This window comes from Homo sapiens, chromosome 2 (genome assembly GCF_000001405.40).
Source record: "Homo sapiens chromosome 2, GRCh38.p14 Primary Assembly".
Lineage (NCBI taxonomy): Eukaryota > Metazoa > Chordata > Mammalia > Primates > Hominidae > Homo > Homo sapiens.
In genome coordinates, this window is record NC_000002.12 from 180,681,865 (window position 1) to 180,966,126 (window position 284,262).

At 36.1% G+C, this 284,262-nt stretch overlaps 2 long non-coding RNA genes and 2 pseudogenes across 8 annotated transcripts, besides 2 other annotated features; 1 reads left to right on the top strand and 3 right to left on the bottom strand.

Moving 5' to 3' along the window:
• Positions 1 to 10,239: 10,239 nt before the first annotated feature.
• SCHLAP1 (SWI/SNF complex antagonist associated with prostate cancer 1) lies at positions 10,240 to 235,075 on the top strand. 7 transcript variants are annotated; one of them, NR_104322.1, is made up of 7 exons: positions 10,240 to 10,577; positions 42,732 to 42,826; positions 43,327 to 43,427; positions 142,069 to 142,206; positions 145,377 to 145,643; positions 217,786 to 217,854; positions 234,409 to 235,075. It is a non-coding gene; the product is annotated as an SWI/SNF complex antagonist associated with prostate cancer 1 (long non-coding RNA). The 7 variants fall into 7 exon arrangements; NR_104325.1 differs by lacking the exon at positions 142,069 to 142,206; NR_104323.1 differs by lacking the exon at positions 43,327 to 43,427.
• On the bottom strand, positions 38,103 to 41,785 carry LOC105373771 (uncharacterized). The gene is made up of 3 exons (XR_923638.3): positions 41,699 to 41,785; positions 41,040 to 41,209; positions 38,103 to 38,388 (listed from the first exon to the last, which is right to left on the bottom strand). It is a non-coding gene; the product is annotated as an uncharacterized LOC105373771 (long non-coding RNA).
• Positions 61,044 to 61,244: a silencer, noted in NCBI's record as "peak3955 fragment used in MPRA reporter construct". NCBI's record gives its function as "represses an SCP1 promoter by STARR-seq MPRAs in K562 erythroleukemia cells {active_cell/tissue: K562}" and the evidence as "EXISTENCE:reporter gene assay evidence [ECO:0000049][PMID:32103011]".
• Positions 131,734 to 132,933: an enhancer, noted in NCBI's record as "BRD4-independent group 4 enhancer chr2:181678325-181679524 (GRCh37/hg19 assembly coordinates)". NCBI's record gives its function as "activates an origin of replication core promoter dependent on BRD2, P300/CBP, MED14 and CDK7 cofactors, and independent of BRD4, by STARR-seq in HCT116 cells {active_cell/tissue: HCT116}" and the evidence as "EXISTENCE:reporter gene assay evidence [ECO:0000049][PMID:35650434]".
• On the bottom strand, positions 190,841 to 191,701 carry FTH1P20 (ferritin heavy chain 1 pseudogene 20; annotated as a pseudogene).
• RPL27AP3 (ribosomal protein L27a pseudogene 3) lies at positions 256,933 to 257,454 on the bottom strand (annotated as a pseudogene).

The following is a 284,262-nucleotide window of genomic DNA, read 5'->3' on the forward strand; positions in this document are numbered from 1 at the left end:
TAAACATACAGTAAATCATTTTTGACTGTAGTCACCCTGTTGTAGAATCAAATGCTAGATTTTATTCATTCTATCTAACTATTATACCCATTAACCAACTCCATCTTTTCCTACCTCTGCACTGTCCTTCCCAGCTTCTAGTAGCCATCATTTCACTCTGTATCTCCATGAGTTCAGATATTTTAATTTTTAGCTCCCACATATGAGTGAGAACATGTGAGCTTTTCCTTTCTGTGCCTGGCTTATTTCACTTAATACAATGTCCTCCAGTTTCATTTACGTTGTTGCAAGTGACATGATCTCATTCTTTTTATGGCTGAATAATATTCCATTATGTATGTGTAATAAATACACAGGCATACTGTATGTGTAATAAATACACAGGCATACTGTATGTGTAATAAATACACATGCATACTGTATGTGTATTTAGGCTGCTTATAGGCTCTCTGCAAGAAGAAAAATATGGCTCTTTTTGCCTGACCCTGCAGGCAGTCAGACCTTATGGTTGTCTTCCCTTGTTCCCTAAAAATCGCTGTTATTCTGTTCTTTTTCAAGGTGCACTGATTTCATATTGTTCAAACACATATGTTTTATAATCAATTTGTACAGTTAACACAATTATCACAGTGATCCTGAGATGACATACATCCTCAGCTTACGAAGATAACAGGATTAAGAGATTAAAGTAAGACAGGCATAAGAAATTATAAAAGTATTATTTGGGAATTGATAAATGTCCATGAAATTTTCACAATTCATTTTCCTCTGCCACAGCTCCAGCTGGTCCCTCTGTTTGGGGTCCCTGACTTCCTGCCACAACCAGTCATATTTCCTGGATCAATGCTCAGTTTTGTAATAATAAGGGATGCAGAAAGTCAAGAGAAGTCTTATCTCCTATCACTGTCTGATTGCTCTGCCCTTCTTTATGAGTCTAATATTGTAAAATATGTGTGTATGGTTATACAGCCATATTTTGAATTGATAATTCATCCTGCAATAATGAAATAAATAGCTAAAGTTCATTGAATGCCTTGTGTCACATACCCTGCAAGGTACTTTATTATCTCATTGACTCAACAGAGGACTCATGTTAAATGAGCACTGTTCTCATCCCTGCTTCACATATGAGTAAACTAAGGTTTAGAGAGATAAAGCAACTAACTCAAAATCACATAGCTAGCATGTGACAGCTCTTGGATATGAACTCAAGTCTATCTGACCCGACAGGCAATCTCTTTCTCTCTGCACTGTACTACATTTGTACTGAAGTACAATAGTGCCCTTTGTCACTCTGATACCTTTCCTGAAGGGGTTTTATGACATTTTATAATGACTTCCAAATATCATGAAAAGGAAAAGATATTAAGAGAGCATCTGAAATGTATCAATAAATTTTGGATAGTTTTGAAAACATAAACTTATGATTCATTTTCTTTCGGCTGTGTTAATAGAAGTCCCTGGAGGTTAATTGGTTAATTTAAGATATTAAAGAAATGTTCAAAGTATATAATATAGAAATAAATTGTTGGATTAAAATGGCTTTTATTATGTAATTAATTTTTTCAGATCCTTTAAATCTAAAAAACTGGATGTTTCCATACAGAATTTCTATTTTATATGTTATCCTCACAAAACATAACAAAAATGTTCAGAGACTTATTTGAGAAGAATTCATAATGATGCTAAAAATGTTAAGAAATTGTCTGAGTTAAATGTGATAAAATTCAGTAAGAACAAATGCAAGGTAGTGCATGTAGGATGGATTAATCCTTCCCCTAAATATAAAATGACGGTGTATCCTGAATAGTGATACAGGAAAAAAGACTTAAGATCAACAGCAAACCATGCACTGATCATAAGGATCTAATCACGTAGATTCTTACAATGAGAATACATTGAAAAAACTTAGCAGAAATATTTTCCTGCTTTCAGATGTTGAAAACCCCACAGGCAGAAATCTCATAGTGAGTTAATATCATTGACTGTACAGCATAAATATAACCTTATAATATACAAGGCATTTTGCTTCATAATTTATATACATTATCTCATTCGATTATCACACAAAACCTATATTCTCATACTTGAAGATGAGTAAACCAAAGCTCAGAGAAATATGTGTATATTTTTGCTAAAATATGATTATCTAAAAGAACTACATTGAAACCATGATGGTCTAATCTTCTTTAGTAATGCCAAAGTATCCATTTTTAAAGTTAAAATATGACTGTTACACAAATATAGAATGAACACATGCCAAAGATTTATTAACTTATTAATGTCATTAGTTTTTAACTTGTTTACACATTATTAATTTATAACTTATTACCATTATTTATTAATGGTAGAGCAGTTTGAGAAAGTGGATTTTATAAACATTTTTAAAAGGGAAGTTAAAACTTCTAAGGTAGATACAAAACTAAATAATATCCTGTAGGGCAATAAAAAGACAACCTTTGGGGGTTATCTTTTCTATTAGACTATTTACATCTTTACCAGACAAGGTCTACAGATCAACTTGCAACTTCATCAAGTTTGAGCCCTTAAATAATAGTAAATAACAAAGTCAAATAAAAGTATATGCTTCAGGCACTTAGACAATCTGTGGTTGTTCAGGAGAACCACCTGCCATGGTTTTTCAGGAACAGAGGGGTTTCCCAGACATTGGATTCTTAGAGCTAAAACCAGGAAAGACCCTGGAAACCCAGCATATTTGATCTCACTAACAGTGCCCTGGAATGACACTGAAAGAACATGCTGCATCCTCCTGACCTTATTTCCAGAAAATTTTTTTAACAGTGAGATTGCAATAATGGTATTCTATCTTGATAGTGACTTCAAACCTTGGAAAAGCTAAGAATATATAGACATTTTTGGGTTTACCTTAATTTGCATTAAACCCACAAAGAATAAGATTTTTTTCCAGTTATTCATTAAAATGCTGCTGCTCAGGATAGCAAAGTCTCTAAGAAGTGGCACAGTAGGTTTCTACTATAGTACATTTAACACGGCCTCAATTTGGCCACCAGTGAAGAGCAGCACATGAGATCCTTCTTTACCTACTTGATGTCCATCTTCTCACACTTTGTGTTTGTATGTTTGTGTTAAGCTACAATGCAAAGATAACCTGTTTTAAAATCATCACCTCTGATTTAGTTACTATTCTGCATTCAATGGGAGAAATTTATCCAAGCTAAACTAAAGGGGCTTTGATTTTGTTTTTCTTTCTCCTTTTTTCTTTGTAAAAAGGAAAAACCTAAGAGAGATTATCTAATGTCATCAAATTCTGGAATATTGCATATCCACAGCCATCAAACTTAGGTTTGTCCCCTCTTCTGTGCCTTTGCTCTCCACAACTCCATTACTCCATTCAAATATGCTCAATGTTTGGTTTCTCAGAGTGTCATCTTGCAGACTTGAGACTTGATAGGGAGTCCTAGGCAGTAGATGCGGAATGGCAAAGGGAGGTAACTGGGCGGATATATCTGAGAGCAGCTCAACTTTGCAGAACCTAAAGACCTTGGGATGGTGCAGAAAATTCAGATATGAGTTCCTGAGACCCCCCCAGGAAGGTAGAGTTGCACTATAAGGTCTGAGAGCTGGCAGACTGGAAGAGGCCCAGCTATACTTAAACACTTCTCTGCCTTCCACCAAACTTGCATAATTAGCACATCCAGTTAGTTGTCATGCCACTAACAGAAACCACCCCTGTCGGAGGGCAGTCTATGGTAATCTATCTTTTCTTGAGCCTGCCCATTATCATCTCACTGCCATATCCAAAATTGCTCCTCAAACAGTTTTTCCAAGCCCCCTCAGTAATTTTTCTGAGTGTAGTTATGACAATATAAATTTATTCAACTCCTTGCATAATACAATTTGAGTCAAATTGCAGGATGACACCACTTCTTAAGAGAACAGTGCAAGAAAGCAGAAAAATAAGACAAAGTAGAAATAATTCAGAGAAAACAAAAACCTTGCTAATATCCTTCTTTTGAAGACTGGGGCTGAAGCAAGGGTGGACTGAGAGTAGAGATAGGTATTATCTACCTGGGAGTCACTTTTCTAACCACAGAAAAAAAATAATACTAAGGACACTAAGCATTGCTGCTAAACAGTGTTTTTTTATTTTTTTTTATTCTGATCTAGTGCCAGCAGGGGGGAAAAATAGTAATCTCCTCGGAGCCATTGTCATTGCTGAGGACCAAGAACAGCAAAAAAGCTGTCTGCACAGAAATGCTAAACCCCAAAATAAGAAACATAGGACATTTCTGCAACCCAAATTCTCACAAATGCACCAGTCTATCCCTAGATCAAGGAAATAACTGAAAATCTGAAAGGTATCCAGCTGAAATTCAAGGACAGTTCTTCACTGTAGCTGAGCTGCCCTCCAGCTTTGAAAGAACCTTGTGTGAAGACGTGACTCTGACCAGTCTCCCCAAACAGCTGAAGAGCAGAACACAAACCATGAAGTGTCTACACTGAGTCCATTTTCCAAGAGGTATATGAAAAGATTTTAAGGTCAACACAGAAAATAAACCTACCCAGGCTATTTTTAGGCTCATAGCACCTTCCAGGATACATCATGCACTTGATGTTTGGAGTTGCAAACCCTGAATGTCTGAGATAGCATGATGGTATATATCTAAACCCCTCCAAGGATAACAGCTATAAAGCACAGGGGAAACTGCCTGGTATTCTGGAATCCAACTGTGATGGGGGTAGGGCTGGGGAAGGTGAGGCTTGGAAGACCTTCCTACTTCCTTCAGGAGTACCAATAACAGGACCTTATTACTCCCATTTCAATTACCAACCTAGCTACATTAGTCTTGCAGTTTAAAAGACTTCACTTCTAATTCAGGCAGAGGCAAACTTTCAGACCTATTTTCTGGTACCTTTGTGACTTGTTTTTTTTCTCTGTCTTTAAAGGTGTCTTCTGTGGAAATTGAGAACAGGTGTGCCAGGGGCTACTAGACAAATGTCATTATTTGTCTTTAAACTGCTTCATGTCATCATTTGATACTATTTGCCCATTAAATATGGGCAAATAGTATTTGTACTATTACGTAGACCCAGAAAACTATAAATTATATTAATCTTTGTTCCCAAGGCCAGTGTTTTTATTTCTTTTTTGGTAGCCTCTAATTATTTTCTTTTTTGGTAGCCTCTAAATTAGCCTCTAATTAGGGGAGCATCTATAAATAAGTTATTTTAATAAGTTAAAAAATAAATGCCACTTTAAGGAAAAACTTTAATTGGCTAAATTTTGTCCTTAAGCTTTTGCCAGATATTAAAAAGAGAGTGAGACTGAGAGAAAAAAGACAGATCAAATGAGTCAAAAACTACTACTTAAACTAGTCCTAGAAAGTCAAAGCTTAAGTGGGGGACATTAACTTCTAATTTAAGTCTGTTCCTACTCATTTTTCTCTAGCAGGTCCACATCTTCTGTGTCCTTTGCACATGTTAGTACTAATGCCTATCTATGCTTTGCTTCTTTTTATTTTCCCCAGTTGGAATCCCATCCTATTTCCACCATCTAGATCTCTCCCTTTTTTTAGAGCCTGACTCCACCCTTCAATGCTCCAAAGAACATTCTCCACTAAATGTCATCAGGCTATAATGGTACATTTCTTTATATTATTTCACCTATGCCATTTTATATGTCATACATACACGCATACACACACAAAACACACACACACACACACACACACACACACACACACACACGCAATTTCTACCCAACAATATGAAACAATTTCTTTTAAGAAAGGGACCAATTCTTTGATTGATTTTATATTATTAAAAATACCCCTTAAAACAATATACTATTTTTCCACATTGTGGAATAATACATTTAAAATAAAATAGACTTTTCAGATAGCTGGAGTTTTTATTCTGGGAATTCCCAAGAAAGAAAGATAGCTGAAAATACAGAGAGGATAGGCATCGTCAGGGAGGTTTCAGTTAATTGGATAAGGTATGGCTCATTTGACTAATTCCTCTTCTTCCCTGAATTCAAGGTTACTTTTATCTTGACTGCTTGAGCTCATGGTATTACTCTTCAAGCAAACTTTAGGAGACTCACAGGACATGAGACTAGATTTCAACTTACAGATTTTCACTTAAGCATAATTTTCACAGCAAAAGAGAAAAATCAGAAGTAGGATATGGCATGAAGCAAAGATGGCAAGATAGATAATATGTGATCAGCTGTGGCTTTAAAAAAGAGAGAGAGAAAAGAAAACTACTGTGGGGAAGGGCAGACGGAAGAGGGAGAATGGTATGGGAATCAACTAGGGAAAATAGTAGATTTTACATCATTTTAAAAGATATTTTGCTAGACAGGAAAAGAAGTCAAGGTAGGTAACAATTCAACCCAAGAAACATAGATGAATGAAATACAATAAATGTTGGACCTATCTGCTATCTTGTGATTCCTTCTGCCTGGTTTTGTCTTTCACTATTTTCTCTTAACTAATAACTTCCAAAATCTCAGGGACAAACTCTAATCTTCTGTCTCCAAATAACAAATATAAACATTTATTCAAGACTTAAGAATCAGGATATTTGTGTTAGAATCCTAGCTCTGCAGTTGTAAGCTGTGTCTTTAAATAATTCATTCAACTTATTTGACCTTCAGTTTTGTATTTGTAAAATGGGCATAATAATAGTGCCTAAAGTTGTGAGAATGTTACAAAATACCATGAGAAAATGCCTTGAAAATATAAATCTTTATGCAAATATAAAGACTCCTAAGTATATTTTAATATGAATATTTTTATGTCAAATTCAGTGTTTTAAAACACATTTAATAGCTTACCATCCAGAATTGTTTCTTTTTCTTTATATTTTTAATGCTGTTAGCTTTCAATTGTTGTCTTATCCAGCTGGAATGAAAACTTAGGGTTATCTTTGAATCCTTCCCATCTTTAAATATTAACTAACTGCTGCCTGTTATTACTTTGCAACACTGGAGATGTGAATCTCTTTCCATTTTGACTGTTTTTGTGCCTCTTTTTCTCTAGAAGATTGCCTTTGGCACACTACTGTGCAGCTCATTCATCTAAACCTCTGCTCCTACCATCTTACCTCCCTTACAGATTGTTTCAGTAGCTCCTCCATTTAAAGTAAAATTTCCTCAATTAGGCCTTATCATCAGCCACAATCTTACTCTGCCTTAACCTTTCAGAGTGTGTTTCCCCTTATGAATCCTCTGGGCCTCCCAAATGTTTTCTTTCAATCTATCTAGTATATCATGAATAATGGGTAACAGTGTTATAGGGGATGGTTGGGCTTAAGGCCCTAAAACTATTAAAATGAATATAGTCGTATGAGTAGAGAAGACAGCATATAATTTCATAGCATCAGGGCATTCTTAAGACACCTGGGCTATTGTCTGCTTTTTTCATTTTGTCCATGTACATAAATGGTTCATACAATATTAGTTTTGGTTAAAAATAGCTTCTAACTAAAACAATAGACTTATGATGAAAACGAATATGGGAACTTGGATATCTATGGCCAAAATTCATCCAAATCAAGTAATAATAGTTTTTAAGATGATAAAAAAATTATACAAAACTAGTTCCTAAACACACACACATACACTGCCCTTTAATATTATAATTTTGTTTCTCTGAATAGAATTGAAAAGAACACTCAGCCACATTGTTGTAACATGTTGGATCCTATTATTTTTAGGTTGCTAACCAATACCAATTTGCACCAAAAGAAAGAGTTACAATTGATGAAAAAAATTAAACAGATTCAAGTTTGATTTTATCACAGTTTTAATCCCTTTAACACAATATTTCATTTTTTTATGTCAAACACCCATTGAACTCTGTTTTGTGGATGTTTTGTTAAAGCATATTGTCCTGACATTTAATGCAAGCAAGTCATTGTTAAAGACATCTCAGTGTATCCTGCCATTATCTCTTCCTTCTGTTAAATGGTCACTGGATACATCAAGTCTACCTCAGAGATGGCTCCAGAATGATGGTTATCTGTCCAGATATAGGCCAAATGAATGTCTGTAAGGAATCAAGTCATTTTTCAGAAAACAGCACTACCCAACTTCAGCTCATGAAAAGGTCCCAAAGTTTTTCATAGACATGATTACTGCCTGGAAGTTTTTCAAAGCAAGAATAATCAATAGCCCAAAAGAACCCCAAACTGAGCCTCAAATCTCCTCTGTTGGTAATGCTAACGTGTATAATTAGGACATAATGTATTTCTGTTAAACTTTGTGCATGATTTGAAGATGCTAATGATAAGAAGTTCTATTTTGGACAACTGTGTATTACTCCTGGATTAGCTGGAGATAGTAGATGCAGTAGATACCCAGTGATGGAGACTGCACAACATGGTGTCCTCCCTCAGTTGCTTTAGGGTCACACAAGAAGACACAGAGCACATGGACGTTGAACTTCATGATAAAATACAAATTGTGTGATGCAAATAGCTAAGTGGTTGTGCATAACAAATACTGAACAAACGGATAGAAAATGGATTCCAGGGAGTTTGCAGTATCACTCACCATGGTTGGAAGAGGGTATTGGGGCTCAGTCAATCTTAAAGTTACATGAACACTTTTTATTTGATACCAGATGTAACTGAACAATGTTCCTTTTGATGTATGAGGCCAACCAAAATATCACCTCCAGGTTTTCTTTTCCCTTTAATGCAGGAAATTTAATTTGGTAGGAAAATATAGGTCTCTTCTCACCTTCTTCAGTTTCCTCCCTCCCTCCCTTCCTCCCTCCCTTCTTTCCTTCCTTTCTTCCTTCCTTCCAAGTCTTAGTACATATATAGAGAGGCATTCTGGCCATTAGTTTTTCATGAAAGTAGTTTATTCCTGAATCATAGGCTGTTTACAGTCATTGTACAGCTTGCATATATTTATCTTTAATCATCAGTTGCCTGGGAAATGATACAACATAAGATGTTGGTATGAGACAGATATTCTTCTCTCTTCCATTGTTCTCTCTCTCTCTCCCTGTGTGTGTGTGTGTGTGTGTATGTGTGTGTGTGTGTATTTATAAGGAAAGACTGCTGCTGTGTTAAATAATCAGATGTAATGCTTATAAGTATTTTATATAGTATTTCAAAACACAGACCCATAGCCAAGGAAAGTATTCCCTGTTATGATATTGCTGCTTAACAGTAAACCACTAATAGTATCCCTGAATCCCTGGGTGGTATTAGAAACAAGTCAGCACACCTGAGCTAAGGAGAATACATTTAGGTGGAGTTATACTGGATTTCAGCCCCTTGTTTCTCAGAGTCAAGGAGAGGGAGATAAGACAGTAAAATATGGCTTTTCAGTGGGTCATTTTGAGAGGTGACAGCGTGCTGGCAGTCCTCACAGCCCTCGCTCGCTCTCAGCGCCTCCTCTGCCTTGGCTCCCACTTTGGCGGCACTTTAGGAGCCCTTCAGCCCACCGCTGCACTGTAGGAGCCCCTTTCTGAGCTGGCCAAGGCCGGAGCCGGCTCCCTCAGCTTGCAGGGAGGTGTGGAGGGAGAGGCGCGAGTGGGAACCCGGGCTGCGCCTGGCGCTTGCGGGCCAGCTGGAGTTCCAGGTGGGCGTGGGCTTGGCGGGCCCCGCACTCGGAGCAGCCGGCCGGCCCTGCCGGCCCCGGGCAATGAGGGGCTTAGCACCCGGGCCAGCGGCTGCGGAGGGTGTACGGGGTCCCCCAGCAGTGCCAGCCCACCGGCGCTGCGCTCGATTTCTTACCGGGCCTTAGCTGCCTTCCCGCGGTGCAGGGCTCGGGACCTGCATCCCGCCATGCCTAAGCCTCCCACCGCCTCCATGGGCTCCTGTGAGGCCCGAGCCTCCACGATGAGCGCCGCTCCCTGCTCCACGGTGCCCAGTCCCATCGACCACCCAAGGGCTGAGAAGTGCAGGCACAGGGCGCGGGAGTGGCAGGCAGCTCCACCTGCAGCCCCCGTGCAGGATCCACTGGGTGAAGCCAGCTGGACTCCTGAGTCTGGTGGGGACTTGGAGAATCTTTGTGTCTAGCTCAGGGATTGTAAACGCACCAATCAGCGCCCTGTCAAAACAGACCACTCGGCTCTACGAATCAGCAGGATGTGGGTGGGGCCAGGTAAGAGAATAAAAGCAGGCTGCCCGAGCCAGCAGTGGCAACCTGATGGGGTCCCTTTTCAAGCTGTGGAACCTTTGTTCTTTCTCTGTTTGCAATAAATCTTGCCACTGCTCACTCTTTGGGTCCACACTGCTTTTATGAGCTGTAACACTCACCGCGAAGGTCCGCAGCTTCACTCCTGAAGCCAGCGAGACCACGAGCCTACTGGGAGGAACGAACAACTCCCGACGCGCCGCCTTAAGAGCTGTAACACTCACCGCGAAGGTCTGCAGCTTCACTCCTGAGCCAGCGAGACCACGAACCCACCAGAAGGAAAAAACTCCGAACACATCTGAACATCAGAAGCAACAAACTCCGGACACGCCGCCTTTAAGAACTGTAACACTCACTGCGAGGGTCCGCGGCTTCATTCTTGAAGTGAGTGAGACCAAGAACCCACCAGTTCTGGACACAATTTCAAGTCCTCAGGGTGAGTTTTCCCCAGCTGAGTGAGAATATAAATTAGTCACAGGAGTACCCTGAATCACTGTTTGGTTGGACTAGTTTTTCTAGGTGAACACTGTGCTGGCTGTGTGGCACAAACTCCTGATTGGTCAGACTGAAATTTCCTTGCGGAAGAAAGAGGAGTATGTTTTTATTGAATCCTATTATTTCTTAACTCCTAGGACAGACTTCTGCACAGTAAGGGCCTATCAAATATACCTATTAGGATAATTATATTAGCTTTTCAGAAGACAGTTACCAGGACTGTGTGATTTGTGCTTTTCTATATTTTTCCCTTTGTGCTTAGCTTAAATCTATTTGGCAATGTTGGTAGTGACTTTCTTGAATACTGTAAGGTTCTATGAACATTAATCTAGCTAATTTTATTTTATGCCACAGCAAATTCTCAAAGCAGAATATTGGTCTCGGCTGGGCGCAGTGGCTCATGCCTGTAACCCCAGCACTTTGGGAGGCCGAGGCAGGTGGGTCACCTGTGGTCAGGAGTTCAAGCCTGGCCAACATGGTGAAACCCCATCTCTACTAAAAATTGGCTGGGCTTGGTGGTGCCTTTAATCCCAGCTACTTGGAAGGCTGGGTTAGGAGAATTGCTTGAACCCCGGGGGAGAGAGCTTTCAGTGAGTGGAGATCATGCCACTGTACCTCAGCCTGTGCCACAGGAGCGAAACTCCGTCTCAAAATAATAATAATAATGGTCTCATGATACTCATAATAGTGGTAGTTTGTGCTCTAAGACTGTCAATTATTCTGTAATATATTTGTATTAGGTTGAGGAGAAAAGAATTTGGGGAATCAGAAGAAAGAAATAAAAAGAAGAAAGGAGGCGGCTGAAATTTCAATAGGTCACCCAACATCATCCGTTCCTTGCAGCAGAAGCTAGTATTGTCATAGAGGAAGACACAAGAGTAGGGAAAAGCAGGAGTCTGTAAATCAAAAGAGCTCTGTCCTACTCCCAGTGAGCAGTGCAACTGGAAGAAATTCTAGAACTTCTCTATGCTCCATTTTCTATTTTAAAAACATTTTTTAAAAACTTTCTTAATTATAACACAACCATCTTTTTGAGTATAATTTTTTTCTTCACAAAGTACTAAAGCTACTAGTTAAGCTTCCTTTGTGTAAGCCTCAGAACAGGAAAGTTCTGTTGACAGAGCAATCTCTTTATTTTTTTGTTTTATTTGCCTATAGGATGACATCTTAAAAATCTCAAAAGCAGAAAAACATAGCTGAGAAATGAACAGCTTATTTAGTCTAACTCATGGGAAATGCAGCTAGCACATGTTATAAGACTTCTAGAATTTGTTGATTCATGTGAGCATTAATGATCTTTATTTGATTTTAAAAATGAAACTTTCATTTCAAGCTGCCAAGCCGAAACATTTGCATCCTGTACAAATGAGTACTAAAGGCCCTTTCATTGGCAGATTATTGGCTGTGCTATGGAAATGAGAAGATTGACTCTATGAATATTGTATCTTTAGCTGTGATCAACTCATTCTGAAGATGACATGACATGATATGACTGATCATAAAAAATTTATTGGTCTATTTTCCAAAGTTTGTTGAGTTACTTTAAAACATAAAGTTATATTTCCCATTTAAGTTTCTTTCCTTTGAAAACTACAATGAATCTTTTTCTGCAAAGACAGATCTTAAAAAGGTCAGCCATTTTTAGCCATTCATGCAGAAGTACATCTCACATTGACATCAAAATGGAAAATATTTTAATTATTTCTTGTTTCACAAATAAAAATAATAATCATTGGACTGAGAAAGGTATAAACAATTTCTGGTAAACTTTTGCTGAGAAAGCTGTGAGAAATGAAACTATCAGGGTAAAACTTATAATACCTGCTTAGATTTCAGACATAAAGTAAATTTCCCAGTCATCATTTTAAAACAGCTGTGAAGTTCATTATAAATAATGTTATAAATTATATGCGATAATCTTTTTTTTTTTGCAATTGTCAGTGTGTTTATCTCTTGTGATCCTTCTTTTTTTCCAAAATTCTATTAGCCCTAAGGAAATGTTTACATTTTGTCAGAAGCTGTTGAGACTAAAGTTTGTGGCTTTTTAACATATACAATGTTAGCATTATTCTTTGTTCACTGAACATCCATAGCTCTCCCTGTGACAGGCTGTCAAGAAATATGTCTCTGAAAAGACAGGTTAGCTCCTCAAAGACAATCACTGATGCAATTCTAAACGATGTTCTACACCCCACCAGAGTGCCCCTTACTGTTCTCGTGTGCAGTGATGTGATGTCTGAACTATTTGTTTGCTCTGCCATAAGATAGCATTAGCAGATGTAATGTGAACAGATCACTCATTTGCAGAAATATTTATGGTAGTGCTTTCAAAGGATCATTCAATCTGCAAGTTGCAATTGGTGAAGCATGTAGCAAGGACTGTTTCTAAAACCATGTAGGCTAAAATGTCATACTACAAGGCAGTTAAAATGGTTAATATGTGTATGTCCAGAGATTAGAAAACACATGCTGTCATATTTGAGCAGATTCAATACACGTGCATTTTCAGTAAAGCAGAAGTAATCATCTTATGTTGAAAGGGCTAGGTTAAATTGCTTTAAGAAAAAAGCTTCCCTAACACATACTTTATGCTGCCCATCAAGGAAGCTTTCCATATCTAAAATGCATCTTCTTCTACCTGACAGAGCTTTTTTAACATAATATTGTTTTCTGAGCAATACTTAAAATCACACTTCACAGCATGTGATTGCAACACATTTAAAAGTGAAACTGAGCCAGTCCTACTCTTTATAAGGCTGCTGATAAATTTTTCTATCATAATGAGAAACGCCATAGAAGATGAATTAATTCAACAGATACACATAAGTGTGATTCTGGCCACAAACAATTGCTTTCATCCCTGGGATGCAGCATCGCATGCTTTCATTAAACACCTCACTGTGCTCTAATTATTGACAGTCTTTTAGTCCAAAAACAGCCCAGAAGCAGGTCATAAAACATAATGCCCGGCCAATGGATGCTGGCAGATCTTTGTCAAAAGTTTGGCAAAGGTATCTGAGAAATCTCTGAGAGGATAAGAAGAGAAAACTAAATACATGCGGCTAAAAGCTAGGGAATACCACAGGGATCTGACTTTTGGACACTTCTTAATATAATACTTTCATTACTTTGGGCTACTTAGCGCAGTGATAATTTACTAAACAGAAGCAATTTACTAAAGAGACTCCAGAAATGTAAAAGAATTATTGCACCTCTGGAAAAAGTACATAACATTCCCTCTGAAAAGATGAGACCCAGCATTTCCAATAAAGTTGATTTACTACTTAATGCGCCTCTGAAACAGCGTGGTGTTGGTTCAGAGAGCAGTTTGCAGCAATTCGATTTACACTAATCAAATGAAATGGTACATTTTCCTGACACCTAAATGAAGTACACATTTTAAAAAATTACTTAAGAAAATAGATATTTGAAATATTTAGTCATTGTGATGGAAGCTAGCAGACATTTCACACTTTAAATGGATGGCTTCTAGTTGTCTCTAAAGATACATCTTTGTAATCATCCATCTTGTAAGTTTGCTTTTAGAAATAAAATCTCATCCTTCTAATTGTGTTTAACCTTATGTCAAAAATATTTTAAATACAGTCCTGTGTCACTTAACAATGAGGATACACTTCTGAGAAACACATCATTAGGCAATTTTGTCATTGTGCAAACATCACAGAGTGTACTTAATAGATGTCATAGCCTGCTAGATTTACCCAGGCTATGTGGTACAGCCTATTGCTTCTAGGCTACAAGCCTGCATGTCGTGTTACTGTACAGAATACTGTAGGCAATTATAACACAATTGTAAGTATTTGTGTATCTAAACATAGAAAAGTACAATAAAATATAGTAGTACAATCTTATGAGACCACCATGATATATACAGTAATGGTGTTATGTGGTGCCTAACTATATATTTAAGAGACCTCGTGAATAGAATGAGAAAGTATAGCCAAATAGGAGTTCTAAAAAATTATATAAGAAATGATGCCATTAAATATTTTTCTTAAAAGGTGATGGGTGTTTGTGTAAGGGCAGAAATTTTGTAAGGTTTATATTACGCTTACAGGTACTGAACACCTGCTACATGCTGGTTATGGTCCCAGGTGCTTAAATTACAAAATTGTACACAACATACTCCTTTTATTTAACAAATGTAACTTTATTATTGGAAATCATTTGGTGTCACAGAATCGTGTAAGAGAGCATCCAAACCAGATCTGGCATGTTAAGGAGATCTCCAAAATCCTGAACTGAGGTGGAAAAACAAAGATGTAGTTGTTTCCAGGATATGAGTAGTATGTGTCTTTTTGGGCACAAGGGGCAATGAGCCTGGGGGTGAACCCAGGTAGAAAGTGTAGAAAATGTGGCTTGGACAAAAGCACCAGTATGTGAACTTGTCCTCCTGATGGGATAGGGAAAGTACCGGGCAAGGGGGAGAGTCAGATGGAGTCGGGTGGGACTTGGTGAGGTGATGTCACATTACAAAGGACTCATTGACATGCTAGACACCCAAATCTAACTCTGTGTGTCATGAGGAATTGTAAAAGGCTTTTAAGCAAGGTACTGACATGGTCGTAGTCTTTTAGAATGAGAAATGAGGAAGAATTGAAATGAATACAAAATGGACACAGGGAGATAAATTAGAAGACTGATATAGTAAAGGTGAAGACCTCAACTGAGTCAGTCACTGTAGGAGAGAAGATTCTACAGATACTAAAGCAGTAGAATCAGATTCAACTCAAGACAAATTCTATGGAGAAGGTGAATGAGAAGGAATACTCAAATACAAAATCTGGTCTCAGATTTGCTTTTTTTTGTAAAGATAACTAGACGAGATATTATTGACCCTAGCCAAAAATAAGAGAAGAAAGAGGAGGGGTAATTTGGGGGGAAGAAAATAAATATATTGTGTTGAATGCTGGCCTGGAGCTTATTAAATGAGATTTGGGCTGTGATATGGATTTTAAAGTCACTGGAGTGAAAAAGATTATTAAATTTATGTATGTGGAAGATATCTAGGGAAAATATTTGAAGAGAAACAGCTCCAGGAAAGCATATTAGGAAAAAACACATGCATAACTACTATTGAAGGAATGTAAATCTATACAGCCAACTTTAAAAACACATCCAGAAAAGCTGAAGAAGAGAAGAATACTTTACAGAAAAAAGAGAAAGAATTTCAAGAAAGTCAAAGTCATTTAAGATATTTGAGAACTACAGAGAAGTAAATTAACATAAAGATTGAAGAAAGATCACCTAAATAAAGAAGTAGTTGCAAGGAAGAAGCTGAGATGAGAGAGACTGATGGCAGCGTGCTGGGGGAAGAAAGAGAGGAGAAAGTGATGCCATGAAGAGGAAGCAAGCAAGAGGAAAAAGAGGGGGGACAGCTCCTAGAGGAGGTAGGACCCAGGGATGTGGTTATTTGTATAAGAGGGAGGTTTGAACAAGTTGATTATGTTGAGAATGCAAATTGTATTAGTCTGTTCTAATGCTGTTAATAAAGACACACCTGAGACTGGGTAACTTATAAATGAAAGAGATTTAATTGACTCACAGTTCCACATGGCTGGGAGGACTCACAATCATGGCGGAAGAGCAAGGGACTTCCTTACGTGGCAGCAGGCAAGAAGGAAAATGAGACAGAAGCGAAAGTGGAAACCCCTTATAAAACCATCAGATTTTGTGAAACATTCACTACCACAGGAATAGTATGGCAGAAATTTTGTAACATTTAGATTACATGTACAGATACTGAACAGCTGCTATATGCCAGTTGGCTGAGTAGTATTCCATTGTGTATATATGCCACATTTTTAAAATCCATTCATCTCTTGTTAGACACTTAGGTTGTTTCCATATCTTGACTACTGTGAATAATGCTGCAATGAACATGCCGATTTCAGTTTCTTTGGGTATATACCCAGAAGTGGGATTGCTGGATCATGTGATAATTCTATGTTTAGTTTTTTGAGGAACCTTTATACTGTTTGCCATGACTGTACTAATTTACAATACCACAATTTCTGCACATCCTTAACTGACCTTTGTTGTCTTTCAACTTTTTAATAAGACTCAATCTAGTATGAGATGATGCTTCATTGGGGATTTAATTTGCATTTCTCTGATGATTAATGATGTTGAGGATATTTTCATACATCTATTTGTCACAGGATCCTTGGAGTGTCGTTTCACCAGCCAGAAACCTCTGTGGCTGGTGGCACCTTTGCCCAAGTTTTGCTCAGGCCCACTGGGCTTGTTCTGCCCACTCAGCCTGGCAAGCAGCACTCAGTTTGCACTACTGGCTGAGATCCCACACCTGCCAAGGGAGAGCTAGGTGCAGGGTGGTGAGGGGTGTGTGAGTGAGCACAGGGTCCTGCCACTGCACACAGCCAGGCAAGCCAGATGCAGCCGAGCAGGCAGCTCCAGATGTTGGCACAGGTGCCAGCTCTGTGCAAGGCTGCAGCTGGACCAGATGCACCACAAGCGCCTTCTGCTGTGGGCACCTCCATCTGGACAAAGGGGATGCAGTGGTGCCCAGAAGCTTGGAGATGCCAGAAACCGCAGAGCCCCAAATAAGGTGTCACAGCCCTGGCTCAGGGAACCCCTAAGTCTGGGCTTCTGGAAGGGCCGCAGCTCTTCTCTCCTTCTTATCACCCTCAATGTGGTGAGTTGGGGGGAATGTTTCAGCCCTGTTTGTGTTAAAGCTCTTTCACTCCCACCATTCAGTGGGTCCCAAGTTCTTGTCCCATGTCCAGGGAGAATGAGGTATATGGACAACTGGAGGGTGAGCAAGGTGAAGAGGTGCTTTATTGAGCAACAAAACAGCTCTCAGGAGACTCAAAGTCAGTAGCTCCTTTCTTTAGACAGGTCACCCCAATGAGTGCAGGCCTCAGCAGAGAGAAGACCTGGTGTGGGTACCTCCTATCTGCAGGCAGGTCATCATGATGAGTGTGCAGTCCTCAGTGGTGAGGAAGCCCGAAGTGGTTACCTCCTATCTGCTGGCAGGTTGTCCTGTCGTCTCTGTGAGTCTGGCTGAATTTGGGGTTTTTATGGGTTTCAGAAGGGAGGAAGTGCATGCCAGTTGGTCCCTGGGCAGCCATGTGCGGGCCCAGAAAAATCACCATAAGTTCTCACTCCCCCTATGGACTCCACCCAGAACTGACAGCCTGGCCCCCAGGGTGCAGGCCATCCCTGGCTTGAAGGTGGGGCTTCACCAGGGACACACACCTTTCTGCACAGAAGTGTGTCTGCCTCTTGCCATCATCAACCCGCCCCCACAGCACCCATGGCACCCAGGCTGTTTGTGTTGAGGGGCACCTGCAGACCCATGCCAAGCTGCCCTCAGCCTCCCCTTGGCCTCTCTCCCATGCTCACTGGTGCCCAAAGTCTGGAGGGGGACAAGGTGGCAGGGGCTGGCATGTCAGCACTGCTCCAAGTGTGTGCACACCTGGCCCAGCCATGACAATGCCAGGGCTTGGCCTCGACTTTGTCACAAAATTGGAGAAGGTGCAGGGAGCAGAGAGAGGCCCAGCAACAGGAGCAGGCACTTCCGAGCCTGCAGGGTCAGGGGAGCTTCCCAGGCCCCCAAGAATGCAGAGATGCCTGGGTGCATAGTCACAGCTGGGCAGCTGCTCCTATGCTCAGGAGGGCAGGGCTCCTGCCTGTTCCTGGCTCCCTCTGGCTTCCTGGAGCTTGCAGCCCCAGCCACACCTCCCCTGCTGCAGCCAGCATCTTTGCAGTGGCAGCACCACGTGAGTCACTGTTGCCATCATTTTGGCCATTTGTATTTTTGTTTGTTTGTTTTATTTTGTTTTTGTTTTTTTGAGAAATGTCTATTCACATCCTTCAGTATTTTTAAAATCAGGTGATTTGTTTTCTTCTTATTGAGTATGTTGAGTTTCTTGCATATTTTTGGATATTAGCCCTTTATCCAATGTATGATTTGTCAATATTTTTCTCCCAATCTGTGGATTCTCTCTTTATTAATTGTTTCCCTTGCTGTGCAAAAGGTTTCCAGTTTGATGCAATCCCATTTGTCTAATTTTGCTGTCATTGCTTACGTGTTTGGGGTCATATCCAAGAAATACCTACTAAGACAAATGTCATGGAGCTTTTCTTCTGTTTTCTTCTAGTAGTTTTATAGTTACAGCTTTTACAATTAAGTCTTTAATCCATATTGACTTGATTCTAGTGTAATGGGTGACACAGGGGACCATTTTGATTCTTCTTCATGTAGACATCCAGTTTCCCAATACTATTTATTGAAAAGATGGTCCTTTCCCCATTGTATGCTATTGGCACCTTTGTAGAAAATTAATTGACTTTTGCCATGTCACATAACATGTAAAATAAGAAAAGAAAACATAAAATCAATTGACTGTATATGTGTGGGTTTATTTCTGGGCTCTCTAAACTGTTGGCAGATATGTCTGTTTTTATGCCAGTACTGTCTATTATGATACCTGTAGTTTTATAATATATATATTATAATGTATATTAAATATACTTTATATGTACTTATATATTATAATGTATATATAAAGTATATACTTTATATATACTTATATATTATAATGTATATTATTGTATATAAGTATATATCATAATATATACTTACATATGCTCACATATATTATAATGTATATTGTATATATTATATACATATTATATATGTATAATGTATATATACATTATATATGTATAATGTATATATACATTATATATGTATAATGTATATATACATTATATATGTATAATGTATATAATATATACAATATATGTATAATATATAATATATACAATATATGTATAATATACAATATATGTATAATATACAATATATGTATAGTATATAATATATATTATATATGTATAGTATATTATATATTATATATGTATAGTATATAATATGTATAATGTATATATTATAATATATTATATATAATATCTATAACAATATAATATATTGTATATATTATATATAATATATATTTATATAATATATATTATATATAATATATTATGTATTTATTTATATTATATATAATATAAATATATATAATATAAATAATATTTATTATATATTAATATAAATATTTATATTAATATATATTTATTATATATAAATAATATCTATGATATAAATAATATATAATATACATGTATATGTTATAATATATACATATAATATACATGTGTATATATACTATACATGTATATATAACATGTATATATATACATGTATATATATTATGTATACATGTATAGTATATATACATGTATATATATACATATATACTATACATGTATATATACATGTATATATATACATATATACTATACATGTATATATACATGTATATATACACATATATACTATACATGTATATATACATGTATATATATACATGTATGTTATATACATTATTATAATATACATATATAGTATACATTATATACATTATATAATATGCATTATTATAATATAATATACATTATTATAATATACATTATTATAATATAATATACATTATTATAATATACATTATTATAATATACATTATAATAATATACATTATTATAATATACATTATAATATTGAAGTATATATACTATAATATATGTATATATTATAATGTATATAATATACATTATTATATATAAGTATGTATTATATATAAGTATATATTATAATATATGTATATACATATATAAATATATATAACATACATTATAATATATATAAATATATATATATTTTTTGAAATCCCATAGTGTAATGTCACTCCCTTTGTTATTTTTGGTCAAGATTGCTTTGGCTATTCAGGATTTTTGTGGTTTCATAGAAATTTTAGAATTTTTTATTACTGTGAAAAATGACATTGGAACTATGCTAGGGATTGCACTGAATCTGTAAAGAATTTTGGTACGAACATTTTAACATTTTTTTCCACTCCATGAACATAAAATATCTTTCTATTATTTATAGCACCTTTAATTTCTTTAATCAACATTTTATCATTTTCAGTATTTATATTTTTCACTTTCTTGGTTAAATTTACTCCTAAGTATTTTTTACGCTTATTTTTTTCAGATAGTACTTTGTTAATGTACAGAAATGCTACTAATTTTAGTATATTGCTTTTGTATTCTGCAACTTTACTAAATTCATTGTACAATTCTAACACTTTCTTGGCGGGGTCTTTAGAATTTTCTACATACAAGAGCATGTTGTTAGTAAACAGACAATTTCACTTCATTCTTTTCTAGTTGGATGCCTTTTATTTTTTTCCTCTTGTCTAATTGCTGTGGCTAAGTCTTCTAGTATTACACTGTGTCACAAAGAAGTGGAGAAAGTAGGAATTCTTGTCTTGTTCTTGACCTTAAAGGAGAAGCCTTCAAATTTTCAGTATCGAATATGATGTTAGCTATGGGCTTATACATGACCTTTATTGCACAGAGGAACATTCCTTCTATACCTAATTTGTTGAGACTTTTTATCATGGAATGATGTTGAATTTTGGCAAATGCTTCTTCTGCATCTATTGAGAAGATCATATGCCTTTTGTTCTTCATTCTTTTAATATGATGAGTAACATTTATTGATTTGCATATATTCAACCAACTTCACATTCCAGGGATAAAACCCACGTAATTGTGGTGAATGATTCTTTTAATGTACAATTGCATATGGTTTGCTCTTATTTTTATTTATTTATTTATTTATTTTTGAGATGGAGTCTCACTCTGTCACCCAGGCTGGAGTGCAGTGGTGTGATCTCGGCTCACTGCAACCTCTGCCTCCCGGTTTCAAATGATTCTCCTCCCTTCAGCCTTCTGAATAGCTGGGATTGCAGGCGTGCACCACCACGCCAGACTAATATTTGTATTTTTACTAGAGATGGGGTTTCACCAGTTGGTCAGGCTGGTCTCAAACTCCTGACTTTGTGATCCATCCTCCTTGGCCTCCCAAAGTGCTGGTATTACAAACGTGAGCCACAGTGCCTGGCCGGGTTGCTAGTATTTTATTGAGAATTTTTGCATCTATCTTCATCAAGATATTGACCTCTAGTTTTCCTTCTTTTTAGTTTATTTGCTAGCTTTGTTATCAGGATAATGCTTGCCTCATAAAATTGGTTTTGAAATATTCTCTCCTCTTTAGTTTCATGGAAAAGTTTGAGAAAGATTGGTATTGGTTCTTTAAATGCTTGGTACAATTCAGCTGTGAAGACATCTGTTCACTGGCTTTTTTTCAATTATTAATTCAATATCCTTATTAATTATTTGTTCAGATTTCCAATTTCTTTATGATTCAGCCTCAGTAGGTTATATGTTTCAGGGAATGTATTCTTTTCTTGAGATTGTTGAGTTTTTCGGCATATAATCGTTCATATTAGTCTCTTATGAGACTTCCTGGATTATCATTGTAATGTCTCCTCTTTCATTTCTGCTGTCTTTGGGCTTAGTTGGTTCTTATTTTTCTAGTCTCTTGAGATATAATGTTAGGTTGTTTATTTGATATTTTTCATCTTTCTTGATGTAAGCATATATTATTATAAACTTATTTATTAGAACTTCTTTTGCTGCATCTAGTAAGTTTTGGTATGTTGTGTTTCCATTTTTATTTGTCTCAAGATATTTTTAAAATTTCTCCTTTTATTTCTTCTTTATCCCAGTAGTTTTTTGGGAGCATATTATTTAACTTCCACTGTTAATTGTCCATAATTCATTTTATTGATTTCTAATTTTATACCATTGTGATTGGAAAAGAAATTTGATATGATTTTGATCTTCTTAAATTTGTTAGGACTTGTTTTATGGCCTAATATATGATCTATCTTGGAGAATTTTCCATGAGCACTTGAAAGAATGTGTATCCTGTTGCTGTTGGGTGGAATATTTTGTATATGTCTATTAAGTCCATTTGGTCTAAAGTATAGTTCAAGTCCAATGGTTCCTTATTGACTTACAGCCTAGATGATCTGTCCAATGTTGAAAGTGGGATGTTCAAATTTCCTACCACTATGTTGCAGTCTGTGTCTCCTTTAGATCTTTTAATATTTGCTTTATATATTTAGGTGCTCTGATGTTGGGCACATATATACTTAAAATTGTTAAATCCTCTTGATAAATTGACTCATTTATCACTATTTAATGACCTTCTTTGTATCTGTTTACAGTTTTTGACCTGAAGTTTATTTTCTGAAATAAGTGTAGCTACTTTTGCTCTCTTTTTGTCTTCCTTTGCATATTTTTTCCATCCCTTCACTTTCAGACTATGAGAGTCCTTTAAGTTGAAGTTGAGTCACTGATAAGCAACATATACTTGGATCTTGCTTTTTTATTCATTTAGCTAATGTGGCAATTTTAGCTGCAGTTTTGTACCCAGAATTACTTTTGGTTTGCAGCGTTTCAGCATTGAAAAGATGATGTCTCACTGCTTCTACTAGATGGTGACAATTAAAATATATTGCTACCTCCCTCTGCCCATTCTTCTCACTCACCCTCCATTCCTCTTAACCTCCAACCCACAGGGTATTCCTTTAACATGATGAATTACAGAAATAAAAGAGTGAGGAAGGAAAAGACCGAAATAAGATTTTAAAAACAGAGAAAAGTAAGACAAGAAAATAAAAAGTAAAGTAAAAATGGAGACCCAGGGGTGACAACAAAAATTATACAGAAAATAAGAAAATGATGGTATTTGAAAAATAAGCCTTTTGCTTATGTCAGGATACTTATTTTTACACCCACAATGCATATTCAACCTAGATGACAAAGCAACATGTAATCAAGTCACACATGGGAAAGGAAGTTGCAGATATTTTTTCAAAATCATTATAGAAAATGTGACTCACAGAGGCCTTACATTTCTACTCCTGTTCAGGATAATCTTTCAAGTCAGAGAAGATAAAAACAATGTTTAGTGTTTATAAACTATGTGGGTGAAAAGAGCTAGGAGGATAAGGTTCTAATTTCAGAATCCAAATCACAAGCTTTTTGCATTTAATTGTGACAAAAATGGAAGGTTTGTATTAGGTAAGTGTTTGTAAATAAAAATTCAAATGAGCATTAAGGGATTTTGAAACCCTGATGAGGTAGTTACCTGCTGCATTATTTAGAACACTTGACACTCAAACTGCTGCCCTTTTGTGTGCCACACTGCCACTGGCTGATGTAAGGGCCTCAGAATTTCTCACTTAAGAGGTATAGTAAATGAAAATCCTTTACCAAAACAAGTTCCTGAAGTGTGTCATCCCTCTGCTAGACATCTAAGGGATGACTTTTTTCACAAATCATATTAACTCACCAGTACAATAGTAGTAATACTCATTGTAAGTTGCTGAATTTTGCAACTTAACGAATGACAAGAACATGGCATAGGTCAGTGATGCATGTTATGCTTAATTTTGAGTGAGTGACTTGCATGTTATATCTCTGCCTGTCTGAAAAAAAGTTGGTGAAAATAGAGGCACTAAACATCATTAGATTCCATGATTATACTACATTTTTGCATAAAATAAAACTTTCAGATGTTTTATAATTACTACAGTGTATTATCAAAATTTTATTATGCAATTAAAACATTAGCTACAACAAATATAAATATGTTCATGTGTTCTTAATTACAGCACTTTAATAATCACTGTTCACTTGTGTATAAGCTGTTTACATACAACTGGAAGCACTTTATGTGAATTAAATTAATATGAAAGTGGGATTTTAAACTTTTAAATCTATTTTTTTCTATAAATGGAAACTATTAGGTGATTAAAATGTATAACCAAAGGGATAAAACTGACACTGAATAACAGTATAACTGGTGGCTAAGTGCCATGACTCTGGGTTTAGATCCTGACTCTGCTACCCATTATCCATGACACCTGGCACAAGTTGCATCACCTCTCTGTGCCTCAGTATTCATATCAGTAAAATAGAAATGCCAATTATAATTAAAACACGTCCTAGGCTTGTTGTAAGGATTAAATGCATTGATATGTTGTGGCACTTAGAACGGCATCTGACACATAATAAGTACTGCATGAGTGATAGTGATGAATATCATTATTATTGCTTGATTGTCAAAGGAGCTATTAATCTAAATTATCAAGATAGGGGTCTTTAGTAAGCTTTCTCAAAAGATTTCAAAAAATGCCTAGGTAAGAAAAGCAAGCAATCAACAGGAAATTTTTCTGTTCTGTCTTAAAAATGCAAAATAGAAGACTGCCTAATAACTAAGGTGAAAGCAAAGGGTCTCAGACTTTCATGAAGAAAGCATAATGATATAGCAGTAGAAGTAGAAGAAACAGGAGTCTTCTGAAAAAGAAAAACTCTCCATATCTCTCCTCCCTGATGAACTCCCCCACCACTTTCTCACTCCTCCTCAAGAAGGAGACCTAATCAGCTAAGGCTGATGAGTCTAATGAGGCCATCTGGTAACATGCAGAAATGAGGAATGCAGAAATGCATCCACTGTGCATTAGATCTCTCTTGTAACACAAGGAAGGGACATACCAAAAGCCTATTTTTTTAAAAAGCAAAACAAATCACTTGCACTCTCTTCATTTCCTTCCTGCAGCCAGTAAGAGTGTGGTAAAATTCTGCTTTAGGGTTTCAGGCATATGGAAACTTGGGCTATATGCTCTAGCCCAGTTTACCGGAGCTATTTTTGGACTTTGGGACAAAAAGCCCAGCTACCAGTAAAGTGCTTGTCTGTTCCTTGGGCTATCATTCCTTGCTTATATATCTCCCTACCAGTGGCTCTGGTCTAGGGTAGGATTGGGCATTCCTGGGTCCTTCCACCTAATCTTATCTAAAAGCATCCGTATCTCAACACAATCTCTAACATCATGTAATAAATGGGGAAAATAAGAACCATAAAGGGAAAGAAACCTGCCCAAGGTTACATGGTTAGTTAACAGTAGCACTGTGGTTTGAAGCCAAGTTTCCTGACTTCCAGTTTAGTATTCAAAAATGGGGTGTAGTAGCTCAAATAAAGTGGAAAAATGCAGAAAATCCTCAACACTTTGAAAATGTTATTTTTAAAGTAGAAAGCATACAAACTGTTTTTGTATAGAACTGAGTTCTTACCATGCTTTATTCTTTCCTTCCAAGGTCCTTCTCAGAAAAGCCTCATTTTCTTAGCCAAATTCCCACTTAGGCAATTACATCCTGCTCACATAAACTGTCTTTATATCTCAATTGGACTTTGCCCACTTCCGTCTAATTTGTCTTGTTCCCCTAATTGGCTTTGCAGAATTGCTATGTGAGCTTCAAATTGCTGAGCTTCCTCTCTGCACTCCAGCGTATCCTTAGAGGGTCATTGAATAAATTACTTTTTTTTCCAGTGTTCTAAATAGTGCCCTAGTGCCCTGAAAGAGTTAATTCACCTCAGAGAGGTGAGCTGTTATTCACCCAAGAACCAGGATTGTTACTGACCCAAAGGGAGCTGTAATAATCTGGGCATATGGCCAATTAGCCACATGCTGGCTTAGCAGACATTCAGTAGTTGCCCAACCATTGTTCATACCCCATTGGAAGTGACTCAGCCATGGGGAACATGTGACTGTTCAACTGAATCCCAGGTCTCCCCAAAAGGAGAAATTAGAAGTAGATCTGCCTAAGAATGCTATTAATACCTGACTTGTGGAGGTTGGTTTTTCTTCACACTTAGCTGTAGGAACTCCTAAGTATACAAGTTGGTTCTTCAATGACCCTGCCTAAACAAGATATTAGATTCCCAAAGGAGCATCTCAGGGATTTTGACTGAAGATATGTATTCCGTGTTTCAAATCCTCGTAGAAGACATAATTATAGGGTGTTATTCCATCTTCTAGAGCTGTCCAATAGAAATACAATGTAGGCCATATATATAGTTTTAAATTTTCTAGCAGCCACAGTAAGAAAAGTAACAATAAATAGGTAAAATTTATTTCAATCATATATCTGATTTAACCCAATATATCCAAAATGGTATCATTTCAGCATATAATAAATATTAGAATATTATTAGTGAGGTATTTTTCATTATTTGTACTAAGTCTTTTGAAGATGGTGTGTTTTACAGTTTGAGCATGTCTTATTTCAGTTAGAAGCCACATTTCATGTGGTCAATAAACATACGTGGCTAGTGGCTTCCATGTTGGACAGCACAGCTTTAGAGGTCATCTAAATTGGTCTAGCCTCAGAGAAGACTATATCTTCCTCTCCTCCTTACCTGTAATGGGTTTCGTTTGCTTCTTAGTTTTGCTTTTTCTGGGCAAATTCAGATTCCCTGAGCTTGCTCAATTCTTTCTAAGTTTGGTTCTGGATCTTCAGAATGGTCTGTAGATGACCAATTTTTCACAAAGATTTGCATTATGGGACTTTTGTAAGGTGTTTTCGCCCCAGCATCCCAATTCCTGAAATAGAATAGTGGAAAATGATAGAAACAGAGCTGTGGTATTTCCAAAAGTATGGAAAATGTAAGAGACAGAATCTTCTTTCCTTTTATTTCTTGATGGTAGAAAGGAAGAGAGAAATATTGAGAAAAAATAAATAAAGTTCAACAGTTCCATGAAACATTAAGAACCTACTAAGGATCAGGCCCTTAATGTGCAAAGATGAGCAAGCCATCATAACAATTTAGAAGCTTGCAGTAAAGTGGAGAAGACATCCTCAAGAATGATTTCAATACCATATAGAAGTGATCAATGAGAGGAAATCATAGACTGTGTGTGGGCAAACTGCATGATATTTTTCCTAACTTGGGATACAAGGATACCTTCCTGGAGGAAAAGAAAATAATAAAGTAAAAGCTTGGATGCCGTACAAGAGACCTAAAGTTTGTAAATCACACTATGAGCTCACTTACTTCCATAAGTGAGGGGAAACCATTGGGAGTTCCTAAGGGAGTCACCCATTTAGGTTTGTGTTTTAGATGGAACACTCTGACTGCTTTACGGAGGATGAATAACATGGAGTGGGAAGAAGGAAAAGGAAGTGGAGCACTAGAATAAAGGGGACAAAGTAGAGGCTGATACAGAAGTGCAGGTGAGAGACTGAGGACTGCCAAGGGTGAAGGGTTAACCTAAGGCAACGGTAGACATATATAAAGTAAAATTGTTAGTTTCAGTGGTAGACATATATAAAGTAAAATTGTTAGTTTCAGTGATTGGTTAGATCTAGGAGATTAGATTTGAAACAGTTAGATAGGGAATTCAGAGAGAAGTCAATTTAGATGTGAAGACAGTAAATTCTATTTTGACAGCCTGAATGTGTTGTTCCTGTGCAACACCCACAGGGACTTACATGTGTAGATAGTAAATAATATCTCTAATTTACAGATCATTTAGTGAAGTCAAGGAACTTTACATTTGTCATCCCATTTAATGGCCAGAATGACCTTATACAGCAGAAATTATTATGAGCAATTGTATAAATGTAGACATTCAGGCTAAGTGTCACAGTTAGTAAGTTGATTGAGTCACACAGTTAGGAGCCAGGATTCAAACTCCAAGCAATCTGAGCCCATAGGCTTCAATCTTCCTTAAAATGTTGTGCTGTGTCCTCTAGTTATAATACCACAGAGCAAAATTTAGGATTAGGGATGATATCGCCCAAGATGAGGGTAAAAAGAGATCCGTGAGTCGAACACTAAATCTTCTATCGCTCATAAGAAATCTAGAAGTCTGCTGCTTGTTATAAACATGTAAATATATGATGAATAGCTCAATCATTTGCTTACAAATTTACCATGTTTAGTTTACAATTTGAAGAATAGATTCTTCATAAATTATAACTTTATCAATTAAACACATTTCTCTTTAATAATTTTTGGTTACAAAGTAAAACCTAAGGTATGATTGTGATAATTTAATTTTAATTATTATATCATTTTTAACACAAGTTCTGTTAAATATTTACAGTATCTAGAATCTCTATTTTTTGCCAAATTTTGAAAAATTTAGTCAAATTTTGAAAACAAAAAGAACTAATAATATGCAAATTTAAAAGGATAGCAAGACAATTTTCAGTCTTGATAACTTGTCTCCATATAATTAGTTGGTTACAGAGGACTATCACTGTAAGGAAAGAAATCTCATCTACCTCCTGTCATTCTTGACTTTTTAGTAGTAAAAGAAATAAATAATTATTTAAAAATATTTAATGTACCTTTCCCACGGAATTATTGTCTACATCTTTTTATATTCATTTTCTGACTGTCACTAGAATAGCTTTTTGCTTGCTGCTCTAGTTGAACTTGAGTTCTACTCTAAAACTCAATTTACTTTATAGAGGTGCAAGGTCCCTTCTCTCTCTTCATGACTTCCATTTCTATTTTCTGTACCATAGTCTGTTTAGATTCTGTTGGATGGCCGCTATTTTTTGTTTGTTTGTTTGTTTTAACTTTTATTTTAGGTTCAGGGGTATATGTGCAGATTTATTATATAGCTAGACTCATGTTGCAGGGGTTTGTTGTACAGATTATTTCATCACACAGGTACTAAGCCTAGGACCCAATAGTTATTTGTTCTGCTACTGTCCCTGCTCCCACCCTCCACCTTCAAGTAGGCCCCAGTGTCTGTTGTTCCATTCTTTGTGTTCATGAGTTCTCATCATTTAGCTCTCACTTATAAATGATAACACATGATATCTAGTTTTCTGTTCCTACCTTAGTTTGCTAAAGATAATGGCCTCCAGCTCCATTCATGTTCCTGCAAAAGACATGATCTCATTCTTTTTTATGGCGGCTTAGTATTCCATTGTGTAAATGTACTACATTTTCTTTACCCAATCTGTCATTAATGGGCATTTAGGTTGATTCCATGTTTTTTTCTATTGTAAATAGTGCTTCAATGAACATATGCTTGCATGTGTCTTTATGATAGAGTGATTTATATTCCTTCGGGTATATACCCAGTAATGGGATTGCTGGGTTGAATGGTATTTCTGTTTTTAAGTCTTTGAGGAATCACCACACTGCTTTCCACAATGGTTGAAGTAATTTACACTCCAACCAACAGTGTAGAAGCATTCTATTTTTTCCAAATAGATTACTGGCTTCCAAGACCTTGCCAGTATCTGTGTTTTTTTTTTTTTTATTTTATTGAGATGAAGTCTCACTCTGTTGCCCAGGCTGGAGTGCACTGGCGTGATCTAGGCTCACTGCAAGCTCTGCCTCCTGGATTCATGCTATTCTCCTGCCTCAGCCTCCCGAGTAGCTGGGACTACAGGCGGCTGCCACCACGCCTGGCTAATTTTTTGTATTTTTTAGTAGAGACGGGGTTTCACCGTGTTAGCCAGAATGGTCTCGATCTCCTGACTTCGTGATCTGCCTGCCTCGGCCTCCCAAAGTGCTGGGATTACAGGCGTGAGCCACTGCGCCCGGCCTAGTTTTTACTTTTTAATAATAGCCATCCTGAATGGTGTGAGATGGTCACTGTGATTTTGATTTGCATTTCTCTCAATATATCTCAATATCATCAGTGTTATTGAGCTATTTCTCATATACTTGTTGGCCACATGTATTGTTTTTTTTTTATTTTTGAAATGTGTCCGTTCATGTCCTTTGCCCACTTTTTAATGGGGTTGTTTTTTTTCTTGTAAATTTAAGTTTCTGATAGATTGTGGATATTAAACCTTTTCAGATGCATTGTTTGCAAATATTTTCTCCCATTCTGTAGGTTGTCTGTTTACTCTGTTAATGTTTTCTTTTTTCTGTGCAGAAGCTCTTAGGTTTACTTATATCCCATTTGTCAAGTTTTGCTTTTGTTCCAGTTGCTTTTGGCAACTTTGTCAAAAAATCTTTGTGCATCCTATGTCCAAAATGGTATTGCCTAGGTTGTCTTCCAGGGTTTTTATAGTTTTTGGTTTTACATTTAAATCTTTAATCCGTCTTGAGTTGATTTTTGTATATGGTGTAAGAAGGGGATCAGTTTCAATCCTCTGCGTGTGGCTAGCCAGTTATCTCAGCAACATTTTTTTTTTTGTCAGCTTTGTTGAAGATCAGATGGTTGTAGGAGTATGCCCTTATTTCTGGGCTCTCTAATCTACTCCATGATCTATGTGTTTGTTTTTGTACCAGTACCATGCTGTTTTGGTTACTGTAGCTCTGTAGTATATTTTGAAGCCAGGTAAAGTGATGCCTCCACCTTTGTTGTTTTTGCTTAGGATTGCCTTGGCTATTAGGGCTCTTTTTTGTTTCTATGTGCATCTTAAAATAGTTTTTTTCTAGTTCTCTGAAGAACGTTATTGGTAGTTTGATAGGAATAGCATTGAATCTGTAAATTACTTTTGGCAGTATGGTTATTTTAATGATATTGATTCTTCCTATCCATGAGCATGGAATGTTTTTCCATTTGTTTGTGTCATCTCTGATTTCATTAAGCAGTGGTTTGTAGTTCTCATTGTAGAGAACTTTTACATCCCTGGTTAGCTGTATTCCTAGGTATTTTATGTTTTTTTGTGGCAATTGTGAATGGGACTGCATTCCTGATTTGGCTCTCGGCTTGGCTGTTGTTGGTGAATAGGAATGCTAGTAACTTTTGTACATTGATTCTGTATCCTGAAACATTGCTGAAGTTGTTTATCAGTTGAAGGAACTTTTGGGCCAAGACTATGGGGTTGTCTATATATAGAATCATGTTGTCTGCAAATAGTGATAGTTTGACTTTCTCTCTTCCTATGTGGATGCACTTTATTTCTTTTTCTTGCCTGATTGCCCTTTCCAGGACTTCCAATACTATCTTGAATAGGAGTGGTGAGAGAGGGTATCATTGTCATGTGCCAGTTTTCAAGAGGAATGCTTCTAGCTTTTCCCCATTCAGTATAATATTGGCTGTGGCTATGCACACAAGCTAGGAGAACTACAAGAGATGGCTAAAGTCTTGGACACATATACCCTCCCAAGACTGAACCAGGAAGAAATTGATTCCATGAATAGACCAATAATGAGCTCCAAAAGTGAATCAATAATACATAGCCTACTGATATGGTTTGGCTGTGTCCCCACACAAATCTCATTTTGAATTCCCACGTGTTGTGGGATGGGCCCAGTGGGAGGTATTTGAATCATGGGGGCAGGTCTTTCCCATGCGGTACTCGCGATAGTAAGTCTCACGAGATCTGATGGTTATTATAAGGGGGAGTTTTTCTGCACAAGCCCTCTTCTCTTGTCTGCGCCATGTGAGATGAGCCTTTCATCTTCTGCCATCATTATAAGGCTTCCCCAGCCATGTAGAACTGTAAGTCCAATTAAACCTCTTTCCTCAGTCTCGGGTATGTCTTTATCAGCAGTATGAAAACAAACTAATATACCTACTAACCAAAAAAATCCCATGACCAGCTGGATTCACAGCTGAATCCTACCAAACATACAAAGAAGAGCTGGTACCATTTCTACTAATACTATTCCAAAAAAATGAGGAAGAGGGACTCCCCAACTCATTCTATGAGGCCAGCACCATGCTGATACCAAATTTTGGCAGAGACACAACAATAAATGAAAACTTCAGGCCAATATACTTGATGAACATTGATGCAAAAATCCCCAACAAAATACTGGCAAACAATCTAGCAGCCCGTCAAAATTGAATCTACCACCATCAAGTAGGCTTCATCGCCAGGATGCAGGGTTGGTTCAAAATATGCAAATCAGTAAGTGTGATTCATCACACAAATATAACTAAATACAAAAACCACATGATTATCTCAATAGCTTCAGAAAGGCTTTTGACAAAATTCAACATCCCTTTATGTTAAAAGCTCTCAGTAAACTAGGAATTGAAGAAACATACTTCAAAATAATAAGAGCTATTTATGACAAACCCAGGGTCGCTGTTTAGATACAAAGCAAGGCACTACTTAACACCCAACATCACCACCTACCTGTTTAAGCACTGATTATTGCCCCTATGCATTAATGCTACCCTCACCCACCCTAGATGGCCTGGCTGAAGCTCATTTGACAGGACCTTTCTATGTTGTAATTGGATGAGTCTCAGGATCCAGCTCTTACAACCTGAATCAGCCTCTGAGAAACGTTCACCCATATTTTTAGCTTCCCTCTTTGGGCACCAGCGTGCCACAGAATTGCCAACACAGTTCTTAACAGAAGATGTTGATACTTTTGTTATGAACTGCTTTTAGTACTCAGGGAATATAATCACAGAGCAGGGTGTCATTCTATAAAATCTTCCTATTTGCAAGCTTTTTAGGAATTATTTAGAAGAAGTAAATTCCAAAGTGACAAGATAAATAAACCTATTTTGTTTACTATTAAGCAAAATTTTATTTCCTTTTTCTTTTTTTAAAAAAAGAAATGTCCTTTATAATTCACAGCTAGAATCTCTCCAAAAATTCAACTAAGTTATAGTTAAGTTGTTCTGAGATTTAACTACATATAGGGTGATAGGTTGATAAGCTAGGCTTATTAACACAGTTGTCAAGGCACTCTCTGGCTCTTTCTCTTGTCCTCTCAGTTGTATCAATTAGCCCTCTCAATAACTCATACCTAGTCTTAAGTAGATTTAGAGCCTTTCTATTCATGAGGCCATTCAGGTAGCTGCCCAAGTGACATTTTCTGAAAGAGCCCAGAAAACTGATCTAACTGGAATCATCTCCAGCCAGCCCTCCAATGTATCTGTAATCACCATTAAGTAGTATTGGGAACAAAAACCTATGACTTATTTAGCTAATAGGGTTGTAATTCATGTGCATGAATAACCACATTTGTTAACCTCTTATTGTCACCATGACAACAGTAGAGTGTTTCATTTATTTTTAGAGTAAACAAATATTTATTGAGTGATTATTGCCCCATGCTCTAGGCTCTGCACAGGCACTGAGTATACATAAAAGAACATCACAGCATAGATAAAGTCTTTGCCTTCAACGAGTCTAAATTTTAACTTATCCTAATGAGGGGGGTGAAGTATGAGACAATGCATTATTCAGGCTATAACTCAGCTATGCTAAAGGAAAATATGTCCCCCAAATTTATTGGCTTCTGAAAACAATGGTTTATCTCTCACTTTCATTCCATGTCCTTTGCAGGTGAGCTGGGTCTCTTCTATGTATCTCTTCACAGGCTAGGAATCCAGGCTAGTAGGGTAGCCACTATCTCAAATATTGTTGGACACTAGAGCCTAGAACAAAAGTACCCTAAAGAATCTTGCACTAGTAATTCAACACCTTGGCCTAGAAGAGATAATCCTTACTTATACTCCCAACTCAGTGACCAGAATCAGTCATGTGAACTTATTCAACCACAAGGAGACAGATATACCTGGGAGGCAGAGAAGTAGAATGTCTGAACATTTTTAATGACTACCAGAGCCATGCAAGTTCTGAGGGTGAGGAGGAAATAAGTGGAGACCTCTATTGTGTTGCAATCCCCAAACCCTGCAGAATAGCACCCTTGGAGATCTGGGCATCCACGATAAAGCTTGCAAGTGTAAGGTTCCAGAAAAGGGGATAAAGGAACAGAAGCAGGGGGAATTATATTTATTGATTATCTACCTTGTCTCAGTCACTTTAATTTTGTTGTATTGTTCAAATATTTAAATTTAAGGGACTGAGGAGGAAAACAAAATGTTTAAGAGGAAACAAGGGAGCTAGGTGTATTCTCATATGGTTTGGCTGCGTCCCCACCTAAATCTCATCTTTAATTGTAGCTCCCATAATTCCCACGTGTTGTGGGAGGGACCTGGTGGGAGATAATTGAATAATGGGGGTGGTTTCCCCCATACTGTCCTCCTGGTAGTGAATAAGCCTCATGAGACCTGATGGTTTTATAAGGGGAAACCCCTTTCACTTGGCTCTCATTCTCTGTTTGCCTGCTGCTGTATAAGACATGCCTTTTGCCTTCTGCCATGATTGTGAGGCTTCACCAGCCATGTGGAACTGTGAGTTCATGAAACCTCTTTTTCTTTATAAATTACTTAGTCTTGGGTATGTCTTCACCAGCAGCATGAAAACAGACTAATATATTTTCCAAATGTAAACCAGGCTCCCTGAGCAATCTGATTTAGCAATATGGTACCAGAGATAACATGGCACATACAAACTGATAGCTATGTTTTCTAACTAGGTAAATGCATTCTCCAAGATTTACCTTGAGTCTCCTACCAGAGACATAAGGAGAAGATATAAAGTGTGACTCATAGAAATACCTAGGAGAACCAGACGTCGTGGCTTCCTAAAATTCCAGCCACTCAGGAGGCTGAGGTGGGAGTATCACTCAAACCCAGGAGTTCAAGGCTGCAATGAGCTATTATCACGCTACTATTATAACACTATAACCTAAGTGACAGAATGAGACTCTCTTGAAAAAAAATAACTGAGAACAAAGCTCACTTTGCTTTCACGCCCACAGCTTTCATTCAGAAACATGTCAGGATTTTGTGTGTGCTCTGCCTCCAACCTTCCTACAAATGTTAATATTCTTCCCACTTCTCTTATATTCAAAGTGTTGAGAGCCAAGGCATGCAGCTTGGAATGAGGCCAGCAAGACCTCTTGGTTTTCTTTCACTTTTTCTCTTTCTCTCTTCACTCACTTTTCTTCTGCTTGGATTCCTAAATTGCTTCTTCTTTCCATGTCTTTCTGATATCTCCTTGTCACCAACCCATTCTGTTAATTACTCTTCTTCTGGTAATGAAAGAATAAAGCACTTTGTGGGTTTCAATTTAAAGTAATATATTTCTTCATTTGGTTCTTTTTTCTTAAACTTTTTTTCTTTTTACTTGTTTGGCCTCGATGTATTAGAATTAAAGAATGTAGTAAAAATTTAAAAGATATGGATGATGCCATCAAGTAAACACATTTTGGAGCAAAGAATTAGCTAGACTAAAAAGTTCAAAGCATTTGGAAACTATTCCCTAAGTTTAGACATCAATTTCGGCCCAGTTTTTCAGAGTTGAACATCAAAAACCAAATTTATAAGTTGGGCAATTTTTACATATGCCCATGAGTATCATATTTAAAATATATAGGGCTATATCTTAGGATCCCTGAAAAGAAATGAAACTTTTGGAAGAAAAAACAGGATTGGTTAGAATGCTGCAAAATTACATGCATAGGGAAATTTGGGGGACAATATGCAATTATAGTTAATGTTTGATTATCAGATAGAATTTTGGAGGGTGAGTGGAAATAAGGTAAGCTACAGATAACTCAATACCATGCACAGTTCAGATCAAATCACAGTTGACTGTTCATTAGCTTTCAGTAGATTAGCCACTTTGCAGATTAGTCAAATATCTGGGGTGATCTTACCTCCCAGGAAGGCTGAGTCATTAGGTAATTAGAAGATTGGAGTTGAAGGACAGCTCTTCAAGGTGCAGAAGCTGAGAACCCAAACTCTGGGTAAGACTGCTGATGGAGTGAATGATGTATGCCAGATTCCATGTGTCCAGACCTGGAACCGAGTCGTCCAGACCTGGAACCCAGTCCTCCAACCACTGGGTTGCTGATAATCAGGGCAAATAATCACGGCTTGATTGCATGCCCTTGTAGGGGAAGATACCCGATTCCAAATCCCTGCTGTACCTTAACTACCTCCATCTGAAAACAGGTTAATCCACCTTCAGATGATCAGGAATTAATTGCATGCATCCCTGTAAGTGCATTTTAATACATAATCAGAAAACAAAGAAGCAGTTTTTTATATTGAAGCCCTAGAAATTGTTTAGAATATAACAGAAATATGTCTTAGCCTCATTTTTTAATCCAAATGTAAAAATACAAATAGTATTGAAGAGCATCTCTACCCATTGTTCAATATACACCCAAAGTTGGGACCATTTAAGTCTTCTAAAGCTGTTTGATTTTTAAATGAACATGAATTTACTTTTCAATGGATATCTATCATTGTCATTAATTGACTCAAATAATAACATTGAGCACATATTATACATCAAACCAAAAAGCAACCACCATTAAAAATATATAATGAGTTATGGCTTTGTAATAGAAACTTATATTCTTAATACCAAACATTTAGGACTTTGTAGCCAAAGACTGACAAATGCAAAACAAAAGCATGTACTGGGCATGTAGGACTTAGAATAAAAACACTACAAGATCATGAGTCAAAGGTTTATTTCCTAAAACAAAGAATATGTTGTAAAATCAGATTGTACAATAAAGGGCAATTTGACCATTGTATCAAAATTTCAGCTTTATCGAGAGAGAGCATTTCTATTTGTGATAAAACTGAACAAGTTAGAAGAATTGGGCAATGCTTTTCAGTTTTCTTTACAGCCTGCCTGAACCTTCTCTCCTTCTCTTATCTGACTAAAGATATCCCCCTTGGGATGTCTTAATCTAGAACATGAGTTGGCAAACTAGGGCGTAAGGACCATAACCATGCCTCAAACTAAGAATGGCTTTTGCATTTTTGAAAGATTACAACAAAAAAACAGAAGAAAGATTACCAAAAAACACCAGACTATACATGGCCCACAAAGTCTAAAATACTAGCTGCCCACTGTAGGAAAAAAATCCCTGAACCCAGTGTACAATATTCTTAGACTCCTCCCTCTTATTTTCTCATCAAATCCAAATTACTGTCTGCCTCTTAATACCTCTGCCACAAGTCCCTTCTTCTTCATCCTTCTTGCTAACTGTTGGTTATTACTACATTGCCTCCTGCTTAATGTTGTTGTCTGCCTCCAGTCCCAACCGTCTCCATTATAGACAACTACTATTATGTCACTAGAGTAATTTCCTAAAGAGCAAGTTGCCATGTCTTCAGTAAATCTTTTCTTGACATCCCAAGACCACCACCACCTACATTCTTGCTTCTCCCAGTCCCTGCCCTTGTGCTGATGTCTGCTGCAACACTCTTCACATGAAGGATTTATTTGTATGTTAGCTTTCCCACGAACCTGAGAGCTCCCTTGAGTGTAGATACAGCCACAGCACCTGCCACACAGAAAATGTGTGAATGACTTTAATTCTGTGTTCTCTGGATATAGATTTTAACAGGGTAGAAAACACCCCCAGGATTCTGGAAATCTTTGGAATAAGGAGGTAGGTATGTGCTAGCAAAAAGATGTTTAGAAAAGTTCACGAGGAGAATTGAAAACCAACTAGAACTGAAAACCACCTTCTCATCTGCTTTTCATGCTAATGCCTCTCTCCATGAATGCATTTAAATACATAAATTTTCAACTTAAATTGTGTGCAAGACTAAGCTGTGTACTTTATATATTTCACCAGTTATTTTCATTTTATAAAGTTGGCATATGTGTGAATATAGAATTGAAAATTGACAGAATGGGTGCATTTTTCGCGTGTAGAACAAGAATTAAAGAAAAGCAGGAGGACAGAAGGAAGACAGAAAAATTTACCACTAGCTAGCTGCTTCCCCACTTTTAATTTCTTTCCCCAAGCTCCAGAAACAAAGCAATCTCCTTGCCTCTCAGCATCTTTTTTTATTAAGCAGGGTAAATTGTGCTATGGCACAATTTTAAAAATCACTCTGAAGTCTTGAAGTCTTAACACAACTGAAGCTTATTTTTTCTTCTCCAGTGAAATGTGTTCATTTTTTGTCAGCTTTAGGCTGGTTCATTTGGACACTCAGGATCCTAGGGTTATGGTGGCTCCACCAACCAGGCTTGTACTCCCTGAGATATGTGGTCTTCTTTCAAGAGAAGAAAGTACATAAAGGCTTCATACTTTATTACTCTGTACTGTATTCCATTGCTCAGAACTAGTCACATGGCCCTGCTTAACTGCAAGTACAGTCTCTCATGTACTAGAAATGAAAGGAGAACCAGATATTAGTCAACAGATATTATGGATTTCATATCCATTTGTTCAATAAGATAAACTGTTATGTTGGATTCAGTCTCATCTTCCTTACACCTTCAGTTTACGTTGAGATTTTTTTTCTAAGTAGTCCATTAACTAGTCAAGAAAATAGCAGACATTTATTCCTGCGACAGGTGCCTTCTCTGATCATCTGAGCAATAGCCTCTGTTGGTTACCCAATTCTCCTGATTTTGCTGGAATAAAGGGAATTAGAACAATAGCCCAAAAATTAGAAATTAAAGGAGTAGCCTAGAGCTGTGAATATTTTTGTGTATGTGGAAAGGGCTGAGGTGGATAGCGTGGAAATGGGCTATTGGGAACTGGGCAGCCATGAGCTACCTCTTTATCCTTCCTTATTAGTGTGAAGGCAAAATAGGAGACCACCTCCTCACTCCCCAAAGCTTTCATAATATCCCTCTTGGGATCTCCTTTTTCTTTTCTTGACTACGTTGGATGTTCATTTAGCATGCTTCTACCTATGTACAAATGTTAAGAAGGAGAAGGCCATATGGATTCAATTATCACAGGCTCCCCCATCTCATAGAAATAAACTGGAAAGACTTAACTTTAAAAACCTTTTTGTCGTTGGCTCTCTGTGCCTTACCCAGATATCTGGATATCTAAAAGTGAAATGAATATGTGTTGAGTAGGAGGAGATTACCATGGTTTAGATAAGTCTATGTTAAAAGTGTATAGAAACATAATTTGTTAACCAAATGAGCTCTTCATTATAAAGTTAATGCAGTAGTTGCCTGGGGCCAGATTTCTGGCCAATTACATCTCCTGGAAAGAAAAAAAAAATTGAAACTTTATACCAGCTCTACAAAGGGAAAAGTAAAAAAACAAGTGAGCAGAGACTATTAGCAACATGATCTAACTTCTAGAAGGAGATAAAGGCTTCCTGCCCCCTGAGAGGAAGAAAATCTTACATGAGTTAAGAGTACAATGGGCTGGGCATGGTGGCTCATGCCTGTAATCCCAGCACTTTGGGAAGCTGAGGCAGGTGGATCACGGTGTCAGGAGTTCAAGACCAGCCTGGCCAAAATGGTGAAACCCCGTCTCTACTAAAATTACAAAAATTAGCCAGACACAGCGGCAGGCGCCTGTAATCCCAGTTACTCAGGAGACTGAGGCAGGAGAATTGCTTGAATCCGGCAGAGGTTGCAGTGAGCCAACATCATGCCACTGCACTCCAGTGCAGCCTGGGCGATAGAATGAGACTCCGCCACAAAAAAAAAAAAAAGTACAATGAACTCCTAGGACTCCCTAATGCCAGTTGCCAAGCTAGCCTGTAGATGGAGTGAATACATTTCTCCTTGCCTGACATGTTCAAATTATGGATATTTTCTCTTTTTTCTCTCCCATGTGTCTGTAGATGGAACTGGGATAATCTCCTAATTGTGAAAGCCTTTTTCTTCAGATAACACTGTCTTCTGCCACCTCTTGGAAGGTCTACACAGGAGATCCTAGGCTGCTTCATGTGTGTTATGTTTGGCCCTCACTGTGTCAGCTTACATAGAATGTTTTTACATTTTGAATTAGCTGTTACTATTTAAAATTCAAGAGATTTAATATAAAATTCAAGATGCCTGATAACTCTGGTAATCTGGGACTGAATTCCCACATGGTGACTTTTGGCTGAAGCTAAATAACCCCTGCTGCCTTTAAAGGAGGCAAGAGCTCTCCAATACTCTAGTATCTCCACTCCCTGTTGCCTTGTTAACACTGAGACTGGGCATTTAATTTCAGATTTGCCTTGATGTTTTCCTTGGACTTAAGAAGCAAGGGGCATATTTCCAACTCCCAGCCTGTTTTACGTATTCATTTTTCCTGCTGTGCCCCCTTTAAAGATTGGAATTTGTAACCTCTAACTAGCAGAACTGAGTTTTAGCCAAAGCATCAAAGTTAGAAAGGGACTTTCTTGGACTTATTTTTTGTGTCCTAGTAAGCTAAGATTCAGGTACCATCTTAGAGGTGAGAAATCTAGGAGTCTGCTTAGCCTGCTTCAGCCTCGGCAGAAGGAATCTGAAAATGCCCAGTGTGTCAAGTCAGGGATGGGTATGGACTGAAGACCCAGCTAGTGTGCATTTAACAAAGAAATTGAACATGGGTTATCTGATTTTTTAGGCTTTGGTCACATGTAACAAAAAGAAACATATCCAAAATGTTCTAACCAAAAAGAATGCATTGGCTCCATAATCAAAAGCTTCAGGAATCAGTCTGGCTTTAGGTGTAGCTAGGTCAAGGTTTCAGTTGACACCATCAGCCTGAGAGGCTTCTGTCTTTCCATCTTTCGGCTCTGCTTCTTCTGGCTTCACTCTCAGATAGCCACCCTACCTCATGGTCACAGATGGCTTCTATCATGCCCAGAAGCACATCCTCATCCAGTAGGAGAGAGGACTCGCCTTTGTCCTACCATTCTAGCAAAAGCTTATCTACATTACATCATCTTTGCTTGGGACAGAGTGAACCCAGTCTCTGTGGCCAGGGAAATGACAACAAGGGCACCAGTGACAGGTCAGATGCTCTGCCAAAAGCAAAAATGGTTGGAACCAGAAGAATAATTCCCCCAGATGGAAATCAAAGTATAGTTACCAGGAGAGGAGTGAATGGATCATGGATAGCATCAGTAGCTGTTTTCAGCTGCACCTGGACAGCTTCTTAAAAAGGAAACTCTTCAACTCCAGCACTGCCCAGGTATTCTGATTCATTAGATCTGGAGCTGGGCCCAGGAGTCTTCTTATTTAACAAGATCTCCAGGGATTCTGAGGCAAGAAGTCATTAATTCAAACTTTGTGAAACACTTTGAGACTGCAGTGTCTTATTACAACTAACAATACATTTATAATTATATGCCAGGAACTGTATTGTGTTTTATAGGCATTATTACAAATAATCCTTAAACAACTCTGTGAAGTGGATACCATTATTATGTCCATTTTTAGGTGAAAATGTGGAGCTTAAAAAGTTTAATAATTTGCTCAATGACACATAGATAGCAAGTGGCTGAGCCAGAGCTCAAACCCAGTGTTGTTCCTACTCTACTATAATGCCTACATCCCTTTGGATTTCACATAAAAATTAAATGAGGGAGATAAAAGTGTCAAGACTGTGTGTGCCCTCAGTAAATATCAGTTTGTTTATTTTTTAATCTGTGCATTAAATCATAAAAGATCAAGTAACAATTTCTTTTTCTATCATTTTATTGCTGCTGCTGATCCATTGAGAACTTTCGCTATGGGCCCCCTCATTACCTTTGCAACAGATGCTAACCAATGCTGGAAAAACTGTATTCTTCAGAATGTTTGTGATGCCCATGGCAGCTGATATTTTCATTTGAGAGTGGTGCTCAGGTATTGGAAAGAGGGGAATAGAAAATACATTTGTTACATGATTACATGATCACTATGTGGTAGTTATGTTTTAGAAAATATTTTGCCAAGTTTTAACAACAGTGCTACGTTGTGTAGATTAAGAAGTTCTTTTCCCAAGGTCACTCTGCCCAGAAAAGTAGAGGATCAGAATTTGAGCTTCTACCATGCCCCAGTGACTCTACAACTTCTGGATATGTCATTTCCTTGTAAAAGTATAGCCCCCGTCATAGATATAAATTGGTGCTGACTCCGCTTGAGTGAACTTTATTAGTGAAAACCTCAGTATATTTGGCATATTAAATGTTCAAAACTGAAACACAGGAAATCATCAAATGTGAAGAAGGAACACTGGCAATTTTACTGATTAGCCTTACAATACTGGAACAGTGTTGATTATAACAATGATAAACACATCTTCTTTTAAATACAATTCTAGTTGACCTTTTTCTTACTCTAGGCTAGAAATTGGGAGTTCAAACTAATCAAACGCTAATGTAATAAGTTATCTAATAAGTAGGACATCACAGGTTTTGAATGCATATCAGATTTTTCTCTTTTCCCTGAGAAAAAAAGAATCATCTGGAATCCTCTGCTGGGTGAGAGCAGGTTCTTATTAGAGGAATGTAATACATTTATGATGAAGATAGCGGTTTTGCAAAGTTGCCTTTCTCATTTGCTTTACATTCAATTCCTTCAGAAGAATGGGAAAAATTCAATTGAATAGGAAAAAATCACTGAAGTTCCAGAACTTGATCAATTATATAACAATATTAAGAAACTGAATGTATTTTCTTATGTAATCCAGTTTATCTTTCCAGGTCAGTTAACATTGTTCCTTCTGAAGCACAGATGGAAATTTTTTGAGTTTTTCCCAAACTTTCCAGAGTTCAAATACCCTGTGTTTTCTTTTCAGTGCCATCAATATTCTGAAAATGGCAGTGATTTTTATTCAACCTGTATAAGGCACTTTCACCATGTACCTGGAAGCAACATCTACATCTTTTTCAGGTAATAGTTTCCAAATATTAATTCATAAATATTGCTATTGTTAAGAAATACTAAATAGCTAGAAGTAAGTTGCATATTCTCAAAATGCCTAGAAATTCACTCCAAAATTTTGCAAAATTATTAGAGGTTAGTGCAGATAACATTGATGCTATTCTCCTTCCTCACGGCCCAAGCTCAGTTATTAAGAAGTAAATACCCAAAATGAAACAAAACATGTATGTTCCCCAAATTTCTCTAAAAGGCACTCTTTAAACAAAAAAGAAGTTTTTACCTCTGGAATTGGAATTATAAATGGCAATTACAATCCCAGATTAGCCCACAGAAACCTAACCATCAATACCAACTGTGTGAATGCTGGCAGCTGGCAGAAGGGAAGCAGACAGGAAATTCTCCCTTCTGAGGCACAAAGCTAGCTTTATATAAAGTTGTTATTTAGGCAAAGATTTTCTTTCATGTCACTATTCTTTTTTTTCCCCTCATCTCATCAACCACATTCCTAGTTTTCCTCTGTCCACTATGAAGGACTTTGTGACCACATTCTGACTCTGATGAGATCCTGCCCAGAATTGACCTGAACCCCAATAATTCACCTTTCTCTCAGGTAATGTTTTCAAATCCAGGTACTCTTTCAAGGTCCAATTCATACAGCTGTTTTTCTAGAATTCCTTTTTTTACCCAACCCTTAGCTCCAACTCTTGTCTTTCTCTGAATAGCTACAGTGAGTACTATTTGAATAAGCTATTTATTATGTAAACATATCCTAGCATTATTGTTACAGGAAAGGGGTCCCAATTCAGACCCCAAGACAGGGTTCTTGAATCTCAGGCAAGAAAGAATTCAGGGCAAGTCTATAAAGTAAAGTGAAAGCAAGTTTATTAGGAAAGTAAAGGAATTAAAGGATGGCTACTGCGTAGACAGCAGACCTGAGAGGGGCTGGTTGCCCATTTTTATGGTTATTTCTTGATGATATGCTAAATAAGTGGTAGATTATTCATGCCTCACCTTTTTAGACCATATACGGTAAGTTCCTGATGTTGCCATTTCATTTGTAAACTGTCATGGTTCTGGTGGGAGTGTAGCATGGAGGACGACCAAAGGTCACTCTCGCCGCCATCTTGGTTTTGGTGGGTTTTAGTTTGCTCCTTTACTGCCACCTGTATTATCAGCAAGGTCTTTATGACGTGTATCTTGTGCCAACCTCCTAACTCATCCTGTGACTTAGAATGCATTAACCATCTGGGAATGCAGCCCAGTAGGTCTCAGCCTTATTTTATCCAGCCCCTATTCAAGATGGAGTTGCTGTGGTTCAAATGCCTCTGACATTATGACACTGTTTACTGACTTGAATCATTAGTTAAATCATATATTGTATGTAGGTTTTATGTCTTTGTATATTATCTCCGCAACCATTATAAATTGTACCATGAAGGATAAACCTTGCCAAAGAGAGGTCTGGCCTTTGCAGTTGGCCCCTGGGAGGTAACCTCTAAGCCCGTGGAGTATCCTGCCTGATTAGAACATCTTTGTTTACTTGGGGTCTGAAGCCATAGGTACCTCAGACTACAAGGTGTCAGATTGACCTCTGGAAGTGCTGGAAACTAAGATTAGCCATATGAATAGTGGCTGGGTGACTGGATTGCAATCAAAACTCCAGACACCAAAGCTCAAATGAGCTTCCCAGTGGGCAATATTCCATGTGTATTTTCACACAATGTTCCTAGAGAAATAGGTACTGCACACATGCCTTCACTGGGAGAGGATAACTGGAAGCCCTGTGCCTTAAGGTCTCCTGAGCCCTGCCTTGTGTGCCTCTTTCTTCTGCTGATTTTAATCTGTATCTTTTCACTGTAATGAACTGTAACCATGTGTGTAACAGCTTTCCAAGATCTGTGAGTCCCTTTAGAGAATTATCTAACCTGAGGGTAGTCTTGGATCCCTGATCTCACAGTACATGTGAGAAGTAAAGGTGGTCTTGGGGACTCCTGAGCTCTGTGTACTAATAAAGGGAAGGGACTGTACTAAGTCATACTTCTACATATACATAGTCAAAATGCCTAACGCAGAGTTTAGGACACATGGTTGAATAATGATTTAATTCTATTAACAACTTAACTGTTCATTCTTGTCCTCGAACTCCACTTCCATAGCACCTTACTTAAAGATAACTTCTTATATCTGAGGCAGTAAAGAGCGAAAAAGAAAAATAATTTGAGTAAATATGCTGAGTGTTAAGGAATTCTACAGTACCTGGTGATAATAATGACCACTTAGAACATATAAAGCACCAAGTATGGTGTTAGTCCTTTACTCGCAATAACTCTTCATTTTCATTGCAACCATTTGAAGCATCATTGTTAAATTTGCCTCTTTTACAGATGAGAAAACTGATACAAAATTTTTAACAAAGATGCATATTTAATCATTAATATAAACTTTTAAAAGTCCACATACCCTTTATCTGTTTATAGCCACCACTCCATTTCCCCATGCTGCTTCACAGCAAACTTCACTGCAAAATCCCTCCCACAGGTTGACTATATCCTGTCTCCACGTCCTCGTTTCTAACTAATTCCTTCACCTACTCCAATGACTTATCTCTACCTTTCCATCAAAATTGTACTCGTCAAGGTCTACAAGTCTTTTCATGTGGCCAAACCCAGCAAACATGTCTTAGTTTTCATGCTACTCATCCTCACAGTTTATCGTGTACTCCTCCTTTAAATATTTTTTTTTCTTTTGGCTTCTGATTTTTCTGTTACTTACTAAACTTAATTAGTCTTTGATCACACCTGTTCCTCCATCTAAACTCACTGTTAAATGTTGGCCTGACCAGGGCTTCCTCTGGGGCTCTTTGCTCTTCTATGTGTACTGTCTCCTTAGGTAATCTCATTGCCTTGACTTACAAACATCTATACGTTGATGATGCTCAAATTTTCAGTAAAAGTCTAGACATCTTCCCTGTGCTTCAGGCTCAAAAATCTATGTTTCCCCACTTACTCCTCTTATCAACATCATTGTGTAAAGGAGAATATGGAAGTAGGAAAGGCAGAAGCTCACTCTCTTGGTGCCTCTGTGACATGGTGTGGCATCGAGGGAATCTTCACTCTTCTTACTCCAGTCATGACCCAGGATATTTGTGTTCAACTGGAGTGGATAAGAAAATTGTAAGTCAACACAATTGTTTTTTATAAGGAGTTCTTAATGCATAACTCATATATGTACATACATTATATAGTGGCAATTTATGTGATATTTTATAACTTTAAAATATTTAGATCCAATTCAACTTTCTAAAAATTGGTGTGACAATTAAAGTCAACAGTTTTTATCACAATCTTAGCATGAAATCCAATTCTCTTTTAATAGTCTACAATGTTATCAAGCACTGCTTTTTCCCCCCAGCCCCCGCCCACCACTGGCCTTCTTTCTACTTCTTAAATGTTATTTCCTACTCAGAATATTGGTACTTGCTTTTTCCCTCTGGCTGGAATACATTTTTTCCCTCATCTAGCATGGCTGACTCCTTCTCAATCTTGAGGTCTCAACTCAAATATCATCCCCTCATGAAGGCTTTTCCTGACCCCTGTTCCCACTCAGATAGGAGCCCCTAATTAACCTGTATTACATGACTTTGCTTACTCCCTTTACAGAACCTACCACACTAGATAATATTTTTCATTGTCTTCCCATGCCTCAACATGAGCTCAGGGAGAATAGGTTCCTTGTCTGTCTTGCTCACTGCTATACTGCAGCACCTACAATAGTGTCTGGCCCCCAATAATTAATTTGTTCAATGGATTTGTTTTACTAGGCCCCTATGCCAGGATTCAAACTTGGGTTGAACGTGACCACAGAATTTAAGCTCTTAAATACCCTGCTTGGCTAACATTTCATCTAAAGCAAGTGACAGGAGATAGTGAGGAGATGACAACAGTTGGCATCAGTCAGGGAAGATTTCCTGGAGAAGATGTGAAAGATTTGGATACAGGTAGAAACTTAAGGAAGAATATTTTAGGCCAAGTGAACACACAGAACCAGAAACTAGAAATAAGCTGGATTTATGAGGTAGATGACTAGAAAATCTTAATTATAAGGTTAATTGTAATTATAATGGAATTAGTATTGAACAGTCACAACATAGCCTTTTGGTGGAAAAATTTAATTCAATCCTATTTTCTCCCAGTTTCCATGCCAAATTTAAGTTACATTGGGAGCTGATGAGTTCACATGTACATTTATACATATAAATGGCAAAGCTGCAACCTTCAAACTCAGGGTCAGTATCTGTTATAGGAGGTGAGTTAAGGGCTGCTGGTTGCAACCCACTAATGCCTGAAAGTTGTTTAGAACCAAAAACCCAGAAACTGGGGGCATCCTCCTCTCTTATTTATTTTACTTTGAGCTATGCCAGAATATTCAGCATGGCTGATCCTAGTGGAAAGAGCGATGGAACTGGGTGGAGGAAGGAGGTGGCAGAGAAAAGGTTGTACAAACAAAATATTTTCACTTTGCAAATAAAGCGATTTAAGCATTCTCCAAAATGTTACTGCTTCTATATTTTTCATCTTGTTTCCCAGAACATGTCACTTTCATTTTGAAGTCTAGTGTTGTTAAATAGGAAAGCCTAATTGATATATAGAAAGAAGTATTAGTCACCTCACCCAAATGCCTGGGAAAATATCCTTAGCTATACAACTCATGACTCACAGATGAAGCTGAGGGCCAACAATAAACTAAAACTCTTACTCAGAGATAATGAAGCATGAAATGGCACTTTAGAATTAAAACTCCATTGAGAGAAAATGCCTTTCCAAAGTACAAAAAAAAAGGGTTGAAATGTTGAATCAAACTATATAAGGTACATTTTCACAGGTTACTAAACAATATATATTATGCTGTGTAGAGAGGTTATTTTTCTTCCAAATTATGTGAGTCTTTGTTTTCTCAAATGTTACAATATTTTCTAATAGTTTTTTATGAAAACAATTGAATGATAAGTTTGAATTAAAATCATTTTTTTAGAAAAAAAAAATGCATCTGGGCCTGGAATTTTAGTACATCATTTCGTTATTGTTGTCCAATTCAAATATATGTTCCTCTAGCTACCCTCATAAAATATTTTAGACTTCTCTGCTTCTTGGTATGTCATGTGTATGTAGGTCCTTTGAATTTATTTATTTACTCTCCAATCCATAACCTAAAACTTCAATTATTCCACAATTCCGAATATTAAAGAAATATGGGCTGGGCATGGTAGCTCGTGCCTGTAATCCCAGCACTTTGGGAGGCCGAAGCGGGCAGATCACGAGGTCGGGATATTGAGACCATCCTGGCCTACAGGGTGCAACCCTGTCTCTACTAAAAATACAAAAATTAGCTGGACGTGGTGGTGCATGCCTGTAATCCCAGCTACTCGGGAGGCTGAGGCAGGAGAATCGCTTGAACCAGGGAGTCAGAGTTTGCAGTGAGCCGAGATTGCACCACTGCACTCCAGCCTGGCAACAGAGCGAGACTCTGTCTCACAAACAAAACAAAACAAAAAGAAATATGTTCATGATCTATTAAGTAAATAATTTATACATACAAAGCCCAAAGGAACTATTCATGGCTCTCTGCTTTTAAGTGTTATTCAAGAAAGAAAGAAGAAAAATATGTTTATTCAAATATTTTATTTAACTCTTAGATACATCATATTATGTCTATAAACTAATTTCATTCTTATTCCTCTTGATTTTGCTGTTATAATTATATTAAAATGCATGTATTCATTCATGATATTTGCCGATTTTTTTAATTGCATGAGAATAATGCATTTGTGTAGTGGGATGCAAAAAATTAATAGTGATTTTATTTTTCTTCCTAAATAACAGGAAATGTTTCCAATTATTTTTTAAAGCAGGACATTTGGTAAAGATAATGTTGCTATAGCAACTTTAGAACAAGGCTTAATTTGGGCCACAGTGAGTGCACCCACTTGTTTTAAATTCATCATTCAGTCTAATCTAGCATTTACATGTAGAGCTTCATTTACAAACAACTGCAGCAGGAGAGCCTATGTGGAAAGTGCTTTAGGGATACCGTGCCTCAAATTTCCACTTGCATTCGTGGCATTTATTAAGAGCCTATATCACGGTATCAAATGTTCTAATGTTGATTAAGAAAAAGATAAAACCTTAACTTCAATTTTACTCAAGATTAAGAGTTGTGAAAATCAATTTGCTCTTAACATGTCCGCGAAAATATTTTGACACTAAAATACTCCTTACTTTCTAGTTTTAATCCTTACAAAATGTTGGAATGGAAACATTTATTGCATTTGTCTGAGGAAAGATAGTTTAGCTTAGTCTGCTTTAGCTTATTTCCACCGAAAGAATACTATGTACCTGTAAGACTCTTAACCAGTGTTGTGTCACTTAACAATGGGAATACATTTTGAGAAGTGCATTCTTGGGTTATTTCATCATTGTGCAAATATCATAGAGTGTACTTACACAATACATGGGATTTCCCAATTGCTATGGTTTTGTGTCCCCTCTGAAATTCATGTTCAAAGTGGATCCCCATTGTAGTGGTATTAAGAGGCAGGGCCTTCGGGGGATGTGATTATATTATGAGGACTCCAGTCTCATGCATGGAATTAGTGTTCTTATGAAAGGGCTTAGGTTGAATGGGACACCCTGTTGGTCTTCTGTCCCTTCTGCCACCTAAGGACACAGTGTTCCTCAACTCCAGAGAATGCAACAACAAGGTGTCAACTTGAAAGCAGAGAGAAAGCGAGAAAGCAGAGAGAAAAAGAGAAAGCAGAGGGCAGCCCTCAACAGACACCAATCCTACCAGCACCTTGATCTTGGACTTCTCAGCCTTCAGAACCATGAGAAATAAATTTCTGCACTTTATAAATTACCCACTCTCAGGTATTCTGTTATAGCAGCACAAATGGACTAAGACAGAAACAGTACCAGAGAATAGGGGTGTTGCTATAACAAATACCTAAAAATGTGCAAGCAGCTTTGAAACTGGCTAACCGGTAGAGACTGGAAGGGCTTGGTGGTGCATGCTAGAAAAAGTCTAGATTGCCATGAACAGAGCATTAAGGGCAATTCTAGTGAAGGCTCAGGAGAGGAGATCTGTAGAGAACATGTCAGTCTTAGAGAATATCTCAGTGGCTATGAACTGAATGTTGGTAGAAATACGGACAGTAAAGGCCATTCTGAGGCGTTCTTAGACATAAATGAGGAATATCTTACCGGAAACTGGAGGAAAAGCCATCCTCATTACAAACTGATAAAGAACTGTGTTGACATGTCTCTGTGTCTTACTCCTTTTTACAAGAAGAATTTAAGAGAAATGAACTAGGATGTTTAAAGGAAGAAATCTCTAAGAAAAGTGTTTATGGTGATGCGTGGCTTCTCTTAACTACTTATAGTAAAATTTGGGAGGAGAGAAATGAGTTAAAGCCAGAATGTATATCAAAAGAGAAGAATAACATAAAGATTTGGAAAATTCTCAGCCTGGCCAGATTGTACAGAATGCAAAGTTGTGTTCAAGAGAGAACACCAAGGGTGTGCCAGGAAATTTTGTAAAGGAGATTAGTGATACGCATCTAGACAAAGAAAAAATGACCCCAAAGGCATTTCATAGGTCTTTGAAGCTGCCACTTCTATTACAGGCCCAGAGTGCCAGGGCCTTTTAGGGCAGAATGGTTTCCAGGGAGGGATCCAGGCTACCTGTGGAACCTTTGGGCTTGCTGCCCAGGGCCACCTCAAGTTTCCACTCCCTGCATTCCAGTGCAGCACTCCTTGGCCACCCTAGCTATGGTTCAAGCAGGTGCAGATGTGGCTCAGGCTGCCACTTCAGAAGGTACAAGCTACAAACTTCGGCAGTGTCCACATGGTGCAACCTCTGCGGGCATGCAGACTGCATGAGCTGTGGAGTCATGGCTACCACCACCTAGATTTCAAAGGATGCCTCAGAGAGGCTCAGGATCTGGGCAGGGAACTGCTGCAGTGTTGGGGCTGCCGCAGACTTTCCAATGCAGCAACACCTAATGGAGCTGTGGGAGCAAGCTGTTCTTGAGGCCCCCTAACTATAGAGCCACCTGTGTATAGTGCCAGCCCAGGAAAGCTGCAGGCATGGAGCTTCAGTGTGTGAGAGCTGAGAGCTGAAGTTGGGGCTACACCCAGCAAATCAATGTTGGTGGAGCTGCCTGAGATCCTGGGGGCCCATCCCCTGTTTCAGTGTTTCTGGAAGGCAGGACATGGAGTCAAAGAAGATTATTCTCAAGCCTTAGGATTGAATGTTGTTTGCATGGTTGGGTTTTAGATTTACTTGGGACCTGTTACTCATTTCTTCTTTCCTATTACTCCCTTTTGGAATGGAATAATCTATTGTAGGCCTGTCCCACCATTGTATTTTGGAAATACATAACTTGTTTCATCTTACACATTCACAGCTGGAGAGAAATTTGCCTCAGGATAAATTTTACCTTGAGTCCCACCCATATTTGATTTAGATGAGACTCTGGACTTTAGACTTTTGAGTTGGTGCTGGAATGAGTAAAGATCCTGGGGTTTATTGGGATGGAATGAATGTATTTTGCATGTAAGAAGGACATAAATTTGGGGGGCAGGAGGGAAGGAATGCTATGGTTTGAATGTGTCCCCTCTAAAATTCATGTTGAAACTTAATTCTCATCATGATAGTATTAAGTAGTGGATCTTTTGGGGGAAATGATTAAATCACGAAATCTCCACTGTCATGAATGAATCAGTGTCTTTTTAAAGGACCTGAGGGAATCAGCTTAGGCCTTTTTTGCTTTTCCTCTCTCCCACCATGTGAGGGCACAGCATTCATCCCTTTTTGCCCTTCTATCCCTCCTACCATGTGAGGACACCTTAATGGTGACATCAATGAAAAACAAACCCTCACCAGACACCAAACCTGCCAGTGACTTGATCTTGGACTTCTCAGCCTCCAGACCTGTAAGAAATATGCTTCTATTAGTTATAAATTTCCCAGTCTAAGGTATTTTGTTACAGTAGCACAAGCGGACTGAGATGCCAATTATACAAAAGCATGCAAAACGTGCTCTGGTGTTCAGTTTCACTGTCATAAAGGCTGAACTATTTAACTTACCATTGTAGGAGAGATTCAGTCTGCTACTATTGATGTATTGCCTTTGAGGCAGCAAATATCTTCACACACTCTTTTACCTCTGCCTAAAATTTGTTCCCTGCCCCTCTTATTAAGATTTAACACAAATGTTAGGTCTTCTAACAAGTCTTCCCTGAACTGCAGTTCTCTTTCTCAAGAGAACCGGGCCTAGACTGGACTCTGCTATTTCAAATACTTATTTGCATATCTGCCTCACTGCTAAACAGACAGTTCTATAAGGAGTACATTCTTTAACTTGGAGTTTCCTTCTCAAACTAAGCAGTACCTGGTAAGTAGCAGGTGCTACTTGCAAATTTAAAAACAAAACAAAACGTGTTTCAATTAATCAACACTAGCTATTGAAGAGCTATCATGAACCGTAATAAATGTTATGAACTTACCATTTGTATTTGGGCCATAAAGTGTATATATCTATTATCTCTTGAAATGACACCTAAGCATATAAGAGTACAAAGCAATAACTGTCATCTATAAAATGCCTAAAACCAACAAGAAGAATAATAAGCTATATAAGAATCTAAGAGATGGTCTGCTGGGGAGAGCAGAGGCTGTTTCAAGGAAAGGAGAAGATTTTAGCTAAACCATAAGTATAATTAGAAACTGAGGAGGTAGCCAAAGGGTGTGGAAAGATTTTTCAGAGAACAGCAAAAGCAAAGAGCAATGGAAGCAAGATCATTGATCCTGGGATAATCAGTACACAAATGTGGCTGGGTCTAAAGCTCCCTCAAGGAGAGGGGATTCCTTACATTCCAGAAGAGTGGTTAAGACCAAGCACCTTTAAAAAAGGCTGTGGAAATTATGAAAAGGTTTTAAATCATGCACCACAAGGTTCTGGTGTACAGAGCTAGAATTGGTTTAATATTTACTATTAGCTATTACTTTCCCCTCAGAACATTGTAAAAAACAACAATACATAAGAGTTATAACAAAGTAAAATATGAAATGGCAAACTCTTTCTCAAATCCACTATTTTCCCTCATAAGACTATATTTAGTAAACATTTCAGACAATACAGAAATGTAATAAAACAGTATATTTTAGGAAAAGGTAAATTTAGTTGACATCTCATTTGCCCTGAACTACTAGCTCCAGACTTTCAATCTCATTTTTAAAATATTTTCATTGATATGATAAAAATGCTTAAAACACACACATTACTATTTATATAAAAGCGAATTGAGCTATTGACAGAGATTTGAAGATATCTTTGTGGTTCAAGAAAATTACAGAAGGAGGCTCTTAGATTTTGTATTATTAATATATAAGTATGATAGCCAAGAAAATATATTTTCTAGAATAAAAAGAATAGGCTATTGATATACTTGATCTAAAATAGTCATTATGAGTACTTCACAGCAAGTTTTAGGAAACAGGTAAAGTTTAAAAGAAATCATTGAGAGAAAAAAGCGTGGGAGGCTGTAAATTTAATTTAATGAGAGGTCAAGACATGTAACTTCACATAAAAGACTAATTCTGGGGAGAAACATTAAATAAACATTATGTGGGAGTCAACTACTACAGTGAATGAAGACTGGATTTGGAGAACGGTAAGGAACACAGGTGGAGGTTTGATAAATGGAATAAATATAAAACCCTAATGTTTAACCACGAAATCAGTGATCTGAGAGGCTGATACACACTATGACAGACATGAAAAGCATAAATGAAATAGCATAAAAAGCCATATACCAAATTAACAAAATATTATGATTCAGGATCAAAAATAGCTAGTCTATAGCTAGGAATAAGAAAAATAAAAGGAAGGGAACTTGGCTTTAATAACATGATATTAAACCAACTGTTAGGAGTGAAGACAATAGAAAATGGAAAGAATAATTCTATACTCTTGCCTCTCAAGAGCATTGAGGATTAATAAGAAGATAATACATACTTGCTCGATACAAAAGGAAGGTGATGAAGCTTCAATGGAACAATATTTTTATAAATTAAAAAATTTGGTTTTTTTGAACATGAAAAACTCTAAGCTTGGAATTTTCCATACTAGAGCTCTAGCAAAACAGTGTTGCTGCTATTTCAGGGGCTGACATAGTTTGGGTGTTTATCCCCTTCAAATCTTATGTCGAAATTTAATCTCCAGTGTTGGAGGTGGGCCTGGTGGGAGGTATTTGGGTCATGGGGGTGGATCCCTCATGAAAGACTTGGTGCCATCCTTGTGGTAATGAGTGTACTCTCTCTCTAATAGTTCCCTTGAGCACTGATTTTTAAAAAGAGCCTGGCACCCTCTCCTCTCTCTCTTCCTTCGTCTCTTGCCATGGGATGACTGCTCCCCTTCACCTTCCACCATAAGTGGAAGCTTCTTGAAGCCCTCATCAGAAACAGATGCTGGCACCATGCTTCTTGTACACCCTGCAGAACCATAAGCCAAATAAACCTTTTTTCCTTGTAAATTACCCAGCCTCAGGTATTCCTTTATAGCAATGCAAACGTACTTAGATAGGGGCTTACAATTCTGTTTTAAAAAAATAATCACAGATCAGAATGCTCCCTTAACTATAGTAGTTAGTATCCTTGTTTTCGTTTCTTTTTAGCTCTACCGAGAATATATACTGCCTCATTCTTCTGAATATTGATTGTCTTACATCTCTTAGAGTCATTAATTCAAGCCCTAGCCTCATCTATAATAGAGAGGCATATATAGAACATATAATAACAGTATGTGATGCATGAATTTATATACCATTTACCATATTCTAAGCACTACACTAAACATGTTAAATGTTAGCATCTCACATGTGTTCAATACAATACTTTCTGTGACTTTAATGTGCTTGTCGTATTTATCAATTTATTGCCACTCAGCTCCAAATCTATTCTTAATTCCTTGTTCTGCAAAATTAGAGCTGAACCATTTAAATATTTTTGTCTTTCCACAGTGGCACAAGGTTAAGCTTTGCTAGCAGACACTGTTTGTAGGGACACTGAAGGAGGAAGGAGTGTTTCTCTCCTGGGTCTGGTGTTGTCCTCTGGTCGGGCACCTGCCCCGAGGGCATCTTTTCCAGCTCTGCCTCCTAGGACACATAGCAGCTAGCAGCCCTGGTGGCCAAAAATTTTCCCCAACACCCCATCAGATAACTTCATAGCCAGGTGTTACTGACAAATCATCTCCCTATGGATAGCGCCCCTTGACATCTTCTTGAGCCACCTTGCAGCAAGCTAATTCTACTGGGTTTTCCATGGGTGGTCTAGCTCAGCCCTAAGGAGATGGCTGCTCCTCATTAACTGCCACTGCTGCCTCGTTACTGCTTACCAGCTAATCCTCTGTCACCCCCAGTCCCCTATAGAAGATAATTCTTTATATTAAACTTACTTTGTTCAAATAACTGCGGGGTTTCTGTCTCCTGCTTGGAGCCTGACAGGCACAGTACTTTTTTTTTTTTTTTTTTTTTTTTTTTTTTTTTTTTTGAGACGGAGTCTTGCTGTCGCCCAGGAGGGAGTGCAGTGGCGCGATCGCGGCTCACTGCAGGCTCCGCCCCCCGGGGTTCACGCCATTGTACTGCCTCAGCCTAGGCACAGTGCTTTTATAAGGTAGCAATTGGTAAGCCCATTTTACCCATAGAAAACAAACTAAGACAGTAACTTTCCCAATGTCATATGGCTAATAAATGAAATAATTGAGATTTGAACCTTGTTTTTTTTAACTTCATAACTCAAGTATTCAACCATATTTATGACCAGGTATAATTAAAAACAGATACACCTTTATTCTCAGAAGTATCCCAGTTTGTTTGATAAATTATATTATTATCCTGGTTATATTACACTATTTCTCATTTTGTTTAAACCCAGTAGTTTTCACAACTTTTTACCTAAAATACTCATCAAAAAATACTCAAAAAAAATACTCATCATTCTGGAGATTCCAAGAGTCTTATAAACTCTTGTGTCAGGAACCGAGAGCTAAAACCAAATATTACGACAAAAGATACTCCTATCACTGAAGAAGCTGCAAGGGTTTGGGGAGCTCTCTGTCAGAAACTGAGGATGAAGACCAAATACACATTTCTGATTATACTACAATATCATACCTTGTGCTGCAAATGGGAATGGAGCTCATGTGTGTGTCATGCTCTGTTGTCCAGTTCCTTTAATTCCCCTCTCTCACAGTCTAGGAAGCATATTCCAGGACAAGTGAGAGAGATGTTAATATGAAGATAACTTTGAATCAACTCTAATGTATTCTAAAGACAGTCTTCTACAAATTTTTGTACTTTGTCTACCATCAGTAATTAATGACTTATGACACTTACAGTTGATTGTAACATATGTATTGATAAAACTGGTCATTCTAACCCATTCACAAGGAAAACAACCTCGTTTGTAAGCTAAAGCTTCACAATTGCTTTACACAGGGAGTTGAGTCCAATCTCCCTCCTCCACCGCAAGACCCCATTCCAGTGATCCCTTTACCTATCACTATGGCCCCCACAAGATTAAAGTTTGCCTTACCATCTTTAAAAAAATTTCTTTACATAACATGCAATTTATTATATATAATATATAAAAATTATCACCATCCAATTAATTTTTTTAGTGTACAGTCATTTTCTATTAATATACTTTAAAAGGTTTGATTTATTCCAAGTGACAAGTTGCATCTCAACCAGTACAATTGCTTTGATGCTTTACCACTATCAAAACATCTTGAATATTAACTTTTTACATGTAAATAGCTCATGTAGAGTTTTCTAGATATCAAAGACACGCATACAATGGTACATCTCACTGAGAATATCCTATACTAAATGAAAAGTAAATTAAAAGTTAAAAATTTGGGGACCTGCTTCAGGAAAGAAAAGAAAAATTGTTAGGGATCTTGACTTTATATCTTCAGATAAACTACTAATTTTTTCCCCAATAGGACAGAAATAAAGCTTCCTTATTAATATGCTGAGAGTTTCCAAAGCTTTCCTAGGGTTATAAAATGCAGTTTATTCTAGCTTTTACATCTGATGACAAGGATTTAAGCAAGGAGTTATAGTTCTCTTCCACAAAGTTTTGAAACCAAAAGACCCAGGAGAGCAATTGAATGTTTGGTAATTTGGGAATGAGACATTGTGGCATGGTAGAGGCACAATAACCAAATAACAATACATTTGCTGAGGAGACAGATGCATAATATTCCTTCATGCAAGCATTGTCTGCAGTTACCCAACATACTTACATCAATATTATATAACCTAAGCATCTAAAATGTGCAAGGCATTCCTAATCTGAGACTCCCATTTAGAGTTAGGAATACCATGTTGAGAATCCAGCTTGGTTACCTTAAGGATTGTGTAGCCCACATGTTTGATTGGGAACAAAAAGACTTACACTAGGCCTTGATTCACCCAGCATCTATCCTAGGGCTAACAGCTGTGACCTGTCACTCTTCTGAGGTTTTGCCATCGGCTTCTCCATGGAGCTTTGGCTTGCATGAGCCACAGCATCAGCTTGTGACATACTAGTGGGGCCTGCCTCCCTTAAGATATTTAATATCTATCACAGAGGCATCAAGTGCCAGACAGCCAAAGAATACTAATGAGTGCTGTAAAAGCAGGTTTAGGAAAGATTACAGAAATTGTTTGCAGAAGGCTTAAAGTGGATATTGTCCTAACTGCTCACATGGGTCTCATTTGACTGCTTCCAGAAATAAGACATTATTCATATGATTATTTGATATCATTTGGCAATTTGGATTCTCTCCAGATATTGTAGACATTCCAGATAGTCCAGATATTCCCTACTCTCTTCTAGAATCACAAAACAGTTGGTAGGATTGGCTATATCTTGAATGCTTATCAGGGCATCTCTAGTTCTCAAGGTCCAGTTCTCAACTGAAATATGTATTTGAAAAATATTTTGCATGTTTCTCCTTAGTGAATATTTGTGCTGGTTACAATATAAAGAGTCTACCTATATGATTATGAAACCACATTTTAGTAATATGTTTTCAAACAAAGGGTCATTATATGCCCTTAATAAAAATAAGTATGTATATAGTGAAAATATATGTTTCTCTTATATTTGTTTCTGGTAGAATGTTTGTTCATAAATATCTTTGCATATTTACAGCCACAAATTGCAATAAAAAAATAAGAGAAAATAGGCAAGCCATGCTATAGATTGTATAGAAAATGATAAATTTAAAATCATACAAGAGCTACTGAATTTTTTCAAGGAAGTGGAAAGGTATGATAATAAAACTTTAGCTTCATTTAATTTTTTTTTCCAGAGTCTCGTTCTGTCATCTAAGCTGGAGTGCGGTGGCACGATCTTGGCTCACTGCAACCTCCACCTCCCAGGTTCCCAAGCAATTTCCTGCCTCAGCCTTCTGAGTAGCTGGGACTACAGATGCCCACCACCACGCCTGGCTAATTTTTTGTATTTTTAGTAGAGATGGGGTTTTGCCATGTTGGCCAGGCTGGATTTGAACCCCTAACCTCAAGCTATCCACCCACCTCAGCCTCCCAAAGTGCTGGGATTACAGGCATGAGCCACTGCACATGGCCTGCATTTGATTTTTGACAAAGCTTTAAGCCTTTTGTTTCTTTGTAAATTAATGGATACTTTCCTGATTGCAGAAAAACTCAGACTAGGGAAACTAGTGTGTGTCCTTCTCTTCGGCCACACTTTTACTGAGGTAACAAGAGGGTAATCTCCAGACCATTTTTGGCCCCTTGGCCTGGTGCTCAGGCAGTAGTAGATTTTGCCTGCTGACTTCAGTATCAAGGCCATTCCCGGATGCTCCAAGCCTTTTTGCTAGTAGTTGGGTACAAGGAAGGGATAAAGAAAAAAAAATTAAAATGCATAATATTAATAGCTCTGAGGTGTGGCTACTTAAGCTGTTGAAAAGGCCGAAAAGGGCAACAAGCATTTGTGAAGTAATTAAAAAAAAACTTTCAGTAATTACTGGTCCCACTGCTTTGACTGTAACAAGCAAAATATTCTGCATTCCATTATACATCTTGTGATTCATCTCATCTCCCATCAGACAGAGATTAATACTGCAATACGAAGAAGGAAAATGTGATTACACCAGATTTTATTGTAATACCATTATCGATTTGTTGCCATAATAATGTAGGATGCACATTGCCTTACTTCAGTAAGTTTTTATTTTTCTACATTTCCCCCTAGAGATTTGAGAGCTTATATGCTACAAAATTGCAACCTTGATTCTGCATTTGAAAAACCTATCCATTGTTCTAAAGTTACCTTTAATCTGACTATACAGATAGTCATAAACTATCATGATAATAGAATTATACTTCTAGTACTATAAATTTTTCATCACTGGGCTCCTGTCTCAAGCACACCTTAATATTTAAGGTATATCAAGATACACTGAAATTTTTTTTCTCCATCTTAGTCATTTTTATGTGTGCGATGTAATGGATTCTGCAGCATTATAGATTTCAAACAAACGTCCAAAAAGCAATGATGCCAGCCTTCCTCACACTAACTCGCTTGAAAATATAAAACATTAGCTAGTTAGTCTTATTAAAGCAAAGCAAAAAAGCTTCCAACTTTTTAGAGCTTTCTATTTTTCCATCAATGAGTGTTATTTAAAATATACATTTTCTTCTCACATTTTTGCTTGTTCCTTTGCCAGTAGTAATATTTTGTTAATACAATCCAACTTTATCATAAATTATTACTTAATATGTGGATTCAGATGTCTTCTGAAATATTCTACTTTATGTAATAGGAACCTTCATAACACAAATGAGATTCTTTGTCCACTCTTCTACTCTCTACCTTCACTTTCTCCGTAGACCACTTCATCTGTTCTCATGTAGGTAGTGTCTGTTTACATACTACCTACATGGAGATAGTTTCCAAGTTTGTATCTCCAGTTCAAATCTTTTCTCTGAATTAAACTCCTGTAGTCAGCTCTCCAGTTGACATTAGTTGTCTCAAAGGTGTCTCGAACTTCACACATTCAAAGAGCTTTATTTTATTTTATTTTTAAGAGCCAGGGTCTATCTCTGTCACTTAGGCTGGAGTGCAGTGGTGCAATCATAGCTCCCTGCAACCTCAAACTTCTAGGCTCCAGCCATCTTCCTACCTCAGCCTCCCAAATAGCTAGGACTACAGGCACACATCACCACATCTGGCTATTTTGTTTCTTTTTAAAGTATAAACCAAGTCTCACTATGTTATCCAGGCTTGTCTCCAACTCCTGGGCTCAAACAATTCTCCTGCCTTGGCCTCCTGAAATGCTAGGATTACAGGCATGAGCCACCATGCCTGACCCAAAGGGAAGCTTTTGATTTATCTTCCAACTTGCTCCTCCTCCTCATCCCCATTTCAATTATTGTCATCACTATTCACTCAGCTATCTGTGCCAGAAAGGTAGGAATTATCCTTGGTTTTTCCCTTCTCCTCATTCTCTGCATCCAATCCATCAGCAAGTTCTGATGGCTTTATCCTCAAAATATATTCTAAATCCATCCACTCCACTCCATACCCACCCTGGCCTCCCCTGTCCAAGTCATCACCTGGAGCCAATTAACTGCTCTCCCAGTGTCCACCCATGGTGTCCTCCTATACTTTCTTCACAGAGCAAAGCATTTTTTTAAACCATATTTAGATCATGTCACATCCCAACTTCACTTAGAATAAAATAGAAAACTCTTGATGTCATATTTAAAATCAGATCTAAACTTCTTACTCTGATTTACAAAGCCTGGCTTCTACCCACCTTGAAAATATAATTTCCTGTCATCTCTCCTTTGCTAAAAATGTACCAGCCATCCTTCATCTCCCACCTCAGGGACTATATGCTCTTTCTCTGCTGTGAACACTGTTTGAATTCCAGGATTCTTTTCGCCCTCCATGCCTCTGTTTAAATATTACCTCCTTAGAAAGGTTTTCTTCCTGACCACTTCATTTAACTATGGTCCTCAGCCCCCTGAATCACCTCCATTATTTTCTTTTACAACACCTCTGCCCCCGATTTCTTTCATAACACTTTTCAAAAATCTGTGATTATTTATCTAATTTATTCACTTTTTAATTAGCTGTCTTTCTCTGGGCTAAAATCTTCTTTAGGGCAGGGATATTGTCTACTTTGCTTATATTTGCAACCCCAGAGTCCAACAGTGTTAGTCACACAGGAAATGATAAATAAACAAGCAGACAGACCAGTGTTACGTGGATCATCATTGACCGCAGTCTTGTCTATCACTGCTTATTCACTTCTGTCCCAAGCATTCACTTGACTTCCATTATTCAAAATAAACATTTCAAAGGTATTTTAAGTTCTATTACGTTATCACCATTGACTTAAATTTAAAAATAATAGAAGTGTGTTCACTAATCTTCCAAATATTTAAATTTGATAGCTTAGTTCTTTTCTCCATAAACCAAGTGTATTAGTTTGTATTCAGTGACAAATGACCATAAAAATTCCAGTGACTTAATATGATAAAAGTTTATTTTTACACTTGTTCCATATCCCAGGCACATCAGGAGGGGATTTTGTTCCACATAGTCACTCAGAGATGCAAACGGACGAACAGAGCTCTTACTGCCTTGCAAATGTGCAGTGGGTCGTGGTGCCTCCTCAGTATCAATGGAAGAGAAAAAATAAATTAGAAATTGCACATACGTTTCCCTTACTCCAGAAATGGCACACCATACTTCTGCTCATTGGCCAGCACTAGTGACATGATCCTACCTAAGTGCAGGAGCCAGTAAGTGAAGAACTTAGGAAACGTTCCTCCCTCTGCCACTCCTGCTATACCATCCAAATGATACAGATCACAATCTTAAAATTTCTCAGAATTTCTTGCCTTTGTATCACCTATCAGGAATGTGTATGTGTGTATATTGCTCAGTTAAGTATATGGCACTTATTTGTAATGTGATTCAATTTATGAGTATTTTTAATAGAAATGAGCAGTTACTATGCATAACACATGTGGAACAAAACCTTGAAAGATCATATGCTCTGTAATGTACTTTGGAAATTAATATAATAAAAGCAATAGTATAACAGTGGGTGGAAAAAATAGAAATAAGAAAAATGACAAATATTATTTATTCAGCCATAAATATAAATACAACCTCAAGTGTAATTTGTCCTTTCAATCTGACAACAACATATATACAGAAACATATAAAAGAAAAAAATTCCAGTGGCTCTCCATTGCTCTCTAGATCAAAAACTCTTCACTGTAAATGTCAAAGTCTTCCATCAGTTAATACTACCTTGTCTGCAGTACTCTTTCAGAAATGTATCTTTATTTGTGCTAAAGACTTGGCTGAGCACTAGCAATCACAGTGTGATTATCCTCACAACAGAAGTACCTGTAAATGCTGTAGAAATAGAAGAGAGTTAGAAAACGCTTCATAGAAGCAGCAACATTTGATCACAGTCTTAAAGAATGATCTGGCAGGAGAGAACAGGGAGTGGGGACTCCAGTACAAATTATTCCACAAAGCTCCAGAAAGGGATTTGTGCCCAACTATATTGCATATCAATACAAATCTGATGTACGTATCCTTAGTCAGGTCATGCTTGATGGGGAGCACGCCAAAGAAATCTTGGCAGCCCACATGAGCGGAAGTTTGTTATGTATAAAAAAAATTGAAGGTATTCTATAAAAGAACATAGCATGTGCAATGTCACAGGAAAATGAAAATTCATGGCAAATATCAAACTGATAAATACCAAAAGGCTATGGGTAAGCCTCTCACACATTGCTAGTGGGAAGGCAAAAAGTACAACTCCCATGGAGAAGAATTTGGCCCCCTCTTGAAAAATCACATACACATTGTCATTTGACTCAGCAATTCCTTTTCTAGGAATCTATCCCAAAACTGACATTGGCAAAAACATGAAAAGACATTATGTACAAGGCTATTGATTGCATTACTACTTTTAAAACCAAAAATGCAAAAACAAAACTAATTCCATTAACAGCCACTGGCTGAATAAACAATGATCCAACTATGCAAGATAGACTCTGCAGCTGTAAAAGAAATGGAGACTCTCTTTATCTACCACTATGGAATATCTCTAGCATATATTTAAATGAAAAAGTAAAGTGGGGGAAAGTTAGTAGAATGTGCCACCATTTTTCTAGAAGAGACATGAATATTTATGTTGAATGCATGAAATTGCTGTTTTTTTAGGTTAAAAGGCAGTGAAATATCTAAAATTTGATGTGGTTTTGTCTAATGTATATGTATTAGCCTATATATTTTAAGGAAAAAGACTAAATTTGTAAATAATATTTTCAAGACAGAATGACATATATGCCAGATTTGCCTGGAAAAGTTCCAGTTTATTCTTCTCTTCAAAGTGCAATTATTAATAGAACCCCTTTTCACTTTTGAAAATGTCTCAATGTAGACCAAAGTTATATGGTCATTTGGAGGATAGGGAGAAAAAGGTGGAGAGGACCGGTGGAAATGAAGAAATAAAAGTGTGAAGAGCAGAAATACAAGTTTGACTTCTTTTAACATATTTGTTTGTCAATTTTACTTTGAAAACATGTAAATATTTTAAATAATGATAAAAATTAATTTAAAAAGCAGTTCTTGAAATTCAAGAGCAAAAAGAAATATGTAAATCTAAATGTATATCACTTGATGGCGTAACCATACAAAACTATTTAGAATGGCATAAGAATGCAATTCTCCAGTAAGGGAAAAAAACCTAGAAACATGTCTTAAAAAGAGGAACGAAGATAAAGACGTAGAATTAACAGGTTGGATAAATATCCAATAGCACTGAATTTGAATTAAAAGTAGCGGTATGAGTTCAGAATGTCTTTATATTAAAAAGAAACAAACGAAAAACATATTTCCTGTCTGTTTCTAAAAAGCCTAGAAACAATGACTGATTCAGTAGCTCTGAGCATCCCCAGTGTTCACATTGTGGTCACCAATATGAACTATTTCTAAATGGAGCCAGAAATCCTTTGAGAAATGGATGCCTACAGATCTAAGGTAGGAAAATTCCAAGATAAGCCTGGAAATTATTTTCACATAAGAAAGCAAAAAAGCTGTTAAAGACTACTACTAAAGTCTAGTAAAAAGGGTTCAGATGGCAACATGAATAGGCTCTCATTGGCCGAAGGGAGTAAGGGAATCTAGGATTTATCCTGCCTCTCTGTAATTAGCTATTCCTCAAGACAAGAAATTACATCATAAGGGAAACTTCCCTTTATGGAATTGCTCCAGCTGATGAACTATGAAATGTTTTTAAAATTAGGATATTTTCATTTTGCAATTCTGAATGAATTAATGGATCTAGAAAATGACCATCAATAGCTAAGAATATAAAAGGAGTTGTAATCAGATATTATATAACTCCTGAGAAGGCACACACCACCACCTCTGAAGTTGTCTGATAAAGCATTTTTTTTTATTTTACTTTAAGTTCCAAGATACACGTGCAGAATGTGCAGGTTTGTTACATAGGTGTACATGTGCCATGGTGGTTTGCTGCACCTATCAACCTGTCATCTAGGTTTTAAGCCCTGCATGCCTTAGGTATTTGTCCTAATGCTATCCCTCCGCTTGCCCCCCTACCTCCCAACAGGCCCCAGTGTATGTTGTTCCCCTCCCTGAGTCCGTGTGTTCTCATTGTTCAATTCCCACTTATGAGTGAGAAAATGCAGTGTCTGGTTTTCTGTTTCTGTGTTGGCTTGCTGAGAATGATGACTTCCAGCGTTATCCATGTCCCTGCGAAGGACATGAACTCGTTCTTTTTTTATGGCTGCATAGTATTCCATGGTGTATATGTGCCATATTTCCTTTATCCAGTCTATCATTGACAGGCATTTGGGTTGGTTCCAAGTCTTTGCTATTGCAAATAGTGCTGCAATAAACATACGTGTGCATGTGTCTTTATGGTAGAATGATTTATAATCCTTTGGGTATATACCCAGTAATGGGATTGCTCAGTCGAATGGTATTTCTGATTCTAGATCCTTGAAGAATTGCCACACTGTCTTCCACAATGGTTGAACTAATTTACTCCCACCAACAGTGTAAAATCATTTCTATTTCTCCACAGCCTTGCCAACATCTATTGTTTCCTAACTTTTTAATAATTGCCTTTCTGACTGGCGTGAAATGGTATCTCATTGTGGTTTTGATTTGCATTTCTCTAATGATCAGTGATGATGAGCTGTTTTTCATATGTTTCTTGGCCATGATAATGCATTTAGGTCCAACAGTTAATATACAGGAAATACAAGGAACACTACAAGATGCAATCAGCAAAATCTAGACTGTGAGAAATTCTATGAGAAAACGACTTGGTTTCTTCAACAAATAAGTGTAAGAGGAGGGAAAAAAAACACAGGTAGAATCTATAGACTTAAAGAGACTTAAGAAATATATTAAACAATTGCAATGTATAGACCTAGCTCTTGATTCAAACAAAATGTAAACCAGAAAATGAATCATTTATAAGATAATAATCAGAGAAGTGCAAACAGTAACTTGATATTTAGTTCTTGAATTATTGTTCATTTTTTAAAATTGTGATAATTATATTTTGGTTACTGTATTTTAAAGACCCCTGCATATTTTCTATTGCCAAAACAAATGCAGTACTCTGTACTCTAACCTCTTCCCTGTGGCAATCTTAATGAAATGACTAGTTTCCTTAAATTGCTGTGTAAGGACACTGCTTCGGGAAGGTTTTTTCACCTTACCCTATCACTTTAAACATTCAGCACCATCTAATCTTCATAATACACTTCATAATTATAACATATCGCTATAGGTATTGTATCATGGTGGAAAGAAAGAAATAAAACAAGCAAACAAAAACCTCAAATACTTTATTGGCAGTTGCTAGAGGTCCGAATAAGCAATTTGTTTTTTCTCATTCGAAACACACATTTATGCCCTCGGCCTTGCCCCACTTTCTCTTCCTGCAGGATTCCACTTCCGATATCAGACCCAGAAGGGCTAATGCCAAAACCAAAGGATTAACTCTGGGCTGACCATGAGCAGAGGATGACTGTGGTGTCACCTTGCAAATAATGCCTAGAGAAATTTTCAGAATATCTGAGGGTAGTTGGACCAGATTGCCAATTGGAATATAAGAAAATCAGTTCACATACCAGAAGAGAGAGGTAACAACGGGAGGAAAGTTGGAACAGGTGTTGAGAAACTAAGTTTAGCTGAGTAATAAGAATGGAATCCAGGTTAAAGATAGAGTCAGAAGAAACAGATGGAACAGGAGTTGAGCAGTAAGCAATATTGAATAACTAGAGCAGGAACAGTGTCAGAACCAGAACCAAGAGAAATAGTGAAGTCAGGTCTCTGTAGCAACAGAGATCAGAAACTTATTTTAAAGAAGATTTCCCTGGAGGCACAGGGTCATTTCTAAGGCATGGGCTGGAAGCTTTTATTTAAAACTTTACATGTCTTAGAAGCACTCTGGTTGTTGCTAGGCAGACAATTTTACATCTCTTGCTATACCAGTTGCATGAAGTTCATCATGCATATTGGCTGTGGAAAACCTTAACAGCATCATGTCATAAGGTTTCAGTAAGGTTTAAATGAAATCATGTATTAAGCACTTAGTATAGTGCACCTTAAATGTTAGCTTCAAAACAATGACAACCTAACTAATGTTGAAAGAAGCTTGTGTTTGTAAATTATGTCTTATTGAAAGATGTCATCAAATCCTGTTATTTCTAATCCCTTAAAGTCTCTCAATGTATTTCTTTTTGCCATATCCAATGACAGGACCTTAGTTTAAGCCAGTGGTTCTCTCAACTTCTAATCCAGAGATACCTGGGTGTCCCCAAGACCTTTTCAGAGCATCCTTGATGTCAAAACCATTTTCATAATAATATTAAAATATTATTTGCTCATTGTACTCTTATTCTCTCCCAAATATTCAGCGAGTTTTCCAGAAGCTATATAACATGTGGTAACATCTTATCACTCTGACGATTAATAGAATATGTGTTTTTGTATTCTTGTGTTTTAAAATTTTCTCACTTTGTGTTTCTAATATGGTAACGATTAATAGATATGGTCTCCATGACCAGAGGTCTTTAAAGTCATCAATAATTTTTAAGAGACTAAGAACTATCACTTTAAAGATTGAGAACTACCATCATAATTTGCTTCTTTAGCTTTTACAATGCCTTCTAATGCATCCCTGCCTCCTTCTAATTTCTTCAAAGTCCCCAGCACATGGCATTGCTGCATGACACTCCCTAGAAGATGAGAGTGGTCATCTGACAATGGGCAGTGGGCAAATGTGATCCAGGTCTAGTTGTCTGATAAAGGAAGGTGGTTCCCTTCCATTTCTTTCCTCTTGTCTGCAAGCTGCAAGGTGGGCTAGGGTGTGATAAGCCAGTGTCAACATGTGGATGAAAACCACACCTACCTTCTCCAGATGGTCTGCCAAAGTCTAAAATTTTTTGTGGAAAAAGTAATCTCAACCAAAATCTTCATGACCTTAATCGCTAGGTAAATTTTCTAGCTATTTCAAGGTTTCTAGCTAGGTTCCCACTAAGGCCTGCTCTGAACAACCTTTGATTTTTAAAATTTATTCTTCATTGAATATTTATGAAGTTTGGTAGGCACTGGGCACAATGCTGGAGTAATACTTAGTCAACATCATGGGACAACCTCAAATAATTTGGGATAACACCATGGGACAACCATCAACACCACGGGATCCAAAATCAAGGAAAAGGTGTCTTGACAGAGCAAAGTGACAGGGGACCCAGGGTGTCAATAACCAGAAGCCTGATCACACAGATTCTGGGTCTGCACACAAGTGGCAGGACCTCAACATGTAACAGTATTCCAGATTATTGGAGGGGGATAGGTAAGGACACAGTGGGACACTGGTCACTGGCTCAGAATGTAAGGTACTGAGTGGGATCAGTGCAGAGGAGTGCTTGGGTGTGACGAAAGTAACAGGAGCACATCTTACATCAAGCCTGGGCTGTTCTAGAACCGAGTTCAAGACTGAGCATGCAGGCAGGTAAGGGATCCAAGATCATCAAGAGCTAGAGGAGGCCAGAGAAGGAGAAATGCTTCTGCAATCACAGGTGATATGTGCGTGAGGGTGGAGTTATGTATTTCATTGACATGGCTTTTCACGTGAAAAAGGCACGTATTTTCCCAGCTAATTTTTTTTGTTGTTTAAAATGAGAATGTAACCTCTTTTGGAGATTGGCAGTATTAATACATTTCTACTGAAAATAATTTCCAATTTTATATAATTTTTAGGCCAAACCATATAAAATTGCTGTTTTATGGATCAAACAGATAAGTTACTGTTGATTTTTGTATGGTTCACCTATCAACTTGCCACTTCACCATGTCGTATTCCTGTTTGCAATGATTGATTTAATAATTTACATATTCAAACTGTGATAATGGGGGCTTTGATAGTCCATGATGCTAAACAGTGCTGAAGGTATGATTTTTTTCAGGGCGAGCTGTTGTTTCATTTGTTCATTCCATTTAGCTCCCTAAGTGAAAAGAACATTTTTAAAAACAGGTGAAATGAATAAACTCATTCGTCCCTCAAACCAGAAATTATTTGAGGTTATCAATAACTTCTCCATGGAAGAGTTTGTTAGAGTTTTGGTCAGGAAAACAAAGTCTCTAGGTATGTTGAGTAGAAAGAAAATTATTACATGGGATTCGAAGGCTTACACAACCATAGAAAGATTAAAGTAATGAAGGACAGAAAGGCCTCTTTTGGGAAATCTGGATATGAAAGAATTGTAGACAACCACTACCAAAGTTCTCAGATACCTGCAGCATCAGAGTAGCTGATACATAAGACTTCATCAAAATGCCACAAGGGAAACCTCATCTCTACGATTTACCAACACTTAGGATCTGTCTAAAGCTGAAGAGTAATGGCTTTCGCTTTTCTTCTTTCTTACAAGTCTCATGCAAGTACTTCTTATTATTGGTGCTATCTCACTAACTAGAATTCTGCTGGCAAGGGAGTCTGTGGAATGTAGTTTCTAGGTTTTACACCCCTGTGGTAGAGCAGGGAACCCAGAAGAGCTTTAACCTATGTTAATGCCATTGTTATTAATTAGACTATGTGTAGGGTCCGTGGAGTAGAAGAAATGAGTTAAAAGAAGAAAGAGAAGGTAAGGGAAGTATGTGACAACCCCAATTCTTTCTCTCAAGTGAGTGACCCTTTTCACTTTATTTTCCCAACTCTTCTAGCTCTTTCTCTATTGTGGACAAAGGGAGATACTGCTAACACCCAAACCCTACAGGTATGAGTATGGGTGTGAGTGTACATGTTTCCTGTAGGATCCACAAAAGAAAGACTCTCAGAGTTATTTTTCTTTCAGTCTCTACACTTTCCTTCACTCAAAGAATAAAGTCATATCTATAATTTTTGTATGGAGGGAGTTTAAAGTGTTTGAAAATACATAACACATTAACCTGGAAAAAGAGACATCTGGTATTCTAAGCTATGACATCAAATGCATCCTTTATCCATTATTGTCCACTTAAAATATAAATTGATGTGTTATTTTTAATGAAAATGTAATTTTCTGCTTGGTAAAAATGCCCCCAGACTCCCTATTTCAGCTTCTCAGATTGATTGTTTAAGAAATCAGTGGCAGAGCTAAGCCATGGGGCTTTCACGGTAATTACATCCGATTCCTGGACATTATATTAATGCTGAGCTATTAGGATAAAAATGGCCACAGATGTACTTTTCATTTGTATTTTCATAATAACATTTATCTATGGAAGACACCTAATATGTGATAATGGAAAGTTGGTGTTTTTTTAAGATACATTTTAAAAGGCTAATCCCTTATGATTTGACCACAATAGTTCACTGTCGTGAAATTCTATCATTTTTTTCAATATGTCAATGTTAATTCATTTTACAATCTGGTTAAGTCTAGCTTGGTGGTCAGGCGTTAAAGCTGTATTAAAGCTGTAATAGTTGACTGTCTCCTACATTGTCCTTTAGAATTTTTTTTAGAGTCATAAATTTGAGGGGAATTATCTGTGATAATAGTGTTTCTTGTTATGTAGAATTGCTTATATTGATATTTGATATAATTTTCAAAATCCGAAAAGAGATGAATGAAATTACTTGGATAAATACCAATACATGTATCTCCCTTCAGATTAGTTATTTTTTCCTGGACCTAAATACGTATTCAGCTCCATCGTAGAAAATATATTTTAAATATTGAAAATTTAACACACATATAATTCTACTATCCAAAAGTATTACCATTTTTTAAAAGATGTATCTTTTTTTCAATTATCTATGTGCCAGGGTAGATGTGTGTATGTGCATGCACATGTGAATGAGAATGCATCTTCCGTAGACAATTCAGATTAGGAATATGCCATCTTTTATTTACCATTTAAATACAGGAGATTTTATCAACACTTATTATTGGAAAAGTAAAATCTGAGGACAGACTAATTTTTACTGCTTCATAGATTACCTAAAAGTTCTAGAGATCTGGATTTTGTTGATATGGAGGATTACATCAATAGATTTGCAAATGTTAGGCCAGCCTTGCACTCTTAGTATAAAGTCTACTCAGTCATGGTGTGTAATTCTTTTTAGATATTTCTGAATCTGTTTGTTAATATTTTGTCAAGGATTTTTGTGGTGATATTTATGAGGGATATTGGTCTCTATGGTGTCTTTTGTTTTATTTTTGTATTTTCTTTGCCTCATTTGGTATCAGGTTAATACTGGTCTCATAACATGAGTTGGGAAGTATTATATTCCCTCCCCTTCTGTGTTCTGAAGGAGACTACGTAGACTTGACATTAATCCTTCTCTAAATGTTTAGTAGAATTCTCCATTGGAACCATTTTGTTCTGGAGATATGTTTTCAGGAGCTATCAAATTATATGTTCAATTTCTTCAATGCCTGTATGGCTATTGAGATTATCTGTTTTATCTTAGTTGAATTTTGTCAGTTTGTAGTTTTCAAGGAATTAGTGTAATTCTTCTAGGTTATTGAATTAATGAGCATAAAATTATTTATAATATTTCCTTATTATCCTTTTAATGTTAAGGTGCAAAATCTGTAGTAATTTTTTTTTTTCTCGCTCTGTCACCCAGGCTAGATTTCAGAAGTGCTGTCTTGGCTCACTGCAGCCTCACCCCCCTGGGCTGCAGCGATCCTCCTGCCTCAGCCTCTCATGTATCTGGGACCACACCCCACACCTATCTATTTTATTTATTTATTTGGAAGACAAGTTCTCACTTTGTTGCCCAGGCTGGTCTCAAACTCCTGGGCTCAAGCGACCCTCTCACCTTGGCCTCCCAAAGTATTGGGATTACAGGCATGAGCCACTACACCAAGGCTTGTAGGGATTCTTTTTAATGAAGTAAATTTTACAAAAGTAAATGCACAGATATAAAAAGCACATTTTGATGTGTTTTAACAAATATAAACCCATATAACTGCCACACAAATCAAAATGAAGAATTGAAATTTCCTTAACCTCCTTGTCAGCCAATAACCCTTACAGCTAAAGAAACCAATGCCATGATTTCCGTCACTCCAGAACAGATGTTTTAGGGCCCTCCAGAGAAACAGAACCAATCGAATATATAAATATACATATAGAAGAGAAGATGTATTATGGGAATTGATTCACGTGATTATGGAGGTAGAGAAGTTCCACAATATGCCATCTGCAAGCTGGAGAACCAGGAAAGCCCATAGTGTGATTCAGTCTGATTCCAAAAGCTTGAGAACTACAGGAGCAGATGGTGTGACTCTCAGTACAAGACGCAAAGCCTGAGAGCCTGGGGAACTCCTGATTTAAGACCAAGAAGTCAAAGATGAAAGGAGTTGGGTGGTGCAATTTTCAGAATCCAAAGGCCAGAGAACCTGAAGTTCTAACGTCCAAGGGCAGAAGAAGATGGGTGTCCAGCTCCAGAAAAGAGCAAATTTGCCCTTTCTCTGTGTTTTTGTCCTATCAGAGCCCTGAGGGATTGGATGATGTCTGCCTACATTGGTGAGGGTGGATCTTCTTTACTGGATCTACCGAATTGAATGCTAATCTCTTCTGGAGACATCTCACAGAAATACAGTCAGAGGTCACTTAACAATGAAAATATATTCTGAGAAATGTGTCATTAGGTGATGTTTTTTATTGTGCAAGCATCATAGAGTGTACTTACCCAAACCTAAATGATACAGCCTGCTACACACCTAAGCTGTATGGTGTAGTCTGTTGTTCCTGGGCTACAAATCTATGTAGCGTGTTACTATACTGAATACCGTAGGCAATTGTAACACAATGGTAAGTATTTGTGTATATAAATATATCTAAGCATAGAAAAGTTATAGTAAAAATATACTACAATTGATTTTTTTTAATGGTCCACCCATGTAGGGCACTTACATGAATGGAGAATGCAGGGCTGGAAGTTGCTCTGGGTGAGTCAATGAGGAAGTGGTGAGTGACTGTGTAGGCCTAGGACATTACTGTACATACTGGAGACTTCATAAACACTGTACACTTAGGCTACACTAAACTTAATTTTTTTTTAATTTGGCTGGGTGTGGTGGCTAACAGCTGTAATCTTAACACTGGGAGGCCAAGGCAAGAGGGTCACTTGAGCCCAGAAATTCAAGACCAGCCTGGGAAGCATAGCAAAACTCTGTCTCTGCAAAAAATTTAAAAATTAGCTGGGCATAATGGTGTGCACCTGTGGTCTCAGCTACTTGGGAGGCGAGGCCAAAGGATCCCTTGAGCCTGGAAGGTCAAGGCTGCAGTGAGCTGTGTTTGTACTAGTGCACTTCAGCCTGGATGACAGAGCAAGATCCTGTCTCAAAAAAAAAAAAATTATTTCTTCGATAATAAATTAATTTTAACTTACTGTAACTTTTTTACTTCATTAAATTTTACACTTTTAAACTTTTTGACTATTTTATAATAAAATTTAGCTTAAAATACAAACACATTGTACAACTATACAAAATAATTTTTCTTTATATCCTTATTCTATAAGCTTTTCTCTATTTTTAATTTTTTTGTTTTATTTTATTTTTTATTTAAAAATTAAGACACAAAAATACACATTAGCCTAGGCCTACAAAGGATCAGGATCATCAATATTACTGTCGTCCTCCTCCACATCTTGTTCCACTGGAAGGTTTTCAGGGACAATGATATGCATGGAGCTGTCATCTGCTGTGCTAACAATGCCTTCTTCTGGAATGCCTCCTGAAGTATTTGTCTAAGGCTCTTCTTGAGGAGGTGTCACTCTTTTCACAAATATGTCCATGGTGGTTTGCTTGTTTTTTTTTTGTTTGTTTGTTTTTTAACATCATGAAATTGCCTGTAATCAGATAATGCACCACGAGCATTTCTTTCTACTAGTGGAAATATTTCATTGTTGGGTATATGTTTTCAAAATTTTTAAGAAGCTTATTGAGGTTTGCAAAAGCTTCTGCTAAGCCCTTCACTGTGAATTTTTGGGAGTATTTGTCTTCTATAGTTCCCTTTTCTCTTGTCTCTTCTTCAGCTACGCATTCCTGTTCTATTTCCAATGATTCCTCATTAGTCAATTCCTCAGGAATCACCTCTAGGAGTTCTTCAATGTCATCTTCATCCACACCTGGTTAACGTTGTTTGCCATATCAATCACAACCCTGTTGATTTTTGCAACCTCTTCATCCTTAGCAAATCCTGTGAAGTCATGGATGACTCTTCAGTGTCTTCTTCCAGATACAATTCATACACCCCACGGCAACATCACCCCAAGTCCAAACAAGGTTCATGATGCAGTCACAGATGTTGTCTTTCCACAATTTCAGTGTCTTCCTCAGTTGCAGCAATAGCCTAAACTAAGGTCCTCCATAGGTTGTAGGCCTTAAAAGCTGTTATAACTTCTTGATCTATTTATTGAATCAAAGAGGTGATGTTTGGAGAGAGAAACACCACTTTGATGTTGGGATGAAGCTCACCAGTAAAAGGAGGATGTGCAAGAGCATTATCAACAATGAACAAAACCTTGAAAAATATCTTATTCTCCAAACAGTACTTCTCCATTTCACTGGCATAGCAATTGAGGAGGGCATTGGAAGAGGAGCTGGGCTGTCCATGACTTCTCATATTGCTCTTGTAGTACACTGGCCTGTGTACTTATTGATATAAGTACAATATTAAAATAAATACAATGTGTGCACTTATTGATGTGCTGGAAGGCCCTGGGGTTCTCACTGTGCCAAATCACAAAGAGTTTCAATTTATAGGCTATAGCATTGCTCCCAAGTGGGACTGTTATACTGTCCTTATGAACCTTGAAACCTGGCATTTGTTTGGCCTCCTTGTGGGTGAAAGCTCTTCAAGCATTCATTTCCAGAATGGAAAGGTTTCATCTGTATTAAAAATGTGCTTGAGCAAGTATTAGGTTGGTGCAAAAGTAATTCCGGTTTTTGCCATTATGGCAAAAACCGGAATTACTTTTGCACCAACCCTAATAATTTTTCTCCACAATCAGCTTATGTAGAGAGTTTCCAAAAGTTCTTCAACTGCCTTCACTGCACTCGCAGATTCAGCACTCACTTTCACATTGTATAATGAATAACAATTCTTGAATCATTTAAAATACCCAAAACTAACAATAAATTCAGCATGGTAATCAGGTAGAGCCTTTTCTTTCAACATCAAAAACAAACTTTTTGCTTGTGTCATGATTTTCATGGTGCTGAGAGGAATATACTTCTGTGTCTAGTCTTCAATCCAGGTCATTAGAAGTTTCTGTATGTTTGATATAGGTCTTTTTAAAATTGTGTTAGTTGCATTGCCTTCAGAGAAGCAGATTCTTTAACAGTTTCTGTTACTTTGCTCATGTCCTTCAGGATTGTAACCATCATGGAATGGGACATGCCTGACTGCGAACAATAACTATCACTGATTTTTCACCTTTGTAGTTCTTAATCACTTTTAATTTCGTTTCGAGGTCAGTCACTGAACATGACCTCTTTTTGGCAACATTAGCGGTGGATTTTGAAGACTTAGAGGCCATGCTGAACAAAACAACAGGAGATTACGTTAAACATAAGAGAAAATTATGCAATCAAAAGATGCGGTGAACACAAGATATATGAGGCTGCTATTGGGGTAACATGGCATAACTGTTTCATAGTAAACCTTTTTGTATAAGTAGAAGAAGTACACTCTAAAATAACCACAAAAATTATAGTTTTGGAAATGCCTAAACCAGTAGCTGGTGTTTATTATCATTCTCAAGTGTTATGTATTATAGTATAACTAATTGTATGTGCTATGCGTTTATACAACTGGCAGCACAATAGGTTTGTTTACAGCAGCATCACCACTAACACATGAATGATGCATTGTGCTATGATGTTACCGTGGCCACAATGTGAACAGGTGATAGGAATTTTTCAGCTCCATTATAATATTTTTAAGACCACCTTCATATATACGGTTCATTGTTGACTGAAATGTAATCATGTGGTGCATATGACTATATTTTACTAGCTATCTGGGTACCCCTTCACCCAGTCAAGTTGACACCTAATTAACCATCACAGCAGGAGATGGCAAACTATATAGTCCAAGAGTTAAATCTGGCCTGCTACTTCTTTTATAAAAAGATTTCATTGGAACAAAGCCACACTCATTTCTTTAATGTATTATATATACTACTGCTTTCATGTGAGACAGAGACATTATGGCCTGTACTAGGGAAGTTAGTCTTTCCCGGATTTTTCACTGTTCCTACAGAGACCCAGCCCCCTGAGCAACGGAAATTGACAAGTTATAAAGACAGGGAATGCCTTCTTTTCTCCCCCAAAACATTTGCTCTCCACAATTTAAAGTTACATATTTATACTTCAAAGGGGAATGAAACTAGGAGCCATTTGTTTTCATTCCAAAGAATTATACTTTAAGGATCTTCAACTTTTGTTTTAGTAAAGATTTATTTATATTAGGAAGATAATATTTATGTTCTTCTCTCATGTGGAGAGGAGGGCAGCTGTATAGCAGTTCCCATTGAAACTGCCAGATTCATAACTCTGGGGTTCCACTCCTGTGTATATCTCAAAATCAAGTTGTCTTCAACTCTTTTAATCTGCAAGATTTTCCAGGCTAGTCCTTTGCATTTCTATATGAATTTTAGCATTAGGTTATCAATTTCCATGAAAATCTCTGCTGGGATTTTGATTGAATCTGTAGGTACATTTGAAGATAGTTAACATATAAAAATACTAAACTTTTCCAATCTATGATTACAATATATCTCTTCATTTATCTAGGTCTTTAATTTTTCTAAGTAATATTAGTAGTTGCCAGAGTACAATTCTTGTAAAACTTTCACTAAATTTATTCCTAAGAGTTTGATGGGGGTTTTAATGTGATATTTCAAATTGGTTATTGCTGGTATATAAAAATACAATTGATTTTTGCAAATGCACCTGTTTAGTTTGTGACAATCTGAGCCCAGTACATGGTTCTCTGATTCCTAAGCCAGGAGTCTCTCTGTAACCAAACTGCTATTATGTGAGCATAGAACAGCTCTCAAAGTAAATGTCCCACTTCTATTTCTGGCAGGTTATGTTTAGCTACCTTTCCAAAAGAGTCCCAATCCTAGTATGCCTTTCAACAGTGTCTGCTCCCTCTGTACTGGAAATTGTAAAAAAAAAAAAAAAGAAAAAGAAAAAAAAAAAGAAAAGAAAAAAGATGCCTTTCTAAATTCTCATAATTTTTTTATTCTAGGAATTAAAAAAAAAACTTGGAATATTTTTAAGTATGAATCTCTTGATTTTGCCTCAAATAAGCATATAGTATTCAACCACATCTGTGAATCTTATTTTAGCCCAAGAACTTTTGTTTTTAATTTTTAATGTTTTCAAATTATTGAATTTCTGTTTTTACTAGCCACTTCTATTCATTCATTCTAAAAATATAGTCTATATATTCCTGGTGCTGTAGTAGGCCCTGGTTTAAAAGTGTCAGCAAAAACAGGTCATTTTCTGCACTCATTATACTTAAAGTTGAGTGAGGGGACCGCTATTCAGTTTTGAGCATGGTTCAGACTCTCATATCCAAATCCAGAAGTCATAAAATAGGAATTAAACAAATTACCTCTCCTCCGACCCCAAACACATATATTCTTTTTTATGAAGCAAGTGTCTTGTGTGACTCTGTTGGGTCACATAAGACAAAGTATAGGTTGGCCATTAATCTCATGCTTACTGGATATTGTTCCCAAATTCCATCAACAGCATGTAAGATAACATTGGTTTTTAGTATTATTGAGAATTTCTATCTCCTTTTAGTGATAAATCAGAAGATGTGTCAAAGCCTATAAGACAGAACTGAAGATAGTTTTGTTTAATGTAATTAATTATTTTCCTAAATATTGTCTCTAGTTTCCAGTGCTTTCTGAGATTAGTCCTTAGCTTTTATGATAAGTTGTCTAGAAAAGAGCATTGTATTGTTCAAACCAGTTATCCTTTCTGAACAATTTTAGAATGTATTGCTTTTTAAAGAAATAGTCCACTCCTCTATAGCTTAAAAGCTATGACTATCATTATTTCTAAAATGTATTCTTATAGTTTTGAATCAAAAATACAAAAAAAACTCTATAGAGGATAATAGCCCACAACTAATTATCTACAGAAGAGGTTAGTTATGAAAGCCAGAAGAAAAGTTTTTTTATAGAGTTACTCAGCATCTATTCTTCTAATTCTCTTTAGTATAGTACCTATTTCCTATGGATAAGTTTCATACACATTTTTTAATCACAGAATGATTGCTGCTTCTATAGATAAATTTGAACTCAAGGTGAAAATGTTGTGTGCATCAATTTCAAGTCCTTTTTTGGCAGTCTTCTCTTCATTTTGATACTAAAATGGATGTATTGTTTGTGAAAGAATTATATGCAGATTACTGCATGTAGTGTCATTTATTCTTTTACAAATTACACATTTCTCCTCAGTTCTGGAATCATTTACATTATAAAAGCTATGTACAAGAAGAAATAATGAATTTGCTTTTATTCTCAGCACTGGAATCCTCTGTCCTAATGCTATGTCAGTGCTTTATCCACATCTGATTTTAACCTCATCCGCAGAGATGATAAGATGAGGGGAATTTCTTCCACTACAGAAGTCTGACCTATAATTCTGGAAGATCATTTGTAGTGGAGCATTATCTTGAATTTTAGTTCACAGAAGAAAAATTTGAGAGAAAGAAAAAGAAAAATTTAATGCTAAAGATTATTGTGTCTAAAAGCCCATGGTATTCTTTTTCTCTATTTATTTCTCTGCTAAGTGGTTCCTAATTTGCTTTTAAAAAGCAGCAAAATCTTTTGCGCTATTGCTTACCTAATAAGTTTGGACATTGGTGCATGTTAAGAAAAAAATGATGTCCCAAAATATTTAGGGGTTTTTCTTTTCTCCTTTCCTACTTATTTTAGGGATACAAGCTTATATGCCTATGAGGCCCAAGCAGGTTGTATAAAGTTCTGATTCCAGCTTGGTATAAAACACTAGGGATCAGTGGGTCACAGAGACTGAGCACCACCAAAAGGCTCTCAAATCCTAATATTTAAATATGTTTTAGCCAAAACAAACAGTTTGCAAAAGGTGCAGGAGGATATGCAAAATTTAGTCATAAAACCACCAGTTTCCTGATCTTATTTAGATGTCAAATACCAAATATCTTCTCTCTTTAACTCTACAAATAGCCCTGAAAGGGAAGTATCACTGTCCCCACTTCATCAATAAACAGAGAGCCAAGAACATGCATAAGCACTCTAAATATGTGTAAATAAACTTGTCTGTATACACTTATATAGATTATATATGTATCTACATGAGAGGCAGTTACTCAGCAAAAGCAACATCAAATCCAGAGACAGTCAACCTGGACTTCAGTATCAGTTCTGCCCCCAATTTCATATCCAATAATGACAAAGTCACCTAGTCCTTCTTTGCCTTATTTTCCTTCTGTAAAACAAGGATTTTTTTACATATTTTAAGAATTAAAGAGGCAATATATGTGAAGGTGTTGATAGAAAAGAGCAGGACTAAACCACAGTATGACTCAACCATAACTATATAAAGACAACATGGTACCAAGTGGAGAGATGGGCAGCTATAGAGCTATTTTAAGCAAAACAAAGTTTCCCTCCAAAATGTCCGCATCCTAATCTGGAACCTGAGAGCGCGTTATGTTATAGGGCATAGAGGAATTGAGGTTGCAGATGGAATTAAAGTTGCTAATTAGCTAACCTTAAGATCAGAAGAGGATCCTGGATTTTCTGAGTGGGCCCAGGTAATCACAAGGGTCTTTGAACAATAAAGACAGAGACAGAGCTGCATCAGAGTCAAGAAAGGAGGTGTGATGGCAGAAAAGGAGATTGTAATAATGGGAAGTGTGAAAGCTTAATCTTCCACTGCTGGCACTGCTGCCAACGAAAGAGCCTCTAGAAGCTGGAAAAGGCAAGGAAAACAATACTCCCCTGGAGCCTCTAGAAAGGAAGTAGTCCTGCCGACACTTTGATTTCAGCCCAGTGTGACTCATTTTGAAACTCTGACCTCCAGATTTGTGAGATAATTAATGTGTGTTGTTTGAGCCACGAAGGTTGTGTAATGTGTTACAGTTGCAATAGGAAACTAATTCAAGAGCTGACTGGCAGAGGGGGCAATCTGATATTCTCTGCCTGTGTCCCGTTGGCTCCCAGCAATTCACAGGAATGTCAGAGACTGAACGCAAGCTAACTAACCCTTTTCCTTGATATCTGTGGATTTCTGGTTACTTCGCTTAGGCTGTTTCACTGCTCACAGTAAAGCACTGTGGAGACCAGAGAGAATACTCTGGACGAGAACTCATGAAATGTGAACTTTTCTGATTTTCAAACGTCTCTTCCTGTGCCAAATACAGCATTGGGCTCCAGAGTATCGACGGCGCTCTCCTGTGATGTAGGCCGTGAATTTCACGTGATGTGCACCTTGCTCCCAGCATGAATCCTAGACTGAAACTTCTTGGCGGCTGTAAAAATAAGATTTGGGGTTTTCACTTGGCACCTCATTTTCTTAATGTAGCAATAGCTAGTTCTCTCTTTCCCTTTACAGCTTTCACTTGGTCTGGAAAAGCAGAAAAGGATTCGTGTGACTCCTCCTGACTTTCCATTGTCCTATACTGTAATAACTGGGAGAGAAGGGCTGTCCTTGTTTCAGGAGGAGTGTGTGGCAAACAAAATAACTTCCAAATTAATTTGGCTTGCCTGTTGGGTCAACTCCACTTCTTCACTGTCAATCCTTCTGAACTCTATTTCATTTGTAGAATTCATGCTTCAGGATATGCACAAGAGGCCTGGCACATGGCTCATGCTTGTAATCCCAGCACTTTGAGAGGCCGAGGCAGGTGGATCACTTGAGGTTAGGAGTTTGAGGCCAGCCTGGCCAACATGGTGAAACCCTGCCTCTACTGAAAATACAAAAACTAGCCGGGCGTGGTGGTGGATGCCTGTAATGCCAGCTACTTGGGAGGCTGAGAGAGGAGAATCACTTGAACCTGGGAGGCAGAGGTTGCAGTGAACAGAGACTGTGCCATTGCATTCCAGCCTGGGCAACAAGAGCGAAACTACATCTCAAAAAAAAACAAAAAAAGATATGCATAAGGACAGCCTCTGCATGGCAATGCTACAATGTTGGAGAGAGATGATTCCTTACATTTCTTTTTTCTGCTTCTAGCACCCAAGGACACACCACTGACTTATTTTCCAGCCCCCATGCTCAAAGATGCAGTAGTAAGCTTTGGGGTAATCAAGTCATGAAACTTACTTTATCCACCTGTGTCTACTCCAGTTTGTCTCTATGTCCAGTTTGTCTCTATGTCCTCTATGAACTAGAGGAAGTCAGTTTCTATTATCTTGTCTATAAAATGGGAATGGTATTTCCTGGCTTCTCCTTCCTTCATACTGATAAATGTGGTTAATAATGGAAGCTGAGAATAGCCGCACAGTTCTGACTTCCTCAGAGATGTGGCTAAATAAAAATTATATAATACATATTAGTGTTCATCTAGACATGCCTAATGAAAAGAAAGCTAAATGGGGAAGAGAGTGCTATGGACATTACAAATTCCACATGTTCCTTTTAAAGCTTAGATTAAGCCTGAGCCTCATTAGCAAAAGTGCCTCAGCCACTTGATCACATAACCTCTGGGGAGAGTCTGACAGTAGTGGTGTCTCTTTTGGTTGCTTTTGCTTCCTTTGTATACCCTCAAATTTCATTTAAGATTTTCACAAAAATAGATGTAGTAGCTCAATGTTTTCTTCTTTTCATCATATTTTTTTCAGAAATATAAACTGTCTTCTTAGTTGAAACATTCTTGTATCATTAATGATGGACTCACTATATGTCTAAACTATATTTTGTATCAGTAAATATATTACAAAATTGTGGTTTTATTCTTTTTTAGAGGCAAAATGAGGCTGGCATTTGAAACAACGCTGTGAGACAAACTCTCTTTATCTACCCCCTCCCCACCTTCTCTCTCTCTCTCTTTCTCTCTCAATCGCTCTCTCTGGATAGACACACATGCCTGCTCCCATGCACACATGCACACACTCTACCCCCAGAGTTAGATGGTTATATACTGAACTTGAAGAAAACTTCAGCTAGCAGTTGGTCTTTGAAATCTTTTGTATTTACTTATGCCTTTAGAGCTCAGTATTGTTTTCATCTGCTATCCTTCCAGAAAATAAAAGAGATACCCACAACATTCTGTATATTAATGCCATAAATGCCTGCCTCTGGCAAAGCCTTAATGTGTGAACAAAGAAAGGAATTGTTCACACAGCAAAACATACAAGGAGAAATGTATATCAGTGGTGGAAACCTCTCTGTCAGAGGGAATTTCAGATCATTTCAATGTTTACATTTGCAACTGAAGCATATTGACAGAGCAAAGCAAATAAATGTACACTAGGAAATGCAGGAAGAAAATTATTTGCCCAGATACTGCAAAGATTTTCTAGCTATGTGAGAAATGAAAATGCATTTTTGCCATATTTGGTAAACTGAATGTTATTAAGAGGACAAACCTCATGTAAAAAGGAGATAAGCAGAAACTGATTTGAATATTATTGCAGAGCAAAGTAAATAATCATGATGCATTCAACCTTTATAAATGTGCAAAAACAGATTAATTTTCCCAATTACAAGCCTTAATAATATTAAATGACTTTAAACACATGAAGTAGGGTAAGAAATAGATAGCAATGATAATACACGAGTGTGTTATAAGGGATATTAATGAATAATTGGTTACACAAAAGAGGGAGGGGATGGAGAAAAAAGGGAAAATGCTGGATTAAAGTTAAACAGATATCCTGAATACTTGTCATATCCTTAAAGGCTAATATACGTTCTGAATCTCTAAATAGAAATAGAGTATACAGTGTTTTCTAAACTTCTTAATCCCAAAAATACTTTCGCAAAGCACCTCGAGAGACTAAGAGTTGTGAGGAATACATAGGTAAATGAATATCTTTCCAATTGACTTAGACTTAGAGTTAAACTGAATTGCACAGGGGCAGTGGCTAATGCCTATAATCCCAGCACTTTGGGAGGCTGAGGTGGACAGATACCCTGAGGTCAGGAGCTCAAGACCAGCCTGGCCAACATGGTGAAACCCTGTCTCTACTAAAAGTACAAAAATTAGTCAGGCATGGTGGTCGACACCTGTAATCCCAGCACTTTGGGAGGCTGAGGCAGGAGAACCACTTGAACCCAGGGAGGCTGAGGTTGCAGTGAGCCAAGATCACATCATTGCACTCCAGCCTGGGCAACAAGACTGAGGCTCCATCTCAAAAAATAAATAAAATTAAAATAAAATAAAATAAAATAAAAAACTGAATTGCACATTCTATTCTAGATGTTGATACAATGATGGTTATTGAAATCTGATTTTTTGCAAATTAATAAATGAGCTACAGATGTGCAAATAGAGAAGTCATTATTCTATATTTGTTTCTGAAATCTAGTTCCCTATTTCTGAGAGTTGCAGGGGTTATGCCAGAAAATTGCTGACCAGATAGTCACAAAGAGGTATTACCAGATGGTCTCACAGTATATTGGCAATGTTACGATGATCCAGGTCCAGAAACTTGACTTTTTCATAACCAATATTGTATTGTCAATCCCATAGTTATAGACCTGGATTCTTTTTTAAAAAATTCACTGGTTTTCAATGAAAAAGAAAATTGTCGGTTCAAAGATGGCCAAATAGGAACAGCTGTGGTCTGCAGCTCCCAGCATGATTGATGCAGAAGATGGGTGATTTCTGCATTTCCAACTGAGGTACCTGGTTCATCTCATTGAGACTGGTTGGACAGTGGGTGCAGTCCACGGAGGGCAAGCTGAAGTAGAGCGGGGCATCACTTCACTCGGGAAGCACAAGGGGTTAGGGGATTTCCCTTTCCTAGCCAAGGGACGCCATGACAGACTGTACCTGGAAAAACGGGACACTCCCACCCAAATACTACACTTTTCCCAAGGTCTTAGTAACTGGCAGACAAGGAGATTCTCTCCTGTGCCTGGCTCAGTGGGTCCCACGCCCATGGAGCCTTGCTCACTGCTAGCACAGCAGTCTGAGATAGAACTGGGAGGCAGCAGCCTGGCTTGGGGAGGGGCATCCACCATTGCTGAGGTTTGAGTAGGTAAACAAAGCGGTTGGGAAGCTCAAATTGGGCGGAGCCCACTGCAGCTCCACAAGGCCTACTGCCTCTAGACTCCACCTCTGTGGGCAGGGGATAGCTGAACAAAAGGCAGCAGAGAACTTCTGCAGACATAAACGTCCCTGTCTGACAACTCTGAAGAGAGTAGTGGTTCTCCCAGCACGGCATTTGAGCTCTGAGAACAGACGGACTGCCTCCTCAAGTGGATCCCTGACCTTCGTATAGCCTAACTGGGAGACACCTCCCATTACGGGCCAACAGATGCCTCATATAGGTGGGTGCCCCTCTGGGGCGAAGCTTCCAGAGGAAAGATCAGGCAGCAATATTTGCTGTTCTGCAATATTTGCTGTTCTGCAGCCTCCACTGGTGATACCCAGGCAAACAGGGTCTGCAGTGGACCTCCAGCAAACTCCAGCAGACCTGCAGCTGAGGGATCTGACTGTTAGAAGGAAGACTAACAAACAAAAAGGAATAGCATCAACATCAACAGAAAGGACATCTACACCAAAATCCTATCTGTAGGTCACCAACATCAAAGACCAAAGGTAGATAAAACCACAAAGATGGGGAGAAACCAGAGCAGAAAATCTGAAAATTCTATAAATCAGAGCACCTCTTCTCCTCCGAAGGATCACAGCTCCTCGCCAGCAATGGAACAAAGCTGGGCAGAGAATGGCTTTGATGAGTTGACAGAAGTAGGCTTCAGAAGGCCAGTAATAACAAACTTCTCTGTGCTAACGGAGCACGTGTGAACCCATTGCAAGGAAGCTAAAAACCTTGAAAAAAGGTTAGACAAATGGCTAGCCAGAATAAACAGTGTAGAGAACACCTTAAATGACCTGATGGAGCTGAAATCCATGGAACAAGAACTTTGTGATGCATGCACAGGCTTCAATAGCCAATTAGATCAAGTGGAAGAAAGGGTATCCATGATTGAAGATCAAATTAATGAAATAAAGCAAGAAAACAGGGTTAGAGAAAAAAGAGTAAAAAGAAATGAGCAAAGCCGCCAAGAAATATGGGAATATGTGAAAAGACTAAATCTACATTCAATTGGTGTACCTGAAAGGGTTGGGAAGAATGGAACCAAGTTGGAAAACATTCTTCAGGATATTATCCAGGAGAATTTCCCCAACCTAGCAAGGCAGGTCAACATTCAAATTCAGGAAATACAGAGAACACCACAAAGATACTCCTCGAGAAGAGCAACCCCAAGACACATAATTGTCAGATTTGCCAAGGTTCAAATGAAGGAAAAAATGTTAAGGGCAGACAAAGAGAAAAGTCGAGTTACCCACAAAGGGAAGCCCATCAGACTAACAGCAGATCTCTTGGCAGAAACCCTAAAAGCCAGAAGAGAGTGGGGGCCAATGTTCAACATTCTTAAAGAAAAGAATTTTCAAACAAGAATTTCATATCCAGCCAAATTAAGCCTCATAAGTGAAGGAGAAATAAAATCCTTTACAGACAAGCAAATGCTGAGAGATTTTTTCACCACCAGGCCTGTTTTACAAGAGCTCCTGAAGGAAGCACTAAACATGGGAAGAAACAACCGATATCAGCCATTGCAAAAACATGCCAAACTGTAAAGATCATCAATGCTATGAAGAAACTGCATCAATTAACAGGCAAAATAACCAGCTAACATCATAATGACAGGATCAAATTCACACATAACGATATTAACCTTAAATGTAAACGGGCTAACTGCCCCAATTAAAAGACACAGACTGGCGAATTGGACAAAGAGTCAAGACCCATCAGTGTGCTGTATTCAGGAGACCCATCTCACATGCAGAGACACACATAGGCTCAAAATAAAGGGATGGAGAAAGATCTACCAAGCAAATGGAAAACAAAAAAAAAGGCAGAGGTTGCAATCCTAGTCTCTGATAAAACAGACTTTAAACCAACAAAGATCAAAAGAGACAAAGAAGGCCATTACATAAGGGTAAAAGGATCAATTCAACAAGAAGAGCTAACTATCCTAAATATGTATGCACCCAATACAGGAGCACCCAGATTCATAAAGCAAGTCCTTAGAGACCCACAAAGAGACTTAAACTCCCGCACAATGATAATGGGAGACTTTAACACCCCACTGTCAATATCAGACAGATCGAGACAGAAGGTTAACAAGGATATCCAGGACTAGAACTCAGCTTTGCACCAAGCAGACCTAATAGACAACTACAGAACTCTCCACCACAAATCAACAGAATATACATTCTTCTCAGCACCACATTGCACTTATTCTAAAATTGACCACATAGTTGGAAGTAAAGCACTCCTCAGCAAATGTAAAAGAACAGAAATCACAACAAACTGTCTCTCAGACCACAGTGCAATCAAACTAGAACTCAGGATTAAGAAATTCACTCAAAACCGCTCAACTACATGGAAACTGAACAACCTGCTCCTGAATGACTACTGGGTACATAACGATTTTGAAACTAACGAGAACAAAGACACAACATACCAGAATCTCTGGGACACATTCAAAGCAGTATGTAGAGGGAAATTTATAGCACTAAATGCCCACGAGAGAAAGCATGAAAGATCTAAAATTGACACCCTAACATCACAACTAAAGGAACTAGAGAAGCAAGAGCAAACACATTCAAAAGCTAGCAGAAGGCAAGAAATAACTAAGATCACAGCAGAACTGAAGGAAATGGAGACACAAAAAACCCTTCAAAAAATCAATGAATCCAGGAGCTGGTTTTTTGAAAAGATCAACAAAATTGATAGACTGCTAGCAAGACTAATAAGGAAGAAAAGAGAGAAGAATCAAATAGATGCAATAAAAAATGATAAAGGGGATGTCACCACCAATCCCACAGAAATACAAACTACCATCAGAGAATACTATAAACACCTCTATGCAAATCAACTAGAAAATCTAGAAGAAATGGATAAATTTCTGGACACATACACCCTCCCAAGACTAAACCAGGAAGAAGTTGAATCTCTGAACAGGCCAATGACAGGCTCTGAAATTTGAGGCAATAATTAATAGCCTACCAACCAAAAGAAGTCCAGGACCAGACGGATTCACAGCTGAATTCTACCAGAGGTACAAGGAGGAGCTGGTACCATTCCTTCTGAAACTATGCCAATCAATAGAAAAAGAGGGAATCCTCCCTAACTCATTTTATGAGGCCAGCATCATCCTGATACCAAAGCCTGGCAGAGACACAACAAAAAAAGAGAATTTTAGGCCAATATCCCTGATGAACATTGATGCAAATATCCTCAATAAAATACTGGCAAACCGAATCCAGCAGCACATCAAAAAGCTTATCCACCATGATCAAGTGGGCTTCATCCCTGGGATGCAAGGCTGGTTCAACATACGCAAATCAATAAACGTAATCCAGCATATAAACAGAACCAACGACAAAAACCACATGATCATCTCAATAGATGCAGAAAAGGCCTTTGAAAAAATTCAACAACCTTCATGCTAAAAACTCTCAATAAATTAGGTATTGATGAGACGTATCTCAAAATAATAACAGCTATCTATGACAAACCCACAGCCAATATCATACTGAATGGGCAAAAACTGGAAGCATTCCCTTTGAAAACTGGCACAAGACAGGGATGCCCTCTTTCACCACTCCTATTCAACATAGTGTTGGAAGTTCTGGCCAGGGCAATCAGGAAGGAGAAGGAAATAAAGGGTATTCAATTAGGAAAAGAGGAAGTCAAATTGTCCCTGTTTGCGGATGACATGAATGTATAGCTGTAGGTTTTTGAAGATGTTGTCAAGCTGAGGGAGTTCCCCTCTATTCTATTTTTGTGAGAGCTTTATATTTTTTAAAGTAACAACAATTCTACACATCTCTTCCAGAAAATAGAAGTGGAGAAAATATTTCCTAATTCACTTTATGAAGCTTGTTTTACACCAAAACCAGACAGAGAGTACACACACAAATAAACAAAAAACTGTAAACCAATATCTCTCATGATACAAATTTAAAAAAATCCTTAACAAGGTTATTAGCAAACAAGATTCAGAAATAGCTTGATTCTTTTAAATTATACACTATAAATAAGTGGGGTTTATACACTATAAAGAAGTGCGATATGCAAAGTGTCTAAAAATTCTTCCCTGGAGAAGCTTGAAATTCTGAAATTTTTTGCTTAAATGTCATGTTTCTGAGATTTAGTCATGTCCAGGCATATATTTCTATTGCTTAGTAGTATTACTGTGTATAAACATGCAACAATTGCTTATTTATTTTCTTGCTAATGGATGTTGAACTTGTTTCTAATTTTTCAACATTACAAATAATATCTTAACATATTTCTTCATATGTATATGTAGATAATCCATATATATATATACACACACACATATGTGTGTGTGTGTGTTAGTGAAAGTCTCTATACACAGAGACGTCCATCGTCCTACAAGTAGAATTGTTGGATTATAGTGTATGTACATCTTCACATTTGTTAGATATTTGCAAATTGCTCCTCAAAGTAACTTAACTAATTTATAGTTCTAGTAGCAGTGTATGAGCTTACTCTTTTTCTTCATCTTTGACAAAGCTTAGTATTGTAAGGCTGTTTACATGTTGCCAATCTTATGGTTATAAAATGATATCTCATTGTATTAATGTGCATTTTGCTGATTACGACTGAGGCTGATTATCCTTTTTGTATTTACAGGCCATTCAGTTATTTGTTGATTACTTATTGATTGGGAAGAACTTTTATAAATTCCAGGCATTCATTGTTTATCAAATACATGTTTTACAACATCTTCCCTCTTTTAATATATCCACATAATGTGGCTTGCTTTTATTAAAATTTGAATGTTGATAAAATTACTAATATAGCTTTATAGTAATCTTCAAGTCTTGTTTATAAAATTCTTCCTTATCCTGATGTTTTCTAAAAGTTTTTGTTTTTTAAATTTAGATTTTTAAGTACCTGGCATTTTTTTTGTTGTTGTTATCAGGTGGATACCCAGTTTTTAAAATTCCATATAGTCAATTACTAATTTAGTAGTGTGCCAAGTTTCTGCATTTTGCTCATTAGATCTATCTAGTATCTATCCTAGTATCAACAAATAATATGTGCTGTTTTCTTTTTATAACTAATTAATTAATTATGTTTTATTTATTATTCCTTAATTATAGATCTTGATATCTGGCAAAGAAAGTTTCACCTTTTTGTTGTCTACAAAATTGGTTCTGTCAATTTTTAGAACTTGATTCTTCCATATGAGTTTTAGACCTGTTGGTAAATTCCTATAGGGTATTCATTTGAATTGCATTAAATTTCCAGATTATTTAGTGGAGAATTAATTATAATGTCAAGTCACTTCATTAGGGAGCTTAGTGAATCTTTACACATAGTCAGGTCTTTTTTTATGTCCTTCATCAACCGTAATTTTCTTTTAAAAGGTCTTATATATCTTTTTCTAGGCCCTTTTTGATTATTGCTACTACCGTATTATTTTCTAATTAGTTTTTTTTGGAAAGCTATTAATTTTTGAACACTGGTCTTATATCCAAAAAATTTTGCTGTCCTCTCTTATTAATAAAAGTTTATTTATGAACTTTTGATTTTTTTCCTACATCCAATCATATTGCTTGAAAACAAAAACTTTGCCTCTTTTATTCTGATTCTTGTACTTTTACCTTGTCTTATTGCAAGGACCTTCAGTATGATGTTGAATTGTATGAAACCCACAGTCATAATTATCTTACTGTTAACATTAATAGTACTGCTTTAAAATTTTACCATTTACTATGGTATTCATCATAGGTTTTTGCTAAAGATACTTTACAAGGTTAGGGAAACATCTTCTTATTCCTTGTTTAATAAGTTTTTATTTTTAAAATCATAGTTGAGTGGCTACAATATCAAATGCTTTCTCTGTATCTTATGAAATGATAACATGATTTTTCTTTCTCGGTCTGTTAATGTAGTTAACTACATTGATAAATCATCTGATAACCATTCTTTCATGCCAGCACTAAATCTTTCCAGGTCATGTGTTTTGTTTTGGTTTAAATCCATAGTTAAAAATTAGAGTGTTTTTAACTCAAGATTATGTGCATTTGATGTATTCTACAAGAGACAGAATCATTTTCTCAGACTCAGATCTTTATTTTATGATTGATGTAATTAGATAAGATTATGAAACTTTCACTGTTATGCCGGTGATTTGAATGTAAAGCAGTTTTATTTAAATCAATATAATTTAATAAAAACATATTTAAATTTTGGGTTAGATTAAAAATTTTCTCTATTGCCAATACTTGGTTTGAACTCAATTAGGCTCTCTTTACATAAGAGACTACATTAAACACAGACATATATGAGGTATTTTTGAGACATTTGAATGTAATATATTGTAATTTTACCATTTATTTTGTCTCCTAAATTGACATTTAAATAATCAGAATCTCTAGCTCAATATTCAAATTAACATTTTCTTCCCTTAAAATGGTGGGTTACCTCCTTCCTGGAAGGAGCGGAATGTGAGTAACATTTCTTCCTTTCCATGTTTTTCTCAATCAAATGGCACAAAGGATTTTCTTGACTGCTTGAAAACTAAAAACAGTTTCCCAGAGTTTATTAAGTTCATATTAATTTTTAATGCAAATACCTGTTATTAAAACTCTAAGTAGGGCAGGCGCGGTGGCTCACACCTGTAATCCCAGTGCTGTGGGAGGCCGAGGTGGGTGGATCACTTGAGGACAGGAGTTCGAGACCAGCCTGGCCAACATGGTGAAACCCTGTCTCTACCAAAAGTATTTTAAAAATTAGATGCGCGTGGTGGTGGGTGCCTATAATCCCAGCTACTCGGGAGGCTGAGGTAGGAGAGTCACTTGAACCCAGGAGGCGGAGGTTGCAGTGAGCTGAGATCATGCCGCTGCACCCCAGCCTGGGTGACAGAGCAAGACTGTATCTCAAGCAAACAAACGAACAACAACAACAAAAAACCTCTAAGTAATAAGTCTGTAACTTTACACCAAAGGGGATTTTTCTTCAGTAATTCTATAGGATTTTTGGGTTCTTTACATTAAGTTGAATACAAACATAACATGAGTTACAAAAGATTAAAACACAGAAGTAATATTAAGGAGCAATAAATGTCATATGAAATCCCTAAGTGGAAAATAATAGATATTCTATTTTACCATTATTTTAAATTAGAAATTATTTACATTAAATTATTTTAAAACAATTATTACCACTACCAGTATGACTCGACTGCCTATGATCAGAAAGGACAGAAAAAAGATGTCTGAAACAACTGCTGATTTAGACTTCCATTCTTTTTGAGTTATATTCCTGCTAATGATATGTGTTTAACATTATATGAGTAAGAACTAAGGAATTTAATCTAAGAAATGGAAGTTACAGGTGCATTAAAAGAAATTAGTAGGTGTTTTTTCAGCCTAAAAAAAAAAGGCCTTATGAGATAAGTTATTCGTATTTTATTTGGTTTTGGTGACAAGGGTGAATTTTTGAATTGATAATCTAACATTTATTTTCTGTAGCTCTCTTTCTCTGATCTTTTTATTGGACATTTGTTAATTTTTATTAATCTTAGAAATGATTCTCACTCAAAATAAAAATAATTTTAAGAAATCTTAAGAATGAGTGAAGCACATTCCATGCATTTTAATCTAAAGAATAATAGAGAATTGTTTATGTATTTATAACAAGTAAATGTGAAAAACTGAAATTCCCTGCTTAATAAATTAAGAATGTCTAACCTGATGTCTTGTATAGCTGTCCAATCACATACTGCTTACACTTTAAAGATCAAATTTATCTTTAACATTTGAAAAAAGAAAGAAGAAAAAAGAAAGAAAGAAGCATGATTAACACATCAGAAATCTAGAACAGGGCTTTCCAATAGCATTTTCTGCAATTATAGAAATGTTCTATATCTGCACTGACCAATACAATAGCTAGGAACAACATGAGGATGCTGAGCACTGGAAATGTGGCTAGTAAAAGACCAAATTTTAAATTTTATTTAATTTTAATTAATTTAATCTTAAGCACAAATATCCACATGTGGCTAGTGGCCACCGTACTGAACAGTGGAGGCCAAGAATCTTAGATTTTCCAAACTTATCATTAAAGCTATAATCTATTACAATTTCAACATAACTCTTGCTTTCTTCTATAGAATGTGTGCATCAAATTTGAAGTTCAAGTATCAATTATTAAAACCTGTTTGTTAATATTTAACATATATAGAGCAACTTAACCTTCTAAATAGTATATTGCCCCAAACTGGAAAGATCCTGCGCAGAGCAAATGAAAATTTTTATTCTATGTAGGGAGAGCTGATAAAGAGTATGTTTGACCAGTGTATTTCTACTAGTTTCCATGCCAACAGAATTTTTATTATCATGATATTTGATGGTAATTAACATAATGAAATGAGTATAGAATACTCATCCTAAAAGCATTTTATTTTCTGGTAATGTGAAGAATCTCCAACTAGGATTACTTTTAGTTGCTTCCATTAAGTAGAATTTTTCCACAAAGTCTAGTTATAATAAAACTCAGAAGACCAGAAAAATAACTTAATATTTGAAACATATTAATTTCTTTTTAATTTGGACCCTTCACTGAGGTCCATATTTTCAAGGGAAATTAAACTGTCCTGTAATACAGCTATGTATTACATTAACATTTTAAGAGCTAGAAATAATAAGAAACCACATTTTTGCACTGCAAATAACTACTGTTAAAAAATCTTTTATGTAAATCCTTTTATTGCTTAGTATTTAAATTGTAAATTAAAAATTGATGAAAAATCATTACATATATTCTGTCTGGGGAATCAAAGGGAACAAAAATAATTTTCTCAGACCCTGGACTCAAAAGCCAGATTCTACATTTTGGTTTTTCAAAAAATATTTCTATAAATTATTTCATTCCAGATTAAGAAATAATACATAATTACACAATTTACTATGTCTAATTATTTTTTGTATGTGTGGCTGAATTGCAGCCATTAAATATTGTGTAGACTTTCTCTAATATGTCTTCATATTTTAAACACATATATGTATATACACATATGCATACAGAATTCTATATATACATACAGAATTGAAACCAAAATAGAACCCCTTTATTAATACTGTTTGAACAAAATCATTAGTCAATTCAAACACACAGAGACACGTATGATGGCTAAAATGTTTTGAATAGCCAAAATATAATTGTCAAAACTTTAGAAATGATTCATACAAATATAAAACAAAGACATGTCAAAGATTTTAAAAATAATTAATAAGTAAACCAGCAGAATGGTAAAGCTGATTAAGAGGAGAACTTTATGAACAGCAATTGGTATCATCAGTCTGGAAAGGGTGGTGAAATAAGTTGGCTAAGTTTGAGACAAACTTGATTCATGTCCTAATTAATGTCCTATAAGGAAGTAAAACATAACCTTTGGGATGTTCTTTTCTTCTGGAAAGATGTAATTTGAATCTGCCATGGACAAAAGCATACAATTTAGCATGCAATTTCTATAGTTAAGCTCTAACCAATAATAAATATAAGTGCAACAAAAAAAAGTATATCCCCTACAGAATTAAGTAGTCCTTTGAATATGCGTTTCAGACAATGCTCCAGTAAGACGGTGAAAGGACATGCAGACATTCTTTTTTTCTTATTTCCAAGTTTTATACAAATTTTTTTAACAGAAAGGAAGTATTGTTTTAATTTTTTAATCAAGATAATTCTTTTAAAAATCAGACTGAGCACAATGGCTCATTCCTGTAATACGAGCACTTTGGGAGGCCAAGTTGGGCAGATTGCTTGAGCACAGGAGTTCAAGACCAGCCTGGGCAACATGGTAAAACCCTGTCTATACAAAAAAAAAAAAAAAAAAAAAAAAATAGCCAGTCTTGGTGGAATGTACCTGTAGTCCAAGCTACTTGGGAAGCTGAGATGGGAGGATGGATTGAGCTAGGAAGGTTGAGGCTACAGTGAGCTGTGATCGAGTCACTGCACTCTAGCCTGGGCAACAGAGCAAGACCCTATCTCAAGAAAAAAAAAGTCAAAACACTTCACTATAATAGAAAGTCATAGTTTATTTCTTGAAAAGCTTTTGAGAAATACATAATTTTATTTTGTGATTTATGAGCCAAGTTTTACCAAAGCTGATAACCTTGGAAAAAAGAATTTTATATATTTTAATATGGGAACAGAAAGAATTCAAGAATCATTTCAGTTATAAATGTTGATCAAACTAGCAGTCAGGTCTGTATACAGACAGTGTAGAGCACAATCATTCCAGTTTTCTGTCAATGATATCACTACCATTGTAGAGACCAATCTGCTGCCATCTGTCAGACTAAGACTGCAAAAACTAAAAAGAGTCTTTGGTAGAGTTCTATTTTTTGGGGGTTGGGTGGGGTGGAGTATAAAACCTAAAACTGAAACATGACCATTATAAAGAGAAGAATCTCCACGTCTTCTCGCTCCCTCCCTCTCTCCATTTTCTTTCCTTTTCGTTGGTTCCTTCCTTCCTTCCTTCCCTCCCTCCCTCCATTCCTTCCTTTTTTCCTTCCTTCCTTCCTTCTACTCTTTCTCTTTCTTTCTTTCTGGATTAAGGAAACATATGTTCCCCTTCGTATATCCTTTGGGATATAAGGTGAGAAAACCTGAACAGCCCACAATTTGGTGAAGTAAGGAGACCACAATAAGCAGCAGATAAAACATACAATGACAGGTGCTTCTCCAAGAAAAAAGCCTGTGCAGGCTGGGTTTCTTTCTAAAGTGGGTAGTTAAAGCAACGGGAAACCACCAGGTAGGATGTTTTTCCTATATTGGATGGTGGCACAAAGTTCTCTTCCAAATTATTCCAGGGATGCAATGCAATGCATATCAAGTCAATGGAGGGGGCCATCTGCAATATTAGATATTAAAACATATTTTAAGCCTACAATAGCAAAAACAAGGCACTGACACAAGAATAGATAAAAGGCCCTATTGCAGACACAAATTCAGCATAAGAAAAATGGTGTTTTAAAAAGATTTGTGCCAATAATTTTGGATTATATTTTTATTTTCTTTCTTTATGAGTGTTTCTCTTTTATATAACTTTAAGAATAGACCTGAATTATAATATCACATATATACCATATTTTATCAAAGTTCAGAATTATGTGGTAACCATAATATATACACAAACATACATAAACATTACATCTCACACTTTCATTAAATTGAAAAGTAAAGTAGGGTTTTCTTTGATCTCACTTGTCAAAATTAAAGAATAATGATGTATGTATAATAAAAAAACAAGGAAAGATACAAAGTCTCTCATTGCTAAGATTGGGTTATAGAAAGATTACTTTACCATACACTGCCCAACATTTTAGGTTTCTCTGTTTTTCATCAAAGCAGATCTGGCAGAGAAACACATGTTTTCAGTGTTGCTCCATGAAAAGATAATCTTCATTTTAGTATTCATTATGCACAATGTATGCAAAATGCAATGAGCCAACTGACTCACACTTTGGTGTCATGCAAATAAAACCTAAACACAAGAAAGTGTAACATCTAGTAAAATGTGCATAAAACCACAAAGGCTAAGATAAGAAAATGGATAGCTAAAAAATGCAATTAGCACATTCACTGAGGGCAACCAGTAGAATTTGGAGATGAGCCAGACAAATATAATTCTGTGCTTTTGGCTAAGAATAATGTTACCATTATAGGCAAATAGAGGCTCACATTTGCAGAACAGTTTCTGAATTTGATAGGAAGAAAAAAGAGCTTCTATGAAGATAGGTGGAAGGCAGACACATAAGTGTGTCAAAATGTGATCCTTTTTAATAAAAGGTAAGTGTGTATACTTCTTGATTTTTTCATGACCTTCTGATGTTTCAAGTAGTGTTCATGTTCTTTTCCAATATTAGAGAAAATATTATTTAATCATTAACATTTAGTAATTTAGGTAAGACATAGGCCCAGGGTTTCTTCATAAAGACACGAAGATTTATTGCCTTTTCCCCACAGAATAATGGATAGTTGAATGTGTGTGTGTGTGTGTGTGTTGGGGGGTATGTGTATTTATATATATATAGTATATGGATTGATTATTCGTAGTTTGAATGCTTGGCTTCTTCCAATCAATGAGTACAAAATCAGCTTGACCATTTGTGTAAGTGACAAATTAGAATTTATAACAAAACCCATATAGCTCAGATATTTAAGTTACTAATTCTAGCAGACAATCAGGCAGTCAATTATTCTAAGTAGTTGAATTGGTTTAGGTTGTTGAGATATAACCAGAAATTAGTATGACAATAAAGGATTACTATTCAAGAAGTCAAGCTCAAGTGTGGCAAAACAGAGCGGACATGGAAAATGAGGGGGCAGCAAGAGATCATTGGTTTTCTAAAACATAAGAAAGTCGCTGGAAGGAAAGGGATAAAATATAATCTTTTCTAAGGTCAGCTCTATAAGCAAAATTTAAAAGTCATTCGTCTTTTTCAGTGGTTTTTCAACTTTTTGGATTTGTATCACCACTAATGGTTATCACATATGATCGGTCACAGTATACCAAGATCTCAGACAACTAGAGAAATGGCCTTAGTCCTCATAGAATTCAAACAGTTACTGAGTCTCTATTTGAGAATAACTGATTATTCCAAATAAGTACGTTCTTAAAGACTCAAGTGACAACGATCTCTGAATTTGCTAAGTAACCTTCCACGTTAGTTGGAAGCCAGCTTGAAAATACACGCACCAACCTTCTCTTCTTTCCCTCAGCAAGTCCTAACCTGCTCCACAGCAAAGCACAGGACCCCTTTTGCTCCATATTCCATCTGACAGACATTGCAATGACCATATGTATTCTTAGTTGTCACCAAAATACATTTTACACATAGCAAAATTTGGCAGCATACCCGGGAAACATTTGTGGTACATTCCCATATGCCCCGGCATGCCAGTGGAGGGCAACTGATTCAGTTGATTATTGCAGTCACATAAGAGGCAAACAAAAATGTTTGATAAACATGACCTGCAACATAGTTTAAAAAAAAAAAAGAATGGACAAGTAACTCCTAGTTGACACCGGTTTGGAGGAGGAAAAGGCATTTGTGAGGAAGAATGGAATATGATTTTAAATTTGAGATATTCACATTGGATTCTCTATTTTCTTTTAATTGACACTGGAGCATATCCAAATGTTTGCTGTTGATGAGTGTTTATATGGTGGAAAGGTGCAATCTGTGAGCTACAAGAGGATCATGACAGCTGGTAATTTATTTCTAGTTAATTTTTTTCAAGTATATTCTTTGAAATTATTTGTTCAGGAGAAACTGAGAAGTGAAATAAAATTCCTTATTGAGTGCTTTGCTGTCAATCTCAGTTTGAGTTCCAGTACTACGAGGGACTAGCTGTGCAACTCTGGGCATGGTGCTTAATCTAGGCCTTAGTTTTCATATTTGTAAAATGTGGTCAATTGATAAAGACCTCTCTCATAGAGTTGTTACGAGGATTAAGTAAGATAATACGTAGAAAGCATTTAGCACAGTGTCTAAAAATAGTAAGTTCTTAAAAACTGCAACCTGTTATTATTATCCAACTTACTTGTGACTACATCCAGATATTTAAACACTTGGAAGTAAAGCAAATATAAATGTAACTCTGAATCACACAATAGAAAAATTTAGAAGTCATAGGTCCTGAGAAGCTTAAATCACTAAGATAATGGCGAACGGCTTCCAGGAAACAGTCTGAAGAAGAGGAATATGGAAACAAAAATTATTTGGTATAAAAACACAACTATCATTTAATCTAAGATTTATGAGAGCCAAAGCATACAAATTCATTCCTTCAGTTCTTCTTTGAAATGTTTCCACATATCCTAAGCAGGGAGGAAGACACAAGGCACTGGGAGTCTCATGATTCTGTGAAACCAAATGAAGGAAATCAATTAGAATAATGATTGGTTTTCATTACCGAGTACTGTTTTGAAATCTATCTGGCAGGCATCAATTTTCTGTTTCCAGAGGTATCCAGAAAGTAGTTCTGTAAAGATATTTTATTTGCTAAAATAAAATGGATATTCCCAAAGAAGAGCAAGGGTAATTTTGCCACCAGATATTGTAATACAAAATAAAGACTTTGAATATTTGAGAAAACAAAGTAGGATGAACGGGTACTTGCTGAGAGAAATGACAGCCTGACATAATTAGGATCCAGAAAGCCACTTTGGAGAGAAGCACACCTGAGAGCAGTCTCTGCCAAGGCCACTGCCCACCCCAGCAGTCAGACTGGCCTGAGGTTGAGCATCCTTTAGAATCTAGTTACAATAGAGTTATTTCTCAGGTCCTTAAATGGTAGCTTGAGTTCGTCTTTTACATATCCATCTTCTAGTTACAGTCTATGGTACAACATCAACTTCAAAGTTGGTCTTTCATTTTTTAAGGAAGATTGAAATTTACAAAATAAAATGCCACAGTCTTCCATGGTCAATGACAACATCTTTCAAAATGTGAGATCGATTTAGTTGGGTAGCTCCCTGCTGTGCTGTAGCTTCTTAAACATCAAGAAGTTAAAAAAGAAAAAAAAAAAAGCTGAGTTAAGAAAACTAGAAGGCATAGTTCTTCTTCATTTAAAAAATAGAAGTAAATCTTAGAAAAAATGAAATCCATGAATTTCTAATCAATTTATGTAAAGAAATTCAGAGCCATTTAAAGTTTAAAGGTTTTTATGGGCCTTTTAACAATTCTCATAATTTTTGTTTATTGTAAAGGTCATTTCACCCTATAAATTAATTCAATCTATCCTCAAATATCTCACCAAAGAGGTAAAGACCAGTCTTAACACATCAACAAACTATGTTACTCTCAGGATCTAACTTTTGCCCTCCAGTAAAAAAGTAGTAGTTCAAGAAAATTAGAAATTATTTAAATCATTATATGACTTTACTGTATTTTTTCTTACATCAGTATTAGAAATTATTGCAATAAATATCCCAATTTGAATATTTAATTTTAAAACATTCTGAAGTTCCATTTTGACCTAAATGAGGAATTATTTTTAAAATTGTTAGCTTAAAACTAGCCTAAAGCTAACTTTCAAATACAAAAAAGTACAAATAATACTTCATATTCTAACTTCTAGAATTTTAAAGCAAATATTTCCCTATGGTTCAAACAATTTCAATAATTTCAGTGTAATCATAACTGTCATAATTTTTGTTAGAATTACAGAAATTAAAATTTTAGAATAAGAAAGATTCCTCAAAAGATACTAAATGCATCATCCTTCTGTTACAAATGAGATAACAGAGTTGTGGACTGCCAGGGAAGGTGCCTGAATCATGCTGCAGTCATTGACGTATCCTTTGCTAAAATTTTCAAAATGCAATGCATTTTTCAGCATGCATAACACCATGAAAATTCTATTCTATGAAAAATAATGCACTTTAATTAGAAGTTGAAAAACATTCACAGGAAACTTGATTCAAGGCAAGGGAAAGGGGAAAGAGGAATTGAGTTTTATAGAGCTCAATCTGCAAACTGTTTGGAATCTTGTCATTTAATTTCACACTACAAGCAATAGGTTCTACACTGGATCAAACCACAGGTAGAATGACTCATTTGATAAAATAATTTTTTTCCAAGGAAAATAGAGTAGCTGCCTCATGTTATGGATTCATCAGTAATATATAAGCCAATTATCATTCTACAGAATTGTACGAGTCCAGGCGTTGGCAATTAAAATGAATTAAACTCTCAGGGAGAAAGTAAACATTTCTGAGTCTAAACCAGATTTGTAGTTCAACTCTATAGTTACATGTTGCCTTAGGCTGGATTTCCCTAGAACTCTGAGAGTCAAATGGTATTTGAGGTGTCAGTAGCTTATTTTGGACATGATCCTAGGAAGTATGAGTCTGGAAGTAGAGATATGAAACAGAGAAAGAAAGGCAATATATGATGTAACTAATGAGCAGATTACCACTGTGGGCAATTGTGACTCAGTCCCACTGGAGACCCCTAGGAGATGATATAAAACAAATTTCAGAGCTGTCATATCTGAAAATGAGGAGGCTGAATCTTTTGGTCATTGGTTGTGGGCTGTTCTGAGAGGAGTTAGCTCTCTAGCATTTCTGGTCTTTCCTCCTCTTGGCTGTGCCTGGAGAAAATCCGAATGGGTATGGATGGTGCATGCACAGTCGTATTACACATATATGTACACGGTAATGTCTCCCTGATTAACACCTCTAGACAAGTGGTAGTGCACTGAGAGTCTGAATTTACACTGTTCTACTTATAGCAAATAAAAAGATATGATAGTAAGATAGTGTCAGAATGTGGGAATAAAGTGACTGAAAATGAACTTATGGAAAATCATAGTGAGCAATAATAGGTTCCTCCAATCTATTAGGGTATAGCTTTAGGTGAAATCTGCCTGTAACTGTAATGTCATATTTCAACCCTTCTGCAGATTGAATTGCATTATCATGCAATGGATTTAGTCAAACAAACTAAACAAGCATGGATTTAGTCAAAATGAAGTGTTTACCAAAAATATCGAAGAACAGCATGAAAGGAACAGCAGCTGGCAATGCTCATGCAGTACTCTACCGTGGCTGAAGCTGGGACTTATGGAAAGATGGCCCTCTCTGGTGTTGGGAGAATCAGGCTCTCAAGGCCTGATATGATGCTATGCATGATGTAGGTCATCTTGCTAGCTCTTATTGTTCTGATCCATGCTTACCAAATAACCTGGATAGGTCGGTCTACAAAGAGAACAGTTACTAGGCAGATGATACAGATGTTTGGTCACCATGATGATTTTCTTTTTTCTTTTCTTTTTTTTTAAATTATACTTTAAGTTCTAGGGTACATGTGCACAACGTGCAGGTTCGATACATAGGTATGCATGTGCCATGTTGGTTTGCTGCACCCATCAACTCGTCATTTATATTAGGTATTTCTCCTGATGCTATCCCTCCCCCAGCCCCCCAACCCCTGACATGCCCTGGGGTGTGATGTTCCCCACCTTGTGTCCAAGCAATCTCAATGTTCAATTCCCACCTATGAGTGAGAATATGCGGTGTTCAGTTTTCTGTCCTTGTGACAGTTTGCTAAGAATGATGGTTTCCAGCTTCATCCATGTCCCTGCAAAGGACATGAACTCATCCTTTTTTATGGTGGCATAGTATTCCATGGTGTATATGTGCCATGTTTTCTTAGTCCAGTCTATCATTGATGGACATTTTGGTTGGTTTCAAGTCTTTGCTAGTGTGAACAGTGCTGCAATAAACATACGTGTGCATGTGTCTTTATAGTAGCATGATTTATAATCCTTTGGGTATGTACCCAGTAATGGGATGGCTGGGCCAAGTGGTATTTCTAGTTCTAGATCCTTGAGGGATCACCACACTGTCTTCCAAAATGGTTGAACTAATTTACACTCCCACCAACCGTGTACAAGTGTTCCTATTTCTCCACATCCTTTCCAGCATCTGTTGTTTCCTGACTTTTTAAATGATTGCCATTCTAACTGGCATGAGATGGTATCTCACTGTGGTTTTGATTTGCATGTCTGTGATGACTAGTGATGATGAGCATTTTTTCATGCATCTGTTGGCTGCATAGATGTCTTCTTTTGAGAAGTGTCTGTTCATATCCTTCACCCACTTTTTGAAAGGGATTGTTTTTTTCTTGTAAATTTGTTTGAGTTCTTTGTAGATTCTGGATATTAGTCCTTTGTCAGATGGGTAGATTATAAAAATTTTCTCCCATTCTGTAGGTTGCCTGTTCACTCTGATGGTAGTTTCTTTTGCTATGCAGAAGCTCTTTAGTTTGATTAGATCCCATTTGTCTATTTTGGCTTTTGTTGACATTGCTTTTGGTGTTTTAGTCATGAAATCCTTGCCCATGCCTATGTCCTGAATGGTACTGCCTAGGTTTTCTTCTAGGGTTTTTATGGTTTTAGGTCTAACATTTAAGTCTTTAATCCATCTTGAATTAATTTTTGTATAAAGTGAAAGGAAGGGATCCAGTTTCAGCTTTCTACATATAGCTAGCCAGTTTTCCTAGCACCATTTATTAAATAGGGAATCCTTTTCCCATTTCTTGCTTTTGTAAGGTTTGTCAAAGATCAGATGGTTGTAGATGTGTGGTGTTATTTCTGAGGCCTCTGTTCTTTTCCATTGGTCTATGTATCTGTTTTAGTACCAGTACCATGCTGTTTTGGTTACTGTAGCCTTGTAGTATAGTTTGAAGTCAGGTAGCATGATGCCTCCAGCTTTGTTCCTTTTGCTTAGGATTGTCTTGGCAGTGTGGGCTCTTTTTTGGTTCCATATGAACTTTAAAGTAGTTTTTTTTCCCAATTCTGTGAAGAAAATCATTGGTAGCTTGACGGGGATGGCAGTGATTCTATAAATTACCTTGGGCAGTATGGCCATTTTCATGGTATTGATTCTTCCTATCCATGAGCATGGAATGTTCTTCCATTTGTTTGTGTCCTCTTTTATTTCGTTGAGCAGTGGTTTGTAGTTCTCTTTGAAGAGGTCCTTCACATCCCTTGTAAGTTGGATTCCTAGGTATTTTATTCTCTTTGAAGCAATTGTGAATGGGAGTTCACTCATGATTTCGCTGTTTGTCTGTTATTGGTGTATAAGAATGCTTGTGATTTTTGCACATTGATTTTGTATCCTGAGACTTTGCTGAAGTTGCTTATCAGCTTAAGCAGATTTTGGGCTGAGACAACGGGGTTTTCTAAATATACAATCATGTCATCTGCAAACAGGGACAATTTGACTTCCTCTTTTCCTAACTGTATACCCTTATTTCTTTCTCTTGCCTGATTGCCCTGGCCAGAGCTTCCAACACTATGTTGAATAGGAGTGGTGAGAGAGGATATCCCTGTCTTGTGCCAGTTTTCAAAGGGAATGCTTCCAGTTTTTGCCCATTCAGTATGATATTGGCTGTGGGTTTGTCATAAATAGCTCTTACTATTTTGAGATACATCCTATCAATACCTAATTTATTGAGAGTTTTTAGCATGAAGGGCTGTCCAATTTTGTCAAAGGCCTTTTTCTGTATCTATTGAGATAACCATGTGGTTTTTGTCATTGGTTCTGTTTATGTGACAGATTACGTTTATTGATTTGCGTATGTTGAACCAGCCTTGCATCCCAGGGATGAAGCCAACTTGATTGTGGTGGATAAGCTTTTTGATGTGCTGCTGGATTCGGTTTGCAAGTATTTTATTGAGGATTTTCACATTGATGTTCATCAGGGATATTGGTCTAAAATTCCCTTTTTTTGTTGTGTCTCTGCCAGACTTTGGTAAAAGGATGATGTTGGCCTCATAAAATGAATTAGGGAGGATTCCCTCTTTTTCTATCGATTGGAATAGTTTCAGAAGGAATGGTACCAGCTCCTCTTTGTACCTCTGGTAGAATTCGGCTGTGAATCCGTCTGGTGCTGGACTTTTTTTGGCTGGTAGGCTATTAATTATTGCCTCAAATTTCAGAGCCTGTCATTGGCCTGTTCAGAGATTCAACTTCTTCCTGGTTTAGTCTAGGGAGGGTGTATGTGTACAGGAATTTATCCATTTCTTCTAGATTTTCTAGTTTATTTGCATAGAGGTGTTTATAGTATTCTCTGATGGCAGTTTGTATCTCTGCGAGATCAGTGGTGATATCCCCTTTAACATTTTTTATTGCATCTATTTGATTCTTTTCTCTTCTCTTCTTTATTAGTCTTGCTAGCAGTCTATCAATTTTGTTGATCTTAAAAAAAATCTCCTGGATTCATCGATTTTTTGAAGGTTTTTTTGTGTCTCTATTCCTATCAGTTCTGCTGTGATCTTAGTTATTTCTTGCCTTCTGCTAGCTTTTGAATGTGTTTCCTGTTGCTTCTCTAGTTCTTTTAATTGTGATGTTAGGGTGTCAATTTTAGATCTTTCATGCTTTCTCTTGTGGGCATTTAGTGCTATAAATTTCCCTCTACACACTGCTTTAAATGTGTCCCAGAGATTCTGGTACGTTGTGTCTTTGTTCTCAATAAATAAAGAACAACTTTATTTCTGCCTTCATTTTGTTATTTACCCAGTGGTCATTCAGGAGCAAGTTGTTCAGTTTCCATGTAGTTGTGCAGTTTTGTGTGAGTTTCTTAATCCTGAGTTATAATTTTATTGCACTGCGGTCTGACAGACAGTTTGTTGTGATTTCTGTTCTTTTACATTTGCTGAGGAGTGCTTTACTTCCAACTATGTGGTGAAGGATATGAACAGACACTTCTCAAAAGAAGACATTTATGCAGCCAACAGACACATGAAAAAATGGTCATCGTCACTGGCCATCAGAGAAATGCAAATCAAAACCACAATGTGATAACATCTCACACCAGTTAGAATGGCGATGATTAAAAAGTCAGGAAACAACGGGTGCTGGAGAGGATGTGGAGAAATAGGAACACTTTTACACTGTTGGTGGGACTGTAAACTAGTTCAACCATTATGGAAGTCAGTGTGGCGATTCCTCAGGGATCTAGAACTAGAATTAACATTTGACCCAGCCATCCCATTACTGGGTATATACCCAAAGGATTATAAATCATGCTGCTATAAAGACACATGCACACGTATGTTTATTGCAGCACTATTCACAATATCAAAGACTTGGAACCAACCCAAATGTCCAACAATGATAGACTGGATTAAGAAAATGTGGCACATATACACCATGGAATACTATGCAGCCATAAAAAATGATGAGTTAATGTCCTTTGTAGGGTCATGGATGAAGCTGGAAACCATCATTCTCAGCAAACTATCGCAAGGACAAAAAACCAAACACCGCATGTTCTCACTCATGGGTGGGAATTGAACAATGAGAACACATGGACACAGGAAGGGGAACAACACACACTGGGGCCTTTTGTGGGGTGGGGGGCAGGGGGGAGGGATAGCATTAGGAGATATACCTAATGCTAAATGACGAATTAATGGGTGCAGAACACCAATATGGCACATGTATACACATGTAACAAACCTGCACGTTGCGCACATGTACCCTAAAACTTAAAGTATAATTAAAAAATACCTACAGCTAAGATTTATATTGAATAGCAAAGTGCTGAATTTTTTTTCCTAAATTAAGAAATAAGATAAGTAGTGCATTCTCACTACTCTTATTGATTATACTATTGGAAGTTCTAGCCAATTCACTAAGACAAGGGAAGGAAATGAAAAGCATACAGATCAGAAAGTAAGAAATAAAACTGTCCTTATTTGCAAATGCATTGATTATCTATGTAGAAAATTCTGAAGAATCTACAAAAAACTCCTAGTACTAATAAATGAGTTCTTTATGGTTGCAGAATACAAGATAAACATACAAAATTGTGCTGAAGTATTTGGACTTCCACAAGAAAAAGAAAAAAAAAGAGCCTCAACCTAAGTCTTGCACCTTATACAAAGATGAATTCAAAATAGATCACAGACATATATATAAAATGTAAAATTAAAGTTTTTTAGAAAAAGAAAAGGAAAGAATTTTTAGAATCTAGGACAAGGCAAACAGTTCCAATACTTAATGCCAAAAATATAATCCATAAAAGAAAAAAATGATAAAGTGGACTTCATCAAAATTAAAAACTTTTGCTCTGTGACTAAAGCCTTGTTTAGATGATGAAAAGACAAGCTATATGTTGGGGAAAAATATTTCCAAACCACATAGCCAAGAAAGGACTAGTATCTAGAACATATGAAGAAATCTCAAAACTAAACAGTGAAAAAAAATGCTATTTGAACATGGGCAAAAAGGAACGGATAAATATTTTACAAAAGAAAATACACAGATGATAAACAAACTTATGGAAGATGTTCAACATCATTAGCCACAGAGAAATGCAAATTAAAACCACAATCAATGAGACAACCCTGCAACCCCATCTGAAAGGCTAAAATGAAGAAATAATTACAATATTGAATGCTGATGAGAATACAGAGAAACTGGATTACTCATAAATACTGGCAGGAATGTAAAATAGTACTGCCATTCAGGAAAACAGTTTGACAATCTGTACCTTCAATTACCATATAACTCAGCAATTGTACTCCTGGGCATTTATTTCAGAGAAATAAAGAATTTGTTCATATGAAAACCTGTACATAAACGTTTATAGCACCTTTATTGTAATAGTTCCAAACTGGACACTATTATAAAAGGACACTATTACAAAATGTTCCAAACTGGACACTATTACAAAAGGACTATTACAAAATGTCCTTAAGTGAGTAAATTTTTAAGTACATTATGGTACATCTACATCATGAAACACTACTCAGCAATAAAAAGTAACAAACTATTGATATATACAACAACCTGAATGAATAATCATACTGAGTAAAAAAGGCCAATCTCAAAAGTTTACATATTATGATCCACTTATATAATATTTTTGAAATGACAAAACTGTAGAAATGGGGAACAGATTTGTGGTTGCAAAGGATTAAGCGGGGATTGTGTGTTGAAGGATAAAGGTTGTAGCTATAAAAGAGTAACATAAGGAATCCTTTTGGTGATGGAAACGTCCTGTTTCTTAGCTGTATCAAGGTCAGCATACTGTTGTGATGTTGCAGCAGTTTTGAAAGATGCCTCCATTGGAGGAAACTGAAAAACTGCATATGAAGCTATAATTAATTCAAAAAAATGTTAAACTAAAACACACACATGCAAAGTTATTATCCTTGCAAAGAGTTAAAATAATGTTTATAAGTAGTGTGACTAAGAATATAGCATGTAAGTTTGTGGTAAAATTTTGTCTAATTTAGTACTATATACCTCATTTTCCATAGGGTGCTCAGAAGCCAAGTTTCTACTGCTCTTTAGGGAGATTTGGCCAGCTATTAAAAGTTGAGATGCAAAACAAAAAATAAAATAATGCATATATTGTTACAACCTGGCCAAAGTCTGTAGCTAAAATTATATCCCACTTCCAAATTCAACTGTCTTTGGTCTTATATCCCTAGTTTTCATAAATCATTCACATTGCATGAAAATTATTGAAAGAACTTAAATAACTATTAAGGAGTCCAAGTGCTTACTCTCATAATTAAGTTAAATTTATTGTTCCCAGTACTTATGATCCTTTGATCATTGAGCAAGGCAATGAATAAGACAATACTAAACGTGGATGAGATTGCTCCTTACCTTGTTTTGTTCACATGGCATTTACGTCCCTCCATTCACCCAGGAAGGAAGGAAGGCTAAGACCTGACCAATCAGCAAACTGGAGCACCTATTCCTTTGGACAATGGCAAATTATGGTGCCATAGAATTTCAGAGAGAAAACTAACAAACCATCTAACCATCTTCTTATTTAACATGTGAGAAAACTAAATCCCAGAGGAATTAATGGATAATCTATGGTCAAATTAGCAAATGACAGAGCTTAATTTTTCATCTGTTTAAAAAAAATTTACTAAACTTATCCATACATTTATACTAAGATTACTTTTTGTTTCAGATATACCCAGAAGGACTGAATGAGAAAGTGGGAACTTGCTATATGGCAGTATTTCAAGAAATGGCTTAGCTGGGTAAACTAACAGTAAAATACTCGTGTCTATTAGCAAATCAAATCTAATGAGTGAACTCTTAGTGGGGTTTGGAACTGCCTGAGAATATTCCTATAGAAACTGGGTCATCTTGCCTTCTGTGCCACTAGAACCTCCTGTCTCTCCAATAGCTGCTTCTCTCTAATTCTTCACCATAGTTTTCTTTCTGTGGTCTTTTGAGGTTCTCTCCTCACTTTGCTTTTGACTTAAGTTCTCCACTCCTGACTCACCCAAATCCACGGCTTCACACGCCACCCAATTAATCTAAAATTTGATTCTCAGCTTTGGAACGCTCTGCTGAGCTCCAGGTGCATAGAATCAACCTCACGAACATTTCAAGCTCATCACATCTAAAACTAAACTCATTATTTTCTCCTCTGTTCCCTACGTCTGCAGGTAACAACCAACCATTCCGTTTTCCAGGACAAAAAAAAAAAAACTTAAAATTACCCCAGTCTACCTTCTCTTGCCACAGTTGTATCTAATCAATACAATCTCCTTTCTGGCCTCATTTGCTTCTTGATTATTGTAATAGCAGAACTGGTCTCTGAGTCCTCTCACCTCCTCCCCTCATACACAGAACTTCGTCTTGCCTTTTGTGGACTTCCCTGCAAGGCTGCCAGAGTGATCTTCCTGAAGTGCAAATCATATCATGTGACTCCTTAGCTTAAGGTAATGTAAGGGTTTCACAAACCTTTCAGCCCAGAATACACAAAGCTCTCTGTGGATTGATCCCTAACTACCCATCAAGCCTCAACTCTGGACACTCTTTAATGCTTTCTTTCATAGAATACTGGTAGTTTCCAGACTTTCTTGTATTTTTCAAACACCACTGACTGTGCACATGGTCTTCCCTCACCTAACTCCTCTCCTGCTGCTCTCCCCCTCTGTACTCAGATTCCAGCCATACAAGCCTCTGTGCCGTTCTTTAAAAATGCCAAGTGTGCTTCTGTTTTAGAATACAGTTTCCATACTAGACTGCTTCATGTTTTTTCATACCCCTTTAATTATTCCATGCTTCTCCCTTTGCCTGTAATATCTCTCTACCTAGCCCAATTATGGCTCTTCTAATCTGTATGTAAAAAGTCAGTTCCAAATCACTTTCTAAAGCTCTTGATGTCCTGACCACTTTCCCCAGGATAATGTGGATGTCCCTTGCATACCATCTCCTGGTACTCCCAGGCATTGTATTGGTGATGGTTTACCAAGCAGATAACTAGCTCTTACTGTGACTAAAGTCACAAAAACAGTAAATGTTAATTCTATGGAAAAGGGGGTTTTATTTTTAGCATTTTTAAAGTAAATATAAATAAACCCTAGAATGCATTACTGTTATGGCCTCTGCTGTTTTGTCCACCTTTGAAAACAGACAGATAGATTTTTATCTATCAAGCATGATTATAGAGTATTGTTATTTGTCAGTGAATATACTACTACTATTTTGTATTCATCCCTCTTTTTCTCTTGTTCTTTTTCTTATTTTTGTACTACTTCCCATTTCTCTCTTTTTTTTACTTATCACCTCCCTTCTTTCTTCTTTTTCTTTTTCTCTTCCTTTTCATTCCTTATTAATTTCTCAAGTGCCTACAAATGTGTCTCATGTTGCATATAATAATTCAGAAAACAAAAATTGACATAAAATCAAATTCAAATATAAGGAGCTTAGAAAAATGGGGAGACAGTTGAAATATCTATTAGTTAGCATACATTAAGTTACAAGTATTAGAAAAGTCATTCTTAAACTAGCTTAAGAAATAAAGAAGTTGATTATCTCAGATAGCAAGAGGTACAGAGATAGGGTGGCTCCTAATTTGGTTACTTCAACAGCATTGTCAAGAAACCAGATTCTCTCCTGTTTCCTCATCTCTATCTTTGATGTGCATGCTTTGTCTCCAGGCTGTTTCCCAGCATAGTTACAGGATGTTGCAGTACTTATATGTAAGTTACATCAAGACAGAATCACTCAGACACTGAATGCCTCTTCTGGCATGTGCTTTATACAATTTAGAAAAACAGTTTGAGAAGCACACTCAGTCAAATGTCTGCCACATCTCATTGATCAGTATTGAATTAAAACCTTTTATTGAGACATTCAATAAATTCTTATTAAATAAATTCATGGAAATTCCAACAGCTCTAAAATTAGAGTTTAAAAAATGTTGTGCCAGAACTCAGGAACAATATTATATTACCAAAATGTATTTGAGCAAATGAGCAGAGCAAGAAAAGTAAATTATAGAAAGAGATTTCCATCTATCTCACTGCACACATGGAGACTTAGCTGTTCAGAGACCTAGTAGCCATTTTTATTACCATCTTGTCTCTTTTCCCCAGTTAGTGTATCTTTTTCTGTATCAAATTAGCCACAAATTATGTACTTATACTATAATATCAGGAAAACCAAAACTGGTAGTTGAGAGTGAAATAAAAGCAAGTTGAATTTGCCCTCTTTGTGGAGTTGGTTACAAATCTTTTTTTTTTAATTATTAAAGTTGAAAAATATATATTTGAGTATGTCTTAAAACTCACAGTGGTAATTATGATAGGAAAACTGGAACCTTGGAAATCTTTAGAGGATGAAGAAAAGACAGAAAAATATAGTCTACATAACAAAAGAGGCAAAAATTTAACAAGAAACATTGTTACGAAACAGAAAATAAAAACAAAAAAGAGTACTCAGAAGTAAAATCCAATATATCAATTATTAGAAAAAAAGTATAAATTGCCTAACTCCATTCATTAACAGACAGATTCTCAGACTGGAAAAAGAAAAATCTACTCTGTGTAGTTTGTGATAGAGTGATCATGTAGTTTATTTCAAAATCAGACACTTTTGAAAATGAAAGGTAGCCACTATCAATAATTATGCATAGAAGATAGAGGTAAACCAGACCCCCGACTGTCCCAGGCAAACAGGGATATATCATTACCCTATTTATGAAAGATATACTAAATGAACACTAAAATGTTGAACATGAAATAATTGTTAAATATTTATCAGATCTTAAAACATAATTAAAACATTTATATTAAACAAAATGATTTTAAGGCAAAGAGCATTGAATATCAGTTAAATGATAAATATTTATTGAGCATTCCCTATGTGCCGGGCACTATTCCAGGGACCAAAATAATAGCAACAAAGAAGACCAACACAGTCACTGTCCTCACAGTCTATATTCTAAAATCTAATAAGCCAATGACTATGAAATAAATTAAGAGTTCTCTGTCTGTCTTTTCTGCTCTTTTACTGTAATTCACTTTTATCATATAACAAAAGTTTTACACTGAAACTAAACAGAAAAAGTGGGGGAAAAAGAACAAGGGAAGAGGCAGGGTAGGGGAGAAGGCAGAATAATCCTCAAGGAGTATAAAAGAATACTACTAAATTAAATCGAGTAGAAAATGTAAAAATAATATGTCATAAATAAGATTTATGCTAGTAATTTCAAGATGGTTCAATATTTTAAAAATCTATTAATGTATTAATACACATGAGAAGGTCAAAGGAGATGACACATAAAACCATTTCCCAATAGTCACTGAAGAACAATGTTAATCAGGTTGAGAAGCAGAAATTTCCTAGCACAGTTGTTGGAGAATTAAGTTGGTTAAGTCCACAATCCTTCATCTGAAGTTCTAAACACTGTTTTTTGTTTTGTGTTTGTTTTTGTTTTTTGGTAATTCATTCGAAGACAAAGCTGTGCTGACTTAAACTAATAAATAAATGGTAGAATGAAGAAAAGGAAGTTAAAGATTGGCATGAATAATATGATCACATCTTTGTAAAATTTTGTATATGTGTTTGTGGCAGGAGCAAAGAAGTTGGTGGACATCTAAAATTTATCTCTAAGTGGTGGAATGATGAGCAATATTTGCTTTATTGTTTGTAATACTTTGATTTTCTTTCTTTTTGAAATTGATCAATGCCTCACTGTGAAGTATGAGGAAATTAGCTCATCTGCAATTGCCCCTTCTTCACCTCCCCTCATCTCCCAATTTTTCTAAATTATATAGTTTTTGCACTAATAATATTTATAAAACATATGAATGTATATTTAAATCCTCAACTGTAATAAAATCTTCCGTGTCTATCTAAGACACATTTCTACAAGTGTTGTCCCACAGCAGCACTATATTATGGTGATTTTGGGTCCTACCCCATGCCTGAACCATATTTTCTGAGCTTGGGGGCTATAATATGACCAAACTCAAGAAATAATAAATGCATATTAAAAGCATATTAAATGCAACAACTTGGATGGAACTGGAGGTCATTATGTTAAGTGAAATAAGCCAGCACAGGAAGGCAACTTCACATGTTTTCACTTATTTGTGGGAGCTAAAAATTAAAACCATTGAACTCATGGCGGTACAGAGTAGAAGGATGGTTACCAGAGACTGGAAAAGGTTAGGGGGTTGGGTGGGGGAGAGGTGGGGATGGTTAATGGATACAAAAAAATTACAAAGAATAAATAAGACCTAGTATTTGCTAGCACAACAGAATGGCTCTAGTAAAATAATTTAATTGTACATTCTAAAATAACAAAAGAGCATAACTGGATTGTTTGTAACACAAAGGATAAATGCTTGAGGTGATGAATGCTCCATTTACCCTGATGTGATTACTACACATTGCATGCCTGTATCAAAATATTTCATGTAACCCATAAATACATACATGTACTATGTGCCCACAAAAATTAAAAATTAAAAGCATATTAAAAACCAATCTCTTTAAATGTTTTTCATGGACATTAAAATGTGGGACCACTGGCCTATAGTTTAGACTCAAAAACGAAAATATCAACAAGCAACAATTAAATATGATGGTAGGTGAATACAATTAACTCTAGAGTTAAGTGACACACCCGAAGCTGATTGATAGAATCATTTTTAGGCTTTATTTTGGGAGAAAAATATTTTCATGAATTACTGTCACCATTTTCTCTGACAACTTCTTTCGTTGCCTAGTTGATTCCAAGTTACAAATTTCCTCCAAAGCTCACTGAAAAACAAGTAGGCTTGAGTGTCAGACTACTGTTTCTTTCCTGCTCTAGGTTCTCTATTGGACTAATTTTGGACTTATATTTTCCAGTAATTTCTTGAAGCTGATTGTATTCTTTACTTCCTCGGCTGTAATGATTTTATTATTTTAAGAACATAGAAAATTTATGTCATCAAGTGGGAATTAAGACAGAGAAAGTTGTACATGTTCTATCTATTGAGCCAGAATTTTTCACGTCTAGATGCATTGTCATCATGATCATATTTTTTTTTAAAAAATGTTAACTTTGATTATAAAATATCTGACACATATATGACTTTTTTAAAAGTATGAAAAGCCTGTGAGTAGTACAATATTTTCTTAAGGTAATAAAGAATATCAATCTAAATCAACAAAAGCTTAACACTTAATATTGAAACTGTAGGCTTAATATCAAAGTCAGAAAAACAATAAATATAATTTTTATCACCACTATGATTTAATATAGTCTTAGAAGTTCTGCCTAAATCAATAAGATGAAACAAGAGGAAACAAGAACATCATTATTTTCAGATATTAGCCAACAAAAATGTCCTACAAAATTAACTGAAATGTCCTTCTAATTAACAGGAGAAAATAGTAAGTTAAACATGGAAAAATAAATGTGAAAATTTTATTTTTTATATTTAGCAGCAATAATCAGCAAAATGGATAAAAGTTCCTGGTCATAATAATAACAAAATGATAAAAATGCATAAAATATGAAATCATCATCAAGAAATATGTAACACTCATAAACGAACACTACAAATATTCAGAGTGAAATGAAAATGAGCTTAGTAAATGAGTAGACTATATTCTTAAATAAGAGAACAAAAATTCTAAAAATATAAGTTGCCTTTACATTTATTTAAACTTTAAACAATTGCATTCAATACTTCTGCAACATTTTTTTAAGAGATAGGGAGGAATGGTTTGTATTAGTTTATATTATATATTATATTAGAACATATGTCTACGAAATTTTTTTTTTGTTTTTTTTTTTTTGAGATGGAGTTTCACTCTTGTCACCTAGGCTGGAGTACAATGGCATGATCTTGGCTCACTGCAATCTCCACCTCCCGAGTTCAAGTGATTCTCCTGCCTCAGCCTCTCAAGTAGCTGGGCTTACAGGTGCCCGCCTCCACGTCCAGCTAATTTTTGTATTTTTAGTAGAGACAGGGTTTCACCATGTTGGCCAGGCTGGTCTCAAACTCCTGACCTCAGGTGATCCACCCACTTCAGCCTCCCAAAGCTCTGGGATTACAGACGTGAGCCACTGAGCCTGGCCTTACAGTAATTAAAACAATGCTGCACTGACATAAGACTTGATGGATAGGATATGCAAATTAAATGTAAATATTACCATGTTTAAGAATTTTCAATATAGTAATGGTACATGATACACTGGTAAGGCCTAAAAACTATTAAATTTGAGAATACTGACTTGGAAAATAATCTTTAGATTCTTATCTCATACCACATATCAAAATATAAACTCCATATGTCTTTTCCAAACTAACTCCTCAAAAACGAAACTGTATACATAGAAAAAAATGTAAATGACTAAATATCTAATCTTAATCAGGAAATCAATAATAGATTTTTATTAAATAATACACTTGAATACAGTAACTCTTCAGGCACATATATTTCAATATATTACAAACTTTTAGTGATAAACAGCACACTAGGAACCAGTATTGCAAATGAATTATATTACAAATGAATTATATATAGTCTTTATATATAAAAACCTTATAAAAACTGAAAAAAACCTAAATAAAATTCAAATATCGAATTATTTTTTAAAAATAGTCAACTTTGCTAGTAGAGAAATTGAAACATTCAAAGCAATGATTAAGTGTAATTTTGCCCATAATGCTAATAATACATAGTTTTCAAGGTAAGATAATAAAAAGACAAGCCACCAGTTGAGAGAAAATTCTTGCAAACCACGAACCTGTTATAAGACTCATATCCAGAAAATATAAAGACATTTTTAAGCTCAATAATAAACTTTTTTTTTTTTTTGAGACAGGGTGTTGCTCTGTCGCCCAGGCTGGAGTGCAGTGGCGTGATCTCGGCTCACTGCAACCTCCACCTTCTGGGTTCAAGCGATTCTCCTGCCTCAGCCTCCCAAGTAGCTGGGATTACAGGCGCAGCCGCCATGCCAGGCTAATTTTTTGTATTTTAGTAGAGACGGGGTTTCACCTTGTTGCCCAGGCTGGTCTCAAACTCCTGAGCTCAGGCAATCAGCCCGCCTTAGCCTCCCAAAGTGCTGGGATTACAGGCGTAAGCCACTGCGCCCGGCAATAATAAACATTTTTAATGGGCAAAAGATTTGAACATAGACTTTAATAAACAAGATACATGGATGACAAAAGAGAACAGGAAAACATGATCAAGATCATCAGTTATTAGAGAAATGTAAATTAAATCCACAATGAGATACGACTGCACGCTTACTAGAATAACTAAAATTCTAGAGTGATCATAAAAGTGTTGGCAAGCATATGAAAAAACTAAAACTCATATACACTGCTGGTGGGAAAAACTTTGTCAGTTTCTTAAAAGTTAGACACATACCCACAATATAACTCAGCCAGTTCACTCCAAGATATCGACCCCAAAGAAATGAAAGCATGTGCTGCGATTTGAATCATGTCATCTCCTCCAAAATTCACATTGAAACGTAAGCCCCAATGTAACAGTATTAAAAGGTGTAGCAATTGGGAGGTGAGTAAGTCGCAAGAGCTCTGCCCGCATGCATGTGATTACCACCTTAAGAAAAGGGCTAGTGGTTGAAGCACACACTCTCCTACCCTTCCTTCCCTTTTGCTATGTGGGGCATCATCTTGAAAGGAGAGACCAGGTCCCTCACCAGACACCAAACTTGCTGGTACCTTCATCTTGGACTTCCCAGTCTCCAGAACTAGAAAAAATAAATTTCTGTTCTCTAGAAATGACCCAGTAAAAGGTATTTGGTTATAGCAGCACAAATGGACTAAGAAAGCAAACTTACATACAAACACTTGTACACAAATATTTATAGTACCTTTATTGGTAATAGCCCAAAACTGGAAATAACGCAAATTTCCATTAATAGGTAAATGAAAAACAAATTACATTCATATGCTGGAATAGTATTCACCAATATAAAGGGCTAAACTATCAATACACACAACAACATGTATGAACCTCAAAATTATTGTGCTTAACGAAAGAAGGCAGGTGGAAAAGAGTACGTAATGTGTGCTTTCTTTTATGTAAAAGTCTAGGTAACACAAACTAGTCCATAGTGATGGTGAATCATGATTGTCTAGGTAGGGGTGGAGAGAGGCAGGAGGGAAGATATTACAAAAGGGCATGAGAAACTTCTAGGGATGATAGATATGTTCATTATCTTGGTTGTGGTGATGGTTTCATGGGTGTATAAATATGTTAAACTTATCAAATTATGCAATTTCAAAATGTACCATTTATTATTTACTAATAATACCTCAATAAATAAAGCTATGTAAAAGGAAAGCAGGATGGAAAATCATACCTACAGAATGATTTTGTTTTCAGAATACTGTCCCTCTTTCTCTCATACACATGCAAACACACACACTCAACACAAGCACAGTCCAAGAAATGAAATTAGAAAGAGATACATGAAAATACAAAGAATTATTTATCTAAATGTTAGAACTTCAAGGTGTTATTTTTAAAGTTCTAATATTTTTAAAGTTCTTCTTTTACTTCCCTGTGTTTCCCAAATTCTCTAAAATTTTGGCTTTGCTAAGCCTAAATGATTACTTCTATGAAAAATAAAATAAAGTAACTTCATTGTCATCCAGCTTCAAATATCCAGATTCATTATAGCATCCATTTTTTATACATAAGTCATTTTCATCAACCTTTGTGTAGATGTTAATTCATCTTCTTGCTTATTACCCACAGAAGGTATATTATGGAAACTACTGAATGATTACCAAAATATATTGAATTTCACATAGTGATCATTTTGAGAAATGAGTATTATGTTAAATTTATTTCTGTTCACTTGCACTCACTTTGAATTATGTGTCTATAGAGTATAAAATGTTATATGAGGGACCCAATTTTTCAAAATGACAAATTAGTTATAATATTATAAATTAAAATTTTACATTAAAATGTAATAAAATATCCAAGCATAAAATAAATATTTAAATTCAAGTATATCTTCAAGTCTAACAGCTCCTCCTTGCTTACCATACAAATGCAAACTCCTTAAGCTGGTCATCAAGACTGTCAGTGCTGTGAGCCTGGCTTACCTCCCACTGTATTCCAAAACATCAACCTTTATTGTCCAGCCCCACTGAGCTACTGATGCTTTCACAGTTCCTGCCTCTGTGCTGTCCCCAGTGAAACTTTCTCCACCTCATGTCCTCCCCACATTCTCTACTTGTCAAGGTCTTGTCCATTCTTCAATGTTTATCTAGTCCTTTCTTGCTGATATACTTCTTTTCTTATAAACCAGAAGTTGTCCTCTCTTTCTTGGAACACCCTTCCACTGATGCCGAACCTCTAAAATGGCACCAAGAAATAAGACACTCACTATGTGTGTATGTGTTTGTGTGGGCATGAGTATGGGTAGATGTGTAGCTGAATTTCGCCTATTCTTTTCTATCAGATTTTTCAGCACAGCGAGTGTTTAATAAATATTTATTAAGTTAAATAGCAATTTTTAAACATTGTTTAACACATGACTGTTTTTCTGGATCATGATTTCCTACACAGGAGTAATAATTTCATGGGCTTGTTATTTGTTATGGCAAATAGCATAGAAATCTGCAGTGAAAATATAGTAGCCATTGAATAAACAGAGCAAAAGGTTGTTGCACATATTTAACATTTCGTTTGTCATCTGATATATTTTCATAAAATCTTTTAAAAATTAAGGAATCCTTTTTTGGAATACTTACCCTAGGCCATGTTAAGTATAATTTTTCTTGTGTAGGATAAAGGAAAATACAAATAAAATAGTTTGCTGTGATTATTAACAAAGAATGACTTTGTGCATTGTGTAAAATGGAGCCAAATCAGCATAGATGGTATCTGCACTGTCTCTGTATGACTGCCATCATGCGTGTTTCTTTGCTCTGTTTATTTTGCTGTTCTCTGTAAAGTAGATCAGCCAATTCTTTGTCATTTTATTGGAACAATGTGTTCTGCTGTTGTTGTTTTGCTCAATATATAGCATGGGGTTAATTCAGATTTAAAATTAAAATATTTACTTTTCATTTTATACATAACTCAATTACCAGTCACTCATGTTATAAAAATATTTGGATATATTTTAAGCATATATGTTATTGATAGTATAATGGTTATCTAGTACTTTCAGTAATAAAATATTTCCATCACCTAGAAAGCTTAGAATTTTTTTTATTATTACTTTTGTTTTATAAGTTAATGTAACTTGGCATAAATATAATAGTGTAGATATTTGGCATAAATATTTTAATAGTGTAGATATTTGGCATAAATATTATAATAGTGTGGATACCCTTGGTCAAGAATATTATAATATTCCATTTCTGGAGTAGAGTACTTCAGACAATATGAAAGGGTCCAGAAGTGCCGCTATTTGATTTGTTACTAAAAATGCATCCTCATATCCAGAAGTTAAATGCTTAGCAAACACAACTTACCTTTAGTTGCCAGGATAATTGGCTTTACTTCAGTATATCTTAGATATCTTAGTTGCTTTCAATAGTCTATCTGTGTTAACTGCTGGTAATTTTTAAAAAACTGATGCCAAGTAAAGTCAACATAACATTAAGCTGTTCTGCTTTATTAACTTCAGCAGTGTGTTTCTCAGTCAGAGCAATACTGCCTCTAAGGAATCTAACTTACTAGGTTTGAATTCTTCTTTTATCCAAATGCTTTCATTCATTCACTCATTCATCCATATATTGGATACTTATTTGTGCCTACTGTTTTCTAAGCACTGTGCTAAAAAGAGTAGAAAGTCTTCCTAGTCAAAAAATTAAATCTGGTGGGGGGATATATTTATAGAAAATTATAATACAATGTAGTATGTGTAATTCATTAAACCATTCAACAAAAAATATATTGAACATCCACTAGGTGAGTGTGGTATTGTGGTACAAACTAGAAATAAGATTGTAAGCCAACAGACATTTACAGAGTTTATGGTCCAGTGACTTATTTAAGAAATAACTAGAGGACAAACTTGGTAGTCATTAGTAGTTATCAATAGCTTGGTAATAAAATGGATGGGTGGGGATTGAAGAATACACAGCAATTGCTTTTGAGGTTCTAGCATAAGTTTGTTTATTTGATTATTCGTGTATTTGCATTAAAGAGACGTACAAAATTTACTATATGTCAGGCTCTGTTCTAAGCACTTTTTAATCCACCTAATCCCATGTAACAGCCCTACTTTTATTTATACCTATCTTGCCAATGAGAGGCCAAGTCAATTTTTCAAGGTTACAGAGCTATTAAGTGGTAGCACTGGAACTCTAACCCAGATAATCTTGCTCAAAAATTGTTTTTCTAAACACTAATCTAAGCTGCCTCTCACATGCAACTAGGAGGGCCTATTGCTATAGAAAATATATTTAAAAATGGATACCTGTTGTAGGGATGATGTCAGTCTTGAGATACTTAGAGAACATCCTCTTGGTAGGTAGCTTGCTGGATGTGAGTCTTAAGTTTAAGAAAGATGGCTGGGTTAAAGATACAGATTTAGGAGTTGCCAATCTATGGGATTAGGGAAGGTCGAACAAGTAGGTGAGCTCACTTAGTGGTTCCCAAACACTAATCCACAGGCCATTTCGGATCCATATTGAAGTTTATAACAACTCTTTGCAAAGCAGATCAATAAGGATTGTTGAGGAGTTTAGTGCCTAAATTCTCTTTTCCCCTTATGTAATTACAGTGAATAGAGAATACACACAAAATATAGTCATTGGAACTTAGCTAAGACCTAAAGTCAAATGGGCTCTATTACTCACTCTGTACACCTAAAACATACAATCTGTCAAAGGAAATAGCTGTCTACACAGGAGACCCTGTCTTACCTACCCAGTTATAAGCTAAAACTCTAGGGGAAATGTCTACCCAAATTCCTCACAAATTGAAGAGAGGAATGCAGCAAGTCTAAAGAATGGGCTGTCCAGGAAAGACTTAAGATGATAATATTAATAAATTACCTAATATGAGAATATACTGAGTGATACCTACATGCCTAGCAAGAGCTTAGAACTAAATTAATGACAGCATATAGAAAATTAAGCAAATAAAAGAAATACTATTATTAATCTAGTACTAAGTAGAATTGTCATGCAGCAAAGGTAATTGTAGTGTATTATTTGGCCCAGTTTTTACAGACATAATAATGTAAACACATTTTTATAATCAAAATTATTATTTACCCACATTGATGTGATGCGAATAGAAAATTGAGTGGGGAGTAATATTGGGAGCAAGGGTAAAGAGAGCTAAATTTTTATCCTCCACAATATCAAACCAATAGAAAATGACTAAAAGTAATAAACATAAGAACTGCCACATTTTATTTAGAGATACAGAAATAAATATCAAATTATCAGTGAAAAATAGGGAGTGCTGGTTTCCAATAAGAAAAAAGGAAGGATCAGGGACTACTGTTTTTCATAACACAATTTGTGGTACTATTGAACTCTACTTAACTATGTGCACACATAATTTTTATTTGAAAGCTGCATGATATGAAAACTTGTAGGTGAAAACAAAATGAAAGTCATAAATAGCAGCGTTTGTATTAGCAAGCATTGAAATAGTGAGCTCATGAAAGAAAGAGTTGAAAAATTCCACCAGAGACAGAAAGTCCTAATATCCAGAAGACAAGAGTTTCAAAAGAAAGAAAAAAAAGAGATAAAAAAGATTGAATGGATTCTTAGCATGACAAAAAAATGATAGTTAAGTATCTTATACCCTGGCTTATTATAGTGAAATTTAAAGTTATCAAAGACAAAGGAAAATTTCTAAAAGCTTCTGAAGAGAAAGAACAGACTACCCAAAAAAGAAATGATAATTAGGTTGACATCTGACTCCTCAACAAAAACTCTAGAAATAAAAGACAATGGAGAAATATTTTCAAAATATGGAAGAAAGAGAACTCTGATTTTAGAATATTATATCTTCTCAGACTGTCATTTAAATGTAAGAATGAAATTAAGACATTCTTATGCATTCAAAGCCTGAGAGGTTCTGTGTAATAAAGATCCTCTGAAAATATTATTTAAGGAAATATTACAATAAAAAGTAGAGTACTATTAGAAACATTTAAAAAATGGGTTAGAAGGTAACTTATAGTTGTACAGAAGAGCAAGAACCACAATTAAATTTTTTTTAAAAGCAAGCAAAGGCCAGGCACGGTAACTTATGCCTGTAATCCCAGCACTTTGGGAGGCCGAGGTGGGCAGATCACCTGAGGTCAGCAGTTCGAGACCAGCCTGACCAACATGGAGAAACCCTGTCTCTACTAAAAATAAAAAAATTAGCTGGGCATGGTGGCGTGTGCCTGTAATCCCAGCTACTCAGGAGGTTGAGGCAGGAGAATCGCTTGAACCCGGGAGGCAGAGGTTGCAGTTAGCCAAGGTTGCAGTGAGCCAAGATTGTACCATTGCACTCCAGCCTGGGTGACAAGAGTGAAACTCCATCTCAAAAAATAAAAATGAAAAAGTAAAATAAAATAAAAGCAAGTGAAAAAGGTAAGAAATTGAAGAAAAGCTGAAGAGCGAGTGATAAAAAATGGAAATCCATTTCAACACAAAACTGAATTTTAGAACTTAAATTCTTCCAACATAGTAACAGAACCAAAGGTAGAGAGGTGAAAAGGTAGAAAATATTTGTCTCATTTCAGTATATATATAGATATTGGTAAGTTCATAAAATTGTCAAGAAAAAATTAACTTTACGTGTGCATTAAAATGCTAGTGACAATAATATAAAAAAGAGAAAAAATATTTATCACACCTTAATCAGCAAAAGAAAACTTGATTTATCTAATACAAAGCAGAAAAAAACAGAAAACAAAAATTTTTACGGAGAAAATTTTAAGTAAGGTTGAATTTTTAAGTCCTAATATATCAATAAATATAATTTTAAATAAATTCAAATTTTCAATAAAAAAGACGATCAGGTTCTATTCAAAATGCAGTATCCAGCAATACATTGTCAGAGCAATGCAAAACAAACCTACAATTCTATAACACATTTTTCTAAGCAGCAGATAGAAAATATAGCATTTTTCAATAATAGCAAACACTGTTTAATATGTATGAATTAACAAAGAATTTACAGAACCTCTTGAAAAAATTGCAAAATATTGCAAAACTGTTGATAGACATAAATAATCTGAATATATGAAAAGATATTCTGTACATATATAAAGAACGACTTAATATTATTGAGTTCTGTTCTCCAAAAATCATGTATAAAAGCAATGCAATCACAATTAAAATCTGGCCAGATTTTTTTAAAAGGATACAACTTCTTATTATAAAGCCAAAATCACTAATCACAGATCCATGAATAGTTATGCTGACTTTTTAAAAACTGAGCAAAATTGTCAAGGGAGGTTAGCACCAAGCCTACCAGCATTCAGACACATTAAAATTCTTAAATGAGACAAGATTATAATCTTTAAATAAAAGTGTGTGTGTGTGTGTGTATATATATATATATATATATATAGTGAGAGAGAGAGAGAGAGATTTAAATACATCAAAATGTATTCATTTGTTGAAAAAAGAAGATCCTAGACAAAGTAATCAAATGATGACAATATAGAAAATATTTGCAATATCTAAAACTTGACAAGATAATGATACATGGTTGGGGGTAGGAGGAACTACTTCAAGAAAATAAGAAAAGGAGAAGAAACTCAAAGTTTAAAAACAGACATTTGAGAAAAGGGGAAGCCCAAATGTTAAATAATTATATGAAGAAATACTCAATACCATTCATAATGAGAATAAAGTAAATCAAAACAAAGAAATCCCATTTTAAACCCTAAAAAATATGTGTTGGAAAAACTTGGAGTGTTGGTGAGGATTTGGGAAGCAGAAACCACCATGGTTCAGCTAATGTTTTGTAGAATGGTGTAGCTAAGAACAATATGGCAGTTCTTAGTGATATTAGGGAAAAGTATACTCTGTGTCCAAGAACCCCTCTACTGGTATTCCCTCACTAAATAAATGATCAATTAGCGACATGCAAGAATATGCATATTGCAGGGGAGTTGGAACCACCTAGATGTCCCTCAGTGGAGGGACTGAACAGAATAATGTGAACAGGTGGAGGATACGTACTACAGAATATTATTCATCATTCGAAGTAATTCTTAAAACCATAATATGGAAAGGGTAAAAAACACAATGGGATTTATGGTGAAATAACTTTTATGACATTGTCCATATATGGGAGATCAATTGAAGGGCAATAGTATAAAAAGGAATATGCTAACATAACGAGAGAGGGGTCTTGAGGGGACTAATAGTGATGCTGCACCACAAGCCAAGAGAACTCCACACTCTGGCTAAGGAGGAAGAAAGGTGAAGAAAGAACAAAGTGGGGTGGGAGGAAAGGATGGAGAAAGAAAACAGGGAGGAAGATAAAGTACAAACTTAAAAATACAGACCCGTAAATACCTACCATTTTCTAGTTAAGTTAGCCTGGTTATTTTTAAGTTATGATATAATTTGTGCATGAATTAATTTTCTTACTCTCCTAAAACTATGGGGTTCCCAGAACAGCCAAATTTCTGCCACACTGTTGATCCAAGAGGGGGACTGAGGACCTAACAATAGACTGAGGGCATTCCCCACACAGGCCCTAGGATTCAGTTGCTACGTTTAAGAAGTCTGGGACTTTGAAGCAAGTGTATGAGCAGGGCCCAAAACAATTTGCCCCTGGACTCATTTAAGTGGTAGAATCTCCTAAATCTCTATGTTAAATGGTAGAATCTCTTTGGGTGTATTACCATGGCCTCATCTTATTACTAAGTAAGACAGTAGTTTTCTAAAACATGCTTTTATTTAAAACCTTGATTCTTAATTCCTTCATTTTGGATTAGTTAGAATGTTGCCAACACTCTTAATATAATAAATTGCAGTCAGTAATCATTATTGCAAGGTTATGCTTTGACAATGAAGATTTTAGATTCCAGAAAATGAGGGATGTCCTCACGAAGGGATTTCCAGTCTCAGACAAGGGCTGGTGTGGGGCATTTAAAAACAAGGAATAGAGACGGAGGAGCTGCAGAAAGGGGTGGAAATTTCTTAAGGTGACAATAAGCAAGCAAAGGCAGTAAGGTAAACATTTACAAAGGTGGGAAAGGCCATGAGAAGATAGGGAAAGATAAGCTTTAAGAAATAACAACAACAAAAAAAAGTAGAATGGGGAAATGGGAAATTAATAAAATATTTGCTCAAGTAAATGTATTCATTTCATCCAACAACATTTATTGATTGCCTTATCTGTGACTGGCTCTATGGGAACACAGCTGTGAATAAAACATTACCTCTCAACAGTCCTGTGTGGAAGACAGGATAAAAAATAATGAAGATTCAAGGTGTTAAATGTGGTAATAACGGTATAAAAATGCTGTTGAAAGACAATGGAGGGAATAATTCTCACCACAGGGATTATGAAAGGATTCAGAGAGTAGCATTTGACCTTCATTCCAAAAATGAAGAGCAAAGATTATTTTAGGATAATCATTGAGTAAATAATATATTCTTATAATTTATTACTATTTTACAGTTACTAAAGACTGCTCATTTTAGAATGACCTTTAGCTAATACAGATAATAAAATAATTTTTAAAAATTATTATGGGATAACTTCATTTTCTCTCATTCTTTTGATGAAAATATAATTCAGAAAGATGACTTTTTCAGTATATTCTAAGATGTTTGACCAAACGTTTCCCCTAAATTGGCCTAAAAATTACTTCTTTTAAGAATTAGATTATGTTTATGTAATGGGTTACATTTATTGATTTTCATATGTTAAACCAACCTTGCATCCCAGGGATGAAGCTAACTTCATCATGGTGGATAAGCTTTTTGATGTGCTGCTGGATTCAGTGTGCCAGTATTTTACTGAGGATTTTTGCATTGATGTTCATCAGAAATATCGATCTAAAGTTCTGTTTTTTTTGGTGTGCCTCTTCCAGGTTTTGGTATCAGGATGATGCTGGCTTCATAAAATGAGTTAAGGGGGAGTCCTTCCTTTTCAATTGTTTGCAGTAGGTTCAGAAGGAATGGTACCAGCTCCTCTTTGTAGAATTCAGCTGTGAATCTCTCTGGTCTTGGGCTATTTTGGGTTGGTAGGCTATTAATTGCTGCCTCAATTTCAGAGCTTGTTATTGGTCTATTCAGGGATTCGACTTCTTCCTGGTTTAGTCTTGGGAGGGTATATGTGTCCAGGAATTTATCCAATTCTTCTCTCAATAGATGCAGAAAAGTCCTTCAATAAAATTCAACATCCCTTCATGTTAAAACTCTCAATAAACTAGGTATTGATGGAACATATCTCAAAATAATAAGAGCTATTTGTGACAAACCCATAGCCAATATCATACTGAATGGGCAAAAGCTGGAGGCATTGCCTTTCAAAATTGGCACAGAACAAGGATGCCCTCTCTCACCACTCCTATTCAACATAGTATTGGAAGTTCTGGTCAGGACAATCAGGCAAGAGAAAGAAATAAACTACTTACTGAAATGATCATTTGTCTGAGTAACTCAAATATCTATCAGATCCTGTAGTCAAAATAATTTTCCATGTATACAAAGATTTAGTTTTTATCATTAAAGAAAATAAATAAATAAATGTCCACATAGAAAATAATCACTGACAATAATTAGCATTAATGGAGTTGTATTTGGATAGACATTAGTGCAGAAGGAGGAAAGTTCAACCCCTTTCTGAATAGCAGCAGTCATTGGTTCTCTAGTCCTCATCTGTATTTTACTGGTTTAAAAACTATTAAATTTTCATCAGCCAAGTTATATGTAAATAACAGCAGTAGGTAATATGCTATATTTTCTCCATGACTGGGGGAAAAACATGCAGGAGTTCTTGTGAACACAAAGCTGACACAGAACAGAAATTCTAATACGTGCGGGTGGTGTAAGATGTTAGCATCTCCCTTTGTATAACTGAATGTCTGTTTTCATAAAAGAAAAAAAGGACGTTATGGCAAATGTACAACTCCCTTTGAATTAAAACCTAAATGCTTGAACCTGAACTTTAAAATTTGTGCTCAGAATTCCTTTTAGAGCTGGAAGAGTGAGTCCTGAGCTGTCATTTGTTTCCAAATTGCATTTCAGTTTCCCAGAAGACATCGTAAAAAGGAGGGGGAGAAAAACAATTTTTCAGAAATTGCAACAGTTTGAATAGATTTGTTTTGCTGTTGTTTAAAACAGAAAGCTCCATGAAAGCTAACACAAGTAACTCTTACAAGGAGGACACTGAGGACTGAAAGTTGCCTGTCAGAAGGTCTGTATCCTCATCCTCGCATAAAATAACTCCTTTAGAAGACAAAAGCATAGCATAAAAATATACATGTTTGGTGACAAGGATCACGTTTCCTTCTCAACTTTAGTAATAGAGGTTTATTTCCTCGGTGATTTCAAAACTGTCTCAATGTTTTGATATTTTTAAAATATATTTGTCATAGATATTTATATATTTATTTTGTTCAATCATGGGGCTTAAGGCTTAGTAAAGGATGAGGAAGGATTTTATTCTTCATTCCATCAAGAATGAGCTAGATATATGACCTACCCAAAGCAAGTCATTCAAATTTCCAAAATGCTGCATTAGCAGGCTTCTCACAGGTGCAGGTTGATGATCATAGGGCCCTTGGGGCAAGCGGCAGAAACAACTGGCTGTCACAAGCAAGAAAGGAAATTACCGGTAGAATAAAAAGTCTGCACATTGGTGGGAGGTAGTTCTGGAAAATGTGTGAGGCCCAAAGGGATTCTGGAAGTTAGGTATTATGAACATTCTCGCCAAGACACTAACATTCCACACAACAGTTGGATGCTCATTACCAGAGCATACCACATCTTCATTCAAAACTCTACCATCATGAGCTCTGTCTGCCAAGGGCTGGGGAGAGAGGAATTTTCCCATTGAGCTTCCATAACAGAAGCAGGGTGCTGAAGGATCCTACCAATACTACACTCAATGTGTTCTTCCTATGACAGAAAGCAGATAAGAAATGTTGAACCAAAACGAAAAGAAAAAAAACAAAAGTTTAAAAAAATTCTATGGCTTTGTTGTTCCCTCTTGTCCTCTATGAGATATAAAATATAAAGACAAGAGCAAAATACATAAAAGCCTTCTATTTTAGGCCCGCTTTATTATCTTCCAGAGCCCTAATGTGAATGACTGTGATGCATTTGAATTTCTTAGATAAAAGGCGATTTTCAAAACATTTCAGTCAACTAGAATTTCTATAAAATCTTAAACATAATATATTTACACATATCTTATAAATGACAACATGATACTAAACTGCTGGATAAAATTTGAAAGAAACAATAAATGAATCAGATATTCTGTTAGCATGATAGTGATATCTTTGGAAAGAATTATTTGAGTATATCTTATTTTAGAGAAAATATTTGTCATTGAAATAAATATCTGACTCATAGACAAAAAAGTATAGAAACATGAAAAAGACTAAAAGTATGGAGCATATACACTATGACATATCACATACCAGTCAAATTTGCCTTATAATACCTAAAAAAAAACAAAAATCAAGTACAGCTGAAGTCCATTGGAATTCATTGTAAAGGAAATCAACCCATAGAAGTAACTTTCAAACTTCTTTTTTTTCTTTTCCACCAACAGCTCTATGACGCTGCTCCAGACACCTAAGTTTGAAAATCTTAGCCGAGACCCTCAGTTTTCTCATCTGGTAAATGGGAAAATAATCCCCTCATAGGTTGAGATGAAGATTAAATAAAACACCATAAACAAAGCATTTGAAATAACGCCTGACATATTGTTTATCACCCAATAAATGAGAGTAATTATTATTACCTAAGTAAGAAATTCACATTCAGGGGACTGTAGTCCTTTAAAAACTGCAACATTTTTCACAATTGTTAGACCTTGATTCTTCCTAATTGCTTGTCAAGATGCCCCAGTGAAGAAAATCATTTTAGAGTTTATGTTATACTATCTTTCTAAGCCATGCCAAAAAGTTCTGGTTATAGGGAACTTCATCAGTTACTTCAAAGTATCTGCCTTAGCCAGCAATTCTGATCAGTCTCCAAGTTTAACATATTTTGGTTATTTGAATTGTTGAATTCAACATTTTTTAAAAGAAATTGGACCTGATCTTCACCTGGCATTATTTATTATTCCAAATTATTTGACTGTCATCCAGTTTTAAGACCTCATCTGTAAAAAGTACTGGCAAGCAGGGAAAAAATACATGAAACTATTGCTAGTTATAATAATATGCTTTCTCTTTTCCTGAGCTCTTTTCCCCATCCCCTAAGGCATAATTTCCAAGTTATGTGGGACACAACATCAGTCTGATGATTGCCTACTCAGTGTTATCAAATAGTTTTCCGGAGAGATAGAATAATACTTTTATAATAACATGACAAAATGAAAGTAAATAGATTTAAGGATGCATTTGTCATGAAAAATAAAATACCTCATTACCTGAACCCATACCAAATGATCCTGGTTATTAAAGTCAAATATAAAACGATCTGTGAACATTAGTAGCCTCTTGTGATCGTTGCCAGCCGAAGTTCTAAAATTATTGTACTTTCCTCTCCAACACTCTGAAGCCCACCTCCTGCTTATTTTTAGCCTTATTCTGCATGCTCAATCTGTAAGGATTTCAGCTATGTCTACAATAATCTTATGATAAATATGTTTAAATCAAAACAATATTAATTGGTGCCCCTAGACTTGAAAAACATCTATAAGTAGTTTTATCTTTGTATAAATAAAATAAAATTGCAGAATCATAGAACGTAGAGTTGAATGGGAACTTGAAAATATTCTAGCTCAACCTCCTACCTAAAGCTGGAAACTTCTGTACAGAGCACTCACAATTTGCAATATAATTCACTCCATTTCTAAATATCTTTGCTTTTAAAATTGTTCGGGTTTAACTAGGTTCAATCTGGACCTTAGCTTCTTGAAACTTCTGGATCTGCCCTGTATCTGCTTCACAGAATACCTCTAATCCTTTCCTACATGACACTCTAAAAAAATATGAGGACAGTAATTATACCATTCCTCTCTCTCCCAAATATGTTTGAAATACAGACAAATCTCATTTTATTGTGTTTCAGTTTATTGTATTTTGCCTTATTATGCTTTGCAGATAGTGTGTTTTTTTTACAAATAGAAGGTTTGTGGCAACCCCGCATTGAGTAAGTTTATCAGTGTCGTTTTTCCAACAGCATGTGCTCACTTTCTGTGTCTGTGTCACAGTATGTTAATCTTAGCAATATTTCAGTCTTTTTCTTTATTATTATAACTTATGGTGATATGTGATCAGTGATTTATGCTGTTACTATTTTAATTGTTTTGGGGTGCCACAAACCTTGCCCATATAAGATGGTGAACTTAATTAATAACGTTGTGTGTGTCCTGATTGCTCCAACCTGTCGCTTCTTCATTTCTCTCCCTCTCCTCAGGCCTCCTATTCCTTGAGACACAGCAATATTGAAATTAGGCCAGTCAATAACCCCACAATGGCCTCTAAGTGTTCAAGAGAAAGGAAGAGTCTCATGTCTCTCACTTTAAATCAAAAGCTAGAAATGATCATGCTTAGTGAGGAAGGCATGTCAAAGCCAAGATAGGCTAAAAGCTAGGCCTCTTGTGCCAAATAGTTGGCCAAGTTGTGAACGCAAAGGAAAAGTTCTTGAAGGAAATTAATTGTGCTACTTCAGTGAACACATGAATGATAAGAAAGTGAAACAGCCATATTGCTGATCGGGAGAAAGTTTAGTGGTCTGGATAGAAGATCTAACCAGCCACAACATGCCCATAAGCCAATCCCTAATCCAGAGCAAGGCCCTAACTCCCTTTAATTCTTTTAAGGCTGAGAGAGGGAGGAAGCTGCAGGAAAAAAGTTTGAAGCTAGTAGAGGTTGGTTCATAAGATTTTTTTAAAAAAAGAAGCTATATACAATTAGTTCAGTCACTGTGAAAGCGGTTTGGAGATTTTTCAAAGGACTTAAAATACAACTACCATTTGACCCAGTAATCCCATTACTGGGTATATATCCAAAAAAATCAAATTGTTCTGCCAGAAAGACATATGCACTCACATGTTCATCGCAGTACTATTCACAATAGCAAAGACATGAAATCAAACTAGATGCTCACCAGTGGTGGACTGGATAAAGAAAATGTGGTAAATAGCCGTAGGTAAATTGCTTCATAATATTAGTACATATTTATGGAACACATGTAATATTTTGTTACACAAACAGAATGTGTAATGATCAAGTCAGGGTATTTAGAATATCCATCATCTCAAATATTTATCATTTCTAAGTGTTGGGAACATTTCAAGTCCTGTCTACAAGCCATTTTGAAATGTATGATACATTGTTGTTAACTATAATCACGCTACTCTACTATTAAACATTAGAACTTATTTATTCTGTCTAACCGTACGTTTGTACCCATTGACCAATCTTTCTTCATGCCTCCTTCCACACACACACCCTTCCCAGCCTCTGGTACCCATCATTCTATTGTCTACCTCTATTAGATAAACTTTTTTAGCTCTCACATGTGAGTGAGAACAGGCAATATTTGTCTTTCAGTGTCTGGCTTATTTCCGTTAACACGATGAACTCCAGTTCCATCCATGTTGCTGCAAATTACATGATTTTGTTCATTTCTTATAGCTGAGTAGTATTCTATTGTGTATATATACCACATTTTCTTTATTCATTTATTTATTAACACTAAAGTTGATTCCATATCTTTGCTATTGTGGATGGTGCTGTAATAAACATGGGACTGCATGTATCCCTGTGATATACTGATTTATTTTCCTTTGGATAAATACGCAATAGTGGGATTGCTGAATCATATGATGGTTCTATTTTTTGGTTTTTGAGAAATCTCCACACTATTTTCCATCGTGACTGTACTAGTTTATATTCCCACCAACAGTGGGTTGGTGAGTTCCCATTTCTCTGCATCCTCAGTAGCATGTTATATTTTGTCTTATATTTGTCTTCTTAACCATAGCCATTCTAATGGAGGTAAAGTGATATCTGATCGTGATTTTGATCTTGCATTTCCCTGGTGATTATTGATGTTGAGCGTGTTTTCATACATCTGTTGGTCATTTGTATGTCTTCTTTTGGGAAGTATCTATTCATGTCCTTTGCCAAATTTTTAAGGGGGTTATTTGTTTTGTTTTTTTACTGTTGAGTTTTTTGAGTTCCTTAAACAACAGATTTTCAATGCAGACAAAATAGTTTTATATTGGAAGAAGATGCCAACTAAGATTTGCATAGCTAGAGAGAAGTTAATGCCTGGCTTCAAAGGACAGGCTGACTCTCTTTTTGGAGGCTAATGTGACTGGTAACTTTAAGTTGAAGCCAATATTCATTGGCTGTTCCAAACCTCCCAGGGCCCTTAAGAATTATGTTAAATCCTGGGCATGGTGGTGTGCACCTGCAGTCCCATTTACTTAGGAGGCGGAGGCAGGAGAATCGCTTGAACCTGGGAGGCGGAGGTTGCAGTGAGCGGAGATTGCTCCACTGCACTCCAGCCTGGTGACAGAGCAAGACTCCATCTCAAAAATAATAATAATAATAATAATAAAGAATTATGCTAAATCTACTCTGCCTGTGCTCTGTATATGGGAAAACAAAGCCTGGATGATAGCACATCTATTTACAGCATGCTTTACTAAATATTTTATACCCACTGTTGAGATCTACTGCTCAGAAAAAAAGATCCTTTCAAAATATTACTGCTCATTGACAATGTAGCTAGTCACACAAGAACTCTGATGAAGATGTATAAGGAGATTAACATTGTTTTTATGACTGGTAATGCAACATCCATTCTGTAGCTCATGGATCAAGGAGTAATTTTGACTTTTAAGTCTTACTATTTAAGAAGTACATTCTGTAAGGCTATAGCTCTCATAGCTCTTGTACATAGTGATTGTTCTGACAGATCTGAGCAAAGTATATTGAAAACCTTCTGGAAAGGATTCACCATTTTGGATGCCATTAAGAATATTTGTGATTCATGGGCAGAGGTCAAAATATCAATAGTAACAGATGTTTGGAAGAAGTTGATGACATTCAGGGGTTCAAGACTTCAGTGAAGAAAGGAACTGCAGATTTGGTAGAAATAGTAAGTGAATTAGAAGTGGAACCTGAAGATGTGAATTGCTGCAATTTTATAAGAGTTGAACTAATGAGGAGTCGCTTCTTATGGATGAGCAAACAAAGTGGTTTCCTGAGATGGAATCTACTCCTGGTGAAGGTGCTCTGAACATTGCTGAAACGACAACGAAAAGTTGAAAATAATCCATAAATGTAGTTGAGAAAGTAGCAGCAGGGTTTGAGAGGATTGACTCCAATACTGAAAGTTCTACTGTGGGTAAAATGCTACCAAACAACATTGTATACTACAGATAAATCTTTTATAAAAGGAAGAGTCCATTGATGCAGCAAACTTCATTGATTTCTTATTTAAGAAACTGTCACAGCCACCCCAACCTTCAGCAACCACCACCTTGATCAGTCAGCAGCCATCAACATTTCGGCAAGATCCTTCTCCAGCAAAATGATTACAACTCACTGAAAGCTTAGATGATTGTTAGCATTTTTTAGCAATAAGATGTTTTAAGATTAAGGTATGTACTTTTTTTAGACATAATGTTATTGCACACTTAATACTCTACAGTATAATGGAGTGCACTGGGAAGGCAAACAATTTATGTGACCTACCTTATTGTGATATTCACTTTATTGTGGTAGTCTAGAACCAAACCCACAATATCTTTGATGTATTCCTGTATTGAATTTATTATCTTTAAAAAGAAATAGGGGCCGGTGTGGTGGCTCACGCCTGTAATCCCAGCACTTTGAGAGGCCAAGGCAGGTGGATCACTTGAGGTCAGGAGTTCAAGACCAGCCTTGCCACCATGACAGAACCCCATCTCTACTAAAAATACAAAAATTAGCCAGGCATGGTGGTGTGCACCGGTAATCCCAGCTACTCAGGAGGTTGAGGTAGGAGAATCACTTGAACCTGGGAGGCGGAGGTTGCAGTGAGCCGAGATTGCATCACTGCACTCTAGCCTGGGAGACACAGCTAAGGTTCCATCTCAAAAAAACAAAACAAAACAAAACAAAACAAAAACGGAAAGAAATGAGATTCAGTCTGCACCTCTAAGTTTCCACTTCTACAGCTAAACATTTTCAGCTCAAATTTTGGTGGGTGATTCATTCAGAATTAAGGAGTTATCCTTGGCCTCTCGTTTAAGAAATAGAGGTATGAAAATAAAATCTGTTGGGGCTAACTTTATCTCTCTTTTATACTCAGGATTTAGCAATGCTCGGGCCTATATTGGGTTGAATGGTGGCCTCCAAAACAATATGTCTACATCCTGACCCCTAGAATCTGTGAATGTGACATTCATTGGAAAAAAATAGTCTTTGTGGATGTAATTGAGAGTATCGAGTTGAAATCAGCCAGATTTAAGGTATGCCCTCAATCCAATAGTAAGTAACCTTACCAGAGACACATGAGGAAAAGAGTAGAAGACACAGAGAAGGCCATATGAAGACAGAGGCATAAATTGGAGTTATGATGCCACAAACCAAGGAACACATGGAGCCACCAAAGGCTAGAAGAGGCAAAAAATGGTATTTTCATAGAACTTTCAGAGGGAATGTAGTTTTATTTTGGACTTTGGAGCTCCAGAGCTGTGAGAGTGATGATTTAATATGGCAGTCCTAGGAAACTGATACAGAGCTCTCTAACATACTGAATTCCCAACTCTAGTAAGCAGAGCAGCTTCCACGTGGTAACCTGCTCTCCCTTTGTCTCAGAGTGACTTTACCTTCATCTTTCCCTGATTTGCATTCAGCATTGACATATTCATGACAGGTTCTTTCTTTGGACAGGCTCTCACTCTGTAATCCAGGCAAAAGTGCAGTGGTACAATCATAGCTCACTGCAGTCTTGAATTCCTGAGCTCAAGTGATCCTTCTAACTCAGCCTCCTAAGTAGCTGGTACTACTGGTGTGTGCCACTATGCCTGACTAATTTTTTTAAAAAAATTTTTGTAGACACAGGGTTTTACTATGTTGCCCAGGCTGATCTCAAACTCCTGGCCTCAAGCAATCCTCCCCCCTTGGCCTCCCAAAGTGCTGAGATTACAGGTGTGAACCACTGGGCCCAGTCTTCAATCTCATTTTTAATTCTTACTATGAGGGAAGATCCAAGAGATTACCTTGGACTCCAGATGCTGACTAAAGATCAGATAGATCTGGAAAATCACAGGTGCAAGCTCTTTCTGCCATAAAATGCTAAACACTCATGAACTAAAAATACCATGAGAAATCAAAGTTAAAACAGGAGTAAATGTCACATTGAAGGTTCACTTCTTCCATCTCTCTTTATTATACTCCTCCTACTAGTCATGAAATACAGGTTCTTAGAGAGGGAAATTGTGAAATTGTGCAAAGGAGAAAAGAATGTGTACCGACAGATACACTCACAAACACAATTTTATATACAATTTTATGGGTCAATCATGTTGCCTCTAAAGGGACTATAGCCCTGTATTAGCTTGCTAGGTCTACCATAACTAAGTACCACAAACTGGGTGACTTTAACAACAGAAATATATTGTCTCACAGTTCTGGACATTATAAATCCAAGACCAAGTTGTCAGTACGGTTGGTTCCTTAAAAGCTGTGAGAGTGAATCTGTTCCATGCCTTTCCCCTAGCTTCCGATAGTTAGGTAGCAATCCTCAGCATTCCTTGACATGTAGAAGCATCACTCCAATCTCTACCTTCAGCGCTTCACATGAAATTCTCCTTATGTCTGTCTCCAAATGTTCCCTTCTTCTAGGATTGCCAGTCAAAATGGATTAGAGGTCCATCCTGCTTCAATATGACCTCATCTTATCTAACTATATCTATAATGACCCTATTTCTAAATGAGGTCACATTATGAACTACTAGAAGTTAGGAATTTAACATATGATTTTTGAAGGGAGATGCAATTCAACCCTTAACAGCCCACAAAATTAGTTGCCCTTGTGTTATTCACTATGTGTTTGAAATTGTGCTTGTTGTCACATGAAGTAGAAAAATATGTCATGATTTTTACTGTCAATGAATTTTCTTTACTGGACACATGAAACAATTTTTTTAAAAATTAAGATTATTTAATTTGTTTGATAAGAACTTTAGGTACTAAAAGTATCCTGATAAGGAGAAAACATGTGTTGTGCTTTCTTTTTAATGTCATAGATAGACATTAGAAATGTTAATTCAAATAGACACTAGAGAAAGGAGGGTCTGAAATAGGCATTTGTGCACCCATGTTCATAGCAGCACTGTTAACAATAGTCAAGAGGTAGAAGTAACCCAAATGTTCATCAACATGAACAGATAAGCAAAATGTGATATACAAATATGACGGAATATTATTCAGTCTTGAAAAGGAAGAAAATCCCTTAAATTCTACAATCTTGAGAACATTATGCTAAGGTAATTAAGCCAGTCACAAAAAGACAAATACTGTATGATACCACTTATATGGAGTATCTAAAGTAGTCAAATTCACAGAAATAGGAAGTAGAGTGGTGGTTACCAAAGGATGCAGGGAGAGGGAAAAAGAGTTCTTTAATATGCATAGACCTCCAGTTTTGTAAGATAAAAAGTTCTGCAGATCTCTTTCCCAAGAATGTGAATATACTGAACATTACTGAATTGCATTTTAAAATGGTGAAGATTGAAAATTTTGTTATGCTTTGTACCAAAGTAATAAATAAATAGTAAAATAACTGAAGCAAATAACTGAATAGATGTGATTTAAGAAGAGATTAGACATAGCTAAAGAAAAAGTTAGTGAATGGGAATATAAGACAATACTCTAAAGTATGAGAAGAAAATAATAGAAAATAGAGAAAAGCAAAAACAAGCACAAAGTATAGAAGAATTAAATCTGACACGTGTGTTATTGGGATGGTAGAAGGAAGGAGGAGAGTTTCAGAGCAAGTATTTAAGGTTTTCAAAATGACAATGACATGCCATGCTTTCAAGGAGGCTAACAAACAAGAAAACCATAAGTAGGACCAGTAGAAGAATTCTGTCACAGTCCAAAGACAAGATCTTAGAGCCTAACAGAGAAAAAAGAGAGGGCTTTCAAAAGAGTAACACTCACACCAAGGACCAACTTCACAATAAAAACAGTGGAAACTAGAAGATTAAGTGCTCATAAAAAATACACTGCTAAACTGGAATTTGGTATCACTAAAAACTGAAAAGGAAAGTGCAGATTAAATAACAGAAAATATAAATTAGAAGGAAAATTATAGTCATGATAGAATACATGTGATTGCATGCAAATCATATAGCTATATAATGAGTCATTGAAACCAAAAGTTTTATGCAGAAAGCATGTCAACTCAGAACTATATAATAATCATGGGTCTAATAATTAGGAAATGTATGTTGATAAGGAAAAACATTTCATTGATACCAAATAATTTTCTCACTCTTTAACTGGGAAAACTTTTTTTCTCATTAGAGTGACGAAAAGTTAATATTCATTAAGGACATAAAATATAACGTAAGATCGAGCAAATATTCAAGGCTGGAGGCAACTGAAGAAAAAACACGTCCAACTTCAGGATGGGTCCTAGATCAGAAAAAGGATATTAAAAACTAGTGCATTTAAAAATTCATTAATTAAAATAATAAAAATTTTAAAATAAATAATAAAAATAAAATTAAAAGTCGGTAATTTGGCCAGGCACAGTGGCTCATGCCTGTACTCCTAGCACTTTGGGAGGCCGATGTGGACAGATTTCCTGAGCTCAGGAGTTCGAGACCAGCCTGGGCCACATGGTGAAACCCCGTCTCTACTGAAACATAAAAAATTAGCTGGGTATGGTGGCATGCACCTGTAGTCCCAGCTACTCAGGAGGCTGAGGTGGGAGAATTGCTTGAACCAGGAGGCGGAGGTTGCAGTGAGCGGAGATCGCACTACTGCACTCCAGCCTGGGTGACAGAGTGAAACTCCGTCTCCATTTAAAAAAAAAAAAAAAAGTCTGTAATTTAGTTAATATAGTGCCAAAGTTACTTTCCTGTTCTTTATAATTGTACTGTGATAAGGTAAGATGTTAACGTTAGAGGAAGCATGGATTAGAATTACAAACACCTTCTTTGATCTGTTTTTGCACCTTTTCTATAAATCTAAAATGTATTCATAATAATAATTTTAAAATAGGCATTAGGAAATGTACTTCCAGCACAGCATAGACAGCTTTGTTCAAATCCTAGAGTCATCACTTACTAGCTGTATGATTTTGAAAAAGTTACTTAACCTCAGGCCGGGCGCGGTGGCTCACACTTGTTAATCCCAGAACTTTGGGAGGCTGAGGCGGGCAGATCACCTGAAGTTGGGAGTTCGAGACCAGCCTGACCAACATGGAGAAACACCGTCTCTACAAAAAAATTAGCCAGGCATTGTGGCACATGCCTGTAATCCCAGCTATGCGGGAGGCTGAGGTGGGAGAATCGCTTGAACCCAGGAGGCAGAGGTTGCTGTGAGCTGAGATCGCGCCGTTGTACTCCAGCCTGGGCAACAAGAGCAAAACTCCTTCTCAAAAAAGAAAGAAAAGAAGAGAAGAGAAGAGAAGGGAAAAGAAAGTTACTTAACCTCTCTGATACTCATAGACCCCATATATAAGTCGGCAATACTAACAGCATTTACTTCATTCCGTTGTTATGATAGTAAATGAGTTAATATTAGAAAAATGCCTGTCACACAGCCAGCATTGAAGAAGTAATAGATAAACTATTACTAAGAAGTTTTCACTGATTAAGAATGCAATTAGGTAAAGTTGCAGTTGGTTAATAAAATATCCAGAGTCTCTGAAGAGAGAAAAAGCAAGGAGAAACAGATCATTGAAACAGAGATCAACTTTGAACAAAATATAGTTTTCCACTCAGGCTAAAGGAAAGAGGGTAGAGTGAATGTCTAACAATGTGTATTACTGGAAAAAGGAAGTTGGACTTTCTTATCTGAGATGCTTTAATTTTTTTTATAAAATGAAAGTAGGGATCTTGGCTAAAAATGAGTTGGAGGAAGGAGTTTAAAGCAGATGGTTTGTGTGTGTTTGTAGATAGGTCAGAGGAACCTTTTGGAGAAGAAAAGAGTTCTGATGATTCTTTTAGACATGTTGATAGCTGAACTTGTAAATAGACTGATGATATTTACTAGAAGGAACGCTCTTATTTATGGAATTCTCTTAGGAGGATGTTCCTCATTTAGGTTTGCTTATGACAAACAAATCTAGGTTCTATGAATTTATGGGGCATGGCACTCTGGAAAATGTCATGCAAGTTAGGTGACTAATTTGAGGTATAAAATGGAGATATGGTGTAACCTAAATGTTCCCTGCTATGTAAAGTAATAACCCATGAGTACTTCTTTGTAGACCTTATCCATTACTCTGAACCACGCACTGTGCATGTCTAACGCAGGAATAATGAACTTTGAGAGCCATGCAGATGTCTCAGACCTCTCCATACTTCATCTGTACTTCTTGATCGCTTTTATTCTTGAAATTAATACAAGAAGGTCTCTCATTTATGTGAGTTGAATTGACAATCCAATCCTTTGGGTTAGCTGATTTAGTAGGTAATGGTGCAGCAGGAAGTTTGAGAAAATTCAGTTTAGAATTGAGAAGGGAGCTGATAAAGGACACATAGCTAGGCAGTGTTGGAGATCAGCAGGAACTAGACACAATGAATGGATATGGCATCAATACTCATGAACATGCCATTCTTCCAGCAGTGCTTGGCAACTCAGGTTGAGGAACAGAGAAGGTGGATGGCTTAGGTAATGGAATTGGATGCTTTTTAAATGTCAGTGGCTGTCAAAACTGTATAATAAAGGAATTTAGAGCAGTGGCAAAAAGAAAAGACAGAGAAAGAGAAAGTGGTTGAAATGAGATATGGGCAAGATTGAATATGGAAAGTAATAAAAGCATAAGAGCTATATAGCATACGCTATGAAGAAACTAGACCTGAATTTAAATTATGTCCTCCACTTCCCTTGAACAATTTATTTAACCTCTCTATGCTTCAATTTCCATAGATGTGAAATGGGATAATAATTCCTACTTCACATCAAATGGCTTAAATCAGACAACTCATGTAAAGCACTTGGGCAATCTAAGTGTACAATAAATTGTAATTTTATTGAATAAATTGGTTTAAGGAAAATAAAAAGGTTAAGAACGCCAAGGTCTTGATGAAGTGAAGGCCTTGTTTAAGCAGAAATAAAGAAGTGAAAAGATTTAAATGAATATGAAGTTGGTCAGAGGATGGAATATTAGAGTTGATAGTTTTAAGGATGGAAGAGTTCCAGGGAATAAAAGGGCCCAGGATTGGAACCAAGGTTCATGGCTAGTTAACATATATGAGTCTGATGGTCACTGATACTGATAAAATCCGAGAGCCATGAGGCTGCTCAGACAGATCCCAAAATAAGAGGCAGTGTTAACATGTTTACTTTTCACTGAAATCATCATCATCATCACCATAAAGATACATCTTAAAACTCTACCTTATAAAGTCTTAAATTAAACCTTGAAATTTGTGTTAAAAATAGGTTGATTTGATTTTATTATTTCCTAGGCAATGAAAACATTGTGAGGAAAAAGGTGTTTCTCTGTTAACTCCAGTGGATCCAGTTGCACTGTTTACCTATGAACAACACACAAACTGAGGTCAATTAAGCAATGAGACAAGAAACACTATTTAATGTAATGGCAGTTTTCATTTAAATTATATTATAAACAATACTCCATTTGGCTAATTTACAAGATCAAAGCATAATTATTCTACCATAGTTTCTGGAAGACAAATTAGTTTAAATCACTACCAGATTTGCAAAATTAGTTATGTAATATAGCATTTCAGCAGAATAAATGATTTAAACTAACTTGTTGAAATTAATAGTGGTGCACTTGAGAATAATTCAGAGATGTTTAATCAAAGGAAAATATGTAAAGATAGGAAATAGGCAAGGTTTAAAATATACTAGTATCAATGTGAATAAAATTTACCCAGTTCTTCTGTATTTTAGTAATATAATTAGTCCAGAAAATATATAGTAACTAATAATTGGACAAAATAATTAGAACAGTTAGAATCTGCAAAATGATGACCAATGCTCTTGAACATAATTATAAGGAATTACAAATGGGAAGGTAAAACTATAATTCTAAATATTAAACCAAATAATATCCATATAATTTGTTTTAAGTATTAATAGTCTATTCAGAAGAATATTTAATATCTATTGTGAATATGATAAAACATTATTACATTATAATGACAAAAATTTTTCTTTTTAAAATTTGGTTTATTTTGCAAAATCCCAAGCATGCGAATATTTAGACATTAATTTTTTCTCATTCTAGTTTCTGGTTTTATGGCTAAATTTTTCTAGTTTCACATAATATTATATACTTTTATTATATTATTTATTATATTTCATTATTTTATTACAATGATAATATTTTAAATATTAATATAGTTTATTATATTCACACAGTAATGTAATAAAATGTATTAGGGTTTCATATTTATAAAATCATAATCAATGGATTTTACCACAGGTTTTTATCAAATTCATTTATTCTTTCCTAGTGAAGAAAGGAGTGGTTTGACAGCTATTTCTACCACCATTGTAGAGCAGTGACCAGCATCATTTCTGAAGTTACAGTGCAGATAATGTTTCTATTATTTAAATTTGTTAAAAAATTAATAGCTATTATATAATATTCATCTTAAAGGTCTAAATGCACTTCACCTTCTTTTCTTGGTTCTCACATTTGTCCCTTTAATGAAGAATTTGACCAAGGAAGACCCTCTATCCTCTGACCTCTTCTATTTTCTCTCCTCTAAAAAAATTATTGCATACAAAGTAATGTATGCTTATTCTAAATAGTTGTGATGGATAACTTGATGTGTCAACTTGATTGAGTTATGGGATGCCCAGATAGTTTGTAAAACAATATTTCTGGGTGCATCTATATGCTTTTCAGAAAAAAAAGATTAGCCTTTTAATCAGTGGACTCACCAGTGTGGGCTGGAATCATGCAATCAGTTGAGAGTTCAAATGGAACAAAAAGCCAAAGGAAGGGCAAATTATCTCTCTCTTCTTGAGTTGTCACATCCATCTTTTTCTGCCCTTGGACATCGGAGCAGGGCCCAGTGCACCAGGTTTTCTAGCTCTCAAACTTGTGAATGGTATCTCATGGGACTTCTCAGCCTCCATAATCATGTGAGCCAGTTCTCGTAACAAGTTCCCTCTTACGTCTATATACATAAAATCTATCTATATCCTCTCTTTATGTCTCTCAGGAGAACTCTAATAATGCATTAATCAAATATTACAAAAATCTTACGATGAAAAGCAACAGTATCCCTCTACTTTGTTCTCTAACTCACATCTATTCCCCCAAACAACCTCTTAACCATTCTGTTTTAATAACTCTGAATAATATACTTCTATATACCTTAGATTATTGATTTAACAGATTTATCATGTTTATTCTTTTTTCCACCTTTACTTTCTTCTCTTAATGTTTATAATTAGGTCGTTACCTTAAATTCTCCTATTGCTTATGTTTGTCACTTTAAATGATATCTTTAACCTCTATTTCTTGTTCTGTGAATTTTAGGTAGGATCCCTTAACTCTACACTTTAAAAATTAAGATATGGTAGAATTTTTTTGGCAAGAAAAAAATTAAAAAGAAGAAAAACTTAAGCTATTTGGCTCCTTACTCTTCCTTCAACTTTTCTTCCACACCAGAGTCCTTTCCACATCCCACCATCTACCACCTACTTTTTCCTTTTATATTTCCAAGGTTGTTAACATTTACCTTCATGCAATCACCACCCGGGTTTCTGTGCTTTTTCACAGATTGACTCTAAATATAATGACCCAGAAACAGCATTTACATTATCCTTATTGTGTAAATATTCTTTAAAGTTGGACCAAGTACTATATTAAGATTGCATTACTTTTTTCTGTGGACCAAATACAACCCCTAGGGTCACTCAAAAGAGATTGTGATGGCTTTGTAATGTGTTAGTGCGTTATGCTACCAGCTAGGCTGACCTATGTGTTCTGGAATTCCTCTCCCTATATGATTCATATTAGATTGGGCCACAAGAGACATTCTGTGTCAGATTTTGAAGGCAGAAATGAAAAAGTGGTTATATTGTTTGTATGCTCAGAAGATCAAGGAAGAGGCAACAGGAGGTTTTAGCTCTCACATATTTTCTTATTTAGCAGCTCACATTGTTGGGTAGGAGCAGAAGCCCAGCCTGCAGCTGCTCCATCTTCCCCTAGGTCTTTCTGTTTCTTCTTCTTTCAGTTTCTTCTACGCCAGGTGTGTGCTTAGCTCCATGACAAAAGGTGACAGCTTATTCTGCAGCACACACACATCATCAAAGTGGGAGGTGGTGAGACTGGCACACTGACAGTCTGTCCTAGCAGATTTCAGCTCACACTGGTGAGTTCCAGCATGCTTATACCGCTATTTTACACGTCTTCCCTTCGCCATTGTCTATCTGCAGACTTCTCCAACATCAGATGCCAGATGTCTCATGGAAACTAAATAACTTCTACAATTGTGTGTGTATTTATATAATTGATACAAATATTGGTTCTAACATCAATTCCAAGTTGATTTTTTAACATTCAACAATTACTTCCAATTGTGTCACTTCTTATTTTGCTTCATATTTTTTACTGACATTTCTAATTATATTTCTTGGTTCCTTGAATTTGTAACTTTATCATACTCATATTCTTCCTCATTCTTAATCATATTGTCCATAGAGTTCCTTCCCCCACACCTTTCCCCCAACCCCATAGATAAACTTATTTATTTCCTTCAATCGAGGACTATGCAAACTATAATTATGGGATTTCTTTGACTTCTTTACCAGTTAGACACACTGTTTCCAAAATTCCATATAACCTTTGTGCACTCTTCTGTTTTACTTTAATATATCCTGTTAGTCACAAAGAAAAATTGATGAAGAATAAATATTTTGAATTTTGCATGATTAAAAATGTCTTCAAACAATCATCATATATGGTTGATGGTCTGAGCATAAAACATTTTGTCTCATAAATTTGAAAAATATTTTTATAGAAGTTTTTAGTGTCTTTTCTCCTTGGTGATCTGTAAAATGTTACAAGAATATGCCTTTGTGGGGATCTTTTTGCAGTCTCAGACACCTAGTGGATCCAGATCCTTTTAATCTGAAGACTCATGTCCTTTTCAGTTTTAAATAATTTCCTTATATCCGTATCTTTAATAATACTTCCTCTTCCATCGCCACCACCCCATCCTAACCCCAAGCACGCACTATTTTTTGTTCTCTTTCTAAGACTCTTACTAACCAAAAGTTGAACATTCCATATTTGAACCCTATGCCTCATTTCCTTGCTAACATTTCCATTACTTTCTCATTTGGGTCTACTTTCTGGGAGATTATTATCTTTTATCTCAATGGTTACATTTTAATCTGTAGAAGCTCTCTTTTATTGTGTAATAGTTTTCTTTGCATTACTTTCCTGTTCTTGGATTAAGATTAATAAAAAAATACTAATATCCTCTTTAAATTTCTATGAATATATTAACTATTTCAGATACAATGGAAAGGACACTGGCCTTGAGTCAGATATCTGGACCTTGATTATTTAATGTACCAAACAAGGATAATATTTACTATTCCACAGGATTATTTTGAATATTAAAAGAGATAATATATTTTAAGAGCCTTGTAAATTATGAAATATGTAAGTACAACATAAGAAAGATATTTAAATTATTATATATCCCTGCATGACAATGTTTCTGAGCATGGCAATTAAATGCTTTTACGAACCCACGTTTAGTTATTTCCTTCTATAATGTTCTATATACATAAAACTTCAACCACATCACACAATGAAACTTGTGGAGTTATTTTTTTGAGTCCTTTGCTGTCATTCCTCCAGGCCTTGCTTTTGTTAATGGAGCAGACACTGTCATATATACCCAATATTCATTTTCCACATCTTCAGTAATAAAATCCTGTTTTTAGCAAAACACATCATTTCCCCACTTCTCCACCTCTCTTGAGGTTGCTTCCAGAAATAAACAGAATCAGTGTACACAACTTTTGGTAAATGTTTGGAAATAAAGAGGGCATGCTCTTCTTCCCTACTATCCCTTTCCTTTCTGCTGGCTGGAATGCAGATATGATGAATGGAAATAATGTGGCCGTCTTAGAGCCTGAGCTGGAAGCCATGTATGGAATATGGTGGAGAAACAACATGGAGGGAACACCCTTGGCTCCTACCTCTGAGTACAGTACCCATGCTAGACTAACTATACCTAGATTTCTTTTATGGGAGCAAGAGACAGTTTCCTAGCTTGTCAGACCAATATAACTTGGGGTTTTCTACTACTCCATGATGAACCTAATCCTAATTAATATGCTGTTATAGTTTCTCAGCCTTTTGGTTAAGATCAGATATACTAAGACACTCCCCATCAGGACATGACAGTATTTACTCATCCTTTATGAGCCAATGAAAGCATCACCCTCTCTAGTAAGTCCTGCCTAATGAGACCTCCCCAATAGGATTTAATGTCTTTATTATAGAATATATTTTTCATGAGACAAAGGATCCTGTTTATTTTATTCACTAGTGTGTGCCTAGTGCCTTGAAAAATGTGTGGGCCATATTAAGCAGGTGTTTGTTTGTTTTTTGAGATGCAGTCTCGTTCTGTCACCAGGCTGGAGTGCAGTGGCATGATCTCGGCTCACTGTAAGCTCTCCCTCCCGGGTTCACGCCATTCTCCTGCCTCAGCCTCCCGAGTAGCTGGGACTACAGGCGCACGCCACCACGCCGGGCTAAATTGTTTGTATTTTTAGTAGAGACGGGGTTTCACCGTGTTAGCCAGGGTGGTCTCAATCTCCTGACCTCGTGATCCGCCTGCCTTGGCCTCCCAAAGTGCTGGGATTACAGGCACGAGCCACCACGCATGGCCTTAAGCAGTTAAATAGTTGTTAAGTATGCACAACTCTATAACCCTTAGGATTTTGTGGTTACCTCAGCTAAACCATAGATGCTTTTCCCAAGCCTCTCTCCCTACACAAATTGTAACCTCACTAGCGGGTAAAACCGTATATATGTATCACTTACTTTGCTCCTTAATATATGGTACATGACTGACAGTACTTATGAATTGAATAATTTAAATGAGAATAAGTGTAATGATATATAAAAAATTATTTTTAAAATAAAATTTACATAAAAGTATTACAATTTGAGATGAACTACATCAACACTTTTTCATCAAAAAATAGTGTTTTCTCTCCCCTGATTATAATGAGACAATTTAGTGACTGCTTTTATCAAACATAATAGAGCAAACCACAATCTGACTTGGAGCAATTTGCTGGACTTCCAAACCTCAGTTTTGTCATTAATAATATGAGGTTCATATCCACCACATTTGGCATCTTGGACTGTGCTTGATTAACACTTGTGCTCAGTAAGTGGTAGCTGCAATTCTTATAGTGACTAAGAAAAAGCATTATCTTTAAAATTTACTGATTTAAAGTTTTATATACATTCATTTATTCAATAGCTATTTGCTTGATCCCTACAATGTAACAGCAATCTAGATGCTGGGGACACAAGGTCCACCTTCCAGGAATATGGCCATGACACCAGAAATCACAAACATGATGAGAATGGAATGACTGGGGAAGAAGTGCCAGATGCTTCACTTGTAAATGAAGACCCAGCCTCTGGGGATGCAGATACCACCTCCCTGAAGAAGCTGAATATCTGCAGATAAGTGGAGTTCACCAATGATGAGGAGCGGGATGGAGAAAGGAGGTAGGGAGAGTCATCCAAGGAACATGAGCAACATGTTAAAAGGTAAGAAGTGAGACAATGGTGAGGTGGTGAAACTTAACAAGTCGGCCATGGCTGGGGGTGAGAGTGAGGGAGGGTGGTGGGAAATAAAGTTGCTGGGATAGGGAGAAGCCAGATGATGCAGCTTTTGCAGGACATGGTACAGATTTGGGAAAATATTGTAAGGTTTTGGGAGAGTATGAGGGATTTATGGGTCAGGTTTATATTACAAAGATTATTCTAAAAATATTAGGCCTCCCGAGGCACTCAAGCCTTTTACCTTGCAGTTTCTACTCACCCTTTGGGACTCAGCTCAAATGACATTTCCTCGGGGGTGCTCCCTGATACCCAGATTGTGCACCCTGTGATTCTCCTTCAGAGTATCACAAGTCGAATAAAATCGTTAATAATAGAAAAAATATCCTGTATGTAAATAGGCTACTTTAAAATGAAATCATTTCACATGTATTATATTTTCTATTTAAATAAATTCTACCATTAAATTTTTGAAACATATTTACCTCTTAACTATATGTCTAGTTAAGAAAGTCCAAGTCTTTGAAGATTTTATTTTGTTGTAATCAATACTTGTAAATATATGTGGATATATAAAAATGCACATAAATGACATAATTTTAAATGTAAAAGACCAATGTGTATATGTTTTTAACACATTTTTAGGGTAATAGGTACTAGTATTATTTTATTTTTTATTTTTTATTTTTTTGAGATGGAGTCTTGCTCTGTCTCCCAGGCTGGAGTGCAGTGGCGCAATCTTGGCTCACTGCAAGCTCCACCTCCCGGGTTCACGACATTCTCCTGCCTCAGCCTCCCGAGTAGCTGGGACTACAGGCGTCCGCCGCCACGCCTGGCTAATTTTTTTGTATTTTTAGTAGAGACAGGGTTTCACCGTGTTAGCCAGGATGGTCTCAATCTCTTGACCTCGTGATCCACCTGCCTCGGCCTCCCAAAGTGGTGGGATTACAGGCTTGAGCCACCGTGCCCGGCTTATTATTTTAAATTATAACTTGTTCTATTTGAAGCAAGGAACTGAATACACTTATAAACCATTTATTTAATGATGTACATTTCAAATATTATCAAATTTAATCAACACTTTTAAGAATAAAAATAGTTTATTGAGTTTTTCTGCTTACAATTATGGTAGTCATGCAAAAATCCATGTATTCCCTTCTCTGGTTATCAAATCTAACATTTCTTTCAAATATTGACCAATCTATTGTGAACAACATGTTTTTCCCATATATAAGGCAAACCAACTGATTGTTTTTATTAGCAACAAAGGTCATGGGAAAAAAACAGAAAAAGCCTGACATATTAATCCTAAAATGGCAAAGCGTGTGTAAATGTAAAGTAAAAGGTTATGTAAATGAAGGAGGTTAAGACCTAAAAGGTTATGACACAGTTGGATCATTCTCATTACAGAAACATTAACATAGATGAGTACAATCTGCAGGCCAGCTAAATCTAAATTGCACGACTGCACCCAAGGGAACTGAAACAATTTCCATAGTTTCCTTAAACATAGAGCTAAACAATTTAAGTTTGAGAGAGTTGCTAAGTTATTTAGAAGAACTATTTAATCTTTAACAGTAAAATATTAAACCAAAGAGATTTTGTGATCTAGTACTTATTTCTAGAGAGTAATAAATTTATTATTCACATATTCTGAATGAGCTTGCATCAATCACTACAAGACATTCAATCAAATTCATCTTGAAAAATGAAATGGCAAATGCATTTAAATTCAAGAAAGCCAATTTAGAGCAATTGACTATAATTAAGAATGTTCACTGGGATGAGGTCTACTAGATTCGTGAATATATAAAAAGGAGCCTTGAAAACACTAAAAGTTAAATACCAGGATTAGGATGTGAACATTCAACTGAAAAGAATAAGATTGGAAAAACGGTTGTGTGAATGCATGAGTAAGTGAGCGAGAATGCATGGGTGTGTATGGGCGTATGTATGCCTCCACATTTATAGAACCACAGTTAAGGTTTCTGAAAGGAGGAACTGGGATTCTTCCTCCCTCTTTAGCTTCACCCATTGTCATGATCAGAGAGTAGTATATTCCTTGTCCTTTCTCCTCCGATAAAATAAGAACTTGGCATCTTGTGAGTTTATACCTTAATTATGGAAAACTTACTAGAGAGTCTTTGGATTAAGAAGAGTACACCCTGTAGATATGATATCAAGCAAATTCACTTTCTGAAACCAAGCTTTTAGGAGAAGCAGAAGGTTCCCTGGCACCCTCTTGAGTGGCTACTATCTGAGCAAAAAGAATTAAAAGTTATCAGCCTTGAAACTACCAGACAGTCGATCCAGAACAAACTGTGCCTGCTTATGAAGCAAGGCTTTTTCACCCTTAGTTGGAAGTTCCAAAAGATAGAGCTTCTTTAAGTGCAGTTAAATTCATACTCTGAGCTTACTATAGTTCCAGCAACACCTTCAAATGGCTCCTCCCCAAAGAGTATCACATTAATGTTGCTGGCAGGCACAGTTGCCAATTTAATTAATACTTTTGAGTGCACAATCTTCAAAAGAGTAGTTCTAAATTTAACCAAAAACACTTGCCATGATTTTAAAAATCAACACATTTGGTTTCCTTCACTCCTCCAACAACTGTAATTGAATCACTGCCAAATACAGAACACTGGGGTAGGTGCCTCAGGAATGTGCAGCCACTTACAAGAGTTGGGGGGTGGGGGTGGGAAATACAGTCAACTAAAACAAGGCAGAGTGTAGTGAATGCCAAAAGTTGGATTCGAAGGCTATGAGTGCGAGGTGAAGGCAAAGAACATAGTCCTACATCTCTTTCCCTCCACTACTACAATCTACTTCCAAAGACCTGTCCCACTATCCCTCAACATCCAACAATTCACTTCTTTTCTGCCCAGCCTAAATTCCAGCGGAATTCAGTTTCTCTCCACCTTCAAATTCTTTTTTTTTTAATATTTGCCTGCTATATATTTTTTCATTCTTTTTTTTTATTATACTTTAAGTTTTAGGGTACATGTGCGCAATGTGCAGGTTAGTTACATATCTATACATGTGACATGCTGGTGCGCTGCACCCACTAACTCGTCATCTAACATTAGGTATATCTCCCAGTGCTATCCCTGCCCCCACCCCACAACAGTCCCCAGAGTGTGATATTCCCCTTCCTGTGTCCATGTGTTCTCATTGTTCAATTACCACCTATGAGTGAGAATATGCAGTGTTTGGTTTTTTGTTCTTGCGATAGTTTACTGAGAATGATGATTTCCAATTTCATCCATGTCCCTACAAAGGACATGAACTCATCATTTTTATGGCTGCATAGTATTCCATGGTGTATATGTGCCACATTTTCTTAATCCAGTCTATCATTGTTGGACATTTGGGTTGGTTCCAAGTCTTTGCTATTGTGAATAGTGCCTCAATAAACATACGTGTGCGTGTGTCTTTATAGCAGCATGATTTATAGTCCTTTAGGTATATACCCAGCAATGGGATGGCTGGGTCAAATGGTATTTCTAGTTCTAGATCCCTGAGGAATCGCCACACTGACTTCCACAATGGTTGAACTAGTTTACAGTCCCACCAACAGTGTAAAAGTGTTCCTATTTCTCCACATCCTCTCCAGCACCTGTTGTTTCCTGACTTTTTAATGATTGCCATTCTAACTGGTGTGAGATGATATCTCATTGTGGTTTTGATTTGCGTTTCTCTGATGGCCAGTGATGGTGAGCATTTTTTCATGTGTTTTTTGGCTGCATAAATGTCTTCTTTTGAGATGTGTCTGTTCATGTCCTTTGCCCACTTTTTGATGGGGTTCTTTGTTTTTTTCTTGTAAATTTGTTTGAGTTCATTGTAGACTCTGGATATTAGCCCTTTGTCAGATGATTAGGTTGCGAAAATTTTCTCCCATTTTGTGGGTTGCCTGTTCACTCTGATGGTAGTTTCTTTTGCTGTGCAGAAGCTCTTTAGTTTAATTAGATCCTATTTGTGAATTTTGGCTTTTGTTGCCATTGCTTTTGGTGCTTTAGATATGAAGTCCTTGCCCATGCCTATGTACTGAATGTTAATGCCTAGGTTTTCTTCTAGGGTTTTTATGGTTTTAGGTCTAACGTTTAAGTTTTTAATCCATCTTGAATTGATTTTTCTATAAGGTGTAAGGAAGGGATCCAGTTTCAGCTTTCTACATATGGCTAGCCAGTTTTCCCAGCACCATTTATTAAATAGGGAATCCTTTCCCCATTGCTTGTTTTTCTCAGGTTTGTCAAAGATCAGATAGTTGTAGACATGCAGCGTTATTTCTGAGGGCTCTGTTCTGTACCATTGATCTACATCTCTGTTTTGGTACCAGTGCAAGGCTGGTTCAATATACGCAAATCAATAAATGTAATCCAGCATATAAACAGAACCAAAGACAAAAACCACATGAGTATCTTGATAGATGCAGAAAAGGCCTTTGACAAAATTCAACAACGCTTCATGCTAAAAACTCTCGATAAATTAGGTATCGATGGGATGTATCTCAAAATGATAAGAGCTATCTATGACAAACCCACAGCCAATATCATACTGAATGGGTAAAAACTAGAAGCGTTCCCTTTGAAAACTGGCACAAGACAGGGATGCCCTCTCTCACCACTCCTATTCAACATAGTGTTGGAAGTTCTGGCCAGGGCAATTAGGCAGGAGAAGGAAATAAAGGGTATTCAATTAGGAAAAGAGGAAGTCAAATTGTCCTTATTTGCAGACAACATGATTGTATATCTAGAAAACCCCATTGTCTCAGCCCAAAATCTCCTTAAGCTGATAAGCAACTTCAGCAAAGTCTCAGGATACAAAATCAATGTACAAAAATCACAAGCATTCTTATACACCAATAACAGACAAACAGCCAAATCATGAGTGAAATCCCATTCACAATTACTTCAAAGAGAATAAAATACCTAGGAATCCACCTTACAAGGGACGTGAAGGACCTCTTCAAGGAGAACTACAAACCACTGCTCAATGAAATTAAAGAGGATACAAACAAATGGAAGAACATTCCATGCTCATGGGTAGGAAGAATCAATATCGTGAAAATGGCCATACTGCCCAAGGTAATTTATAGATTCAATGGCATCCCCATCAAGCTACCAATGACTTTCTTCACAGAATTGGAAAAAACTACTTTAAAGTTCATATGGAACCAAAAAAGAGCCCGCATTGCCAGGTCAATCCTAAGCCAAAAGAACAAAGCTGGAGGCATCATGCTACCTGACTTCAAACTATACCACAAGTCTACAGTAACCAAAACACCTTCAAATTCTTAACCAAAGTCTTTTAACTATACCCACTCTGCAAATTCTCAGAGAGAGCATTCCAAACTTTCAGTGCCTCTATTCCTAAAAATACATATTCTTGATGAAAAACCCCATGCAATTTTAGAGAATGATGCCAAATTTACAAATTTAAGATGTCTAACATCAAAGAAGCCTTCAGGCAACCTGTTAATCCTTTGACTTTCCTCAGCAATTCTCTCTCTCTCATTCTCTTCATCAAATACCCAGAACTTCCAATATTCTCTGCAAATTCACCATTTCTCACTCTCAACAGATATAGCCTGAGAAAAACAGAATGAAAATTAAGGTCACAAAGTGTAAACTCCCTCGGTGTTCGGTTTTCATACATGCTTCCACAGGCTATTTTTCTCGTGCCTCCTACCCAAGTCTAATTTTCCCTCAGTGCTCTAGAGCTCAACCAAACTGCAACACCTGCCTTCAGCAACTTTTAGTCCTTTTAATCCTCAATTGGTTCTTTTCATTGCCCTTTTTTCCATTCAGCCTGCATACATGTGCAACACTCTCCCTTCTTTGCAAATATCTTTCTATAACTGTGTGCCCCTCTATCTCTTTACATCACTTCACTGATGTCTGGCATCACTGTGTTTTACTGATTTTAAAAGTTCATTGTAGAATATTTGAAAAATGAAGAAATGTATGATAAAAGTTGCTGCAATGCCATGGTCCAGAGATAACTATTTTGGTTAACTTTTTAACAAATTTATGTATTCTTTCTAGCATTTCATTCTATTTATGTATATGTGTGAGCTAGTCTATTTTCTATCAGATTTTAGCTGAGGTATAATATAGCTTAAATCCTTTTTTTTTTTTTTTAATTTTTTTTTTTATTATACTCTAAGTTTTAGGGTACATGTGCACATTGTGCAGTTTAGTTACATATGTATACATGTGCCATGCTGGTGCGCTGCACCCACTAACGTGTCATCTAGCATTAGGTATATCTCCCAATGCTATCCCTCCCCCCTCCCCCGACCCCACCACAGTCCCCAGAGTGTGATATTCCCCTTCCTGTGTCCATGTGATCTCATTGTTCAATTCCCACCTATCAGTGAGAATATGCGGTGTTTGGTTTTTTGTTCTTGCGATAGTTTACTGAGAATGATGGTTTCCAATTTCATCCATGTCCCTACAAAGGACATGAACTCATCATTTTTTATGGCTGCATAGTATTCCATGGTGTATATGTGCCACATTTTCTTAATCCAGTCTATCATTGTTGGACATTTGGGTTGGTTCCAAGTCTTTGCTATTGTGAATAGTGCCGCAATAAACATACGTGTGCATGTGTCTTTATAGCAGCATGATTTATAGTCCTTTGGGTATATACCCAGTAATGGGATGGCTGGGTCAAATGGTATTTCTAGTTCTAGATCCCTGAGGAATCGCCACACTGACTTCCACAATGGTTGAACTAGTTTACAGTCCCACCAACAGTGTAAAAGTGTTCCTATTTCTCCACATCCTCTCCAGCACCTGTTGTTTCCTGACTTTTTAATGATTGCCATTCTAACTGGTGTGAGATGATATCTCATAGTGGTTTTGATTTGCATTTCTCTGATGGCCAGTGATGATGAGCATTTCTTCATGTGTTTTTTGGCTGCATAAATGTCTTCTTTTGAGAAGTGTCTGTTCATGTCCTTCGCCCACTTTTTGATGGGGTTGTTTGTTTTTTTCTTGTAAATTTGTTTGAGTTCATTGTAGATTCTGGATATTAGCCCTTTGTCAGATGAGTAGGTTGCGAAAATTTTCTCCCACGTTGTAGGTTGCCTGTTCACTCTGATGGTAGTTTCTTTTGCTGTGCAGAAGCTCTTTAGTTTAATTAGATCCCATTTGTCAATTTTGGCTTTTGTTGCCATTGCTTTTGGTGTTTTGGACATGAAGTCCTTGCCCACGCCTATGTCCTGAATGGTAATGCCTAGGTTTTCTTCTAGGGTTTTTATGGTTTTAGGTCTAACGTTTAAATCTTTAATCCATCTTGAATTGATTTTTGTATAAGGTGTAAGGAAGGGATCCAGTTTCAGCTTTCTACATATGGCTAGCCAGTTTTCCCAGCACCATTTATTAAATAGGGAATCCTTTCCCCATTGCTTGTTTTTCTCAGGTTTGTCAAAGATCAGATAGTTGTAGATATGCAGCATTATTTCTGAGGGCTCTGTTCTGTTCCATTGATCTATATCTCTGTTTTGGTACCAGTACCATGCTGTTTTGGTTACTGTAGCCTTGTAGTATAGTTTGAAGTCAGGTAGTGTGATGCCTCCAGCTTTGTTCTTTTGGCTTAGGATTGACTTGGTGATGGGGGCTCTTTTTTGGTTCCATATGAACTTTAAAGTAGTTTTTTCCAATTCTGTGAAGAAAGTCATTGGTAGCTTGATGGGGATGGCATTGAATCTGTAAATTACCTTGGGCAGTATGGCCATTTTCACGATATTGATTCTTCCTACCCATGAGCATGGAATGTTCTTCCATTTGTTTGTGTCCTCTTTTATTTCCTTGAGCAGTGGTTTGTAGTTCTCCTTGAAGAGGTCCTTCACATCCCTTGTAAGTTGGATTCCTAGGTATTTTATTCTCTTTGAAGCAATTGTGAATGGGAGTTCACTCATGATTTGGCTCTCTGTTTGTCTGTTGTTGGTGTATAAGAATGCTTGTGATTTTTGTACATTGATTTTGTATCCTGAGACTTTGCTGAAGTTGCTTATCAGCTTAAGGAGATTTTGGGCTGAGACGATGGGGTTTTCTAGATAAACAATCATGTCGTCTGCAAACAGGGACAATTTGACTTCCTCTTTTCCTAATTGAATACCCTTTATTTCCTTCTCCTGCCTGATTGCCCTGGCCAGAACTTCCAACACTATGTTGAATAGGAGTGGTGAGAGAGGGCATCCCTGTCTTGTGCCAGTTTTCAAAGGGAATACTTCCAGTTTTTGCCCATTCAGTATGATATTGGCTGTGGGTTTGTCATAGACAGCTCTTATTATTTTGAAATACGTCCCATCAATACCTAATTTATTGAGAGTTTTTAGCATGAAGGGTTGTTGAATTTTGTCAAAGGCTTTTTCTGCATCTATTGAGATAATCATGTGGTTTTTGTCTTTGGCTCTGTTTATATGCTGGATTACATTTATTGATTTGCATATGTTGAACCAGCCTTGCATCCCAGGGATGAAGCCCACTTGATCATGGTGGATAAGCTTTTTGATGTGCTGCTGGATTCGGTTTGCCAGTATTTTATTGAGGATTTTTGCATCAATGTTCATCAAGGATATTGGTCTAAAATTCTCTTTTTTGGTTGTGTCTCTGCCCGGCTTTGGTATCAGAATGATGCTGGCCTCATAAAATGAGTTAGGGAGGATTCCCTCTTTTTCTATTGATTGGAATAGTTTCAGAAGGAATGGTACCAGTTCCTCCTTGTACCTCTGGTAGAATTCGGCTGTGAATCCATCTGGTCCTGGACTCTTTTTGGTTGGTAAACTATTGATTATTGCCACAATTTCAGAGCCTGTTATTGGTCTATTCAGAGATTCAACTTCTTCCTGGTTTAGTCTTGGGAGAGTGTATGTGTCAAGGAATGTATCCATTTCTTCTAGATTTTCTAGTTTATTTGCGTAGAGGTGTTTGTAGTATTCTCTGATGGTAGTTTGTATTTCTGTGGGATCGGTGGTGATATCCCCTTTATCATTTTTTATTGTGTCTATTTGATTCTTCTCTCTTTTTTTCTTTATTAGTCTTGCTAGCGGTCTATCAATTTTGTTGATCCTTTCAAAAAACCAGCTCCTGGATTCATTGATTTTTTGAAGGGTTTTTTGTGTCTCTATTTCCTTCAGTTCTGCTCTGATTTTAGTTATTTCTTGCCTTCTGCTAGCTTTTGAATGTGTTTGCTCTTGCTTTTCTAGTTCTTTTAATTGTGATGTTAGGGTGTCAATTTTGGATCTTTCCTGCTTTCTCTTGTAGGCATTTAGTGCTATAAATTTCCCTCTACACACTGCTTTGAATGCGTCCCAGAGATTCTGGTATGTGGTGTCTTTGTTCTCGTTGGTTTCAAAGAACATCTTTATTTCTGCCTTCATTTCGTTATGTACCCAGTAGTCATTCAGGAGCAGGTTGTTCAGTTTCCATGTAGTTGAGCGGTTTTGAGTGAGATTCTTAATCCTGAGTTCTAGTTTGATTGCACTGTGGTCTGAGAGATAGTTTGTTATAATTTCTGTTCTTTTACATTTGCTGAGGAGAGCTTTACTTCCAACTATGTGGTCAATTTTGGAATAGGTGTGGTGTGGTGCTGAAAAAAATGTATATTCTGTTGATTTGGGGTGGAGAGTTCTGTAGATGTCTATTAGGTCTGCTTGGTGCAGAGCTGAGTTCAATTCCTGGGTATCCTTGTTGACTTTCTGTCTCGTTGATCTGTCTAATGTTGACAGTGGGGTGTTAAAGTCTCCCATTATTAATGTGTGGGAGTCTAAGTCTCTTTGTAGGTCACTCAGGACTTGCTTTATGAATCTGGGTGCTCCTGTATTGGGTGCATAAATATTTAGGATAGTTAGCTCCTCTTGTTGAATTGATCCCTTTACCATTATGTAATGGCCTTCTTTGTCTCTTTTGATCTTTGTTGGTTTAAAGTCTGTTTTATCAGAGACTAGGATTGCAACCCCTGCCTTTTTTTGTTTTCCATTGGCTTGGTAGATCTTCCTCCATCCTTTTATTTTGAGCCTATGTGTGTCTCTGCACGTGAGATGGGTTTCCTGAATACAGCACACTGATGGGTCTTGACTCTTTATCCAACTTGCCAGTCTGTGTCTTTTAATTGCAGAATTTAGTCCATTTATATTTAAAGTTAATATTGTTATGTGTGAATTTGATCCTGTCATTATGATGTTAGCTGGTGATTTTGCTCATTAGTTGATGCAGTTTCTTCCTAGTCTCGATGGTCTTTACATTTTGGCATGATTTTGCAGCGGCTGGTACCGGTTGTTCCTTTCCATGTTTAGCGCTTCCTTCAGGAGCTCTTTTAGGGCAGGCCTGGTGGTGACAAAATCTCTCAGCATTTGCTTGTCTATAAAGTATTTTATTTCTCCTTCACTTATGAAGCTTAGTTTGGCTGGATATGAAATTCTGGGTTGAAAATTCTTTTCTTTAAGAATGTTGAATATTGGCCCCCACTCTCTTCTGGCTTGTAGGGTTTCTGCCGAGAGATCCGCTGTTAGTCTGATGGGCTTTCCTTTGAGGGTAACCCGACCTTTCTCTCTGGCTGCCCTTAACATTTTTTCCTTCATTTCAACTTTGGTGAATCTGACAATTATGTGTCTTGGAGTTGCTCTTCTCGAGGAGTATCTTTGTGGCGTTCTCTGTATTTCCTGAATCTGAACGTTGGCCTGCCTTGCTAGATTGGGGAAGTTCTCCTGGATAATATCCTGCAGAGTGTTTTCCAACTTGGTTCCATTCTCCACATCACTTTCAGGTACACCAATCAGACGTAGATTTGGTCTTTTCACATAGTCCCATATTTCTTGGAGGCTTTGCTCATTTCTTTTTATTCTTTTTTCTCTAAACTTCCCTTCTCACTTCATTTCATTCATTTCATCTTCCATTGCTGATACCCTTTCTTCCAGTTGATCGCATCGGCTCCTGAGGCTTCTGCATTCTTCACATAGTTCTTGAGCCTTGGTTTTCAGCTCCATCAGCTCCTTTAAGCACTTCTCTGTATTGGTTATTCTAGTTATACATTCTTCTAAATTTTTTTCAAAGTTTTCAACTTCTTTGCCTTTGGTTTGAATGTCCTCCCGTAGCTCAGAGTAATTTGATCGTCTGAAGCCTTCTTCTCTCAGCTCGTCAAAATCATTCTCCATCCAGCTTTGTTCTGTTGCTGGTGAGGAGCTGAGTTCCTTTGGAGGAGGAGAGGCGCTCTGCGTTTTAGAGTTTCCAGTTTTTCTGTTCTGTTTTTTCCCCATCTTTGTGGTTTTATCTACTTTTGGTCTTTGATGATGGTGATGTACAGATGGGTTTTCAGTGTAGATGTCCTTTCTGGTTGTTAGTTTTCCTTCTAACAGACAGACCCTCAGCTGCAGGTCTGTTGGAATACCCTGCTGTGTGAGGTGTCAGTGTGCCCCTGCTGGGGGGTGCCTCCCAGTTAGGCTGCTCGGGGGTCAGGGGTCAGGGACCCACTTGAGGAGGCAGTCTGCCCGTTCTCAGATCTCCAGCTGCGTGCTGGGAGACCCACTGCTCTCTTCAAAGCTGTCAGACAGGGACACTTAAGCCTGCAGAGGTTACTGCTGTCTTTTTGTTTGTCTGTGCCCTGCCCCCAGAGGTGGAGCCTACAGAGGCAGGCAGGCCTCCTTGAGCTGTGGTGGGCTCCACCCAGTTCGAGCTTCCCGGCTGCTTTGTTTACCTAAGCAAGCCTGGGCAATGGCGGGCGCCCCTCCCCCAGCCTCGTTGCCGCCTTGCAGTTTGATCTCAGACTGCTGTGCTAGCAATCAGCGCGATTCCGTGGGCGTAGGACCCTCTGAGCCAGGTGTGGGATATAGTCTCGTGGTGCGCCGTTTCTTAAGCAGGTCTGAAAAGCGCAATATTTGGGTGGGAGTGACCCGATTATCCAGGTGCGTCCGTCACCCCTTTCTTTGACTCGGAAAGGGAACTCCCTGACCCCTTGCGCTTCCCAGGTGAGGCAATGCCTCGCCCTGCTTTGGCTCGCGCACGGTGCGCGCACACACTGGCCTGCGCCCACTGTCTGGCACTCCCTAGTGAGATGAACCCGGTACCTCAGATGGAAATGCAGAAATCACCCGTCTTCTGCGTCGCTCACGCTGGGAGCTGTAGACCGGAGCTGTTCCTATTCGGCCATCTTGGCTCCTCCTCTAATATAGCTTAAATCCTAATGTTTTCACTTTATTATATCAAGAGTATTGTTTGTCACAAAATATTTCTTTAAAAATAATTTTCATGGCTGTTAGGCGATAGCTTACATTATTTTTCCACACTGTACTATTAACAATATTTTATATTTGTCAGCTTAATAGTCATATAAGTACATATTTATTTACATTTGTATTACTTTGGTTATTGGAGAATTGGATATTATTTTATCTATATTTACTGGTTATTTTATCTTCTTTTATGAAATATCTTGATAATTTTTGCCTGCTTTTCTATTTACTTATGAGTCTATCCATATTAAAAGTATTAACCTTTTTATGTGTGTACTAATAATATTCCCACTTACTATATGTCTTTTATTTATGGTGTTATTTTACATACAATGCTTTTCTATTTAAATTCTCAAATTTTTTAGATTTATTCTATCGCTTTTATGTGCTGTAAATCATTCTTCTTCCAGAAAATCTACATGATTTTCTGTTTTATGTAGTCTTCAATTGTTTACACTTAACTCTTTCACACCCCTGTAATTTATTCTGAATTACAGTATGGGGTGTAGATCCATTTAACTTGATAGTTTTCATAGTAGATAACAATGATGTCAGCAGCATTTATTGTCATTCCTGTCTCCTCTGATCTGTGATGTCACCTTCACTACATATTCTATTAGGCTATACTGTATCCCTTTCTTGCTCCTCTGCTGCTTTCCTCACTACCTCAGACCTATACACACTGATTTCCACTCTCCCTTATTAACAAGCTTCTAGTGCTTATAATGGGAAGGGCTAGTAGGGAGAAGAGAGTAGTGAAGGTATTTCTCCCATCTTTCTGCCTCAGGTGATACCTTAGGTAGAGGTTGCACTTTTTCTCTGATTCTTGTCCCTGCTTGGACAGGCCCACCATGATTCTACCTTCCACAAGATGACCCAAGCCTCTGGGCTGTAGGAATTCTACATTCACCCTGTGTTCTTCTAGCTAGAGGTAAAGCAGCAGCCTACTGTTGTTCATGTTTGGGTGGCTTCTCAGTCTCTTCTCACCTGTGGAACTCATTACCTGCATTAAGTTTTCTCTGCTTTCAATATTCAGTTTAGCCGGGCGCGATGGCTCATGCCTGTAATCCAGCACTTTGCGAGGCGGAGGTGGGTGGATCACCTTAGGTCAAGAGATCGAGACCAGCCCGGCCAACCTGGTGAAACCCTGTCTCTACTAAAAATACAAACTATTAGCCAGACGTGGTGGTGGGCACCTGTAATCCCAGCTATCTGAGAGGCTGAGGCAGGAGAATCACTTAAACCGGGGAGGTGGAGGTTGCAGTGAACTGAGATTGTGCCACTGCACTCCAGTCTGGGCAACAGAGCAAGACTCTGTCTCAAAAAAAAAAAAAAAAAAAAGAAGAAGAAGAAAAAATTCAGTTTAATTTCAGATTTCCTGTTTGAAACATAATGTTTCTTTTTCATTGGTGTGTAGGTTATTTTCTGTATCAGGGCTATAATTTTAATGATTGTAACCTATATAAAATAATGTTATTAATCCTTTTAAAAATGTCATTTTCTAATTTTGTTTTAGTAAAACTAATTTTTCCAAGTGAATTTTAAAATTATTTTGTCATTTTTAACACTTTATGCCATTAATATGCTTATGGACAAACATTGAGTAAACATAAGTATATATATTTATTGAAGAGTTAATTACACTAGTAAAAAATGGAAAACAATATTAAATAAATGACAATATATTTATATAATGGGACACCCTAAGTCTTTAAAAATATGGAACACACACTGCTATGAGAGTATGAATTGCTACACTACAATTAATTGGAAAACTCTTTGGCAGTATCTACTAAAACTAAATATATAGATGCCCTATCACCCAGCAATTTTACTTCTAGGTATATGCCCGACAGAAACATGTGCATATGTTCACAAAAAGGCATGTACAAGAATGTTCCCAGCAGCTCTATTTATATTTTCAGTCTGGATACAACCCAAATATCCACTAAAAGAGAAATCTATAAGTTATATTATATTCATGTAATGTAACATCACAATGGAGAGAAAAAACAAACTATAAAATGACTCTCATAAATGTAATGTTGACTATAAGAAACCAGACACAAAAATAACACTGCATTATTATTCCATCTGTATAAAGTTCAAAAATGGGCAATGCTAAAAAAAAAAGTCACAATGATGGTAACCTTTTGGAGACTATAATTAGAAAGGAGCATGAGGAAAGGATGATTTCCAAACTTCTTTGTATGTATGATAGGTTTTCCTTGTAGAAGTTTAAAAATGTATAAGGTAGATCCATATGTATTGATGCAGAAAGATATCCAAGTTATGCTGCTAAGTTAAATAAAATAGTTGCTGAAGAGTATGTAAAGAAAGAGGCCATATGTGTAAAAAAAGCATATATGTGCGTGGGGGTATAAATATATATTCATGTGTGAATATACACACATATATACATACACACATACAAGAAAGGGAGAGTAAGAGAAAGAGAGACTTCATTTGATTCTTTCTCCACAAAGATGAGCTACTTTTATACTTTTTAAAAAGAAAATGTTAGTAAAACCTCAGTGGAATATTTGGTTAATTTGCATTAAAACAATAAACTGATTTAGGAAAATATTTCTACCTTATCATACTGTTTTTCTGGCCTGAAATATGCTATGTCTCACCATTTGTTCAATTCTTCTTTTATATCATTCACTTAAGATTTTTAACTTTCTTCCAATAAGCCCTATATGGCTCTTGAGAGATTATTCCAGTGTATTATTTCTTTATTATTCCTCTTGTGAATTATGTTGTTTTATATCTAATTTCCTCAAAAGAGAAATTTAACATTTTCTCTACTTATCTATTTTCCATTCGTTTCTAACCTGCTCAACCCTGATGAAGCTGTTCTAGCAGAGATTATCGGTTGCCAAGTATAACAGATGGCTTCCTTTTTTCAGCATGACAGCTTTAGACAGTTATTAATTCATTAATTCAACAAATATTTGTTGATCACTTGATATATGCTAGTCACAGTGCCATACACTGTAGGTGTAAAGGTGAAAACAAGCTCTACACTCATACTGCTTATATCTTAATGGAGCAAACAATAAACGGGAGCTTACAACACATTATACTATGTGCTGAAACAGAAAAACACCAGATTCTGTGAATATACATCAGAGAGGCATCCAATCCAGGCTTGAGTTAATAGGAAACACTTCCGAGCACAGATGCTGTGTAATTGAAACCTGGGTCTTATGAGGTAAAGATAAGAATGAAGAACATTCTAGACATGGATAAAATTATCTCAAAATCTGATGAAGGTCAGAATCAAGAGCAATAACAGCATTTTTTAGCATATTTAAAGAAATGTCAGTAATTCAATATAGCTAAATTATAGAACTTGAGAAAGGTAATTGTAGAAAATTAGGTGAAAATATTAAGTAGAGAGCAGATGACAGGGTCTCATGGCCTTTTTTTTTTTTTTTTTTTTTTTTTTTTTTTTTTTTTTTGAGACAGAGTCTCACTCTGTCTCCCAGGCTGGATGTGCAGTGGTGCAATCTCAGTTCACTGCTCACTGCAACCTCCGCCTCCTGGGTTCAAACTATTCTCCTGCCTCAGCCTCCTGAGTAGTTGGGGTTACAGGTACATGCCACCATGCCTAGCTAAGTTTTGTATTTTTAGCAGAGACAGGGTTTCACCATGTTGGCCAGGCTGGCCTCGAACTCCTGACCTTAGGTGATCCACCCTCCTAGGTCTCTCAAAGTGCTGGAATTACGGTGTGAGCCACTGCGCCCGGCCCTTAGTAGCATCTTTTAATGGAGGTAGAGTTGAGATTTCAGTGACTAACAACTAAAGGTATTAAAGGTAGGGGTTTATATGATACATTTGCATTTTAGAAAACTGATCTAAGCTTCAATGTGAAGAACAGATTGAAATGGAAGGGGGAGAAGACTAGAAGCAGAAACATTACTCATTTAAGTAATCTGGACCATGAAACTGAAAAAAAGTATAGGGACTCCAAAAGTCATAAAGAAGTGAAAGCAAGATTTGGCAATTAACTGCTAGGACAGGGAAGAGTTGAGGGGAGTCAAAGAGGAAAGCAAGGTTTCTGAGCTGGCAAACAGTGAATTGTAGCTCTGTTCACTGAATGAGGCAAACAAGAGAGAGCAATTTTGAAAGGATAGAGAGTGATGTGATGGTGAGTTTAGTTTGAGACATGTGGAGTTTGAGATGCTTGTGCGACACAGTGGGAGGCCATAGTATGTACGGGACTTGTCTCCAGGAGACATGTCTGGGAAGAAGAGCTAGACTGGAGAAACATGAGCATGTTCAGGTGAAAACATGTGAGTGGATAAGAGCAAGAGGGTGAGAACACAGACCAAGGGGCTAAGGGACAGACTGTGTTCAGTATTTGGGTATGGAACTTGTTTTTGCTACTTGCTAGTTCTAAGACCAGGCTCAGACTCTAACTTCTCTGTAATGTGGGAATAATGACAGCACTTACCTTATAAGATTTTACAAAGATTAAAATATCATATATAACAGCACTTAACACAAGTAAGAATTCAGTAAATGTTGACTGTTATTACTATTGTCTGGGTCGTTATAAGTTTGAAGACACAATTGCATAAACTGTCATCATTAAAAGGAAAACAGAGAAAAGTAGTTCTGGAAGGAGTCTGAGAGGCATTGCCAGAAGGTTAGGGGGAAAATCAGGATAAAGTAATGTTCCATAGGCCAAATGTGGGGGCTGGGGGAGGTGTAGGATTTCAAGAAGACAAAGTAGACAACAGTTTACAATGCAGTAATAGAGGCAAGTAAAATAAGGATTTATTGCATCAAACTATCTTAATGAGCATATACTCATTGGTGTTCTAGAAACAAAAGCCAAAGTACTTTAGGCTGAGAAATAAATAGAAGGTGAGAAAAAAGAACAGTCTTTATAGTCAGTAAGAGTGAAAAGAGAAAGATGGTAGTTGGGGAAAGACAGATGGGGAGAAAGGTTGGCTGGTTGTTAATAAAACAGTAGAGGATGAGCATGTATTATAAATGCTGGTGGGAAGAAACCTTGTGGCAAGGAGGGTGGTAGTGTTGGAGAAGAAAGAGAGGATATAGTAGAAAGTTAAAGAGGAACTGGAAGCAGGTGGGATCCAGGACATAGGAAGGGGAAGAGCCTTGGGCAGAGGTGAGACATCTGCAGGAGGGAAGGAACTGAGAGAAGGGAAGGTGTGCAAATGTGGCAGGAGGAGTTTGAGTAAAGTTCCATCTGATATCCTCTATTTTCTCTGTAAATCATTCTGAATGAAGTATGAGACAAAGAGATCAAAGGCTTGAGAAAAAAGAAAATTTGAAAAAAAAAAAGTACTGTGGACATTGAAAGAAGAAAACAATAGGAGATATTTAGAAAATTTTCCAGGCAGCTGTCAGGACCTGGTTATTGTTGAAACTGGTCAGACTATCAGTCTATGGGTTAATTTTCTCCAGCATTATTTAGTAGCTCCAGAAGGAGAATGGATAAAGTAGGCATTGAAATAGGCTTAAACTTTGGTTCTGCTGGTGGATTCAAGAAAAGGGAAAAATTGGAAGAGTTGAGAGAATGGGCAAGAAGGAGGTCCAAACGCTGGAGCATGAACAGAGAAAAAAGACAGAAGAAAGAGGGGGTGTGGATAAAAACAAAGGGAGCAAAAAATTGTAGATCCTGATGAGGTTGAGGAATAGTGGTTGTAAAAACTAGAAGGATAAGAGTTTGTGATCCAAAAGCAGGTTGTAAATATTTCAGAAAAGGAGCACTTTCTGAAGAAAACATGGTCTGGGTTGGAGGTATGGAAGTGGCTATCTAAAATGGAATGAATTTGAAGATCATTGGCTTAGAAAAAGCCAAGCCAACAAGAAACTAAGCTGTTCACTAGAAAGTGCAATGACCACTGAAGTTATCCTAGTTAATGACAGGAATAGGGATAAAAAAGAAAGACACATTCGGTGCCGAAATATATAATAAATGAGATGTAGTGACTAGAAAGTTTATGACAGCAAGAAAGCCGTAAAGGATGAAACTGTAAACGTGTTATGAATCTCAAAGGAGAAGAGAAGATGTGGAGTTATGTGTCCAGATGCAGAATTGAGGCAAGAGAATCTTGACCCTCCCAGCTTGGTGGAAAAATAGGTGGCACCTACTTAAGACAGCTGCTATAAAAGCCCATTGTCATCACAGACTAGGGTGTGACATCAATAGTTTATGAAGCGACTAAGGATATAGAAGAGGGACATCAGATAAAATAGGCATCACAGAAGGTGGCTTAAAAAGGTTTTGGATGTAATGGGGAAGGCATATGATGGGGCAGAGGAGAAAAAGCCTTTCAATGCAAGGATGAGAATATGGACACAATACACAGTGGGGAGTGTTTAAATTGGAAATGGTGACCATGAAGGACAGGAATGTGAGGCATGGGGGGATCCACTGATTCTAATTACAAACATTTATGTCTAAATCATTATAATAAACTCCTGACTGACCACTCTGCTTTCAGCTTTGATCTTTTAATTTATCATGATGTATCTGGATTATATTATATAAAATAGAATTCTAATCCTATCATTCATCCCCCTGATTAAAACCTCCACTGTTTTCATCAAATCCACAGTGTTAATTGCAAACTCCTAAAATTAGCATTATGTAAAAAGTCTCTCCAATTATCTGGCTCCTGTCCACCTTCTCACTCTGTCCCTCCTGCCACAGTGAACGACATGATTCTTCCCCAAACTCCATATACTCTAATTGGAGATAAGGGGAAAAGAATATTCCATGTGGAATAAACAATTTGAAGACAGGTGTAAAGATGGGAACATTCCAAAATGTCAAGAGATGTAATTTAACTGGACTACAAAGCATAATTAGAAGATAAGACATGAAAAAAAGGATTTCTGGAAGCCAGGACTCTTAAATGAAGTACTGCTTCTTTGAAATGTGTTAGAATGTGGAGCTGTTAATTTTTCTCAAGGAGTTTTAATTTTATTTTTTATTAGGATACACTTGTCTGATGTTGCTTTTAGTAATTACTGTACACATAATCTTTTCCTCATATTTCCAAGTTTTCTATAGTCAAATTTTTTGATGTTGAGAGGAATATTGGTTAAGAAGTACTCTTCACAGCATGTAACTCATAACAGGCACCTTGCAAAAATGTGTGTGAGTTTGTGTATTTTTCAAAGATAATGAGGAGAAAGATTTAAAATCTGTTCAAATGTTTTCTGGCAAAATGTACGTAAATCGTGCCAAAAGGAATTGGATGTTGCATGCCTTCGATCTGTTTTTGAATTATTTGTAGATACAGGCAACATCTGTTCCACTGGACAGAGATATACTACAAGTGCTAATAACTTTGGAAAGACCTGACTTTAAAAGTTTGTGCTTGGGAGTTAAATATTTTTAAACATATACATTTTGAAGTTCTCTTCTACATAAACTTAAAAATTTTAAATTGCAAAATAATAAAGAAAATATTTCACAAAGTAAACCAAAGTCTGAAACTTAAGGAATTTTTTTGAATCTATTTAATTATGTGTTAAGTGTGCCTACTGGCAAAATATATTATTGCAGCTCCACTCTGTTAAACATAGATGGGGAGGGGAGAAAAAGAACTAAGAGACCTATCTGTAACTATGTAAAAAGAAATTCATTTGGGGCAAAAGCTGTGTAGTCTTGTGAGGAGATGAATATAAGTAAAACTAAAATCCAAAAGTAAGAAAAATAATGAAAAATTATCAGGGGAACTAAAATCCAAAAGTAAGAAAAATAATAAAAAATTATCCCGGGACTGCGAGTAAAAAGGCAATGATTCAGTAAAGATTCTGGCCAGCACAAATCAACACTCCACCTGGCTTGAGATTTGCAGACACCATAACTGTGCAGCCGCAGTAATCAGATTAATCAATTGGAGCAATATTGTTCCAGAAAATTGTAGCTCTGATTTAAACTACCTGAAAATACAATTTTTTATTTAAAAAAGTAAAATTTATCTGTTTCCCAGTGTCTCACAGTTAAATTACATAACGTGGTAAACATTTCTTTTATGGCCAGAAGGAATATCTTTGACAATGTGCTGATTGTCATTAGGCAGTATTTTTCAAATTTTAGAAAGCCATCTATTATTGGTTCACAAAATACACTGGAGTAGAACATGATATTTTTGAAATGAAAAATAACAGAATAGAAACTAAGAAATTAAATCACAGATAGTAGTGGTAAGGATTGTTTTGCTAAAATTTTGTTTCAATGTATATGTATGAGAAAGATATAAAATTTGTTTGTTTTTGTAGATCACAGTTGAAAAGGTTTGAAAACCCCTGTCAAAGGGACCACCACCATGGAAAATGTCATACTCTCTCCTCTTTGGAGGTTGACCTAGTCACAATTCAGTGTAAAAGAGCAGATCTAAATCAGAGAAGATCTTGGGCCAGATAAAATCGTTGGTATTACAAAGTCCTCTGAGGACCAGCAGTACAGAGAAGCTAAGTCAGCCAAGAAACAATCTAAGGGAGGTGACAGATGGTGAGGTGGAGGCTGCAACAGTCACTTTTCTCCTGACCTTACAACTGGGAGATACTAAACTAGCTTTTGGAGAAAGATGAGGACTTTAGAGTAAAATAGGAAATTATAGCAAGGCAATACTTGGCTGGTTTTATAAGTAACAAGGAAGGTGTACCTTATTAAATATTATAATAAACTATGGAATTAATTCCAGGGTTCTGTAGATATTGGTCACCAGATGCTAACCATCTCACTTGATTTCAGAATTAATATGCCTAAGGCAGAGAACAAAAACCAGCAGATCTAGTGATTTGAAAAGCCATTGTTGTGTAATTGAATGACAAATATAGTAGTACCTAGCTTATCTAGCCTGATCAAAAAATGAGAAGCAGAGGTATTCATAAGGTTGCCTGATCTGGGGAGGAGAACTGAGTGGCTATAAGACATGTTAGGACAAAGGTTTAAATTTCATTGCACACACTTTTTGCAATATTTGAATTTTAAAATACACATTTTACCAGTTGAAAAAATAATAATGTGCACTTAGGAAAATATGTCTCTTACATTAGTAAAAACTTCTTAGATAAGCTGAGTTAGCTCTGTATGTGGACAACTTGTTGATTGTTTAGCCAATAGCTATTCTCCTGGATCCTTTTTGTTAAAAATCTCTGATTTTCTCTTGGTGATACCACGTCCAAGACCCATGAGATGAATCAAAATTAGCCTATACCAAGCCGGTGAAGGGCCTGGGGTGGGTCAATGAGAAGTAAAGTAAGCTGAGGCTTCTAGAAATGAGTTTTCTCCCTGACAATTAAAAAAGACAGCATGTAGAGGGTTCTGAGGAAAGCTTTCTCTGTGCCCTACCTAGCTACCCCTCTTCCTCCTTTGAACTTCAGGTGAGATTATAAGAAGCCGAGCAGTAATCTAGTGTTCACAAGAGTGAGGCTAAGGGCATTAGAAAAACACTGATCCAGAACCCTGATATTGTAGCTCAGCTAGATCAACTCTATAACTGGCTCCATCCATAAATTGTGCAAGTAAACATTAAGTTCTCTTGTGGTTTAAACCTCTGTTAGTTGGGTTTTCATTAATTTCAGCTAACCTGTTAATGCACTGTTAACTGATACACACTGAAATATCTATTTTTAAATGTAATAATTTTGAATATTTTTATAAAACCAGTACTTCTCTGCTGAATTAAATAGAATCCATTGATTTTCATTTAACTTTTACTTAATGATTTGGTATTGTCATTATGAGCATAAATTATTATAATGTAATGAATAAAAATAATATAATACAAATATATGCCCTCTAGGTTATAAACACTTGAGGACAGGCCCAGTATGTTATTCATCAATGTATCCCTACTACTGCAAGCATCATAATAATGGCTTGCATACAGTGGTGGTCACTTATGAATTATAATTAAGTATTGCATTAAAATGCTGAACGTGTATATCTAGCTCATCTCCACCTGAAAGTCACTGGGAATATATACATGTATGTATACACACATATACACCTGTGTGTCCATATGTAATATATGTCCTTAAGTGTATATATACATTATATATATACTTTTACTACGTGCATATTTAAGAAAAATTTCCTAACAGTGCTGCTGTGCTAGAAAATAATGGAGTGTTATCAGTAGGCTGGAAATTTTGATGAGTTCCTAAGAAAAAACAGACAGAATCAGGTTGACAAAAAAAAATCACAACCTACAAGTACAGAAGAGATTGCTACAGAGAAGGGTGGTGCTCCACACTCAGAGGCATGAATAAAAGGCCTAAGAGAGCACACAAGGCAATGATTAAGATGCAAATACGCCTTTCAGGTTGGCTCCTTCCTATCTTTCCATCTTGTGCTAAGCAGTGAGAAGAAAAATATTTATCCACAGCTAAAGCAATAAATGTGGGTGTACATGTGTATACACACACACACACACACACACACACAATTTCTAAATGCAGGCAATGATAATCAAGATTAGCTTTCATCGACAGGTCATCTCAAATATGTAGATGAGGATACTATCAAAAATCATAAAATATTTGAAGGAAAACTATTATGAAAGGAAAAAACAAATAATTTCAAAGAAATGTAAATATTTTCAGGAAGATATGAAAGTCTGTCTTATCCATGAAAAAAATAACAGGATAAATTATAAATCTTGAAAATAAAAAATATGTGGTCATTAATACTAAAAAAGAGATGGGCTAAATAGCAAAAATTATTACACCTGAAATATACATTAGAGTACTGGAATATTAAGGCAATGGGTTTTTCTATTATAATAGAGCACAAAGAAAAAAAAGAGAGTGAGGAAAAAGATGAAAGAGCCAGAATGTCCAGCATTCATTCAGTGTGTGTTTCTAAAAGGACACGTATGAAGGAAGTCAAAAATAAAGGGAAGAGTGAAGGGGGTGCTCAAAATTTAATAAACATAAGAGAACCCATTAAATTAAAATTTAAGATAATGATAAGTAATTTTTAGAGATTTTATAAATTCTAGAATTTTTTAGAGATAATAAATCATTATAAGATAATTTTATAACATTGATACCTAAACTAGGCAATGATGACACAAAAAATAAAACCATAGGCCAAGTGTTCTTTTAAGTATAACTGTAAAACTTCTAAATAAAAATGCAATAGATCAAATGTAGCAATGTATTAAAGATTGGCCTGACACTGGTAATGCAAGGAAAGTTCACTGGTATAAAAACATTTTTAATAAAATTAATTTTTAAAAAGATTTAAGAGACAAATTCAGTTATTGAAAAGTGACACTATTTGTGATTTTTTTGTTTGATATATGTGAAATACAAGGAGAATTTTTCCTAATATGATTGAACTATATTCAAACACGGGCAATGGTCAATTAGAACATGTAATGGAAAAAATATCCTATTCATAATTTATAACAGAAATGACAAAAAATTAAACAAAATATGTAAGAATAAACTAATAAAAATATATAATAGCTACCATATAAAGTTTACTGTTAAACATCAAAATTATATAATTAAGTAGAGAAACATACCCTATACTAAAGTGGAAAGAAAATATAGCAGCCATTCTTCACAAAATAAATTACAAAATAAATGTAATCCCATTCAAAGCCTAATGAGATTTTTAAAAATAAAACTTAGTCCAGCTCTCAGAAAAGATGCAAAAATGTCCAAATTCATATTTATCAAAAGATGGGAAAAGATGAGGATTTGTACGTTCAAATTTCAAAATATACTATAAAAATACAGCAATTAAAATTATATGGCATTGACAAATTGATATATATAAATGAAGGAGAACAGCATGTATAATGAAGGGACATTCTAAACCACTGAGAATAAAACTGAACAAATGGGATTGAAAAAAAATTGTTAAGATTCCTAACTTGGCCGCCAACATAACATATATTCTAGGTTGATTAAAAATCTAAATACCTAACATAAAACCATAGGAGCACTCAAAATAAATATATTTGTAATCTTGGAGTACAGAAGACCTTTAAAAGATATAAAATGCATATGTCATAAAAGAAACAATTGATAAATCTGACAATATTTAAAACATGTACCTGAATAGAAAGAATAAAATGTTATTGGAATGCCTACCAATATTCTTAATTCTTACCACTAGGAAATTTAGAGTCTTCAGAAGAAATGGCTCAAAAATAAAGAAAGTATAAGTTAAGGGAGGCAGAAAGAATTGCCAAATGTTTGAGGCCTACAGTGTACCAGACACCATGGTAGGGGCTTGACATAAGATATCCCATTTCATCTAAAGGAATCTTCATCAGACATGCAAAGAATGTATTATTATCATCATTTTGCCGAAGAGGACACTTATCTTTAATCAGATATCAAGTAATCGACTGAAATGGGATTCAAACCGAATGCTTTTAACACCATCTTATCTCCCTGCAAGATAAGAAAATATAAGAAACTTTGTGAAAAAAAATGAATGAGTGCTAAAGTGCTTGCTATACTAGTTAAGCAACTACAATAAGATGGATTAATTTAAGATAATTTAAATGCACACAAAGCAGATAGTTGTTTAGTATATTGTGTGGTAGATCACGAAGGATGAGAGGATGAAGGCAGGAGGCTGTTAAAACATTTTAGCATAACACCTACAGAGCTTGAGCCAGTCTTCCAGGGGCAAATATATAAAAATGTTGCAAAATACAAAATATTTAATAACAGCATAGAGAATGAGATTCAGCTGTAGAGAGATCATTTGAATCTACTCCCAGCATTTAAGCTAGACTGCTGGTGTACTAACAGCACTGATTCTGTTAGCAACAAGTAGTGGTAGACAACTAGAAATATGTCAGTTTAAAACTTGTGAAGTTGGTTGTTACAAATCTCCATTCTGTGTATCTCCATTCTGAATACTAGATACACATCTCCATGTGTATCTCCATTCTGAATACTAGGTACAACGATTTTGTCTCTTGGAAAATTTCCTTGTCCACTGAGTAAAGTTAATAGAATCCTTATTTTAAAAAAAAAATTCAGGAGAAATTTTTGGTCTTAGAGTATCTTTCCGTTTGAAAAAAAAAAAAAATGAATCTACTTAAGGAATATAGTATCCTATTCAAGTTAGCACAGATCATAGAAAAATTTCTTCAATGAGTTTCATTTTTCTTTTTTCCTGTTGCTAGAAATAATCCTGCATAATATTTTTATTATTTTGAATAGTGTGTTATAAATTGAGAGCTGAAATCCCTCAGTCTACTAGGTTAGCATCGCCTCATCCCTTAAACACTTCTAAGTCCTACAGTTGTTCAAACACTGGTAAACCTGGCAGTGCATAGGGCTATTCAAAGCATAGGATTAAGATTTGGGACACCTAACGTCTTGGCTCAGAACACAAATTAAAATACACAAACCTGCCTAGTAATCTCTGGCTTTATATTCCCCATTTACATGACTTGATGTCTACCTCAAATTTTGATTTGCTTTCCTCCACTGGAAAAGACACCCTACATCTCTCGCCTGGGCCCTGGCAAGTGTACAGCCCTTTCATTTTCTTAGCGGGCTTAGTTCTGCATCTCTACCCACAGGCAGCAGTTAGACTGGGCTTTAACATGAACTAACTACCTGGAATCCAGATACCGCTAGCTTCTGATTATCACCATGTTTGCTGAGCTTCCATGGTCAGTGTGACTTAGAAAGATGGCCGACCTCTTTGAAAAGAAACAACTTTCACAGATGTAAATAATTCCCCACCAAAAAATTAAAGGGAAAATAAATACTATTGCCTAAATTGAACAAAAAGGAGGAATTGACATGTTGAAGTTTGGTTATCATAGTACATAATCTCACCAATATAAACATATAAAACATTTATTTTGATGATAATTTTTAAAAATTAATTAATTCATATTGTTTGCTAAGGTTAATAGAATTCTTAACTGTTGTACTTTGGACATTTGAGTTTGAATGTAACATTTGGCCAGATGAAGGCTGCTGACTTGCATAAGTTGAAACAGTTTTCCATTGAAAAAAACTGGAAAGTAACTGTAAAGCAACCTGCTATATATTTATGAGATTAAAGCCATGTAGGATAGGGAGAAAAGAATGAAAATAATGAATCTAAGCTTTTCTCCTCCAATAAAAGACCTATAAAATAGAGAATTTTTTTTTTCCTTTTTGAAAATACAATCTAGTGCCTTGAGTGGTTTCTTTCTCAACAACTATTTGATTCTATGAATGACATTCACTTTGAGTGTGGACAGTTGTGCCTTTGGGACAGAAGCAGTTGTTTCTACCTTTGTCATTTTGTACAACAGCTATAGTGGGAGAACTATTTTCTCCCAAAATTACCACTAAAGAGACCTAGAAAATAAAACAATGTCATTTTGTATGTTTACAAAAGACAAAGCAGTCTTTCCACTATAAACCAAGTAGAGGAAAAAAGCAATTGAACTAATGGTATCTTTATCACCGCGACTATACCACAAGTCATTAAAAATAGAGGCATGTAAAATATTTAAGGATGCAGTTAAAATAATGGACATCAAATTTTTTTAAAGGATTCAAAAAAACAGAAAAGTTTTTTGCAAACTAGCTAAAAATGTTAGAGGAACCTTTTTTTGCAGAAGACTACAGATGGCCCAGCGCGGTGGCTCACGCCTGTAATCCCAGCACTTTGGGAGGCTGAGGCGGGTGGATCACCTGAGGTCAGGAGTTTGAGACCAGCCTGGCCAACATGGTGAAACCCCGTCTCTACTGAAAATATATATATTAAAAAAAAAAAATGGCCAGGCATGGTGGCGTGCACCTGTAGTTCCAGCTACTTGGGAGGCAGAGACATGAGAATTGCTTGAACCTGGGAAAGGGAGGTTGCAGTGAGCCGAGATCATGCCACTGCACTCCAACCTGGGTGACAGAGTGAGACACTGTCTCAAAAAAAAAAAAAAAGGCTATAGACATAAAAACGTTTTCAATGTATTTTTCTTATCGCTTTCCTTTTTGAGAAGAGACCTTGTAAAGAGAACAGTATGTGCCTCGTATAACCAGTACATACTGGAAGAGACAGATTATGCATTAAATTCTGACTAAGTAACTTTTTCTGCTAGCTATAATAATAAATCACCATTGTTACAACTAACTCATAATTCTCATGAGCCAAGATGATAAACTTCCCCAGCTATAGATAAAAATTCTAAATCATATAACTTGAGTGAAACAAGTGTGAACTATATAAATATTATGGCTGGAAAAAATCAGAGACTAAGAATCAGTTAAGTATACTTTTTTGTTTGTTTGTTTTTGAGACGGAGTCTCGCTCTTTCACCCAGGCCAGAGTGCAGTGGCGCGATCTTGGCTCACTGCAAGCTCCGCCTCCCGGGTTCACGCCATTCTCCTGCCTCAGCCTCCCGAGTAGCTGGGACTACAGGCGCCCACCACCGCGCCTGGCTAATTTTTTGTATTTTTAGTAGAAACGGGATTTCACCGTGTTCGCCAGGATGTTCTCGATCTCCTGACCTCGTGATCCGCCCGCCTGGGCCTCCCAAAGTGCTGGGATTACAGGCGTAAGCCACCGCGCCCGGCCCAGTTAAGTATACTTTAAATATAAATATATATCCACTGTTGGTATTCCTTTCTTTTTCTAGCCCTAGGGTTTGTAGATAGATTTTGTGAGTACTAAATGAGTACAACCAATAATAACCTAATTCAATATATGGCAATGAAATATATCTATAAGCAATAAATTAGTCCAGTGCACTGCTGCCAATATGTACTGCCTCAAACTTTTATTAAACACAAAATCTGATAATGTTGCCTTTGTTAAACGACCTAAAATAGTGTTATCTTTATTAGTTATTAATATTTTACCAAATATTAAAAACCTTTTACGAATGCCTTCATGTTAGAATTCTAATGTACACATTAGAATTTATTTTAAATTGTCACAGTTATTTTTACTATATATATATATCAGCATTCCAAATTCCTTGAGATATTCCAAATTTAATCTTTTTAATCATGAAATTTGTTTACCTAAGTACCTGAAAAAATTAAGACAGAATAAAAGCAGATTATTCTGTTAGCCAATTAACCAGATTTGCAACATGATTGCAAAATATTTATTAAAAATTTGTTTAGAATGTTGACCTTCCTATAATAAAAATAGATAGTTCTAAATATTTTTATAGCTTTCTTTCATATTTTTAGTAAAAGAATTTATTGTAAATTTTCTAAACACATTTTTCCTACTGCATTTCTAATTCAACAGGGATAAAATATCAATTTGCAGACAATTTTTAGAAGTTCAACTATTGAATAATGTATCATAAAGATGTATTTTTTTCATGTCATGCTCACGAAATCAGTATGAGAAATTATGCTCCCTCTCTGCACAAGAGAAAATGGAAAGCCAATGAGGTCATGCCTTTGCTTCATCATTTAGATACAAAACAGATGCAATGTCTGTGTTTCCTAGTTTACTGATATTTTCACTTCAAATTAGCTCATATTCACAGTTTCATACCTGAAATAATGATAGTATATGGAAAAAAGTTTAAATGAAAATGACCTTTAATACTGTTATTATACTTATGATCACCATCATCAAATAAATGCTTTATCATTTTTATAAGGGCACGTGACTATTTTACAAACTGGTAAATATTTTTGCAGAAAGAAAAATATTTTAAACTTAAAAATAAAGTGCTTTATTTAAAGTTTTTGTCTGTCTCTAGGTGATTTTTAGTAACAAGCTTAAAGTTTAGAACAAAACCTCAGATAACATTAAACACTGTAAAAAAAAGTCTTGATATATGAATCAACTAGAAAGGCCTGTATTTGTGTAGCAGGCAAAAAAAAGTCAAATTAAAGTCAATTTTGAGGAGGTGTATGAAGAAAAATATTTGTAAGGTGTATTAGTCCACTCTCACACTGCATTAAGGACATACCTGAGACTAGGTAATTTATAAAGGAAAGAGGTTTAATTGACTCACAGTTCAGCATGGCTAGGGAGGCTTCAGGAAAATTATGATCATGGTGGAAGGGGAAGCAAACACGTCCTTCTTCACATGGTGGCAGGAGAAAGAGGTATGAGAGCGAAGTAAAGGGTGAAGCCCCTTATAAAACCATCAGATCTCATGAGAACTTACTCACTATCACAAGAATAGCATGGGAGAAACTGCCCCTGTGAGTCAATTACCTCTCACTAGGTCCCTCCCACCACACATGGGTATTACAGGAACTACAATTCAAGATGAGATTTGGGTGGGGACACAGCCAAATCATATCATTCTGCCCCGGCCCCTCCCAAATCTCATGTCTTCACATTTCAAAACACAATCATGCCTTTCCAACAGTCTCCAAAAGTCTTAGTTCATTCCATCATTAACCCAAAAGTCCAAGTCCAAAGTCTCATCTGAGTCAAGGCAAGTCCCTTCCACCTATGAGCCTGTAAAATCAAAGCAAGTTAGTTACTTCCTAGATACAATGAAGGTACAAGCATTGGGTAAATAAACCCATTTCAAATGGGATAAATTTGCCAAAACAAAGAGGCTATAGGCCCCATTCAAGTGAAATCCAAAAGGGCAGTCCTTAAACCTTAAAGTTCCAAAATAATGTCTTCTGACTCCATGTCTCATCAGCATCATATCCAGGTCATGCTGACGCAACAGATGGGACTTACGGCCTTGGGAAGCTCTGCCCCTGTGACTTTGCAGGGTACATCCCCCCTCCAGGCTGCTTTCACGGGCCAGTGTTGAGTGTCTGTGGCTTTTCCACACACATGGGTGCAAGCTGTAGGTGGATCTACCATTCTGGAGTCTGGAGGACTGTGGCCCTCTTCTCACAGCTCCACTAAGCAGTGCCCCATTGGGGACTCTGTGTGGGGGCTCTGACCCCACATTTCCCTTCTGCCCTGCCCTAGCAGAGGTTTTTTCATGAAGACTCCACCCCTACAGCAAGCTTCTGCCTGGACATCCAGGTGTTTCCACACACCCTCTGAAATCCAGATGGAGGTCCCCAAACCTCAATTATTGACTTCTGTGCACCTGCATGCTCAACACCACGTGGAAGTTGCCAAGGCTTAGGGCTTCAACCCTCTGAAGCCAGCCTGAGTTATATCTTGTCCCCTTTTAGCCACAGCTGGAGCAGCTGGGATGCAGGGCACCATATCCCTAGGCTGCACACAGCAGGGAGGTCCTGGGCATAGCCCACAAAACCATTTTTTCCTCCTAGGCCTGAGCCTATTATTAGAGGGTCTCCCACAAGCTCTCTGGAATGCCCTGGAGACATTCTCCTCATTGGCTTGGTAATTAACATTCGGCTCCTCATTACTTATGCAAATTTATGCAGCTGGCTCAAATTTGTCCGCGCAAAATTGGTTTTTCTTTTCTATTTGCATCATCAGGCTGCAAAGTTTCCAAACTTTTATGCTCTGCTTTCTCTTGACTGCTTTGCACTTAGAAATTTCTTCCAGCAGATACCCTAAATCATCTCTCTCAAGTTCAAAGTTCCACAGATCTCTAAGGCAGGGGCAAAATGCCGCCAGTCTCTTTGCTGAAGCATAACAAGTGTCACCTTTGCTCCAGTTCCCAACAAGTTCCTCATCTCCATCTGAGACCACGTCAGCCTAGACTTCATTGTCCGTATCATTATGAGTGTTGTGGTCACAGCCATTCAGTAAGTCTCTAGGAAGTTCCAAACTTTCCCACATCTTCCTGTCTTCTGAGCTCTCCAAGTCTCCAGGAAGTTCCAAACTTTCCCACATTTTCCCTTCTTCTTCTGAACCCTCCAAACTGTTCCAACCTCTCCCTGTTACCCAGTTTCAAAGTCACTTCCACATTTTCGGGTATCCTTATAGCAGCACCCCACCACACCAGTACAAATTTACTGTATTAGTCCATTCTCATGCTGCTATAAGGTCATATCCAAGACTAAGTAATTTATAAAGGAAAGAGGTTTAATTGGCTCACAGTTCTGCATGCCTGGGGAGGCCTCAAGAAACTTACTCTCATGGTGGGAAGGGAAGCAAACATGTCTTTCTTCACATGGTGGCAGGAGAATGAAGAAAGAGAGCCAAGTAAAGGGTGAAGCCCCTTATAAAACCATCAGATCTCATGAGAACTTACTCACTATCACAAGAATAGCATGGGGGAAACTGCCCCCATGATTTATTACCTCCCACTAGGTCCCTCCCATCATACATGGGGATTATGGGATTACAATTCAAAATGAGATTTGGGTGGGGACACAGCCAAACCATATCACAAGGGTAAGGAGGTATGCATCTGTGTACAGACTGTTTGAATATTAGATAACAGGGAGTAATGGGCCATATAAAGAAAAATGAATGTACATCCCACTTAAAGCCATTAAAGCACAAAAATTCAAAATCCCATGCTAGTAAAGGGGTGCTCAAACTAAACAATCCAGAGGCTCTCTTTAAGTGGTAGCTGCCAGTTTGCAATGCTTGCTTAGGTGAAATTCAGAAAACACAAGATACCTTATATTATTTATTTTTTGTTTTGAGAGTCACTGAACTGGCCTCTCCTATTCTCCAAATGCCAGTTGGGTACCAGTTACTCTGGGAAAAGAGTGTAAAGATCTATTTTTTTTTTTTTTTTGGTTTGATGAAGGCTGCTACCCCTAATACCCCCTTGAAATATAGTACTCGTCTCAGGAGAGGAAGGAGAAAATTTGCCTATCAACAGACATAGCTACTGGAAAGAAAGGGACATCAATCTAACTCAGTCCCTGCACTCAGGATTTGAGATGGTCAGACTGGGGGTCATTGATAGAAAAGGACATGAGACACTGCAAAGAGGATCTTGCCATGATATAGAGGAACATCTTAAAGCCGGGGCTGAGAAGTTCATGGACAATGCCTGAGACTGGAAACCCCTTCAAGCCTCTTTGCCTCATCATTTAGGTATAAAACAAGTGTTCTATACATAAATGTGACTTTCAAATGCTGTAATCTGGATGCCAAGTATGACAACCACTCTAGTAGAGGAATGTGATCTAGCAAAGATTTTAAAACTAAACAGAAAACAGTAGTCCTTGCCATATGGAAAGGAACAAATTGTAATAGCAACACTCTGGTGGAAGCAGAGGCAAGGGCAATCCTAAACCAAGAAACTACAGCAAACCAATCAGAATGTCCCACTATTCATCACCTGATCTTTAGAAGAAGCTTCAACAACCTTGGACCTGAGTACGTCTGGGGAATCTTGGATAACCGAAACTCAGAGAGGGATTCTGAACTTCTGTCTTGTATGGCTAATGGGGATAGTGTAGAGGTCAAGTAACTAACTAAAGAAATGGAAAAGATACCATCATTTTTATAGTTCCGTCTGGAGCAGTAAGTCTTTCTGGCTATATCCAATTCATCAAGCAAAAATTTGCAAATATACTTGTTTATGTTGAAAGTTCAAAGTTGAATTCTTATTTAGAGCGCATAGTAATTAGTGCCCTTTCTTTCAGTACAGTTATGTAAAAACTATCCATGTTCAAAAAAGTGTAGACATATACGTTTAGAGTACTTTAGCTATATTTAATAAATAAAGCCTAGTAATGAAGATATGACTTTCATTTGCATCACACTTATCACTCTACTCATGCTATTTCATTTTACCATCACTGCACTTCTGTGAATTAAGTCAACTTACAGTTTGGTTATTCCAGATTCAGAGGTTAGATAATGTTTGAAAAGTTAGACCAAGTGCCCAGGTCTTTTGGACCAAGTCACTGTCCATAAATATACAAAGAACCTCAATAAATAGCCAAATGTCCCTTAAAGGACATTAGGATTAAGGATGTAAAGAGGATTCATATTTCTCTCCCTGCCCACACTGGCCACCGTCCATTTCAATTACCTGCCTCTTTGAATTTTTGGAGCAGAAAGGAAAAAGGAGAATGAGAAAGGTGGAAATGCTACTTGTCAAAATAGAAGCCAAAAATTATTTTCCCTCTGATTCTTCTACCGTACCTTTTCTAGAATGTGGTCAAAGAGCTGCCTGCATCCATCACATTGGGGCTTGTTACCATAGAAGTGCCCTGGGCTCCCCTCCAGAACCTGCAACTTGAATCTCTATAACGTGAAGTATGGGGATCTTCATTTGTAGCAGCCTTGTCCAAAAATTAATCTGCACACTAACGCATAAGAACCACTGCATACTCTCTGCAGGGACTGCCTTAAATATTAGGTTAAAATCCTAGTGTTAAAGTTGTTTGATTAACAACATTGGCAATATCACACAATTTGTTTATAAAATCCTAATGAATAGGTCTGTGTTCAAGTTATTATGATCGTATGGAATATTGCCCTTTGCATGTTTCCATCCCCTACAGAAACTACAGAAATGGATCTGCTCGTGACTCGGCCTTTAAAATAAATTACTATATTGTTTTTAAACGTCTCCCTCCTGTCAGCTATTAACGTATGTTATGACCTGAAGAAAATATGTAAAACATCAAAAGAAAAGTCAGCATTGAAATTGGAATTTCGTAATTAAATGATATGTAAAATTTGAATATTATTTGTTCAGTCTTATTCTTCCAGAACCTCAGTTACTTTCTTTTATTAATTCAGACAGTTACCACAGTACTAGTCAGCTATTACTCAGTTCTGATCAAATTCTAATAAAAACTTGGATTAAACAGAATTGGAAGACTTCAGTTTCTGCTTTCGAAAAAAAAAGGGAAATTTCTGCTTTAGAAAAAAACAATGCATGGGGAGAAAAAGAAAAGTATTTGGAAATAATGTATAATATATTACTAAATATAAATGAATATACATAAAAGTCAATTCTTTTTCTATTATAAAAGACCAATTTTCCTAATATCATTTACTTACTAATACTTTCTTCAACAGAATTCTAATGATTATGCTACTATGTTCTAAATTCTCATAGGTGTTTGGCATTAGTTCTATACCACACTGTTTCAATTATTAGAGCTTTATATTATCATAAACGATACACTAGAAGAAGGCCCCTCCTGTTCTACTTTTTCGGAATCGTTTTAGACAACATTTTTGGACCATGACTCCCTGATATAGATTTCAGAATCAGTTTCTTCTGGTTTCATGTAAAATGCTACTGGGAATTTTATTTAAATTGCATTACATCTATGGGTTAATAAAGTAGAAATTTGGCACATCTCTAGTTTTAGTTTTTTCACCCATAACCATGGCAGGTCATCTCATTTATTACGTGCTTTAATAATATTTTATAGTTTCTTTCATAGTGTTGTTTTACATCTTTTTTGACATTTATTTCTGTAGATTTATATTTTTGAGGAGTATTTGTTTTCTATAAGATTTTATATTTGGTTATTACTAATGCATAAAATTGTTTTTATGTGTTTTTTTTGTATTTAGGAATTCTTTTATACTCTCTTTCGTGACTGCAGATTTTTAGTCTTAATGTATGTCCTATCACTTACAAATCAAAATCACTTTGCCTCCTCTTTCCTTTTCATTATGCTATTTTTAAAATTTTTCTGGTTTTAATGCACTTGCCAGATTCTTCAGTAAAATATTAAATAATAATTCTGACAGTATATGTTCTTGTCTTGACTTCAGTCAGAATGCTTCTAAATGTTTTCCCACTAAATATTTGCAAGAGATTTTTGTAGTTTTCCTTTAAATAAAGATAGTTCACTTCTCTTCCTCACTTGCAGAGAGTTTATATATAATAAGCATCAAATTATGTCAGTTGCTTCTTTGAAAACTATTGCTCTCTTTAACTAAATGCTTTTTTAACCTTTTAATTTGTTAATATGGTATACTGCTCTAATAGTTTTTCTGATATTAACTCATCTCTATACTCCTCAAATAAAGCCTCTTGGATATGCATTATTGTTTAATCCTGATGGATTTTATATGGTAGCAATTTATTTAAGATTTTTCACAACAATAGCCATATCGTTGTAGCCTTCTTATTGGTTTTCTCACTCTTGTCTTCCCTGCAGTGTATTCGACACACAGCTGCCTGATGGATCCTTCTATATCAAATCATGTAACACACTAAAAACTGAAGTTCCCAGCAGAGCTCATAAGCCACCCTCTACAACCTCAAGAGATGAATGCATTTCTTCTTCTTACTCCTTTCCTTGCTATTTCTTAAACTGATCAAGAACACCTTTGCCTCGGCACATTTGCCCTTGCTGTTCTCTCTGCCTGGTATGCTTTCCCCCAGATATCTGCATGTCTCATGCTCTAATGTCTTTAGGGATCTGCTCAAATATTACCTCATGAATGAAACCATTCCTAGTCAATTTCTTGAAATAGCACCCCCTCCTCTATTCCTCTCCTATTCAACTCGCTTTATTTTTCTTCATAGCACTTCTCATTACATGACCTAATTTTTAGTTACAGTTACACATTTATTTGTGATTGATGCTCAGGCAGCTAAAATGTGACTTTCAGGAGGGCAAGTATTTTATGGTTTTTTTTTTTTCAATGTGTGTATCCCCATCCATAGAACATTCCTGAACCATGGTAGGTACTCAAGAAAATTGGAGATAGCATTATGTTAGGTAACTGTCTGCCTGTTGTTCATTCACCTATTTGGTAAATATTTCCCACCTACAGTATGCATAGTCCTTTTCTAGACCTCACAGCGCTTATCAGGGTTCAAGCTCCTGAAAGGGAATTTGTGTCTACTCTTGTGGCCAGAAGGCAACTGCTTAGTCATATCCCATATCAAGGTTTAACATGCATCTCAGCACCATATTCAGTCAAGCCAGTCCCTTCCTGAATCCTGGCTCTGCACTAGTGTTTCAACTCTAGCTTTTGACTATAAGGATCCTTCAAAGTGGATTCCTTTTCCACTCAAAGATATCAATAATGCTCCTCCAACTGCTGTCTCGTGCCCCACTCCCAACCTATATTTTGTTTTGCTAACGCCAGCCATTTAGCTTCAGCTCCTGCTCACTTTGACTTTATGTTTCCTCTTCACTTTGGATCATGAGCATTTCTCTCTTGGATTCATAGGCATTTGTTAGCTTTCAGCCATCATGTCTATATATTGGTAACAAGAGACACCACCTTCTGCACTGGCTAAAATTTTATCATGGGAACTGAAATTTTTTTAGTTGTTAAAAAGCTGTGCTTATAACTCTGGATATTACAGGTGGTGAATAATTGTGTAGATCCATCTCTATGGCAATGTGCCCTTAGCAGTCTGGTGAAAAATATAAATCCTAGTTCTTTCTATATTGATTTTTCACCTCATTGTCCTTACAAATATGCTTTTAAAAGTTTTATTTCTAAATCTTCCATAACTATTTCATGACTGTTTTGTGAATCATTTGTGTTTCATAGCCCTATGTGTAAATTATTATTCCAGAGACTCCAAATAATGTCATATTCAGTGTATCACACTGGAGTGGTAGGAATGGGTTACATTACTGCATCTCAAGGTGCCAATAAAATATGCTTGAAAAAGCTCTCACTAAAGATAACTTAGTATAGAACCTCTTAATATGAGCAAAGATAAAAATACTCAGAGGAGTTTAAAATGCACAGGAGAGCCCCAGATCAGAGAAAGAATGCATTTATAATTGGATGGCTTTTACAAAGCTCAATAGAAATTGGATAGAAGGATTGTCTTCCTGCCTTTCCCATGCCAGTCCTGTAATGCCACTATAAGAAATCCTTTCCTAAGGAGCCTAGATTTCCCAATTTCATTAAACAGTTGGCTGAATGTATTCAACATTTGTTAGATTAATTTAGCCATCTTTCTTTGAAAGGAAATGCTCTCCCCAGGGCTTTTTTGTCTTCTTTTTCTTTCTTTTTTAGTTTTAGTTTTTAGCAGGTTTTTTAAATGCCTTTATACCAACACTACTAAATTATGAGAGCGAGATGTCCAGGCATTGTTTTTCCAAACAGCACACTAATTGCTTTGGAAACAATGATAACGCTAGCATGTTTTGAGTTAACATCACTCACATGGCTTACGTCTGCATAATGCAAAAGTAATAGGTTAACTAAACAAGTCCCTCCCTAAAACTGAGTCATTTCAATAAACCAACTAGTTGAAATTATCATTGCTATCTTATAGAGGCAAAAGAACTAGTTAACTGATTTTGCTTTAATGAAAGACCTAAGGATTGTCTATATTATTATTATTATTATTTTTGAGATGGAGTCTCGCTCTGTCTCCCAGGCTGGAGTGCAGTGGCAGGATCTCGGTTCACTGCAACCTCCACTTCCCGGGTTCAAGCAATTCTCCTGCCTCAGCCTCCTGAGTAGCTGGGACTGCAGGTGCGTGCCATCATGCCTGGCTAATTTTTTGTATTTTTAGTAGAGACGGGGTTTCACCATGTTAGCCAGGATGATCTCGATCTTCTGACCTCGTGATCCGCCCACCTCAGCCTCCCAAAGTGCTGGGATTACAGGCATGAGCCTCTGTGCCTGGCCCTGTCTATATTATTTGTAATCATCTTTATGAAAGCCACTTTAGAGTATGTTCTTAGTGTAACATATAAAACTATAATCAAGGTACATATCATTCCTTTATAATATATAAAAGTCATTTAGTAATTCAGAGCAAAAAGAAAGAATCTGGGCATTCTCTTTCGAAGTCTGGTAATAAGTAAAATCAAATACTAGTTAAGAACTCAAACTCCAGAGTCAGGTTGCCTTGTTCAATCCACTTACTAGCTGTGTGACCTTCAGAAAATTACTTCCTCTGTAAAAAGTTACCTCCTCTGTAAAAAGCATATGGTGTGAGCTAAGGTTCCAATTTCATTCCTCTGCATGTGAATATTCAATTCTCCCAACACTATTTGTTGAAGAGACTGTCCTTCCCCATTGTGTGTTCTTGGTGCTTTTCTCAAAAATCAGTAGCTATAAATATATGGACTTATTTCTGGGTTATCTATTCTATTTCATTGTTCTATTTGTCTGTTTTTATGCCAATATCATGCTGTTTTGATTACTATAACTTTGTAGTATATTTTCAAGTCAGGTAGTATAATGCCTGCAGCTGTGTTTTTTCTCAGGATGGCTTTGGCTATTCATGGTCTTTTCCACATGAATTTTAGGATTTTTTTTCTATTTCTATGAAGAATGTTATTGGCATTTTGATAGGGATTGAAATGAATCTGTAGATCACTTTAGATTGTCTGGATATTTTAACCATATTAATTCTTCTCAATCATAACATGGGATATCTTTTCAATTATTTGTATTTTTTTCAATTTCTTTCTCAATGTCTCACAGTTTTCAGTGTAGTGTTTTCACCTCCTTGGTTAAATTTATTTTTAAGTGTTTTCTTTCTTGTAGCTATTAAAAATTGGATTTTTTAAATTTATTTTTCAGATACAGTCATGCATCACTTAATGACAAAGATACATTCTAAGAAATGTGTTGTTAGGTGATTTCATTATTTTTGAATGTCATAAAGTATACTTACACAAACCTAGGTGGTATAGCTTACTGCACACCTAGGATATGTTGTATAGAATATTGCTCCTTGACTACAAAACTCTACAGCTTGTTACTATGCTGAATATGGCAGGTAATTATAGCACAATGGTAAGTATTTGTGTATCTGAATATATCTATACATAGAAACGGTACATTACAAATACAGCATGATTATTTTTGGGGTATATGTTGTTCATCATTTAATGAAATGCCACTATGTGGCAAATGACTGTAGTTCACAGTCAGAGTTTACAAATGATACTGATTTTTATATGTTGATTTTTTTGTATCCTGTAACTTTACTGAATTTGCTTATTAGTTCTAACAGTATTTTAGTGGAGTCTTTAGGATTTTCTATATATAAAATCATGTTATCTGCAAACAGGGAAATTTTAACTTCTTCCTTTCTAATTTGAGTGCTTTCTATTTCTTCCTCTTGTCTAATTGCTCTGGCTAAATTCTTCAGCAGTATATTAGATAGAAGTAGCAATATTGGACATCTTGTATTGTTCCTGATTTTGAGGAAAAGTTTCAAATTTTCCCTGTTAAGTATGTTAGCTGTGGGATTGTGATACATAGCTTTTATTGTGTTGAGGAACATTCCTTCTATGCCTAGTTTGAGAGTTTTTAATCATGAAAGAATGTTAAATTTTATAAAATGCTTTTTCTGTATCTATTGAAATTATCATATGGTTTTTATTCTTTATTCTGTTAATGTGATGTGTCACATTTATTGATTTGTGTATGCTATATCCTTCTGGCAGCCCTAAAATGAATCCCTATCTGTCTTGGTGAATGATCTTTTTAATGTGCTGTTGAATTTTGTTTGCTAGTATTTTGTTAATAATTTTTGCACCTATGTTTATCAGTGATACTGGCCTGCAATTTTCTTTTTCTGTAGTGTCTTTGTCTGGCTTTGGTATCAAGGTGATGCTGCTCTTGTAAAATGAGTTTGGAAGTATTTCCTCCTGTTTAATTCTAGTCTTAGAAGTTCAAAAAAGGAAAAAAACTAAAGGAGTACAAAGCTTATTTAAGGAAATAGTAGCATAAACCTTTCTAAACCTAGTGAAAGATGTCAATAACTAAGTAAACAAAGGTCAAGGTCTCCAATCATATTAAATTCAAATAAAACAACCCCAGGACATATTATAATCAAACTGTCAACAATCAAAGAGAGGATGCTGAAAGCAGCAAGGGAACAGAAGCAAATACCATATAAGGAAGTTCTAATACAGCTAATAGCAGACTTCTTAGCAGAAACCTTACAGGCCGGGAAAGAGAGATGATATGTACAACGGGCTGAAGGAAAAAAATTTCCAACTATGAACGTTGTATCCATCAAGGCTATTTTTGATGCTGTGTCATAAATATTATAAGCTTTTCTTATTCCTTTTCATTATTTTATCTTTTTTTTCCTTTGACTGTATTTTCAAATAACCAGTCTTCAAATTCACAGATTGGTTCTGCTTGATTAATTCTGCTGTTGATGCTGTCTATTTCATTTCCATTTCATTAACTGTACTTTTCAGTTCAAGGATTTCTGTTGCATATTATAATTATTGTCAAGTTTCCTTAAAACGATTATTTTGAATTATTTTTCAGAGAGTTAATATATCTCTATTTCTTTAGGGTCAATCGCTGGAAATTTTTTTGTCCTTTTGGTGATGTCACGTTTCTGTAATTGTTCTTGATCCTTGTAGCTGTGTATTGATATCTGTGCATTTGAAAAAGTAGCTATTTATTCAAATCTTTACAGTTTGGCTTTGCATTGGAAAGTCATGTGGCAGGAGCAATGATGGGGTGTGCCAGAAGCCCACGGTACTTGCAGCCAGCATGGGACTGGAGCGCTCGAGAAGCCTGGGCTCCACTATGGTCAGTTCAGTGCTAGGGAATTCCAGATGCCCAGAGTCAATGTTACCAACATGGCATTGGGGCATGCCAGAGACGTGGGGCCTACTGCAGCAGGCACAGCTCTGAGGCACACCTGAGCCTCAATAGATGCAATCAGCATGGCACTGTGGTATGCTAGAAGTCTGGAATACATGGGACAGTGTTGCTAGAAGGTCAGGGCCTGTGGCAGCTGGCTGGTACTGGGATGTGCCAGAAGCCTGAGGCTCCTGAGAGTTGCCTGCCACTGAGGACTGTCCAGAGCCCAGGATCTCTGAAGTCAGGCTGGCAGTGGTGAAAGATAGAGATTGAGTCTACCACGCAAACCTAAAACCTTGAGCTGTGTGGTACCATCTGGTACTGAGGTGGGTCTAGAGGATTAGTCTGTGAATTGCAGCCTGGATTCTGCAGTTGTGGGGTCTGCCTGGTGCTGAGTTTTACTGTGGTGGACTCAGTGTTGGGATCCAGCGGAAAATCCTGTGCTTACTTTCCTCTCTTCCTGCCAAGTGGAGAGTATGTCTTTTCATGCTCTGCTGCCTGGAATTGGAAAAGAGGTGATTTGGATAATGTAAAACTGTCCTTCCTATCCTCTTCAACGTATCTTTTATTATTATTGTGCTACAACCAGACACTGTGATCTTTCATCTGGTTTTCTTAGACGTTGTAAAGATATTGTGTGCATGGACCAGGTATGGAGGCTCATGCCTGTAATCCCATTTTGGGAGGCCAAGGCAGGAGGATTGTTTGAGCTCAACAGTTTGAGACCAGCCTGGGCAATATACTGGACCTCACCTCTACAAAAAAAAAAAAAAAAAAAAAAAAAAAAAATTAATTAGCTAAGTTTGGTGGCACGCACCTGTAGTCCCAGCTATTCCAGAGGCTGAGGTGGGAGTATCGCTTGAGCCTGGGGAGGCAGAGGTTGCAATGAGCCATGATCATGCCACTGCAGTCCAGCCTGGGTGACAGAGCGAGACTCTGTCTCAAAAAACAAAAACAAAAACAAAAAAACCAGCAACTATGGTTGCTAACAGAATAATTTAGTTTACTGTCCAAGAAAATAAATATATCCCACTTGGATGCCAGGTAATGTAAACTGGTTAAAACTTCCCTAACACAAAATATGCTGAATATTTCATCTCTACCTTTTAATTAAGGCAACATTAAAATATTAGTTTTCTGACTTAAGATAGCTACAGTTACAGAAATAAAATACAGTTGGGATATACTTTTCACTTATTTAAGCTAACCTAACTTCTGATCAAGTATATATTACAGAGAGCATATGGAAGATTCCACTGGAAAGCAGTCCAACTTCTGTATAAATCCTCAAAATAAATTTTCTAGAATTTATTTTATATCATTGAAAATTTTTATTTATATGGAAATATTTTCATTAAATCTAAACCCTGAAAGCAAATGTTTTTATACATTTACAAAAGATTTGGTTTTTAGAATATCTTTCAAGTGAAAGATAGTCATCTGAAAGAATTGCCATTGTAGACAACCTATCCACTCTTCTCTTTCCTGTTCTTTGCTCTGGAAGGCCAACATTTGTGAGCAATACTGAGCTCCCTTGCACTGTGGCTTCCAGTTGGGTTTGATTAATAAAGATCGCTAACATGAGATCAAAAGAAATAAAGTGAGATTATGGTATTTATACCACAGATTTTCTGATCTCTCAACCAGAAGTCACATCTCATGTCAGGCAGCCCTCTCCCCCAGACTTCTATGTCTCTGGATGCCAGGTATATTTTTTTTCTCATGTCAACTTCTCACCTGGGTGATAATCTCGGCTCCAGATACTGTTACCTCCCTTTCCCCTTCTTGTGTGGTGTGGTAATAGCTGTTAATTAGTTCTGGAGCATTACAGTATCACTTGTAGTTTCCCCACACCTTACCCACAGTAAACACCCTCTTTATTAAAATAGTATCTAATTACTCAATTAGTATGCATTCTCATTACACTCAAAACATTCAGCTGAAGTTTTCTTCCAGGACTTTGACTGATAACTTTACCTAAAAATCTTGTAATTATGTCACAAATATATGCTTTGATTTATTCTAGAAAATAGGGTTTACACTTAACACAGTATTTGGCTTTTGTTCATTATTAGTGCTTCAGTGTTTTCTGTTGCCACCTTTCTTCCCTTCAGTTCTATCAAAATGTCTAATGCCTGGTCCCGTCCCTCTATTGCTTTACATGCTTACAAGTAAAAGCTACTGAATCGTGTTAATGTGATAGTTGGTTGGCTCATGTATTTTCAGGTTGACAGGCCTTTTCTGGAAGTAATGCCTTAATTCAAAGAATTATAGTAGATTTCTGAGAAAGTTACCCCAAATTTTATGAAAACATATTTACTTGGGCAAGATGGTCAAATAGAAGCATCTAGCAATTCTCCCCACTTCAGGAACACTAAATTGAAAAACTACACAAAAAAGAACCTTCATAACAACCAAAAATCAGGTGAGCAAACGCAGTACTTGGTTTTAACATCATATTAAGGAAAGAGGCGTTGAGGAGGGTAGAAAAGACAGTCTTGAATAATGTACACCACTCTTCCCTCATCCCCTGGTAGCAGCCACCTGGCACAAAGAGAGAATCTGTGTACTAGAGAGAGGGAGAGTGCAGTGACTGTGGGACTCAGTGCTGCCTTGTAGCAGTGGAAAGCAATATGGGGCAGAACTCAGCTTGCACCCACAGAAGGAGCATTTAGACCAGCCCTAGCCAGAGGCAAATCATCCAGCCCAGTAGTCAGAACCTGAGTTCCAGCAAGTCCTGCCACCACAGGCTAAAGTGCTCTGAGGCCCTCAATAAACCTGAAAAGCAGTCTAGGCCACAAGGACTGCAATTCCTAGGCAAGCTTTGGTGCTGTGCTATAGTCGGAGCCAGTGGAGTTGGGGTGCATGCAACCTAGTGAGATACCAGCCAAGATGACCAAGGGAGTACTGGTGTTACCTCTTCCCCAACCCCAGGCAGCATAGCTCATAGCTTCAGGAGAGGTCTCTTCCTTCCACTTGAGGAGAGGAGAGGAAAGAATAAAGAGGACTTTGTCTTGAAACTGGGATACCAGCTCAGCCACAGTATAATAAGACACTAGGCAGAGTCCAAAGGCCCTGTTCCAGGCCCCAGCTTCTGAAACTGAATAATATTTCTAAACACATCCTGGGCCAGAACAGAACCCACTGCCTTGAAGGGAAAAAAACAGTACTAGCAGAATTTATTGCCTCCTGACCAAGGAGCCCTTGGGTTCTGAATAATCAGCAGTGGTAGCCAGGCAGTACTCACTATGGGATTTGGGTGAAACTCAGAGCCCTGCTGACTTCGGATATGACCCAGCAAGTTCCCAACTATGTTGGCTGCCTGGAGAGATCCATTCTGCTTGAAGAAAGGAGAGGGAGGAGTAAAAGAGACTTTGTCTTGCAGCTTGGATGCCAGCATGACCACGGTGGAGTAGAGCACCAAGCAAGCTACTGAGATCCCCAGTTCTAGGCCTTTTTTCTTGGATGGCATTTCTGGAACTTCCCTGGCCCAGAGGGGAGCTCACTGCCATGAAAGGAGAGACTTGGGAATGACAATATTCATCACAAGCTGACTGAAGAGTCCTTGGGCCTTGAGTGAACATCAGTGGTAGCCAGGTAGTACTTGCCAGGTGGTGGTGACGAAGGAGGGAGACTCCTCCCTTGACCGAAGGGGAAGAAAGAATGAGGAGGATTTTGTCTTGAGGTTTGGGTGCCAGCTCAGGCTCAGTAAGATAGAGCACCATGTAGATTCCTGTGGTTTTCAATTCCAGGCACTGGCTCCCAGATGGCATTTCTGGACCCATACAGAGCTGGGGAGGGAAGGACACAAGCCTGCCTAGATTTGCCACCTGCCGAATGAAGAGCCCTTGGGCCTGGTGTGAACATAGGTGGTAGCCAAGCAGTGGTCACCATGGGTGTTAGCAAGACCTAGTGCTATGCTGACGTTAAATCTAACCCAGTGCAGTCCCAGTAGTGGTGGCCACAGGGATGCTTGCATCATCTGTACCCCAACTCCAGCCAGGTCAGCAGGGAAAGAGAGGCTCCATTTGTTTAGGAAAAGTAAAAGAACAAAGGTCTCCGTCTGATAACCCAAGAAATTATTTTGGATCTTATCCAAGACCACCAAGATGGCACCTCTATAAGTCTGAAAAGTCCACAGTGCTACTGGGCTTGGGGTAACCCCTAAAGCAGATATGACTTCAGTGACAAAAGAATCAGATTACACACCCAACTCACTTTAAGTATCTGGAAAGCCTTCCCAAGAAGGACAAATACAAAGAAGCCCAGACTGTGAAGATTACAATAAATATTTAACTCTTCCATGCGCAGCAGCTGATGAATATTCATAAGCATTAAGACTTTCCAGGAAAACATGATCCCACCAAACAAACTAAATAAGGCAACAGTGACTAATCCCAGAGAGACAGAGCTATGTGACCTTTCAGACAGAGAATTAAAAATAGCTATTTTAAGGAAGCTCAGCAAAATCCAAGATGACACAGAGAATGAATTTAGAATCCTATCAGATAAATTTAACAAACAGATTGAAATTATTAGAAGCAATCAAGCAGAAATTCTGGGGCTGAAAAAATGTAATTGATGTACTGAAGAATGCATCAGAGACTCTTTTTTTTTTGGGTACCAAATTTCTTTATTTGAAGGAATGGTACAAATCAAAGAACTTAAGTGGATGTTTTGGTACAACTTATAGAAAAGGTAAAGGAAACCCCAACATGCATGCACTGCCTTGGTGACCAGGGAAGTCACCCCATGGCTATGGGGAAATTAGCCTGAGGCTTAGCTTTCATTATCACTGTCTCCCAGAGTGTGCTTGTCAAAGAGATATTCTCCCACGCCAGATTCGGGCGCTCCCATCTTGCGCAAGTTGGTCACGTGGTCACCCAATTCTTTGATGGCTTTCACCTGCTCATTCAGGTAATGTATCTCAAGTCACACAAATGGGGGTCATTTTTGTCAGTGGCCAGTTTGTGCAGTTCCAGTAGTGACTGATTCACATTTTTTTCCAAATGTAATGCACACTCCATCGCATTCAGCCCGCTCTCCCAGTCATCACAGTCTGGTTTCTTGATATCCTGAAGGAAGATTCGGCCACCTCATTGGTTCTGCAGCTTCATCAGTTTCTCAGCATGTCCCCTCTCCTCATGAGATTGGTGAAGAAAGTATTTGGCAAAGTTCTTCAAAGCCACATCATCGCGGTCAAAGTAGTAAGACAGGGACAGGTAAACTTAGGAGGCGTAGTGCTCCAGGTTGATCTGGCGGTTGATGGCGGCCTCTGAGTACTGGTGGTAGTTCTGGCGCACCTGCGAGGTGGACGCGGTCGTCATTGCGGCGACTAAGGAGAGGCGGCGGCGGCGGCAGTGGCTGCGCCGCGCTGGAGCAGCGGCGGGAGCCTTGGGGCAGTCCCAGGGCGCCGTGAAGAGGTGACGGAGGGCTGGCTATGGGCGAAACCCCTACGACTCTCGGCGAAGAACGTCTCTCATCAGAGACTCTTAATAGCAGAGTTGACCAAGCAGAAGAATTGGCGAGCTTGACGACAGGCTATTTGAAAATATCCACTCAGAGATAATAAAAGAAAAAGCATGAAGCATGCCTACAAGATCTAGAAAATAGCCTCAAAAGGGCAAATCTAAGAGTTATTGGCCAGTAGAGAGAGAGATAGCAGAGTAGAAAGTTTATTCAAAGGGATAATCACAGAGAACTTCCCAAACCTAGAGAAAGACATCAATATTCAAGAACAAGAAAGTTATATAAAAACAAGCAGATTTAAACCTTATTAAATAAGACTACCTCAAGACATTTAGTAATCAAACTTCGAAAGGTTGAGAATACAGAAAGGATCCTAAAAGAAGCAAGAGAATAAAAACAAATAACATGCCAAGAACCTTCTATATGACTGGCAGCAAATTTCTCAGTGAAAACCTTAAGGGCCAGGAGAGAGTGGCATGACATAGCTAAAGCACTGAAGGAAAAAGTATTTTATCCTAGAATAGTATATCCAGTGAAAATATCCTTTAAAAATGTGGGAGAAATAAAGACTTCTCCAGACAAACTAAAATAAGGGATTTCATCAATACCAGATCTGTCCTATAAGAAATGCTGAAAGAAGTTCTTCAGTCTGAAATAAAAGGATGTTAATGAATTAGAAATCATTTGAAGGTGAAAAACTCACTAATAATAGGAAGTACACAGAAAGAGAACAAAAAAACACTGCAATTTTGGTGTGTTAACTACTCATATCTTGAGTAGAAAGATAAAAAAGATGAACCAATCAGAAATAACCACAACTTCTTAAGACATAGACAGTACAATAAAATTTAAATGCAAACAACAAAAAGTTTAAAAGCTGGGGGATGAAGTCAAAGTGTACAGTTTTTATTAGTTTTCTTTCTGAGTGTTTGTTTATGCAGTTAGTGATAAGTTATCATCAGTTTAAAATAATGGGTTATAAGATATTATTTGCAAGCCTCGTGGAAACCTCAAATCAAAAACTACAACAGTTACAAAAAAAATAAATAAATAAAAGGCAAGAAGTTAAAACATACCACCAGAGAAAATCACCTTTGCTGAAAGGAAGACAGAAAGAAAGTGAAGATCACAAAACAACCAGAAAACAAATAACAAAATGGCAGGAGTATGTTTTTACTTATTAAAAATAAGATTTAATGTAAATGAACTAAACTCTCCCGTCAAAAGACATAGAGTGGATGAGTGAATAAAAAAAAAAAAGACCAAATGATCTGTTGCATGCAAGAAACACACTTCACTTACAAAGACAAACATAGCCTGAAAATAAATGGATGAAAAAAATATTCTATGAAAATGCAAACTAAAAAAGAGCAGGAGTAGCTATATTTATATCAGAAAAAATAGATTTCAGGACAAAATTTATAAAAAGAGACAAAGAAAGACATTACATGATTATAAAGGGGTCAATTCAGCAAGAGAGTGTAACAATTGTAAATATGTATGCACCCAACACTGGAGCACACAGGCATATAAAGCAAATATTATTAGAACTAAAGAGAGAGATAAATCTCAATACAATAATAGATGGAGACTTCGACACTCCTCTTTCAGCATTGGAGATCATACAGACAACAAATCGACAAAGAAACATTAGACTTAATATGCACTATAGACCAAATGGATATAATAGATATGTATAGTATATTTCATCCAACTCATGCAGAATATACATTCTTTTCCTTGGCATGAATATCTGGATAATTCTCAAGTATAGACCATAGCTATTTTTAATTATCTGTTTGAGTTTTAATACACAACAAAACAAGTAGTAAAAAATTCAAAAAAATTGAAATCAAATCAAGTACCTTCTCTGAACACAGTGGAGTAAAACTAGAAATCATCACCAAGAGGAACTCTGGAAACTATACAAACATGGAAATTGAACAATATGCTCCTGAATGACCAGTAGGTCAATAAAGAAATTAAGGAAATTTAAAAATTTCTAGAAACAAATGAAAATTGAAACACAACAAAACAAAATCTATGAAATACAGTGAAAGGAATACTAAATGGAGATCTTATAGCAATAAGTAGCTACATGAAAAAGGTAGAAAAACATCAAATAAACAACTATGCATCTTAAAGAACTAAAAAAGCAACAGCAAACCAAATTCAAATTTAGTAGAAGAAAAGAAATAATAAAGATCAGGGCAGAAATAAATGAAATTGAAATAAAAACAACAATACAAAAGATAAATGAATTATGTTTTAGTCTGTTCTCATGTTGCTAATAAAGACGGACCTGAGACTGGGTAATATATAAAGGAAAGAGGCTTAATCAGCTCACAGTTACACATGCCTGGAGAGGCCTCACAATGATAGCAGAAAGTGAATGAGGAGCAAAGTCATGTCTTGCATGGCAGCAGGCAAGAGTCCTTGCGGAGGGGAACTCCCATTTATAAATCCATCAAATCTCATGAGACTTATTCACTACCACAAGAACAGTATGGGGGAAATTGCCCCCATGATTCAATTATCTCCACCTGGCCCCACCCTTGACACGTGGGGATTATTACAATTCAAGGCAAGATTTGGGTGGGAACACAGCCAAATCATACCAAATTAAAAAGTTGGTTTTTGGAAAAGACAAATAATATTGACAAACCTTTAACCAATTAATTAAAAAAGAGAGAAGACGCAAATAAATGAAATCAGAGATGAAAAAGGAGACATTACAATTAACACAGCAGAAACTTAAAGGACCATTAGAGAATACTGTGACCAATGATATGCCAATAAATAGAAAAACCTAAAATAAATGGATAAATTCCTAGATATGTAAAATGTAACAAGATTGAACCACAAAAAAATCCGAAACCTGAACAGACTAATAACAAGTTGTGAGATCAAAGCCATAATAAGAATTATCCTAGAAAAGAAAGGCCCAGGACTCAATGACTTTACTGCTGAATTCTACCAAACATTTTAAAAAGAACTAATGCCAATTCTACTCAAATTATTTCAAAAAGTAGAGGAGGAGGGAATACGTCCAAACTCAGTCCACAAGGCCAGAATTACTGAATCCAAAACCAGACAAAGCCACATCAGGAAAAGAAAACTACAGGCCGAAATTCCTGATGATTATTGATGTAAAAATCCTCAACAAAATACTAGAAAGCCAAATTCAACAACACATTAAAAAGCTCATTCATCATGACCAAGTGGAGTTTTTCCCAGGGTTGCTGGGATGGTTTAACATACACAAATAAATCAATGTGATACATCGTATGACAGAATAAAGGACAAAAATTATATGATCATTTCAATTGATGCTGAAAGCCTTTGAAAAAATTCAACACCCTTTCATGATAAAAACCCTAAAATAACTGGGAATAGACGGAACATATCTCAACACAATAAAAGCCATATACAACAGACCCACAACTGGCATCATTGAATGGGGAACAACTGAGAGCCTTTCCTGTAAGACCTGGAACACAACAAGGATGCCCACTTTCACCATTGTTATTCAACATCATACTAGCTAGAGCAATCAGACAAGAAAGGGAAATAAAGCATATCCAAATTGGAAAGGAAGAAGTCAACTTATTCTTAATTGCAGATGATATGATCTTATATTTGGAAAAACCTAAAGATGCCACCATAAAACTATTAGAACTGGTAAATTCAGTAAAGTTTCAGGATACAAAATCAACATAAAAAAATGGTAACATTTCTATAAACCAACAGCAAACAATCTGAAAAATAAAGTAAAAAAGTAATCCCATTTACAATAGCTGTAAATGAAATAAAATACTCAGGAATAAATTTAACCAAAGAAGTAAAAGATCTGCATAATAAATACTGTAAAACATCGTGTTCATGAATTAGAAGAATCACTATTGTTAAAATGTCCATACTACTAAAATCAATCTACAGATTCCATGCAATCCCTGTCAAAATAATAATGACATTCTTCACAGAAGTAGAAAAAACAATTCTAAAATTTATATGGAAACACAAAAGACCCAGAATAGCTGTAGCTATCCTGAGCAAAAGGAACAAAACTGAAAGAATCACATTACCTGACTTCAAATTATACTACAAAACTATAGTAACCAAAACATCATGGCATTGTTGTAAAAACAGACACATAGATGAATGAAACAGAATAGAGACCTAGAAATAAATCCATACATGTGCAGTGAACTCATTTTTGACAAAGATGCCAAGAACATAGGTATTGGAAAGGGACGGTACAGTCTTCAATACATGGTGCTGGGAAAACTACATGTCTATATTCAGAAGAATGAAACTAAACTCCTATTTCTTTCCATATACAAAAATCAAATCAAAGTGGATTAAAGACTTAAACCTAAGACCTCAAACTGTAAAACTACTATAAGGAAACTTTAAGGAAACTCTCCAGGACATCGGATTGGGGAATGATTTCTTGAGTAGTACCTCACAAGCACAGCCAACCAAAGCAAAAATGGACAAATGGGATCACATCAAGTTAAAAAGTTTCTTCTCAGTAAAAGAAACAATCAACAAAGTGACATCCCACAGAGTGGGAGAAAATACTTGCAAACTACCTATCTGACAAGGGATTAAAAACCAGAATATACAAGGAGCTATCAAACAATTCTATAGGAAAAACTCTAATAATCTGATTTTAAAATGAGCAAAATATCTGAATAGACAATTTTCAAAAGAAGACAAATGGCAAACAGGTATATGAAAAGGTTCTCAACATTGTTGATCATCAAAGAAATGCAAATCAAAATTACTGTGAGATACCATCTTACCCCAGTTAAAATGGCTTTTATCCAAAAGACAGGTGATGATTAATGCTGGTGAGGACATGGAGAAAAGGGAACTCTCATACACTGTTTGTGGGAACTAAAATTAGTGCAACCACCATGGAGAACATTTTGAGAGTTCCTCAAAAAAAGTTAAAATATAACTACCACACTTGTCAGTAATCCTACTACTGGGTATTTATCCAAAGGAAAAGAAATCTGTATATCAAAAGGATGCCTGCACTGCCACGTTTGTTGCAGCACTGTTCACAATAGCCAAGATTTGGAAGCAACCTAAGTGTCCATTAATGGACAAATGGATAAAGAAAATGTGGTGTATACACACAATGGAGTACTATTCAGTCATAAAAACAAATGAGATCCTGTCATTTGCGGCAACATGGGTGGAACTGGACATTATGTTAAGTGAAATAAGCTAGGCACAGAAAGACAAACTGTGCATATTCTCACTTATTGTGGGAGCTAAAAAATTTTAAACAATAGAATTCATGAAGATAGTTGAATGATGGTTACCAGAGGCTGGGAATCATAGTTGTGGTTGGAAGTCAGAGTGGAGATAGTTCATGGGTACAAAAATATAGTCAGATAGAATGAATAAAATCTAGTATTTGATAACACAATGGGGTGACTAGAGTCAACAATAATTTATTGTACATTTTTAAATAACTGAAACTGTATAGATTGTTACACAATGAAAAGATAAATTCTTGAGGTATGTGTATCCCTTTTACCCCGGTGTGATTATTACTCATTTTATGCTCATATTATATTATCACATGTACCCCATAAATACATATACCTACTATGTATACAAAAATATTTTTTAAACATACTTGTAGACCAAAGAAGCTCAATCAGTTACAAGATAATTAAATTCAAGGAAAAAGTACATCTGAAACATGATGGTCGATATTCTGAGAACCATGTATAGAAAGAAAATCTTGAAAGCAGCCAGAGATAAACGTATGCTAAAACAGGAACAACAATATGAGTGACAACTGACTTCTCAGAAATGATAAATGTCCAAAGACAAAGGAAGTAGGTTTTTAACATACTATAAGGAAATACTCTCATTTAGGAAATCCACATCCAGAGAAATTCATCCTCAAAAATGAGAGTAAAACAAAGATAATTTCAGATAAACAAATGCTAAGGAAATTTGTTGTCAGCAAACCTGCACTAAAAACAAAATGCTAAAGGGCATTCTTCAGACTAAACAGACATGATAACAGATGGGAATTTATATTAACAGGAAGGAATAAGTCCCATAAATGATAAATAAATGAATAAATAAAAAAGACTATTTTTTCTTCTTCATATAATTTTCTTAAAAGACAATGACAGTTTGAAATAAAATTAGTAACAGTGAAAGGTAGGATTTATAACACATGAAAAGTAAAATATGTGACAACAATAGCACAGATGATAGGAAAGGTAAGTGGAATTATATTGTTGTAAGATAATTATTTTTGTGAAGTTGTACATGGAAAGTGTGAAGTGACAGTTGCGAGATGGGATATGGTACTATATTGAGTCTAAACAGACCTTGATGAGTCAAGGATGCATATTGCTAACTTTTAGGACAACTGATAAATGTAATAAAAAGAAGACATCTAGGAAACCAATAGACAAATAAACTGGGGTTTTAGTCCATTGAGTCTGCTATAACAAAATACTATAAACTAGGTAGCTTATAAACAAAAGAAATTTATTGCTGTAAAGTTCTAGAGGCTGCGAAGTCCAAGATCAAGACACTAGCAGACTCAATGTCAGGTGAGGACCTGTTTCCTGGTTCACGAATGTAGCCTTCTAATTGTGACTTCACATGGTAGAAGGAATAAAGCAGCTCCCTGGGGCCTCATTTATAAGGGCAGTAATCCCATTCATGAGGTTTCTACCCTCATGACCTAATTATCTCCCAAAAGACCCCAGCTTTTAACACCATCACCTTGGCAGTTATAATATCACTATATGTATTTTGGGAGCATAAAAACATTCAGACAATATCAAGTGGAATACTGAAAATATCATTTTAATAAAAAATAAAGCAGGAAATAAGCAACAGGGAAATAAAACTAAAGGTAAATGGAAAATGAATTCAAAAGTAATAAACAAATCCAAACATAGAAATAATCACATTAAATGTAAATGGATTAACATTCCAATTAAAAAGCAGACTAGATAAGAGGAATATCTAGTGTCCTATAGCACTATAGGTGACTATAATTAAAAATAACTTATTGAACATTTTCAAATGTATTTAATATTTGATATGGTCTATTATAGGGTGATTATAATTAAAAATAATTTATTGAATATTTTCAAATAGTTGGAAGAGCAAATTCTTAATGTTCCCAACACAAAGATATTCTAAATGTTTGAGATGATAGATATGCTAATTACACTATTTGAGCATTACACGTTTTATCCGTATCAAAATATCATACTGTACCACATAAATTATGTAAACTGTGTCAATTGAAAATAATAATAAAAGCAAATAAAAATATTACAGTGGAGATTTATGTATCTCCTATATATACCCTAACCATATACAACTGTATGATATATACATATGTGTATAAATCCTAATGCATAACAAATTTTGTAAATACAATATTTTGTTTGAAAAAGAGTATATATTCTTTATTTTGAGGTATAGAATTCAATATATAATAGATTATACTTATTTTTAATTTAAATGTTCTATGTATTTATTTCTTGTATATGTTATCTATTGATTTCTGAGTGGCATACTAGAATCTCCTATTACAATTATACACATCACAATTATTCCTTGAAAATAAAGAGTCTGTGCTTTGTTAAAAAAAGGTCAGAGACTATTAGACTTAATAAACAGGGTGATTTAACCGTATGTTTTTTGACAATAGATACACTTTAAATATAAAGACACAAATAAGTTAAAGGAAAAAAAACACACCATGCAAAGAGTAAGCATAAGAAAGCTAATGTGTCAATATTAATATCAATACAAAGAGTATTATAAGACATAAAGATAAACAATTCATAATGATAAAAGAGGTAATTCACCAATAACATGTTAATTCTAACTTTTTGTGCACCTAGTAACAAAACCTCAATGTTCATGAGGTAAAAACTAACAGAAGTAAAGAGAAATTGTGACTAACTCACAATTATATTTGGAGATTGAAATACCTCTCATTCAGTAATTGAAAGAAAAATATATAGATAAAATCAGTCAAAATATAGTTTGAAATGCGTTATCTAACAACTTGATCTAATTGACATTAAATAATTCCATACGCCAAAACTACAGAACACTTACTCTGAAAGCTGCAATTGAAAGAATACACACAAAGTACTTATCAAGATAGGCCATGTGAAAAGTCATAATATAAGTTTTAATGAAATTGAAAAGATTGGCTATATTCTATGGCTATAATAAATGGAATAGGAAATTAATAGCAATAAGAAATATAGAAATTCCCCAATACTTGGAAATTAATTAACACACTTCTAAATAACAAGGAGGTCAGAGAAAAAAATCACAAAAGAAACAAAAAATATTTCTAACTAAATGTTAATAAAAGTACAATATATCAAAATTTGTGGCATTTAGCTGAAACAATGCTTGAATAAAAGTTATACTTTTAAATGACTATACTAGAAGAAAGAAAGCTTTTAAAACAGTGACATAAATTCCTACTTAAGAAGCCATAAAATGAAGAAGAAACAATGCAAAGTCAGTAAAAGGAAAGAAATAATACATACAAGAGCTGATACCAGTAAAAATAGAATATAGAAAACATTACAAAAAAACTAAAAAAAATGCTTTCTTTAAAAAGATTAATAAAAATCAATATACCTACACAAAACTAATTAAGAATTAAAAGAGAAAGAAATGCACAAATTACTAACATCAAGAATGATATGAAGGATATCACTGCAGGTCATAAAGACATTAGAAAGATAGTAAGGGACTACTATAAATAATTTTATGCCAATAAATTTGGAAATTTAGATGAAATTGACAAGTTCTTGAAAAAATAGCACTAAAACAGATATAAGAACAAGTAGCAAATATGAATAGTTTGAAATCTACTAAAGAAATTGTATCTGGGGCTCAAGATGCCTGACTAGATGCAACTAGAATGTGCCTCCTCCATGGATAGGAACCAAAATAGCAAGTAGATATTCACACTTCAAGTAGATTGTCTAAGAGAGTACACTGGGACTCAAAAGAGAAGTGATGAGAAGCACCAAAAGCAAGTAAGACGAGGGAGGTGAGAAATCCTTCTTGGCTGGGATTGGTTGGGAACTGAGGGAAGCTCCCAGACATGGGGAAAGGGTAAGAGATATATCCTCAGCATTCCATACTTGCATTATAGTCTTTTACAGTCTTAGCCATGAGAGAACCCCTTGAAACATGTGTCAAAACTGACACAGGGAGTAACCTAGAGATTACACAGAGGCGTTGTTCCAGAGAGGGAACTCCTGCAGATGCCCATAGGCTTTTGAGCCCTGAGAAACTGCAGCTTGGTGCCATTCTGAAATCCAAGGCCCCAGAGGACTGCATCCTGCTTTGAGGCTGATGCCACCCATGCCATCAATGAAAGGGGGAGAGAGGAAGCTGGGGTCTTTTACAAACTTCAAGGACAAATCCCACCACTGCTGCTGCAGGGTTCTGGAGAACTGAGGTGCAAGCAAACCACACTCCCCACAGCTACCTGCCTACACTGCTCCTGCTGAAAGGGGCTCCACCCCATGCCCTGGTGATAAGTCCATCTGCAGCTGGCACCATTCCAAAAGCCTAGCCTCCAGAGGTCTGTGTCCTGCCTTGGGGGCCTGGATCTGGGTTGCTGTTGCTGCTGCCACCACCAAGGCAAGGATGGAAAGGGCAAGCCAGGTGTTTTCACATGTCTTGAGCACAAATCCCACCAACATTGATGTAGGCTGCTGTGTGATTGAGGCATGAGGAAACTGCATGTTCCCAGCTATCTCCCTATGCTACTCCCACTGAGAGTGACCTCACCTCAGTCACTGGAGGAGTGATCTTCCCAGTGGCAGATCCACAGCACCACTGCCACTCGCCATACCTCAGCATTCCACTAACAGCCTGGGAATCACCCTGCCCCTGCCTATGACAACAAGCACCTGAACACACTTCAAAACAGCCTAAGTCTGCTGGCTCAGTCCCATCCTCTCAGTAATTCAGTATGCTGTCCAGGGGCCTGGAAATCACTCAGCACAGTCTACCACCATTGGCACATGAACACTTCTCCCAGGGTCTAAGGACAGGCTGACATAACATGCTAATACCACCAGAGCTGGCACTCACCCAGATGTACCACATCAGGCCAGGAAGCAGAAACTACCAACATCCCAGCAAACCATGTGGAGGCCCCCAAATCAGACTGCTTGGGCCTAACAACACAAGTGCCAGCATAAGCCAACCTGGGGCCAAAGGACAGGCATGATCAGCTAATCACTGCCACCACTGAGGCCCCATGACTGGACCATCTGTTATCCTGGTCCCCAGCAAAACTTCATCACAGCCAGCATTAATAACTGTACCCTAAGCCACCAAGGAAATCACAGCTATTACTGACATTGTTTACAGACAAAGATCCCAGAGATCACACTACTGCATACACCCAAAATCAAAGCCAAAGCACCTTACCCAACTGACAATATATAAATATTTTCAGGAAAACTTCTTCCCATATGAAAGCAGTTGCAAAAAAAAAAAAAATGGAAGAAGTAACTATTATACCAGAAGTGCAGATATCAATGCAAGGACACAGAAAAAAAATGAAACGGCAAAAAAAAAAAAAAAAAAGACACCTCCAAAGGAACACAGTAGCTCTTCAGCAACAGATTTCAATCAAAAAGAAATTAATAAAATCCCTGATAAAGAATTAAAAATATTGATTTTAAGAAGTTCAGTGAGATACAAGAAGATTCTGAAAAACAGTACAGGGAAATCAAAAAAAAATTCAGAATATGAGTGAGAAATTTACCACAGAGTGCCAGATATTTTTAAAAAGAACCAGACTGAAATTCTGGAACTGAAGAATTCATTGAATGAAATACAAAATATAATCAGAAGTATCAACAAAGGACTAGATCAGTAAATTTCTCAACAAAAACCTTACAGGCCAAGAGAGAATGAAATGACATATTCAAAGTGCTGAAAGAATAAAACTGGCATCCAAGGATACTACATCTATTAAAATCATCCTTCATAAATGAAAGAGAAATGAAGTCTTTCCTATATAAGTAAATACTGAGGGAATTTATCATCACTATACTGGTCCTACAACAAATGCTCAAGATAGTTTTAAGCTTGAACGTGAAAGGGTAACATTTACCATCATGAAAACATATGAAAGTATAAAACTCACTGGTAAGCCAAAGACACCATTGAGGAAGAGAAAAAACTCAAGTGGTACCACTACAGCATACCCCAAAGCACAGTGACAAAAAATAAGAGAAAAAGAGACAATGAATATAAAAAACGACGAGAAAAAATCAACAATATGACAGTAATAAAACCTCACATATCAATAATAACCTTAAATGTAAATAAATTAAATTCTCCACTTAAAAAATACAGATTGTCTAAATGGATAAAAAACATGTTCCAACTATATGCTGCCTACAAGAAACATACTTTACCTGTAAAGACACATACAGATTCAAAGTAAACAAATGGAAAAAGATGTTCCATGCAAATGAAAACCAAAAGTGAGTAGGAGTAGCTACACTGATATCAGATAAAACAGACATTAAGTCAAAAACAGCAAAATGATGAAGATGGTCACTAAATAATGATAAAGGGGTTATACCAGCAAGAGGATATAACAATTGTAAATATATACATACACCCAACACTGGAGCACCCAGATTCATAATGAAAATATTGCTAGATCTAAAGAGAGAAAAAGACATCAATACAATAATAGAAGGGTATTCCAACACCCCACTCACAGTATTAGACAGATCATCTAGACAAATAACTAACAAAGAAATGTGGGATTTAAACAACTTTAGACCAAATGGACCTAACAGACATTTACAAAACATCTTATCCAACAACAGCAGAATATACATTATTTTCATCAGTACATGAAATATTCTCCAGGATGGACCATGTGTTAGGCCACAAAACAAGTCTCAACAAATTTTCAAAAGTCAAAATTATATCAAGTAACTTCTCAGACCACAATGGAATAAAGCTAGAAATCAACACCCAGAGGAACTTTGGAAACTCTACACATACATGGAAATTAAACAACGTGCTCCTAAATGACCATTGGGTGAATGAAGAAATTAAGATGGAAATAAAAAAAAATTTCAACAAATGAAAATGCAAATACAGCATACCAAAAGCTGTGAGATGCAGCAAAAGCAATGCTATGAGGGAATTTTATAGCAATTAATGCCTACATCAAAAAAGTGGAAAGATTTCAAATAAACAAGGTAATGATGCTCAAGGAACTAGAAAAGCAACAACAAACCATCCCAAAATTAGCAGAAGGAAAGAAATAATAAAGATCAAATCAGAACTAAATAAATTAGAGAACAAAAAAAAACAAAGGATTAACAAAATGAAAAATTGATTTTTTTGAAAAAGTAAACAGCATTGATAAACCTGTAGCTAGACTAACCAAGAGAGAAGACCCAAATAAAGAAAAACAGAAATAAAAAAGGAGACATTACAGCTGATAACCACAGAAATACAAAAGATTATCAGGCATTATTATAAACTACAATACACTAACCAACTGGAAAATCTAGAAGAAATAAATAAATTTCTGAATATACAATCTACCGAGATTGAAGAAAGAAGAAATAGAAAATGTGAACAGACCAATTACAAGTAATGGGATTGAATCAGTAATAAAATGTCTTCCAACAAAGAAAAGACCAGAACTGGATGGATTCACAGCCCAATTCTACAAAATGCACAAAGAAGAACTCATACCTATCCTCCTAAAAAAATCCCCCAAAAATTGAAGAGAAGGGAATTCTGTTTAATTCATTCTATGAGGCCAGTATTACCCTAACACCGCAATCAGATTAGAACACAACCAAAAAAGAAAACTATAGGCCAATATCCCTGATGAACATATTTACAAAACTCCTCAACAAAATACTAGCAAACCAAATCCAACAGCACATCAAAAAGATAATACACCATGATCAAGTAAATTTTATACCAAGAATTCAAGCGTGGTTCAATATACTCAAATCAATGAAAGTGACACATCACATCAACAGAATGAAGGACAAACACCATATGATCATCTCAATTAATGCAAGAAAAGCATTTGATAAAATTCAACATTCCTTCATGATAAAAACTCTCAGAAAACTAGGAATAGAAGAAATTTACCTTAAAATGATAAAGGCCATATATGACAAACCCATAACTAACATCTTGCTGAATGGGGAAAAGCTGAAAGCTTTCCCTCCAAGATCTAGGATAAGATAAAAATGCCTTCTTTCACCACTCCTATTCAACATAGTGCTGAAAGTCCTAGCCAGAGGAATCAGGAAAGAGAAAAACAATAAAAGTCATCCAAATTGGAAAAGAAGTCAAATTGTCCCTCTTTGCTCATGATATAATCTTATATCTAGAAAAACCTAGGGACTCCACCAAAAACTCCTAGATCTTACAAGTCAATTCAATAAAGTGGCAAGATGCAAAATCAACATACAAAAATCAGCAGCATTTCTATATACAAAATAGAGAATATCTACTATGGGATATTCTTAGTAGAGAATAGCTAACTGAGAAAAAATCAAGAAGGCAAATCTCATTTACAATAGTCACAAAAAAATTAAATACTTAGGAATAAATTTTAACAAAGGAGGTAAAAGACATGTATAAGAAAAACTACAAAACACTGGTGAAAGAAACTAAAGGGGACACAAACAAATGGAATTACATCCCATGCTCATAAATCAACAATGTATACAGTTAAAGTGACCATACTGCACAAAGCAATCTACAGATTCAATGCAATCCCTATCAAATACCAATGTTGTTTTTCACAAAAATAGAAAAAATAATAGTAAAATTTGTATGGAACCAAAAAGTCTCCTGAATAGCTAAAGCAATTCTGAGTGAAAAGAGCAAAGCTGGAGGCATCACACTATCTGACATCAAAGTATATTACAAGCCTATAGTATCCAAACAGGATGATACTGATGTGAAAACAGACACATACACCAATGGAACAGAAATGAGGATCCAGAAATGAATCCATGTATTTACATCCAACTGATTTTCAACAAAGGTGCCAAAAACACACACTAGGAAAAGGACTCTCTTAAATAAATGGTGCTGAGAAAAATGGATATCCATATGTAAAAGAATGAAACTGAATCCATTTGTCTACCCATATCAAAAATCAACTCAAGATGTACTAAAGACTTAAATGTAAGACTCAAAATTGTAAAACAACTAGAAAAAAGTAGGGAACATACTTTAAGATCGGTCTAGGCAAAGATTTCATGGCTAAGAGCTCAAACGCACAAAAAACTATAATAAAAATAAATAAATGGGACTATATTAAACTAAAAAACTTCTATACAGCCAAGGAAACATTCAAGAGAGTGACCAGTTTTATGGGAGAAAATATTTGTAAACTATTCATCTGACAAAGAATGAATATCCAGAATAACCAAGGAACTCAAACAACTCAACAATAAAAAAAATCTCATTTAAAAGTGGTCTGTGGACATGAATATAAATTTTTCAAAAGGAGACAGACAAATGGCCACCAGGCATATGAAAAAAAAAAATGCTCAACATCAGGAAAATGTAAATTAAAATCACAGTGAAATATTATCTCATCTCTGTTATAATGGCTATTGCTAAAAAGACAGATACTGATGAAGACGTAGAAAAATGAGAACTTTTATAGACTATTGGTTAGAATGTAAATTTGTACAACCACTATGGAAAACAGTATAGAGACTCCTCAAAAAATTAGAAATAGAACTGCCATATAATCCAGCAATCCCACTACTCGGTATTTATCCAAAGGAAAAAAAAAATACGTATATTAAAGAGATATCTGCACTCACAAGTTTATCACAGCACTATTCACAATGTCAAGAATTTGTAATCAACATAAGGGTTCATCAGCAGACGAATGGATACGGAAAGTGTGATATATATATACATATATACAATCAAATACTATTTGTATTTGATGTATACAATCATATACTATTGTGTATATACATACACAATATATATATTGAATATATATATATATATACACAATCAAATACTATTCAGCCATTCAAAAGAATGAAATCATGTCATTTGTAGCAACATAGGTACAACCTGAGGTCATTATGTTATGTGAGATAAGCCTAGCACAGAAAGATGCTGTATGTTCTCACTCATACATGGGAGCTAAACAACAACAATAAAAAAGATCTCACAGAGATAGAAAATAGAATGATAGGAACCAGAGCATGGGAAGGGTGTGTAGGTGAGAGGGGGAAATACAGAGGGATTGGTTAGTGGGTACAAACATATAGCATATAGTTGTAAAAAACAAAAATGCCCCAATATTCAATAGCAGAGTAGAGTCACCATAGTTAGCAACAATGTATTGTATATTTCAAAGTAGCTAAAAGAGAGGACTTGTACCAACACATAGAAATGAAACTCAAGATGATGGCTATTTCAAATACCCTGACCTGATCATTACACATTTTATCCATGCAATAAATATTCACATGTACCCCATAATATGTAAAATATTTTGTTTCAATTAAAAAAATTTTTTAAGAAATTCAACTAGTAATCAAAATGTTCCCAAAAGGAAAACATCAGGCCTAGGTAGTTTAACTCTCAGATATATCAAACATTTAGAAAAAAAATAATAATCTTAAAACATTCTTCCATAAAAACAGAGGTAGAGAAAGCGCTTCTCAATTTACTTTGTGAGGCCATCAAAACTGTCATATAAAATCTGATGAACACATCAAAACAAAGAAAATTAAACATCAATATCCATCATGAATGTGGGCACAAAAATACTCAAAAGTATTAGAAAATTGAATCCAGTGATATATAAGAAAATAATGACTTATATTAAAAAGTAATATTTACACTGGGAATGTAAGATTTGTTCAAAATTGAACAAATTATTCAATTAACAATACAGAAGAAAAGTCATAATCATCACAATAGGTCTAAAATACCTTTTAAAAATTCAACCTTCATTCATTATTAAAAAAAGAAACATCTCAGCCAACAAGGAATATAAGGGAACATCCTCAATCTCATAAAGAAAAACCTTATAGAAAACATATTTCATGATAAAAGTTTGAATGTTTTCTTCACAGCATTGGAGATAAGTGAAGGATATCTGCTCTTAGCATTTCTATTCAATCTTGTGCTGGATATCTTAGCCAAAATAAAAAGGCAATAAAAAGAAATTAAAAAGTCCACATATTGGAAAGGAAAAAGTAAAATATTCTTCATTTTCAGATGACATGATTCTAAGGAACTTATAAGAAAACTACTACAATCAATAAGAGAACTTATGAAAGTTGCAAGATAAAAGGTCAATATCCAGGAATTAATTGTATTTCTACATGCTAGCAAAAAATAATTGGAAATGAGATTTTTAAAATACAATTTTCATGTCTTTCAAAGACATGAAATGCATAGGTATCAATTTAACGAAAGATATGCAGGACCTCTGCACAGAAAATTACAAAACATTGCTAAGAGATATTAAAGATATCTATATAAATGAGAGTTACACCATGTTTATGAATCAATAGTTTGAAAAAAGTGCGTTCTTCCCAAATTGATATGTAATTCAATGCAATATCAATAAAAATTCAAATAGGAATTTTGGAGAAATTGGCAAGTGGATTCTGAGATGCATATGAAAATGCAAAGAACCTAGAATTGCTGAATTATTTTGAAAAAGAACCAAGTAGGAGAGCTTATGCTACCAATCTTAAGACTTGTATAAAATTTCTGTAATTAAGACAGGGTAATAATGGCAAAAAGATAGAAATATAGATCACAGGAATGGAATAGACCATTCTGATATAGAACCACACACATTGCCAACTAATTTTCAGCAGAATGCCTGGTCAATTCAATAAAGAAATAAAAATCTTTCCAACAAATGGTGCTAGAATAACCGGAAATCCATAAGAAAAATTAAAAAAACCTCATGCCATATGCAAAACTTAATTTTAAATAAGTTATAAGCCTAAATGTATAAAATTGTAAGGCTTTTAGAACAAGACATTGCAGAAAATTTTTACAAACTTGAATAAGCAGTTATTTGTTAGGCAGGACACAAAAAAAACAAGCCATTAAAAAAATTGACAAATTAGACTTTATTAAAATTTAAATCTCCTGCTCTTTCAAAGATACCATTAAGAAAATGAAAATGTAAGGCACGGATTAGGATAAAATATTCACAATACATGTATTTCATAAAAGACATAGCCAGGATAAATTTTTTAAATTCTTGAAATAATGTGAAGATAACTCATTTATAAAATGTTTAACATAATTAGTCATCAAGAAATCACAATAAGATTCCACTACAGATTTACTAGAACAACTAAAACTTTAAAACTGGCAACAAATCAGGGTGTGAAGCAACCAGAGCTCTCACACATTGCTGATGAGAATGTAAAACAGCACACTGTGGAAAATAATTTGGCAATTTCATTTAAAGTTCAACATACACTTTCCATAAAACCATCAATTCCACTCCTTAGTGTTTTCCTATGAGAAACAGAAAAATTATTTCCCAAAAGAAGACTTGTACACTGATACTTATAGCAATTTTATTCATAATAGGCAAAACTAGAAATAATACAAATGTCTGTCAACAGGTGAATGAATAAACAAATTGTGACATATTCATATAATGGACTAGTACTCATGAAAGAAAGGCTCCAATTACTGGTACATGCAACAATGTGATTTAATCTCAAACCTAATACAAAAGAGTGCATACTATATGACTTGAATTTGTCTGAAGTCCTAAAACAGGCAAAACTAATCTACAGAGATAAAAATCAGATCAGTGGTTGTACATTGTGCCTATTATGTAGTTTTTTATCCCTCACTCCCCTCCTGCCTTCCTCCCTTCTGACTCTCCAATGTCCATTATACCACTCTGTAAAATGGGTTTACTGCAAAGGGACCTGAGGGAGTGTGCTGGGGTGAAAAAAAATTCTGTGTTTTAAGTGGGTTGGTGGTACTCATTTGAAAGTACATGTGCTTTTCAAAACTCTTTGAACTGTACACTTAAAATATGTGCATTTTACTTCATATAAATTACTTTTCAGTAAAGTTGATTTAAAAATAAAATGAAATTTCTGAATTAAAAAAGGGTTGGGTGAAAATTCATATATCTCAAGAGCAGAAACATAAGTAGTAAAGGCGGTGCCTGATGGATGTAGCCAATTCATCTAATATATTAAGAATATAGATTGAAATTCATGTTGCTGGTGGGCACTGTTAGGAATTGAATACATGATGCTCTGTAAACCTGAACCAGCAGTTTGCAAAAGTAAGTAATCCTTAGTTTATAGGCAATTAGCAATTAGGCATAAAGTATAATTGCTGTTGCTATATTTGTAGTCAAGTGAAATTGTAGTATGATTAGACTAATTGAAAAGTGTAAAAAAATCTGTTGTGTAAACTGTATTTAAAGATTTCTCTCCATGCAAAGGAAATGTTAGCAAGATTAAACGGAAACAACAAAAAAGACTCCCACCTATCTTGAAGATTCCTGATTGTCACCAAACTACTAAAATTATACTAGAGGTTTTATCTACCATTCAGCCAGAGGCACTGTGGCTTACCAAAGCTAAAGATGTTTTAGTCAGAAAGAAGCCATATGCCTTTCAAGTATTAGCAGGCATTCCTAAGGACGTTGCTGAGAGGTTGGCCTCGGAAGCAACTGCTACATCCAGATATGAGTATCTGGGATGCTTACTCAGAAGGATTTGCAGGCTTGTTTTAGAAAAGTCGAACAATTTCAGTGGTTTCCTAAATTAGACTGTTCTCCATACAGTATCAGAGTCATCTCTCTAAAACACAAATATAATCATGCAAACTTTAGCTAACTCCCCGACGTATAGGGGCATCCTAAACTCTTTGGGATAACACACGTGGGTCCTCTCACTATGGCCCCAGCCAATCTTTCCATTTTCATCTCCCTTTTTAATCAGTTCTTCAGCCACTTTGACTTTCTCACCATTTCCAATTATGCCATGAAAAGTCATAAATCAGTTATTATTCCCAAACTCCTCAAATGCTTGGAAAATGCTTAATTATCATCCAGACCCAGATCAAATGTCACTTCCTTTGTGAAAATTTCCTGACTCCCTCAAGAAGAGTATTTCCATCTTTCCAGTTGCAATCTCACTTTGTACAATACCTTCATTGTAATATGTATGTCATCTTATTCAGATTGCATTTTAATATGTCTAACTCAACTATGAAGCTTTGATTAGCTCAAGGCCAGATACTGTGTCTTATTTATCATTAACTTGTCCCGAGCACCATACACAGTACATAAACTCAGTAGCAACTGAATCAATGTCTATTGAAGAATGAATCTCTTGATCAGATATAAATCTCTTTCTTTCAAGGATCAGAAAAATGTAGATTCCCTACACTGAATTTCACCCTCTTACACACCAAAGATTTCCCTGTTTTTAGACCAAAGAGTATACAGAGTTTCCCTCCAGTGCAGGCCCTATTCTCTCCCAGATGTGACAGTGATACAGTCCTGTGCTTTGGAAAACCAAGTTCATTCTTAAAGCTACTATAATAGGAGACTACTATGGAGATTTAGGTTAGACTTTGATATAGGTTGGATGCTTGTCTCCTCCAAATCTCATGTTAAAATGTGGTCCCCAATGTTGGGGGGTGGGGCCTGGTGGGAGGAGGGCAGATCCTTCAGGAATGGCTTGGTGCCCTCTCCACAGTAATGAGTGAGTTCTCACTGTGTTAGTTCACTTCAGAACTGATTGTTTGAAATAACCTGGCATCTCTCTTGCTCACTCTCTTGCCATGTGAAGCACCTACTCCCTTTGCCTTACACCATGAGTAAAAGCTTCCTAAGGCCTCACCAGAAGCTCAGCAGATGACAGCACAATGCAGAGCTGTGAGTCAAATAAACCAATGTTCTTCATAAATTACCCAGCCCCAGGGATTTCTTTATAGCCATGCAAAATGGATTAATACAAACTTCATCTCAGAAAAAAATTATAAGAAGATTTCTATATCAAAACTATTTTGATTACAAAAATAATTTCTTGAAAACTCTGATATCCACAAGTAGATGGTCTCCAAAGTGATTGTGGGTACCTTTCAGACACTGAAGGAATGACGTGAGAAAAGAGACTAATAGGCCAAAGCTGTAAATGTCCAGTGAATTAAAGGGGTGGGTAAAAGAAACTCTTAAAAAGCACAGGAAATTTGAAACTGGTTAATGCCAGTGACAATTGATGAAAATTTAAAGCATATGGATGATTCCCTTGCATCATCAAAAATAGAGGTGAGATTGCACAATTTAAGTAGATCTTGATCTTGCTCTGAAAGCAGACAGCACTGCCCTGCATATCACAAATACACTCCCAATGGACAGAACATATATCTGTTTAGTCAGAGAAAAAAAAATAACATAGAGTTATCCATCTTTGGTTTTCCTGCTGTGCCAAAGCATCTTCAAACATGAAGAGAGCTGCACCTGGGATGCCCTGCTTCTTTTCCCAAGCCTGACATTGTTTCAGTTCTTTCTTGGGAATGCATCCAAGACATGGAGCACAAGGATGTTCTGTACACAATTTAAAACACTTTTATTATAAGAATCAAAAAATGGCTGGAGGTAGGAAACTTATCGTACTCATTGGCACTTCTAAAAATGCACAAAAGACTACATTGTACTGTGCCCAGTAATTATTATTAAGCATTTGTATAGAACTTTATATTTACAAAGTGCTTTGTAGTCCTTTGTGTTATTATTCCTCACAGCAGCCTTATGAGGTAGGTTGGTATTGTTAAATCTATTTTACCTCACTTCAGGAGGTCCCTCTTTGAAGTACTTTGAAATAAAACTTGAAGAATCAAAACCCTTCAGAGTGTCTGGAAGAACAAGGTGAAAAAAAAGCCCCATGGTGAAAGTTTGTGCTAAAAAAGAAATCCCAAAGGGAGCCTGTGTGCTGGAGAAGGAGATCAGAGACCAAAAAGGGAGCTGGAAATTGCATCAATTTGATTTGGAAATAATGGGCAGCCTGAATATAGTGAGATTCATTTATTAAGTTGAGTATGAATATGAGACCTGTTTTCTTTTTGGTTTGTTTAGAAAACCTTGTATCGGGTACTGATAAATTGTAAATAAGCTAAATATTTTTTGTATGGTATCTAGGTGAGACTGGTGATTGCCCTTCACTGTCAATTTCTGTGTTTTTATATCATAACACATACAATCATAAATGAGGAAATTCAGTGCAGTTGGGCACTGGGTTCTGTTACGAATCCAAGAGTTAACTGATCAGCCACAAGAAGAAATTTTTAAATGTTTCCGTTACCTTCGAAGATAAACTTTCTTTATTTCATCTTAAAAATCATTCATATTTGTATGGAAAAAATTTGGAGAATAAATAAAAGTTTGAAAAATTTCACCAATACTCGTAATACCCAAGACAATCATCATTTAAAATGTCAGATTTCCTTCACATGTTTGTCTAAGCATAATTTACATTATTCTGATTAAATAATGTATATAGTTTTGCATACTCCTTTTTATTTTACATTTTAATATAAATATTTTTTCTGTTTTATATAACAAACACTTACAACATGCAGCTCTTCTAAGCCTGGAGAAATATACTTAGTCCTAGAAACTGCAAAGATTTTAGCATCCCTAAAATACTATTACCTTAAAAATATTATTACTTTAAAAATCTGATATGATGACCTTTCTTAATAATGGCAGAAACTGTCATGGTTTCCATAAATGGGATCATCAGTCTCAGAGCTTAGAATACCATCTATGTATATTGATAACTCCCAAATTATATGCTCATGTCTCTCTTTTAAATTCCAGACTTGAATATCCAACTTCCCAGTCAGTCTTTTCATTTGAATGTTTAATGGGCATCTCATACCTAAAACAGCCAAACTGAAATTCTTTTTCTTTATTTTAAAAAAACTGTTAATACATAGTATTTATACATTGTTATAGGGTACGTGTGGTATCTTATTACATGCATAGACTCTGTAACAATAAAGTCAGGTTACTTAGGGTATCCATCACCTTGAGTATTTATAATTTCTATGTGTTGGGAACATTTCAAGTCCTCTCTTGTAGCTATTTTGAAATACGCAATACACTGTTGTTAACTACAGTCATAATACTCTGCTATTGAACATCGAAACTTCTTCCTTCTGCTTAACTGTATGTTTGTACCCATTAAACAACCTCTCAGGCTCTCACACCCTTCTCAGGCTCTGGTTACTAACATTCTACTTTCTACCTTCATAAGATCAACAATTTTTAGCCCCAAAAATGAGTGAGAACATGCAATATTTGTTTTCCTCCATCTGGCTTATTTCATTTAACATAATGTCTTCCAGTTCCATCCATGTTGCTATAAATGGCAGGATTTTATTATTTTTTTATTGCTGAGTAGTATTCTATTGTGTATATATACTGCATTTTCTTTACCCATTCACCTGTTGATGGATACTTAGGCTGATTCCATATCTTTGCTATTGTGAATAGCACTGCAGTAAATATGGGGGTGCAGGTGTCCCTTTGGTATAATGATTTTCTTTCCTTTGGATAAATACCAGTAGTGTGATTGCTGGACTGGATGGTAGTCCTGTTTTTAGTTTTTCTGAGAAATCTCCATACTGTTTACCATAATGGCTATAGGAATTTACATTCCTACCAACAGTGTATAAGAGTTTCCTTTTCTCTGTATCCTTGCTAGCTTCTGATGTTTTTTGTCCTTTTAGTAATAGCCATTCTAACTAAGATGATATTTCACTGTGGTTTTGATTTACATTTCCCTGATGATTAGGGAAATTACATTTCTGTCATACCTCACATCTCATTTATTAGAAAATCTTCTTTGTTCTCTCTTCAAAATCTAACCTCTGTCCACATCACTACCAATACTCCCCAGGTTCAAGTCACCAGTCTCTCTCTAGATTAGTGCATTAGCCTCCTATCTGATCTCTGTTTCTGCTCTTGCTCCTTTAATGCTATCCTTAATCTAGAACCCAATGCAGTTCTGTTAAAACCTATCAGACACACTCATCCTTGCTCAAAACCTTGCAATGGCTTCCCATTTCACTCTCAGTATGGACTTACCAGGACCCACAAGCTCTGCCCCTCACATTCACACTCATTACCTCCCAGACCTCCTCTCTAACTGCTGTCCAGGTTGTCCACTCTATTCCAGACACATTAGGCTCCTCCTATAAATACCAGGCACCCTCCTGCCTTGGGACTTTTTCACTTCTTCCCCCATCCGAAATTCTCTTCCTCCAAACAGTCACTCAGCTCCCTCTCACATCTATTCTCTTCAAAAGGCTTTCCTCTAAAATTTAAAGGCTACTCCACCAATAAGCCATCTGTCTCCTTCCCTGCTTTTTTCTTATTTAGTACCTTAATTTCAGATTAACATACCATATATAGTTCTATTTATCCTGTTTAGTACATATCTTCCCCCGCTAAACTGTAAGCTAAGATATAACAAGAATATAGGGGCATAGATTTTTGTCTGTTTTGTTTGTTGCTCTATTTCCAGCACCTAAAACAGTATCCAATACATGGTGTGTGCCAAATAAATATCTGTTCGATAAATAAACCTTCTGAGATAGAATATGTGGAAATTTCTTAACTGACCTAGCTAACCTAAAAATTAAGGTACAATGCAACGAGCTAAGTAAAAGGTATTTAGAGACAAGACAAAGTAAAGTGGCCTATATGATAATAAGATGACCTGAGGACCACTTGCCAAAGAACTTAATAACTCTTCATGTTAGGAAGAAGTCATTAATATTCAAGATCAATGTTTTTAATATATCTCACTTACCCTTTCTAGGATTCAAGGCAGTGTTGCAGGTTAGATTCTAATAATGGAGCCCTTCTTGCACTGTCAATAGTCACTTGGGAACTTTGCATAGCAAGTAATTTTCCACAACCCTTAGTTTCTCATACCATTTCTTAGAAAAAAACTAATCATAGAAAAAAATTTTATATTGTTAAGATGTCATTATTGAACCATATGCACACAAATATACATTAAACATAAGTAATCATATATATAACAAAATTAATGTTATGCAGTAATCTGTTTGATTTTCAACATGCTTTTATAGTTTATAAAACATGACCATTTGTATCAGGCTCTATTTCAATGTTTAAAACTTAAAAGATTTTTTAAAAGAATCAAATAACTAAAACAAATTTTAAAATAACATTTTTATTAAGTACCTCTGAGAATAAATAGGTAGAATTCATACAAAGTCCAGCGATTCAACAAATTAGTCTTCCGAGGTAGCAAAAAAAGTTTAACTGTATCTACAAAAAAGAATTAGTAAGGTGAAAGTTAACTTATCAAAATCAGTTGTCAAAACAAACTACTCAATAGTTACTTTAATTGCCTATAGTGGAGAAAACCTTCAAAGATTTAGACTTATATATATGACCCAAACAGCTTATTCAGGTGATATTTTAAACCTTAAGAATTAGATGTAAGTGTAAGTAAAACTTAAGATTTCATTTTTATTTACTAACATTGCTCCTCTACAGGGACAATTTCTCACTTTCTCTGAAGGCACTGACACAGATTTTGGTGATTATTGCTGTATGCTGGGCCATATGTTACACGGCAGAGTACAGCATGTGGCAGGCTAATTTGTAGCAATGCAATTTTAGATTTTTGACAATATACACAATATATGAAAACTATCAAGTAACTGAATTTTACCCTGATGAATTATCTATATATGTCACTTCAAAACCCACCCCCTAAAAACAGACTGCATATAATATTATTAAAAAGTAGTACAACTTATGACTGTTAAAATGTTATTCTCAATTTATCATGCAAGACCATATTCAGATTCTGTTGCACAGTCTTAAAATTGCCAATTACTGAAAAAAACCATCACAATGGTAATTTTCCAACCATGAGAAAAGAACAATATGAAAATACTCTACTGAAAATTGATGAAATTGAAGAGAAAGGCCATTATGAAAGTAAAACTTCCAAATAAAATGCTTTCTTTCTTTAATCAGTAATCTTCTTGAATGTATCATATACAGTTAGAATCATTGCTTAGGCATCTACCAGGGCATTAGCGATATCTGTGAATTCTCTTTTAGGTGTAAATTGTTGTTAAAGTGAGGAAAAGAGATCAAATGTTTGTTTCACTCCAATATGATAAAAATTCAATATTCAGTTTTAGAACTGACGATCACAGAGTTAGTATTAGCTAATCATACCATCACATGCGCAGAGCTCTACTGTTCTATAGTAGTCCACCCTTGTCAAACTCTTTAAAAATTCCCTGTTGGCATTGTGGCATGATTGATAATGCCAGGAGGGAGTTTTTAAAGAGTTTGACAAGTAATTTATAATTTGAGGTAAGTTTTAGTTAATTTATACCCATATATACACTAAAATAAATTTGCAACTCTCCATTTATTTAACAAAGATTTATTAAGCTCCTTTTATGTGTTAGTCATTTCTCTATTCCCAGACATTCAATTCAACCAGATAAATGTGGAGCAGGGAAGACAGAATTAAACAAATAATTATAAACTTCCAGTCAGCCATGACAGATTGAACACAATAGTGTATCTCTGCTCCCTCTTGAAAGGCCACTAAAATGACAGTAAAAAATACACAAACTCACCAAGATAAAGAAAATAGGAGAGAACATACAACAGATAGAAAAAGTCAACAAAATTGAGAAAAATGGAAAATAGATGGCTAATTGGCCATTAGCTTAGGTTTCAGCCTTCTCCCCTCTGTTGAGTGCTTAGGTAGGGAGGAGAGGCAGATGCTGGGGGAAGTGAAAGGGAGTGATGAGAAGATAAACCAATTGGTACCTCAGAATTCCACAAAAAGCCTGGGTAAGGCACTAGCTATCTCTGATATCAGACATGTAAGGTGAAACTGAAGGAAATTAGATTTATTTAAAATCTGTATAAAAAATAATTAGACTTCTCTACTCTACTCTAGCCAAGTGGTTTAATTTCTGGAGATGGTGAACCCAAGAGGCTCTGCTGGGAGACAACAAAAATAATGAAGGTAATGGATGAAATCCTGTATGCTCAATGTAAAAATACTTAGCTCCTTTCACTTTAGCTGCCAGAACACTTGTGGTTTTATATTCCATCAGATGGGAAGCTTCTCTTCTCTGAAGAATCTGGAAAGTATATGAGAAAGGTGAGGTTGCCAAAGAAATGGTTTGTCTCATCCAGTCCCTCACAGTGAGTCCCAACAGTTGGAAAATTCCACCAGTGAATGCAAAAATTTCAATTTGTCTTGTAGTGTCTCACTTTTAAATATGAATGAATGGCCAAAAATCACCAGATACAAGTAGAGGGAATTTCACTTCAAAGACAAGGCCAAAGCAAGGAAATAAGCAAATGAAAATGAACCATGCAGGGACTTGAAGAAAATTTGAAGCAACTATAAAAAATCTCTTCAGAGACACAGCATTTACAAAACAAGAATAGAATGCTTTTTTTTTTTTTTTTTTTTTTTGAGATGGAGTCAGGGGTGCAATCTCAGCTCACTGCAACCTCTACCTTCCAGGTTCAAGTGATTCTCCTGCCTTGGCCTCCCGAGTAGTTGGGATTGCAGTCACCCGCCACCAAGCCTGGCTAATTTTTCTATTTTTAGTAGAGATGGGATTTCACCATGTTGGCCAGGTTGGTCTTGAACTACTGACCTCAGGGGACCCACCTGCCTCAGCCTCCCAAAGTGTTGAGATTACAGGTGTGAGCCACCGCACCTGGCCCAGAATGCTACTTTTAAAACAAGTCGAGTAGTATTCAGAAAACAAAAAAGGGCCCTTGAAAATTAAAAATAAGATAATAGTATTTCTCAACCTTGGAAGATAAAGTTTAATAAATTACCCATAAAGTAAAACAAACAAAAAACAAAGGGCACAAAGACAAAGAAAATATTACAAGAAATATGTTTAAACAAAAGAACCATTTCAGAAGATACAAGATGTCTAATAGGAATTCCAGAACAAAAGAACAGAATTAATAAAAGAACAGAAATAAGGGGAAACAAGCTTAACAATGAAAGAATATCAGAAATTTCCCCAGAATTGAATGAAGTACATGAGTTTTCAGATTGAAAGAGCTCAAAGAGTTTTCAATTCAATTAATTAAAACTGACCCACAACAAGATCCTCAATATTAAATTGTAAAACACCAGGAATAAAAGAGATCATAAGAAGAAACCACATGACAGAGAAAAAGCAAACATTTTAAAAGATCACACATAAATAATAAAAAATTAGAATGATATAATTCTCAAGACAATAATGGAGCATTGTCTTTTAAATTCATCTTCAACATGATGGATATGCTAATTACCCTGATTTGATCACCAGACATTACATGTTTCAAAACATCACTATATACCCCATGAATATGCACAATTAATGACCATTAAAAATAATTTTTTAAAAAGTTGAAGTACAAAGACTTTTGTGTATTTTCTTCACATCAGCAATGTATGCTACGTAATTTGCTTAAATATAAAATAGAAATAAGCCTCTCTTAAAAAAATAGTTATCCGCAACCTATAGTGTATACTCAACAAAACTATCAAGCAAAGGTGAAAGTAGGATAAAAAGTTCAGACATTCATTGACTCAGCGATTGATTACAGAGATGCACCCATTCTCAGGAAAGTACTGGAGAACAAGCTCCAGCGAAACGAAGGGTAAAAGCTGAGAAAAAGGAAGGCATGCAATCCAAGATATGCAGAATTAACACTAGAGAACAGCAAGTTTCAGGGCAATGGAGAAGAGAAGTCCCACGATGACAGTTGTGCCCCAGGTATAGAGAACAAGCAGTTCAGATCAAAGAAAGACAGGGGGCACCAAGACAGATGTCAAATGTTCCTAAGTGGGGAGAAAAGTATTGCTGAAAGATAATGGGATATGCCTTACCATACCGAGAGGCATTTTACATAAAGTTTTGGGATGAATTAGAAATAGGTACAAAAGTGATAAACCAACCACATTTTAGAAGTAAAAGCAAATAACTTATCTCAAGAAAAATAGTAGTAAAAAGGTAAAAGAAATGTAACCAAAATACACTCTGTATCTCAGCAGTAAAGATTATTATGAGAATGGCGTATACTAAAGGTTATCTAAACAAATGACTATTTTTCAAATTGGCTAGCTGGGAAATGGTAGTGGGGAATATGGAGGAGTGAGTAGAAGAGATGTAAATCTTAATTTGTTATAACTGAAAGTCAGTAAGTAATGACTACAGTTTAAAAATTCATGAAATTGCAGGATAAGCCCTTTGAGAGTCATGGGACAAGGCACTACTATTTCCTTGTAAATAATACAGCACTATTCGACTTTTAAAACCACATGTAAATATTTTTAAATAAAAATTAAAAGAGTATATGCTAATATAATTATAATAAATATGAAGGAGAAATATTAGAAATCTTGAGCGATTGCTTAAACTAGCTTTAAGTTGATCCAAGTAATACATTACTTTTCTGTTTTAGCTTGGTTCCCTTTGAGGTGAAAATTGTGTGAAAGAGCTTTGGGAGGGAGAGTTTATGGGAACAACAGTAACAAGAGAGTAAAGGAGTCAAGCCTGGACAAAGGAAAAAAATAAACTAAGAAGCAATTGTAGTGAATAACTTGCAAGTAGTCTTGGTACTAAGCTAGACCTCCAGAGATGCCCCAGATAAAACAAGGGGCCAGGGCTTTAACTCCATTGACCAGTCACTGGATGCCAAAGAGGAAGTGTAGCATTGGACATAACATTATGGCAGCTTCCTTTGAAAGAAGAATTCCACTCTGAGCCATTAGCCAACAGTCTTAGCTGCTGAAAATGAGTGCCTAGATTCTGATGGGGGGATTTGGAAGGTAGGCAGGAATATTTACCAAAACCCTTCTGTTATTCACAGATCAAGTTGCAGAGTTTTATTTGTCAATTTTGGGAAATTTAAAAGCTTTTTCATATTTAAAAAAATACAAATTAAAAACACATTTTGAGATAGTAGATAACTTCCAGAGATGGACTACAATTGTTCATTTTCTCCGTAGTGCTACTAAAAGCATACTGGTAACAGTACTTCTGTAAGCTAATCATAAAACGGAATAAAATTTCTCTTGGAAAATGCATTCAGAGTTCCACCCTTGAATGCATGGGGGGGCATGTCTTTTTTACAATAGCCATTTGCCACAGGAGTGGGAAATTCCACTTTTCCTGATGGATATCTATGGGAGCTGCTCCTCCAAAGTCCTGGAAGTAAGAATGTGACAAAATAGGGGAAATAAAGGAGAGAAAAGAGGATTGTAAGCCATCAGCAGTGCAAAGTTTTCCACCCCTCCTTCTCCTAACTTTCCTGCTTCACCCAAGTAGCAACTGTAAGTTCTTCCAATAACTACCATCACCTGGGTGAGCTAAGAAGTGGGAAGAGAAGACAATGCCATCAAGTCAGCTTACGTCGTGTGCTGGGCAACATTTAAATGGAAAAGGATAAAAGAGGAGAAACTCTAAAGTCAGCCAAAACAGAGGGAAGTTCTTAACGCAGGAACAGAAAACAGCAAATACTGTATGTTCTCACTCATAAGTGGGAGCTAAATGATAAGAACTTAAGAACACAAAGAAGAAAACAACAGACCCTGGGGTCTGCTTGAGGTGGGAGGGTGGGAGGAGGGAGAGGAGCAGGAAAGATAACTACTGAGTACTGAGCTTAATACCTGGGTGATGTAATAATATGTACAACAAACCCCTGTGACATGCATTTATGTAACAAAAGTTCACATGAACTCCTAAATCTAAAATAAAAATTGAAAAAAGAGAGGGAAGTTCTTGACTCTACCAAGCTGAACCCATGTTTATGAGAGATATTTATTGCGTTTTAGCATGTAGTTAGTGAGAGTATAATATGTGGCTGACATTATATAAGATGCGAGGAAGGATGCAAGAATAAATCTACTGGATTCAGATATTTGAGCAGGTAGTTAAAATATTGGTGATTGCCTGTGGTAGGAAAACTGAACTTACTCTAACCTCACTAAAGAATGTTGAAGGACGTGACTACTTATGTGTACTGGATACACTGTCAGGGGCAGCCTTCAGAGGTACTGATAAAAAATTGAAAAGAACAAAATCTCAGAGTAAGCCTGACAGAGAACTATGAAAGAAAGAATGTAAGAGTATGCTCCATGTAACTACTGATGCAAATTCAATATCTGCTGACTGTTAAAAGTAGAATGATAACAACTATAGCTTTAATTCCATATAAACAGAGCTGAAAACCCACTATATGTTTGTAGCCACTTGCTGGCTACCTGCATGCATTTGGGGTATTTGGTTTGTTCAACAATAAAATCAGCTAATTCAAAATTTATGAACTGGCATGTTCCTTTGGGTCTTCCCCCCCCCCCCAGTGCTGTATCTTTATAGGTATAACTGAACAATAAGAAAATGTATATGCACACTACTTCAAAATATCAAGGACTTTTCATCAATATTCAACTAGGAAATTCATTCTTCAACATTTAGAACTCCCTTAAGCAGTATAAATCCAATTTTTAGCAAAATGCTATTTCCAACGTGTTTTAAATAGAAAGCAAAATATGTTCTGAATTATCTTAGAATCAAAGGGCATTTAAAAATATTTATTCAATAAACTATAACACTATGTCCTGAGTATATAAAATCAAGCAATTAGATATTAAAAATAAACATGCTTAAGATGTATTTTATGTTTAATGGTCCAAAACATTCAAAATGCCTGACTTCAGAGCATCTCTAGAGTTAACAATAGTCCATATAAGTCAAGTTTCCTTCTTCCAAAATCATAGCTTTGCCTTTTGTTTAATCTGATTCCAATATTTTGCCCTGTCACATTTTCTGCCATTTCAAGACAGGTTTTTGATGGGTTTATCATGGTTATTTTATTTTGGTCACAAATCATCAATAATTCATTTTCAGTTGATTTATCTTATTTATAAAGTGTCACATCAACTATTACCAAAGTTTAGTATTTGAATTCTGATAGCTCTAGTAAATAAAACACTATCTGCCATAGAAGAATTGCTGAGTTCTCATTGGAAGAATTCTCTTTTGATCTAATTGTCTAAATGCAAGGCCTTTAGACAAGCTCAAATTATAAGAAACTGTTCTTACCCTGAGACAAGTTACATGTATCTCATACTTTGATATTTCAGTATGTAAACAGTACACAATTGTTTCTCTTTGTTTTATCATATACACTTCATGTATCTGATCATGTATGGTTCAAATACTTATACAAATATCATGCTGCAAAGCAGAGTCTTCCTCTAAAAAGATGCTTTAAAAATATGTGTGTAATTGCATGCAATTGTTTATAAAATGACCGTCGTGTCAAGGAGGAAAATGCATATCCATTTTGATACCAGTTGAGTATTATACTCTCAGTTATATCAACAGGAGTCTTGTGTTTTGTTACCTAGTAAGAGGCAGGTGGTCTAGCATCCACCCCCTTGAACAACTGGCAGCTTAGTTTACATTTGGCTGAGCAGCTGCTTCCTCCTACTTGAACTAGCATTGCATCACAAAGCACAGTTGTCACTTGTATAACTTGCAACACACTAAGACGAGACCTTATTTCCACGCTCAAGTTATCTGCTTTGTTCACTTTTAGTACCATTTGGAGTTTCATCCAGTTCAAATATTTTTCTTTAACAATACCTAGTATTGTTAAAAATACTTAAGCTTTTCTAAACATTGTTAATATGATGACACTTTAATTCTTTTGTATGTTGTTACAGATAATTTAGAACTCTCAAACTTTGAGTTTGACCTCTATAAAGACACTAAAAAGGTTTACTGAGAATGAATAAACCAAACACTATGCATTGAGAACTATATACTGCTTACTTAAGGGGTAAACATAATGCAATAAGTTTCAAAAACTAAACAGTATTTTCCTAGTATTAATTGATTGATCCATCCCTTCTCCTCATGATACAGTGAAATCCTTAGCCACCTGGGAAATGCTTAGATCTGTGATGAGCTCATACTGACATCTGCTTTCATTGCCTGCTGGATCCCATTCCTGTCTGCTTCAGTATGATCAACTCTTTGTTATCAGGGCTTCTGATAATAAAGGAAGAAATTGTCTAACTGTCTTTCTCTATCTGCTTCATGTCTACTCTTTTAGTACACATTATTCATCAACTGCATTTCTAAGAAGAACAATATTGTGGTAATTTGTTGGAAGTTGTTTGCATAAGCAAACCTCTATACTCTTTGAAAAAAGGTACATTCCCTTCATTCATTCCATTTTTAAGCCTTGACCTACATGGATGATAACTGAGTAAAATGGCTACTGCAGTTGCCAACTTCCTGGGGATGACCCTGCTATGTTGACAATTTTGTATAGATATTTTTGTAAGGTTTAATATAGCAGCTGGAGGAGTTTTCTATCTCACTCTAGCTTTTGGCAAGATAAGAACAGAATAGCTTCCAGGCTTGATATAACATGTTTTAAAGTCTCCCTTATTGTTTATAAGCTTTTGACTTTGGAATCCTCCGGTTTAGACCCTTACACATTACCTTCTGCATCCCAATCCAAGCTCAGGTACCCAAGGTGGTTTTACTATTTAACCTTTTGGTAATGGCTTTCCCAAAGGCTGCCTATGCAGAAGCAGAACAATTCTAAAATTGTTTAGACCATGATATTAGCCAAAGTGATGGTTAATTTTATTTGGCCTTTTGATAACTCGTTAACTACTATAGTCATGTTTGCTAACACATATTAAAAAATCCATTTGATCAAAATTTGATTATTGGACCAAAATTTATTGCTAGATGAGAACCTAGTTAAACTACCCATGTTTGTCCTAAAAAAAAACAAAGGAGAAAAGCATAAAAATAATTTATTTCATTGTCTCCTTTTTTCTCTTACATAAAAATCAACTGGCTGTCAATCAAGTCAAAGACTGGAAACTTTCTAAGGAAAAAGAAGCATTTGCAAACTGAAATGAAGCACAAATCACTTCAATAGCTTAGATTTGTGCTTTGAAAGTGTCAAACTAAACTAATCACTGTAGGAATTGATGGAGTATTAGCTCTGGATTTCAAGTTATTATAATTTTTCAATGTCTGTCTCACATTTTTGGCTATCTGTCAGATATAATTTCCTTGGAAATCCCATCCTCAGCGTTGGTTCTCTGTTTAGAGCCTCAGGGGAACTGCTATAAAAATGAATTAGTCCCATGAAAACAGACTATTTATGGGTGTTTTCTGCATGGTATTTGGACTATAGAATAGACATTCTGTAACCTTGACTTGACAGGAGTACAAAGTGGTAGATGCACAGTGTTGGAGAAGGCAGTGAATATAAACCTACAGAGATGATTCCGCATTGTTCCACCCATCCCAACCCCAACTCAAACATTGAGAGGGAAACATGGCTACTATTTTCAGATTACAAGAAAAATAAATTTACTGCCTGCTCGTTTGGAGATCTATAACCTTTATACTTAGACAGTTTTTTAAAAAGTATAACAGCAATTATTTCTCCCAATTTATTTAATGCCGTTTTTTCATTGCATCCATTAAAATATTTTACTTTTATAAGCAATGATACCAGGAAGTTATCGTTTGAATAGTCTGCTGGAGGAGTAGGGCAAAGTAGTTAAGATCAATTGTTCTTTCAGAAGGCTGCTGCTTTCTAGCTGCATGACTTTGGGTACGTTATTTAACCACTAAACTTCAGTTCTCCTGTAAATTGGAAAAAAAAAAAAAAGACAATGCTGAATTCAAATAACTGAGGATAAATGAGGTAAAGCATATTGAGACTTATTATAGTTCATTATTATTGCTTTATACAAATATGAATTCTACAATGTGTACCTTCTGGTAAAAGTTGTGATGCCCTATTTTATTTTTTAAAGGTTTTCTTAAATTTATGTAAACTTCCAATATCATAAGTTGACAACATGCCAGTTGGCCCTCAGATCTGTTTATTTATTGAATGACTGCTCTCTGGTTTATAAAACAGATATGTTGGAGGTTACAGTCTAGTAGAGACAGATAATAAACAAATATATATACATGAAATGTGAAGAAAATAACCATGGTACAGTGTATTTCTTTAAAGGGTAATTACCCATCATAAATGGTCCAAGAAAGATTCCCTAGAGAATTAGCATTTAAGTTAAGAGCTGAACGATGGTGGTGTCAGCCATGTGACTCATGGAATAAGAGGGTTTTATGCAGCATGGTTAGGTATTGGTCAGAAGTCAGACAGGAAATGGTTAAGCAGGAATGCTCCTGAGTTATTGCTTCTACAGAAAGGATGTCTAATGGTGTTATACTGGAAGTAACACAGTACTGAACACTTTAAAAAAAAATGAGTTGTATTGCAGCTTCCAGCCAGAAAGTTACTTTTCTTGCCAAAAAGGACAATTATAAACTGTAACCCTCTCTAGAGATGAGTGGAGAAGGCTGGGGTTGGAGGTGACTCAGTTAAAAGGACCTGCAGGGTGATCGGAGCTAGTCACCTGCATTTTACAGAACATTTCAAAGGCAAGCAAAGCTTCAGGTTCAATCTGTTAAAGGTCAAACTTTTAGTGTACAGAGCTGGAGAATGAGCTGAAACAACGAAACATCAAGCAGGGCAGCCTGCAAGAGCAAAAATACTATGAAATGCACAGAAAAGGAACTGAAGAACTTGGACAATTGAGAAGAAAAAATGTTTGACATACCCAGAGCACAGAATGTACTCTTGTCTGCAATAATTATCACCCATTTGTAAGAAGGAACTGGAAGCTAATGTCATTAATTCAACAAATATTTATTGTATTACATCCCCGTACAAAGTAAACAAGGAAACAAAGATATTTACCCTCAAGGAACTTACATTGGGGTTGGGAGGGGGTGGGAGAGTACAGGGAAAACAGATTTGCATTGTGTTAAACATAATAAATAAGTAAATGACACAGTGTGTTAGAAAATACTTAGTGCTCTGGAAAAAAAGAAAAGTTGAGTAAGAAGGGGAAGACAAGGCTGGGAGAAGGTAGAAGAGACAGTTTGCAATATTAAATGGTTGTTCAAGCCAGGCCTGCCTCATTGAAAGGGTGAAATCTTCCTTCACTGGAAGGAAGTGAGAGAATTAGTCAAGCAGCTATCTGAGGAAAGAACATTCCAAGTAAAGAATATACAGCCCATACATTGTTGGATGTGTGTACATTGAAATTTTTGTGCAGTAAAATGAATATTTCATTTACCTATATAATTTTACATAAAATAAAATATATTTTGAATGTGAGTTTGTTCCAAACAAATCATTTTCTTGCCTTCAAAACCACTGAGCTTAAAGAACTCTTTCAAGTGTCATTAGAGATAGATTCCAACTACAATCAACATTGTGGAATCCAGAGGAGGCAAAATGAAGGAAGCAGCACTCATTACAAAATGCTGCTTTGTAAAGAATTAATTCTGTCCTGGTATGTTTCACATTAGGTAATATGAAGGAAATGAATATGTCATGAACCCTCCTTGAGGATGTGGGGGAATTAAAAGTAATTTCGCTTAATATCCAACTCTCACTTTTGGCTTTGTAGTCAGAGGGAAACAATGCTTTCCCAGGTTCTAAGGTAAACGTTAAAAGGTTACAAGGAGACTTGGAAGAGTCAAGGAACGCTTCCACCAACTATTCCTGCCATTCCAGTTGGGAGGGTTGTCTGAGGGGAAGTGAAAAATAGTTTATTACTTACTATATTTTTGGTACAAGATCTGTTATATTTTTCTAGATTAAAAACAATTCAGTGAACACTGATCCTTTAAAAAAAAGAACTCGAGGTTTATAAAATGCCTCTAAGGTGGGGGAGTGGGTTAGTGGTAAGAAAAGCAAAACTGTGATGCAATTGTTGAAAAAGCCAATTATTAAGGCATCATTCATGGAACTATAATACCTGATCCTAAAAGTAATATATCCATTATACTTTGCCTCAGTTCTATATGTCTAACTCATCAAGTTAATTTCTGAGAGCTGCATTTCTTAAAAGAGATGTTAAAGGTCAGGAGATCGAGACTATCCTGGCTAACACAGTGAAACCCCGTCTCTACTAAAAATACGAAAAAAAAAAAAATAGCCAGGTGTGGTGGCACACGCCTGTAGTCCCAGCTACTCGGGAGGCTGAGGTAGGAGAATCACTTGAACCTGGGAGGCAGAGGTTGCAGTGAGCTGTGATCGCGCCACTGCACTCCGTCCTGGGTGACAGAGCAAGACGCCGTCTCAAAAAAAAAAAAAAAAAAAAAAAAAAGTATAGTGAGGTTATAGGAGTATGAGTCCAATAATGTTGGGGTACAGAAACTTTACCATATGAGGAATAGTTAACAGAGACAATACAGAGCCTTCAAATATTTGGGGGGCTGTCATAAAAGTTACCAGAGAAGGTTTTAGCACATTCCATATGACAAAATGAGGACTAATGGCAGGCAGTTAAGAAAAACCGATTTGGGCCGGGCGCGGTGGCTCACGTCTGTAATCCCAGCACTTTGGGAGGCCGAGGCTGGTGGATCATGAGCTCAGGAGATCGAGACCATCCTGGCTAACATGGTGAAACCCCGTCTCTACTAAAAATACAAAAAAAAAAAAAAAAAAAAAATTAGCCAGGCATGGTGGCAGGTGCCTGTAGTCCCAGCTACTCGGGAGGCTGAGACAGGAGAATGGCGTGAACCCGGGAGGCGGAGCTTGCAGTGAGCCGAGATCGCGCCACTGCACTCCAGCCTGGGCCACAGAGCAAGACTCGGTCAAAAAAAAAAAAAAAAAAAAAAAAAAGAAGAAGAAGAAAAAGAAAAAAGAAGAAACAGATTTGGAGACAGGGTAAGAAAAACATTCTTAAAATTAGAAATTTCTAGACAAGAAAGTGGCTCATCAGCTAGTGAACTAACCCCTGATTGTAGGAAATATTCAAGCAGAAGGTAGAGGGTGAACTATAGTCACAGTTCCAATATACACTGGAAGCCTAGATAAGATGACCTCTGAAGAATTTTTCTGTGTGCACATTGTTTTATTTTATGATGTATATAAACAAACAAAAGCTAATAAAATCTCCTGTTTTGAATCATACATATTACATAAGAGCGTAAATTTAGGAAACTTGAATGGCACTTTTGTTGATATTATCATTCAAGCTATCATGTGCCAAATTAAAAGTGCTAGAAATGAGATAATACTGCTTAGTGACAGAACTTTTTAAATAGTAGTACTAGTTATTAATGTATTACCTCTCATCTCCACATGCAACCTTTTGGTCCTTTTTTTTGATAACGGGAGCTGGGCTATGCAGACCACACACCTCTGCCAGCTGGTGAAAAGAACCTAAGCAGTCTTAGGTTCTTGCAATAGAGGGTGCTAGAGAGAGACTGCAAGGCTGGAAGAGGAAGAAGGGATTTTCTACTCTTCCCAGTGTTCTATTTTTCACGCCATGGTGAGCAAATCAGTGTGCCAGGGGTCCCAGAGGGCTTACCCAAATAGCAGCAACTCTCCCAGTTCTGCCGCAGTGAAAGGCCTCCATCCGCTTTCCTCCCCAATCCAGCGCCGGGCAGCATGTTCCTGCAGTAGCTGTCCCTCTCATAAGAATCTTATAGGTTTGTGAGAGATCCTTGCTTCTGTTTCTAAGTCCCTTCCGTTTTCACTTTTCCCTAAGTGCTAGGGGTAGCAGCATTTTTTTTTTCAGTTGCTACTTCTAAATACCTTAGAGTTCTTACCATTTTTAATAGTTAACCATCCTATACCTAATGGATAACTAAGATATTTACGTTTTTGTGCTCAACTTAATGTTGTGGTTCCCGCCCCCAGAGTGACTGTACCCTGACTAATATAAGACTTGACATCAAACCTAAAGGCCAAGAATGAAAACCAATTCAAAGTCTCTTATTTTTTGTTTCTACTAAAACTCTCATACAACAAATAAGATTATTCTCTTTCCCCTGATTTTGTGATTATTTCTGGGATGGTGGTTGAGTAGAAATATGTTTTAAGCATGTTCCCCTGGATACCAGTCCTGTTCTGACAGAAGTACTTGACAAGTATCACGTATATTCATAGTTTTACTACAGCTTGCCTGATTGTAGCCCGAAAGGACTGCTTAGAAATATTTAAAGCCCTTTATTTGTGGAAGGCAGAAGCTTGACATGGTAATCATTTATGTAAAATCTCATGATAAAAAAGAAATTAACACATGTCATGCTACCTTCTTTGGTGTCCAATTTAACTATGCCCAGTGATTATGAAAAAAGATGCTAAAACTTGGGGTCTATTTTAAATCTACATATCAAACAATACATTATGAATGTGGCATCAAGATATTGTATATTCATGTTTGTTTGAGTATAATTGTGTATAATGTCCACTCACCTCTACAGATCTCAGTAGACTCTGGGTATTTTGACCTGACCCAAGTTACATAAAACAAGATGACAATCACGAGAAATAAAGACTAGGATAGAAGAGATCAAAATATTAAGTCAAATGTTCATCATCTCTCCTCTTTTCTGCCTGTGAAAGACACTTCTAATTGGTCCACCACACTTTTTCATTATGTCAACTCAGAGTGGTGGTGCTAGAGGTACTGGTATAGACATAGAAGTAAGGAAGCTAGATAACTGGAGTGATCTTGCCCTACAATAGAAAAGAATTGTAGGGGGCTAAGAAGGAAAAGAAATAAAAGGACCTATAGTTGTTAACAGAGGGAACAAGCAAGTGGGAGAAGGGGAGAAGTAAGGATTGACACAGAAGAGCCAAGGAGAATCTGACACAGGAGAGGTAGAGAGTCTCTTGGTGGGGGCGGGTGGGGGAAGAGTATATGTGACTGCAGTAAAGATGTGGATCTTGGAGGAAGATATGTAGAGATAAATTTAATATGATTTTCTGTGAGATGTCTGTTTAACAGCCCCCTTAGGTCCCCCAATAAACTTTAACAAAGTTTTCCATTGCTTTTCAAGACATTTTTTGTTTTAATTAATGTGGCAAGTGTGTTTGTTTTGGACATGGCAGGATAGAAGAGGCAAACCTCAAAAGGGCCCAGTTATATTCAGGACCCAATCAAAAAGGAGAAAAAGCATTCCCAGACTATGGTATACCTTTAAACTACATTATTTCATTACATATCTATTTTCCACTTAAAAAATATGCACCTTGAAAAAGGAGCAAATATTACTGCTCTTTACAGTTATAATTGTGTTCCCTTCTTCCCATCCCAGATTTCATATTATAATTTAAGTGTATCCGCTACTGTTTAGTAAAAGATGGCAAAATAGTGCTATACATAATAGTTTAACCTATTCAGGTTATTGTCTGGGTTATAGCATATACCACACATGTTTCTGTTATGTTAAATTATAATTATAGTGTTTGGTGACATTATTTACATGGTTAAGATTCTATTCTTCAACACAACAAATGTTAAATTAAAAGGAAACATAGCAGGCACACATTAACTAATATATTTCTTGCTTCATAGCAGCATTTTTTTTTAATTTCTGGAACAAATATGTAATACCTGCTTGGAAGTTAGCGGACTAGATAATGGTATACATCTGCCAACTGTTGAATAGGCAAGAATAATCTAAATTGGCAAGGCAGAATTGGTGAGAATAATTACAGAAAGAGTGTGTGATACCTTGGAAACTGAGGTCTTTCTCTTTTGTGTATAAGAAAACTGTACAAGACCTTTTGAAAGCCTTCATTTTTGTTATACACAACTACTGTCTCTGAGTTTTGTGAGTTCCATTTCAATTAAAAAAGGAGTAGTTATATGAGACCAGCCCTCCCACAGAAAACAATGAGAGATTTTGGACAAACACACATATATATGTGTGTGTGTGTGTGTGTGTGTGTGTGTGTGTGTGTGCATGTGCACATGCATGTGTGTGTTTGTGTGTGTATTTTAACTTTTAAGTTCAGGGGTACATGTGCAGTTTTGTTACATAGGTAAACGTGTCATGGGGGTTTGTTGTACAGATTATTTCATCGCCCAGGTATTAAACCTAGTAACCATTAGTTATTTTTCCTGATCCTCTCCCTCCTTTCATCCTCCGCCCTCCAATAGGCCCCAGTGTGTGTTGTTCCCCTGTATGTGTCCATGTGTTCTCATCATTTAGCTCTCACTTGTAAGTGAGAACATGTGGTATTTGTGTTTCTGTTCCTGTATTAGTTTGCTAAGGACAATGGCTTCCAACTCTGTCCATGTCCCTGCAAAGGACATGATCTCATTCTTTTTTATGTCTGCATATTATTCCATGGTGTGTATGTACCATATTTTCTTTATCATTGATGGACATTTAGGTTGATTCCATGTCTTTACTATTGTAAATAGTGCTTCAATGAGCATAGACATGCGTATGTCTTTATAATAGAATGATTTACATTCCTTTGGGTATATACCCTGTAATGGAATAGTAGAAAATTAAAACTGGACCCCTCCTTTACCTCATATACAAAATCAACCTCAAGATGGATTAAAGACTTAAATGCGAAACCCAAAACTATAAAAACGCTGGAAGACAACCAAGGCAATAGCATTCAGGACGGAGGCACAGGCAAAGATTTCATGACAAAGATGCCAAAAGCGATTGCAACAAAAGCAAAAAGTGACAAATGAGATGTAGTTAAACTAAAGAGCTTCTGCACCATAAAAGAAACTGTCAACAGAGTAAACAGACAACTTACAGAATGGGAGAAAATTTTTGCATGCAATGCATCTGACATCTAGTATCTAATATCCAGCGTATATAAAAATTTAAACAGATTTTACAAAAAAAATCAACCCAATTGAAAAGTAGACAAAGGACATGAACAGACACTTTTCAAAATCAGACATACATGTGGCCAACAATCATACGAATAAAAGCTCAACATCACTGATCGTTAGAGAAATGCAAATCAAAACCACAGTAAGATATCATTTCACACCAGTCCAAATGGCTATTATTAAAAAGTAAAAACATAACAGATGCTGGTGAGGTTGTGGACAAAAAGGAACGCTTGTACACCGTTGACGGGAGTGTAAATTAGTTCAACCATTGTGGAAATATATATAATTTTAATTACCAGGCCTGCAAATAGAGTGAGGCAAAGGAAGCACATCAGGCACAAAATTTAAAGGGATGAAAAAAAAAAAAACTCAGTAATCCAGATAAATAAATTTTGAGTGCAATATTTTAGAAAATCAAAATGAGTACCCTAAAGAACCATGATGAACATGGAATCAAAATGTAAATAAGAAATAAAATCAGTATGACTGATTTTTTTTCTTTTACTCCTGTTGCTAATATAGCTCAGCACAGCACTGTTACTGATTATTCCTTATTTAAAATGTTGATATTTTTCTCATCATGGACTTTTTACATTAACTTTGTAAATGAGAATTAAAATAAAGAAATTTTTCTGGCTTCTGCAAAGGAGATAGGTGCTCAGCGAGTGGCGTAGATAAGTGATGCAAAATATGAGTTGGTATTATCCACCCTTCCAAACTAATCAATTATTCTACCAAATGTCAGAAATATGTATGTGAATGTTATCATTTCAACAGTGCTGAACACATCCCAGCCATTAATGCTAGGTATCAGCTTCATTTTCATCTATTTGCTTAGCATTTGGTGCTTAATGTAGTGTAGTCTACAGCAACTCTAGTCTGGAACACTACAGAACAAATTGACAATTTGAACCAAAACTGCTGCAAAGGAAATAATGATCTAGTGCACCACTGTGGAAAGTCTCCAAAACAGTGGAGGGGAAAATCTTTTCGATATAGCCTCTCTTTCAGATAATTTGAATGCACTTTGACAGAACTTGATAATGAACGTGGGTGGTACACTCAGAGATGCTCTGCCAGAATTCCTTCAAGGAAGTACTTACTGCCCAGCCATGGGGAGGACAGTCAGGAGGCAACCCAGCGATCAGCAACTTCAGGGTCCACCTCAGCTGTAAGGAGCCACCTCTCCAGAGATCTCACCCTTCTCAAGGCAGACTGCAGCTGCTGACTAAGCAAGGCAGTGTTTGAAAGGCCCCATCACTCTAAAGCACAATATTCCCTTCATTGCTCCTGCTGAATTGGTCAAAGATTTGTTGGCCTGCATTCCAGTTCAACTTTTTTCTCTACCCAGTCCTGCTTCCTGTCCTTCCTTTCCCATCTTACCCTCCAAAACTCATCTAAATAAGCATCTGCTCCCAGAAAACCCAACCTGAGACAGGGAGTTAAACTTCCCAACGTTTTTCTTTTTACAGTATTATTTAGAATAACAACAAAAAAGTATGCAAAAAAGACTAAATATCCAACTGTATTTGCAACATATATTTTTGAGCTTTCTCAGTTTAGATCTGAATTATATAGTTATAATGATTTTGGATTCAGTTTTTTGGTTGACATTATTTAACATACAATTCCTCAGAGCAACTTTGTCGAGATATTTCTCTTCTGCAATGCCCTTACAGTATTCTATAGTGGATTTCTTAACTGTCTCCAAATGTATGGCCTTACATTGTTTACTATTTTTTCACTCCTTGAAATAGTGTTATAATATTTATGTACAAATTGCTTTCTTTCCCTTTTGATTAATTCCTTCAACAATTGCCTTCCTAGAATTGAACCAGAGTCCGGTGAATATCAGCACTGGGACCAGTTAGCAGAGGAAAAGGAAAGAATAAAAGCGAAAAGAATGAAGAGTCATATGATTACCAACTTTTCCTTTTTCATATAAATTGAGTGTATATGGGTCTGGAACAACCTGAATTTCCATCAAGTCCTGGCTAACCTCATTATGTCCTATGAATATTTTTGACTAATCCCACTTTACATTAATCTGTATTGTGAATGTGGATATTGAATTATATTTCTTTGTAATCCCATTATCCAAAATCCAGTTCAGAGACTATTAGTTACCAATGTTCACTGTGAAGGAAAAAAAAAAAAAAAAAGCTCAGAGGATAAACATGTGATATGGTTTGGCTGTGTCCCCACCCAAATATCATCTTGAATTGTAGCTCCCATAATTCCCACGTGTTGTGGGAGGGACCCGGTGGGAGATAATTGTATCATGGGGGTGGTTCCCCCATACTATTCTCATAGTAGTGAATAAGTCTCACAAAATCTGATGGTTTTATGAGGGAAAACCCCTTTCACCTGGTTCTCATTCTCTTCTCTGGTCTGTCGTCATGTAAGACATGCCTTTCACCTTCTCCACCATGACTGTGAGGCCTCCCCAGCCACGTGGAACTGTGAGCCCATTAAACCTCTTTCACTTATAAATTACCCAGTCTCTGGTATATCTTTATCAGCAGCATGAAAACAGACTAGTACAACATGTTTGGAAATGATGTTCAGAATTAAATTTTCTTCTTGAAGAATAATAATGTACAGGAGTGTGTTGAAGATTTTGAGAATTCTCACAGCAAAGGAACTTGTTAATTTTTTTAATCCACCTACCTAATAGAATTAATATTTTAAGAGAAACAGCTTGTGAAACAATTATATATATGGTCCCATAAAAACTTTTAGAAAACAATTATTATACACACATATAAACACATATTACTTACTAGTAAAGATGTACCTATCTTCCTAGGAAGCTCTTTCATGGTATTTCATTAGTATCCCTTCCAGCACCTACCATCCATCCAGGCAAATTTTAGATGTTTTACAAAGGTTTATGAAATTGCATTAAACACCTGTTAAAAATCACTTTGTTCATTGCAAGACATTTATATACTGTAGTTTTAAAGAAAGATAACAGCTGAGGGGAGCTACAGGAAAAAGAAAAGCATAGAACTTATGTTGAATTATTTTTCTTGTGCATATGAAGTTGCTCTGTGAGAACAAGAGCACTCAGCAGACGTATAGATCCACTATCTTTTCACATGGCAATATGTTCATCCTTTCAGACAATTTGAGCAAGTTTGGAACATAAAATAATACAAAGAGGCTAAAATGCAAAGCAAAAAAAAAAAAATGAAAATGATTGGCACAAAATAATGGAGCAATTGTAAGAGATGTTACATGTGTAAACTTAAACCAGGACATAAACCGTTGAAGTTCACCGTTTAAGGAAGCATCCAAATATATAATAGTCCTGCTAAATGCTTGGAGTAGCAAATTTCTATCACATGCATCCACATGCACATCTTACATTAAAATCCCGTGACAATAGTGTTAACATCTTGTCATTTTAGCCTTGAATGTCAAAGGCTCATGGGATCTACTCCATGACTCACATAACCTGTATATCTAGAAACAGGTGTTTTAAACTCTACATCTGGTGATAAATATTAAAGATAGAAGATGAGAGTTCTAAAACAGTCTACTTATTTCATTTCCACTTGGCTTTGCCACCATTACCTAAACTATTACAGATTGAGCTCCACAGACTACTCAGAATTCTCCTCCTGTCTTGAAATTCCAAATGCAATTTTCCCAGGATTTTTAGAAATTTATGAAATTATTAGCCAAAAATATTATATTTCAAGATTAAGCCCTCATCCTACAGTTTAGAAAACCAAGAGCCAGCTGAAAATACTTGCTCAAATTCAGAGAATGAATGTTGTCTAAATTAGTTCAAAAACAAGTGACTCATTGAAGATAAAGTAGTGTGGTGATTAAAAGCATGTACTTTGAAAAAAAAAAAAGTGACTCTTGGCTTGTAATACAATTTTTTCACTGCATTATTCTAAGGAAATTTGTTAGTAGAGCTGAAATAATACAGCATTAGGGTTAAAAAGTACAAGTTTCAAAGTTACAAAGACCAAGGTAGCGAAAGGCAAATTACTCAACCTCTCTAAACATGGTTTATTCATTAGTAAAAGAAGAACAAGAATATTATTTATGACATAGTATTAAGAGTTTTAAACAATGTAGAATACTGAAAGTGCCAAAAAACTATTGTCATTATTACATATGTAAGTAAAATTTATTTTCTGCATATCATTGTATTAGTCTGTTTTCATACTGCTACAAGGAACTACCCAAGCAGGTAATTTGTAAAGAAAAGAGGTTTAATTGACACACAGTTCAGCATGGCTCGGGGGGCGGGGGGGCCCTCAGGAAACTTACAATCATGATGGAAGGCAAAGGGGGAGCAAGGCACCTTCTTCACGAGGCGGCAGGAAGGAGAAATGCTGAGTGAAAGGGGAAGAGCCCCTTATAAAACCATCAGATCTAGTGAGAACTCACTATCATGAGAACCGCATGGAAGAAACTGCTTCTGTGATTCAGTTATCTCCACTTGGTCTCTCCCTTGACACACGACGAATTACAATTCAAGATGACTTTTGGGTGGAGACACAAAGCCTAACCATATCAATCACCATACCTTTCAAAAACTACAAATAGTTTTCATTACATTTGGAGGTCAGTCTCATGTAAATTATAATGAGGTATCATATTCAAAATCCACTTTGATCTCTGCTTCTAAGAGGACGGAGTGGACATAATTTCCGTATTCCTCCCAATGGGCACAACTAAAAACTCTGGAAATGATATATAAAACAAATGTAAGAAGACTCTAAAGCATGGAAAGAAAAAGGCAGGCGAGCTTGGGAAATTGGAATTCAATGAACTACACAGTGCTGAGTTCCCTGAGTTTTCATCTTGCCTCACATATCATCTCAGACTGGGCACTAAAGACATCAACAACCCGAAAATACTAAAACGCTAATGGACACAAACACCAAAACACACACATACACACACAAATAAAAACCCAAGAGAAGCCTGCTTTCTCTTGCCAATGGACCAGAAAAGAAGCAGCATAGGAAGACAGAAAACATTTAGACAATAACCACTTTACTCTAGCCAAACACTATGTAAAATACTGCATGCCTACCCCTAGAAGCAAAGGCAGAGGGGAGAGTCCAGTCTTTGGACTCTTGCCAGGCTGCCAGGAGGTGCTGCAAGCCCTACCTACCTCCAGAGTGGTGTCAGAGAAGGCAGAGTGGAAAGCTGAGACCATCATCCCTATCAGGTGGTAAAGAGGATCCCCTTCAGGGTGTCAGGGGAGTCCATGGGAAGAGGGATAGGGACTTGGATTTCCACCCTACCCAGAGGCACCAAGGCACCCACACTCCTCTCACTGAGGTGCTGTCAGAGGAGGTCTAATGGAGAGTCGGTACTTTAATGTGGCTCAGTGGTAACAAGCTCGACCCCAAAAGTGCTAGTAGAGGCCATGTGGGAAGCTGTAAGAAGACATCCCTCCCCTCCCAGCCAGGGTGGTATCAACAGATACCTAATGGGGAACTGAGTTTTGACCAAAGTGCAAAAGCAATTCAATGGAGGAACAAACTTTTCAATAAATGGTGCTGAAGCAATTGGATACCTATAGGCAAAAAAATAAAAATAAAAAAAAATTAGACCTCAAACGTTTAACAAAAATTAACTCAAAATAAATAGTATATTTAATATAAAATGTAAACTACAAAACTTACAAAATAACATTGGAGAAAATTTTCAGGACCTAGGACTTGGTGAAGAAAATGTAGATGTGACACCAAAAGCACAATCCATACGAGTAAAAAATCAATAAATTGGATCTACTTTTGCTCTGTGAAAGATCCTGTTTAAGAGAATGAAAAGACAAGCTATAGAGTGGGAGAAAATATTTGCAAATATCAGTGAGATTTCTTAAAATTGAACAGTTAAAAACAAATAACCCAATTAGAAAATGGGCCTTCCCCACCCCCAAAAAACCCATGAAGAGACATTTCAGACATGTAAGCAAATGAAAAAATGTTCAAAGTCACTAGCTATTAGGGAAATGCAAATAAAGACCATGAGGAGACATCACTACATACCTTTCAACATGCTGACATAAAAAAAACGGTGACAACACCAGATGCTAGCAAGGATACAGAGAAACTTGATGTCTCATACATTGCCAGTGGGAATACAAAATGGTTAAGCCACTGTGGAAAACAGTTTGGCTGTTTCTTAAAGTAATTAAACATATGCTTACCATACAACCCAGAAATTGTACTCCAGGGCATTTATCCCAGAGAAATGAAACATTATTGTAGCAGTTTTTTGTTGTTGTTGTTATAGCCAAAACCTGGAATACAGCAATAAAAAGGAATAAACTATTAATACACACCATGATTTGGATGGATTTCAAAGTCATTACAATAAGTGAAAAAAAATCTCAGAGGACACATTTATATGTGAGCTCATTTATACAACATTCTTGAAATGATAAAATTACAGAGACAGGAAAAAAAAATTATGTTTCCCATGAGTTAGGGATGGTATAGGCGAGGAAATTGAGTGCAGCTATAAAGGGGTAATTTGAGGGAGATCTTTGTGGTAAAGGAATAGTTCTGTATCTTGATTGTACTGATGATATAGACTGATGAATCTACACATATGATAAAATGACATGGAATCATATATACTCATTGTCTAATTTCTGTCTTTGATGCTGTATTATAGTTATATAAGATGTATCCATTGATGGAAACTGAGAGAAGAGTACGTGGGTTGTCTCTGTGCTACTTTTGCAACTTCCTGTGAATCTACAATTATTTTAAAATAAAATTTTTCTTTTTTTATTATACTTTAAGTTCTAGGGTACATGTGCACAATGTGCAGGTTTGTTACATATGTATACATGTGCCATGTTGCTGTGCTGCACCCATTAAGTCGTCATTTACATTAAGTATATCTCCTAATGCTATCCCTCTCCCCTCCCCCCACCCCACAACAGGCCCCACTGTGTGATGTTCCCCTTCCTGCGTCCAAGTGTTCTCATTGTTCAATTCCCACCTATGAGTGAGAACATGCGGTGTTTGGTTTTTTGTCCTTGCGATAGTTTGCTGAGAATGATGGTTTCCAGCTTCATCCATGTCCCTACAAAGGACATGAACTCATCCCTTTTCGTGGCTGCATAGTATTCCGTGGTGTATATGTGCCACATTTTCTTAATCCAGTCTATCATTGTTGGACATTTGGTTTGGTTCCAAGTCTTTGCTATTGTGAATAGTGCCGCAATAAACAAACTTGTGCATGTGCCTTTATAGCAGCATGATTTATAAACTTTTGGGTATATACCCAGTAAAAAAAAATTTCACTTTGAGGACATTCCTGGGGAGCAACAAGAGGTTTGTATAACTACCTGTTAAAAGAAAACAACATGCAGCACAAAAGATGTTTGGCTACTGATTGAAGAAAAATGTTATACTTTTTTTTTGTGGCAGAGAAAACAATCCATTCATTCCAATATGAGTTCCCACTAGATTTCATGGTTTTCAAACCCTGACTACAGATTAGAACAAAGTGGGGAGCTTTAAAAATGTTCAACTTCTGGCTCTACCTCCGTGGATGCTCCCTTCATTGGCCTTGGATGATCATAATTATTCTAGATGATTCTAAGTGTACTCTGAACTGAGGAATGCCATATTTCACTAAGGAACATGACATTAGTTCCGTGTCTGAAATTTGACACTATTGCTGAGTCCTCTAAAGGAGTAAACCCAAACGTTTATGTTATTCTATTAGTGAGGTTATGTTAAGGCCAGTTACTGAGCCACCTGAACCTCCTAAATGTTAATTAATGAAGCGATATACCTTACCCAGGCAGTTTAAAAATAACGTAGGTAATTTTCAACTAGCTATGTTTACAAAGAAATCAATATTTTATTCTTTGGACATCACCAATTATCTCAAATGATCTTTTTACTTTTTTAGTGGTATTAATAAGGGGCAAGAAAAACATACTCTAAATTTCAGACATTAATTTGTGATGAACTGCTTCTGAAAGAGGTAGTTCTACATGGAGTGAACCAAGGTAAATAGCAGCAGGGATCTTTTCATATTACTCAGGATAAAAGAATGACAAATGTGTTCTATAAAGAGGATTTGACACAAATTTAAAACTTTAAAAACATTACGCTTTATATTAATTACTACAGTTATGAAAGAGTATCAGAATTACATATTAATATTTGTAGTTTCCATTAAACTTTATTTAACAACAGTTAATGATGCTCTTGAGCAATGCTAGACATTATAGTTAATATATAATTGAGCTTCAGAGCAGAATACTGGAAACAGAATGGAAGCTGAAGACAGAGGGCTTTGGTACACATCCCTGCTACCCCACTTACTGGTTATTTGACCTTGGATGAATTATTTATTAGTTTCTCACCTGTAAATTTGAAATAATAATATTCTTAGAAATGAATGAAATCATATGAAAAACACTTTAAGCATTTTGTCATTGTCATAAGTGTTCCCATCTTCAAAAAAGTTTTTAATTGTTAACTGCCTGTTTATAGGTCTATGAAATTTTTAAAAAGTTGTAGCCTATATAAATAGAGCACGTTGTCTATGATCAAAACAACTATATGGTGATAATCAGCAGTTAATTAAGGAAGATTGTTTCCAGATACCAAATTACTTGGCCATATTTGCTTTCATTGATGAAACTTATTAACCATAACTCATTGGAAGTGGCCAGCTCCCTTGGCATCTAGAGTCATGTGGCATGAAAATATTGTATGTCATTTACAGTTTTCCATTTATAAGTCTATCAGATATATTTCATTTCTGTATCTAGCCTTTCTGTTAAACAGTGCTTTAGCTGTGGTGGTGCCAATATTTTAAGCTTCAGATTTTGAAGCAGAAGATTCCTAATAGTGTACATATGGCTGTAAATATTCCACACCCTGAAGCAACGCAGAGGACCACAGGGATATCTGGAAGAATTTCAAAATGTCTGTAGCATGCAATAGTAGTTAGAGAGTATATACATGATGTTAAATAGTATGAGAATGAATGACATATAAATAGTTTTTAAACATCATAAATATATTATAAGGCAATTCTAAATAATAAATTTAAAATAACTCTAGGTAAGTAATTTATTAGAATAATTGAATAATAATAATTTAAGAACTAGCTAAGCCAAATGCTGAAAATCACAAGTAATAATTTCATCGGGACAATTTCAGTATTACCTGTAAAATTCAGTATTACCTGTAAAATTATAACATTAACAAAAATATTTTTGACATAATTTATGGAGGTTGCCTTCTTTCACATATTTAGATATGTAACTTTATGTTTCTCTTTCAAACATACTAATTTTATCTCTAGTAAAATTATTAAAATTAACAAGATTTAAAATACAAACATAAACCTGGTGATTCCTCAAGGTTCATAATTTTCTATATTGCAGCTTAGCTTTTCTCAAATTGATATATCTGCCTAAAAGTATACCTATAGGTTGTATACCTATGCAACCTATCGGGTTGTCCTTATGTGTGCAAGTAACAGGCAATGTGATTTTACTGGCTTGTTTTGTTTATTTATAGTACCTCTCCCACCCAAACAGAAGTGCAATGTCTTACTATAAATAGCTACATCATAACATACAAAACATTAATCAAGGAAACTGAGATCAAGGAAAAAATGAATATAGAAAAAATAAGATGTAACCTAAAGTAAGGTTAGAATGCATATGGCTCAGTGTGCTTGCCAGAGAATGGCTACAAATTTAGCTCTAAGGAAAAAAACATGATCAGTTTACGATATACAGTGTCCATATGCTCAGTAGGTGTGGTTATTTCTGGTGCTGAGATCTATGAGACATCTCTCCCGGGCATGGTCATAAAGTGGGCCCTCTCTGATGTAGTTAACAGCCATCAATAACAATAACATCTCCAGAGGTTATGTCTCCTAGGCCTTTTCATATAACATCTCTCTAAGCTGACTAATGCTATAGCATCAAAGTTCAGGAAAAGTAATTCTGCAGGAGCCAAACCATACAGAAGAGGGACCCAGGTCCCTAAAGAGCAAGAAATAGCCAGATTTGAGCCCCAGCCAATAGATAATGGCAAGGTGACCCCATCTTAATCCACAGACAATTTTAAAGTTAACTGGAGGAAAGAGTGACCAACATAGTTAAATGTCAAACTATCATTTATTTTCAGATAAATTAGAATAAGGGCAGAGGTTCCTTTAAACCTTTTATGCTGCATAATTTCTTCATTATTATTATTATTATTTACTATTTTTTTTTTTTGAGACAGAGTCTCGCTCTGTCGCCCAGGCTGGAGTGCAGTGGTGCGATCTCAGCTCACTGCAACCTCCACCTCCCGGGTTTAAGCAATTCTCTTCCTCAGTCTTCTGAGTAGCTGGGCTTACAGACACATGCCACCACACCTGGCTATTTTTATTTTTGTATTTTTAGTAGAGACAGGGTTTCACCATATTGGCCAGGCTGGTCTTGAACTCCTGACCTCGTGATCCACCTGCCTCGCCCTCCCAAAGTGCTGGGATTACAGGCCTGAGTCACTGCACCCGGCCTCATTATTTTAGCATATAGTGGAGGCTGTGATCATAGATCTTAGAAATAATCAAAAGAAAAAGAAAAACTATTGATGGGTAGTCAAATTTTAAAAATAAAATGGAAGGTTTGGGTAATGAAAATGAAATGACTCATTTACTATTAGTATATTGGTATTGAGATATTTATGTTAAATTTCATGCCAAGAATAAGAGAAGAAAAGCCAATGAATACAAATTAAATTTTACACTAGCACTGAAAGATATGAATGTCCAAAAATAAATGGAAAGGCCCACATTTCTTTTAACTGGACTTTCGAGATACAAAGCCAAATTATCTAAAAAAGAGAAATGGATATTTATAAACACATACTAAAATGTCTATATATGGACTACCAGTGATAATTACTTTGCACCTATTCCCCTCAGCACCCAACTTGTCTTAGCCTATTTCTATTATCAGAACCTGAAAGCTGATTGGAAAGTGGAAGAAAGACCTGGATCAATTTGTATAATCTACTTGCCTAATATTGTGAATAGATTCTAGGAGGTCTTTAGGTATTACCTTGATAACCAGATATTTCCTTTCAGAAACTTACTGCCAAAAAGATCAAGACTTCAGTATTAGCCAAACAAAGAATTACAAAGAAAAATTAGGCTACAGGTAAATCTCAAGATTAATTCATGTCAAACCAATTAAATCAGATGCCAGTAGTATCCAAGAAAAATCACTGAGGCATATAATGGACTTGGCTTAAAATTTAAGAAAAAGAGTGAGAAAATTCTCTTTGCTTTTGGCTGAGACAGAATGGAAGAAGGTTGAAGACTGAGATAGAAAATGGAAGATAAAGAGAGTTCAAGAGGAGGTAGGTAAAGCAGGAAAAAGCAGAGATGAAAGATGACTTCCTATCAGCTTTCCTCGTAGGTGCCAGCTACCAATTGGCCTTTACTCTCTGAAAGTGCTTGTGAGCTTTGAACTGGCTAATGTGCCCAGACTTTGCAGAACAAGGTGATAAAGGCATATTTGCGGACTGAGAAAAGGAATGAGCATAATATACAAGGGGGAAATTTTCAAGATCACTAGAGATAGAGACACAAAAATACACCTTAATGTACAGAAACAAACAGCTCCCCAATTTAAAAATAACTGAACCAGTGAATAAAAACAGATGTGGAGAGGTAGCTCCCACACAGGCAGACAGAGAGGAGGAGCTCAAGAAAGAGAAGAGGATAATGAGTTAGAGAAGGCTGTGGTGTTGGAGGAAAAGAAGGGTCAGAAGGAGGAAAACAGCCAAAAATGTACTTACTGGAATAGCCACTGTAGAGCCTGACTATTTAAGATGCCAAGTTTCTGGCAAGACTCCCTTCTTTGCCAGCCTTTAGCTAAGTAGGAATAGAGTAGAAATCCACATGGCAAATTTAAGTATTGGAGGACGGAGATGAGTGGGTTCTGTAGTCTTGCTATAATACTGTTGATTTTAGGATATGTTTTATTATAGGGAAGAATCATCTATGTGATGGCTAATACTGAGTGTCAACTTGACTGGATTGAAGGATGCAAAGTATTGATCCTGGGTGTGTCCGTGAGGGTGTTGAAAAGGAGATTAACATTTCAGTCAGTGGGCTGGGGAAGGCAGACCCACCCTTAATCTGGTGGGCACAATCTAATCAGCTGCATTCGAATATAAAGCAGGCAGGAAAAAAAAAAAAAAAAAACATGAAAAGGTGAGACTGAGACTGGCCTAGCTTCCCAGCCTACATCTTTCTCCCGTGTTGGATGCTTCCTGCCCTCGAACATTGGACTCCAAGTTCTTCAGTTTTGGGACTCCAACTGGCTCTCCTTGCTTCGCAAGCTTGCAGACAGCCTATTGTGGGACCTTGTGATCGTGTAAGTTAATACTTAACAAACTCCCCTTTATATATATAAAGATATTATATATATATTATATATATATAATATATATATATATAAAATATATATATATATATCCTATTAGTTCTTTCCCTCTAGGGAACGCTGACTAATACAATCTAGGACCCTATCTGGAGATATTAATGAAATACAAAAAACACCTCATCTATAACATCATCATTTATAAGGCAATCCCATAAGTGGATCCTGAAGACATCTTCATAATTACGTTCTAGGGTATATGTGAATTGAAATTCCCAGGAAACAGGACTCTTCTCATAAAAGATGTACCTCTGTAGATAAATTCCAGAAACGTTACTGGATACTTCCTGTATGTGGGGATACACAAGGGTGTGAGGTGACCAAAGGAGTTTTCCTTTTTCTTGTAGCTGGTGACTAAGGGAATTTTCCTTTTTCTTGTAGATCATACACTTGCTTGAAGTGACAACTGAAGAACAACCACACATAAACAAGTGCAAAATAATGAGGCTAAAAATGGGAAGACTGTAAAAGAAAAGTAGTCACTTAGACCTACTTCCATTCATAGCAAAGACAGAAAACATTCAAGGAATAGAGTAATTTGGTGGGGGCAAGGTAAATCATTGACTACAGTTAAATTTGAATCATGTCTTGAATTGCTGGTCTGTTGGGAAAGTGACTGACAGGTCCTTCATTAAGGAACTCCATGAGCAAAGGTACAAAGGGAAGAATGTAAAATATGTATATAAGGGACAGTGATCAAGAGGTGGTAGAAAAGATGTTTAAAGGAAAAGAAAAATGACCTTGGACAGCGATGAAATAAGGGAAAGAGATTGAAAAATAAACTTATGAGCCAAGAAAGTGATGTGATGAAAACAATATTTAAATTTTTCCCCTGTGGCTTTTTATAGTTTTACAGACACCCAGGATTTCTAGAGACAGGTGCCTGCTTAAAAGTGGGGAAGCAACATTTGTAAGATGCTTTGGTGGTTTCTCTACTATTTGTTTCACACTGAACAAACAGCAGTGAATATAATGCAGATATTTTGAAATAGGTGTGTGTGTGTGTGTGTGTGTGTGTGTGTGTGTGTGTGTGTAAGTGTTGTTGTTGTTGCTGCATTGCTGTTGTTGTTTGGGGAAGAGTATTACATCCAGTAAGTTACCTCTGGAAGAAACAATGACCACTTCCATCATTGTAAATGCGGAATGAAATCTGTTTACTCGTTACTTTTTATTGAGACCTTTATTTCATATGCAACAAGACAATTTGGAGAGTAGGGATTTTCTAAATCCATTGTTTTAGATTATCAAAGGAACACTCTAGGGCTACTGTGATACCTCCACTACTAATTGGTTTTGTTTAGTCATATTTCTAAAATCTATAATTTCAAAATAATTTGGTAAGATACTTATCTTGAAGTTGGATCAGAGGAAGATACTGTCCTTAAATTATGGAATATATCATAAAAGGATGAACTTAATGCTCCATTCAACTTCTTCTTACTGCCATATTATCAAAGTAATAATAATTGCATATGTAACACAGTGTGAGAAGACCTGAATAACAGTCTTTCGAAAATGGCCAGTGGTAGTGATACAGATGCAGAAATCTTTGGAAATGTTATGTAAATATTTGAGTTCAGAATTTGGTTTGAAGTGTCTAGAAAAGGAACAAGATATTCAAATGAGACAAATGGCTTAGGGGGTTGATGGAAACAGATGGATAGCAATTAGAGGGAATGCTAAGCATGAAGCACCACTGCAAATAGTTCCTGGCTGGAGAAGAGCAGATGATCTGAGCCTGGGAATGGGAGGACGGAGAAAAAAGAAGAAATTGCTTACTCCAGCTCTTGCTCGACCTTTACATCTAAGAAAAAAAAATTAAGGTAGAAAGCAACAAAGGAAATATCATCAAATGGAAGTTGTCTGTGATTCTCAGTATCTGTATAATTTAGCCTTTCTCCCCTGCTTCCCACCTCCCTCCCTCACCTGCTCTTCTTCAGTCTATTTGCCTCTTAACCAAAAGTCAGAATTTGTTTCATAAGTTTTGTTATTTTCTTCATTTTGTCATAAAGGTCCACAGAGTTTTCTCACAACTGCAATCTTAGAATAATAGTGATAAAGGGGAGAGAAAAAGAACTGATGGAAAGGTATTGGCTAATAAAATTTAATTTTTTCATGTTCAGGAAGTCTAGAAAAACTGAGTGAAACATGAGGGCGAAGGACTTGATATGGCTTATAAATTTACCACGTACATGATCAAGATGATTGGCTGGAAATTCTCAGCTTGGGAAATCACTTTTAGCTGGAATAAGGGGGGCAAGTTGGAAAAGATGCAGAACTGTTGCATTATTGTTTGGTTTATTTTGATCATATTTAAATATATTGTACAATGATATTTAAAAAACACCATGTAGTAATGTTTATTATTTAAATTTTATGTTTCCTTTTCTGAGGCTACCATTACACTAGTCTGAGGCATTAGTATTTTCACAGGAAATTCTCGGGCATAGTTGTAATCACTCACCTTCAAAGATCTTTAAACATGTATCTTGACCATTGAAGACCTTACTGAAATCACATTAGGTCAAATAAGATGAATAACACAAGAAACGGTGTATAAGAAGAATTAAAATATTTGAGAGAAAACAAATCTAATTATTGAATGGTATTTAGTGGAAAGATGTTTGCTCTCAAGGATAGCAAGTTACTTAAATTGTACGCATTCCTTGTTTTTTGGCAATGGAAGAAGAACCACTGGGGTTTTCAAAACATGTATCAATTAAGTCATAATGAATATGTATATATCCTGATTTGAAAAAAAGAACATTTTATACATATGTATATATCCTAAAGCTGACTGTTAAATATTAAAACAAATATAGTTATTTAATAACAAAAAATAAAGTGGACGTTAGAAACTATTTAGACATGGTAATCAATTCCAAAAACCTTCACAGATAATTTGGCCAAATGTTTAAGTTTTCTTCAGAGAAAATGAGAAATATTCAAAGGAATACACAAAAATAAGATTATTACTAATTGTATTATTAATTATAATTATTACATTGTATAAATTATTATATGCACAGTAATAATGCAACCACAATTCTTGTAGAAGCATGACTTTTAAAAAGTTTAGAATAAGATAGAGCATAGTTTAACGAAGCATGTTATATGGCAGCAAGAATTCTACCTGAAAGTCAGAGGCCTGGATTTCTGCCCTAACCTTAAGCAAATGTCTTCACCATTTTAAGTTTCACTTATATATAAAATGAGAGCTTTGGACTAAATCACTTTCATTCTCTTCCAATACTCATATTTTATGAATCTACAAAATCTTGTAATATTGAGGAAATGAGTTTTCAATCCAAGATGATTAGTGTTTAAAATTTGACTGCTTTCCAGGATTTAAAATTAACAAACTATACTCATTTTTAAGGAGTATTTACATATTAAAAAATTCTAGAAGCACATACACCAAAATGTTGACATTTATTTTATTTAACAGATATATATTATTGCTATCTCATGGCAGGTACTATACTCTTCACCATGGATACAATGGAAAACAAGGAAGGCCTAGATTTTACCTTCAAGGAGTTTATAGACTAGTGCCTATCTCTGCAAGGCAAAATTGCAGTGTGATTTTGTGTCTTTCTTTAATCTCATTTTCTAGAGTTTGTTACATATAATACTATTGAAGGAAAAGAAAGTTACTACTTTTAAAAATTCAACTGTTTTTAAAAATCATGTAGTCTTTATCTTTACAAATAATGGTGCACAAAGGAATATTCAGAACTTAAATGACTCTAGGATTTTTTCTGACTTTTATATTAGGTTCAGAGGTACATGTACAGGTTTGTTATATGGGTAAATTGCATGTCACAGGGATTTGGTATACAGATTATTTTGTCGCCAAAGTAATACGCATAGTATCTAATAGGTTGTTTTTCTATCCTCAACCCCCTCCCACCCCCAACTCTCAAGTAGGCCCTGGTGTCTGTTGTTCCCTTCTTTGTGTTCATGTGTATTCGGTGTTTAGCTCCCACTTATAAGTGAGCACATGCGGTATTGGTTTTCTGTTCCTGTGTTAGTTAGCTAAGTGTTATGGCCTCCAGTTCCATCCAAGTTGCTGCAAAGGACATAATCTCATTTTTTATGGCTTCATAGTATTCTATAGTATATACGTGCCACATTTTCTTCCACCTAGTCTACTTACATCGATGGGCATTGAGATAGAGTCCATGACTTTGCTATTGTGAATAGCGCTGTGATGAACATACATGTTCATGTGTCCTTGTGGTGGAATGATTTATATTTCCTTTGGTATATACCCAATAATGGGATTGCTGACCTCAGGATTTTTAACAAAAGCAAGACAATTGCTCAAATCTATTCTTACGAGCAATGGGCTTTCTGAATTTTATGATGTCTGAATTTTATTGCTGACTTATTATTATATTATACCCTTGTGGCCAGTTGACCAGAGTACCCATGGTAGTATCATCAGGCTGCTTACAATTTCAGACCCCATCTAGAAACCTAGGAGACTCTTGTAAGGACTGTGGTCATAAAACACCAAGAGGGTACTTTTTCTAAAAGCAAACTCTTATGGACAAACCTCAGTAGCCCTATGCCCCATAGTAAAAACTCTGTAGTACTATATATAATGATAGATTTGATCCAAAACTAGAGCAACCTCTCTGATGAAGCCCATCATACTATCAAAATCCTTTCCAGGAGCTCCACAACACTGCCCACTACTTGGTCAATTTTGTTCTCATCATTGTTTATTGTCCTCTGTTTAGTTTTGTATGATGCACTTTTGTTGCCTTAGAGTTCTCCTTGACCAAGGATCTATTTTGGATAAATTGGAGATTGCTTTTAACATTTGCAATGATGTTTTTCAACCAAATATTACTCTCTTTTTCATCACATTTTTTTCCTCTCCTTTCTGATAAATGTTCTTTTCGTAAGTATTAACACTTCCAAATCATCCATAGGCCTAGGTTCCACATGAATTTCACCTGACTGGCATTTTAGACATTGTTGTTATTGTTATTTTGTTATTACAATTACTTTTTCCTTACTAATCTGATAATACATAGCTTGCTACATATTTTCATATGATTCATATTACCATTATTATTATTGCTATGACAGTTAATAATCTATTACTAATTGATATTAGTAATAACTCTAATATTAGTAATACCTCTAAGATGGTAAATCAGCAATTTTTAAGGGTTGACTAGCTTCTTTAAAATATCTTGCAGGCAGAAAAACAATATACTTCCACTGCAAACTGTCTGTTGATATCTATGTAATACAAAAAGTGAAAATAAACATTTTGGATAGAGAATAGTCTTGGAAATAAAGGCAAATATATAAAACCATAGACCCTGAGAGTGTTAAGGGCCTTAGAGACCTGCCTAATGCAGAAATGTATTGTATAGGTTCCCTAATAGCAGACATATTTATATACAATGTAGTAGTTATGGCCAAAAGGGGTATATGTTATAATAATACATGTGATATTGATGATGATCTATGTAATTATATCAGGGAGAAGGTTCTTATTTTGTTAATAATTTAAGGGATAGTGCATCAATTCTATAGGCAGCCTACTATGATATTTAATAACTTCAGAAAATTCAGAGTAATATAATAGAGATATCAGTAGCTTATTAATTTGTAGAACTGGATTGCAACCACTCTTCCCTCAATGTCCTATAGTTCTACCGTGGTATTTTATTATTTTGCACCTAAGTTACATTCGTCATGTTGTAGTTTAAGCCTGTGTCATGATATTCTCTAGCCAGTAGGAATAATCTATATTTTTATCTATAGTTTTTAAGGTTTATTAGGTTAAAGTGATCCTTCATATATCTTGTCACTAACCTTTTATTTTAAATTTTTTTCAAGTCTTATAAACACAAGGCTGTTTTGCAGACACAAAGTCAAACTAAATGTTACCTCTGCCCTCAGGGAATTTCAGTGTAGCTAGGAAAAATGAAACAAATTATAATAACCCCAAATTGGTTACTAGCTGAGCTTAATCTAAGCTCTTTTTGGTTGTGCAATGTAAACTGCAAAAGCATTTGAATATGAAGATGATCTGGCTACAACAGTGCAGATTCTATTAATCACCAATATTAATTTGGCCTGGCGGGTGAACCTGTTCTCCCTCATTACTCAGTCCTGCCTAGAGCATGTGCCATAAAATGTCCTAAGTGCTTTCCTCTCAAAAAAAACATTGCTGATAGACATTATTATGTACATTTTAAACATAAAAAGGTAAGGCTCAGAGAAGTTAAGTTTTTCCTCAAGAGCCACAGCTAAAATCTTTTTGAGTCCAAGCCCCCAATATTTTCAATAAAATATGGCCATGTTCCCCTATTGTATCACAAATAGTTCCTATATTAAATCCTCCCAATATCTCAGATCTAGCTGCAGGAACAATAGACTCTGATTAGGGCAAATAACATGGAAAGTATTGCCTTTTCTATATTCATAATTAAGAGATTTCTAGAAGAAATGAGAATTTAAAATAATTGAGATCAATTAACAGTGACTGCCAACAACATTGTGTTGTGAAAGATTCTGAAGACATGTCTGAGAAGAGTAGAAAAAAAGTGCCATAATTAATTATTGATGTTTACCATGAGAATAGAAAGGGGAAGTGGTTGAGTATACATTGTTCACTTTCTTTTTATCCTTAATCTGCAGGGTACCACAGTTTACACATTTTCCCTACATATAATTTTGTGAATTTATGCTCACTTTATTTTTTACTACTATCCACACTATAATATACCATGAACCTTTGTTCGCCCTTTGTTATCACATAAAACACTAATTTTTCTATTTTTGCTTATTGTGACTATCTACTTCAAGCAATTCTTTTCCTGATTATTAAGGGAACAGATCCTTGACCCATTTAATTTATTACCTTTATCCAGAGACTATAGTTTGTAACTTTGAAGAGCTGGATATCATATGAACATAAAGAATCAAAGTTAACATATAGGAATACAGAGTAATTTATAGCCACAAGGAATTGAGTTATGGTTACTATAGTAACCTTAACTATGAATGTTAAGTCTTTCTAAGGTAGAGAACTCAACCATAATAGAGCAGAAATATGGCTTTTTCATGCTTAATAAGCCAGAAATATTATATATCATAATTGTGTGCAATAAATTACATCTGTGGAGTAAAGAAACCTCTAAGATGGTAAATCAGCAATTTTTAGGGGTTGACTAGCTTCTTCAAAATGTCCTATGGGCAGAAAAATAATATACTTCCCTGCAATTTGTCTATTGATATCTATGTAATACAAAAAGTGAAAATAAACATTTGGATATATAATAGTCTTGGAAATAAAGACAAATATCTAATAAAATCACAGACCCTGAGAGTGGTAAGGACCTTAGACACCAGCCCAAAGCAGAAATGTGTTGTAATAGATTGTAGCCAGACTTGGCTTAAACCTCCAACAATAGAGATCTTATTTTCTCACCAAGCAGTCCTTCCGGTTGTTGTACAGATTGAGGTGTTATCATAAAGTTGTTTCTTTGAGCCAACAATATGCCTTCTTTTTTGCTTTCACCCGCTGATTCCTGCTCTGCTCTCTGGAATGACACAGTGAAAATAATCCCTGTAACAACATTTGACAGTCCTTTAGATATTTGAAGACAGCTATTAAGGTTTTCCACTAGTCTGATTCCTAAGTTTAACCTGTCTCTGTTCCTTCAACATTTCCCATAGATCATAGTTTTCTGACACTGCCAGCATCTGCCAGTCCCATAACAGATTGTAGATGTCTTTCTTGAATTAAAGGGGAAGAGGGTGCCGAATTGAGCAAAGTAACTTTTCCATGTATCTAGTACATTCCAGGGATTGCGCCAACGTTATCTGACTATCTCAGAATGAAGGGATTTACACTTTCCATAATATTCTTATTAACCATGTGGTCAACTAAATACTCCAGATTGTTTCACATGAACTGCTGTCTGATTGCTTTTTCCTCCCATTTTGTACTTACATATTTGCATTTCCACGTCTAGACTGCAGACTTTTATTCCTGCCAAATTTCATCTTGTTGTTTTGGTCTGATATTTTTGCCTGGAAGTATAAAGTTGGGCAATAAAATTTTGAATCTTGAGTCAACCATTGCCAAGCTCTTAGAATCTAATAATTATGTCTTCTATTTCCACTGATGAAAGTGTTGATCAGTAGGGATTGAGGAAAGGAACTCTCCAGTCTTCCCTGTTTGCCTGCATTCCAGATTGAAACAGAGATATGAGTGATACCCTTATCTTGCATATTTGTCCTTAGATAATCTTTATAAAGCCTTTTAATACTACAGTCTTATGTAAACTCACAGCCACCTATAAGATGGACTTGCAGGCATTATTATCTTTGTTTTACAGATAGGGATACTTGCAAGGTCATACAGCTACCAAACAGCACAGCTAAGACTAGAACATAATCCAATTCTTCCTCCTCTATACTATTGCATCTACCAGCAGGACTCATGCTTACCTTGAGGAAAAAAAGTAGGCTCTATCTTACCACCACGAACTACCATTGAAATCCAGACAGCATTAGGAGGAAAGGAAGGTTCTCAATATCCTTTAACCTGACATGCACTATGTCCCTGATAAACAAAGCAAGCCAACATTTAAAAGTAATCTCTGGGCTATGATTCTGCTTACATAACCAGCATATCCATAAGGTTATTATGAGAGGTAATTCTTTTTTCTGAAAACATTATACACCAATCTTAACATTCCACTCCCACCAATCTAATAACTGGTAAAATATGGTAACATATTTTTGAATGTTTTATCCTAAAAAGACATGTAAAAATGTATATTCTTCTCTAAATATGAGTCCTTTACATAATAATTTGTTCTACCATTTCATGATAGATAGGTTCATATTTTTCTGGAAGAAGGACATTATTAGGTGCCAAGCTTTCAGAAACCTATACAAGACTCTATGATGGTTTGGAATATTGCTAAACAGGAGATAGTAGCTAATTGATGAAAGTTTCTTTGCCATCCTGACAGGAATCTTTATCTGCATATAGAGACTCAAATTCATTTTTAGTTATTTTCTGATTACCTCCTTACATATATTGGTCTATGATTGCTTCTCTAACTTGATTTGTCTTATTATTTGGAAATTTTGCCCTTTTGTAGCAAATATGAAATCAAAACAGGTTTTGGATATTGTTACTTCTAGAGACCTGAGATCATTTGTCTCCAATGTAGAGTCTAAGGCATTCTTTTTACTCTTCTTCCTGCTCCCAACATAGCTTAAGAAGTCACTTAGGCTGCATTTAGTAACTTTTTTTCAAACTCTCAAATGTATTCTGAGTTTTAATCTTTCTGACATTATTTCTAGATGTTTGTGTTTCTCTTTTCAATTAGAGATTATTTTTGAGTTTCTTCTTTCTTTTTTTGCGTCTCTTAAAGTGAAAGAGATGAATCAGAAAACTCTTTATACAGCGATACTGATTTTTTTTTACTAATGCTTCCTCATTTTCTTTTTTCTTTGAGTTATTTCTTTTTAAATTTCATCTTTTATAGATCTCCAACCCTCAAAATTTGTTCAAAAAAAGAAGGAAATCTCTTACCCATTACATACCATATTCCATTTTTAGAGTCTCTAAGTTAGAGGTGTATCTGTGTTTTTACTGAAATTTTAGAATTTCGGTTCTTTCCTAATTTATTACATTTTTTATACCCTTTGAGTTACTGGCAAGAACAAATTAGCCAAGAATATGGCCAAGAATACCTTCATACTACAGAGAAAATGTAGTGATAAATGGGTTTGACCAGATGTTTTCCTCTTTGGTTTAAGCAAAAAAACTGTGGAAATACTCTTCCCAATCCATACACATTTTGTATAGATAATGCCTTGGCAGCACCAAATGGGATGGAAAAGGTCTTTGTAAAAATAAAATGTTATTCAGTGAAGTTTGATTACTATTATTTCTGGCATGCCAATATCTTAGAATTATTATTTCATGTGGTGGAAAATTTGAAGATATGTATAAAAATTATTAAATTCCAAATACATGCAGACTTGATATCTTTAGGAGCTGGCATTTTCTGTGCATTAAGGCCTAGCATATTGGTCTTATCAGAAAGCTGAATCCTAATATGAAGAAATAAGCCCCTATCATTGTGGGTTAGTTACCTCAGAAGCTTACCAGTTACTATGATGCTAACCAGAGACTAGGTTGCCAACATAAAGGCTGCTTCTACCAGAGTCACTCTACCCAGTGGTAGACAAGGAACTAGAACCTTGACAAGGAGAAATTCATTTTATTATGGTGAGATCCTTTGTGTACTCAGTATGGTAATTCCAGACAAGCTTGTTAGAAGATTCCGATCTATTTATTTCATCATGCAATACCTTCACTAGAAAATATTAATAAAAGCAACATATTAGGGCCTCATAAGACCTGTTCCTATTTCTCTCATTCCAGAATCAATAACATGCATGACTGTGTGTTCCTAACTCATCCTGGAATGATAGCGACAACCACATGAACCAACTTTTTTCCTCTTTAGAATTTATGAAGCACCTTACATGTGCTGTCTAATTCAATCCTCAGAACAGTGCTACCAGGCAGATGATATGGTTTGGTTGTGTCCCCACCCAAATCTCATCTTGAATTGTAATCCTCATAATCCCCACATGTCAAAGGAGGGAGATGGTGGGAGGTGGTTAGGTCATGGGGGTGGTTTCCCCCATGCTGTTCTCGTGATAGTGAGTGAGTTCTCACTAGATCTGATGGTTTCATGAGGGCTCTTTCCCTTTCACTTTCTACATGAGCTGTCTCGTCTGCTGCCATGCAAGACGTTCCTGCTTCCCCTTCTACTATAATTGTAAGTTTCCTGAGGCCTCCCCAGCCTTGCAGAACTGTGAGTCAATTAAACCTCCTTTCTTTATAAATTACCCAGTCTTGGGTAGTATCTTTATAGCAGTGTAAAAACAGACTAATACAGTAGGTGTAACTATTTCAATTTTACAGATGAGAAAAATCTTTGAAGGTCAATTACTTGCTTCAAGTGAAAGGCTAGGTAGTGACATCAGTGAACCAGAACATCAGTGAAGGCAGATCTCCTTCAATTTTAAACACATCATGTATTCTTTTTGTTATGTTGCAACTATGAGAAAATCTGTGGCTTCTTTAAAAATTCCATCAGAGGATTCAAAGAAGAGATAGAGGCAGAGGTTAATGGTAGCTTAGGTCTGGAATAAGTGGTATTAGATGAGAGTAAACCTAAATAGCAAGGTCCTCAACTGGAAAAAATTTAAAGAACTATTGTACAGGAGGATCCCATGATAAGAACCCTCCAATGACAAGAAATGTCAGTGGCTCCAGCTCTAGAAATCGCCTTTACTCTCAATTGGGATGAACTCTAAGAAGAAATTAAAAGACTAATTAGGAACTTTGGCTGCTGAGACATAGTTCCTTGGGCATAAATGGAGAAAGACATCAGATGATGAGAAAAGCAAAGAAAAAAATTCAGTAGTTTACAGTCATTATATTAGACAAGAAAGACAAAAGCTTTCCAATGTCATATCTTTATTTCTTTAGTGAACTACATTTCTGTTTGCCAAATATTCTTGTTTCCCTCCCTGCAATGTTCATCACTGCAGAACCCTTCCTGTGGGAAGATTATACATTCCCTGCCTATTGCACTTGAAAGTGATTGTGAAACTTGGTTTGACCAATGAAGTGAGAACAGAAGTGAGTGTGTGTGTTATGAGTGCAAGCTTTAAGAGCCAGCTCATGCTTTGCCATGTGTCTTTTCTCTTCTTCAAGAACAGCAACATCCTGAGCAGCAACAGCTCCAATCTATCTATTAAGGCTTGGCAGATTAGTCTTATCAGAAAGCTGAATCTTTTCTTTTTCAATTGTTAGCATTTAATGGACATCCCTCCATGTGGCTTCAAGCCACCAAGACCCCAACCCCACACCCCCACCCCACCTCTTTCACCCTTAATCGTCTCCTTGGCTCTTCTGCTGAAGAATTTGGCCTTCACAATAATAGCTGCTTTGGGAGCTTTCCCTTTCCCAGAACTTTTTAATTGCCAGGTCATACCACATCAACAATGGGAGCAGCTCCAGTCTTGTTTTTAGCAACTTTTACCCATGTCTGCTCCCTGACCAAAGTCCACAATTTGTCAAGATTGACAGCAGGGCAGAAGCTCTGGTTTCTCTTTAAGTGGTAATGCCTCATGCCAACTTTCCCAAAGTAACCTGGGTGATATTTGTCAAAGTTGATCCTGTGTGATGCATGCCACCAGCCTTACCACGGCCTCCTGGGTGCTTCCAGTGCTTTACTTTTTTACAGTGCAGCTGTGGCCGTGGCTCACATAGCCCAAAAGTTTCTGGGTCTTCCTCAGTCTGGATGGCATGTCAGCAGGCCAGACAAAAATAAGAAAGCTGAATCTTAATGATACAGTGTGCCTGAGTCAATCCTGGGACCCCTCTCCATTACATTCTCTACAATTATATCCTAGGTAATCTCATTCAGTTCCATGACTTCAAATACTAACCACAAATGAACAACTTGTGAACCTCATAAAGGTGATCTTCAGCATCAGCTGCTCCTCTGAATTCCAGGCTCATGTATTCAACCTCTCCTCTTACATGTCAAATAACGACCTCAAACTTAACATGAGAAAACCTACCATGTGAATTTCTGTCAAGTCTTCTATTATCTTCATATTTTCTTTATCAGTATAGAAATTTCCTTTCTCTCAATGTTTACACAAAAACCTTGAGATCATCCATGCCTCATCTCTTTTCTCACGAGCCATATCCCATAGGCAAACTGTGTGAACTCTACCTTCCAGTCATACCCAGAGTCTGACTGTCTCCACCTTTATCACTAGAGTCTCAACCATCTCAGTCTCTCATCTGGATTATTGCAATAGGCTCCTACTGAAACCCTTCCACCTGGTTTTTAGGCACTGTATACTCCACACATGGGAGCCAATGGGATCATTTGAAAATAGAAGTTAAATCATCTCACTCATCTGAACTCAAAAGATAAACTCCATATTCATTATCCTACCCTTCTCTTAACCTCTTGTTCTCCTTCACGATTTCTTTTTCTTCTAGGATCTTATCTTTCATCCTGTCCTTCATCACTACCCTCCACATTGGCCTCCTTTCTGATCCTCAAATAAGAGAGGCATGCTGCCACCCCAGGCATTGCATTTGCTTTTCTTCCTGGAAAAGGTTATTCCCAAGCTATCTGCACACTTTAATTCAAGTGTCTACTGAAATATCATCTTACCAGAAGTCCTTCCTTGAGCACATTATACAAAATAGCATTTAATCTTCCGGGGAGAATTCCCTGGCTGAGTGTGGAAGCATGCTGCATGTGATTTGGGCTGGTCACTGCCAAGACAGGGTGAGTCTGAGCTGGCATGGAACCACCCCTCATAGCTTCAGCTGAAATCAGGAGTGGGCCACATGGATGTGAAACACACCCTAGAAGCATTGATTAGCGTTGACATGGAGATATGATGACAAGTTTTTGCCCAGTTAAATGAAAATTTGTTTATAGATGAAAGCAATTAACTGATGAGGCTACTAAATGAGACTTGGAGAAAATTGATTACTGACTGAGGCAATTATTATAAACTAATTGACTAATGAGGACTAATTCTAGCAATTTTACTAAGGTATAATGAGGTCATTTCCCTAACTTCCTCATAAATTTTATTATTTTGTAAGCCATTGCCACCCATACTGTTTTTGTTGTTTTATTTTGTATTTTTTGAATTTAGATTTATGTGTTTAAATTTTAAAAAGATAAATGCTTTATATAAAAAAGCTATAGGAAGCTATAAAGAAATGAAAACTTCACCATATTTCTTATCCTGCTGACAGAAGTTAAAAAAAAATATTGTACTTTGGTGTGTAAACTTTCAGATTTTAAAATTTTTCTGTTTGAATGAACATTTACTTATACATAATATTTAAAATAAACTATATCAACTGTTCACTAACTCATTTTTCGCAAATGCAATATACATTAGATCCTCTTCCATCACTACAATAGATTCCTCATTATTTTTAACAGCTGTATAGTATTCAATTACACAAAAATTCTTTAACTGATTCCTCTAATAAACATTTAAATAATTTATAATTCTTTATTATTAAGAATGATGCTTAAACACCAAAACGATAAAAAGCAAAGTGTGGTGTTCCACATACGTACTACACAGATTCTGGTTTTGAAATGTTACTCTCCACTAAATGGAGCCAGGGCTCCTCAGAAAAATGGCTGATTCCACAGCTGGGACAATGAGAATGAGCCTGAACCATCTTGTATCAGAAACTAGGAAAGTGTCCTAAAAATGATCAAGCTATGTCAAAGGGACATGTAAGCTAACTTAAAGCAGTCTCATTTGCTATATCTGATATAATTTGAGCACCAAAAAATTATATCTTAATAAATATTGTATTTGTTAATATTATGTTAATAAATCCTCATAGAATATTTTTTCTTGAATTAAATTAAAATCCATTATTCCATACTAACACAAAGAAAAAAATAGATTAAAAATGAGAATCTTTCTTATAGAAAGTAAACAAATAAATGTAGAAGAAATGGTGGAATTAGAAAATCTGTATTTGGCAATCATCATACTAATAATTGATCTAGGTATACATCATTATAGGATACTAAAATGATTAGGTGAAAGTTTGAGGGGTACCCAAATATTTGTATCTTTCAACATATACCCATAAATACTTATAAATTAAAAAGAGAAAAATGGCGTGTTTACACTAGAAAAACCTATTGAGCAATTCTTCAACCAAGTGATCACAGGAAACACCACCGGTAAAAGCACAAAACAGTAGCATGTGCCCCCTGGTATCATGGACCAAAGAAAACACTACATGACTTCTGGAGTATTCCTGCCAAAATGCCTGATATGAGCCTAATCATGAGAAAACATCAGATTAACCCAAAGGTAGAGAAAAGCTACAAAATAACTGCTCTGGACTTTTTAAAAAATGGCAACATCATGACACACAAAGAAAGACAGAGCTCTTCCAGATTAAATGAAACTAAAGAGACAAGACAATGAATACAGTCTGTAGCCTTCTTTGCTATAAAGGACATTACTGGGACAATTGAAGAACTCTGAATACGTTCTCTAGAAAAATATCATATCAATATTAATTTCTTAATTTTGATAAATGTATTAAGAATATGTAACAATATCCTAGAGTTTTAGGAAATACACAGTGAAGTATTTAGGGGTAAAGAGTATCCTGTATAGGAGAAAAAGTGTGTGTGTGTGTGTGTGTGTGTGTGTGTGTGTGTGTGTGTGTGTGTGTGTGGAGAGAAAGAGAAGAATAAAGCAAATGTTACAAAATGTTAACATTTGAGCATTCCGAGTAAAAGGTATATTCTTGAGTTATTCTTGAAATCCTTCTATAAATCTCAGATTATTCCAATCATAAAAGTTGTAAGCAGTATTCTAGTGAACAAGAATGTATAGGAATATTTTTATCATTCTAAAGGGATTACTGTAAGATTAATTCCAAGGAGTGGAATCAAAGAATGTACCTACTTTAGATTTTGAGAGATACAGACAAAATTCTTCTCTTTTACCTCCATGTATCATTTGACAATCCACAAATGACACAGGATATAGTGTATTTTCTGATACCTCAACATCAAAAACCACTGTCATTCTTTTGAATGCAAGTCTGATAAGAAATGAGATCTCACTGATGTTTGGGTTTGCATTCCTTTGATTAGTGGTGAGATTGAACATCTTTTTATATATTCAATAACCATTTAAATCTCATTCTCTTTAAAGTAAAGTTCATATACTTTAATATTTCAAATGTTTTTTTAATCATTTACAAGAGTTATTATATTAAGGACACTAAGTAAGGAATTAATACTGGATGTAAATGTTTCCATTCGTTTATCCTTTGTCTTTGACTTTTTAGTAGTGTTTCACAACTTTATGTAATCAAATAAATCATTTCCATATGGATTCAGGATTTCATGTCATCCTTAGAAAAGTGCTCTTCATCCCCACGAGTATAAGTTTTTCTCCTATAGTTTTTTTCCTGGACCTTTCATTATTATTTAACATTTAAATTCACCAAAGCTATTTATTTTGCTTTCTAGATGATTATTAAAATCTATTTTGGTGGATGATAAACTGAATTTATACATTTTTTAAAAACTTCAAAACTTTTTTAAAGTTTTATGTTAATAGAAAATAATAATAATCTGTAAGTCAAATGCTGAACATGGCCTACATAAAACAATTGTGTTATGGAGTAGGTCAAGTTCTCTAGCTTGCTAAAGATTTATGAATTATTTGGATTCCAAGAACAGATTTGGTAGATTATCCCTCATCCCAGTTTTATTCTAACAGTTGATAGGATGTGTAGGAAAAAACTGCTGTCAAATTTCCCAAATAAGCTCCCTTTCCCAGAAATAATATCTTAGGGTAAATATCTGTCTGGAGAGAATCAAGTTGCTTTCTGTTTAGCTGGGGCTGGCAGGAAGTGTCAGTCCCTTTGATCCCTTGAAAGCATATGGGCCTGTGGGCTGCCATTCTCTTGAAGAATCTTGTCATTCCCTGTCAATCCATATTAGACAAGGATGGTGTTTTGTAACAGTTTGTCTCCTTCAAGGTGATTTAGTTATTTTCTGCCAAGATTATGCTAGAGGATGTCATTACTTTTGTCCTGTCTGTCTCATTACTTTTATTGCCAGAGAATGTTGTCGTTTATTTTCACTGATAATCCATCTCTCCTAAAAGCTTCATTTTTACATTAAAGAACATAGAAATAAGATTTCTGCCCTTATTCTTTGAAGATGCTGTCACAAGTAAACAATAAAGAACCTTAAGAAAAAAGGATATTAAAAGTATCAACGTGTTGTGAGTGGAATATTTTTAAAAAGAAAAGAGCAACTATATAAGCATTCAATTACTCGCAGTTGAATGCTTTGGATCACAGCATGTTGGTTAAAAGGAATACTTTGGGCTCAGCCATTGTTAGCTGAGTAACGATGAAAGTGTATTATCATGCTCTTAAAGCTCTCTTCCCTTATTTGTAAAATAGAAATAACAACAGTACTATGTCCTAGTGTTGTTATGAAGATTTATTTAAATAAATACATGGAAAATATTACCATACTACTTGGCATATATTAAGAACTTAAAGAGCACTAAGTGTTGTCATCATAAACAGCATCATCAAATAATAGGATTATAAAATAACATCCCTCGCTTAGTCCCGAACACCATTGCCTATGGTATGCACATGCCCTTGAACTGGCTACCAACAGATCGTGATGAAACTAAAGGCTTCTCGTTAATTTATGAATCATCATAACAATGAAATCTATATAGCAATTATAGAGTGAAGTATTTTTAATAAGATCACTTTAGTTAAGTCAGGCCCCTCCCTAAAATATTTTTTATTTTTAGATAATTGGACACTATTTTGCCATAATTTTACCAAAATATTTTAGATAATATTTTACCATAATTGCCTCTCTAGATGAAGAGGTTTGTCATAGACTAAACATAAATAAAGACTTCTCTTCCACAGTACCTGTGTCATTTGGGGGACCACTTTGGAAAAAGTGGCTGCCTGAGGCCTCTGATTCAGACCTCGGACAGCTCCTGACACAACCCCTAAATCTTTCGACCAATGACTCCCTAACTCCTTTTACTCTCCCTTTTGTCCAGCTCTCCCCGCTCTAATATTCCTCCTCATACTCCCTGCCATTTAGTTTAGAATAATTCTATGTTTACTCCTATTCTTCTAGTCTTCCTTTTTAATATACTGTATATTTCACATCTTGGAGCAAAATTCAAATTGCCAGGAAATAGACACTGTATGATATGTTAAAGAATAAGCTAAATAAATGTGGCACAAAATATAAGAAACGAGGAGAAAATAAACATGAAAAATAGGATACTTAAATATTTATAAAACTTAAAACTAACTTCTTTGTCTAATCCCATCAGTAACATTAGAATTACTGGACCAATATATTCAGAAGTGTTAACAGATATATTACAGCTTTATTTAACATGATCAGGTAACTCATGATATTCTTGGAGACAGTGGATAGACATTGACTAAACAGAGATTCTGATAGATACATTCATTGGCAGTTGAATTGCTCTGCTCAATGTGTGCTGATTAATGGACTGATAAAGACAAGGTTCTAAAGAAGAACAACAATTAAAATGTATGCATATTTTAAAATGTATTGATGTATGACTAAGATTCAGTGAAATGTACAGATTTTAAGGATATTGTTCAGTTTTAACAAATGCATGCACCTTATGTAACCCACACACCTCTCAAAATATAGAGTATTTCTATCTCTTGAGGATGTTCCCTCCATGCATTTGCCCAGTCTTTCTCTCCCACCCAGAAAGAACACTATTCTGATTTCTATTATCATAGATTAATTTCATAGAACTTCATTTAACATACAATATGCACTTTGGGGATGCTGGCTTCCTTCACTCAGCATAATGTTTTTGAGATGCATCAATATTGCAGACTGTGCCACTAATTTAATACTTTTTTGCTAACTAGTATTCTATTGTATGAATATACCAATTTATCCATTCTCCTATTGATGGACTCCTGCGCCTGGGCCATTTCCCTCTTGAATTAATTTTTGTGTATGATATGGGGTAGGTAGAGATAGGCATGTTCATTTTTTTTCCCACGTGAATATCCAAATGTTTCTACACCATTGGTTGAAAAACATTACTCCCTATAGAATTGGTTTGGGTTTTGGCACCAAATCATTTGACCACACAGACGGGTGTATTGACAACTTGTATTCTGTACCATTAATCAATCATTTATATTTTGACCAATATTACACTTTTTAACTCTGTACCTTTATACAAGTCTTGAAATTAAGTTGTGTAAACTTTTCCACTTTTAAGATGATTTTAGCTATTCTAGGTTCTTTAAATTTTCCATACAAATTTTAGAATCTGCTTGTCAATTTTTCAAAAAGTCTTACATTATTTATATTGAGATTTCATTGAATGTATAGATCAATTTGGGAAGAATGTTTAGTCTTCCCATCCAAGAACATGGTATATCTTTTTTCATTATTTAGGTCTGCTTTAGTTGAACTCAACAGTGCTTAGTAGTTTTTAGTGCAGAGTTCTGAACATTTTCTGTTAACATAAAGAATTTTATGTTGTTGGATGCTACTGTAAATGATACTTTTTTTTAGTTTCCTTTTTCAATTGTTCCCTACTATTCTAGAGAAAAATACTTCACTTCTGTACACTGGTGTTGGATTCTCAGCGTATTAAATTTACTTACTTTTAGTTGGTTTTTGGAAAATTTTTAGGTTTTTCTGTACAGAATCATATAATCTGAAATAGTTTTTTACATTTTCTTCCAATCTTGTGTCATTTTTTTTTCTTGCCTCACTGCATTGACTAGAACTTCTATCTAGCACAATATTGAATAGAAGTGGGGGTGGGGAAAGTTTTAATATTTCAACACTAAAGAGTAGGCTTTTCATAAGTGCATTCCAACATATGAATGATTTTTTCATTTACTTCTAATTTTCTGTGAATTTTTTATATGAATAGCTGCTGAATTTTATCAAATACAGGTTCTGCTTGTGTTATAATGATTGTGGGTTTTTTTCTGCTTTGATCTTTTACAACGTAATCTGAATTACATTGATTCTTGAATGTCAAGAGAATCTTGCATTTATATGCTAAATCCCACGTGGTCATGATATATTGTGGTCCTAGTATATTACTTAATTTGATGTACTAATATTTTATTAACATTTCTTGCATCTATGGCTGAGAGATAATTGGTTTACAATTTTTTTCTCATAGTAATTTTATCTGATTTTCATAATGGCATTATTTGGCCTCAAAAATAAACTGAAAATTATCTTTTATTCCTCTATTTTCTGAAAAGGTTTGTATAACTTTGATATTATTTTGTAACTAAATTTTTGATGGAACTCACCAGTGAAACGATTTGGGCCAGGAGTTTTCTTTGTGGGAATGTTTTTGTTAAAAATTCAATCTCTATAGCAGATATGGGGAATATTAGTTATTTATTGCAGTGTGGCAAATCATACCGAAAACTTAGCAGCCTACAAGAATGAGAATTTATTAACTCTCAGTAGGTCAGGAATCCCAGAGCAGCTTTACTAAATTACAGGGTGGTTTTAACCCAGAATCTTTCATAAGGTTTCAGTTAATCTGTCAGCTGAAGCTGTAGTCATCTAAAGATTTAGCAGGATAAACCACTTCAAATTCGCTCACATGAGTTTTGGCAGGCCTCAATACATTGCTGGTCTTAAACTGGTAACCTCAATTCCTTCCCATATGAGCTTCTCTATGAGCTACCTAACTGTTCTCACAACATGGCAGCTGGCTTCTTGTGGAGTAAGTGTTCCAAGAGAGAGAAACAGAGAGAGAGAAAGGAGAGAGAGAGAGAGAGAGAGAGAGAGAGAAATAACCAAGATAGAGACCATAGTGTCTTTCATAAATGAACCTCAGAAGTAACATGCCATACTTTCTGTTGTAATCCCTTGGTCATACAGATCAACCCTGGTAAAATGGGAGGGCAAAATACAAGGTGTGAATATCAGTATTGCTAACTACACAAATGAACACAATCTTAAGCAAGAGAAAAAAATACCCTTCAGAACAAGAAAGTATTGGTGCCAATAATATCTGCTACATATTGGAAGTATTATACTCCTTTCTGACACTAATAAAAAGAAGCCTTGGCAAACTGAAGCAGGCAGGCAAGAAACAGTCAACAAATATTGAGTGTTTATTAAATGCCAAATGAAAAATGGTAGTTACAAATGGTTGAAAAAGCTGAAAACTGGCATATTCTTTGACCTACTAATCCTACCTTTAGAAATTTATCCTGGGAAAATAATACTTAGAAAAGCACACAAAGAGTTGTATGCAAAGAGTCTTTGCAGTGTTGTTGTTTAGCAAAGTAAACTATGCAAAGAACTTACATGTTCAAAAGTAGAAAACTGTTCAATTAAATTAATATTTGTACCTATCAAAATTATTTTCTAAAAGGATATTCACTGACAAAATAAAATGTTTTTTATTTGTTTTAAGTAAAATAAAAACAAGTCACGAAATAGAGTATTTACAGAGTGATCCTATAGTAAGAAATACGTATTTATTTAAAAAGTCTAGATACAATATCATTATTCAAAACCTTTTTAAATTATTCCACAGTGGACATTTACAGTTTTAGCTTACCCAGGATCTATTTCTCCCTCTCCTATTAACAAGATCCAGACTGTCCACTGATCCCTTTCTTATCTTCTGTCCACTGATTGGGTAAAATGAATTAAAACCCAAGATTAACAAACAATCATTGTATTCTCAATCACAAATATTGATTGAGGGATGGAATTAAGAGTCAATTCCCAGTCATTTGTTTGAATTTAAGCTTGAAGTAAGAATGGCCATGTTGCTGCTGCCTGGAAGCCAAGATGTGGAGAGAGGCCTTAAGACATCATTTGACCCTGTATCCGTAGCCAAGCCTGGGTGTCCTCACCCCACTCAGGCTCTCACACCTGTGCTAGGTCATCACTCTTCTCTCCACCACATACACTCCTATCTTAATTGGCTCCATTCAGTGGCTTTTGGGCTGAATAAGGAAGAAAGGATAGAAACAAAGGAGGGATAGATGAACACAGGAGGAAAGAAGAAAGCTTAGGTTTCTTCTTTATTTTTTAAAGATAGCTATGTAAGAAATTAGAAAAAAAATTATTTTACACAAATGAAGACAGATACAAAGGAAACCATACTATTGTCTTCAAACAGGTTCAGAACTCATCTATAGAAACAAAAACAACTATTGTGCACTCCATAGTATAAATTACAAGGTGACATAATTTGCTTCAATATATGTATGCAGCATAATATTTTAACAATTTGAGCTGGATACAGATAAAATGGGATGCCTTACAGGATTATAAACCCCTTGTAACTGGAAATATTCAAGCAGAGAATAGATAAAAATTATCAGAGTTTTATATAGGAGCTTCATTCCTACTTTAAAAGAAAGGCAGAACAAATGACAATTAAATTCGTTAGCTTGGGTAGGTAACTAATTTGGGGTGTCTGGGCTTTTATTTATCTTTTTGTTTTTAAATATAATAAAGTAGTCCATACACAGCACACTTTTAAACATAACTCTAGAGATGTCTGAAAGAGGATATTTGAGGAAAGCGTTACACAGTGTTTTCTAGTAGCTAAAATAATTAGGCTCTGATCTTTTTACAACTCAGAACAATCAGTAGTCGTAGTCAGGGCATTAAATAAAAACAACTTAGTGGGACAAACAGTTCCCTTTTGAAAAATAAAACTACTCTGAATTACACCGAGAAGAGAAATTTCCCTTGGATAAAATTTAAGACATTATATAACATATTAAGAAAAGAAAAACATTTTATTTTTATCAGCATGGGATTCAAGAGTGTTTTTTATGAAAACCTGAGCATGACAAAGAGTAAAAAAGCAAAAAATATTTATAAATATCTAAACCATCACAATTTAGCTAATGGAATAAAATACTGGGTCTATATGGAATAAATTTTACACATGAGTGTTTATTCATTTAAACAATGAACGTTTTGATAGAAATATTTTTACAAATGTATAGGCAGATTTGTCACTTTCCTGCCTTTTTAGACAGAGACTACAAAAATAGCGTTTTAAAGTGGCATGATGACCCACACAGCTGTAATATGCTCAACTAAAGAGCCTAAAAAACCTATACAATTATCACTTTATACTCAACTTATGTTGTATATATAAGTTGATGCCCTTAGAGTCTGATGAAGCAAATATATATCACCCTACATTAGTATCCCATTGATGTGTGTTTTGACTAGCAGTGCCTCCATTTTAAGCTTTTTTTTTCTTTTTTTGCTTTTTCTCTTAATATCAGACTCCAATTTGTCATTCTTCAATGCTGCTAATAGGATTATCTCTAGCAGCCTTTTTCCTCATATCAAATTTGCTTTTTATCTGCTGCTGGTTGCTCCCCCCAGTTTTAGTGAGGTATCACTGACAAATAAAAGTTGCATATATTTAAGATACACAAGGTGATGTTTGATATATATGTATACATTGTGAAATTATTACCACAATCAAGCTAAGTAACATATCCATCACCTCACAAATCATCTCCACTGAGGGTTGCGTATGTGGTAAGAACACTTAACAATCTACTCTCTCAACAAATTTCAACTATACTATATTATTCAGCCTTAAAAAAAGAAGAAAATTTTACCAATTTGGATATTATGCTAAGTGAAATAATCCAGACACAGAAAGACAAATATGGCATGGTGTCGCTTAATGTGGAATTTAAAGAAATTGAAGTCATAGAAACAGAAAGTGGAATGATTGTCAGGGGCCAGGAGTGGGGAAAATGGCAAAAATTTTGTCAATGGGTGCAAACTTTCAGTTATAAGATAAATAAGGTCTGGAGATCTAATATATAGCACGATGACTACCTGCTGCTGTTTTAAAAGCTGGATAGCTTAAGCAGAATAAGAGTACAGAAGGAAGATTAGAACAGAATAGTGGACTGAGTACACGTGTGCCTATTCTTTCCACCCCAAATACTATAAATGAAATAAATATATGTTAAAGATGTGCAATACAGGACTGTAAGACATTTTTATATTGAATTTATCTGAAGTTTAAAATTGCTGGGAGAGAAAAAACTGTTTGGAGTATCGTGGTTCATATGTCCTCCCCTGCAAGAGTAGAAATTGAGACCATCAAAACCATGTGGTTTGTTGGAGCATTGATTCCTAAAAGAAGGGAAGATGGACAGACAAAAATAAAGCATGTTTAACACGCAAACACTTGCTACAGGGAGACCTTCCCCACCACCATACTGGTTATTTGTCAAATTTTAAGAAACTTGAATTACAAAAAGAGAAGCTGCCCTCTTGCAGTTTGATTTGAGCAGAATTCACATTTTTTTCAAGTTGATATGCAAATAGCCTATACGAATAGTAAAGTTTAGTTTATATATAAATTATTTTATTAAATCCATAAAACATTCCTTAATTATTTTGAAGCTAAAACTACTCATGACTTTGTTCAGTTTTGGAAAATTTCAAATTATCATTGCTTCAAATATTATTTCTCCACCATCCCCTCCATTCTCTTCTTCTAGAACTTCTGTTAGAAATACATAAGAATATTTACATCTTTCTTCCATATGTCTTCATTGCATTTTCATATTTTAATCTGTGTTTGGGGTGAATTATTCATAGTATCTTCTCATTTGCTAATTCTGTCTTTTACTATCTCAGTGTAACAATTATCTATCGCTGCCTAACATCCTTCAAAATTTAGTGGTCTGAAATAAGAACAACTTATTTCTTATGATTTTGTGGAATGCCTAGGTGGTTTTCCTGCTAGTCTTGCCTGTACTGGCTCATGGAACTACATTCACGGTCAGGTCAGTGAGGGTCTGTGCTTTGCTAAGCTTTTGAGGTAGCTGAGGTGACTGAACCTCTCACTCCACATGCTCTCTCACCACTCAGGAGGCTAACCCAGACTCTGTGTCAGGATGGTTCTGGTGTTCCCAGCAGCAAGAGCATATAAGACCCCCAACGTTCAAGTGCTTTTGAAGTCTCCACTTGCATCACCTTTGCTAGTGATCCATTGGCTAAATCTAGTCACATTGCCTATCCAAGATTCAAGGAGTAAAGAAATGGACTCCACCTTTTGATGGAAGGAGTTACAAAGGATGTATGGCCATTCTTTGCAATTTGCCATATCTTGCTATAGTTTATCCATCTTCTGTACTTTGTATTACAAGAATAGCTTTTTATTTCAAATATTTCTTCTCCTTTTTCGTATCCATGTGTTCTTTTATATGCATATTTTATTTCATGTAATCCTGTTCTTTGCCATGATTTTCATTTCTTTGTTTCTTTCTTTGAAAAATCAAAAATTTTAAAAAGTCTTTGTCATATTGTGCCATAAAACTGATTTTGTCCAGGGGGAATTTATGTCCTGATGATTTTCTTGGCTGTCTTTTCTTTTAGGTAAGTGTCAAGGGTTTAAAACATACTAAGCTTTATCATGGTGATTGTTATCATTATTACTTCACGATTCCTCATTGTCCTAATTGTTTTCTCATAACTTTGTTTTTCATTTTCTCTGTTGGTTGTCTTTTTCATTATTACTTCTTTCATGAGTTTCATTTTGAGATGTAGGTTTTGTTTGAATTTGTGGATTGGGTTTGTTCTCAGTTTCTCTCCTCTACCCATACCAGTTTTATTTGTTCTCTCACTCCTTCAGACCTCAGGTCCAGAATTGAGTTTTGCAGTGTTTTGGTATTCCTATACTATTGTGACCTGTGGGTTTGTAAAAAATTCAGGCCTTGGGTCCTGAAAGCAGTTTGACTCAGTTCCTAATCTTAGTCCTCTTGCTCCCTTAGCCCCAGGCGGTAGGGCAACAGCAAGAAGGAGGGCAACACCAAGCTTTCTTTCCTTAGCTTCTTTTCACAGGAGTGAGAACATGTTGAACTCCAAGCTGTAAGACAGGCTCTGGTTCCCCATCTCCTATGGAAAATTTCTAGCATCCTTCACTTCTACTTCCAAGCCCATCACCTGTCAGACCTTCAGATTCAGTCCTGCTTACTCATTCACATATCTGTCAGTTTATGGGCCATGAAGGTGTTTACATGTTGTCAACTCTATGGCTTTTACATTTTATCTTTTGGGGGTATAGGTTTGGACTAGATGAAGTATATTACACATGAATAGATCATCCAATACAGCCCCACAATAGTTTTAGCAAAACACTTTGTATTTACTCAGAAGTAGACAATAAGCACATTAAAAAGGTGCCCAATATCATTAGTCATTAGGGAAATATAAGTTAAAACCACAATGAGATGCCACTGCACAACTGTTAGAATAGCTAAAATTAAAAACTGATCATACCAAGTGTGGACAAGGAGGTGGAGCAACAGGTGCTTTCATACATTGTTAGTAGGAATGAAAAATTATACAACTAACTTGGAAAATAGCTGGCAGTTTCTAAAAACATTAAACATATACCTACCTTCTGATTCCACCATTCCACTCTTAGGTATTTATACAAGTGAAATTAATACATTTGTCTATACAAGCACTTGTACATAAATGTTTATGTCAGCTTTATTAGTAATAGCCAAAAATGGGAAACAACTCCAATGTCCACCAACACTGGGTAAAAAAAAAAAGAAAAAGAAAAGAGAAAAAGCATGGTATATACATATAATGAAATGCTACATGGCAGTAAAAAGGAATGAACTATTAATATATACTGCAGTATGCAAGAATCTCAAAATAATTATGCTGAGTGACAGAAACTAATGAGAAAAGAATACAAACTATATTATTCCATTGATAAACATTCTGGGAAATGCAAACTTTCGTGACAAAAGTAGATAACGAGTTGTCTGGGGATAGGTATGGGAAGCAGGGAACAATGGGAGGTAGGGATTATAAAAAGTCATGATGGAACTTTTGGGAGTGATGAATATGTTCATTATGGTGATGGTTTCACAGTAAATACATGTCAAAACTCACCAAGTGGCACACTTTAAGTATATCCAGTTTACTGTATGTCCATTATGCCTCAATAGAGCAATTTCAAAAATTAATTTGATGGTATCATAAATTTCTGAGCTGGTTTAGCTTGAACATATCAGTTTCACCTAAAAGACAACTATAATATTGACAAAAATATTGATGATGATAAATAATATTATTTGGCACATTGCCAAGCTAATTATTATGCTAACCATTTTAGAAGGTCATCACATTTGATCCCCTTCAACAAACTTATCAATTAGGTGCTACTAATAACCAAATTATATAGATAAAGAAACTGAGGTCTCAAAAGACTAAGTAACCTGTCCAACAGGTGACACACATGTTAAGTGGCAGAAATGGAGTTTGAACCATGTGTTATGGCTCTAGGGCTCAAGCTCTTAACACTATCCCAAGTAGGGTGGGAAAGGACAATTTGCCTCACTCTTACTCAGTTTCCTAGTCTTGTCCTTTAAAACTGTCCTCTCAAGAAAAAAAAAAAAAAAACACAAGAAAATAAAACTGTCCTCCCTCCCAACTCTGTCCCACTCCCATTTTTATCTTCTCCTCCTAGAAAAGGCCATTAAGTCAGTTCCCAGGATGGGAATCAAGAACCTTTTGGCTATACTTCACCAGGTCACATATGTAAGGGAAAAATTATAAACGAGGTGGGAACATATGATGTGTCCTGGCTAGTTAATACACCTACTGATCACCTCTGTCTGTCTTTGACTGGGTTATTTTAAAACTTTTTAGAGATAGAAATTATACATAACTGATGGTAATGCAAATAATTCCTGTCCATAGAAATGCACATTGTATCTGGTAGAATGCAACTGATTATTTGCCTGTGGACAATTACCTTTTTGTTTTTTGCCAGTTTTCCATCCATTTATATATTCATTTCAGTATTCCTCAGACTGTAAGTTGCCTATTGAACTGATTGTAATGTCTACTGATTCCTTCATTAATTAATGAGTTAAATAAAATCTTTGCATGTGATAATTTCATATTTGTATAAGCTATTATTTTATCCTTTTTAAGAAAGCCTATTTTTTAACACATATATATTATAGTACAATTTAAAATAATTTTTCAAATGTTATCTAACTGAGCAGCTCACTGAATTTAGTAAGCTCTTTCTATTCTTGTTCTATCATAATCTTCCCTTATGTGTGTGTGTGTGTGTGTATACATACATACATATATATATATATATATATTCAGTGACTGAGAATTTCCATTTTAATATAATGGTGTCTTCTATTATTTTAACCAGATACCTATATTTGAAATACCAGATACCTATGATATCTGGTAAAAATGAGAGGAAAATGCTGAATGTTTTCTACAAGAAAAAGAAGTAAATTAATATTAATATATAGTATATGTCAGTACAGTTTAAGGTATATAAAATATCATTGATGCCATCCTTATGAATAAATGTTATTTTATCTGAGATGATATTTAAAATATTTAAAAACCTTCAGGCAATGGTGGGCTCCTCCATTGATCGAATTAAGAACAGTAAGATTTGGGAGTGGAAAATAGAGACTAGATATAAAATAAAGGTGCAGAAGTAAATAAAGATTTTTTTTCTTTTCCAATAAAGGTATGGAAAGTTTAAAAAGAAGAGCAGAAAGAAAAGTAAATGCAGGCCTCAGGACTGCCTTCTTGTAACATCTGCAAGGAGAAAGGAAGGAAGCCAAGTACATGTTCTTTGGCTTGAAGTTATCATAGAAAGAGCTGAGGCCACATAAAATGAGAATTTGGAAAGAGTAAGAAATACCTGCTTTATGATGATGAGCATATTAAATACAGATGACTCAAAGCTTTTTCCCATTCCAGTATCCAAGTTTTTCTCTGTACCTTGGTTAAGACAGTAAGAAGATAGGAAACAGGAGATGAGGAGGCCTGTCCAAGATGCAGGTTTTTGGAGCATAGGATTAAATAACCCTGGACATAGAAAACCAGAAAAGCATTGATTGATCCATAACTGAGCAAAAGATGCTCGCTTTTTAGATTCTGTGCCATAAAGAAACATGAATTCGTGGGTATCTGGTTAAAATTCAAACACAGGAGAATTCTGAAAGTTTTCTGCAAGAAAAATAAATAAATGAATATTCAGTATATAGTGTATGTTATTACAGTTTAAGGTATATAAAACATCACTGATGCTGTCCTTATGAATACATGTTGTTTCATCTGGAATAACATTTAAGATATTTAACAAAATTGAGGCATGGGGAATACCTATGTAGATAAGGCTTTGGAGGCACCTTCCTGTGCCTGTCATTGACTTATTCCTTGCTGAATTGTGGGAAGTGCCGTTGGCCTCAGGGGAGTAACCAGGACCACTGGGGAAGGGTCTGGCACTTGGAAGATCTGGGAAATTTACAAATTGTACAGAAGCATTTCACTATTTTCAATAAAGCACTATCTCTCCTAAGTACTTAGCACTGTCTGCCAAAGCATTCAAAGGACAAAGAATTTATAAGGGAATTGGTTACTATATGAGTTATGAAGATAAATAGCTATGAATAATAGAAAACCCTACCATTGTGGCTTAAATAGAAGGGTTTTTTAAAATTATACTTTAAGTTCTGGGGTACCTGTGCAGAATATGCAGGTTTGTTACATAGGTATACACGTGCCATGGTGGTTTGCTGCACCCATCAACCCATCATCTACATTAGGTATTTCTCCCAATGCTATCCCTCCCCCAACCCCCCACCCCCCAACAAATAGAAGGGTTTTAAATAATGTTTTTAAAAAAGCTAGTTGGGAGCAGTGTAGGCTTGGGCAGCTGCACATTGCCATCATCAGGGACCCAAGCTTCTAGCATCTTCTACCCCAGTTATCCTTATCATGCTTGTTATGCCCCATGGTCATCAGTTGGTTCACTACACACCTAAGTTTCAAGAAAGAATAAGATTGAAGAGTGAAGGAGTAAATTACCTGTCTTAGGAGAGGAAAAACATTTGACACATCCACAGCAGACTTCCACTTGCTTCTCTGGCAGAATTATGTCACCTTACTTACTTTAGATGTCAGGTAGTATCAGGAGGTCACTATTTTTAGTGATGCACTTTATTGCATCAAAAAAAATGAGAACTTGTTAGTAATGATGAAAAAAAATAAATATTACTTAGGTAAAAAACAGTGTACACCTGCTATAAACAGAATGTTTGTGTCCTCCTAGAATGCATATGCTGAAACCTAATCCCAATGTGATAGTATTTGGAGGTTGGGTCTTTGAGGTAAAGGTAGAGTTCTCATGAATGGGATTAGTGCACTTATAAGAAGAGTCCAGAGAGCTAGCTTGCTTTCTTTCCACTATGTGAGGATACAAGAAGATGGCAGTCTGCAACCAGAAGACCCTCATCAGCACCTTACCATGTTGCTACCCTATCTTGGACTTCCAGCCTCCACAACTGTGAGAAATAAATGTCTGTTGTTTATAAGCCACCCAGTCTATGATTTTTTTTTAGTAACAGCCCTAAATGACTAAGACTATACCATACTCATCTAAAACTCCATCAAAAACTAGAATTGACTCTACCAGTGAATTCTTAACGCATATGAAAAGTTCTTAAAATGGTAAAGTTCACTCTGCTATGGGCTTTAACATAATGTATTGTGTCACTCAGTAGATATTATATTTAAATTTCACATCTGCAAATACGTATATAATCACAACCTCATGTTTAAGTAGAAACCGATGTATTACTTACAAGCCATTTCCAAACATGTATAATCACATTTCTGAGCCAAATTTCTCCATCCACGCAAAAAAAAACACTTCTCACTGATGATCACATAAAATCTGTTCATCAATGTAAGATTAATTTTAGCAGCATTTGAGGAGAAAGAAAGGGCATAATTTTGAAAAATTTAAACTTACATGAGACAATCAAAGGTAAGGAAATTTTCAACCTAAATTTTAATTTCAGAGTTATCAACCACCTCAAGGCAGTTATTTTGTGTTCTTCCTGATTCTGCTTTTTTTCTAAGGTAATCTTCAATTTCCCTTCTGTCTTTCTCTATTTTTGCTGTACTTAATTTCTTCTCCTATTCAGAACATAATTTTTACAAGAGCAATAGAGAGATTTTCTCCAAATTGCCCAACATTATATGCCTGTATTCCAGAAAATGGAATCTTTATCTGTCGCAAAGATGCTTTTTATAGGTTCTAATGCATCAAATCCAATACAATAAGTTATTCTCCCAGTTTAAAAACATCTTTGATGAAATAATATGTAAGAGTTATTGGAGAATAACCCTTTCATAGAATGTTTGAGCATTGTGTTATTTAATCTGAATCCCACTTTTGGAAGAAAAGTGTTCTCACAATAGTTTCCTTTTGACAAACTGTTGATACAGCTGAATCCTCTACTCTCAGTGAGGCAAAGAATGGAGAATAATCAGGTAGAGATCAACACAGACAGTTGAGATGCTGATATCTCAGTGTAGCACAAGGAGTATTTATAATGCCTCAATCAAAAACTTAACAGGTCTCTAGGAAAAAAATAAAAGGGAAGTGTAACAAGTCATTTCTAGGAAAGATGTTGGTTCTATATTTAGGCTATACTTACATGCAATTCAAATTAACTCAGTTTAAATAGACTCAAATATGTTTTACAAAGGTTTAAGTCTGTTTACCCTAAACTTTCTTTCACTAATGATAGGTATGTGTAACTAATAAAACCTTGTATAGAAAGGTGCACCATACCATTAGAAAATAGTCTGAGAGATACAGTCTTGCCTATTTTGCCAGTTTCACAGGGTTATTCTGAAGGGAGAATAAGATAATAGATGTAAAAATGTTTTAAAGACTTATACGTGCTATACAAATCATTTACTACAATCTACATCATAATGGAAATAAAATTAGTTCTTGGCTCTAGTTTTAAGGGATGGGTTTTGTATAAATTCAGAAGTTCCTAGACTCATGGCTGGAAGGAAGTTCTACAGAAAGAGGTCCTTAAAGTATGACACCAGAAGACTCAGTCTTGTCAGGCATATATCCTTGTCTGCCATTCATGGGGACTAACCTATTTTAAAATGAACTCATCTATAAATAGCTAGCTAACACCTGGAAATAATATTAATAATACACCAGATTTTAAAACACTTTACTCCTATTTTTAAAAGGAGGAAGGGAAGTGATGATACTAATATTCTTTATCAGATAACATTTCCAGGATTCTACTAGAGTCATGTGTTGTTTAGTGTAATCTAAATTCTTGTGTTTGTTTCATATTTTCCATGTGGACCTTAATTTTTTTAAACTGTTTTTTAAATTATAAGAGTACTATTCATACATGCTAGGATAAAAATGTTTAAACAGAATGAAGGGGTAAAGATAGACATGAATTTTTGTGTCACCTCTTCAGCCCACCCACATTGAGTCCAAATAATTCCGAAAATTTAATAACATTTCTATATTAAAAATAGTGTAATATTGCAATAAAGAATACTAATTTCCATATTTACTTGAAATGGGAAATGATCACATTTCTTAGCAATACCAAGCATCTGAAGTCCCAGGAGCAAATGGGTATCTTGAAAGATCCTAAAATTTTGAGCTTCCATGGCAGAAGACATATCTTCAGTTGCCTGATCTTATTTCTTGGTGTTTCCACATTCCTATTTTTTTAACCCCATGTCCCCATCTCAAACACAGAAAAGAAACAAATCTCTTTTTTATGTTTATATGAGAAACAGCAATACTAATTGGAAAAATATCCAAATATTAATAATTTCATAGCCCAAGCTATCCCAGTTTTTTAGAATGTTCTCACAGGAAAAGCATTTACTACTACTATGACTGGCTACTGCTGCCATTATTACTGATATTCATAGTAATAATAATAATAATAATATGAGGAGCTACCATTTTCTAGTGGAGCATTTGCAATTTGTCACAGGCTTTGCCTGCATTTTCTCATATTTTTCTCACTATACACGTAAAGGCTTACCAAAAGCAGACTGAGATGAAAGATTTTAAGTAACTAACTTCGGGTCACACAGTAAGAGCTGAAGCCTATGTGTGGAACCAGGTAGCGATCCCAGTATTCAGGGCTTTTTAAGTATTAGGCTTAACTGCTTTGCAGGCTCACAGACTTACCAAATGGAACTTCTAAAAGCACACCATTCTCCATTAGTAACAGCTTTTGTGGTTGCTAATATTATGACTTAAGGAAAATTACTCGAAATTATTTTTAAACCCTGTACTGATGTAAAAAAGTAACAGATTCTCAGAATAGAATTAACCCACAAAGATGCTTTGAAAATCTACTTCAAAAAGCACTCTGCCCGGCATAATTGACAACCTTACACATTTCCATGGCTTTAACTAACACCAATGTGTGATGAAGTCCAAATCTTTAGCTCCAGTGCCACCTTCTCCTTCAAGTTTCACTCTCTGTAATTGTGCTGGGACTTTTCCAAGGGACTACCCCAAATGTACCTAAAAATATGTCTAACATGAAAATCATTTCCTCTAACAATACTATTATGTACAAATCCCTTTACTGGTTCTTGGTGTTCTGTTTTTCCCTTTATTCAACTTTATTACAATTTGTAGTTTCATATTTATTTGTTCATTTTTTCCTCCATCACTGAAGTGTTAGCACCAAGAGGGCCCGCATCAAGTTTATTCACACAAAATTGAAAGTTTTAAACTCTATCTGTACTTTGTGCTTTGACACACATCTTGCTTCTGCTTGAAATATTAATAATTTCCTCTTGTCTTGTTTTCCTTGACTAAATTCTATTTATCCTTCAACATCAGGCATGACTTCTAAAGGTAGCTTTTCCTTCCAAAGCCTCTTCTTTGTGCTAATAGCACCCAGGGCCAACTGCTATTTCTGTCAATTATTGCCCTCTATTGTAATCATTATTGGTTTGTCTACCTTATTAGACCTTAAGTTTCTAGAGGGCAGAATTAGTAATATTCCATTTGATATATCTATTATACCTGGTATGACCAGGTAAAATGCCTGGTCATCATAAGGGCTCAACAGACGCTTTCTTAATGGATTAATGAGAAATTGCATGAGTGAAGGGGTGAATGAACCATATAATAGATTCCAAACATATGGCAGTTCTTGATACTTTAATATATAAGCATGTAAGCATAGTGCCAGGATATTACACCTAACAGATACTAAATTGCTAGCATTTTCACTTTTTCTTTTCTTTTATTTGCATTATCAGGAATTTCATCAAGATCTTTAAAATAAAGGTATACACACCACACAGAACACAATGGGGCATTGTAGTCTACTCGGGTTAATTGTGGAACTCTCCACTGAAAATAAGACATAATGATATATTTCTCCACTTAAGGCCAAACTTAACATAGCAGCCCCATACTCAATCCCCAAAATGTGGCTGGATAAATTTCAAGACAGAAAGAAAGCCAATGTACTCGATGTTCTAATATTTATTACTGTGTAACAAATTATCACAAAACTTAGTGGCTGGAAACAACAAATATTTATTACCTCAAATAGTTCCTGTGGCTCAGGAATCTGGGTGTTACTTAGCTGGATGGTTCTGGCTCAAAGTCACTCATGGGGTTGCAGTTCTGCTATCAGCCAGGGCTGGAGTCTCTGAAGTATCCACTTTTGAGCTCAGTCATGTGGCTGTTGGCAAGCCTCAGAAGCTCCACTTCCGAGATCGTTCACATGTGCCTTTTCACAGGACTGCCTACAATATGGTGGCTGGGTTTCCCAAGATCAACCTAAGAGAGGGCAAGATTTAAGAAAGAACAAAAGAGAATGAGCAAGAGTACTTAAGAGAGAAGCTGCAGTCTTTTTTTAACCTAATATAAAAAGGAATATAACATTGCTTCTGTCACACTGTATTTGCCAGAACTGAGCCACTGAGGCCACCATATACTCAAGGGGAAGTGATATACAAGGTGTGAATATCAGGAGGTGAGGGTCATGGGGGCCATCTTACAGGTTGTGTACCAGAAATATATTCTCTGTATTTCAAATATATTTTAAACAGGAAAACATAGCAGAATATTACAGGTAAAATTGCACAGACATATAGGTGATGAAATCAAATAACCAAGAGGAAAGCCCTTAATATTAAAACTCAATGTTTAAAATGAATTCATGTTATGTAGAGGTGGCTTTTGAGACAGCATTTTGTGGGCACAACCCATGTAATAGTTATTAAAATGGTTATTTCTATGCTTATTTTGGAATTAGTGTCAGGTTAATGCTCTAGTTCTCAACATAATTCAGATTCCTCACCACCAAAATCTAACAAATGAAAATAGTCACTTGCTATAGATATTGTCTACTCTTTTTAACTATTACCACTGGCATCATTTGACTTTTCTTCTTAACTAAAGGGGAAATAATGTACTTTTAATTACTGAGTTAACCATACTCTACTTATAAACTAACATATGTCTCTAGGTGGTTCAATGTGATTCCTTAAAATAAACTAACAGTTAATATAACCATGAAAATTTAAGCTTCTACCTCTGTTAAGACTTTAATGAATAAATATTAATTTGTTTAGGAAGACAAAATTGTACATCTCCTATAGCTTGAAAAACCAGCAAAAAATATAGATTATTATCCCCATCTGAAGCATGGCAGAAATTTCCTATCCTGTTTAAAGCCAATTTCATGCTATTAGCTTCATTTTTTTCATTTGTATGTAATAGCAAAATTAGACCTATAATAGGAAAGCCACATATTATTTGTTGTATCTTTTCTTAAATTATGGGTTTTTTTTTTATTGAACACCCTTTAATATATATACATCTCAGGCTTAAATTCTTTAATTCTTTTTTACAGAGATCGATTTTTAGTTTTCCAAAGCTCTGAGACCCCTGGGAAAGGGATGTTGTGATGAGCAGAGAAGAATGCTTAAGGTGAAGAAGGATCTGTTCCAGGCCTCCTAGCTGTTGCTAGTTCCTTGGCTTGTGGCAGCACAGCTCCAGTCTTACATGGCATTCTCCCTTCCTCCTCCCCTCCCCGTGGGTGTGTGTGTGTGTGTGTGTGTGTGTGTGTGTGTGTGTGTCTGTGTTTCTCTGTATGTGTCCAAAATTTTGCTTTTTATCAGGGTACCAGTCATACTGGATTTGCTGTCCACCTTACTCCAGCATGGCCTCATCTTAACTAGTTATACCTACAACAACTGTATTTTCAAATATGGTCACATTCTGGGGAATCAGGGATTAGAATTTCAACATATGAAGTTTGGGGAGACACAGTTCAACCCATACCAAAGCCCGGGGAGTCTACTTGAGTCCACTGGCAATGATGAGCCACTAAGTAAAGATTTTTTGTGTGCTGTTAATGGTTTTTCTGTTTTCTTTTAGTCAGGAAGCTGACATGTTCCAACAGGTCTTTTAAATAAGTGTGTCTTAGTTGTTGCGGGTAATAGTGACTGAAGGGGCTCTAACCTGGAGGCAGAGAGGCTAATTTTAAGCTGTTTGAGGGCTATAATCTAGTACATAGTCTACAAAGAGCTACATGATCTGGCCACCTACCTTTTCAGCCTCAGGGTAGTCCATTCTCTGCGCTCCACCCAAACTGGCTTTGACTCAGCATCATAAACACCCCAGGTCCTTTCCTCCTCGGTTTCTTTCAGCACTTTGTTCCATTATGCCTAGATTGCTCTCTCTGCTTCACTTAGTTAATGCACTGCTTCAGAGCCCAAGGTAAATAGCACTTCTTCAAGAAATCTTCACTTGAGCCCTCCAGACTAGATCTGTCTCTCTAGTTATTTGCTGTTTTAACTTTTCTTTCATCTGTGAAACTACCACAATTGTAGTTGTATGATTAATTTTACAATTTGTCATTTACTCTCTGTCTGCCTTGTTAGACTATAAATTCTGTGAAGGAGTGAAAGCATTTATCCTATATTGCCACAGTATAATGCCTTGTGCAGGGTAGGTCCACAATACATATCTGTTGTATAAAAGAGGTAATAAAAACCTGTGCTAGGGTGGGAGCTATGGAAATGCAAAGAAAGGACAGAGGAAAGGTTTAGGAAATGTTCTGACTTAGCAACTGCATGTGGTGGGCAAGGAAGGAGAAATCAAAGATGGTACCAAGATTTCAAGTGGGAGAGAAAGATAGTACCACTGATAGAAATGAAGAGGCTAGAGGAACTAGGTTGGGAGCCCCATCTCACCATGAGGTGGATGGTGAGACAGGCAAGTAGAAACATGAACCACTTAAAGAAAGAAAGGTAGGTAGACAGATATTTGGTTGATATGTGGGTCTTATGCTGGTTCAGGAAACTCCCAACAATCACTGTTGAGGGAAATGATATTCTAACTTATTTGGTCTGCATTTCCAATATACATTTACAGTCATTTTTCATATGTGTAAGTATTTTTTATTTTTGAAACATTCACATTTAAGGTAGATAATTTGGAAAATAAAAAAAATAAAGAAGTCCTTGTAGGACAGGTACACATAAGTAGAAATTGGCTTGCCTACAAGGGAAATATGTAAATTGATATAATGCTTCTGGATGACTATTTGAAAGTGTAACATAAAACACTTAAAAAATAAAAATGGCAATATACCTCATACTGGATCATTTACATGTTTTGGAATTTATTCAAAGGAATTAACCAGATATGTGTAAATGGTTTGCTTTGAAAGATGCAATCTCTTTATATGGATGTGACAGCTGCATGGTTAAGTTTCCATTCAATAATTTTTAAATGTTTGGTCTTATTGTACTAATAATTTTAAACTTCAGGTCACACTACATACACTGTTTCAAGCTCTGCTTTTTTTTACCCTATCTTTGCCATAACCATATATTAGGTTATGTTTCAATAACCTAATAATTAGGTTATTTCCATTTTTCTTTTATAATCTTGCTGTGATAAACACTTCTATACATAAAGCCACTTCATCCAAAAGTGGTGATCAGATGTGAGCACAAAGTCAAATTGCTATGTCTTTTTAGTCTCTTGATACATTACCAAATGATCTTCCAAAAAGTTGAACCAATTTATACTCTCACAAGCAGGATATGATATTTTATTGTGTCACCAAATTCTGGCCAAGTTTAACGCTATTTCTGGTTAGATATTGGTTACTTACTGGGGCCAGTCGATGTCAAACAGGCATTTGTCTGGGCTTTCAGAAAGGAAGAAGGAAAGGAAATCACCTTAATCACATACCTATGATTAGTGAGACAAATGATATGCACAAACAAATGGGTGCACAGAAGTCAAGAAGTGAGGTTTGAAAACCTCCGCCTGCATTTCAGAAGTTGTATGGAAACACCTAGAATCCCCCGGCAGAAATTTGCTGCAGGGGTGGGGCCCTTATGGAGAACCTCTGCTAGGGCAGTGCAGAAAGGAAATGTGGGGTCGGAGCCCCCACACAGAGTTCCTACTGGGGCACTGCCTAGTGGAGCTGTGAGAAGAGGGCCACTGTCCTCCAGACACCAGAATGGTAGATCCACTGACAGCTTGCACTGTGCAGCTGGAAAAGCCACAGGCATTCAATGCCAGCCCATGAAAGCAGCTGGGAGTGGGGCTGTACCCTGCAAAGCCACAGGGGAGGAGCTGCCAAAGACCATGGGAATCCACCTCTTGCATCAGCTTGACCTGGATGTGAGACATGGAGTCAAAGGAGATCATTTTGGAGCTTTAAGATTTCACCGCCGTGCTCAATTTCGGACTTGCATGGGGCCTACAGCTCCTTTGCTTTTGCCAATTTCTCCCATTTGAAATGGCTGTATTTAGCCAATGACTGTACCCCAGTTGTATATAGGAAGTAACTAACTTGCTTTCAACTTTACAGGCTCATAGGCAGAAGGGCCTTGCCTTATCTCAGATGAGATGTTGGACTGTGGACTTTTGAGTTAATGCTGAAATGAGTTAAGACTTTGAGGGACCGGTGGGAAGGCTTGATTAGTTTTGAAATGTGAGGACATGAGATTTGGGAGGGATCAGGGGCAGAATGATATGGTTTGGCTGTGTCAGGGGGTGGGGGTAGGAGGGTGAGCATTAGGGAAAATAGCTAATGCATACTGGGTTTAATACCTAGGTGATGGGTTGATACGTCCAGCAAACCACCATGGCACACATTTACCTATGTAACAAACCTGCATATCCTGAGCATGTACTCCCTAACTAAAAAATAAAAATTAAAAAAAAAAGAAATAAAGATGCTATGTTGCTGGCTTTGAAGAAAGAGTAATGGGGTAATGAGCCAAAGAGTGCAAGAACCACAGCTCTAGAAGCTGGAAGACCAGGAAACAGATCCTCCCCTAGAGCTTCTGGGAAGAGCATGGCTCCAACAATACTTTGGTGTCGGCCCAGTGAAACTTATTTCAGGCTTCTGACCTGCATAACTATAAAAGAGTAAGTATTTGTTATTTTAAGACACCAACTTCATGGTAATTTGTTATAGAAGCCATGGGAAACTAATACAACATGTTTTGGATACATAGCAAGAAAAGATAGGGGAAATCAAAAAAGTTGCTGCAAAAGTAATGATAATGTTATCATTGAATAAAATTTTCCAAACCCCTGGGAATTTTTTACTAGGAATTTATAATCTG